General features: G+C 46.2%; 1 protein-coding gene across 1 annotated transcript; it reads right to left on the bottom strand.

Moving 5' to 3' along the window:
• Positions 1-118689: 118689 nt before the first annotated feature.
• On the bottom strand, positions 118690-260016 carry LOC144798657 (uromodulin-like). The gene is made up of 9 exons (XM_078669641.1): positions 259864-260016; positions 219099-219186; positions 213918-214160; positions 198940-199145; positions 186215-186375; positions 139013-139258; positions 138132-138285; positions 119015-119156; positions 118690-118829 (listed from the first exon to the last, which is right to left on the bottom strand). Exons 2-9 carry the CDS (start codon positions 219184-219186, stop codon positions 118690-118692), a joined length of 1380 nt encoding a protein of 459 aa, XP_078525767.1. The 5' UTR covers positions 259864-260016.
• Between the last annotated feature and the right edge of the window lie 9475 nt (positions 260017-269491).

Below are 269491 nucleotides of genomic sequence, written 5' to 3'. Positions count from 1 at the left end.
TATATACTTAGTAAAGACAACGTGAGCATTGCACTTTATGTTACATGTTTGTCTGTCCTATATTGTCACTGCACATGTGTTATTGATTCTCAAATTCTTGATAATCCACACGTTTGCCATACCATAATAACACCGGATTTTAAATATTTGGAGATATAACTACACAGGATGTGCCATAGTCACAGTTATATTTTTGAATCACCCATAAAACCACGCATCAGTCACAGATACAAGCCCACGCTGGCACATCGTAGCAACGCAAGGTTCTTTTCTAGCGTCACTGTGCATGCTGCGCATGGACCATTTGATATAATGCAGGTACCAGCACCTGGACACTTTCTACCCACCATAGGCACCATTCCAGTCATAGTTACTATGCTGATATGATATGCCGTGCATTGCTTTATTTTCTTTACAGGTACTTTACGAATGGGATCAGTAAGTATACCGACCCAGTACATACACAACGCGCTTTAGGGTGCGCGTTGATACAAAAGACACACAGCTGGGGCCACCCCCTTTTGTGGCCACCACACACTTTTCGGTCCTGAAGAAAGCCTCACAATTACTGAAGTAGGCTGAAACTAGTAGACCTATACACACTTTTATTGTGATATAGAGGGGCTTCACCACCTCATATATATCCGATTATTGTTTTTACCCATGCCATAGGACCCTTTCATTAAAACTTTTACAAGGGTATTTCCTATAGGCATTTTTAACACATACCTCACCTCACATAGCACTGTTCACTTACACACAAAATCCCGCTCCGCTGTAAACAGGCGTTGTAGCACAGCTGGATCGCATTCAGTGATCCAGCTGGGCCCCGATGATGAAGCATGCCACCTCCTAGGAAGGTGGGTGAGGGGTTTCCAAACAACAAGAAAATGTTGTTGACTCTCAACAGCTATGAGCTAGATCAATACTTGCTGCATTTGTCCTTGAATTTACCAAACTTGTAGTCAGTCATATTGTAGTCCTGCACACGTCTGACTGCCTCAAAAAATTAACCTGAAGTCATCATCCACCAATGCTCAATATGTTTCAGTTTATCGCCAAATATTTGTGGCAGTCCGTTTGGTTCTCCTGTTGCTATTGATTTTGGACATAGCCTATCCCTTTACCACTCGTTTGTATACCTCTTATAATGCCCATTTTTTCCAAGAAATAGTACTTTTTTACTTAAGCCACATACTTCACAATTTCCCCATCTCTCACTTCGCAGGTATTTAGGCTCCAGCCTAATTTTTTCCTTTCCCTGAGGGTGGTGATCCACTTGCCAAGTTTTCCCTACGTTCAAATAAGCATAGGTGATCATGTATGGTTACGAGTAATCTAGCTTAAAGTACTTTTTATATACCACAGAATAAAAGGACAATTGTTCTCTGTATCTGAAAGAAACACGGTTATAGATTCCTTACCTTATAATTTCTCCTAGGCATCAGACTGGATCTGGAAAGTTTTTTTGCCAGCAATACCCCTGCGTGTCGGAAGGTGGCGTTCGTCGACTCCACGTTCATCGTCTGTATGACGTTGCGGTAGCTACGTAGACGCCTCCCTCGCACGCTGACGTCAGTTCTTTATTTTTTCCACACCAGCAAGCGAAGATCCGGAGAGAGCGATACCTCCGGTCACTTTTTGACTGACTTTTTTCTCGACTTTTGTCGACTTCATTTTTGAGTCCATCGACTCCTGGTGCACGAGAGATGGTCAACTTTAAGGCACGCAGTTTCTGTAACCAACTGATGTTGGTGATGGATCCGCACCACGTGTGCCTCTAGTGCCTGGAACATGACCACAACCCCAAGGAGTGCTCAGACTGCCGGGACCATGACCCCAAAGTCTTTGCGGGTTTCATCATGGAATGCGCCACACTGGCGCTGACCGAAAACTTTTTTGAATTCAAAGGGCAACTCTACCACCAGACCCAGGGTACTTCCATGGGAAGTACCTTTGCGCCCAGTTTGGCATGCAAATTACAAATTCTTTATTTGCAGAGTTACTTAAAACCATTGCACTACATACAAAATAAAACCGTATTTAAAATATTCGTGTTCCATCCTAAGTGTCATGATGTTGAAGATCTAAAAAGCTTCTGTATCATTACAGTTTTAAAATACAGATTTGGCCATGCCGTAGCAACCTGTGAGAAAAATGCGGTCAGCTGTGACAATTAGTCAACCCCTTAGTAACATTTTTACCCCAATGTTCCAATACCCTGCAGCTTAAGACTCAGTTTGGCATTTTTGCCCGAACCGCTTCAAGGAATCGGACTAGTCTAGTGTTCACTTGTGGCGATGCGGGGTCAAAACATGCCAAAACTGCTTGTCTCCTTGTCCGAATCCCTCTTTGGTTAAAGGGAATTTTTAGCAGCTGCCTCCTTTCTTGAAGCATCTCCGTACAAGTGCAGATAGTATGTATGATGTTACCCTGGCCATTTTTGTACAGGCTGCATAGTGTGAAGGTCTGCACCCTTTTCCAGGGAGGGAGGTGCTGCGTAGTTGGTAACACTCCAAGACGGAGCTTTAGGAATTTTAATTTCAGTACTTTTGAATATCCCAAGTTAAAATATTGTTGTGGGGCTAGGATCTTATATGAATTCAGAGTCATCCAAGCGTGCGCTCTGACAGAAAAAGTCGCTTGTGGCATGCCTCTATATGGCCTCTTTTGAGGGACATTACGTTCACCATGAATAAGCATGGGCGGATTTTGCGGATTGGCAATCCGCGAACTTGCGTATTTACGGATTCGCAATCCGCGAAGATCCGCGAACTCTAGCGGACTTGCGGATTTTTCCGTTTTTTGTGTTGGCGCGTGTTCGCGCCGATTTTGGGACAAGTTCGCAATTGCGAACTTACTTTTCGGCTTGCAACGGCCGCGACTATGTTGTTTCTACGTCTGGTTTATCATCACAGGTTCACAGCACCCTCTGTTTCACCACTGCCACCCTCTGGGACACCCATGCCACCCTCTAGTACATCCTCACAGGCACCTATTAGGTTTATTTATTACTGTAGATTATGGTGGTTGAAAAAAGCTAGCACACCTGCCCTTCTTCAACTGCCATCAATTAATTTGTGTTTCATTAATGTGTCAGTAATTTTGAAAGTTCCAGTCTGGCTGGCACCTGCTTCCTTCCTTATCTGTAATTTGCTATTTGTTGCAGTGATTTTTTTTTTTTACAGGACCTTTATGGTGCTATTCTATGAGCCTGCTGTTTGGGTCATAGCAGGGTCATAGAATTGTTGCAAACTCTGGAGGGGCCCATCAGGAAGCACTACCTTGAATGTTACTAATGTTAAGTTTGAACTTTTGCACCTGCTCATTGCTTTCATTTTAGCTAAAATCGTTTTTTTTGCAATTTCGCGCGTTATTTGGGGCGCGAATCCGTGCGAGATCGATTTCGGAAGCCGCGAATACGTGCGAATACAAAATTGTTTTTGTTGCGACGTGTATGTTCGCGTGATCTTGCGCGTGTTCGCGAGGCGCTTCTAGCTATTCGTTTGCCAAGTTACCCTATCGGTCGTACACGGGCGCGGCCATCTTGTTGGCGTGACGTAATTCCGTTTCCGCCCGCTATGTGTAATCTCGCAAAGTGTGCTGCTCGCGAGTACAAGTTCGCGCGTACTCGCAAGGAAAATCTCGCGCGAACTTACCCACGCGGTCGTGAACGGGCGCGGCCATCTTGTTTCTCATTCATTGCTATGGTTCTGGGCATGCTTTCTCTATCCTCTCTCAATCTCTGCCATCCTTTGCTTGTTTGAAGTTTTTTTGATCTAATTTTACTTATTATCTAACCCTCTATTTTTCTAGCTCTATATTTTTGTGTTTTCTGCAGCTTTTAGTTACTTTTAAACTACTTTTTTAAACTCTTTTATTTTCTTCTTCACTATTCTATTTCTTCTTTATCATTTAAGTTTATTTCTGCCCAGACCATGGTAAAGGGAGCCGGGAAGCACCCTGAGAAGGGGAAGGGTCCCGCACCCCGTGCCCGGCTCCCGTGCGGGCGTTTAAGGGGGGAGCAAGTGGTCCCGAGGGAGATCTTTAGCGCGGAGGAAGTGGCGGCACTGATCTTCCATGTCCAGCGCCGCCTCCCCAAGACGATCCTGGGAGGCGGCAAGATCGCGACCGGCTATGGCATCCGGGAGCGCCGCCAGCGGTGGGAGAAGGTGTGCCGGGCCATGTACAAGATCTCTGGGGTCCGGCGCACGTATAACCAGGCCACCCACCGCTGGACCGATGTCATGGACCGGGAGCGGGACTTGCTGGACGCGCTCGGCGTAGAGGTCCCCGGGCTTGGTGAGTAGTAGTAGTAGTACATTTACTACTCTGTTTTATCCGGCTCTGTTATTTGCAAATCTTTGTTCTTTACCAAGAGCAATAATGCTGCCGATTACATTGAGGTAAATTATATTTCAAAATCTTCTATGCATTTCATTTTCAGGTGCACTGCTCTCCTTCTCAGTAGCCTTGCTTGCTACTATGCTTCTTTGTTTTGTATGTTGTGTTCAGAAGCATTTCATTGGCCTGAGAAATTATGTATCAGTGTACTGTAAAGAAAAGAACTGCGTAATGCTAGACAGTAAGGGTCATATTTTCAATTACCGGCGCATCCCTGCAAAGTAGCAGGGATGCGGCAGTAATTGTGTGCCATGCCACCACCACCCATTGGCCCAAAACGTCACAGAAGCCTTACGCATCTGTGCCGTAAAGGCAGCGCATTGCTGGAGTTGCGTGCCAACGATGGCGCAGCTCCAGCAATGCTCTGGGGTACCCTATCTCCCCAATGCTGCATCAAGCCGTACGTCGGCTTCAAGCGCGCAGGGTTTGAGTCATGCATCATTGTCATAAAAATGACTGATTGACATCTTGTAGATTTCCCTCAGCCACTTTTAGGATTCGTTCCTGCGCAGGTACGCCCTCCCTTGCGCCGGAACGCCCCCTGATGGCGCAGGGCTTTACAACGTGATGCATCGCCCATATGCCCATATGTGTTTTTTTTTTAATATATACGCCGCACCAACACCATGGCGAGTCTTTTGTTCTGCCGCTGCGTCAGAAAAGGCACGCAACAATGGAGGAAAATCAGCCGCAACTTCCGCAAGGGACTTATAAATCAGCCCCAACAGACTGAAGTCCAGTGTCCTTCCTTTAGACAGTCACATGGCTATCAGAAGAAATAGTGGCGGTGGTGGCGGGTGGATTGATAGTTTGAGTATTCACTGATCTGCAAGCAGGATGGACTTTGTCTGTCACGTGTTGTGCACTACTGCCTGCAGTGCCAGGCCTAGGCAAACCTCTTTAGTAGTCTGTTTATTGAGTTACATAGGAACTTTCTAAGTCAACGTTCCGCAAATCAGGCAATACGAATAACGTAGTATACCACATGAGATAGATCCCGTGGAATAGTTGTCTATCTATTTGCTATTTTTCCAAAATATGTTGTTATTGTTCTTTTGAAATGTTTGATTTGGTTGAAATATCTCATCCATGTTTTATGGTTTTTCTTTCTTTCATGTTGTACATCAGCTCCCCCCAAGGGCAAAAGGACACAGGAGGAGGGTGCTGAGGATGCAGGCCAGGATCGGGCAGGCGAGGGCTCCTTTGCTGGCCCCAGTAAGTTTACATTTTACTAAACAGTACCTATTTTTTCCTAGCGTTCCTCATTCGATTTTTTCTAAATCGTCTTTGATCTTCTTGTAGACTGAATATAAATTCTTATCCTGCCTCGAATATGATGACTCCCTGTGGTATTACTAGACTATTTTTATTAGTCTGTCTGTGTAGCTAACTAAGATTGGACATTTGGCAATTCCATTGGACTCCCATTATATTCAGCAATACCTCTATGCACTGTCTCCTTACTGACTAGATAGTGTGGCAGAGTCATTCAGCTCCCGAAGTCACCGATTATAGATCCCCAATGATCTCTAGATTATCGTACGCAGGACAAGAGAGTAGTACGGAGTCACAGCACAGTCAAGAAGTGTCAGAGGCACTCATGCTTGCAAAAATTCCAAAACCTTTAGCTCATCCACTCTAGTCTAGAGGAACAAAAACCACAGAGTCTATTTAAGTGTAAAAGCTTTATTAAAAGTAAACACATTTATTGAAATCTACTTTGTCATAAAACTATTTAACTGTAAACGGAAAAGTGGTTAGTGCTGACGATTAATTGGACACATTTCTTGTGGTCGAGCCGAACTCTCACCTACTTTGAACTTGATCCTGGTCGTGTTCTTAGGACTCAGGAGTCAAGCTTCTGTCTGTTAGGAGAAAAAGTGGTGCGTGTTAAAAATCAAAAGCAAGCATTCATCAGTTGTGCATAAAAGTGCAGCAAGACAACAGCCTTCCCTGGAAAATGGGACATTTTTACTATGGAGTAGACAGTCACAAATTATTACATTGTATTCTGTTTTTTTAACATTTCTCCTAGACCAAATATTATATAGTAGTGAGTGGTGTATTCTAACTTTCTTAAATGTACTTTGTAGGTGTAACATCTGGTGACGGGGCCAGCGCGGAGGTGGCTGATGTGTTGGACTTGGACTCGGAGGCCTCTGGGGAGGATGCGGCGGTAGAAGAGCTGGTGGCCGTTCCTGTGGGGGATCAAACGGTGGTGGCGGAAACAGGTAAGCTATATATTCCTTACTTATTGAGATTGAAGACTGCATAGTGTGCTTTCTGCACGGGTGTATTACAATTACAAATCAACCAGGTAGTAGCCTCCTCGAAATGTACTTCGACTTAGCTGTGAAGTTTTTGGTGAGAAGAATCCCAATAAGTTCTTAGACGAACGTGATGGATGGGATGAACGAAAAGCGAAAGAAGGGTGTAAGTAAGTGGGACGCGAACTTGTATGATGGCTGGCAAAGAAGAACGATATGTGTTTGCTTGGACCCAGAGGTGGCTGGGAAGGAAAGAATATGGTATGGTGCATGGCTGGGTCAATGATGAAGCAAGGATGGGTGGAAGGACAGCAGCCTGGGTGGGTGAAACAGAAACTGTATGTGTGCGTATACTTTGAATGAATGGATGCCTGGAGCATGGTATTCTCTGACTCTTACATAGCAAATGTGTATCTAGAGAGAGTAGATGGTCGCCAGGTGAAGTAAGTGTTACCTTGAAGAGCATGTACCACCGCACCCGCACGTCCGTCCCAGTGCAGGGAAGGCAAGGAAAAGAAATTGTAAATGTGTCCAATACTTCCATGAATAGTAGCAGTACTTTGTATTGCGTTTGCATTCACAGCATATATCTGGTTATTACGGTGGACACTCCGTACCTCTCTTAATAACTTTAGTTTACTTGTAGTACGTCATTCATGTGTGGGTGTATCACTGTGTTCACTCAATATTAAGCAAAGCACCTAAAGTCATCTCATCTGTCATTAAATACGTCCCATGTGAAGTGATAGATAATCAAATTAGTTAGCTTCTTCAGTTTCCTTTTCTAGTACTCATTTGCACTGTAGGGTGAAAGGTAAATTAATTAAGCAGTAGCCCTTGTAACAGAGTATTCTCAGTGCCACCCGTAATAGAAAAGTAATAGCTTCACCACCTGCATGTACTGGACCGGTACAGTAACGCAAGTCTGTCTCCATCATCATGGTGTGCAACTTTTTTTCTCGGGTGCAACTTCACTGTGCTGTGTCCATGTCATTCTGCCGGCTTGCATAAGATAACGTACCCATTTCCCTAAACAAGAGAGAAGAAGAAGAATAAGACTGGTGTACTGTCATAGTCGACTGTAATGGAAGTCCATAGTGGTCGTAGAATTAGTTCATTAAACTACCACTACTGTTAGAGCAAGGATGCAGAAGTGGGAGGGTTACATAGATACTGTCCTCAATAGTTATGTACTGTGCTTTCAATTTGCTACTTGTACTCTGTGACCCAACTTTCGGCTCAATCACTTTGTGTTATTAATAAGGAGCATTGGTTACAGACTATGTCTTTCTTTCTTCATATAGTTGCTCCTTCTTCCAAATCAACAACAAGGAGGGAGCAGGCTAGATTGGCCCGGCAACGGAGGCTGGAGGCCACAGTCGCCGAGTATCGGCGGCTGGTGGCCCTGGAGGAGGAGGAGGACACGCAGTCGAGCGGGGCAACATCTTCGACTGCATCCTCCTCCGTGACTAAACCAGCGGGACCGAGCCGGGCTAAGAAAGCCGACCGCCACCGCCAAGCACCGGAAACACCAGCTGCCCCCCACAGGAGCTGCAAGGAACGCCAACACCGCCTCCGAGTCCGCATGTCCAACCTGGAGCAGGAGGTCCTGAGGTATAAGACCTTGGTTAAGGGCCTCCGCTCCGAGCTTGCCACCCTCCGCAAGGAGTATGATGCCCATGCCGCATCATGCACCAGCACCAGCACCCTCCAGTAGTGGAGTGTCCCTTGCCCTTTTTTTATAGACTTTTGGGGGGTGGGATTTGGGAGTTGGGATCGTTTTGGGACGTTTCAGAGACAATCGTTGGGGTTAGGGTGGGTGAGGGAGATTATTTTGTTAGGGATAAATAAATATATTTTTCAACTACTTTATCTGACCATACCTGTTTTTTACTGCTTTTCAGTCTGGTGGGTGGGGGGCGGGGGTGTAACAGTAACTTTGTTTTCCTGAACAGTCGTAGGACTTTAGTAGTACAACCGTCAAACTCTTGTCTACTCCGAAATAATACTCCATTATACTACCTCCCACCAAACGCTTATCTTACCTGTAATTTGTGTTAGAAATTAGGGCTAGGCCCAGGGCTGGCTCCAGGTGAAATGGGGATTAACGTTGTCATTCCTGGGCGGGTGACATTTCCTCATTGCGGTGTTACTAGTGGTGTGACACAGTGGCAGTTGCATGCCTATGGAAAAAAAGAAAACGAAACCTTGTTTGTACTCCTTACTGTAGCATTACAACGGTTACGGTACGATCGAGAAAATAGCAGGTGACAGTACACTAGAACAGTGCCATAATGTAGCCTAACAAATGGTAAAGTATTGCAAGTATAACTAGTACTTGCGTTGAATTTATTTGACATTGGCTACTACTACTAGAAGATATAGTACTGAAGCTGAGTAAGTCTAGAAGATATCCTCGTATTCCTTCACCAGCCTGTTGCTGCTATCACCTTATCCTCCCCAGCAAGTGTGTGGAATTATTGATGTCATTTTAGTCAGACATCAAGCAAAACAACACAGCCCGGGGGAAGAGGGTTAGGGTTTGTAAAATGGATGGGAATGGGGGTTTCTTTTTGGGTAGGTTTTGTTGAGAGAAGAAAAAAAAAGCAGAGCATGGACAAACAATAATTGAAGATACAGAGTTTACAGACAATCTTTGGTTACAAAGTAAAGGTAAGCACATGCAGTCACACTCATAGAATAAAAGACAACAATGGATACTGTATCTGTATTGCGTATGTTGTTGGAGTTGTCCTGTTGAAATTGGTAAGTAAGTTGCATGCAGCAAACAATTCCTCTTATTGGCGGCACTCCTCCATTCCAGCTGACGCTTCGTCCATCAATGTGGTGGTGACCACTGACAGAAGAGACACCCTGTCCACTGCCTGCCTGGCGGATGTTGACTGAAACCCGGCCTGTAATTATTGAACGGAAAACAGGAAGTGCTATTACAATACCACTGATAAATAAATAAAAGGTATGTACGCTGTGTGGTTCAAAAAGTCACACTTTGATGATGCCTAGCAGAAAAATGGTTACAAAACGTACTTTGAAAGTAACAGTAGACCCAAATACAGACCGTGGATTGTATTCAAACCACTTGCCTGCAAGCAAAAGTATCCATAGCCAGCATCGCTCCAACAGTGCTCTACAACAACAGAACCGCGTTGCAATAGAACCCCCCTAAACACATGCAATCCTGCTGCTAGGGCTAACCCTAACGAACCCTAACTTACAAAGTGCCAAAACTGGTGTTTCCTTATGGATTTTGTCCAACTAACTTCTAGCCGGTATTAGACCTTCCCAGGAATGCCCCAGGCAAGACCCGCCAACCCACCCGCAAAAAAACACCCGACACAACACCACCAAACAGCGAAAAAGCTAAATCTCATACTTACAATGTCTCTCGGCCTTCGGTCCAAACGCGGCGCTGTGCAGCTAGGTCGTCATCATCATCAATCATCATAACTCCTGTTTTCCACCACGGATTTCCTGAAAAGCAAATGCAATCAAGATTAGACTGTCGCAGCAGTGCTTCGACAGAGACCCCGGCCGCAACCCACCCACGAACAGCAGGAAGCCCCCCAAAATGCTACATTGAGCAAGATGTCTGAAGAAATGGCAAAAAAAAGGCTGTTCCTTATGGATTTTGTCCAAAACACTTGTATCCGGTATTAGACCTTCCCAGGAAAGCCCCAGGCAAGACCCGCCGGCGCCAACCCACCCGCAAAAAAACACGCGACACAACACCACCAAACAGCGAAAAAGCTAAATCTCATACTTACAATGTCTCTCGGCCTTCGGTCCAAACGCGGCGCTGTGCAGCTAGGTCGTCATCATCATCAATCATCATAACTCCTGTTTTCCACCACGGATTTCCTGAAAAGCAAATGCAATCAAGATTAGACTGTCGCAGCAGTGCTTCGACAGAGACCCCGGCCGCAACCCACCCACGAACAGCAGGAAGCCCCCCAAAATGCTACATTGAGCAAGATGTCTGAAGAAATGGCAAAAAAAAGGCTGTTCCTTATGGATTTTGTCCAAAACACTTGTATCCGGTATTAGACCTTCCCAGGAATGCCCCAGGCAAGACCCGCCGGCGCCAACCCACCCGCAAAAAAACACCCGACAACACCCCCAAACAGCGAAAAAGCTAAATCTCATACTTACAATATCTCTCGGCCTTCGGTCCAAAGTAACGCGCTGTGCAGCTAGGTCATCATCAATCATCATAACTCCTGTTTTCCACCACGGATTTCCTGAAAAGCAAATGCAATCAAGATTAGACTGTCGCAGCAGTGCTTCGACAGACACCAAAAATTACACACAAACCCCCGGAACCCCGCCAAAGAGCACCTCAAAGGCAAGCAAGTCAGCAAAAACGGCAAGAAATTTTCACCTCATATTTGGTCCAAAACACTTTTGTCCATTATTAGAGCTTCACAGCAATGGGCCCAAAACCGTCAACTCACCCGCAAAGAAGTACAACACCCCCACAAGTGCTGAGTCTTTCTTCATTGTGCGTAATCCAGCACTCTGCTTGGAGGGAAATCGCAGTCTGGAGGAGGAGGATAGAGGAGCATGTTCTTCAGAACTTGTGAACCTGAGGAATGTAGACTGCGGCACCTTCAAATCAATAAGCAAACAAGTGAAGACAGTACTGATGATGGTCTTCTTTTTGGGATTAGGTGATTAAAGTTTGAATTAAATTAACTGTGCAAAACAAAGAAAGAGAGACACAAAGCACACAGGAATAAAAGTGAATAAGGACGAAAAAGAAAGTTCTTGATTGATTGTCTCATTTTCAGGGCTCGGTGTCAGGGAATAAGAACAAGATTTCGTCATCATACTCTGCGAATTCAGGCTGGATGAGGTCAGTGGCACCGAACAGAGAAAAAATCCCCTCATCTACGTTGCTGTCCTCATCGTCTTCATGTGGCGTGCTTTCTCGCACTTTGTAATCTGGTGGTATGAGGTGCTGATTCATCTTGATCATTGTCAGCCGCTCCACATTTTTGGGCGATAGGCGGCTCCGTTTGGCAGTTACAATGCCACCAGCAGCACTGAAAACACGTTCAGAAGACACACTTGCGAGTGGGCAAGACAAATAGTTTATAGCCAGGTTGTAGAGCTGTGGCCACAATTGTTTTTTGCCATGCCAATACTGCAATGGCTCCTCATTAAGAAAGACCACTGTTGAGTCATTCAGATAGTCCTGCACCATCGACTCAAGGTCATCAACTGTTCCTCCACTTTGCTTACTTTTTGCTGTGCCTGTGACATTTTTTAGAGAACCATACCCCATCAAACTTAGCCAATCCTCCTCCCCAGCCACTGTTAGTGTTGTCATTGTGTGTGGTGCAGATGATCCAGTTGCCGGTGTCTTTAACGGCTGAGAGGTCACTTGTGCCCCAGCCACAGGTGCAGAAGTGGATTCTTGTGACTGCGGATGGCCTGCTGATGCTGATGCTGATGTACTGGCTTCTCCTTCAATAACCTGCCGTTCTTTTTCAAACCTCTTGGCTGACCAGGCTAACCAATGTTTGTACTTTTGAACATCTGCATCAGCGAAAGGAAAGAATGCGTTGTCTGCCAGCGCCTTTTTGTAGCGTGGATCCAGAATAGTAGCACAAATGTAATGCTGATCTGAGTTGATGTTTTTAAGACGTTCATCACCACGTAGGCGATGTAATAATTTCTCAGACAAAATGAAATGGTTTTTTTTTTTTTCATCTTTTTCAAACTCAGAAGAAACCGCCATCAGTTGGTGCTCCAGTATGCACAACAATGGGATAGCTTTTCCCAAATTACAGTCCTCCTGGCTGACTGCACGCGTGAAGAACTCAAAAGGACGAAGCATGTCTGTCAGGCTTTTAACTATGGCCCATTGCGCCTTACTCATCCGCAGGTCCTCCTTCTGAGATGTAGCCTCTGTCAAGAAATAGTGATCGAGTACCGTATACTGCTCATGCAGACGCTCAAGCATGTAGAAGGTTGAGTTCCAACGTGTTGCCACCTCCTGGATGAGTGCTTTCACTGGCATTCCACGTTGAAGTAGCAGTCTCCGCAGATGCTTCCGGGCCTTAAAAGAATGGCTGAAATGGTTGCACATTTTGCGGCAGGTGGCCATTACCTCGAACGCTGGACTCTCTTTATCACTCAAGAATTTTTGAACTACCAGGTTGATACAGTGCGCCAAACACGGCACTCTAACATGGTGACCCTGTGACATGGCCTTAACTACATTGGCGCCATTATCCGTGGAAACATAACCAATCTTGCGTTTTAGGGGGGATAGCATTGACAACACCTTTTTGTCAAACTCTTCCAAAAGGTTTTCTGCTGTGTGACTTTTCTCCAAGGCAAACATGGCTAGTGTTGCATGTTTCCGAGCAGCTTTGAAAACTTGGTCCGGGTCAACACCTGCGTTTAGCTTTGCTATAACACCTGAAAAAGAGACCCAGTGTGCAGTGATGCACATGTAATCATCGCCTGGGCCACTGGTCCACATGTCTGTTGTCAGATGTATTGTGTGAACAGCACTCTTCTGCAAAGCTGCCCCAATCGCCTGCAGCACATCTTCATGTAGTGCTGGAACCGCAACTCTGGCAAAATAGAACCGGCTCGGAACCTTCCATTTAGGGCAGAGCGTTGCAACTAATTCAAGAAAACCTACCGCTTCTACAAAAGAAAAAGGTAGAAGGTCCACAGCTAGCATTTTAGCCAGCTTAGTGTTATACAGACGCGTCAGTGGGTGGTTGCGTTCATATGGCACGTCTGAAGTAAGCATTGTTCTAATGTTGCCCTGGACCAAGCATTTACGGGCTGATAATGACTTCGTTGACCCAATTTTGCTCGCTGGTGAACTTTTGTGCGTTGGTGTCTCACTCGCTCCAACACTCTTAGTGTGCCTCACATTGGGTGTGCTGCTGACAGGGGTACTGGGTGTAAGGGAAGTGTTTGACACGTCTTCTTCCTGCTCGTCATCATCAGATGAAACATCAACGTTTCCTTGAATTTGGCCTTTCTTGATCGCATCTAGGTGCGCAAACCATTTGACAGTGTGCTGTCTCCTAAGATGACCTCTCTGGCCTCCGGTACCATAGTTGGTACCTGGCTTACCACGACTAACTGCTTGCTTACAAATGGTACAAATGGCAAACTTTGGATTTTTTGGACAAACAGTAAAGAAGTCCCAAACGGGGGACTTGAAGTGTCTGTGGGACATGGAGGAGGCGGCGATACTGGTGGTGGTGGTCATGAAGCTAATGCCAGATGAAGTGGAGGATCTGGATTGCCCAACTTTTGTACGTTTTGCACTTTCACCGCCACTAATTAAGGTCGAGGTTGACGGAGGTCTCTTCTTGCCAGAAAGAAATATGGAAGCGGGACGAGTTGGTGTACTACTTAACTCCAATGATTGTGGTGTTTCCACTGCCTCCTCATCGACAACATCATCATCATCATCATCATCACGCTCAGCAGCTCTTCGGGCTAGGGTCAAAATGTCTGTTTGCTGCATGCCCGCTGGGGCTGCAGTGACCTTTATGATGACTGGGTCGTCGTTGGCAGAGTCTTCATCAGCAGCAGTATCCGCCACTTCTTGTTGAGCCTCATCACACTCCATAAGTCTGAGACTTTGGACGAGCTTCCTTTTACGCTTAAGTACCTTTGTTGGATCATGGTGTGCCTCACTCTCAGACGGCTGTGGTGCTGGTTCCCAAGTTTGATCCGTATCATCAGAAGGAGGTGTGCTTGAAGAGGATGTAGACACCACCCTTGATCTCTTCCTTGCTAGGGTTGTGGAAGACAATGAAGGATCATCAGGAGGAGTGGCTTCCTCAAATGATACCTCGCCTTGATTGTCGATTTCCTGATGTGCCCCTACTTCGGGAGGAACAACTATTGTGGGCACTTGTTGTGACCCTCCATGCACCTCTGCATGCGCATCTCCTTGCGCTGCCTCTCCTTCCACATGTACTTGGGCTTGTACTTGCACATGTGATTGTTGTTGCCGCTGTGGTTGTTCAACACTCGTCAGATGAGCTACAACAACCTGTGTTGATTGAGGGACATTGCTGCTGCTTTCTTGCGATGAGCCAACATCACTGGTCGATGGTGATTGAAGAAGTATACTGGCTGCCTCTGCAGCACTCAAGGGCTTGGACTTAAGTTGGCGTGGTGGTGGTGGTGGCACTGAGCCCAATGGAGCGGGGGTGCTGCTGCCAGCTTGGTCCCCAGCAGATCCCGCTGCAGCTGCTGCAGGCATACTTTTTTTTTTACTCACAAAAAAAGGGGCGGGCGGCACACCAGTGTCCTTGGTAACTTGCTTCTTCTGCTCCTTACTGGCACCTTTCTTGCTAGAGGAGCTACGGGTTACTTTTTTTGGGGCCATCTTCTTCAGAGCAGGTCAGCAGGCAGCAGTTGCACGAGTTGCAGAGGGTTCTGTGTCCAGACGTGACGTCGCGTGACGTTATGCTGCACACACCGCTGCAGGACTTCTTCCTGGCACTGGTGGTTCTATTGAGTCTTCTTGTGCACCTAAAAGCAATGGAAGACAGAGGAACATCAGTTCAGTTATACACCCCAAAAAATCGACAAAACACAGAAAAATGAGCACAATCCCATGCCATCCATGATGTTTACATTGAAGACACCCCACAGAAAGACTAGGGACATGCAAGTATGCAACACTCACTACCCCTGGGCATAAGGGATGAAAAGTAGGCAAAATAAGTGCAGGCCTCAGACACTGCCTCTCCTCAAAATGGCCCCCTTACACCCCAAGCACATGTTGCTGCCTGTACCAGCCAGCACTCAAGATGGCCACCACCACCACCCACATGGCCAGTCCACATCAACAGTACACCCCCAAAAAACAGAAAAACAGCCAGAAATCACCACAATCCAATGCCATCCATGATGTTTACATCAAAAAGAGTGAGACAACACCACAGGCACACTCAGTCCATGCACCACCACCACCCCTGGGCAAGCAAAAGGCCACACCAGCAGCCCCCCAAAAACGACAAAAAACAATAAAATAAGCACAATCCCAGCCCATCCATGGCCTCAATTATGTTTAAATTCAAGAAGACACCCCACAGAAAGACTAGGCCCATGCAACACTCACCACCCCTGGGCAAAGGGCCACACCAGCAGGCCCAAAAAAACGACAAAAAACAATAAAATCTGCACAATCCCAGCCCATCCATGGCCTCAATGGTGTTTAAATTCAAGAAGACACCCCTCAGAAACACTAGGCCCATGCAACACTCACTACCCCTGGGCATAAGGGATGAAAAGTAGGCAAAATAAGTGCAGGCCTCACACACTGCCTCTCCTCAAAATGGCCCCCTTACACCCCAAGCACATGTTGCTGCCTGTACCAGCCAGCACTCAAGATGGCCACCACCACCACCCACATGGCCAGTCCACATCAACAGTACACCCCCAAAAAACAGAAAAACAGCCAGAAATCACCACAATCCAATGCCATCCATGATGTTTACATCAAAAAGAGTGAGACAACACCACAGGCACACTCAGTCCATGCACCACCACCACCCCTGGGCAAGCAAAAGGCCACACCAGCAGCCCCCCAAAAACGACAAAAAACAATAAAATAAGCACAATCCCAGCCCATCCATGGCCTCAATTATGTTTAAATTCAAGAAGACACCCCACAGAAAGACTAGGCCCATGCAACACTCACCACCCCTGGGCAAAGGGCCACACCAGCAGGCCCAAAAAAACGACAAAAAACAATAAAATCTGCACAATCCCAGCCCATCCATGGCCTCAATGGTGTTTAAATTCAAGAAGACACCCCTCAGAAACACTAGGCCCATGCAACACTCACTACCCCTGGGCATAAGGGATGAAAAGTAGGCAAAATAAGTGCAGGCCTCAGACACTGCCTCTCCTCAAAATGGCCCCCTTACACCCCAAGCACATGTTGCTGCCTGTACCAGCCAGCACTCAAGATGGCCACCACCACCACCCACATGGCCAGTCCACATCAACAGTACACCCCCAAAAAACAGAAAAACAGCCAGAAATCACCACAATCCAATGCCATCCATGATGTTTACATCAAAAAGAGTGAGACAACACCACAGGCACACTCAGTCCATGCACCACCACCACCCCTGGGCAAGCAAAAGGCCACACCAGCAGCCCCCCAAAAACGACAAAAAACAATAAAATAAGCACAATCCCAGCCCATCCATGGCCTCAATTATGTTTAAATTCAAGAAGACACCCCACAGAAAGACTAGGCCCATGCAACACTCACCACCCCTGGGCAAAGGGCCACACCAGCAGGCCCAAAAAAACGACAAAAAACAATAAAATCTGCACAATCCCAGCCCATCCATGGCCTCAATGGTGTTTAAATTCAAGAAGACACCCCACAGAAAGACTAGGCCCATGCAACACTCACCACCCCTGGGCAAAGGGCCACACCAGCAGGCCCAAAAAAACGACAAAAAACAATAAAATCTGCACAATCCCAGCCCATCCATGGCCTCAATGGTGTTTAAATTCAAGAAGACACCCCTCAGAAACACTAGGCACATGCAACACTCACTACCCCTGGGCATAAGGGATGAAAAGTAGGCAAAATAAGTGCAGGCCTCAGACACTGCCTCTCCTCAAAATGGCCCCCTTACACCCCAAGCACATGTTGCTGCCTGTACCAGCCAGCACTCAAGATGGCCACCACCACCACCCACATGGCCAGTCCACATCAACAGTACACCCCCAAAAAACAGAAAAACAGCCAGAAATCACCACAATCCAATGCCATCCATTAAGTTTACATCAAAGAGAGTGAGACAACACCACAGGCACACTCAGTCCATGCACCACCACCACCCCTGGGCAAGCAAAAGGCCACACCAGCAGCCCCCCAAAAACGACAAAAAACAATAAAATAAGCACAATCCCAGCCCATCCATGGCCTCAATTATGTTTAAATTCAAGAAGACACCCCACAGAAACACTAGGCCCATGCAACACTCACTACCCCTGGGCATAAGGGATGAAAAGTAGGCAAAATAAGTGCAGGCCTCAGACACTGCCTCTCCTCAAAATGGCCCCCTTACACCCCAAGCACATGTTGCCTGTACCAGCCAGCACTCAAGATGGCCACCACCACCACCCACATGGCCAGACCACATCAACAGTACACCCCCAAAAAACAGAAAAACAGCCAGAAATCACCACAATCCAATGCCATCCATGATGTTTACATCAAAGAGAGTGAGACAACACCACAGGCACACTCAGTCCATGCACCACCACCACCCCTGGGCAAGCAAAAGGCCACACCAGCAGCCCCCCAAAAACGACAAAAAACAATAAAATAAGCACAATCCCAGCCCATCCATGGCCTCAATTATGTTTAAATTCAAGAAGACACCCCACAGAAAGACTAGGCCCATGCAACACTCACCACCCCTGGGCAAAGGGCCACACCAGCAGGCCCAAAAAAACGACAAAAAACAATAAAATCTGCACAATCCCAGCCCATCCATGGCCTCAATGGTGTTTAAATTCAACAAAACAGTTGTATCATGCACCCATAACCAACCCTGGTCCTACTGGATACTGTGGCTACCCACAATATAATTTATTTAATTTTCTGAAAAAGTTCCAAAATTGTACTTGCAGCAACTGTAATGCCCCAAACAAACTTACTTGTGAAAGTTGATTTCTAATCCAAAAGTGATCCAAAGACAGTCAAAAAGGCCTCAAATCCAAATATCCAGCAGCACCCACAAAAAGTAATCCTTCCAGCTCCAGATCCAAATGAAAGTGACCAGGAGATGGACAAAGCACTGGGAGGAGCCTGCTGGACAGGAACAGGAAGTTGGAGACTGTGGGGCACTTCCTTCCTCCCCCCCCCCCCAAAATGGACTCCTTGCAAAAAAAAAGGCCATGCAAATGTCAACCTGAGGAGTGATTCTGATAAAAATCATAATTTTCTGAAGGTTTATCCTGTTTGCTGGTGATTTTCTTGTGCGAAATTGCAAAATCTCTATTTCGCAAGTGCGAGATTGTTCCTTTCCGCCGCAACTACATGTTCGCAATTGCGAACTCTCGCGAGGTGTGCTGTGCAAGGTGGCAAGCCGCGAGTACGTATTCGCGGGCGACAAACTCCCGCGGGAACACGCAGCAAGATCTAAAATGGCGCGTCACTCGCAAAGAAAAACAACTCGGCAAACGCTAAAATGACGGAAAGTGAACGCCGTGCACCACGCCGCGCGCCGCAACCAAGCAAAAAATCCGCCGCGAGCGGATTCACGGATTTTCGACAAATTCGCGAGCGTTCGCGGATTGCGGATTTGCCGAAAATCCGAAAAATCCGCGAGCGGAGCGGATTTTACGCCCATGCTTAACCATGAATCCAATCCATACAGAGATAACATCCGGCTATGGAAACGCTACATTGATGATATTCTGATCTTCTGGAATGGGGACAGAGAGACTTATAACAACTTCTTCGAATGGGTTAATAATTTGAACCCCTATCTAAAATTCACGATCTCTGCTTCTCCTTCCCAGAAACCATTTCTAGACCTGACCATCAAATTAGAAGGTGGGCTCTTGGCAACAACAATGTACAAGAAGGAGTACAGACCGAAACAGCCTCCAACTCTTCATTAGCAACAATCCGAAATCTTCCAAGGAAAACTTACCATTTGGGCAGTTCCTTAGAGTTCGGAGAAATTGCAGCTCAGTGAAGGACTACAAAACGGAGTCGGCAATACTAGTACAAAATCTGGCTGACAGGGACTACCCTCAAAGAAGCATTGCCCGCTCCAGAAAAATAGCACGCAACAACAATAGAGAAAGCCTATTGGAACAAAATGACAAACATGAAACTGAGACCTTGACCTGTGTCACAACTTACACACCAGCATCTAACTAGCTCACAAAAGTGTTGAAAAAACACTGGAGTATACTTAACACAGGGTCCCTACAACTTGACCAACCACGTTTCGGAGAAGTGTGGCTCACTGGTTAGAGGAGGCAGATCCTGAAGCAGAGGTCAGACCCGGGACCAGGGTTCAATTCCCGACGCGGCAGGGTCTTGAGCCCAAATATCCACGGCCTCGATAATTCTCGTTTCGGTGCCTACTCGAATCATGGGTTCACACTCTGCAGCTCTGGGCATTAGCCTGCTTAATCTCCACTACGGCCCCCCCGCGGCGGGATGCCTGGCTTTCACCTTGGGGGAAGCCAGGACGGGTTCCCAAGGCAAGCGCCGAGATGCCTACGGGTAATCGAGCGCTATATAAGAACGCATAATAATAATAATAATAATAAACGGTCCAGGAATCTCAAAGATATTCTTATCAATACTAGACCGAAACACAAGGCCAAGAGCAGTCAGGGTACACGGTGGCAATTACCAGCAGTCACAGGCCACTACCCCTGTTGGTCTTGTGCAGCCTGTGCGTTTACCTCTATACAAAAAACAATCTCCCTGAATGGCACCTTTGTGTGGGGGAATGCACACACACACAAATTGCAATACAGCAAATTGTATATACCTACTCACCTGCCCTTGTGACCTCTACTATGTGGCCATGACCACATGCCCCATTAAACTATGCATCTCTGAACATCGCAGCAATTTCCCCTGCCACAAAACTAACACCAAAATATGCGCTCACTACCTGGAAAAAAAGACACTCACCAAATTCCCTCAGGTGGGTGATTCTAGAAGCCTCTCCCAGTATATCCAAGAAAAACCTCTTTCACAGAGAACAAAGATGGATATACCACATGTCCACACAGCACAATGGGCTTAATGAGGAGATTCCCTGGAGTGCCCTATGAAAGACACGATTGGGGTCACCCCCTTCACGGTACACACCAACAGGGATCTGTACCAAAATACCCTCCCCGTTAGCCCACAGCAGTAACCTGTTATACCTAAGAGTACCCTTTGATTGACACTAGTGGGGTTACCCACACTTGGACCTACACACCTCCACGGTTTTGGTACCCCCCTTAGCCTATCCCTCTAGGTTAGGTTTTGCTGAACTACCAAGACACTATGCACACTGAGGGTAGACTATCGGAAACGTTATAAATTGTATTACTCATTTGAATTTAACCCTATATTGGCCCTCCAGGGACTCATGGCTTATAACAATTTACATAGGAGGCACCTAATCTCTACGCTGCTTCCACGCTCCATGACATTGTAAATCAGTTACGCAAAAGCTGCTGCTAATGCACATGGAGCAATGGTATAGTTCAGCTTGAGCGTCACCTTGACACCACTCTGTAATGGCCGCCGTGGTTCACAAAGGAGCACACACACCTGGGTGCTGCATATCAGCCTCCTTGATATGCCGATAATAACGCGTAAATTCCACACAATGATTAATTATTAAGGTAAAGACATAGCAGCCATTTACAATTTCTCCAAGCGCCATCGTATCATGACATAATACCAGCATTCGAGCAGCACCTACACTCCCTCCCTCATAATCCGTGTCTACATTTCACTCCCTGAGTGTAGTTCACTGTTAGTCAGTAGTTATTCCCGCAGAGGGGCCCAAATGTCTCTAGGCCGGGATGAAGGCGGAAGTTTTTCAGCATATGTCTCTAACTGGTCCCTGCAGTACACCAAGTTCTTCAACCAGCCGTCCGCCTTAGGGCCCTTTCAACTATCCCATGTAAATAGTATGCGCCTCTTTGCTAAGAGTAAAGCTAGCTGTACAAACTTCCCTACTATTCCCTTGAGATGTGGAGCATGCCCCAGGAGACACAACGAAGGGACATTCTGGAGGGTTACCCTGTCATTTCGGTGAGAAGAGATAGTACTTTTTCCCAGTAGCTGAAAACCAGCCTGCATTGCCACGCCAGATAAATAAATCCCGCAGGGTCAGCCCCGCACCTTCTACACCCTCCAGTCTCCCTGAGACCTATCTTCCACAGTTTGTGGGGAGTGTGGTATGTTTGATGCAGAAATTTATGGTGAATGATGCGGAGGTTACTAGTGGAGGTTAAGCGACCCGTTACAGAGCATATTTTAAACCAGTCCTCTGTGATGGGGGTATCTAGTTCAGCGTTCCAGCGCGTTAGACTTGTATCAGTGGTGTGCGGAGTGTCTTTTTGCAGGGCCTTATACAGTTTGGTTATGAGCTTCTTTCTCGTTGGGACTGTGATTATCAACTGTAAGGCCGACAGGATCTCTGGTTCTGCCAGGAAACTAGTGTAGTGTACTTGAATCGCCCGCCGCAACCGATAGCATGTGAATTGGAATAGCAGTGTAGGGTTACGTATATAAGATAAATCATCCCCTGTGATATATGTGCCCTCCGGATACAAGTCCCTCATGTATTCGATTCCTGCCTCTTGGAGCGCCAGTACAGAACCCCTGTCTTGTGCCACCAACAGGGCGGCGTGTCCCTCGATGGGCAACGCGGGTGCATATAAGGGGAGTTTTTTCACGCGGCGACCAATTGCCCGCCAGGCCGATGTCGTGATATCTAGTGTGTTGATCTCCGCTCGCGGAGTGTGCCTGTGGGTGTGCGTAAGTATACCTCGCAGAGGTGTGGAGTGGGCGTCTCCATCTTCCACTGCAACGTGCGGTACAAATTTGTGTGGTTTGTACCAGTAGTAGGCATATTGTTCTTGACAACATAAGTAATACACATACAAGTCCGGTGCCTTGGACCCACCTCTCTCATAGGGTAATGACAGCGTACTCCAACTTATTCTAGGTTGTTTATTACCCCCATACAAGTCTTAGCAGCTGAGTTTGTACTGTTCGAAAAAAATGTTTTGTTAAAGGAACAGGGACGTTGCTAAACAGGTGTAGGAATTTGGGTAGAACCACCATCACTGTCTCCGCCAGAGACAGTGGGAGACACAACCATCTATCTACTTGCGCGACTAGTGCTGCATACGCCGTCCCGTAATTTTCCGTGATGACCACTCCGGGATCCCTGTGTATCCACACTCCTAAGTATTTGACAGGGTCAGCGGACCAGACTAGTGGGTATTCCACCACCGGAGGGGCAGTCATTGCAGTCAGCGGAATAATTACGAACTTGTCCCAATTTATATGGAGACCAGAGAATAGGCTGAATTTAACATACTCCCGGAGAACAGGGGACAAATGCTGTTGCGGTTCCCGTATATATTGGACCATGTCATCCGCGTACAGCGAGATTCCCACTGGTCTATTGTTGAAATTGAGGGCCGCCGCTCTATGTATCTGCCGGATCTTGCATGCCAGGGGCTCTAACACGATAGCAAACAAAAGTGGTGAGAGAGTACAGCCTTGTCGCGCACCTCGCTCGACTGCAAATGGCTCCGAAGTGTCACCTCCCAATCGAACTCTCGCAGAGGGCTCAGTGTATAGTAGCTGAATCCAGTGTATAAAAATTGGAGGGAAACCCATCCTGCGCAATATACGTAGCATGTACCGCCATTCGATAGAATCGAATGCCTTAGCGGCATCTAGTAGTACGGCCACCGCTGGCAACTCTGGATTGAGGATGTGTAGCATTGCAAAAATAGTGCGCAGGTTGAGGGATGTAGACCTGTCAGGAATAAACCCAGCCTGATCTCGGAGCACCAGCAATGGCATCAGCCTCGTGGCCAGCATTTTCGCCAGTATCTTGCCATCTAGATTAATGAGGGACAGAGGCCTATATGAATCTCAGCGCTCGGGGGGGGGGTTATCTTTATCCAAAAGAGTGATAATCAGTGCCTGTCGCAAGGAAGGGGGAAGACGGCCGGTCTCATACGCTTCCGCGTAAATTTCTAACAGATGAAGAGCAAGTAGATCTGCATGTGCCTTATAAAATTCCGCAGTGAGGCCATCAGGCCCAGGAGCTTTGCCATTCGGGAGCGATCTGATAGCGTCTATTACATCCTCAACTTCCAGTGGTAGGCTGAGGTATTTCCTGTGTACATCGGAGAGCCATGCGCAGGCAATGTCCTCCAAATACGTATCCATAGCTTGTTCATCCAGCCCGCCCTTTGAGGTGTGATGTGTAGCATAGAAGTGACGGAATTGGTCTACTATTGCCGTGTGAGAGTAGTGTATCTGTCCATCTGTATCCACAATATGCTCCACTGGGATGTGATCGGCTCTGTTCTGTAATCTACCAGCTAGCGACCTGCCAGGGCGACCCCCCTCTCCATAGCGTCGGGCCACATGTCTTTTCGATAAGTACTTCACCTCCGTCTCTGCCAGTTCGTTATATTCAGCAAGGTAATCCTGCATGCTTGCGAGTGTGTCTATAGAGGGTGCAATGTCATATTGGGCTTCTAGTTTGCCGAGCTGTTTCTCTATTGTATGTAGTCTGCCTCGTATATCCCTTAAAATCCCCGCTGATGTGCTAATGCATGCACCCCTAATCGTGGCCTTGAAGGCTTCCCACAAAATCTCCGCACTATCAACCGTCCCCACGTTCATCTCAAAATATTGCACTATAGCAGTTTTGATGGTATCAGCATATGTCGGGTCTAGTAGTGCCTCTGCGCGGTACCGCCAGGTGAACAGTTTCTGGGGATTGAGGGGAATGGTTAACGTGAGGAGCACCCGATTGTGGTCTGAGAGCGTTCTAGGGAGGTTACGGGCAGTTGAAACCCAGTCATTTGCCCCATCGCTCAGTAGCCAGTAGTCCAATCTGGACCAGCTGTTGGTCGCAGGCGTGATATGTGCGCCGGCTTGTACCCCTACATGCCTGTGTCTCCAAGCGTCCACTAAACCGAATTCGAACATGCCTGTCTGTACACAGTGAGCGACCTTCACCATCCTGGCACCTTGCGGGTTAGATTTATCCAGCTTGGGATTTAGATGTGTGTTGAGGTCCGTCCCCGTATAATTGCTGTGTCGGGCCAAGCACGCAGTATGCTAAACATGTGCAAGTAATCAGCCGTGTCATCCATCACTGGGCCGTAAAAACGTATTATCGTCACTAGCACATTCCCTAGCTTCCCGAGTACCATTGCCCATCGACCCTCCTTGTCTGTGTGTGATTTGAGCCCCGTAAACACTACTCCCTTCTTGATGAGAAGAAGGACTCTCCTCGCATATGAGGTGTATGAGGACGCAAGCCTGTAGGACGCCCACCGTTGAGCTACCTTGTCTTCTGTTACATTAGTGAGGTGGGTTTCCTGCAAGAGAGCTATTTTAACATCGTGTCTGTCCAGTTAAGCTAACACCTGTCTGATCTTCTGCGGTGTGTTTAACCCTCGGACATTCCACGTGACCATATTATATGTAGCCCCCGTCATGGATGGCGGAGAAGTGCGATGTGGTGGCCATCCCCCATGTCAATGTGTAGGTGCGCGTGATAGTCGTAAAAGCACATCATGTCATTCCTAGAATCAAGTGCTCTTGGCCAAGAACAAACAAGAACTTCCCTCCCTCCCCCCTCCCACTTCAGCATATCCCAATTGCCAAAGACATTGCCCTCATTCAACTCCCATTTTAACTCCAATGTAAGTAACAACATTTCCCATCGGGAGCCGTGACAGCTGCGTCCACTCCCAGATGCCATAGGGAGAGGAGCCATCAAAGTGTTATCAATACCAAAAACCCCGAGTAACATTTCAGTTCACGGGAGCATGTCCCGCATGCCGATGCGTTGTAGTTGCCTCCCAGGCGAAATCACTACCATTGCCCTTCCACCCCGCCGCGTACTCTGGTACATTGCACAATTCAACCCAGTTAAAGCCTTCCATGTAGCAACTTACTGTTCACTCATCTGTGTCCGAAGTAGGAGAGGAGGAGGATCTTTGTAGCTGCCGTCGAAGGTTACGTGCATGTACCATAGCATGTTTAGGGCTCGTGAAGATTTTACCATTCTCCATTGTTCCAACCCGCAGACGAGCGGGGTAGAGCATGGCATAGGGGATCTGTTCTTTTTGCAGAAGTTTTTTGACGTTCTGAAATTCTTTACGGGCCGCCTGTACAGTGGCTGTGAAGTCCGGATAGAACGACAATGCATTTCCTTGATATGTGATCGAGCCCTTCTGCCTAGTTATCCTCAGCACAGTGTCGCGATCCCTGAAATTGAGCAGACGGGCTATGATGGGTCTCGGGGGGGAGGGGGGTCCCCGGTGGGGGGCGAGTCGCTAGAGACCTATGTGCTCGTTCAATTGCGAAGAGCGGGGAGAGCTCGTCCTTCCCACAGATTTCTTGGAGCATGGCTTCGACATAGTCCTCCAACCTCCCCACATTTGTAGATTCTGGCAGGCCCAAGTCGCGTATATTGTTGCGGCGAGAGCGCGCTTCAATGTCCTCGTTCTTTGCCTGTATGACTGCCAACAATTTAGTAAGGTCAGTCATCTTTTCCGCCACTTGTTGCAGCCCGTCTTCCGCGTCGGTGATCCGTTGGTCTGCTTCGCCAAGGCGTACCGCCTGCTTGCCTAGTTTTGTGGAGAAGTGATCCATCCTTCCATTCAGTGCCTCAATTTTCCTATCGATAGCCTGGAGGTTAGCCTGTATATCAGCGAGAGATTTTTCAAGCGCTGTCGAAGGCGGCTGCTGCGCATCGAACTCTGAGTCCGATGCCGCGGATTGCCCAGATTTGTTCCCCCTACGCAGTTCAAATGTGAGTCGGGGCTGATTCTTGTCTGGCTTCCCCATTTTTGCAGAGCCAGTGGGGCCGTCCCCGATTGTCTGTGCTGTGTTGCCAGCGGACGCCTTCGTTTAATGAATGCACAGTGATCCTTGGCTTCCGATGGCTCTCTGGACCCAGTGGTAGGCAATGTGCGCTAGTTGTGCAGCCACGGGCGCGATTTCCAAGTTCAGCAGGGCCCTGCTTATCCCCGTTCGCGCGTTTCATGAGTGGTCTCAAAATGGCGCCCTGCGCCCTAGTTCAGCAAAATGGCGCCGTCCTTGCAGCCCCTCTCCAACAGCGCTAAAGTGTGGTGTGTCGGGGCCGCAGTCTCCGTGGTACAGCCCACCAACCTCAATACTGCTGGTGCTTGTGCCCCCCGTGGCCTTTACTCCATGTCGCTGTCTCTGAAATCACCGTTTCTGGCGGGGGGACACAGTGGAATGAGTGAACACGCATGGGGTCGGGCTTCTAAGTCCAGTGTGGTGCCTATTTCTTGGGTGTGCACCTATAAGGACGGCTCGCCTTGCGCCTCAGATCTCCCTGTCTCGTGTCCGTTTTTTTGGGGGACCCCCGCTCCTATGTCGCAGATGATGGTGTGTGCACTTTCTCGCTCAGGCCAGCGCTCCTAGCTGTGCAGTGGGGGGGGGGGGGGGGGGGGGGGGGAAGCGGGGAGGTCGACCAACAGTCCACAGGCCGGCGTTTGAGATGTCCAGCGGGTCAGTCCACTCTCCATGAGGCTCGTGGTGCAAGCGGGGGGGCGAGTTTGGGGGGGCCAGCCAGCAGCTTAGTGGTGTGCGCCCCAGCGGTCTTTATCCCGTGCGGCCCACACGTCCCCTCCGCGCCGGGGGCTTGCGTAGTTCTCACCCCGGAGCCTCTCCTCAGCGGCCACGCCTCACCCCTCCACCTCAAAGGATACAGCCCCCGCCCTCACCTGCACCTCAGCCGCTGTCCGATACAGTCCTGTGGTATCCGCGGGAGAGTCCCCTAGTCAGTGTGCTGTGGTCTTTACGCTCATCCAGCCTCCAGCAGTCCGCACCGTCGCCCGCGGGCCGCCATTAATCACTGTCCGCAGGCGGCCGCGCTGTGTTTCAGGGCTCGCAGGTTTACCGCGTTGGAGTCCGCAACGGGTAATTTCTGGAATCGCCTGGCCTCAGCAATGTAGTTTCCGGGGGCAAACAGCCCGATTACAGGGTTGGGGCAAGGATTTTGAAGGATTTTCTAGCGATGGCTGGCAGAGCTGCACTACAGTGCGGCCATCTTGCCGAGCTCCAAGCCACGCCCCCCCCACAATGATTAATTATCCGTGCAAACAGCAACCATTGGGTAAATTAGTCACTATATCGAAGTACCTCCTCAGATATATCACGCATACAACACTGAGGAATGACCGCCGCCCGCCGTTCAGAGAGACACTATGGACGTTACCCTTAACATCACATGACCTACAACTCACGTTCATATCCACGAGTCTTTGGCGAAACCAGCACCTCCCGGACCCGGTGGATAGGGCAGGTCAAGATGCACACGCCAAGCAAGCCAACCGTGAGTAGAAAGCCAAGTGTTAATGTTGCAAGACTCAGGGCTGAAGTCCTTCTGCCTTGCTTGCACTTTACTTAAATACAAGCAGACTGCAATGGGGAACTGCTAATGCGATGCTTTGGTTTGTTTTTTTTAAACCCCCCCCCATGCATTACAGCTAAATTCACACGAAACAGTTTGATTTACACCAGGGTAATATCCTTGCGACAAGATGCCGCTCGCTTATGCCAGGGGTTAGGTCCTCTTGCTTGGGTTTAACCCTTTTTGATCACGAACAGACCGCGCTGGGCAACCGCTAGTTGGACACCATTTCAACCGCGGCACAACTAGGAGCGCACACGACTGTTTGCGCTTGCCCGAGGCCACGCAGTGGCCATCAAGAGGGCGGGCTCCTAGTCACGGAGGGCTGCCCCCGCCCACCTTGTGGCCAGCCACTCCTCACCTGGGCAGGTATCGCCCAGTAGGAGGTAGGCAGGTCGCTGACGCACGTCCGGGGCGGCTAGGAGGAGCCTCAGGGGGTACATTACTCCCTTGCACCATTGTGGAGGCCTCTTTGCCGCTCCGGACGTCGCGCTACAGCTTCGGGACACTCTTTTCATTCACCTCTGATCGCCGTCCAGAGGCCCGGTCTTGGTCGGTGATGGGTTTTCCGACGTTCGACGGTTTGCTTCTCCTGCGGTGAGTCTGGGTGATTTGGTTGTGGTATCGCGTTCCCACGGAGAAGCATTTGTTGGCAGCTTTTGTCGTGCCCACACGATGGCACTAGGACCCTGGGGACTCAGGGTCTGGGGACGAGGACACCGGACACCACATCCGGTCAGGGGAAGGGGAACGAGGGCAGTCGGGACGAGGACCTCGGAGCAAGAGGTCAGGGCGCAGGGCATGCGTTACCACACTGATGCAATACAATAAAGGAATCATCCAAATCACCCTACCGTCTCCTGTCGTGTGTGCCAACACCAGATGCGACAACTGGCGACAGATGGTGGGATAAGGACCGTCCGACGTGAAGAAGATCGCCGATCTCAAACCAGGAGCCCACCCTGGATCGCGTCGTGACCAGAGGACGGAGGACAGGAGCGCAGCGACGTCCATAGAGCAGCAACGACGCGGGAGCCCACCCCGATCGTTGCAGGAAGAACAGAACAAGAAAGCGACCGCTCTGGTAAGCGCCCATCTGAAAAAGCGCGAAAGCGGGAACAAAATCGAAAGAGAAGAAGGCAGTGCGAGCTCTCGGCAGAATCTCGGCGGCCATTTTGGGGTCAGGCGCGAGAGCCAATAGGAATCAAACGCACGCGGCGGCCATTTTGAAGTCAGGCAGCGCCGTGATTGGACGCGAGCTCTCGCGAGAGTCTCGGCGACCATTTTGGAGACAGGCAAACCGACCAATAAGAAGCCAGAAAGGCTCGGCGGCCATTTTAAGGCCAGGAAAGGATCGATTTTGAAAATAAATTGTCAGAAAGACACAAAGGAAGCCAACAAAGCACATAATAAAGAAAGAAAAGGCTGAAAGACAGAAAATAGAGTGCAATAAAGAAGAAAAAGCAGAAAAAGAAAAAAAGGCTGAAAGACAGAAAATAGAGTGCAATAAAGAAGAAAAAGCAGAAAAAGAACTAGAAGAAAAAAAAAAAAGAGAACAAAATAAAGGAAGCAAAAGGGGCAGACGAGATAATGGCAGACCCAAAACCAAGCGCGCAGTATAGAACACCACTGCCATTCAGCCTGTCGGAACCGCAAACAGGGATAAGATGGGAGAAATGGCTCAGGCGTTTTGAAAATTATACAGAGGCAACAGACGTCACAGCAGCAAAGAAACGGGGACTATTTGTGAATCTGGTGGGTGATGAGGTCGAGGACCTGATGGTGACACTGCCAACAAAAGAGATTGACACCTATGACAAGCTAATAAAGTGCCTGACAGACAAGTTTGATCCGCAAAGAAATGTGGATTTTGAGAGATACAGCTTCACGATTGCCTTCCAACAAGCAGAGGAATCGCTAGACGACTTCGCAACAAGGCTGAGGAAACTAGTGACTCACTGCGAATTTGATAAATTCGACAACGAGCAGGCCATACGGTTACTAATAATAACAGGCTGCCGAGACATAGAATTTCGCACAAGAATACTAAAGGAAACGATCACCCTAGAGAACATCCTCGCACTTGGGAGGGCAGAAGCAAGAGCGACAACACACGCACAAGTGATGGAACGCGGCAAAGGAAGAGGTGGAGAACAAATTCATCGGATGGCGAGCAACAGCAAAACAGGAACCTGGAGACAAGACAGAGGGGACCAGGCAGCAAGGAAGCCGCAAGAAGGAACGTGCTACAGGTGTGGACTAGAGTTCCCACATCGGGGACAATGCCCCGCATTTGGTCAGACGTGCAGAAAATGCAATGGGAGAGATCACTACGCAAGCGTGTGTCGAGGAAAACAGTTTAGGAATGACCGGGGAAGATCAAACAGAGGAAGAACATCGACGAGGAGACACATCAGGCATGTCGAGACGGGAGTGAGAAGCTCATCGGCAGAGTCAGGAGAAGAATACGAAGAAGAGAAAACAGAGCGCCTGTACCTCATGACAGAGGTCAACTCAGACTCAGAAGACGATGAGGAAGAGTGCATTGAAACAATATGCCTGGTGGACAAAAAAAAGTGAAGGAAGACGGAGTCGGTAACGATAAAAGTGGGGCCACATGATGCCACTTTTGTTCTGGACAGTGGAGCAACGTGCAATATCATGTGCGTCTCGGAGTATGAAAAAATGAAAATAAAACCGACGCTGAAGCCATCACGAGTAAAAGTATTCACATGGGGGGCACGAAGACCAGTGATCAACTTGGGGAAATTCAAAGAGGAACTAAGATACAAGGATCAACGGCTAATGGAACAAATACACGTGCTCAAAGGAGACATCCCCGCGCCATGCTTGTTGAGCAACGTCACAGCACAAGTGATGGGGCTAATGGAAATGACGTATCACATGACAGAAAAGAAGAACATTTTAAAAGAATACCCCAAATTGATAGAAGGTTTGGGAAAACTGAAAGGTCGACAGATAACATTACACATTGATGAAACGGTGAGACCAGTGGCGCAACACCACAGAAGGGTGCCCATACACCTACAACCACAAGTGGAGGAAGAGCTGAAGGCCCTCCTAAACCAGGACATCATAGAACCAGCGGATGGACCGACACCCTGGGTGTCACCGATCGTGGCTGTCCCGAAGAAAGACAAGTCGAAAATAAGAATATGTGTGGACATGAGGATTCCAAACAAGGCAATAGAACGAGAGCGACACCCAGGCCCGCACCTAGATGACATGATCAGCTGTCTCACGGGTACAAGAAGATTTTCGAAGTTGGATCTATGCAAGGGCTACCACCAATTGGAACTAGACCCTCAGTCGCGGTACATTACGACATTCTCCACCCACCTGGGGCTATTCAGATACAAGCGCCTGAGTTTCGGGATCTCGTCTGCCGCGGAAATATTCCAAGAAACAATTCGGCAAGTCATCAGGCCTGTCAAGAACAGTCTGAACTACAGTGATGATATCCTGGTATTTGGCAGATCAGATGAAGAGCACGACACCGCCCTAAGAGAAGTGTGCTCACACCTAGAGGAAGCAGGTTTAACATTGAATGAAGGAAAATGTGAACTGGGTCGAAATGAGCTGGTGTTTTTCGGTCACATCTTTTCCAAAAAAGGAATGCGGCCAGACCACAGCAAAGTGGAAACATTGGAAAAGGCAAAGACGCCCACTGACGTGGCAGAAGTGAGATCGTTTCTGGGGCTAGCGAGCTACTGTGCACGCTACATCAAGGATTTTGCAACCGTCAGTGCACCGCTGAGAGAGCTGACGAAACAAGGACAGAATTTTCAATGGACAAGTGAATGTGACAAAGGGTTCGAGGAGATAAGAAAGGCAGTGACAGCAGTAGATCATCTAGCCTACTTCGACCCAAAATTGTGCACAGAGCTAACAGTGGATGCAAGCCCCGTGGGTTTGGGAGCAATTCTAGCACAACATCAGCCTGGGAGAGATTCCCCAAGACACATTGTCGCGTATGGAAGCAAGAGCCTGACAGATGTTGAGAAAGGATACTCACAGCCCGAAAAAGAGAGCCTAGCAGTAGTATGGGCCTGTGAACACTATCACATGTTCGTATATGGAAAACCGTTCACGATCGTAACGGATCATCAGGCCCTGATCACAATATATGGCAATCCGAATGTGAAGATACCTCCAAGAATAGAAAGATGGGGAATAAGGCTCATGGACTACAACTTCAAAATCATCCACAAGCCAGGAAAAGAACAAAATCCAGCAGACTACGTGTCAAGACACCCACTGCCACAAAATTCCCAAGTGACCACGATGGCAGAAGAATACTTGAACTTTGCGCTGAAAATAAGCACACCGGCGACAATAACGGTGAATGAATTGGAACAAGCAACGAGACGGGACGGGACGATGCAAGAGGCAATGAGGATCAACAAAGCTCAACGATGGAGACACGTGAATAGTAACATGCACGTAGACATGGGAATAGACAAAAATGAATTGCTGGCATTTAAAAGAATCAACGAGGAACTATCAGAATGTGAAAATGGAACAGTGATGAGAGGAACGAGAATAGTAATGCCCCAAACGCTACGAAGAAGGACAGTGGATTTGGCGCACGAGTCACACCGGGGCATGGTGGCCACCAAGAAGATGCTGAGGGAAAAGGTGTGGTTCCCGGGAATGGACAGCATGGTGGAGGAAACAGTGACAAAGTGCCATATATGTCAAGTATTGGGGCCACCCTCAAGACCGGAACCACTGAAAATGTCTCCACTACCAAAAGCAGTATGGACGGATCTGGCCGCGGACTTCTATGGGCCTCTGGAAACAGGAAAGTACTTCCTAGTGGTGATCGATGAATACTCAAGGTTCCCCATCGTAAAGCCCGTGTCGTCGACGTCTGCGAATGCAACACTGCCAATACTGGATGACATTTTTGCGGCATGGGGCTCGCCACAAACATTAAAGACAGACAACGGACCACCGTTCTCAGGCGAAGAATTCAAGAGATTCATGGCGTACCTAGGGATACATCACAGACGCATAACACCCCTGTGGCCGCAAGCAAATGGGATGGCGGAGAGGTTCATGGGGACCATCAAAAAGGCGGTACAAAGAGCTAAGCTAACAGAAATATCAATAGGACAAGCCCTATGCCAGGTACTCAGGGATTATCGGAACACGCCCCACAGTTCCACTGGAAAGTGTCCCGCCGAACTGGTACTAGGGCGAGTGAGCAGAACACGCCTACCACAGATGGAAGCGAAAAAGGAAGTGGACCAGGAAGAGGTCGCCATCAAGGACAAGGGGCAGAAAGCAAAGATGAAAGAATACGCGGACAAAAGAAGAAACGCAACGAACAAGAAGATAGAGGAAGGAGACATGGTGTTCGTGAGGCAGAGGCAGGCAAGAAAGTCGGACAGCGCGTTCGCAAAGGAGCCAGTAACAGTGGTGAAGGTGAATGGGCCCATGATCACGGCTGCATCCGGCCAACGTCAGATCACCAGAAACAGCTCTCATTTCAAAGAAGCGAAAATAGAAGAAGAAATAGAAACGCCAAAGCAAGAACGGACTGGGCATACATCAGAGGAAGCGCCAACAGCAGACATGGGGGGGGAACGGCCAAGGAGAGAATGCAAGAGGACCAAGAGACTGATCGAAGAGATGTGAAAGGAATATTGGTCAACTCTCTCTCTCTCTCTCTCTCTCTCTCTCTCTCTCTCTCTCTCTCTCTCTCTCTCTCTCTCTCTCTCTCTCTCTCTCTCTCTCTCTCTATTATCTCTCTCTTCCATTTCCACGCTGTCCATATGCTTAGAAGAGCGATGGGACAATTGGCAAAGAACATTTGTTCGCAACAAGGGGGGAGATGTCGTGCCCACACGATGGCACTAGGACCCTGGGGACTCAGGGTCTGGGGACGAGGACACCGGACACCACATCCGGTCAGGGGAAGGGGAACGAGGGCAGTCGGGACGAGGACCTCGGAGCAAGAGGTCAGGGCGCAGGGCATGCGGTACCACACTGATGCAATACAATAAAGGAATCATCCAAATCACCCTACCGTCTCCTGTCGTGTGTGCCAACACCAGATGCGACAGCTTTCATTGTCCAGAGGACGTGGGGGTCATTTGTGCAGGCTCGGGTTTTGTTAGAGCCTGATTACGCGGTGGCCAGTTTTGGCTGGGGGAGTCCTGCCGACCTGCTTTTGCAGGCGTTTTCATTTCTGCTCTGTGCTGCACTTCCCCGGGGCCCTGACGGTGATTTTCCCGGTTGTAGAATTTTTTGGTTGTTAGTCGGCCGGGCTGCATTCTGCCGAGTCCCCTTTGGAAGTGGGATGTTCCCTTCTTACTATGTGTTATGTATAGCCTCCTTCATGTCGTGCTTTCTGCGGCTGTGATACGGCCCCTTCCTTATTCTAATGATTATAAACAACTCGAGGAGTGTATTTTTTTAACAGGTTTCACTACGATAGGAACACAGCTCTTTATAGCTAGCACTGATATGGACTTGTCCGCAAGTCGGAGGTCTAGGGCAGGAGGGGAGGAGGTGGCCATCTTGTGCAAGTTGGTCGTGGCCGGGCAGGCACTCTGTAATTATAATTTGCCAGCTTGGTGTTTGTTAGCTGACTTTACCTTTCATTGTTTGCCTAGAATTTTCTTTATACCCTGCCAAGTTATGCGATCGCTTCTTGCGCAGTGTTTTGGCGGCTGTGATGTGCCTGTTCCCGGATCCACGATTCGGGGAGCTCGGCCTGCTAGAGTTCGCGCTGGACACTTAGGGGATGTGTGTACCGCTAGGGCCCCTCGTGTCCTCCGGGGCGGCTTGGAAGCTCCTCTCCCCGAGCATTCAACTTCCGTCAGTCAATTGAATTTTGTTGGGTGGCTAGGCCCGACTGAGTCCGCTTCCTGCACGGGTAGGACAAGCTTATTGAAGCGTTCCTACTTTGTTTTGCCAGGGACGCCTTCTGAAAGGCTTTGTAGTTTGTGAGGTTCAGTCCGCCTTGTTCTTTTCTAAGTCTGAGTTTCGCTAGGCTCATTCTTGGTTTTTTCCCTCCCCAGAGGAATATGTTGATGCTTTTGTCTAGGCGTTTGTGGAATTCGGGTGTGAGTGTGAGAGGCAGCATGGAAAGCAAGTAGTTTAGCATGGGGGTAACCATCATCTTTATAGTTTCTATCCTACCCCACCAGCTTATGAATTTGGGGCTCCATGTCTCCAGCTTGGACTTAATTTTTTTTAGCATCGCTTCCTCGTTATGGTCCAGTGTTGCCTTTAAGTCCCTTCCGAAAAGGAGGCCTAGGTATTTTAGGGGTTTTGGTCTGCACTGGATCGCCCCCGCACCAGACTACACACCGGTGTGGCTGGACCTGGAAAGGTGTCTTCTGGGTGGCGCAGACCCAATCATGGGCCTCACGGCCCACAAACACCCAGAAGCCAGAAACGCAATAATTCACAACACAAAGATAGCGCTGTTAAGAGTAGACAGGGAAATGGCAGTGAGTATCAAAGGTACCAAATGGGAATCTCTGTGGCATAACTCCAAAGTCACATACAAAGGGAAAACACTGGATAGCATGGTATGGCGAAGCAGAGGCATCACTACGCCTTCGCAACTAGAAGCAGGGAACACCCCACTCACCTACACGGCACTACAGCAGACGACCTCCTTGCCTAACAAGGAGTTCTACGAATTCCTCAAAATCAAAGCAGCTGTCACCAAAGCAGGACTAACGAAACTAACACCCACCATCATACAATACGCACAAAATTTAAACAAGACGGGCCACCAAATAGCACAAATCTACAAGCTAATCACACCACGCACCACTACCCTAAACAACAAGACGCTGGCATTCTGGGAGGAGACCATACAGAGACAGCTGAACGAAGTGGAAAGAGCCAAACTATGGACGACAGCGTCCAAAAACAAAATCACACCACAGCTCGCACAAACCAAATTCTGGCTACTTCACAGGCTGCACTGGACACCAGCGAAACTAGGGAGGGTTGGAGCCAGCGACAACAGCACATGTTGGAACTGCCAGAGCGCCACGGGAGACCTATCTCACATGCTATTCGAGTGCACCAAAGTCAAAGCCTTCTGGGGCAAGGTCTACAACGTCATAGACACAATAACGGGTAGCAAGATACAAAGAGGACTAGCCGGGGCAGCCACTGCATTCCTAGCGACAGAACTCCAGTCTAAAGAAATACGAGACCTGGTCGATGTCCTTCTAACGGCTGCAGTGAAAACGATTCTGGGTGACTGGAAGGACACCAGCAAAGCCACTTTCAAGCGCTGGTTCAACTGGGTAACCTTCCTCAGGGGGGCAGATAATATCACCGCCAAGCAAAAGGCGGCAAATCATACAGCCAAGGAGAATATGTGGGAAGCTCTCGACGCATACCTGGAACGATAACCAACCTCCCCCCCCCCCCTCTTTTTCTCTCTCCTTTCCTTTTCTCTCTCTCAGGCCCCGCCAGGCCGCAATCTTGCAAGACCAGTACAGTATTAAGAATGTCTTTTCTATGGATATGTAAAATTTTATTTTCAATAAAAATATTTTGAAATAAAAAAAAAAAAATCTGCCCATGCATGCTAAAAAAAAGTAGCCCACATTTTAGGGTGACCAGGCGTCCCGGTTTTGCCAGGACGGCCCCTGTTTTTAACCAGTTGTCCCAGCAAATTTCAAGAAATTTAGCTCATGTCCCCGTTTTTGGAGAGGGTCGACTGATATTGGTGGGAGGTGTTTTTTATGTTTTAAGAAGCAGGGATACTGAGCAGTTGTTTCAAGAAAGCAATTTAATAAACAGGCAAGCTACTGGGCTTAAAAAAAAAAAAAAAAAAAAAAAAGAAGCGTTCCTACTTTGTTTAGAAAAGGTTGCAGCCGGTTTTTCAGGGGAAGTGCCTGGGGTTATCAGGGTGCCCGGTTACTCTCATGACAATCATGCGTCTGTGTCTCCCAGGTGTCCCCGCATGTGGGGGGTAGTTCCTGTGTCTCGCGCCGGTGCCAGCAGCTACTCTGGAGGTAGGCTGCTTTCCACGCATTTACGTTTTAGGCTGGTACTTTTGGAAGGAATTGTACCGGTGGTTTGATATCCGTCATAAGCGCTTGACATCGGGGACGGGGGTGGCCCACAACCACAAGGTGCCCGACCCCTCCATAATGCCACGGCTATTCAGTGTCTGGGTGCTCACATGCGCGGGCCTGGCATGTTGGGTAATGCCCCCCCCTGCTAAGCGGCTATTTTCCAAATTGTTGGCGGGGTTGTAATGGCACTTACCGCGGCGGCACTTACCGCGGCGACCATACTCTGCAGCAACCCCCCCCCCCTCCCTGCGGCCATTTTGTCTTATGGGATCGTGTCTATGGCTATTTTGCTGCGTTTGGACCTGGTTCGTAGGGTATTGGCCCCCCCTGCTGAGCGGCCATTTTCCCAGTGTTCGGCGGGGTTGTAATGGCACTTTGCGCGGCGGCCATGCTCTTAGCAACCCCACCCCCCCTCTCTGCGGTTATCTGGTCTCATGGGATCGTGTCTTCGACTATTTTGCCAGACGGGGACCTTTATTTAATTTTACGCTGGTGGTTACTTTGGAGTGGACTTTTCCCAATGAAGTATGCTCGTGCACAGTGGTCTCTCCTGCTCTATAATGTGATTGTTTCTCGTGCATTAATTTGAGGCGTTTTACGAATGGTGTATAGTATCAGTGGGCCATAGTATCACGAGGCCCAATCGAGTGACTTTTTTATTATAACACGTGGCATTGCATATTTTCGGCACGAGGGGTAAGCCGATTTTGTGCGCTATTTTGTTCTTACTGTCCTTATGTAAATATTGTGTATAGTATCGTTAGGCCTTAGTATTTCGAGGCCCGTGTCGCGGTGTGGGTTTGGCAACCACGCAATCACGTTCGGGTATTCAGGCATATCGGTGTTGCGGCTCGATCTGCGTCATGGAAGGGTGTATTGATAAGTGATGAGTGCTTTCAGTTCAGATTTGTAAGGACGAACAGATGTTCAGTAGTAAAGTGCATCTCTTGTACGGTTTTCGGAGGCGAATTTATGTGGAATGGGTATATCGTTGCCCATAAATCCTAGGTTGCCTCTGTTACCATAATGCAGGGTTCTTCTGCGCATTTACATGCTGCATGGACAGGCGTCCGATTGCGAGGTTCTAATGCGCATTTCCACGTTCGTTGGACAGGAGTACTCGCCAGTTGTGGCCGTCCTTTTCTGTTTCGCTTGGCAGTTTCTCACTGGCACATCGCGGGCGATGCGCGTCCTTGTGCGTCTTCCCCTCCTCATGTAAAATTATTTGGCAAAAGAAATATATATAACGTGGACTCCCATCACGAAGGCAACACCGAGAATACTTACAAGCGCAGTATGGCAGCACAGTGCCTTTTGCTCGGGAGGATACGGGTTAGCTCTGCCCCCACTGGATCGTAGGCACGCCTGCCGTCAACGATTAGAGAGTGGTCTCCCCCCGTAGATAGTTGCGGGAAGGGCAGGGTGTAGTGGCCTGGCCTCGTGGTGTCTGCCCTCCTCAGCCTGTGTTCAGGGGTAGATCGCGAGGAGGCATGCCGAGATGAGTCCTCCCCCCTCCCCGCCGCTGCCAGCCACCAAGTGGTCCCGCGTAGGCGGTGATCATGGTTATCAATGGGCGGGCAACGATTTAGTCCCACGGTGTGGTGGGTCCCTGTGGACCTGCGATGTTGTCTAAGGTTAGTATCCCGGGGATAGGACATTGAGTACTGACCAGCACTGTTCATTTGGGAACCGGGTCGGCCTCGGCGTTACATGGGTTGTCCTGGTCATACCCCCCCCCGTGCCTACACATCTAGAGCAAGATTTCTGGCCGGGCCTGGTGGCTCAGTGGACTTATGCGTCTACTGTATGGTGCCAGTGTTCGACCTCGTAGCACAGGTTCATATCTCGGCGGGTCATTCAGTCTTCCATCCTTCTGAGGTCGATAAAGCGAGTCCCATCGGGTTGGGGTAACAGAAAAGCATGTTATTCAGCGCCAAGATCCTCACGAGGGAGCGTGCTTTGGTTCCCAGCCTTAGCGTTATAGTGGGACCTGGCCCAGGTAGTGCTTATCATGTCAAGATGGTGGCCCCCTTCGGAGGGTCAGGCCTCTCTGGTAGCGCCGTGCGGCTCGGAGGTGCATCGCATCTCAATACGTAGAATCTTCAGCCTCCTCCCTGCAGCGCTGGAGGCCCATCCATACCTGCATATTGGAGCGGTAGCTCAGAGGTTAGGGCTTCTGCCTCTGGGGTCTCGGGCCTCTCTGAGTCAGACGCTCGGCCACCAGCTGGTGGGCAGGGTTGTTTTCCCCACGCGGCATAGCGGTTGGGAGGCGCCTTAACGCGTTGACAACTTTTGGTAGCAAGTGCTTCCCCCTCCATGGAACACGAGCGTCCGCATCTCCCACGTTGCCCGAGTGGTAGCAAACCTGGGGGTAGCGCCCATACGAACAGGCATGGGGACGGCCTGCACCCAGGTATTCTCTACATTTATGGCACAAGATTAGAACAGGATCCTCACGTTTGCATCAAGTTAGGGGAGGTCTGCCGATTTGGCGCGGGAGACATGGGGTCGCGCCCCGGGGCCGTCCCACGCTACACCTTCGGGTAGGTTCGCGCCATACATAATTGTGATTTAAAAAATTCAGGGCAAATGTCTCGTCATCCCGGTGTCTAGCAGCACGTAGGGGTGTACTGGGGTATCGGATCTGGTGCGAGGTGAGCGCTCAGTTCCCCGGTGCTTTACGGCACTCCTCAGTGCCAGTTCAGGGACGGTCTCCACGAACATAATTCCGCTGCCACTCCAGGCCTACTTGGGTCTGAATCGGGGTTTGCAGGGCAGCAGGGGTTAAAGGACCACACATCGTATGGGGCTCCTGGCCTGAAGGCACAGCACTTATAACATAGAATTCCCTGGGGCATAATTGGGGTAAATTAGTCGGTGGCCTTGGGGCTTCACCGCCAATTCATTATCAGATCTGCTCCCCATAGGGCACTGAACTAGGGAGAAGCTAGAGGGCTCCTGATTTTATGTTGAAGGGTCCCGCGTAACGGGTAGGTCAACGCGTTTTGGGACGCGGCTTATGACTCACACTAGAGAAGTGGTGCATTGCGCAGCCGGTACATCCTGGGTGCCTGCATATGAGTTGAGATGATATACTCAGTATATTTACGGGTTTCAGTACCTGCATTTTGTGGTGCGGCACACCAGGCCGTCAGCTAGTGTGCACTATATAAGGCCGCTAATGTGTACGTGTGACTGGCTGCCCCTGTGCAGAAGGTGTGATACATCAGGCATGCAGCAAGCTAGAACGGTATGTGGTGACTTATGTGTACGTGTAACTGTGTGCCCATGTTAGAGAGTTGTGTTACTCAGACAAACAATAAGCCAGCTATGCATGAGGGGATCAGCATGTATAGGTGACCGAGTATCCAGTTCTAGGACATATGCGATACACCAGCCAAGCAAATGCTACTGCATAGTGTGGACAATATGCACACACAACTGATTGCTGGTGTATAGGGGATGTGGTGCGCAGCGTGCATGTGTATGAGCGCTTGTCACCCGCAAGTGAGGTGCCGAGCATTGGGTCATGGGTGCATAGCAGACTTATGAATGATTGCTCGGTCCAGGAGAGGCGCGGCGTTGTGCGCTCAGTGTACATGTATGTGAATGGACACCTGCCCTTGCGCACCCGTAAGGCCATTTGGAGCGTTATCGGGACTCCATCTAACATTATCTCAAACAAGACCGGCTAGAACGTGCCAAAAGTAGGATAATTAGCAAGTGCTAGGCCGAGCCCTAAGCTAATAGGATCATAATAACCCTTGCGCATACTATCTCCTGGGGGCCTTAACCAAGAGGTGTAGTTAGACCTGTTATATGTTCAATCCCGGGACCTGCGCTGTGTTAACTTGACCTACAAGAAGGTAAGGTCACATGACAATAGTCATTTTGCCCTTCCATAATACTGCAGATGTCTGTCTGTTCATCCTAGGCAATAGAATCTGAAGGCAGCCCACCCGCTGCGCCATCAGTTCGGGAGCTCTCGCTGCCTCTCAGTAGAATGTAGGGTCTACAGCCTGCAGTGTTACACCCATTTCACGTACAAGTGGAACAACTGTTGCAACCTCAGCCCAGCCTGCGCCTGGACTGCCAAGAATACCTAGGAAGTGGGCCCCTAGAAGACTCAATATAGAATGATCTACCTAGTATCTTATAACCCCATTGCTCTTTTCTCTATTATGGGTGGTGGCTTTGCTCGATGGGCTCCTATCAGGGTGGACACACGGCTTCGCTATCACGGTTAGTAGGGTGGGGCTCCCTTGGCTTGTGTTAGCAGCCGCGTGAATGAACCTGAGTAACCTTTGGTTCCCCTTTTGCCCCTCCCGAAGTGAGAAGCTGGCCTGACGTTTCATGTCACCTATTTTGTGCCCCCCCCCCCCGGTTCAGTTTAATATATCATCTTAGGGGGGTCGTGAGTCTACCTTAAGACAAGCTACCCTTGAGGTAGCATGGATTAAGCAGCCTCCAGACTAAACTAGGGGGCATGTGATACCGGATGTTTACTTTGGCAATCCTGTATATCAAATTTAAGTCCACCACGCAAGTTATATACCAATTGATGCATGGCGCACTGAAATATCCCTCTGTACTCTTCATAAGTATAGTTGCACAAGCGTAAACAAAGCACAAGTTTACAGTTGAATTTTGAGACCTGCGCTTCGGCAGAAGTCATACATCACTGGGTGTAGTCTGCTGATGCTTTGGGTGAAGGTGTGTAGTGGGTCTCAGTGACAGGTGCCGGTTCTCCTATTGAATGATTAGGGAGGGATACCAGCAGGGGTGGCCCTCTCATCACCTGGTCTTTTTCCAGGGGTATGACCTCACGAACCTTGGATAGTTTACACTATTGCTGTAGTGGGATTGCTCCCGGGGGTATAGGCGGATTACTGTCAGAGGGGCATTGGTTTCTGCAGCGTGTCTTGATGCAGGTCAGGATCTTAAAGGGGCACTTGGTTTCAGTCACAGCAAACCCTTGGTGGTGGTCGTAAGTCAACCTACAGACAAGCTATCTTAGTGGTAGCATGGCCTAGCTGCTTCCAGACTAAAACCCAAGAGGGTAGGTGATGCCTGCTGTAATAACTGTTATATCCTGGCTTTAGCATAGGATGGGACATCGCCCAAGTTATATAGTATATTATGTATCGATCCCTCCAATGCCCCTGTGCTCTTTTGAGTATAGCAGCACAAGCGTTCAACGTAAGCACACTTTCTCGATGATTATGCAGAGGACGGCGTTGCAGCAGTAGCTGTAACTACACCTGGGTGTAGTCTTCTAACGCTTTGTGTGAGGTTGTGTGGTTGAGTTCCAGTGGTATGTGCTGGAACGCCTATTTATGATACGGAGGACGTTCAGCAGAGGGGCCCCTCCTCACCCTAGGTCCTTTCCTGGTAGTATGGCCTCTCGACAGGGGATGGTTTCTCTAAAGGGGTTAATGTTTAGGACCCGGGGGATCTGCACATTAGTGGCAGAGGGGCCTTTCATTCCTTCAGGCATGTAATTTCATGTCAGGAGCTATGGTCTCTTTGAAGTGGAAAGGGTCCCCGCACCTGTCGTTTGGTCTTGTTCCTTGGACTGACGAGAAGCTCGGCTGAGCTAACGTTGTAGGTCAAGGGTTATTTGTGGCAGATGGTGTTCATCTCACGCCTGTAGGCTTAGACCTGTTCCTCCTCTATCTGATGGAAGCACTTCTGAGCAAGGGTTGCAGGTAAAGAATAGTAGCAGTGGTGGGGGGCCCGTGCGGCAGCGGGAACCACCGCACGGGCTGTGCCGGAGTTACTGGGCGATCCGGAAGAAGAGAGGTGCAAACACTGTACTTCAGCGGGCACATAAGGGTGCCAGAGCCTAACCTGTAACCTCATGGGAGGTGCAGGAACTCGTGTCGGCGCCCCAGTAGTCCTTCGGGCGGTTGTGGGCCTGTGCAGCCGGGGGTTTGCCTAGTCACGCCCTGCAAGGGGCGTGTGTAGTATAATTATAATAATTGTGCAGCAGTTGGGTGGTTCGCCACTGTGCTGATTGGCTCAACAGGCGGGCAGGTGGCGAGAATGCGGCCTGCCCTTGGATCGCCCGTAAGATAACCCACCATCATTACATATGTTGTATGTAATAAACCTGCAGCAAATTTTCCCCAAACTTAACACTTGTGTCTGTGTGTTATTTGCGGGTTTGGGAATCACGGGGGCGGGTGTTCTGTGGCCCTGATGTGACTATGCGCTTGCCCGAGGCCACGCAGTGGCCATCAAGAGGGCGGGCTCCTAGTCACGGAGGGCTGCCCCCGCCCACCTTGTGGCCAGCCACTCCTCACCTGGGCAGGTATCGCCCAGTAGGAGGTAGGCGGGTCCCTGACGCACGTCCGGGGCGGCTAGGAGGAGCCTCAGGGGGTACAATACTCCCTTGCACCATTGTGGAGGCCTCTTTGCCGCTCCGGACGTCGCGCTACAGCTTCGGGACACTCTTTTCCCGCCCTTGCTCGAACCCAGAGTGTCTGCTTGAGGGGGGCTCCGGGGGGATCTTTAATGTGTTCCTTTTTCGTTGCAGGCGGAGTTACTGGGCGATCCGGAAGAAGAGAGGTGCAAACACTGTACTTCAGCGGGCACATAAGGGTGCCAGAGCCTAACCTGTAACCTCATGGGAGGTGCAGGAACTCGTGTCGGCGCCCCAGTAGTCCTTCGGGCGGTTGTGGGCCTGTGCAGCCGGGGGGTTTGCCTAGTCACGCCCTGCAAGGGGCGTGTGTAGTATAATTATAATTGTGCAGCAGTTGGGTGGTTCGCCACTGTGCTGATTGGCTCAACAGGTGGGCAGGTGGCGAGAATGTGGCCTGCCCTTGGATCGCCCGTAAGATAACCCACCATCATTACATATGTTGTATGTAATAAACCTGCCGCAAATTTTTCCCAAACTTAACACTTGTGTCTGTGTGTTATTTGCGGGTTTGGGCATCACGGGGGCGGGGGGTTCTGTGGCCCTGATGTGACTATGCTCGGCGTATTAACTTCTACAAGCCGATGCACACTGCATTATGCCATCCCAACTTTCATTGAGGCAAGACCCCCACGCAGTTTACTAGCGGCATACCGTGCTTTACCATAAACTACTGCAGGGGAACTCTTGATCCACCCCGCAAGGCTATTGTTAATGCCTCCCCACTTTATAACATATAAGTACACATATGGCCATGGAGCGCCCCGGGTACTTTCTTTGAAGTGCACATACAGCATAAATACAACACCGACCACCTTTAAACCGGCACCGGCAGGCATTGTCTCACTTAGGACTCCAACCCCAGCTACCTTTTCTCTGACGATATACTCCTCTGGACAAATCTAGTTGTGAAACTTTTTTGTAAGCCAAACCATTTCCCAAGGAAATAACCCCCCCTCCCTCCTCCCTCCTTCCCCCCACCCGCCCCTCCGAGGCCAATTATCTACCACTGAACCACGAGCTGCAACTGAATCAGGGACATGACCATTGATTCAAGATTACCCACGAGAGATACACATACATTTATGTTTTGTGTTGCATAAAGGTGCCCTGACTCGCTTTTCATTTTCCCAGTTCTTCACACACAGGAGACATGCCTGGTGCGTGAATCCACCGGGCACTGTTGAACCCTGGGGACCACATTCTTTTGGGTAAGTCCTCGTAGAGCTGTTTCTTTCTGTTCACTGTAATTTCTCTGTGTGAGCTGTTAGTCACCTAGCTCACCTTGGTAGTTCACCACCAATGTTTTTACCCATTGTCTAGTTTTATGCTTGCCTTACACATTTATATTCACCACTTATGTGTAGTTTTAACGGCGGAGTGACGATGGAGCTACGTCTCAAAACATATGATCTGTAATAACATCATGAATGTTACCATCTACACCTTCTTTTCTCCCACTACAGGTAGCTCCAGGTTGTATTAAGTTATTTGTGTCTAATTGATAGCCTGTGCACGCGTGATTTTGTACGCTGCGTTCACGGAACAATAAAGCGAGAAACATGTTCACCAACACATTCAAACAAGGACACCACCACACGAGCCATTAACCGCGGCGTGTGTGCCTTGTACACTGTTTTTAGCTAGGATAGGAGGAGACCCCGAGAATAAAATTGTCCTTCTAGGTACTCCGAATCCTATTTTAATCACTCAATCACATCTAGCAGTCCTGGCCCCACACACGCACTTCACCAAACGGCAGTTGGATAGAAGATCTCCGATAAAGTGCCCCTATTTTAGGGAGCCCGTTGGGTATTGCACCGCTGACCCAATGAGGAGCAGCCCATATGATGAAGCATGACACCTGAAAGGGTATGTGAGGGCATTAAGATCCAACATATCGATCCCCACCTATATCCTTCCTTGATATAGAGGGACCTAGTTTCTTGTGACTCCCCCAGAATTTTCTATAAGAGGAACAGCACTATCCCCCTTTTGTAGACCTATGTCAGGAGGCCCTCCGCCTCTGGACATGGCTGGAACATCAGGGCATATCCCTGGTGGTTCAACACCTGGCAGGTTCCCTGAATGCCAGGTAGGACGAACTCAGCCACAGGTGCATGATAGATCACAAATGGTGTCTTCACTCATAGGTGGTGCAAGTCTCTTTCAGCAGTGGGAGATCCTTGGTTAGATCTATTTGCCACCGAAGAGAATGCCCAATGTCAGAAGTTCTGCGCTTTGGAATTTCCAAGGCGGCACTCGCTAGCCAACGCTTTCCGTCGCGAGTGGAGTTGCAGTCTTCTATACGCCTTTCCACCTATACCATTTCTGTCCAGAGGGCTGAAGAAGATCAAGCAAGACCAGGCCCAAGTCAATCTCGTGGCTCCGGATTGGGCACAAAGAGTCTGGTATCCCAAGCTGCTCAACATGGCCATCGCTCCTCCGATCCGACTACCTCTTCGCGAGGATCTTCTGTCACAGCAGCAGGGGATGGTCCACCACCCTAACCTGTCCAGCCTCCACCTCCTTGCATGGAGATTGAGCTGCGGCAATTTATGTCATGTGACCTGCCTCCCGAAGTCTGCGATGTTATCTTGGCAGCCAGGCGTCCCTCCACTAAGACGGTATCTGCCTGTCGATGGAACAAATTTGTGGCATGGTGAACAGCAAAGGCTGAGGTTCTCTTGTTCCTCCGTTCTTTGGCCCAGCAGGGCTCTGCTCTGGGCACTCTAAAGGGCTACCTCTTGGCCATTTCAGCCTTCCTTAGGCTTCCTGATCAGCCTTTTTAAGTCTCCTGTTGTGAATAGATTCCTTAAGGGCATTACTCATCTTTTTCCTCCTGTTGCCTTCATAATGCCCCAGTGGGACTTGAACTATGTTCTTGCCTATCTTATGTGCGCTCACTTTGAGTCACAACATAACTGTCCTCTCAGGCTGCTCACTTTACAAACTGCCTTTCTGGTGGCCATCACCTCTGCACGCAGGGTGAGTGAGCTACAAGCTCTTTCTTCCAAGCCTCCCTTTCTGGCTGTCCATCCGGACAAGGTCGTCCTACGAACTAGACCTTCCTTTCTTCCAAAGGTGGTTACATCTTTCTACATTGGCCAAACCATCACTTTGCCCACCCTCTTTCCGCCTCCTTCAAAAGAGGAAGAGAGGCTCCACCGTCTGGATCCAAAACGTGCGCTTTCCTTCTACTTGGATCACACCAAACAATTCTGGGTGGACGACCAGCTGTTTGTTGGTTACGTGGGCGCTAAGAAAGGTTGGGCCATGCACAAACGGACCATATCCAGGTGGGTCGTTGTGTGTATCAAAGCCTGCTATTTTTTGGCAAAGCAGAAGCCTCCAGTGGGACTGCTCACCCATTCCACCAGGGCGACGGCAGCTACCACTGCTTTGGGACGAGGAGTCCCCATAAATGACACCTGTCAGGCAGCTGTGTAGGCATTGTTGCACATGTTCACCAAACACTACTGCCTGGACAGCCAAGTCCGGAGAGATGGCTTCTTTGGCCGTTCTGTTCTCCAGGACTGACGGGTGTGAACTTAGTTTGCAGACCCACCGGGGTTTATATTGCTGGGGTAGCTATTCTAAGGTAAGGAATCTATAACTAAATGTTTCTTTCAGATGAACAAGTTACTTACCTTCAGTAACGGTATATCTGTAAGAAACATATGTTAGTTATAGATTCCATACCGCCCGACCCATCCTCCCCGTTCTGCGAACTGACTTCTAGGGTTAAGGACATCCTTTCAGGGCCCTAGTTTTGTGCACCAGTGGTCAGTGTCTTGCATGGCTCTGCGCATCTGGCATGGATCCCCGTGTACAGATGATGAACATAAAGTGGACCGATGCTACCTTCTGACGTGCAGGGGTAATGCTGACGAAAAAACTTTCTGGATCCAGTTTGACGCTTGTGGGTAATTCAGGAATCTATAACTAACCTATGTTTCTCACAGATATATCGTTACCAAAGGTGAGTAACTTGTTGAATAAGTGGTGGATTCTCCAGATGGAATCAAAGAACAAGTTTATTCCAAGTATTAGTGTCCACAGCACACTCTTCCTGTCATTCAGGATCCCAACAGCAAGTGGCTCAACTGTGGAAGGAATTCTTACTCACCTCTTGAGGAGCACGCAAGGCCATTTAAAAGAAGACATGTGATGCAAAATAGAATATGAAGGTTAACACGTGCCCATTGGCAACTAGAACTTCAACCACGCCACAGGCTTGTGACCCTATGTTACACTACTACATTCTCCCATCATGAAATCTTCTGCAGGTGGCTACTAGCCCCATTGCCTGTCCTGCTGGTAAGGCACTCCAGTTTGGACAGGCCCCCAGCTGTAGATGCATTCATGTACCTACCCATCTACAACTCAGCCGCAGAGTAGGGTTAGTCCTGTTGTTTTTTCCAAACACTTATTTTCTGCGTTAAAAGAAAACAGCCAGTTCACTTGGTGCACTCAATGTAGTAACACCACCTCAGAATTTATTGTGTGTAGTTTCATATAGCACTGACGTTACCCAAAGAAGTTGGAGCACTTCACAATAGCTCTGTAGCATTATATAAGGCACATAAATTACACAGTCAAATTATGAGTAGCAGAAAGTGCACAATTGCAAGGCTGGGAAGGTGCCAGATAATACTGAGGTAGAAGGGAAGGTCCCAGGGCACATAGGATTATAGCATCTTTGGCAGGTCTTTGAGCGGTTTCTGTGAAAGAGTATTACATCTGGTTTATAGATTGCACAGACAATATTATTGAGTGTCAGCATGAAAATTTGAGCAGGGTTAGGAGGGAGCCAAATCATATTAAGATGGAGAGTTGATTCTGTGGATGTCAAGGACAAGGTGAAGAGTAGAGATTATCTATAATGTCTTGTATATGCATGTTAGTCCTGCTCATCATGTTTACTGCCAGTTCCTGCAGGGCATTATGAAGCGCCAACCTGTCTGGAGAAAATCTATGAACACCTAAAATCCTTGGTCTCCGGTAACCCATCAGACTTAGACAACCATGTAGCCCTCTGGAAGCCTGTAACCTCAAGAGAGAGAGATAGAAACCTGTAGTGACTATCCCATGTAGCCCTCTGAAAGCCTATCGCCTCAAGAGAGCTATAAATATGTGTAGCAACTATCCCCGTGTAGCCCTCTGGAAACCGGTCACCTCAATAGAAGTGCCGTGGCCAAGGCAGACTGAGCAACAGTAGGAGAAACTGAGACAGCAGAGGCAGAAGAACCGGGCAACTGAGTCTTTGGGGGAAGAACAGGAATACCCCCTGCGGGGCAAACAAAGGCTTGGGTCAAGCATCTAGCAATTCTTCAACAAAAGCATCATTTTCCTCTCTGGCTACATAGGATTCATCAATATTCAGTTGAAACCTCCTATCTTCATGTTCAATTCCTTTCTCCTGCTTCTCTCTATCATGGACTACAGCTTTAGGGGTCAACATCTGCAGTCTCCCTTTCCGGGCCTCTTTCTCTGCTCTCATTCACCTCCGTTTAGCCGACTTTTGCCATGTTCTAAAAAGATCAAACATCAACTGCCTACTGCTTTTAGCAAACAATTTCTCCTGAAGAAAATGTATTTTCTGTTCATCAAAAGTGCCAGTCAACAGCCACTGCAACTCGGCGTTGTCCCTCGTATATTTGTGCCATGACGTACTAAACATAATAGGGCCAAGGCCATGTTTTACATACATATCAAAATTCAGAGTGCCTTCCAGAGGCGCTGGCTGACTTTCTTCCAGTCGAGCATCAGCACAGCAACAACGCCAACAAGAAGCGACTTAAGCAAGGCATTTTCAAAAGTAGGCCAAATTCGTTATGTCGCCTAACGAAGTGTTCAGAAACATCACGTATCCAAAGCGGTCCTCAGACCGTACCAAAGCCAATTCAAAATTGTACCATATTCACAAAGAACCAAAGAAAACTCACCTAGTGCTTATTCTTTACTGCAGACTCTTCGGAAAAACGGTTAGATCCAAGGGTTTTGCCATTCAGGACCCTTGTCGGGATGATTGCTGGGCAGGGCACCAAATGGTCAAACAGATGGGGCAGCTTGAGTTCAAGACTCTCGTGCAGGGATGCCTGGTCTGCCCAACCAACTCAACGTGGCCCGACCTCCCCACCCATCCACGGTCAAGGATGGGTCTCCCAATGGAGTACCTGTTCGGGCACCAACTGAAGGAATTGACCAGATTAGGGTCACCCGGATCATTCGCGACCACCTCTCAGCCTTCCACACAAATGAAGAATCGGTCAGACAGTAGAGAATACAAACCAAAGATATTTTATTTAGGTACACTCGAGTTGAGTCCGGTCTGACCAGCCTCCTTGGATTGCTGCAGAGTGACTGATTTCAGCAAGCATGGTGATGCATAATGTACATTGCAGAACCAATAAAGACACGCCCAGACTAGAAATTTCCAGTTGGTAGCTGGTGGACAAATGAAAATAGAGGGATGGGGTTTAGATCCTGGGACCAGGTACGTGCTATCTCAGCGCCAAGGTCACTCTGCCTGTGCCCGCCACTCTTGGGCGAGTGCAGGCCTATCTAATGGAAAAAGTATGTACAGACAAAAGCAGTGTACTCATTACCACAGCAAAGCTCAGCCTTGGAGGAACAAACAAACAAAATATATATATTGCAGCTGCTTTCAGCTGAGGCAGAGTGAGACAGAAGTTAGTTCTCAATCAAAATGGCAGCTGAATATAAAATGATGCCACGAATGCTAACTTAAGACATACAATGCATGGAGAACTCCAGCTAAAACATTTCTATTCTAACAGTTGGAAATTGAGGCCCTGGCTTGTGGTACCTATAGGCCTGCCTCTGCTGAGGGCTGCTCGCCTCTTGGGATGCTGACGTGGACCCCTTTGTGGCACTGCGGGGACTCAACTGAACAGCAGTGGAGGGGATTGTACCGACCTGCAGACTGGTTCAGACAGGGCCCCATACTTATCTGCGGTTCCTGGTCAGGGACCTCACCAGCTCAGATAGTGTGAACTTCTTCGGGGACCGCTGGTGCAGCGAAGCAGCGTGTGTGTCCTGTTGCAGGCAGTAATGATGGGCGTTACATAGAACGGCCTGGGCCCGGTTACTGGGGTCTGGAGGACTGTATGATGGCCTGCAGTGTCCCACTCACCCTATCACTAAGTTGGCATCCTGAGACTCCCCGACCTACGCCTCTGGCAGGTAGTGGCGAGACCCGACCACGGATACAGAGCCTGCCAGCGGGTCACTGCTGGTCCTTTTGGGCCAGTGAGACTGTGCAAGTGCCCGCACCCATTATCTACAGGGTGCGAGTAAGGACAATGACCTGTGTCCGCGACAGCATGCCCTGCTGACTTACCTGCCTGAGGTGCTCCTTATCTGCTCTCTTCTTTGGGCAGGGAAGACAGCCTGTACCCTCTCAGTGGAATACCATAGAACAATATGCCACCCTTTCATCCACCACCCAGCGAAGAGCGCCCCACGGGAGATCACACAGTGACACAGGAAGAGCCCTCTCCCCGTTGGAACCTTCCCGGGCTGATCTTATGGCAGCTAACCAGAGCTCCCGGACAGCCTTAGAAGAGAAAATCAAATCAGTCTCCAATGAAGTGAACCTCCTGTGCGCTGACCTGTGGAAGGTATATGACAAAGTTAATGCAGCAGAGGGCTCCATTGCTGATCTCCAATCCTAAGTAGTTACTTAAGAAACAAGTGGCCACCCTTACATCGAAAGCAGGAAAACTGGAGGCAGAGGACGCAGAGGGGAGATCCCACTGAAACAGCGTTCACCTCCTGTGTTTTCTGGAGCATGCCGAGGGGGGTAAGCGTAAAAACGTGGTTCCAGAGTGTTCTGAAAACCACAGAACTGTCCCAGCAATTTGCAATCGAGAGGATTCATTGTGCTCCGGCAGCCCCTCAGACTCCAGGTTGCTATCATAGCGCGCAACCTGAGCGTTAGAGACCGGGACTGCGGCTGCCCATGGCCCCCACAGGGGGCCACCTAAAAGGGCGGCCCTTTATTGCCATTTGGGCACAAGAGCCACCCCTACTGGCCTAAGGGTTGGGCTCCGGGTAGGAGTCCTTCGCCTTGGTGCGCTAGGCGTGTCACTTCTGTTGCACAGAGGTCAGGGGAGGGTTCTTATACCTCCCCCCCACCTCTCTGGCATCCTCTTTGCACCAGACACGCCATCTCCCACCCTACCGCTTACCCAGCGCGGGGTTGGCAGGCAATGTATGTAGAACGTTGTAATGTTTTCTTTTTTCGTTGTAGGCAGAGTTACAGGGTGATCTGGAAGCAGACTGGTACAGTAAGGGTACCTCTGCGCGGCACAATAGGGGTGCCAAAGACCAGGAGCCTCTGGGCAGGTTCCTGGAAAACAACGATGGCACCCAGATAGTCCTTCGGGCGGTTGGGGGCCTGACCAAACGGGGGTTTGCCCTGCTACGCTCAGCTCTGAAAAGTGCGTGAGTAATAAGGGACCAACGGGTCACGTAATCCGGAGGAGGATCACCCTAAAGCTGTAGGACTGATAGGGTTCCTCACAGTGCTTGGCTCATCAGGCGGGCGGGGCAGCATAGGTTGGTACAGCTGCCTGCCCTTGGATCGCCTGTAAGATAACCCACCTTATTGCATACTTTTGTATGGAATAAACCTGCAGCAATGTTTTCCCATAACAAAAGTTGTCTTATGTATTTATTTATTTATTCATGCATGCTCAGACTGTGGGTGGGGATGTTGCCAATAATGGCCCTATGCCTCCTTAGGGCGGCTCGAGAAGCAAACTATCTCCTGTTTGAGAATTACAGGATCTCCATCTTCGCAAATTATACACAGAAAGTGCAAGTCCAATGTAAATCTTTTCTGGAGGCAAAGAAACAGTTGGGGGTCTTCAATGTATACTTTTAAACCCCACCCACTTGAGCGTAATTTCGGGTGGCAAGTTGCTCTTTTTTTGACATGGCAGAGGATGGCTGGAGATGTGAGACAAAGTGCCAGAAGAAAGGAGAGGATCCTGGAGGGCAGGGTCGCAAGGCGGAGCATGCCCCAGAAATCAGATTGGAGGACCCGGACAGTCTCTGGGGTCATTGCAGCAGATGGAGACCAGGATTCTACTAGGGTCATTGTTCAGGAGAATGGCACCATGGCGCTGGAGGCTCCAGGCTGGGGCTGTGCAACCAAATGGACTATATCACCCTTGACAATGGACATGGAGATCACAGATGCCACGGCTAGGCATGAAGAGACATGAGAGCATGGGGAGGGGGAGGACAGGGGATGCAGGAATGTTATTTCATACTGTATGCAACAAGGTGTGGTGAACCACATATGATACACATGGGAGGGAAGATGAGCACTGTCCACTTTGTAATGGTAGGCTACAAGTTGAGGAAAATGAGGAGGGGGGGGGTCTTAGGCTGTCGGTCCTGACAGCAAGACACAGAATTGGCAAACACACAGTTATGTTATCTCGTGGTTTGTACGGGGAGGGGGTGTGTGTTACACAGTTGCTTTCTACTTCACTACCCCAAGTTCCTATGGGGGCTGGTTTGTTGATTTCTGTGCAGGTGCCCCTAGGATGCTTCTGCTAGGAGTGCCCTATCGCCTCTCTGGGCGACTTTACCTAATGGCCGACTACCACTATCGTCACCTGGAATGTCAGCGGTTTGAGGAGTTACACAAAACATTACAGAGTCCATTAATTTCCTTCGGCGTCACATGGTCCAGATAGCATGTTTGCAGGAGACACATTTAATGGCAGAGGAGTTCCACAAATTAGCAAACAAATGGAGGGTGTCAACTCTTTACGGCAATGTACTCATCCTATGTGAGAGGAGTGGTGATCTGGGTGGTCCCGGGGGTGCCTTCGGCATGTGTATAGCAAGACGGATGTGGAGGGAAGTCATCTGCTACTTCAGTGCATGCTTGACGGCGGGGACATCACCATTTTGAATAACTATGGCCCAAATAAAGTCACAACAAGTGTATACACTAAAAACACGGATAGAAACAACTTGTTACACTACCACAGCTTTCACCAAATGTCACTAAAACACCATTTGCCGTTTTCGCAAATTCTGAGAATCAAACGAATAGCATCCACGGATGACTTATACATGAAACATAAACAGGAGACACTACAGAAATTTAAAAAGAGGGGATATCCTGATCCCATCCTGGAATCGGCAGCAAGTAGAGCAGATAAACTATAGCGTCAACATCTATTAAGATCCGTAACAAGATCAGAAGAAAAGAGAAGTGTATTCGTGTCAAACTTTTCCACCAAAAGTTTCAAGATTAAAAAGATAATCAGGAAACATTGGCCATTACTTGCATTGGAGGAAGACTTCAAAAGGAATTTTTTCTAAACCTCCAATTTTTGCCTATGAAAGAACACGAAACCTTAAAGAGTTGCTAAAACAACCTAAAACACAAGAACAATCCAAACAGTGGAACACTACCATGTTACAATTGTGGCAATTGCTCAGCTATCATCAAGGGAAATGTTATTAACCATCCTACGAAAGGTACCCCCTTCACCTTGAAGGTATCGGGTACATGCAACACAGAAAACGTAGTATACATGCTACGATGTCCATGTGGATTATCATATGTGGGTAAAACACAAAGGAAAATAAAAACTCGTATAATAGAGCATAAGAGCAATATTAGACTGAAGAACCCAAAATCCACAGTAGCGGTCCACTTCAATCAAGCTAATCACAACGCAAGTCAGCTAAAGTTTTGTATATTGGAAACAGTGGCAAATATTCCAGGAAGAGATAACAACAATCACTTACTACAGAGAGAAGTCTTTTGGATTAATTTTTTATGTACCACACAGCCAAAAGGTCTTAATGAACGGATGGACCTTAATTGCTTTCTATAAAGACTATGGAACTTTCAGATCTGTTATTTTTGATATGTATAAATCTTTAATATGCTTAAATGTACAAATGTTGATAATTAATTAATGTGAGCACATGTACAAATTATGGTAGGAACCACAAAGTACTAGAGTTTTAAGTAAAAGTTACCCCAATCTCACACACACACACGTTAGATTCAATGCACGTTCATGGACACTTTCATTTAGGAGTATGTTGCTTTAAAGTTCAGAGTAAACACGGATCCGCACGTAGTCACGTGATCGGAAGATGAATATAGAGTCGGAATGTAACGTAGGGATAGAGCGACGCACGCCAAGGTAGCGAGGGAAGACCAGTATGATCAAATACCGGGTAAGAGTATGGCTCTGTAACATGGAGAGTCCTAGCGTGTAACGCACAGTATAAGAAGTACTAAGAAACCCTGTTGTTCTCTCTTTTTGATTTACAGTGTTGAAAATTTACGTGAATAAGTTAAGGTTAGTGCAAATCATGTCAATAAGTGACCTGGGGTTATAAGGTGCAAAAAGTGCACGACTCACTGACTATTGGAGATCATGCATGTGTTGAGATATCGCATTGTTAATATGAATCAATGAGTACATAAATGTTTTAAGGTAGAATGTTGGATTAAAAACAGACCTTAGTGCTTAACTTCGTGTATTATACTTTCAGACTAATAATCCCCTGATGAAGAGCGTAATGCTTGAAATGCATTGGGAATAAATACAATCATGTAAAAATCATAATGAAACATGAATTATATGAATTGATAAACTCGCTACAACATGACGTTTGGAAATGAAAATAAAATTTACAAACAAGGATCTAAGCATATGGAGTAAATATTGAATGAATGTGAAAGGAGTGCAAGGAAGGAGTGGGTCCTGTGTATGCAGAGCACACACGTCATATTTGATCATGCATACCCTAAGTGCTCAGTAGGGTACCGACCTTTGCACCAACGACAAATACAAAAATTGTGAAACACAAAGAAAACCTGTAGAAACACGAGTGCAATACCATACCATTGACTCCAAATACTGATGGGCAGTTTTATAGAGCCATGCAGACATTTCTAAAGGGCAGAGTGGTGGTGGACATTGGCGCCTGTGAGCAACGATTGGCCAAACTTCAGGGGAGGGAGACAGACTCAGCAGAGGTGCAAGAGCATATTCTAGATGTTCAAAGCTTCTCGAGTGAAAAATAGGAGCCCTTTGACCATCACACACTGACTGCCTACCTCAGGCGCCTGCACAGGGAGGGTGGCAAGCCCTGTTAGTTGCTGACCTGGATATTGAAGCATGAATGTGAGATCTCCCCTGTATTACACTTGTGGGGGGCAGGATGGGCAATGAGGCGTTGCGATATTCTCGGGGTCCTGGTGGACCACTTTCAGAATGTGTATCGGGCCGATGATCACCAGAGCTGGCAAAGGCATTCCTTACAGGACTGGACCTACCTACCTCATTTCTCAAAAAATGAGGTGAACGACTTAAAGGAGGCTATTATGCTGGAGGAGCTTTGGCTCGACTTACAGGAGTTGAATGCAGCAAAGGCCTCTGGGAGAAAGAGAGACCCAGCAGAGATCCTACAGGTCTACTCGGCAATACTGATGGAGAAACTACTGGAGGTGTTCTTGGATGCTCGGATCTCTGACTCCTATTATGCACAAGGCATCATTTGCCTCATGCTGAAGCCAGAAGGCACCCCCGAACTGCTCTCTAACTAGGATTAATTCAGCCTTTAAGGATCTCTGTAAGCTATTGGCATGACACTTGCAGGTGGTTGTGCGTTGTTTCTTTGCTTTGAGCCAGGTCCATGCCTGCTTGTACCACTGTGCTTAATCTCTGGTGGTTAACACATGTACTACAAGAGACCACCGAAAGGGACCAAGATATGGCACTGGTATAGAACGACCTAGAGAAGGCTTTTGATACTGTCAACTGGAACTATCTCCTAGCAGTACTCCGGGGGATGTGCTTTGGTCTGGCATTCCTGGGCTGGATTAAACTGTTGTTCAAGGACCCCATGGTAAATTCGGGTGGGCGGCGAGGTGTCCGAGGCATGGGCTGTTTAGAGGGGCACTCGACAGGGATGTCCCCGCTCCTGTTCGCCCCGGGCGGTGGAGTCCATTGCGATATTATTACACAGGAAATTGGATCCTGGGGATCTGCGTGTGGGTAAGCAGAATCACATGGTCGCCTCATAGGCAGATGATGCATTGATCTACCTCCACCCACCCAAGGAGTTGGTCCCACTCTTGATGAGACATATGACTGCTTTTGGTCGTGTCTCTGGCCTGCGAGTCAATATCTGAAAGACTTTACTGTTTCCATTGGTGAGGTTGGCCATGATACCGCTTGAGCATTTGCCGGAGCTCGGAGTTTGCTGGGAGGGGATGAGTTTTTGCTACTACCTGAAGTTGTTGGTTTCACATACAGAAGGCACCTCAATGTGGAAAGAGTGTCGAGAGGCCCGACTGGGTCGATGGACTTTTGAAAGACGCTGCCCTTGTCGGTGATCGGACAGCCACCCATTGCCAAGATGGTCTTTCTTCCACTTTGCCTATACCATATTCAGAACTCATTGTTCCCTCTCAGATGGGCTTCTTTTGTAGTCTCTATAGACTGTTAATTTGTCTGGTGTGGGCCGGGAAGCGTAGTCGAGTAACCCTGTCGGTACTCAAGAGGGACATGGAGGAGGGGGGACTAACACTCACGCAACCTGGGCTTCATCCTGGACCCCTCCCTCTCGATGACCAGACAAGTCAACGCCGTCTCCTCATCGTGCTTCAACACCCTGCGTATGCTTCGCAAGATCTTCCGCTGGATCCCGACCGAGACCAGGAAGACTGTCACCCAGGCACTCGTCACCAGCCGACTGGACTACGGAAACGCCATCTACGCCGGAACCACAGCCAAGCTACAGAAAAGACTCCAGCGCATCCAGAACGCCTCCGCCCGACTCATCCTGGATGTCCCCCGACGCAGCCACATCTCCAGCCACCTGAGGAACCTGCACTGGCTCCCTGTCGACAAGAGGATCACGTTCCAGCTCCTCACCCACGCACACAAGTCTCTCCACGACCTGGGCCCCAAGTACCTCAACAACCGCCTGACCTTCTACACGCCCACCCGCCAGCTACGGTCCACCAGCCTCGCCCTCGCAGCCGTACCACGCATCCGAAGAGCCACCGCCGGAGGAAGATCCTTCTCTTACCTGGCTGCCAAGACTTGGAACTCCCTCCCCATCCACCTTCGGCTGACCCAGGACCATCTCGCCTTCAGGAAACAACTCAAGACCTGGCTGTTCGAGCAGTAGCATACCCCTCCCCCGAAGCGCCTTGAGACCCTCCCGGGTGAGTAGTGCGCTATACAAACGGCATGATTGATTGATTGACACTGCCGCATATGCAACTCTATTATTTTGCAGCACACCTTCAGCATGTGGCTCGATGGCTAACAGACACAGATAACTGGGAGAAATGGCTGTTGCAGAGTATGATTGGCAAGGAAACCTTGCTGCGTCTTCTGAGAGGTGGCTGCGCTGGTGACACAAGCCCCTACCTGATACAGCACACGGCTCCGTTGTGGGAGCTGGCGGAGAAAAAGGTATTACACAGGGCCCCTTTGACAGGGAGTTGCAAATCTGGAACCATGAACCCTTTCGGTCCATAGGTCAAGATATGTCTATGGAAAGTTGGAGAGAGGAGGGTATGCCTTTTAGCGGGGGATCTTTACCCGGGGAGGCTTTTCTCACGTTTCAGGGCACACAAGATACTTTTGATGTAGAGTAGGGTCACTTCCTCCACTATGCCAAGCTGGAGAACACTGCCTGGGAGCTCTGGCACACCCATCATGGCAGCTCCACCACCTTCTCATACACTGAGAGGTATGATTAGGTGGGGTGAGGGCAGGCACCACATTACACTTTTCTATAAAGCTCTCAAGAAGGATACATCTAAAATGCCCTTTCAGCATGGGAGCCTGACCTGTGCAACCTGATCGAGGACTCAGACTGGGATCTTGCATGTGGTGTGGTGCAGAGGGTGTCAAGTAACCATAGATTTAAACTGTTGCACTTCAATTTTCTACATCACACATTTATACCTCCTGCAGGGCTTCACAGAATAGACCCTGCCATGGCAGCGAAATGGGTTTGTTGCAGGAAAGAAGGTGCCACTTTTTTTTTTGCATTTAGCATGGCAGTGTACTACAGTTATAAACTTTTGGAAGGAGGTGGTCCCCTAGAGTGGGGGAAGTTACGAGCATTGAGATTTCTTGGATGCTGGCGGCATGCTTGCTGGGGATGGTAAAGAGACCCCGAAAATGCAACATGCCCTACAAATTCCTGAAACTTGCATTGCTCCTGGAGAAGCACAGAGTAGCCATAAGTTGTATGGGGGTCCAGAGTATAGACCTTTGGGTTTGAGATGTGTTGGAGTAGGGCACTTCAAAAGAGCACAATATACTCATCTCCTGCACTGAAGAAAGGGCTCCCAAAGCAGGAGTGGCTTCGAAGCAGCTGCCGGGCGAGTTTAATACATATGGGAACTCGGACTCTGACAAATGTGAATAGTTTAATTCATGTATTGGGTACATTGATATCATCTGATGGGGTCACCCAGTGTGGATGTTTTCAATGGAAAAGTTAGTTCGGCTTGTAGACTTGTTGTTCACAATGATGTTTCTTATGTCATGCTTGTAGGGCACAGGGAGGTCATATGGGGAACACACCGACCGTGCAGTTGATTTGCACTGAATGTTGTGTTTAGGGTTTGAAAAATAAAGGTTTCACACAACAACAAAAAATTATAGTCCAGCCCATGTACATTCTCAGCAAAACTCCTTAAAGAGTCTTACATCTGTAGTCATGGTAATGGGCTATATGTGATGGAGCACAGTAAAACATTGTGCACCAAGATAAACACATGGGGCACCCCACAAATTCCCCTGGCTTAAAGAATTAACATTGAAACTTGCATACATTGTTAAAGGAAGTGGGGGCTTTACAATTGCTTTGAATGTCAAAAATCAAAGAAGCGCTGTTACCACTGCCCTTCCAGTCTGCAGTGAAAGGCTGGGAGCCATTTTGTTCCTGTCCCACAGGGTGGCACAATCAGAGCTGTAGCCCTGAGTACTATATAATAGGGTCTTAATAGGAAGCCAATCTCTGCCAATTGGGGATACCCAATTCGACATACACTTTGTGAGAGGGGTTACAACACAGGCACTGAAGTCTGGTTAGCAGGTCTCAGTGCAATCGGAGTCGAAAACCTAGCAGCTAGTAGTGCAAATGGGTGCAAAAAGTGGAGGGAACCTGCAAAAAGCCAGTTTCATTACAAAAGTCAATTCATTTACCCCCAATATTTCTCAGAGTTAGCATTCATATCCAATCAGTAGAGCTCAGAAACTTTGAGCGAGGTTTGCCTCTTTGGGTTGGATAGCTGTGCACTGACTCAGAGCAATATCAGGTTAAATTGGATAAACATACTAAAGGTATCCATAAATATCTACTCTTCCACAGGCCAGGGTTGGACATGCAACTGCCCCAGGAAATTCCTCACCAGATCTGCAAACCTTTGTTCATGGGAGAGCTCATAAGAGTCCCTGTCCCCAAAAATAAGTGCCCGTTGGAATCACAAACACAAAATAACCTCTGGTAGAAAGGCCCACACCGGAGGGCCAGAGTAAGCAAGAGACAACACTTGGCCCTTGTTGCGGCCTGTATCTCAAACTGTGTTCAAGGAAAAGACTAATTTGTGTGTGTTTTTATGTGCCTTTAGAGGCTCGCTTGGTCTGCTTTTAGGAAGGCTTCCATGGTGCGTTGACCTCTTTCTACGGCAAGTCACTTGTGCTGAAATATGGGAACTGCTGTTGAAGCAGTAGGATACAGATTTGCCTGAATTCTACTGGCTTGAGGCTTTGAGATTTTGAATGTCTCTTTAATGGAGGCAATGCCGTGATATTGCGGTACAATGCTTTTTTTATGACTGTAAAGAATTTTCAATGAAATTAAGAGTTTAATGACTGAGTGATCTTCAAGTTATTATCTATGTCCTCCAATTTCTTAGTTCATTTGGCTCTTTGGGAGCCCTGGGCCCAGAGGGGGACAATCTTCCAGTTCAAAGATGGCTGTTCGGTCCAGGGGAGTTTTGATCGCAGTACTTCTCTTAAGGACCTCATAAAATTTCAAAATGGTCTTCAGATTAATTACTAATGTCCTTAAAGTCAACTGTGAGGAGTTCTAACAGAATGTACATCTGAACACAACCCCCCCCCCCCCCCAGGCCCAGAGAGAGTCTTACTACTCTGAGGATTTCAACCACGTCAACTGCACGGATTACCAATCCAAACTGCAGAAGGATTCCAGCATAAAGTAAAGTTTAGAGATGTCCACAAAACCTCCGACCAGCACTGATTCTTGGGCTACTTGCCGGAAGGAAAAATGTTTTTTCATTCCCCAAGTTTACTACAAGACTCAAATGCGATGTTCCACTAAAACAAATTCATGTATCGACTGCACAATATCAACTACCAGAGTACCTCAAAGTAAGTAGATGTGGAGTTAAGAACAGTAAAGCTAGACTTCCCTGTGTGTCTTTACCTTGAGGATATTGTCAGTTGATATCTTCAAGCTGAAATAAGTGCACATAACCCTCCAACGATGCACCCCTGCCAGTTTTAAATACATGAGCCCTGAAGACTCTCTAGTATTCTAAGAGTACTGCGTTTATGTGATGACCCCAGACCTGAATTGACTACAATTAGTACCATGTCCTGGTAATGCCACTTTAAATCACACCTAATGGAAACACGTTGACCACTCAAAGGAAAGCATTCGGAGTAGCTTCTCCATCTGATAATCACTTGGCCCATGGATCTCAGAAATTAGATTTTAACAAGCAAACTCAAATTTGCAGTCCTAGGGAAGGCTTTTTACATAGATCAGTTTGTACAAGCTCAAGGTTGCTCGGGGGAGAAGAGCAGATGACTTTTAGGCTGCTGGGTTAAGATCTGTTAGGCTTACCTCTTATGGATATTTAGGGCAGGGGTTGTTAGCCAGTAGTCCGGGGGACCCCTTCGGATCTTCAAAGCCTACTCATGGGGTCCGCGAATGCTTACAAAATTGAATATTAACAGCTAACGATATAAAGAAGCAAAATGTACAATTGAAAATTAAATTGTAAAATGTGTCCAAATGTGAAGGAATTTAAAAGGTAAAAATTAAGTCAGATTAATTCATGGGAGCAAGCACATCAAACAGAATATAGTATGGACAATTGAATTTTAAATCTCTACAACATTCCTATAAAAATTGTTGTACGAGATTGGTTTGTGAATCAAATAATATATTTGTGCATTTGTTTGATTAATGTTTGTTTCTGTATTTTTTGTGTATTGTTTGAGGGTTCAAATCATCGGAAATGCTTAGGCCCAGAGTCCCCGGCTTCCTGTAATGACTCCGTGGTTAAGAAACACTGTTTTAGGGCTTTGCTCAGTTCACTTTTTTTTTACCAAAAAGGATGGGGTGACTTGCTTTTGTAGTGATTCCTAGGAGGTTTTGAAAGTCCTTTAACTGTGTGTGATTTTCAGTTTGATGCAAAGGAGGTCCTGGTTGTCAATTATCTATTTTCATGTACACAAGTCACTGTCCTACTTCAGTGTTGATGGGCAGATGCACAGAAGGTCTCTTCCAGAGTTACCGGAAAGTCTGATCAGCGTTTAGATGGTTCCTATTTTTTTTTAATAAATATATAAAAAAAACTGCAGTTGTTCTATGCATGCAGTTTTGAGTTTCCAGGCCCTTGCGATGCAAACCAGCCTATAAGTGACTCCAGAAAGCCCAGATGAGAGGTTACCTTGAGAACCCACCCAGCCCCTGAAGTGCTCTGTAATAATGAGGAAAATGAAAAGAACAGTGCTTTAGGGATTTGCAACTAATGCCACCGATTTCGAGGTTGGGCAGGTCTCCAAGTGTGTAGTGTATTAACCAACCAGAAAACTATATCCTAGCCAAAACCTAACTACCACTAATCTAAAATACAATCTGGGAGTAACCTCTATGCAAACAATGTATATCCAATAGCTTCAGAGGCAGACCAAAGTTAATCCAAGTGTCCAAGACCAGATTCTACTGAAAAGGTAATAGATAAGCACAACCTAACAAAGGAATAAAGGTTGTATTAAACAATACAAAACTATTCATCCTAGAATTTGATAATAAGAGATTGTAATCCAATAAATGAAAGTTCGAAAACAAAGAAATCTGCCATAGAACAATTTGGGAGAGTCACAGACGTTCTAGTGTCTCAGCGGACACTTGTTTTACCAGCCACTCCCTCGAGGGTTGGACACACTTGCACCCGCACCCCACACAGCTGAACACGGAGAAAGTTGCCTGACTGTGTCACAGGGCAGCGGGAGTAGAGCGGGCCCTCCCGAGATCTCCACCGGCTGACACCGCTAGCTGGGAGGGGAGACGAGTTAATAGAGCGGTGGATGCTGTAGTGGCGCGCACTAGTCTATGCACGTCACGTAATGATGTGACGTGCGGCGGCCATTTTGGGGTGACTGCGCGCGCATCTCATTAGGAGTCGCGGCAGCGGACAGCGAGCAGCGCCGGCTCGGCGCTCTTCAGGAATTACATGTAAATGAATAAAGAACCGTAAATAACGAACCTGGGTCAGCGGTTTCATTATAAAGAGGAACATTACAGTGGCGACGAGGATGGGATTCGACCAGCACATCTGGAAAAAAAATCGGAAGGCAACACACCCACCACGTGGCAGAGGGAGACACAGCAAAGCTCCAACCACGCAGGCACAGTGAGCCAGCAGAACTCCAAGCCACAATCACGACCAGTGAAGGGCTCAGCACAGCTGTGCGACCCTGAGCAGTGCACACCGGAACATCAGGACTGCGTGCACCACATGAGGTACTGTAACCTGAAGAGCGCGGCAGAGCCATTACCACACACACGACAGGAAGGGGGCATAGAGATCCCAGGACAGCCGGACAGCGCGTCGCACCCAGTCCACGCTATCCACAGGGAGATCCGCACTGGCTACCTTAAAGGAGGGAGAGGGGGCTGACACGGAGAGTCCCCAAGTACAACCCAGGAAAGAAGAAACAGATAGCACCCCTGGGAGCCCCACAGGAAAAGGGAACAGAGCAACGACTGTCAAGGAAGAGAAAATGAGCGCACCGGCGGGATACGCTATAGCACCAGTCCAGTTCCTACCGAAGCCAGGAGAACCACTGATGAAGTGGGAGGACTGGCGTGAATATATAAACAACTTCATAGAGGTCCTAGAGGACGAGAATGAAGAGACCTTCAAACCCAACAGGAAAAAACGCATACTATTACTCAATCTGGGGCCAGAAGGACTCAGAATATACAAAAGCCTGGTGCCCAAACAGAGAGGAGACTCAGACGATGATGTGTACGCCCATGCGATCGACGACCTGAATGAGCACTATCGGCCCACGGTATGTGTGTCGGTCGACAGATTCAACTTCCAGCAGAGGAAACAACGGGCCGGAGAGTCGATTGAGGAATACGTAGCGGCCCTGAAGAAACTAGCGACCACGTGCAGGTATGGACTGTGGGAGGAAGAGTTTATCAAAGACCAAATAGTGATGCACACCTCCAGCACGAACGTCCAGGACAAGCTATGGGCAAGCGGAGACACCACACTCAAAGATGTAATGGTCATCGTCAAGAGGGCAGAACTCGCACGGAGGTGCGCTGACGCAACCAAGAAAGAACCGCCAACCGCAGCCATGGTAAACAGGATACAGGAAGAAGAACCTTGCAAGGATCAGAGGTACAGAGGCTCTACGTCAAAGGGATCCAACAAATGGCAGGGCAACACCGGATTGCAAAGGAAACAGGAAGGAAATGGCAACAAGAAAACGTGCTACAGGTGCGGAAGCTGGTCCCATGAGGCACACGACAGAAGGTGTCCCGCGTTCAGGGCCAAGTGTTTGCACTGCGGCATCATCGGCCATTACGAGAAAGTGTGCCGGAAGAAAATGTCCAAGAGCGTGGTGAAATACGTTGACCAGGAAGAAGATAACCTGGAAGAGACTGCAGAGGAAGAAGTTATCACCGTCTTATGCATATACGACCAGATAATGTGTATAGATGGGAAAAGGACAAACAAACCCGTGTTGGAAATGAAGATGGGTGGAGTAACCATCAATGTAGTGGCGGATACAGGCTCCCCCTACACGATAATACAAAGAGCAGTGTGGGAGGAAACATTCAGACCAAAGATAGGACCAGAGCTGGAGAAATTGGACATCCGACCAGTCACATATAACGGCGATCGCATCCCAATGGTGGGATATAGACTCTTGAAGTTTGAATTCAGAGGCAGGTCAGCGTTCTGCAAGCTGTACATCTCAGAGAGAGGACCGTCAGTCTTGGGATGGCTGGACCAGGGCGACCTGGGAATCAAGTTAGACCCGGGAGGTAAAGAACAGATTTTGCTCACGGAACCAGAAACATGGCCCAATCTAACCAAATGGAAAGAAGACTACCCAAAAGTGTTTGGAGGCACGGTGGGAAAACTTGAAAGATTCCAACACAAGATCGTGCTCAAGGAGGACGCCATTCCAGTTGCCCACAAAGTGAGAAACATACCCATAGCGGTAAGAGAGGCAGTCCAAAAGGAGCTTCAAGAATTGGAGAGTAAGGGGATAATTGAACCCATCACCCGCGCAGAGTGGCTCGCACCATTGGTGGTAGTCATGAAGCCGAACGGAAAGGTCAGGCTCTGCGTCGACCTGAGAGAGCTAAATAAGAACATTGTCGTGGAGAAATTTCCCCTCCCAAGGATCGACGAAATGTTGGCGAAGACCAGGGGGGTCAAATGGTACTCCACCATCGATTTGACCTCCGCTTACCACCAAATAGTATTACACCCTGACAGCAGGAAACTTACGTCTTTCATCACCCCATTCGGATGCTATCAGTTCTGCCGCATGCCGTTCGGACTGGCCTCGGCAGCCGCAGTGTTCCAACGGTTAATGCACCAGCTGTTTAGGAACATAACCGGCATCCAGTATTTCCAGGATGACATTCTGGTAATGGGGCGAGATAGAATGGACCACGATCAGAAGCTCAGAAAAGTGCTGAAAACTCTGGAAGGTAAAGGCCTCACAGCAGAATGGACAAAATGCCGTTTGGGCCTGGAGTCGGTGACCTATCTAGGTCATGAAATTGGAGTGCAGGGCATCACACCAAAAGCAGAAAACGTAAAGGCAATCGCTGAAGCTCCGCCCCCCACCAATAAGGAGGAAGTGAGGTCATTTTTGGGTATGGCGGAGTATTACAGTAAGTTTGTGGTACACTTTGCTTCCAAAACACACCATATGAGGATGCTGACCAGGGAAAGCACCAGTTTTGAATGGACACCAGAGACACAAAGTGAGTTTGAAATAATCAAAAGGGATGTCACGGGAGCAGTGCCACTAAAAGGATACGACCCACAGGGCACTACCGTGCTCACAACCGATGCCAGCGACAAGGGCCTGGGAGCAGTGCTCATGCAAGAGCGCGGACAAGGACAGATGGAGACGATCAGTTTTGCGTCCAGGGCACTGACAGCCACTGAAAGCAAGTACAGCGTGATCGAGAAGGAGATGCTGGCCGTGGTGTGGGCCACAGCGAGATTCCGGCAGTTCCTATGGGGCACCCGATTCCTGCTCAGGACGGATCATAAGCCGTTGGTAAAGGTGCTAACATCGAGTGGACATGCCAACGCCACTCCCAGGATATCAAAAATGTCTCTGAAACTACTCGAATTCAGGTATGATGTGGAGTACATTCCAGGGAATCGCAACCGAGTGGCAGACTATCTGAGCAGGGCAGCAGCAAGGGAGCCAGGAGAAGAAGACCACACAGACCAAAGGGAATTGGTGGCCCTGGTGGAGGATCAGGAGAAAATCATCAGCTATCAGGAGTGGACCGAGGAATACGAGGAGGACAGCGTCATGACAGAAGTGAAGATGCACATTGTCAAGGGGTGGCCAGACAAAAGGCAAGTGAGCGAAAATATCAAGCCCTACTATGAAGTAAGGGAAGAATTGTCGGTAGGAGACAAAGGAATATTCACATACAGAGGGGACAAAGTGATCCCTCCGAGAAACCTCATAACCAAGTTACTGGACTTGTTACATGAGGGCCATCTAGGCATTGGGAAGTTGAAGTTAAGGGCCAAACAAAACTACTGGAGGCCAGGCATGGACATAAGAGCGGAGAGGCATGTCAGAGATTGTCCACAGTGCCAAGGGGCGGACAAAACGCTTAAGCCCCTGCGTCCTGCGCTAGGACGGTTCGAAACCCCGCAGAACCCGTGGGAAGAATTGTCAATAGACATATTGGGACCCATCCTCGATGACCAGGGCACTCAGAAGTATGTATGTGTCCTCATGGATCGATACTCCAAATGGCCGGAGTTGAAGGTGGATGAGACCATGGACACTGAGAACATTCTCAAATTTATGCCGGACACTTTTGTGAGGGAGGGCATTCCCAAGTCTATCTTGAGCGATAATGGCCCCCAATTCACGTCAGAAAAATGGAACAAATTCATGCAAAGGAACGGAATAGCCATCAAACACACAGCGATCTACCATCCCGCTGGGAACGGCTTGGTGGAACGATTTAACCGAGTCGTGATGGGTGCCGTACAGGTGGCGATTTCCTGCAACAAAGATTGGGAGAAAGCCATAGAGAACATGGTATGGGCCTACAGGATCACTCCAACCGGAACGGGATACAGCCCTTTCCAGATTCTGAGAGGACGAGAACCCTTCACACATGACAATCGGATTTGGAAGGAGAAGGTTATCACCAGCGAATGGTCCCCTGCGGTGGTGCGTGCCAACCTGAAAAAAGCACAGTCCATATATACCAACCACTACAACAAACGAAGAATGTAAAAGGGACAAGCTTGGAAAAGGATGAGTGGGTAAGAGTAAAGTTGGCAACGTTACAGAAGAAAGGAGACAGTAAATACAGCAGGCCCATGCAAGTCAAGGAGGTGTACGACCGGGCGGCCTTACTGAGTGACGGAAATGTGTGGTCCCAAGATCGCATGGCCAGGTGTAACAAAGTTCTACAATGGGAACAAAACGGAGCTGAATGGGACGACAGAGAAGAACCGAATGTAGAGCGGGAACAAGGCACGGGCGAGCAACATGGAGAAGGAAGTGCTAGAGATGAACTAATAGAGGAAAGGAGAAATACGGAGGAGGACGCGGCTGCGCAGAGAGAGGAAAGAAGTGACGAGGTGCAGAATCAAGGGCCCCCGGAGATCTCGACCAGGGTGACCAGGAGTGGAAGGTCTGTGGTGAGACTATCAAGGTTTCGAGATTTCGAAATGAACATTGAACTGTAAGTGACTCTTATGCTGTTTGGAAAAAAGGGAGATATGTAGTGGCGTGCACTAGTCTATGCACGTCACGTAATGACGTGACGTGCGGCGGCCATTTTGGGGTGACTGCGCGTGCATCTCATTAGGAGTCGCGGCAGCGGACAGCGAGCAGCCCCGGCTCGGCGCTCTTCAGGAATTACATGTAAATGAATAAAGAACCGTAAATAACGAACCTGGGTCAGCGGTTTCAGGGCGAGCTCCAGGCTGCAATTTCAACCCCAGTGCTGCCTGCGGTTCCAGAGAAAACTGCCGCAAGGTGGGATTGCAGGAAAGTGCCAGTAGCACCACCTAGCTGCTGCTTCACCATACGGCAACTGGAATTAAATAAATACCTCAAAGCCCGTTAAAAGGAACATGTATATAAAGTCTGCAATGCACCCCCACGACCTCACCAGCATCTGCGTACGCAAACGGGACTGAAGGGAGGCCCACGGTGCCATCTCTTACAACCCTTAGTTTACAAAAGCTGTGCCTGTAAGAAGTGGATGCAGCGCCACCTGGTGGCCACAGTGCCAAGTTGCACCCAGAAGGAGGCTGTGAGACTGACAGCCAGGACTGGTGCTGAGTGCACCACACGCCCCGAATGGCAGGAGGCCATTATCATGAACAAAAGGATGCTAGAAAAAGCAAACAGAAACTAGCCAATTGAGCACCACATGTCCCATGGTGGCTGCCCCTCAGTTGCTGCATGAAGGCGGGAGAGACCCATATCTCCGCAAGTCGCAGAGACGCCACAAGACGCTCTCAGCTGCCCCACACCAACACATCCAGAGCCCTGCACAGAGCAGCCACAGACACTGCCAAGATTCCAGCTAAAGCAAAAATAGCGGAACCAAGGCAGAGCCCTGCAAGAGAAAGGCGCAGGAGAAGCAGGCAGTGTTCCTGCCCCTTGGCAGCAACAACATGTAGACAGGCCAAGTGGACTGTATTTTCTAATGAGGAGAAGGACGGAGTACCACAACAAAGTAAGCCCAGATAGACATCTAGCAAGCCACCAGGACCACTGTGAGCAGCACACGCAACCCCTAGCGGCTGTCTGCCGCCACAACGCTCATGAAGATGGGGTCGCCCGTCTCCTTGCATTGCTTTCCGCCTCCGCAAGGAAAGAACAGACATGCAGGTAGCCAGCTAAGAGCACCCTCCAAGATACTATATCATGTACAGAGAGAGTCTGGTTGCCTGCCAGGCACCCAGCATTCTCCAAGAGAAGAGAGGGGAGTACAGGCCTAGAGTGGCCCGAATGCAGGAAGAAGAGCCTCTACGTCTCCACTGCAGAAGCACAGCCCCACAGTGAGCCAATGAAGGCAAAGAATATCCGCCCCTAAACTGGCTCAAGATGGAGTCACCTGCTTCCCAATACAGTAAAGAGGAGAGTCGCATACTCCCAAGTGGCAAGTTGCCACCACCACAGCTCCCTACTGCCCGTGGAAGCAATTCCCAGAACAGGGAACACCCAGAGTAGGAGCTTCAAGACACTCCCTGAAGAAGTAACGTGAGAAGTAGCTGGACGCCAGCCAGGAGGGAGAAGAGAGCAACCGGTAGTCTCACCCACATGGTCCAGAGACCATTGAATGTTGATTGGCCCCGTTTGGAAAATGGTGCATGGCACTGCACCCGGAGGAAGAAATGAAAAGAGTAACAATCCTGTCACAATGAAGAACCGGATGAACACAGGTACGCTGGAGAGAACAACAAGGTGGGAAATAAAAGGACTCATACCACTACAAACTGTACACCTGCAGACACAAGACAGCCACCAAGGCGGAGTAACATCCCTGGAGACAGCTCAAAGGAGAGCTGCCGCCAGAAAGTGCAACCCGTGTCTCATCCCCTACGCTTCCCAGTGCAACAGTCACTTCCCGAGTGTCGACAGTTTGAGTCAGATGACATCCCTGCTTGTGACTGCAGAGGCAACAGGAGAAGAACAGCACCAGTGAGGTTCTGTAATTCTCGAGTCTGACTACATTTTATTCTGTGCCACCATTTTGTGTTGCCCTCACGTAGGCCTGTAAAGGTAGCCTGGCGAACAAAGTGGCCTGGCCTTCTTAGTTCATGTATACATTAACTAGGTTTCTTTTGGACTCTGAAATGAACTGTAAGAAACTGACCTCTTCACCTGAAACTGACCTCGCAAAGCCAATTTCCCTGATCGATCTTTGTCTGAAATTGCCAATCAATGTTCAGGACATTGTTAACTTTGTAGTTTCTTTGCACATGCCTTATCTTGTTCAGCATCTGTTACTTTTTCTTTTTTATGTTTCTTCATTACATGGGTTATGCTTTCAATTATAGGTTTGTCCGGCTTGTGGAAATTGAATGTGGGACATTCCTAATAATTAACTTTTGGGTTGGGATACTGTAAATTGAGTTTTTGCTATGTGATACATTGTTTGAAAATGTATCTTATTGGCTAGAATTTTGTGCAGTAGGTGTACATGTATAATGTGAATATTGGGTATAAAAGGAGACATCTCGCCTTAGTAAAATGAGCAGTCTCCTGAGAATTTACACTGTGATGTATTTCTAGGATGACGGTTACTAGCTGCAGCTAATAAACTTTGTCTCTGACGCCATCTAGAATTATTCCGTGTCTTTGAATACCAAGACAGGTGAACTCGAAGATCTTAGGCGTGCCCCTGACACCGCTGGGTTAAACCCCGGTTCTTCAACTGGCGCCCAACGTGGGGCGACTTCAGCGGTACTGGTCCAAGCCCGAAGATTGTGAGGAGCCCCGTGAGGAAATTCTGGAGGAGGGCCGCCACTTCATTGACCCCGGCATGTCGACGTGGACCGAAGGTTTTTTTCTGCGAGGCTTCCCCTTTCCGATGGCTGTGAAGGACTGCTGCCCTGACTGTCGCCCTGTCATCGAACCCTCTCTTGATGATTTGTAAGGCGAGACATTAGACGGTCTTCTGGTGGCGTGAAAGGCATTTTGGTTAAGTATAAGTGGGTCGCTCCCACGACTTGGTTTTGTTTCTTGGTTTTGATTCGGCCATTGCAATAGTCGAAGCCGAGGGGTTCGTATATTTACGAGTGTGTCATTTTTGATAACCCCTTGAAGTTTGAAGCAAGACTAGTGAGCTAAAGATGCCTGGTTTTGGCAAAATTAGGAAATGGTTTTGTTGTAGTTGTAATAAGGATTCCCGATTGGAGGACTCGTGTCCGATACCTCCGGTTGGAACTCCAACTTATGAGCTCTATTCAAAGCATGGTGTGGGTCCCATTACCTTTAATGAAGTATGGGTCCGTTATACAAAGAAAGATGGTGTTTTACGATGGCCCCAACATGGTAGTTTTGAATCAGAGGTTTTAGATAACCTAGAGGTTGCGCTATTTAAGAAGAAAGCCCGACCGGCGATGTCGGACTCTTTCCGCCTTTGGCGCAAGGAAGCCAAACAGTGAGAAATTAAGCAAGCTAAGAGAGATAGGAAGGAAAGGAATATGTCAGTAATGCAAGCTGCTGGGCCGTTTAAGGAAGATGAAGAAGATCGTGCGATTGAAGTGTCAGATAGACAACATTGCATGGCCATTGATAAATGTTACCCGGCCTTGCCACCTCCCCTTTCAAATGTGACTGAGGACCCTGAAAAGGATCCTTTGATGTCACATTTACTGAGATTACCACCCCCTTATGTGCAGGGTGCTACTGCACCTCCGTTACCTCCAGTTGTTGCACCCCTTGTTGTCGTTCAACCCCCTGCTGTTCAGCCATCTGTTGCTTCACAGGCATGGGCGTCCGCAGAATTTTTTCCAGGTGGGGGCAAAATGTTTAGGTCATCACCATCCTCCGACAACATGATGTGTGCCAGGTGGGGAACAAGAAACACTGGGGCGCAGGAGGAGCCATGTTGCTCTGAATGACCCTCTTGCTATTTTCCAAGCTCTCTGCACTTCCTAGGACATTCCTGTCCACGTGGCAGACAGGCTACCGCGATGGGGCTGCTGAGCTACACAAGTATTCTTCATCTATAGATATTCTGTGTAATATGTACACCATGTGCACTCATTTCTATCTGGGTGTGTGCAAAGTGCCACAGAGACTACTTCTGTGGTAGCTTCCAATTCAGCGCCAAGAGACCTTTGGTGTACGTGCGCTCAATAAATTCCCTATAACATAACAACAATCTTATACAAAGAGGCTGAGGCAGTAGAGCATCGTACCTAACAAACAGCCCATGCACAGTCTTGTGTATGCAGGGCACATTTCAATAAATACAATAAATAAAAGCAAAATAACAGTGAGTTGGTTATCAGAGTCGAGAGTGGTGTAGAAATAGTAAAAGGGTGGATGGGAGACAGGCAGGTGGATGGGAGATTACAGGCAGGCAGGTGGATAGTATGTCAAATGCAGGCAAGTGGGTGGGAGGTTAGAAGAGGCAGGTGAATGGGAGACAGGCAGGTGGATACCAGGTTAGGGCAGGTGGGTGGGAGCTTAGAGGAGGCAGCAGGATGGGAGCTTAGATGCAGGCAGGTGGATGGGATGTTAGATGCATGCAGGTGGATCGGAGACAGGCAGGTGGATAGTGGGTTGTAGAGGCAGGTGGATGGGTGCTTAGAGGAGACAGGTGGATGGGAGGGTGGAGGCAGACAGGTGAATGGGAGCTTAGAGGGGGGCAGGCAGGTGGCGGTTATTGGCAGATGGATGGATCCGACCAGGACGTGATAGTGGTGGCTGCCTATTACGTATAATGTCCTGGCATACTTGAATGCGTTCAAACTTCCCCAGACAGTGTGGTATATTTGTTTTTTCTCCACGGGGCACTGTTGGTGTCAGGTGGGGCAGGGCTGGCCCTCTGCCCTTAAGTGGCCGGTGACTGCTCCATAATACGGGGTGAACTTTTCTCCCACACACCTTTGGCTGCAAGGCCCTGTTTGTGCACATCGCTATAGTTAGTACTTTCGGTTGGCCCTTTCCTTGCTTTTCCTGTTCTCAAGTTGGTCCAGGTCTCACACGCAGCATCTCCTAAGGGTGCTAGGGGCAGGTGCCCCCTATCCCCGTCATCCCCTCGTGTCCAGGTCTGTTTGTTGCTGAAGCTCCTCTGAGCAGGCCTCATCCTGGCTTCCTATCCTCTTAGGTTGGAATGCCTGTCACACACACTGCACCATCTATGGGGTGCAAAGGGCATGTTCCTCCCCTTACCAAACCCCCATTCCCTCCAGACTCTCTGGTTCAGGACTGTAGTAGGAGCTCAGAGGACACACCTTCCGGGCCTCCTGCCACCTGAGGTGGAAGCGTTCCTCACACAGTTGTCTATCCCTCTCAGTACCAGGGCAGTAGCTAGCTGGAGCTCTGAGTAGGCCTCTTTCTGGGGCCGCCTTCCCTCTGGCGGGTCCGGCCTTCACACACAGCCCCAATGGACGAGAGCTGAGGTCAGGTGCCCACCCCCTCAGTGCACCACGCCCCAGACTCCAAGGCCCGTCAGCCCCAGGCCTTAAAATACGCATTACTGGAGTCCCTACCACCAGGGGGTGGGGGTGAAAGCTAGGGTGCTAGGTCACCAGTCTCCCTTGACCATGGGGACGTCTAGGTGAGTTGCCTCCGAAGCCTCCACATGTCCCCAAGTGCACCTGGTGCTGTGGTGCTGCTCTGCTTGGGACTGAGGCGCATTCAGAGCCGGACTCTATCCTTTTACAATGCAAGCGCCGTTTGCTCCGTGGACTCTGGTTAAAACCCTCACGTAGTCAGATCAAAAAGATTCACCTAGGTAGCCTTCAAGCAAAATATTTACATATCATATGGTATACGGGAGAGAGTGCTGTACTGAGCATTCTATGAAGCTGGTGTGACTGCCAAGTACATAGCATATCTCTGCTGTGAGAGTACCTTCTCAAAGCGGAATCCCACTATAGGTGTCCAGCGGGCAGGTATTTTAATAAAAAAGTGTCTGGTGTAGTGGGTGCACATAGATCATGCTAACGTCCATTCCGCGACTGCACTTTGGATTAGAAAATGTCAGAAAAAGATATTCCCAGCAGAAACTATAACTTCCTTTATAGATCTATTTCACAGGGGAACAAATGAAGCAAAGGAGTGGAAAGAAAGGGTAAGAGGCAGTTCTTGGAGACGAGTCACGGTTTTCAGCAAGTGAGGAGCTAGAAAGAGACAGAAAACAGGAGAGGTTATGAGTTACTGCAAGCTGTGGGAGCAGGCAGGCCCGAACCTTCTCTCTTATCTTGCCGATCAGCAGCAGTTTACCCGCTCATCAAACAGGGCCTGCAGACAAACACCATTGTGAGGGGCTGTCCTTGACCCTGTGCGCGGTTCTTTACAGCGTAAGGTGGGTGGCGCAGCAGCAGCACTCCTCATGATGTTATGATAGAGTGCTGCTAGCCTAAAATATATATTGAAGAGGCCTGCTGACAAAATTAAAAAATCCATCCATTCTAGTGTCATGGCATTAGCTGGGACAGCGTTATAAAAAAGAATGGCACCTGCACCACGGCACAAGTACGGAGGGCTGGGTGATCCAGGGGGGGGGCAAGTGCCCCTCCTTGCCCCCCCCTGCGGACGCCCATGTTCACAGGTGGTTCTTCCTCCCGCGGCGCAGCCCCCTCCAGGGCCGCCAGCTTTGACACAGCCTTGTCTCAAACTCCTTTGCCTTACACTCCTTTATCTTCGACTTCTCTCATGTCTGTCCCTACGTCTCTCTTGCCTCAAAACACTTTGTCTCCTGTCCTCTAGTCAACTTCTTCTCCTTCTGCTCGGCAATGAATGACAGACTGTCACTAGTCTTTTGTCTCCTTTCTTTGGGTCACTGAAGAGGACCCCTGTTTCTGAACGTAAACAGAGATGTAGTCAGCTTCCTGGTCCCGAAGAGCGGGCAGTGTTAGATCTCCTTGCTCATAGATGGGTTTCGAATGCCTCCAAGTACGGTCCACAAGTGGTTATGGATATCTTCCTACAGTGGGAGGCAGCAAAACAAAGGTATGTTTTTGATGTCATGTGTACCTTCCTTCGTCAGGAGTGGGAAGATAATGAGTTGGGTTCAATTCCACTGGAATTGATTAATGTTCAGTCTGAATTTGCTAAAGGAACGATAGTGGGTTCCGATGTTGAGGAAGCGGTAGAGAGACTACTAACTTTTAGGTCTAAACTTCCACCTCAGTTATTGTTCGAACCTGACCTTTCTGTTAGGAGAAAAGTGAAGCAGTATCCTATGAGAGAGGTCCCCCCCTGTATGGAGAGAGGCAGTTGTGGCTGATGCCGCTCATGGTATTGTGGCTGCACCGGCTCATTTTCATCGAGTGTGGGTGCATGTCCCTTGGAAGAGAGCTGAGGTCCTGGCTCTTAAGCAGACCTTGCCTGACCCCCGTAAAAATCCTGCTGGTTATTACAAGGAGTTGTCTCAGACAGTTGATGTGTGTGTTATGAATTTAGCTGACATAGATATGTTGATGGGTAATGTAGTTTCTCAACCCTTGTGGGCGAAGATCCGTCACGAGGATCACGCGCCAGAGTTAAGAGATACGTGGGTTAATATCACCGCTGCAGATGGTCAGCAGGTAGGAGGTGCCAAACCTGAACCCTTAGTTGCAGAACTACCTGGTAGGATTATTAATTTAATGAAAACTATGATGCCTCCTTTGTGGGTGAATTGGGACAAGTTAGCAGCATGCAAACAAAAGAAAGATGAGAGTGTGTCTGATTTCTTCACTAGGTTTGAGGAAACATTCATTGATCATAGTGGTCAGGACAGGAGTACAGAAGGTGGTCAGAGGTTGTTTGTAGATAAGTTTGTTTTTAATTTACTTCCTGAACTTTCTAATAAGTTAAAAGGACTCTGAGAGTTCATGGGCAGTTTCTTCTTCGGCCCAGATATTGGCTACTGCACAATACTATGAGAATAGAGATAAAGATGAGAAGGATAAAGTAGAGAAGAAGACTAGAGAATTAAAAACGAAAGTTCTTCTGCAGCAGGCTTATCCGCCTCGCCCTAATCAGCGTCAGTTTCAGCAACCCCCACAGTTTCAGAAAATGTTGCAGAAGCCCGAGTCTTTTGCTTCGCGACTCCCGCTAGGCCCTAATCAGTGTGCTTATTGTAAAGAGGAAGGTCACTTCAAGAATAGTTGTCCGATCTTGCTACAGCGTGCAAATGGTATGTCTGGTCTGAGAGGTCGTGGTGGTTACCAACAAGTACCTTGGGGTAGGGGACGTGGTACGTTTCCCCAGAATGAACGTTCCTTTTCCCCTCAGAATTCTATAAATTATTTTGACCAACAGAATGTTCCGACCGTCCAGTCTGCTCAGTACTAAACTGATGATTATTATGTTGGAAGTGAGAGTGTTGGTTTTAATGATAGTTAGGACAGCCATGGACAAAGGGAGGGAGTAGTGTCAGTTCCAGTAGACCAGAGTGGACCTTATGTTGAAGTGATTACAATAGGTGTGGCAGAACCTTTTCTTTTGGATACTGGTGCAGCAAAGAGTTCTATCATGCACTCTAAACTCCCTGGCGCACCTTTGTCTGGCTTGACTAATGTTTCGGTAGGATTTTCTGACGCTCCAGTTCGTAATCCGGTTTCTTGTCCTTTGCCCCTTTCTATTGGTCTTTGTGAATTGGAGGCTCCCCTTATTCTAACGACTGGTTGTGGTGAGAATTTGTTGGGTTTGAACTTGTTGAAAAGATTGCATGCGACATTACATTGTTCTCCTTTGGGAGTACATCTTACAGTGGGTAAGAAAGTGATTTCCCAGATGTATTTGTCGAAGGATCGCCTTCCACTGGAACTGCGTTCTCTCCCTGATCCACTTTGGGCTACAGGTCCTAATTATGTTGGTCTCTTGCAGATTCCACCCTACGTTGTTACCCTTAAGTCGAATGCTAAATTACCTTGCATTCCTCAGTACAAAATTTCCAGTGATGGCGAAAGAGCTCTTTTAGCGATTATCCATGATTTGGTTGAGAAAGGTGTGGTTGAAGAAACAAGAGGTAATGTGTGTAATAGTCCTGTTCTGCCTGTCCTTAAGCGTACTGACTCCTCCCAGCCACCTGTGTATCAGTTTGTGATCGACCTTCGAGAGGTCAATAAGATTGTTGTGCCACAGTTTCCTGTTGTCCCAGACATTACTGCTTTATTGACTATGATCCCTGCCTCAACTGCTTGGTTTTCTGTTATTGATCTGAAGAACGCTTTCTTCAGTATTCCGATTGCTGAGGAAAGTAGGGACATTTTTGGCTTCTCTTTAGGAGGCCGCAGTTTTCGGTTTAAACGCGCTCCTCAAGGTTATTGTGAGAGTCCCTCCATTTATAGTCAGGCTTTGAAAACTCAGCTTGATACTTTTGCATTGCCTTCTGGTGCTACTCTTATCCAGTATGTTGATGATTTGTTGGCCGCTGCTGATGAAGAGATTTGTAAAGAGGTTACTCTTTCTTTGTTGCGACACCTGTCTGACCTTCATCATAAAGTGTCACCTTCGAAGTTGCAGTATTGCCGACAAGAAGTGACCTACTTAGGTCATCTCTTGTCGAAGGAGGGAAGACGATTTACCCCAGAGCGTATTCAAGCGATTGCCCAAATGACTGTGCCATGCACACAGAGAAAGGTGCGTGCCTTCTTAGGTATCACCTCATATTGTAGACAGTGGATTCCGAATTTTTCTTTGCTAGCGAAACCTTTGTTGGCACTTACTCTTAAGGACACACCACACCCTCTTCCTTGGTCGGACGAATGTCAGAAGAGTTTTTCTGAATTGCGTGATGCATTGTGTTCTGCTCCGGTGTTGGGTACCCCAGACTATAGTAAACCTTTTACACTTTATGTACACGAGAGAGAAGGTTGCGCGTTGTCAGTGTTGACACAACAATTTGGAGACAAGCAGCGCCCATGTGCGTATTTTTCAGCCACTTTAGATCCGGTAGCTAGGGCGTTGCCTAGTTGTCTAAGAGCTACAGCAGCAGCGGCTGTTTCTATCCGACTGTCTGCTGGTTTGGTATTGGATAATACATGGATTGTGATGGTTCCACATGCAGTGGATACCCTATTGAACAGAACAAAGACTCAACATCTTACCAGTGCACGTTTGTCAGGTTATGAGTTGACGCTTTTGGCTAGCCATGTGCACATCAAGCGATGCAACACATTGAATCCAGCTACATTGTTGCCAATTTTTGTAGAGACGTATGTTCAGGAACAGCATGACTGTTTTCTTCGGACAGAGGAGGAAACGAAGGGTAGAGTTGATCTGAAAGATACTCCTCTTTCGAATCATGATGGTACCCTATGGTAGATGGTTCGTGCTTTAAGCTTCCGAATGGAGAGACGACTGCAGCATATACTGTCACAACTTTGCACACAATTGTAGAAACAGCATGTATTGCACAGAATTCAGCACAAGCAGTGGAGTTGATAGCATTGACTAGAGCGTGTGTGTTGTCAAAAGGAAAGAGAGTGAATGTTTTTACTGACAGCCAATATGCATTTGGCGTGGCTCATAGTTTTGGTCGTTTATAGAGAGAGGATTTCTTACTTCCCATGGTACGAAAATTCAGCATGGACAATTAGTGAGAGAACTTCTTGAATCACTTACTTTGCCGACCCAAATTGCGATAGTAAAGTGTAGTGCGCATAAGAAGGTTACGGATGATGTGGGTCGAGGGAATGCGTTTGCAGATGAAGTAGCGAGAGAAACAGCGAAAGATGTGACGAGTCGGATGTATGTTGCAGGTCCTGCCAGATGGGTTGTGGAAGGAGGAATGTGTGAAGATACAACAGAGAGTGTGAAGATGATTCAGGCAGAAGCTACTGAGAAATAATTGAGTATGTGGAGAGAGAGTATGGGAATGTTGTATTCGACAGGCTGTTGGGTTGAGTTGTCAGAGCACCGGCGATGGTTGTTGCCGGATGCATATGTGCTCCCGGTGGTTACTATGGCTCATGGGCTGGCCCACATTAGTTCAAAAGGGATATGTAAGTTGTTGGCTCCGGTATGGCAGAATGGTGGAATTCCGAAGTGTGCTGAGAATTTGGTTAAACACTGCATGATTTGCTTGATGCATAATCCTGGAAAGGGAACCCCAACTCCAGCGGGTCATTTTGCCCCTCCAACGTATCCGTTTGAGGTGCTGTAGATGGACTACATTCATATGGAAAGATGCAATAACTTGAAGTATGTCCTTGTGGTTGTTTGTGCCTTTTCCAGATGGATAGAAGCCTACTCCCACGAGGATAATACTGCCTTGTCTACAGCCAAGGTTTTGCTCAAAGAGTTTTTTCCCCAGATATGGCTTGCCGAGGACGTATGGAGTGATATTGGAAGTGAATTTGTGGGTCAGATTATGAAGAAAGTATGTGCGGGTCTGGGTATTAAACAGAAATTTCATGCTGCGAATCACCCCCAGTCAGCAGGCCTGGTCGAGTGCTATAATGGCACTCTGAAGCTGAAGTTGGCCAAGGTGCAAGCGAGCTCTGGTCTTACATGGCCTGATGCCTTACCATTGGCACTTTTGTCCACGAGAACGACAGTACATTCTCGCGTGGGACTTAGCCCATACGAAATTGTTTTTGGACGCCCGGCGAATGTCTGGGGTGTGCAGAGGCCTAAGAAGTACAGTGATATTGAGTACCCTATGTTGGTTAACTACTTACATGATTTGACTGCTAAATTGCGTGTTCTTCACCAACAGGTCCATGACACTTTGCCTTCAGTTTCTGTACACGCAGGCCACACGATTCAACCTGGCGACTGGATTCTAACCAGGAATTTCCAGAGGTCAAAGAACTTGGAACCAAGATGGACCGGTCCATACCAAGTCCGGTTATCAACTCGAACTGCTATTAAGGTGTTCGGCAAGAAAAACTGGGTACATGGTACCCATTGCAAGAAGATACCTTTGCCCTTACCGTACGATAAGTGGGTCCGGGAAGGTGTTGCCGATTCCGAGAGTGAAATAGTTCCAAGATGTGTACCTTTTAGCGATGCACATCTGGAATGGACTCAGTCAGAACGTGCGGATAATGAAGTCTTGCAAGAAGCTGTGCCGCCGTGTGAGATATGATACTACGCATCCAGAGACACTCTTTCAGGATCAAACTGTGCCTGGTAAAGAACGCTACAACTTAAGGTCTAAAAAGGACAAATAAAATTTGAATTTTTTTGTGAATTACACTCTTTCGGACAAGAGACTATTTTTCTATTTCTTTTTTGAGCCACCATCCGGGTTCAGCTGCAGGGTCGCGGTATAAGACTTAAGGGGTGGCCCGCGTATTGACGAAAGGTCTGCGGTTCTAGGGACGTTTAGGACGCCTGGATGCACACTTGAGTGAAGAAGGAAAATTTCCGCAAGCAGCACGTTAGAGGATGGAGTCTGTTGTAACTGAATGAGATGTTGAGAGAATAGATCTTAAGACAAGATTTTGTACATTGATATATAGCAAATGTGTTATAATATTGTGTTTTTTGATGTTTTTAAGTATCACATTAGCTTGTGTGGGTTGGATTGTCTATGTTACACAACAGACATCAGCACCCACCTCCCAACCTATGCTTTCTTTCACTACTGTTTCTTTGCACCAGTTTTATACGTTGCCTGAACATGAACAAACAAGGAGATCAGAATTTGTCAACAACTTGTTCATACAGTTGTTGCATCAGCATCAGTTAGTAGTAAATACCACTAACTGTTGGGTTTGTGGTCTTATGCCTCATACGACAGATAAAAGGTATGCCATATTTGGTTTTGCCTTTTTCTTTTAATGGGTCTGTGTTGGCTTTACAGACCATGTTTATCTATTCAAATGAGGTACGCCCCTTACGTTCCCTTAAAGATAACTCCAGCAATAGTGCTTTGATAAGGGGAATAGTAGCTATGATCCGAGATATTGATGCATATAATGCTATCCCTTAAGGATGAGGTGCAGGCTTATGTTGGTTGGAACGTGACTGGATATAGTACTAGCTTGACCGAGAAGGAGAGATGAAAAATGTCTACCCCCTATTTGGATTGTACCCCACCGAGGCCATTTTTGTTTGCAAGGTACTAGTCAGAATCCGAAAGCTCAGCTAGGTAAGAGTGTGTGTGCTCAAACCTATGTCTATTCATCCCGGACTTCTCCATCGCTTGTGTCAGCTAAAGGCACATATTTTGTTTGTCATGTCAGAGCCTACACATGGTTGCCACCTGATTTTTCAGGAACATGTTATGTGGTGTTTTTGCTTCCCCCTACATATAATACTGCTTCAGACTATCATAAAACGAGATATGGTAGAGGTGTCTTTAATAAGGAAGATACTGCAGCACATGGGCTTCTTGCCCTTTTAGGGCCCTATAGTCATTAGTAGGCATATTGGACAGCTTGTCCGCATTGTTGAAGCTACTATTAATGAGACAGCAGGTGCTCTTAATAATGTTACAGCTGAGCTTCAAGCGGACCGCCTTATGACTTTGCAGAATCGTATGGTATTAGACATCATACTTGCAGATCGAGGAGGAGTATGTCAATTGATTGGATCCAGTTGCTGTGTTTACATACCAGATAATGCCCCTACAGTGTACCAAGCCATCTCTAGGTTGCAGAAGATCTCTGAGTCTATCCATGTAGACGAAGGAGACTGGTCATTGATGGGATGGTTTTGGGGACTGCTGTCCAAATGGGGATGGAAGATTCTGACATTCCTTGGTATGGTTTTAGCCATCCTTTTCTCTTGTCGTCTTTGCATCCAGTGTGGGCCCACCATTTGTAGTCTTTGTGCTACTATGTGTGTTCGGAGATCTGTCCCGAGAGAAGTAGAGAATAATAAAATGATGCTACAGCAACACTTTGATGACCTAATGAATATCGATATAGACCTAGATTCAGATTAACATGAGTCTTGGGTTATTGCCTACGTAATAGCAAAAGGAGGGTCTGAGGTTCTGTAATTCTCGAGTCTGACTACATTTTATTCTATGCCACCATTTTGTGTTGCCCTCAAGTAGGTCTGTAAAGGTAGCCTGGCGAACAAAGTGGCCTGGCCTTCTTAGTTCATGTATACATTAACTAGGTTTCTTTTTGACTGTGAAATTAACTGTAAGAAACTGACCTCTTCACCTGAAACTGACCTCGCAAAGCCAATTTCCCTGATCGATCTTTGTCTGAAATTGCCAATCAATGTTCAGGACATCTTTAACTTTTTAGTTTCCATGCACATGCCTGATCTTGTTCAGCATCTGTTACTGTTTCTTTTTTATGTTTCTTCATTACATGGGTTATGCTTTCAATTATAGGTTTGTCCGGCTTGTGGAAATTGAATTTGGGACATTCCTAATAATTAACTTTTGAGTTGGGATACTGTAAATTGAGTTTTTGCTATGTGATACTTTGTCTGAAAATGTATCTTATTGGCTAGAATTTTGTGCAGTGGGTGTACATTTATAATGTGAATATAGGGTATAAAAGGAGACGTCTCGCCTTAGTAAAATAAGCAGTCTCCGGAGAATTTACACCGTGATGTATTTCCAGGATCACTGTTACTAGCTGCAGCTAATAAACTTGGTCTCTGACGCCATCCAGAAGTATTCCGTGTCTTTGAATACCAAGACAGGTGAACTTGAAGATCTTAGGCGTGCCCCTGACGCCGCTGGGTTAAACCCCGGTTTTTCAACAGCAAAAACACGTGGCTGTGAAGTCCCTCTAATCATCCTTACTCCAAGAGAATCATCACTCCTTGTTGTCCAAGTCTAATTGGAACCACATCATCATTGCCATGTGCATGCACCGCACCCAGAAGAAGATATGGAAGTCTGACAGGCTGGTATACACTAGGAACCAGTCGACCAATAAAATACAGGAGGAAAAGTTGCGAGAGATCAGGCCTGAAGCTGAAGAAAACTTGAGCTGCCGAGGTAGCACATCCAGACATAAAAACAGCAAGCTAACTAGGTGACACCACGAGAAAGACCTAGTGACTGCCCGCCAGGGGACAGTAAGCCACTAGCATGCGCAGAGTCTCTGCCTCATGCTTCTCAGCATGTCCATCACGCCACTGTCACCGATCTCTCAGTAACCCAAGACATCCAAGCACACATATGCAGATGCCTCTCCAAAGGAAAGGGAAGGGCCTGGCCACCCCCACTCCCGGAGATCACCTAAAAAATGAAGACCTGTAACCATCACGGCAAGCGGTCACAAAATGTTGTCCAGATTCACGACATGGCTGGCAACACCATCACACCAGTCCTTGTCAAGTGCTTCAAACACTACAGTCCCTAGAGTAATGAACATGTGGACCAGAGTCCTATACCATACCAGCTGGCAAGAAGAACCAGAGACCACCCGCTAACCGGACTTGCCTCCGAATCCCCGCAGCATGTCTTGACCAAGACATCTCCACCCCATAGGTTTTGGAGAGTGACTAGGTACTAGCTCTTTGGTGGTTTTGCATCTGCCCCCACATAGGCACCCATGCAGCCCCAGCACAGCCCACAAGCAGTCCTGTGGCAACCCAGACAAAGGGCCTCCCCCAGGCAGGAGAGTTGGGCATGATATTGCCCACCAACGGACTCCGGGAAGCAGCAAGGTCATGTAACGGGGACGTCTAATGTAACGGAGACGTCAGTCGATCAGGCAACACATTTGTGAACTTTCACCATGGACTCCAACCACGCTCATGACGCACCAAGTTTTATGACCGGTTAGGACCTACCACAGATGATGATCATCATCGTCAGCAGAGCGGAGCAACTTCAAACCAATGGACAGGTTTCCAATGGTAGACTGCAAGAGTGCGACTGACTTCTCCAAGCCAACATTTGTGTCCCGAACCACTCCAATTAAATTAGGAGTGCAAGTAAAGATGTCCTGCTACAGTCCGAGTCACCAGCCCCATGTTCGTTGTTTTCCCACTGCACAATTCTAGAGGCTGATGGACCCTGGGGCGTTCATTTGATTTTTTGTTTACTCCCACAGATTGGACTGGTGTTAGTTTTGTTTTTCAATAAAGCTTGAGAGGAATGTAGTGTCCTGCTGGACACGTTCTAATGTCTCAGCAGGGACTTTTTTTATCAGCCACTCCCCCAAGAGCTGAACACACTCGCACCCCACACCCATCCCCCATAGGAGTCACCAGTGACTTGAGCCTGCAAATAAAAGGGCCCGAGTGCACATGCTTGTGGCTAGTTAACCAGTATAACCACTGCCTCGGTGTCATCCTTCTAGGAGCATGTGGGCCTAGGGCCCACACCACTACCAACCAGAGAAAACGGAGCAATAGAGAATCAGGAGTCATTGAGAGCTTGGAGGCAAAATTCGTTGTATAATATATAATTCAACAAAATAGAGCTCATAGCACAATAATTCACATAAACTAGCCAGGGGTCATGCAATTCCACTACAGAAGACGTAGAAGAGGAGGAGCAAGAAGTGCATTTAGAGAAAATGTTTAAATTTACACAGGACACTCTACACGGAGTACTCGAAGCACCCTGACACCAGGAACAAAAACAAACTGGGTATTCCACTGTTAATGCCAACGAAAGGGCTTTCTGCAGAGTTCCAAAACAGATCGAGAAAATGCATTTGCGTGGAAAGGCAACTAAGTACAAAAAAAAGAAGTGATTAAAAATAAAAAATACAACTTATTCAGAAAGAACATGCATCAAACATTTAAAATAATTATCCGGGGAACTTAAGACAGCCAAACATTTATTATGAATTCCCAGAATTTAAATATTGAGCTTAAATATTCAAAGAATGAGAGACCAAAAGACCGAGTGAAGCACGAGATGATGTTAACAGTAACTGCCTGACAGATGATCAAATGGAAAGTAACCCATAAAAGAGCCCAGGGCGTAGCTTGGTTAATAAGAGTGTTGGAAAATCTGAAGCTCACATCCCCCCCAATCAGGCTGGCATATGTAAATGTAAATGTAGTACACTTGTAAAGCGCACAGCTGCCCCAGCAACGGGGCGTCCCGGCGCTGTATAACTCTGGGGAACCCGTCCTGGCTTTCCCTGTGGGATGGCCCCTTGCTGGGAGTCCCCAAGGTGGAGCCAGGCATCCCCGGAATTGGTGGGGCCGTTGTGGAGATTAGGCAAGCTGATGCCCAGAGTTGCCGAGTGGAACCCCTGATTAGAGTAAGCACCGAAGCGAGAATTATCGAGTCCGCTGACCAAGGTCCACAGGGTCGGGAATTGAACCCTGGTCCCGGGCTGACTTCTGCTCTCAGGCCTGCCGCCTCTAACCAGTGAGCCACACTACTCCACTGTTAAAATACATTATAGGACAAACAGGGTGCATGAGAGGGGCCTATGGGGCAGTGGAAAGTGAGAGGCATGTGGATTGGTAGGGGTACCAAGTGAGAGAAGACATATTTTGAAAAATAATCAACATTTTAAGGAGTTTAAAAACAGAGAAGGAGGGTGTGAGAGTTAGTCTGTGTGTAAATATTCCTGGTGAAATCCGAAAGACCTCACCATACCAGGCAAAGCACCTGTACCAAACTATTTTTCAGAAAACACATTAGGGGTGTAACACCCCCCTGAAAATAGTAGCCCTAAAATTCCCTCCCCTGCCTTTTGCCACAATTTCCGCTGCAGCACAACATCTATTAAGAATCCTACACTCCGAAATTCAACAATTTAAAAATAAAAATCAATCGCCTAAGCCAAGGGACAGGACTGCATATTGAACTCTGGAGGGGGGTAAAAAAAGATCCATGAATAAAAGCTAGAGCAAATAGTCAAACATTAAGAATAGATGGAAAGTGAGGGGGAAGGGGGGTATAAAGTAAGCACAAAAAAAAGCAGAACATTTCCACATTAAAAAATTAAATCAAGTGGTGGAACACTAAAATTACGAGCAGAAAAACTCCAAAGAACGCCAAGATCAGGAATGCGGCACCGCTCAAAATATAGAGCATCACATAGGAGTAAAAATGCCATGCTAAAGGTTAATGGAGGTGGGTCGGAGTTGTGTGGGAGGGGAGCAGATCCATTAAGCATTTCATTATTGGCCTGGATGCAAGGATGGATGGATGGAAGGAGAGGACTCTTGCACCCCTAACATTTTCTGCAGAGTAGTCTGGGTCGATGCATTGTTTTGAAATGAAAGTTCAAAGTATATTCTCTCCTAACAAGATGGAGATAGCAGAAATATGTTACAAAATTACTGCCTCTCTGGACACAGATTTGGTCTTGGACATGGTTGACTAGCATTTAGTCAGAAAAGTACTGGTCAAGATGGGTCTTGGCCCGAGATTTCGTGCCATGGTAAGTGCTGACTAACCACAAGTTAAAAATAGGCTTCCATGGCAGCTTCTCTGTAGGAGGATGGATATCTGACTATGGTTACCCCAAACTTTTTGCCTAGTGTTTAGCTGATTTTCGACTTAGTTGGCCTGGGATCCCGCTAATCAGGGCCCCAGGCTATCTGCTCTCTCTTTAAATGGACTCCATGTACTATAGGTACATCACCAATTTGGTACTGGACACCTTATCAGACCCTGTACAGTGCACTATAGGTGCCCAGGGCATAGGTGCATCCAAGGCCTACCAGGGGCTGCAGCATATCTTTTGCCACCCCTGGCTGGTACTTAAATCGACAACTGGCTGTTCACACAGCTGGGGCAAGGTGGTGTAATCACCCCTTGCTTAGATATAGTATACCTATGTCTAAACCTATATCTGGACACATATACACCTATAAGTCACTCCTATGGCAGGCCTTTACAATCCTGGAGGCAGAGTGCTTGGTTTATGTGAGATGGTGCTCTAGCATGAGCTGAGCCTGTCTGCAGTGTTCGGAACCATTTCCTTACTTCTGTTCCAGTGATACTGCCATACCATATACTCTTAAGTGCATTATAATCCTCGCGGTTAATGCTAACTTTGGTTTGGCTTTATCAAAACATGTTGTGTTTGGTGTCATACACTTTGGAATACTACCCCCTCGCCAGTTCTGGCGACGGGGGTAGCATTCCACCCTTCTAGAGGGAGAAGACATGTTACTTTACTGAAAACGCGGTTAATCCTAACCAGAGCCCCAGCATCACAAAATGGACGCTGCTGCCACAGACACGAGTCTGGCCTCCTGCTGCTGACCGAAACTCAGCAGAGGACGCTTGATCAAAGGATCTCCTGTCACAGGGAGGTGTCACACCACCCCAGACAGGAGATAGTGGATTGTAGCAGGGAGGGTTGAAAGAAACTAGACACTGCCTGGGGCACACAAGGTGTCCCTGGGCAGATTCCAGTCAAACCGGTTCTGGGGCCATCCTGCCCCAGTCCTGGCGGCAAACTGGACAAAGGAAAAGGGGTGTAACCACCCCCTTCCCAGGTCCCACCCATAGGAGGGACCTAGCAGGTAATCCAGCCCCCAGATTTGGAATATAGGTGGGAGCAGTGCCAATGCACATCAGATTATCCGGACTAAAACTTATGAAACGAAACTCTGGACCCTTCGACATCCTACTCGACGTAGAAGACTGAAGAATCTCCCTTGTGGTCAAGGAGTGACCACCCTGTGCAAACAGGCACCATCCAGCACCTCAACGTTTGCTTTGTTGCAGTTCCCACCGGAACTAGAGTGAGAGATCAACAAGACCCAGCGTGCCTGCTTTCTAACAGCCCGATCCACAGACTATGCAGAGCTGAGACCCGTGGAGGCGACCTGAAGCGTGGGAGCGGCGATCTTGGATGAACCACAAAGCGCTGACCGTGCAGCATCCGAGGCTCCCTCGAAGCTGTGCATTGGAGTTTGAGAAGCTCAAGCCCCAAGCAGCTTTTGCACAGAAGCTCACCCCCCCACACTTGACGAGTGCTGCGTGGGGCCCTTTTGCATTTTCCTGCTTGACGCATTGGTCCGGTCGCTTGCCCGTTGGCTAGTGGCCCCAGAACCGACTAACCTAAGAATTTACACAGCTGGTCTAGTTGCTCCAGACTGGCCCTCGCTCCCCTGAAAAGGAGCACCCGCTCTGACCTTGCTGGTCCGAGTGTTAAGCGATCTTTGAATCCTGCGTGGGTTGCCTTTGCCAAGGTTTGTTGACTCCGATCCAAAAGCCGACACCGCCGACAGCGAGAACCTTTATGGGACAGCTCGTGATCCACTCCAGGACATCCTCGGTGCCCCAGAGTCCACGTGGCAGCGGAGACAAGCTTCACGACATCAACCTGATTGCGCCCGACATCGCCTGGTTCCTTCCTGGTTCCTTCCTGGTCACTGGCTAGTGACCCAGACACTGTCCCCTCTGCTTTCAGGTACCCATCATCTTCGATCCACCCTTGGATCGCACCGGACACTTCTCTTCTGGACGCCTGCAGCATCTTCATCTCCAGGCACCCTAGATCTTCGTGACGAAACCCGACACATCTTCGCACCTGTGCACCCGCTTCCTGTGGGTGAGGTAACTGTTGAACACCGGTGCTCCTGTAGTGGTTAACACCTCTAGTGTCTAAGTCTAAAGTTTTGTCCTTCTAGTCCAGTCGGAAGACTCTTAAAACTGTAAGTCGATAACTTTTACGCATCATTGACTTTGCATTGGTGCATGCGTGTGCTTCCTGCACTGCACCCGAATCCAGCGGGCTACTCCCGTCCTAACTGCTGTTAGTCCAGTGTAGTCCCAGTGATTCCCAAGGCCCTAGGCCTTACCCCCGATCGATTAGTGATTGTTATACCACTTTATTGATATATGGTTTGAGTGGCCACCGGCCTCATCCATAAACGTGCAACTTTTATATGTTATATTGTGCTTTTGTTTAAACGCTTGTGCTTCATTGCTCATAAAGAGTAGTGGGGAGTATTCTGAGAATAAATACATATATTTTTATAATATATAACTTGTGTGGTGTCCTTTCATTTGATATTACAGGATTGCATATGGTAAAACAGCTGGCTTCACATGTCCTCTTGAGTTAAGCCTTTAGGCTGCTTAGTCCATGCTACCTCTAGGATAGCTTGTCTTTAAGGTTGACTTACAACCACAACCATAAGGGATTGCTTGGACTGATACAAGGTGCCCACAGAACTGTGGACATCATACATCAGGCCAACTTCTCACATTGGTGAGCAGCGGTACGGATTTGAGCTTGCTGTTTTACCTTTGCAATCTTTTATCAAATTGAAAGATCACATTAAGTACCATAAGTACATATAAAGAAAGCTTAGCATATTTAAGTTCTACTGAACTTAGTAGTTGTAGATAAAAGGGCTTAGCACACCCTGACTACAACTCACTAGCAAGGTACAGTAGGAAAACACTTAGTGTAGGTAAGTGCATCACTTACACCTCACTAGCAGTCATGTCTGGCACAGGTGAAGCTATAAGCTCTCTACCTGTTGTGGTTGACCCTCCACAGGCAACCTCAGACTATGACAAGTTCAGCCATAGAGACTTGAGTGCCTTTTGCACTGCAAGGAAGCTGGAAAAGGGTCACAACCCTACCATTCCTATCCTAATAGCCATCCTGGAGAAGGATGATCGTGAGAAAGCTAGAGTAGCTCCCTCAGGGTCAGGAGAAGGAGTGATTCCCCCAGATAATGAGAACACCACCCCAGAAAATGAGGAGGCAGACCCTGAATCAGAAGATAAAGAGGCAGTTCAGGATCAGAGGGGAAACCAGGTACCAGTGGTAAGGCTTAGCCAAGCCAACTTGGTTCTACATGGGAATGGAGAAGGGAACCACTTCTCCAGACCCAATAGCAGGATTCTCCCAGGCAATAGGAGAGAGAGAACCCCTTCAAGGGATGCTCACATTTCGAGTGCCTCAAGAGAATCTCAGAGAGGAATGACTTCCCCTCAGAAGAAAGAGTGTAGTGTAGTTCCTATCTTCCCAATAGGCTCTGCGCATTGGAATAATACCTACAGCAGTAAAGGCCTAGGCCAGACGTTAACTAGGTCTACTACTGTCGATACTAGACTTACGTTTTGGGTTTGCCAGCGTAGCTCAGAGTTCGCTAGAAACTTTCTCGAATGTTCAGGAAAGAATTAACTCCCCTGATTAGACAAGAAGGGATTTAGTTTCTGACAACCATAGAACATGACAACTTTGCTCTCCCCTAATCAAGAGTGTATCTCCAGAGTCGTGTGAGCACAAGGCAATTATTTTACTCAGTCAGTAGGTGCATTCTTAGTCTCATCAGATTGTAGAGAAAAGGAAGAGACGGGCGTGTTCAATAAAAAGGTGTTATTTATTGATCAGTCTCTTTTCTCGTACAAGAGAAATGGATCGATATTATTGCAATACTTATAGTTAAGTAAAGTGCATACATTAAAAGCAATAGTATAAAATAATACTGTAAAAACATTGATATGGTTTCTGAGCCATATGATGTTTAAAATGATTAAAATATATTTACATACACATATACATTTGACTAAACGTACTCAACTGGTGTTTCTAAATACGCCTACCCCGTGTACCTGACCTAAGTCTAATGCGTGGGCGGGAATAGAAAGTTACAGTTTAAGTTAAGTTTGTTTTTGCCAAGTGAATAACTAAAGAATTCTCTGCGAGGGGTTATTCAGTTCTGTACCTGGAAGTTAGGATGAATGAGGAATGGTATCCCTTTCTCTGCTCTCGATATTCCAGGCCGCCTGCGAGGGCTGCCCGAAAGCGCCGGTGCTGGGTCTCTCGGTAGGAGATAGCAGCGCGTCTCTCAGCGCGTCAGGAAGGCGGGGCTGCTGCCAGCGGGGTCTGCTCTGCTTCTGGGCTTCGGCAAGTATGGCTGCTCCGTCTCGTCACCACGCGTGTGTTTGCATAGGGCAAGATCGGCAATATTTATACCTTAAAGGTGCCGAGATTGACGTAAGGATGGACATAGATGCGTCAATAAAGATGTCATACGACTTGCTCGTTAGCACATTCTTTTACTGAAGTTCTCTGTGAAATCAGAACAATGGCCGCACGGATTTTCCAGGTTGTCATAGGTTTGATTTGTTATGAGAACGTCGTATGCCTTATCAGGGGCTGGAGGAATGTCGCTTGTCTAATTAGATCTCAAGCGTTATGACCTAATCAGATAACACGTTCCTGTGCCGTAGTGTGACTGCGTCAGATAACGGTATCTGCATCATGGGGGCTTTTCTTGCCTCATGGGCTGACTGTTAGTTAACTTGATAGTTAGTTTAACCAGAATAGGGTCAGGAATAGGGGGATCGATTCAGAACCTATAGGAATACATGACACCCACTCCACGCTAACTATGGTCATATTTACTAATCTATGCATAGTATAACATAGTACAACATACTATAGAGTATAGTGTATACCTCACCACCCCAAAATACATAAATGCATTTTGAAGTTTTCAAATATACTGAAAAATTGCAGTCATATATATTGTATGCACTTAAGTTATGAATTAAACGCTAAAGTAAACACGCATTTGTAGACATTATTGCTTATTTGGTATATGAGAAATACACATGAAATGGCTCTTAATATGGCTATACAGAAAGAAAGTTCGAGACCATTTCATCACATGATAAAATATTTGTGAACATACCAGCGGGCAACTAAAGTTTATAAAGTATCTAAAAATAGAAATCTTAGTTCTCTAGGAATAGTTTCTTACTTTAAGCAGAAGATAAGTGTCCCGAAAATTTTGTAAAAAATAATTTGGGGCTGCTAAAAAATTGCTGTCCGTGAACTGGTGGGAAAAATTGTTCATGTGACTTTATTTTTAAAGTCGAAGGCCGAATTCAGGGAACGCCGTGTGCGAGCTTGCTCAAAAGTCTCTATTTCTGTTCTGGAGAGAACATCATATCATTAAGGCTTTCGAAAAAACTGTCAACAGCTTCATGGGAAAGTTCCACTAAGTCGGAAATAGGTGTAACCATGCATTCGTGCGCATGATTGTCTCCATTGACATTCTGATTCGCATTGCTGACAGAAGGTCGTACCTGATTAATGCTGCTTTCATCTTGAACTTCACTACTCTTCAATCGTAGTGGTGAAGACTCCACGAATGCCGTCATCAGGATTGGCAGCCTTTGAGGGCAGCACAAAGCGTGAACCTTGGTAGGAACCAACAATGTATCTGCATCCACTGGCGCATCCGATTGTAGCGTCAGACAGGTGTCTAACACGCATTCTTCTCCGCATACCAGACATCTCAATACAGGTAAAACACATCTTTGCCACATTGGTCGAAATGATAGAAACCAAGTCATGTTCAGGTCTCTAAGCCGGGATAGTCCTAGGATTTTTGATATCCGGTCCCGGTATCCAATGGCTAGGATTGTATCTTCCATTGTCGCGAGAGTTTGATCTGTGACATGGGTTGCCATAACGAAAAATAAGGACTAAGAATAGGATTCCTGCAATTAGTCCCAGGATCAGGGGAAGTCCGCCAAAAATCGAATGGACGAAATCTGGAAAAATACCCAGTATGGCTTTGAATGGTGTTAATGCCATCGAAAATACTGTCTTAAATACTTTTGAGACCCCAGTGGTATCAGAAATATTTAAGATTTCGCTCAGGATTTCCGCGAAATGTACGGGGGAATTAGTCGATAATAATGTATGTATCTCTGCAGTCGTCCTTGCGACTTGTAGATCATACGTTTCTTTTGATGACGTGAGCCTTGTAGGCGTCTGAAGAAGCACTGTTTTCATTCTGCTTAAAGTATCTATTCGAATAGAAGTAATTTTCAAACTGGGCCATGCCCTTGCCTCCCTGTCTGGAAAGGAGCTGGGGAACAAAGAACGTCCACAGCACTTGACCTTCGCAGTCGTAGTGACTAGATAAGGAGTCCCGGGCATAAGACTACAACATTTGCGGTCTATAATAAGAATGTAACTCCCATTATAGAGTCTTTGAAAGAATGGTTCTATTTCGGTTGCAGGTGCGCCTTGCTGGTGACATGAAAGGTTGTATGAATTCCCTTCACAGGCTCCATGCAAACTAATTCCGTTACACAGAAGCGTGCCGCTTAGTGACATAGCACAATTGTTGCCACTAAGAAACACTTTCTGTCCTTTATTACTGACACATGCATGCGAATAGGGCAGGTTCCAAGTTGTTTTAAGGTACCCCTTTCCCAATTTCTCGTACATGCCAGCCTGTATATATTTTTGGCAGTATTGAAACCTGAAGGTTGAGATTGGAATATTTATGATTCCGTGGATTATCCATTCACTGACAGGTCGTTCTGACATTGTCATTGGTAATCTTTCTAGTTTTTCAATGCTCAAGATTGTATAATCAGCACCCTTTTGCGCCATACCGATTTGTCTATCAGTAGGGTTAAAGATTTGGAATAGTGACGTTGTGTTGATTAAACGCCAAGGCACATAGCCTGAACGCAGATTTTGTAACGTCCAGCCAAGCTGTACAATAGAACGCAATTGTGACCGACCATGTTGTAATAACAGTAAGTCTTGCGATAATATATCGATTGCTGACGACACAATGCTGTCCAAAGAAAAAATTCTGGAGGACAGAGTCATTAACCCATTGTCCACTACAGAAAGTGATTTTTCCAAATTAATACGGTCAATTTCCCGTATTCTCTCTGCTGTTTCAATTTGATTAACCTTCCAGGCCTCATTGTATGCTGCATATACAGAGGCTGCTATGAAACGCTTTTGACGCTGTTTGCGTGGTCCCATTATGAAATCACGCAAGTCAGCACCATCAGTAAGTAAAGTTAGGTGTTGCTTAATTTCAGGCAGTGTGGAAGTTTGTAGCCACTGAAGGCATAATTTGCCCACACTGTAGGTTGTTATTATCCCTGGGTGATGTCTTTGGGGATATCTAGGGTCTGGCCAGGTCATTTTGAACCCCTGTGTTTTATTCAGGAATCTGTCTTGACAGTTATTTGTATCTGTGGGCCAGATCAACCATTGTTTCCAATTAGGATGTGTTCTGTTTTGGTTTAATATATGGTTTACGTCTATCTCTTCATCCGTATTAGAGCTATTGCTAAACATTGTTGGCTTTGGAATAGACGGTTTATTTAAATCTTTGATTTTGGCTAGGCCAAGACAGGTGGTTTGTTGAACAGTGTCATTTAAAAATATCATTTGTTCTGGGATCATGCAAGCTCTAAACAAAGCTTCTAAACCCTGTACTTGCCATTCTTTTGTACCCCAAACACTTTTTAAATCAACATTTTTGTCCCAATAATTAAATCCTAAAGTATTCATTTCCTCGAAGAATGAATCTGAATATATCAACTTTGTGTTGGTTATCATGGTTTTCATCCCTGTCTTGTTTGACAATTTAAAATAAAATGTTTCAGCATTACTTGTGTTAAAACCTGAAAAATATGAATATTTGTCGTAAACAGTTCTTGAGCTCCCTTTTGGAGGTGTTGCACAATGTTCCCATTGATTATAATTTAAAACATTTCTAGGTTGTGCAGATTTATGTAAAAAATGGTTACCATAGTGGTTATAGCAATACATACTATCATAATTTGTAGAACCTTGCAAATAATCATGTTTTGTAAATTTAGCAGACATTACTAAGTCAGACATCATGTTATTAATGCTTTCGAAGTCCCAATCATCAGCAAATGAGTTTGGTTTTGCAAAGTCACTCAAGGAGATCTTGATTTGGTGTGGGTATTTCAGGATCTCGACCGGACCATAAATTTCATAGTCAGTGTTGTCCCAGGCTACCCCACCAGGTATAGGATTGGCTGTGAAGTTGGCTGAAGAAAGTTCTCTTTTCTCGACGTGTGAAGATGTGTGTGGTTTGAGGACCAAGTTGATGTTCTGACTTGCTGTGTCCATTTTAGCATATTTTCCCTCAATGAAGCGTCCCAAAGTTAATACCATGATGAGCCAAAGTATGAGGATAAATGCACCAAAACCCACCCAAAATTAAATCCATGGAGAAATCAGATATGTTTCTTTCAGTTGGTTCAAAAGTTCCTTAGCTTTGTCTTTAAAGGATTTTGATGATGGCTGTGTCTTTGATTCACTGAGGCTTTCAGAGGAATCATCGAAGTTGATGAAGTAGCCGGATGCAGTTCTGTCAATTGTTCCAATTGCTTCAGGATTTTTGTTTCTTGCATTTTCACTTGGTACTTCATTATAGATTGGTGTGTCTCTGCTAAATGTTTTTATTTGGGTTTTCAGAGGTCTGAGTTCTATTGCATCGTTGCATAGTCCTTGTTGTTCTTCTGTAGGCGTTTCGAATGTGATGAGCCTCTTTGTTAGGACCTCTGTACTGGTAGCAAACCTTGGTGTTCTGCTACTTATTGGGAGTCCACTTGGCCTACTGTTTGTTATCGGCCACATGTTGTGGTTTTACCAGGTCGATGGATACAACTCGGTTCTCCTTTTTACCAGCAAGTGGCGGTAGTACAACTGATCTTGTCCCGTTGACAGACAAGACAGGAACTGCTTTTCTGTAAGAAGGCCCAAATTCCTTCTTTACCGCGATCTTCTCCCTGACTAGATCCCCGACTTTTGGAATCCAGACAGGTCTTGCTGGGACAGGTGGTGATTCTTCAGTGGTTGTTGGCTGTTGTTTCAACTGTATGTTGCTCAGGTCTTTTCTTGTTTTGTTTAAGTCCTGCAAAATAGCCAAACGGTTTTTGACATCAAAGCTTTTTTCTTTAACCACTGAAGTCTGACTGTCGAGGTCAGAGATAATCATTCTAGTTCCAAATAATAATTCGTACGGACTGAATCCCTTCAGAGAATTTCTTGGCAAGTTATTTAGACTAATTTGGACACTTATTAGATGTTTGACCCACCCAGCTCCCGAACCTAATATCCTTTCCATTATAGATTGCTTTCTGCCTTGGTTTTTTCTTTACACCATCCCGTACCCTCAGGAAGGAAGTGAGAAGATTCCCGCTGGACTGTGCTCATTCGGCCATGTTTCCCCCCAGGCTGGTGGGCTTGAGTGAAAACAATGGTCGAACGTAGCATGCTCTTAGCGTATATGCCATTTAGACTCGCAAATCTTTGTATAACAGTCCGGACGTCAGCCGAGTGCTGGTGATCTACATTATAAGTGGAAACTAGCCTGTATATGTTAATCGCAAGCCCTGCTTTTTATTGGTCATATTATCGGCCTTGATACGACGAGGTATTAAACTGTTTCTCTCCCCACTGCGATCTCTGTTGCAGTTTGGGCAGTTTTTTTACAAACATGGTGTAATGCAGGCTCATGCCTGGCCACCAGTACCGTGATTGTAATTCTTCCAGAGAATCTTTCAGTTTGAGGTGTCTGAGACCCTCGCCCATGTGTGCGTCTGCGATTAACAAGCTTCTCCTGTCCATGTTTGGAATCACCCTATCCCCCACTCCAGGGATTCGAGCAAAAGGGACGGAGTTTGCATCGATTATGTATGTATAATTGAGTGGATAGTTGATCGGTAACGCTGAGCAGTCGCCTTTTGATGACGTTTTCACCGCCAGCATTGTTTCACCGTCAATGTATTTTAATGTACGCTTTTTTCGATCTACGGGAGCCGGTATAGTGGCTGCCGCTGCGGCTGTTTCAGCCAATGAATTCCCTACAACGTGAACGCCATCACGCTGATGAATCAGTGAGTGTGTCACGTGAGTCTTTGGTAGTTCTTTTTGTAAAAGAGCTATTTGTTCCCAGAGCAATTTCTGCTTTATTGGTGCATCTGTGTCATCTTTGTAACCGTTCTGAATCCATGTCTGCAAATCCTTGTTATATGCTTTGACGCAGTAATATGAATCTGACACTATAAGTGTCGGGAATTCGCGATCCGCATTATCCAGCGCCATTTTTAATGCTATTATTTCAGTTTGTAGTTCTGAATTAGTTTCTACTGAGTGTGATTTTGTTAGTAGAGGTCTTAGTTTACCTCCGCGCCACACTTCTTTTGTAATCTCACATGTGGGGTTGTATGCATGTTCTCCCCAAACGGAGGGTTGAGCATGTCCGTCTGTATAAATTACACAGGCGTAATGTCTTAGAGGCAGAATGTCGATTGGCAGAGGATACGTCTTTTCATATTTTAGATTTTTTAATTCTTCTAGTTCTGGATCAAAGTAGTAGTATACTTTGTCCGTTGTGATTGAATTCACCCATTGTATCCATTCCGGATTCAATGTTGTTGTTGGTAAATTACACGGTGTTGTTAGTGCCTCAAAGGCTGATTCTGCTGTTCTGACTGTGATATGTCTACCGTCAGCTATGTCTTTTTCTCTAGCTATTGCGGTTTGAACTGCACGAATGATTTTTTCTGTATTACTGAATTTCTGTTCAGCTTCTGTGTACAAGTGTGATTTGAATGCAATTGGTACCTTTTCTCCCTCATTAGAGGTTAGGTATGTGAATCCGCATCTCCCTGGGATGACTCGAACCACAACATTGCGTGTGTTATCACGTGTTTCTAATTTTGTTTTAATTAGCATGTCTGTTTGTAAGGATCTCAAAATTTCCGTGTGTGTTTGAGTCCAATTGGATCTTTTAAAGTCTGGTTTAATTAGATCATAAAGGGGTTTGACCCTTTCTGCGTAATTTGCAATGTATGTTCTTCCGAAATTTAGGAAGCCTAGAATTGACTGTAGGTTTTTTAGTGTTTTAGGAGCTTGGATTACGGCACATGTCTCTAGGAAATTGTCAGCCAGGCTTTTGCCTTCACTTGATAACTCATATCCTAAGAATAGGACTGTCAGATGGGCAATTCTAGACTTTTTAAAGTTGAATTTGTAACCCTCTGCTGCGAACCCAAGTATTATGGTGTTCATTCTTTTCAAGTGAGTATCCAAGTCATCATCTGTTAAGTAAATGTGATCGACATAAGATAACGCTTCATCATCATATAGTTGCAGTAATTCTGTTACTCTCGCTGAGAATACCCCCGGGCTGTTCTTGTACCCCTGGGCTAACCGACAGAATTGCTTTTGAGTGCCATTTACTGAGAATGCAGTTAAATATCTGCTCTCTGGTGCTATGTTTTGACAAAAGAATCCATTGGAGATGTCCAAGGTTGTTTTGTATTTTTTGCGCACTATGTTATTCATTAGTGCAGCACTGTGTGAGTTTTGCACTGCAAAGGTTTTGCAACATGTGTTAAGGTGTCGGTAATCCAAAACTAGACGATATGAATTGTCTGGTTTGGAGACCGGAAACAAAGGATTGTTCATTTGTGAGGTGCAAGTTTCAATCACCCCCTGGTATTCTAGCTGATCTAGTATTTCATTTACCTGTTTTTTAGCTTCTTGCTTAATTGGGTACTGCCTTTGTGCAGTAGGTTGTGATTTTAACTGGATTTTGTGAGGAGGAGAATCCTCATCCCATCCTACATGATTTTTATATAAAGCAGGTGCTAAGGCCACTGCCCACTTTCTAGCAAGTGTGTATTTTTTATGAATCGGGATTTGATTCGAGAAGGCAGGCATAATTACTTCTTCGCCATGAGGGCACTCCCTGACAAACTCTGGTGGCCAGTCTTTTTCAGCTAGAAGGATATCATAGCCCTTGGAGAGGTTATCCCAAAATAGTCCCCTTATTTTCCTAGTCTTATCTCCCTCTATACGTAATGTTATCTCGTATATCTTGTGGGGTTTGCTAACTCTGGTGTCTGCAGTTTCCACTTGAAGATATTCATTCGTGTCCACTGTCTCCAGATGATTCATAAGGACTTTGCGAGCTATGCTCACTTCTGCTGCGCTGTCTAGCATTGTCTGAGCCCACTCTCCGTTTTTCAGTTGTGTCCTCAGTATTCTCGGCATTGTTAACTACCTTGATACTGGCTACCTTCTTTTTTGGAAATTGTAATTTCTTTTTTTTTTGAGCAGGTTCCTTGTCTTTGGACTTGGCGTGCTCTTCTCTTTGTTCTGATCGTCCTCTTCTTTCCGATTTCTGCGAGGAAGTCTGAAAAGATTGAGAGGGACGTGTATCAATGTCTTGATATCTATCAGGTTTTTTAATATTATCCCTATTTCTAAGGTTATATCTTTTCCCAGAGGGGTCACTCTGGGGTAACCTGTGTCTCTGGTTCGGAGATTTCTCCCTTCGCCTAGGAGACCTTCCTCGGGACTGGAATTTCTTTTCTTTTGGATTGGATTGTTTGTTTCCATCCCAGTTCTTTTTTGGTGAATTATTATTAAAAAATATTTTTTCTGGACTTTCAGTCAGTTGCGGTTTTACTGGTATTCCACCTAAACTATCTCTACCTAGTTCCTCATAGGATTTTTCTATGATTCTGGCAATTTCAGCTGGTTGGTCTGCTATATCTGTCTCTTTTAACCTTTGGCGGATCGCCACGTTTGCTGCTTCACCTTTTATATTGGCTAATAATATAGCCGAGACCTGCTTGAAGTCTTTCAGTAATTTCATACCAAGAGTTAAAGCTGGTTCTGGACCGTATTCATCTTGAATTTGTTTTAGCACATCTGGTATTACCGAAATGGATGGAACACCGTGCGTTTTTGTGTAGATTGAAGCAAAGACTGTACCCCAAGTGTCACAGTCCTCTATGTGTGGTGCGATTCCCATTGGGAGACATATAGTCAGAATCCTGTGTTTTTCTAGCGGGGTGGTGTCAGGAAACACCGCCTCTATTTGGGTGATTTTCTGTGCCAACCAGAATGGTATCTGTTCCCGTTTAGCCGGAACTTTACCTAGGCAGGATTGGATGTTCTGTGGTGTGATTTTATTTGTGTTCCCCTGGTGAGGGGTCAGCTGTGGAAGTTTAATCGCTGGCTGAATTGTTGAAGTCCGCATTACATACTGGACTAATTGTCTATGAATTTTTAGTAATTGTTTTAGCTGTATTAACAGCTCTCCTGTAGACATTCCTTCGATGTCTGGGTGTGGTGTGTATCCGGCTAAGACCGGCCACGTTGCTCCTGGTCTACCTAAAGGACCGAGCCTTGTAATGTGATTGTTATGTATTAGGGCGCCATCAAATAAGAGCAAATGCTCTTGGAATTTGAGTGGTACTTCCACCTCCTCGAAAGGAGTGTAAATGTCGGGTGGAACCTCTATTTTGTAATAGTGGAAGTACTTCGTTACAGCATTTGCTGCTGGAAAATGTATCCATGTATAGTATACCTCTGTCTGCCGATATTCGTGTGCCTCAATTACGAAGATGACTGTGCCACCTCTAGGTGTCAGTCCATTTTCTATAAGTTTTAAGGTTATAGATTTCCTTTTGCTGACCGGAATGAGTATTATATCCGCGTCTGCATCCTTTAGTGCAGTATCTGCTGCTGTTATTTCAGCTGCTAATCTAACTGCCTCTCTTTCTTCATCACTTTCTGACATTTTACTGTCAGGATGGTTATTTTGTTTGTTTGCAGATCAGGTTTCTTATGGAACAAAGATTAGATGCACAATATTTTGGAACACTGTATCCTTCAACGTTGACTAAACCAAGAACCTTACATAGGAGTTCCCTCCTGCGAGGTTTTGGAGGATATTACCTTTCACCCACTCCAGACGTCTTTGGAGTATTTGGGAAAAGGGGTCTGAGTGAGAAAGCACGACTGAGTTACTCTAAATGTCTTACATTAGTTTTATCGCCCTTTCCAAACGCGTTGGGCGCCATGTAGTGTAGTTCTTATCTTCCCAATAGGCTCTGCGCATTGGAATAATACCTACAGCAGTAAAGGCCTAGGCCAGACGTTAACTAGGTCTACTACTGTCGATACTAGACTTACGTTTTGGGTTTGCCAGCGTAGCTCAGAGTTCGCTAGAAACTTTCTCGAATGTTCAGGAAAGAATTAACTCCCCTGATTAGACAAGAAGGGATTTAGTTTCTGACAACCATAGAACATGACAACTTTGCTCTCCCCTAATCAAGAGTGTATCTCCAGAGTCGTGTGAGCACAAGGCAATTATTTTACTCAGTCAGTACGTGCATTCTTAGTCTCATCAGATTGTAGAGAAAAGGAAGAGACGGGCGTGTTCAATAAAAAGGTGTTATTTATTGATCAGTCTCTTTTCTCGTACAAGAGAAATGGATCGATATTATTGCAATACTTATAGTTAAGTAAGTGCATACATTAAAAGCAATAGTATAAAATAATACTGTAAAAACATTGATATGGTTTCTGAGCCATATGATGTTTAAAATGATTAAAATATATTTACATACACATATACATTTGACTAAACGTACTCAACTGGTGTTTCTAAATACGCCTACCCCGTGTACCTGACCTAAGTCTAATGCGTCGGCGGGAATAGAAAGTTACAGTTTAAGTTAAGTTTGTTTTTGCCAAGTGAATAACTAAAGAATTCTCTGCGAGGGGTTATTCAGTTCTGTACCTGGAAGTTAGGATGAATGAGGAATGGTATCTCTTTCTCTGCTCTCGATATTCCAGGCCGCCTGCGAGGGCTGCCCGAAAGCGCCGGTGCTGGGTCTCTCGGTAGGAGATAGCAGCGCGTCTCTCAGCGCGTCAGGAAGGCGGGGCTGCTGCCAGCGGGGTCTGCTCTGCTTCTGGGCTTCGGCAAGTATGGCTGCTCCGTCTTGTCACCACGCGTGTGTTTGCATAGGGCAAGATCGGCAATATTTATACCTTAAAGGTGCCGAGATTGACGTAAGGATGGACATAGATGCGTCAATAAAGATGTCATACGACTTGCTCGTTAGCACATTCTTTTACTGAAGTTCTCTGTGAAATCAAAACAATGGCCGCACGGATTTTCCAGGTTGTCATAGGTTTGATTTGTTATGAGAACGTCGTATGCCTTATCAGGGGCTGGAGGAATGTCGCTTGTCTAATTAGATCTAAAGCGTTATGACCTAATCAGATAACACGTTCCTGTGCCGTAGTGTGACTGCGTCAGATAACGGTATCTGCATCATGGGGGCTTTTCTTGCCTCATGGGCTGACTGTTAGTTAACTTGATAGTTAGTTTAACCAGAATAGGGTCAGGAATAGGGGGATCGATTCAGAACCTATAGGAATACATGACAAGAGCATAGAGCCAGGATGAGAGCTGTTAATCTCCAAATAGAGAGGGAAGAATTAGCCCTGGCCCAAGCTAGACTAGCTTTTGTAAGAGAGCAGAAGTTGAGTGGTGAAATAACCACTGGTGGCAGCAATATCGCAAAGGATAAAGACAGGTCCTATGACCATAGAAACCTGAGTAAGATTGTGCCCCCCTACAGAGATGGGGATTATATCAACAAATGGATAACTGCTCTGGAGAGGGCCTGCATGGTACAGCAGGTCCCCCAAGATCAGTGGGCAGCAATCTTGTGGCTCTCCTTTTCTGAGAAAGGGAGAGATAAGCTCCTCACTGTTAGAGCTGAGGATGCTAAAAATTACACGGTCCTGAAGAGTGCTCTTATTGATGGGTTTGGCTTAACCACTGAACAATACAGGTTGTTGTTCAGAGACGCCCAAAAAGCTCAGACTCAGGACTGGACTGATTTTGTAGATTTTGCTACTAAGGCTCTGGAGGGTTGGCTACATGGCAGCAAAGTACATGACTATACAGGATTGTATAATTTGATTATGAGGGAGCAGATCCTAAGTAATTGTCAGAACCAGCTTTTACACCAGCACCTGGTGGACTCAGATCTGACCTCTCCACAAGAATTGGGTAAGAGGGCAGACAAATGGGTCAGAACCAGGATTAGGCCTAAGAATCAGGGTAATGACCAAAAGAAGGATACTTCCAAGGCTCAAGAGAAGGGTGGGGCTAAATCTAAAGACAAGTCTCCCACAGGGCCCCAAAACTCCAAGGATTGGGGTGGGTCCCAAAACACTTCCTCTGACCAGAAGAAACCCTATTGCCATGCTTGTAAAAAGACTGGCCACTGGAAAACAGACAGCTGTTGTCCAAAGAACAGTAATAAAGAAAATATACCTCCAAGTAGAGCTCCAACACCCCCTGTTACTGTCAGCAGTAATCCCCCAGGTGGTGGGAGCACCCCCAAGAATTTGGGTGGCTTTACTTTTGGAACCCAGGTGGACCCTGGCCTAACCAGGTCCCCTACTACAAATACTCATACCAGGTGACAAACATTGATGGAGTGCAGAAAAATCATCCTATGGCAGTGGTAAATCTCAGCTGGGGAGGTGTCACTGGCCCAAAGAGAGCGGCAGTGTCATCAAACTTGCCTGTAGATGGTCTACTTGGGAATGATTTAGAAATCTCAGCCTGAGCTGAGGTGGAACAGGAAACCCATTCTAAAATGGTAAATCTCCATGGAAAGGTTAGTGGGGCTGTGATGGCCACAGCCCCAATCCAAGATGTCCTTCCTGAAAAGGTTGGTAAGGCTGTGCAAGACTCAGCCCCATCTTCAGCAGAATCCCTTCCTGAGAAAGTTAGCAGAGCTGTTATGGTAACAGCCCATACCCAACTGAGTCCCTTCCTGAAAAGGTTGGTGGGGCAGTGATGGCCACAGCCCAAACTCAAACTGATTCATGTGTTGTGAAGCCTGAAATTATGGATCACTCCACACAGAGCATTGAGGAAGAGAAATCTCCCTCCCACCAGACACTAGGAAAGGATCAGCCTCCTCAGGGAACTGATCTTACCCCTTGTGAAGGAACTGCCCCAGAGGTAGTCAGGCCTAGCCTGGCAGAGCCCCGGATATCAGTGGACCCTTCCAAGGTGGGACCCAGTCTGGAGCAGCTAACCTGCCCCTCTCTACCCTGCCTCAGTCAGCTCAGGGCTATAGAGGTCAAGGAGGTCAGTGAGCCCCAAAGGGACCCCTGTCAAATAAAACACCCCCATTAGCAGATTAGGGGCACCAAAGCTAGCAGCCCTAGCAAGGTGAAAAAGTTAAAAACTCCTGCGGGATCCCCCTTACCACTAGTTAGGGACCTCCCCCAGATGGAAACTGTTGGGCACAGCCAAACCTGGGACCTAAGGGCCCCAAACCTGACCTGTCCCTCCAGTAAGCCAACAGAAGGGACCCAGCCTCCAGCTGTAGGCAGCCAGAGGTTGACCCTGAGAGCACAGTGCAACTCAGTCAAGGAAAGAAAGGCACAAATGGTGGAAGATGATTGAAGGAATCTGAGCCCTACATTAGTGGAGCCTCACTTCAGTACTCCATCTTAACACCAGCCTTTTACTTTGCCAAAACACACCACAGGTAATAATTCCCCATGGTGGAGACCCTGTGATATCCATAAGGTGAGGGATTATTTGGTGGACCATGACACAGGGGGTAACCATGCCAGTGCAGGTTCCTCCTTATATGGCCACTCAGGTAATATAGGCTTACCTGGCCAAGGATAGCCTTATCTCCTTTCGTTTGGGGGTGGGGGGGGTTATGTAGGAAGATGGATATCTGACTATGGTTACCACAAACTTTTTGCCTAGTGTTTCGCTGGTTTTCGACTTAGTTGGCCTGGGATCCTGCTAATCAGGGCCCCAGGCTATCTGCTCTCTCTTTAAATGGACTCCATGTACTATAGGTACATCACCAATTTGGTACTGGACACCTTATCAGACCCTGTACAGTGCACTATAGGTGCCCAGGGCATAGGTGCATCCAAGGCCTACCAGGGGCTGCAGCATATCTTTTGCCACCCCTGGCTGGTACTTAAATCGACACAACTGGCTGTTCACACAGCTGGGGCAAGGTGGTGTAATCACCCCTTGCTTAGATATAGTATACCTATGTCTAAACCTATATCTGGACACATATACACCTATAAGTCACTCCTATGGCAGGCCTTTACAATCCTGGAGGCAGAGTGCTTGGTTTATGTGAGATGGTGCTCTAGCATGAGCTGAGCCTGTCTGCAGTGTTCGGAGCCATTTCCTTACTGCTGTTCCAGTGATACTGCCATACCATATACTCTTAAGTGCATTATAATCCTCGCGGTTAATGCTAACTTTGGTTTGGCTTTATCAAAACATGTTGTGTTTGGTGTCATACACTTTGGAATACTACCCCCTCACCAGTTCTGGTGACGGGGGTAGCATTCCACCCTTCTAGAGGGAGAAGACATGTTACTTTACTGAAAACGCAGTTAATCCTAACCAGAGCCCCAGCATCACAAAATGGACGCTACTGCTGCCATAGACACGAGTCTGGCCTCCTGCTGCGGACCGAAACTCGGCAGAGGACGCTTGATCAAAGGATCTCCCGTCACAGGGAGGTGTCACACCACCCCAGACAGGAGATAGTGGATTGTAGCAGGGAGGGTTGAAAGAAACTAGACACTGCCTGGGGCACACAAGGTGTCCCTGGGCAGATTCCAGTCAAACCGGTTCTGGGGCCATCCTGCCCCAGTCCTGGCGGCAAACTGGACAAAGGAAAAGGGGTGTAACCACCCCCTTCCCAGGTCCCACCCATAGGAGGGACCTAGCAGGTAATCCAGCCCCCAGATTTGGAATATAGGTGGGATCAGTGCCAATGCACATCAGATTATCCTGACGGAAACTTATGAAACGAAACTCTGGACCCTTCGACATCCTACTCGACGTAGAAGACTCTCCCTTGTGGTCAAGGAGTGACCACCCTCCAGCACCTCAACGTTTGCTTTGTTGCAGTTCCCGCCGGAACTCGAGCAACAGAGATCAACAAGACCCAGCGTGCCTGCCTTCTAACAGCCCGTTCCACAGTCTATGCAGAGCTGAGACCCATGGAGGCGACCTGAAGCGTGGGAGCGGCCATCTTGGAAGAACCACGAAGCGCTGACCGTGCAGCATCCGAGGCTCCCTCGAAGCTGTGCATTGGAGTTTGAGAAGCTCCAGCCCCGAGCAGCTTTTGCACTGAAGCTCATCCCTCCACACTTGACGAGTGTTGCGTGGGGCCCTTTTGCATTTTCCTGCTTGACGCGTTGGTCCAGTCGCTTGCCCGTTGGCTAGTGGCCCCAGAACCAACGAACCTAAGAATTTACACAGCTGGTCTGGTTGCTCCAGACTTGGCCCCGCTCCCCTGAAAAGGAGCACCCGCTCTGACCTGGCTGGTCCGAGTGTTAAGCGATCTTCGAATCCTGCGTGGGTTGCCTTTGCCAAGGTTTGTTGACTCCGATCCGGAAGCAGACACCGCCGACAGCGAAAGCCTTTGTGGGGCAGCTCGTGATCCACTCCAGGACATCCTCGGTGCCCCAGAGTCCACGTGGCAGCGGAGACAAGCTTCACGACATCAACCTGATTGCGCCAGACATCGCTGGGTTCCTTCCTGGTCACTGGCTAGTGACCCAGACTCTGTCCCCTCTGCTTTCAGGTACCCATCATCTTCGATCCACCCTTGGATCGCACCGGACACTTCTCTTCTGGACGCCTGTAGCATCTTCATCTCCAGGCACCCTAGATCTTCGTGACAAAACCCAACACATCTTCGCACGTGTGCACCCGTTTCCTGTGGGTGAGGTAACTGTTGAACACCGGTGCTCCTGCAGTGGTTAACACCTCTAGTGTCTAAGTCTAAAGTTTTGTCCTTCTAGTCTAGTCGGAAGACTCTTAAAACTGTAACTAGATAACTTTTACACACCATTGACTTTGCATTGGTGCATGCGTGTGCTTCCTGCACTGCACCCAAATCCAGCGGGCTACTCCCGTCCTAACTGCTGTTAGTCCAGTGTAGTCCCAGCGATTCCCAAGGCCTTACCCCGATCGATTAGTGATTGTTATACCACTTTATTGATATATGGTTTGAGTGGCCACCGGCCTCATCCATAAATGTGCAATTTGTATATGTTATATTGTGCTTTTGTTTAAACGCTTGTGCTTCATTGCTCATAAAGAGTAGTGGGGAGTATTCTGAGAATAAATACATATATTTTTATAATATATAACTTGTGTGGTGTCCTTTCATTTGATATTACAGGATTGCATATGGTAAAACAGCTGGCTTCACATGTCCTCTTGAGTTAAGCCTTTAGGCTGCTTAGTCCATGCTACCTTTAGGATAGCTTGTCTTTAAGGTGGACTTACAACCACCACCATAAGGGATTGTTTGGACTGATACAAGGTGCCCACAGAACTGTGGACATCATACATCAGGCCAACTTCTCACATTCTCCCATTCCTTCTTGCTCAGCAGGGAACTGTTTTGAGGTGCAAGTGCTGAATTAAAGAAGTCCCAGGATCCCAGTACTGGATAGCATTGCCCAATTTAGAGCATAAAATAATTTCAGAGGAGGATTACTCGAGGCCCAGGACATCTTAGGCCACAAAGGGGGTTCATGCAAGTGGTTTTTTGAGTTGGTACTCCTCCTTTGTATTTGAGAAAAGTAAGCAAAAAGAGTCAAGAGTCATCTTTTTTAGAAACAGCAGAATGTGTTTATTTTCAATAAATCTTCAAGAAAAATAAAATTAGTTCAGAATCTCATTGGACAAAGGATGCCATTGTTTTGAGGTGCACCCAGTCACCCCTTCTGTTCTCTCAAGATTGTACCTCTAGCCATGATCATTAGGGAAGACATCAAAGGGGCGAGACTTGGCCCAGACCTCCATAAAACCTTTTTGGTGACTACATTCTTTTGACACTAACACTGGGTGATCGATCTCAGCAGTAAAACAAAGTTAGGAAAAATGTAAACGCTTGGGTTTCAAATTAACCTAAATAAGCCTGAGAACCTCAACTTCACACTGAGATTGAAGGACGCTGAAGACCACCTACGCAAGGCAAATCATCCTCCCTACTAGCTACTATTGAAGGACATCTTTGTAAGTTGTTCCCTCTTTGTTTCATGGCCAGGAAACATTATCAAAGTGGACTATACCTCCCTGGTGCCAGACACTCCCCATGGAGGTGGAGCCGAGATTTGTTTTCAGACATGAAATTGGTTGTTCTTAAAAATGTGTCTGTCAAGGCTCACACCAACATCTAGCCTACAAGCTTCTTTGTATACGGATTGGCAAAGGGAAGACTCAATCATCTAGACTTCCTTAGATTATGAAGCATCCTACCTGCTGCCATTGGGAGAGACATTATGGCCACACATGGAGCACGCTTTGGTAATGAGAGATCCTTGGGATTGTCTTGAAAGCCTAAAAGGGACCAACATTTACCTCAGTATGCATGGCCTTGAGACTACAGGACATAGCTTTAAGACAGATGGGGCTCCCAACATTCCCCTATCTGTTCACCCCTGATTACATTTACCCAGCCCCCTCCCCGATGTATGTACCCTGCCCTTTTCATGCAAGGAGAAAGCGGTTCTTTCTTAGGATTCAAAATGTTTAAAGAGGAGTTCATCAAATCCTTGGAGTCCGGTCTGTTGGATTTTTAGGTAACAGATGGAAAGGGATTCCATATCAAAACACAGCCCCAGGTTATGCACGCCACAGTAAAAGTAAAAGCCATTAGGGAACCACCCTCTTTGGAAAAATGTATGAGAACAGAGAAAAAAGTCTACGGTCATGGTTGTCCTGATTTGCAAGCTCCTCGTGGAAGCAAGTCCACCAGAACATGGTTTCTCAAGGACCACTGGGACCAACATAAGAGCATAAAGATAAATGACAAGACTTGTAGGCAGGTTTGATGATATTTAATGTTATGTTATTATAAACTTATAGAGCGCATTATCACCCAGGGGTATCTAAGCGCTATTAGCAGACATACACCACCTGCGAGAGACGCAGAACCACCAGCTCAGAGGGGCCTCCAGGAAAAGCACAGTCTTCAGATTCTTCCTAAAAGGGAGGAGGTTAGAATCCTTCCGAAGTTTAACTGGAAGGCGGTTCCAAGCCTGAGGGATAGTGCTGGAAAAAGCTCTACCGCCCATGGACGCAAGGTTGAACCGGGGACAGACCAAATTACATGCCTCAGCTGACCGAAGGGCCCTGCTTGGCATGTAGTTGATCAGTCGGTCCTTGATATAGCTAGGGGCTGAGCCATAGATGGCCTTGTGTGCTATACAGATGCTTTTGAATTTCTTTTTCGGAGTAATTGGGAGCAAATGTAAATCTTGTAGCAAGGGCGTGGCCCGGATTCACCTAGGTTTTTTGAAAATTAATCTGGCAGCGTCATTCATTACAACCAGGAGCCTCGCCAGGAGGTTTTAGGGTAGGCCATAATATAAGGAGTTGCCGTAGTCAAGACGTGCCAGAATCAGGGCAGAGACTGCCAGTCTGAGAGTGGAGAAAGACAGCAGTGAGGATAGTTTCCGAAGCTGGCGCAACAGGCTAACACATGTACCCACCACAGCCGACACCTGCTGTGTCATGGATAGCAGTGCATCAATTTTGATGCCCAAACTTTTTACTGCCACTGCAGGTTCTGGAGAAGGCCCCAATTCTGCCGGCCAGAACAGATCACTCCACAGATTTGAAGCTGTGGTGACTGCTAGGACTTCAGTTTTGTCCGGGTTTATTTTTAATGAATTAGCTGACATCCAGTTGATAGTGAACTTGAGAATGTCTTGCATTCTCAAGTAAGCCGTAGATGAATGGTCAATCTGGATCAGAATTTGAGTGTCGTCGTAATAATTATAAACCCTGCAGTCCATAATGTTCAGGGCTGCTATCAGAGGCTGCAAGTAGATGTTAAAAAGCAGAGGTGATAGAGCTGAACCCTGGGGCACTCCACAAGTCAGCTTGGCTGGTTTGGACACTAAATCCGCTAGTTGAACTCGCTGGGAGCGTTCAAGAAAAGAAGTCAGCCAGGCCAGAACCATGCCCTGTATCCCTTGATCCTTGATCCTTGATAGTAGTTGGCCATGATTGACGGTGTCAAACGCCGCGGATAAGTCCAATAAGACCAGGGCACACAGAGTTTTCTTATCAGCCCTGAGTCTCAGGTCATCCAGCACGGAAAGCATAACCAATTCAGTGCTGTGATGAGCTCTGAACCCAGCCTGATTCGGCTCAAGGAGGTGATTACATTCTAGAAAGTGGGTGAGAGAATGTAAAACATGCTGCTCTAAAATTTTAGCCAAGCAAGGCAGATGAGAAATTGGCCTAAAGTTCTTTAAATTTTTGGGATCTGCACCAGGTTTTTTAAAAGAGGAACCACCCGTGCTTCCTTAAAGTTAGAGGGGACAAGTCCCGTCTCCAAGGAACGGTTCAGAAGGGCAAGCACTTTATCCTCCATCCCGGACCATCCCAACTTAAAATTTTTAGGAGGGCAGGGGTCCACTGGAGAGCCTGATTTCACCCGGCCCACTATGGTGGACAGACTCCTTGGTAAGGGCGGGCAGCCTAGTCAGAAAGTTTGTTGTCAGCCTAGGGAGAATGGAGGGAGGCTCGATTGAACATGGGAAGTTAGGGGTATGACTGATTTCTATCATCAGATCCTTTATCTTGTCCAAGAAATAGGTTTAAAAATCTTGGCAGTCCTTTTGATTAAAGGTCGGGCTTGGCACCCTAACCGTCCGCAGATCGTTTAAGACCTTAAACACTTCTTTCTGTGGGATGGCAGCCTCAGAAATAGTCGCCTCATAAAATTCGGCCTTCCTCAGGCGGATGGCTTTTTTATATGCAGCGAACTTCAGTGTGTACGTGGCAAAAGCACTGGGTTTGTGAGACTTACGCCATGCTCTCTCGCATTGGCGGAGGACTTGTTTTTATTCCCTAAGAGCATTATTGAACCATAGAGTCCCCTTACCCTTGTCTATCAGTCTGATTTTATGGGCCGGTGCTACTATCTCGATGGCATCCTTAAGTGTAGACAACAGGGTAACACTTTCAGTCTCCAAATCGTCCTTAGAGGACGGAGGGTTATCAGAATGTAATAGAATAGCTGTCAGGTCAGTCGCTTTGACCGGTTTCCAATTACGCAGTGTTTTCCATTCTGGTTTAACTTTTGCTCTTCTTGAAAAGAGTGGATTTTGGCCTTCAATCAGATAGTGGTCTGACCAAGAGCATGGAGAAACCACTAATGGACCTGTAAGTGGGCAGGTTGACCACACTAGATCCAAAGTGTGGCCCCTCTCATGTGTGGGCCCACCCACCATCTGACTAAGTCCCAAAGATGTTAAAACCTCTTCCAAGTTTTTTGTCTGACCGTCCTTCGGGGTTAATTCCCAATGAAAATTAAAATCCCCGAGCACCACCAGTCCTTCATAGCGGGTGCGGAAATCATGAACCAATTTCAGAAAAGGTTCTATAAACCTAGTAGTTGTGTTAGGTGGATGGTAAACTAAGAGGAATACCACGCAGTCTGTAGTACATCAGCGCCTTCAATACATTCAGAGCAAAGTGTTTCAGTTTTCAGTGTGTCGATGAAAAGGAAGGCAACGCCACCCCCCCCCCCCCCCCTCCCTCCCTCATTTTATCAGGTCAGTTAGCATAGACAGCAGTGAAATTAGGGGGCAAAGCCGCCACCAAATCCAGCATGGACGATTCATTGAGCCAAGATTCAGTGACACAGAGGAGGTCCAGGTTGTCCTCTTGCAGAAGCGAGAAAACCTCAAGGCAGTGCCTCTGTAGTGAGCAGGTATTAAGTAATGAAAACCTACACCCTTGACCGTTTGCCTGCTTTGGAGGAATAGCCGGTGAAGGGGCCGTGGTTACATTCCTAGATGCTGCATGGGGTCTCAACAGCTCCTCCCGCTCGAGTTTAGCTATCACTATCGGGTAGCAGATGAGCTACAGACTTCAAGCACAATAAAGTCTGCTTAGAGTATACCAAGGGGGGGCCAGGGGTCCTGGCCCCAGGGCCCGGCCGGGCACAGACGGCATTTCCCAGATGTAGTAATCACACAGGAAGGCCCGCCTGCTCCGTCCCGGAAGTGCGTCACTCCAAGGGGAGACCCGGCTATAGGTCGAAGAGCCCTCCACTCAAACGGCACAAGCCGTGGTGGACCGGGGCTGATGACCACGAATAGAAACAGAGAAAAATGCAGAGTAAGTTAAACACATAAACTGCACACTGAACAGCAATGAATTAAAAGGAGTGTAGCTCTGGTAGGATTAAAATAATGTCAGCGCCTGTGTAAATAGCAGAAGTGTAGATCTGGTAAGATTAAAATTAAGTCAGCGACTGTGCAAATAGCAGAAACAGGGAGCTTAGAGACAAAGCAGCTAGCGCCTCACCAGGAAAGCGCGTCCGCTAATGAAGGACGTCCAGTAGGGAGGCCCATTATAAAGTAATATTTGAATGGTGCAGGTGTCTACATAACTTGCATTGCTACTACCCAGATTTTTTTCCCATGATGTTGGAGTAGTGTGGGGGATACATGGCGTGGCTGCCTGCCTATATGGCCCTACAGGGAAGAGATTGCACCAGAAAGGAGAGCTTTGCTGGGATACCAATTGCTGAATGGCCGGCATGATTTTGCTGAACATTCGCTCACCAGCCCGGAGACATTAGTTGAAGACTGGTAGAAAACTTGTACAGAACGGATATAGGCTGGTTTACCTGGAAAAGTGCAGAACCACCATCCATAGCACAGTGGCACTTACAGCGAAGGAATGTGTTATGTTGTGTAATTCATGTGTATCGCTTTAACTATGTACATTCCACATTCTATTCCGAGTGTTCCTACATATTGTATTCTAATGTATTCAGTTACTGCTGACTGCTAACCTGCCTGGCTGTGTACCTGCTCCATTCCTGTATTAAACCTACTTCTAACCTATATGACGTGTATTTCATCTACACAACAACTGGCGACGATCGGGATGTTTTTTTCTACTAGTGAGAAACCTGTAAACCGCTTCATTTGGATTTTGACTTTCAACTGAATAGGACTCGGAGCAGAGATGACATTTGAGTGTTTTGACTGTGCGCTGAGGACTGAATCATATACGCGCTACATACCCTGGTGAGCGACGCTTTGTCTCTAAAAGAAAATTTTATTTTGTGATAACTTTGCTCATATTTCATATACGGAGACACTAGCGCTCGAGCGCTTACCGTTGCTGGGTTCGACGCAGAGATCGAAGGCGCGCGCCCTCAAGCTTGAAGGTTCTGTCTGGAACTCGCGCTGCTGCCTATCGACGTCAGACGTTCACTGCGAACGTGGCGCATCACGTGATGCGTGGCAGCCATTTTGGATTGGGCAGGCCTACTTGTGGTGATTAAAAAAAAAAAAAAAAACGGAAGACGTTTTCGTTTGTTTCCTTTTACCGAATTGACACCCACAAGTCGGATTTACAAAGCAGTTACAGGTAATCTTTCGTGAACACTTGGATCTATGCTACTCTTTTAATTCATATGACTCTTTGAGGGATTTCTACATTTTCAGTGAAATTGGTGGTGAAGACTGGACAGTGCATATAAAAAAAAAAAAAGAGACTTGTTACAATTATTTTTATTTCTCACTGAACAATTCCACCTTGGACAGCTTTACAGTACACTGGTAACTTACCTCTGAAAGTATCTTTCTTTTTTTTTGTTGTTTAATTCATCCTTTTTAACTCAACATGAGTCAACAAACATTTTCATTAAGTAATCCTCAAGAATTCTGGTGCAAAGGTTCTGAACCGAATTTAAAATGGCTAGAGTGGAAAGACTATTTTCTAAATTATATCGAGACTGGCAAAAACGAATGCCAAAACCACAGAACTAATATTGGGAACCACTGACACCTCCATTGCAACAGGAGACAACGAAGAAGTTTTATTTTTTTGCAGTTTTATAAAGTGCAAACTAGATCCGAAGGTATTGAGACGACTCACATGAGCACCAGTTACATTACAAAAGGACACGTTCAGTTTTATAGGCACCGAGAAATAAAGTGATCTGCCCAGAATCACAGGATGTTGAGCTGACATGTCTCTCGAAGTTGGTTCCCCAAATTCAAAAATCGGCAGCTCTGGCCATTACGCCATCTCCCCTTGCTAGTGTGCTAGCATAAACATGCATTATGTTTATGCACACATCACTTATCTGAACCTCTGAACCAACCAAAGACCTGTTTGCCGTCAAGGACTAGTAGCAGTGAAGCCTGGCATGTGGCAGTAGCATGGGCGGTAAAGGTGGGTAGCCGTGACGTGATGCAGTACTAACCAACTGTCTTCGATCCTTGCTCGCCAGGAGGGGTTTCCAAGCCCGAAACGCGACATTCTGCAGTTAATCCCATTCCCTCTGACCAGCACAGTATTTCAAAACTGCTCAAACTCCCAAAACACTACTATCTAATTTAGTACATAGCTTCCCATTATAGTCCTTGCAAGTTACTTCCGCTTTGGTGTGCTGAAGGACCCATGACGCTTCTAGAACGGCAACAGGTTGAGGTGCACATTTCTGGCGCTCAAGACAATCAGAAGTTGAATGAATGAACAGCAGCACCTAAAAGACAAAGCCAGGACAGAATGACCAACCTACTGCACAAGGCTCAAGAAATGGACATTTTTAGGTCTCGCGCCTAGTGGTGCAGTGGGCAACATTGTCCGTGCAGCGCGAGACTTTTCGTAGGGGGTTTGAAAATGACCCTAGGAATCGCTCGTGCTCGTGCTTTTCCTCTTGGGCCACGCTATTGGTCTTTGCGTGCGTATTTTTATAAAAGACAGCACGCAATTGGCCAAAGGCGGGTGCATTGCTCTACCCATGGCCTATTGGTGTCTATTACGCACGACGGCCGTCATGTGGTTTCAATGATCGTGCCCAGACACAGACGCGATAATTGAAACCACATGGTTCGCTGTGGCACGTGCGCGCACACCACTCGCGGGCTTGTACTTTTTTGGATCCATTTCACCGGGAAGCAACTAAATGAAAGAAGGAAAGAGGTGGGCTGCTCGAGCGCACCACTCTAAAAATGTCCGCGTCTGCGCTCCCCAAGGAGCGATAGGGGAGTTGAACACAAAGTTAATAACGGTAAAAATGTACTTTAGATAAAATATGTCTGTAATAGTTTCCCCAAAATAATACAGGTATAAAATGTGTTGTAAGAGTGTATTTTTTTCAATAAAACGTTTTTTTCTTTCAAATCGATGTTAGTACCAGAAAATAATTCAAGCCTTTTAGATGTACAAACAAAACAAGTATAGCTCAAGGTGTAACTAAGAAATTATTTTTGTTGCGATGAAAAAAACCGTCAATAGAGGGCACTTCGGCCGAGGTGTCCTTTGGCACCAGCCGAGTTACTTATAACTTTATGCAGCGACTGCCTTCGAAGACTGGGGTTCTTCCACCACCAGCGCACTCTCCTTGCCCCCTCCCTTTGAGTGTACACGGTGACGCTAAAGCAGGATGCTTCCCACTTTCATCTGAACTCTCCCCGACTTCTCGGTGTCAGGGCACATCTCTTCTCGTGTATGGGCTCTGTTCGCCCCCAACCCCCTTCTGGCTGCCCGGGTCTTACCAGGCACTTCAGGAGGGAGAGTGGAGGAGGTCACAAGAAAACGACATGGACAGGATGATGATCAAGGTAAGAGGCTTGGGAGGCACAGTCTAATGGGCACTCTAACCCTGCGAGAGGGAAATGTGTTCGTGGGAAGGCAGGGGTGAGCACAAACTGGGGTTTTGCTTGTCAGCGATGTTCCCACTTTTTAAGGATTTGGGGGGGGAGGGGGTTAGGCGATGGGAATACTGTGGATGTGCGAGTGATAAGTATACATTGGCTTCGGCAGGTTGAGAGAGGTAGTCAAAGGTAGTTCTACGGTTCTGGGTGGCGCCTTCTCATAGTGGGGTTCGTGGTGACATTAGAAGTTAACAGTTGTGGATGCATTATTGTTGGGGTGGCATTCGTGGACACATTGGCGTGGATTGCAATGGTGGACTACTGCAAATGTGTCGCGCTTGGGCCAGGGCTGGCAGAAGAAGCTGGTGGCCAATCTTATGGTTTGGTTAGGAGGCTGTGGTAAGCGGTTGGGCACGTTAAGATCGAGACGGGTGGCAGTGGTTGGGATGAGCTACCCTACCTGGCACGCAATGTGAGGCGGCAGTTTCGTAGTGAGTTGGAGAGGGACAATGGTAGGACACCTGGCAGTTTGAGGTAGAGCACGCGATCTGCAGGAAACAGACTGGGTTTTGCAGTTCATTCTTTATTTTCAGCAGTGATGTCTTTATTCTATCTGTCGGCTGCATTTAATGACAGAACGTGCAGACTGTTGTCGAGTGAGTGAGAGCTCTGTAAATGTGCCATGAGAAGTTGGAAAGATGTTCACAGAACCTAGAATTTTTTTAAGTGATGGTGCTATTTCGGTTGCACTAAGACCGATAGTCTGTGTGTGTGTGTATAAATAGCTTATGTCTTTATGCGTGTTGTGCAGAGGTTCCATCTACTGTGCGCCAGCTACCACAGCTTTGGCACCAGTCACCGAGTAGTATATGTTTGTGCCTGTTTAACGTTGTATTTTCTGTTTTGCGTATGCTTGCTTAAACAAGCATATGCAATGCAATAGGCCTCGCATTACTAAACGTTTGAGTTATTGGTGTTGCATTATTATTTGCAAGGCCAATAGCTCAAACTTTCAGTAATGCAAGACCTATTGCATTGCAAATGCTTGTTCAGTTCTGTTGCAGCTTTGTGCGTTTCAGTATTCAAATCCTCCTTTCCAAAATCCTTTTTTCAATTAAAGAGAAACTGTTTTAGCGTTTGTAAGCTGCTCATATTGGCGGCAGCTTCCATCTCGCCACCACCCCCATCATTTAGGGGTGTTATACAGAATGGGGATTTGGGGGGCAGTTTACCAGAGGGAAGTCTGCCCCCCAGGTGTCTTTGGGGATGTGGAGCAGTTGGGCTACTGCTCGGGGTTTGGGCTATGTTTGAGCTACGGATGTAGCCCAAGGGGTATAAAGCCGGGCATATTATGGTGCCAGCCACCATTTTAGTGGCAACACAGTGGCTGGCACAAAGCGAAATTTCCCCACCCTCCCGTTCCTTGTGTAGTGTGCTCGGGGGGGGGGCGGGAGAGGGGGAGTGGTCAGGTCTTAAGAATGTGCTTCATTCGAACAGATGTGCAAGGACTTGGTAGTGTCTGTTAGGGTTGTCGCATGGAACAAGTGGGGCGGTTGGCAGAGAAGTTGCCATAGGTTAACGAAGTTTATTCTTGTTTACAGTGCCAACTCAGGTTCAAAGGGAACAGCTAGATTAGTTCACGCCTGGAGGTCACAGGAAGTTCAAGTTTATGTAGGAGAGACACTTGAGTAGGGGTTAATAGTTGTAGAAAATGGTGGGGGGGAGTTAAGGCACAGTTACAGTTTAACAGATCTAGAGCGGACACAATGTTACTGTACCTAGTTCATGTGGGGGAGGGAGAATTTTAAGGGAGGTGTAGATGAAGATAGGAGAGTTAACTGTATAGGGAGCTTTTAGTTTTGTGAGGCAAAGGCCTAGGTTGTGTTGTAATGTGCACCTGTTTCAATAAAGCGGCCTTTTTCACACAAACCTGGTCTCAGTGGTCCGTGCTGCTCCCCTCTTCCCCAATACTGATAGGTGGTGTGCATGCCTTTCCCGCATGAGCATCCCGCATCATTTCAGAACTTTCTCACAAGGGAACAATCTTGAGACGGCATGAGGAGAGTGCCTGTCCCCACAATGGCTACACATACAGGTTCCTTTATGTGACACCATGGACTCCAGCCATCTTTCGCCACAACGGGTTACCGGTCCCCTATTTGCAACCATTATCTGTGGACATGTGCTCAGGGCGTATTGTAGTTTTCGATTTCCAGAATTGTTCAACTACAATTAAATTCACAGACACTCAAGCACCAAAGAGCGGCTCAAGCTCCAGGCACTTTGTCTCTCAGGTGCCGTCCTCAGGTTACTTTCCTTGCCAGACCAGGAAGATGGTGTTAAGGGATATCTAAGGTAGCAGAGATCAAGCCGCACCAGGGACTACAGGCAGACACTCTTTTATGCTCAGAGGTGTAACTGATGCATGCTCTTCTTCAGTGTGCAGCATACTCTGGAATCAGTTGGGTAGTCTTGCGGGATGGAAAGGATTGTAACTTGATTGGATAGCAACTGCTAACTTTTTAAAATAATGGTAGTTAAATGATGAATTAGAAGTGGGCTTTTATCGTTCGCTTTGAGTAGCAGGTGGATTTTTCCAGTTTTGATTGCATCTGGAAAGGTGCATGTTTAATGGATGCATTGATCAGATTGGGATGTTTCTGCTTCTCTTGGGAGGGTTGAATAATGATGGATAGGATCTTATCTCCATACATGGTGATTCTGATGGTAGTAAGGTTATTCACAAGGGGTGTATGGGCAGGTGGTTTTAAGAAGATCCACCTCGGTATATTGCACAGAGTGATGGAAGGAGTGGTACTGGTTTGTTTTGTGCTATTGAGGAGGGGTTAGACCTCGCCTTCTTTTAGTGAAAGATTGATAGTATTACAATTCCCAGTTGCAGACATTGTGGGTGTCTGAGATCAAACGGAGGCAATGCTTGATGGCTTTCAAGGTGGCCTTGGTGACAGATGCAGCATAAAACTAAAATTGTTATAGGTGGCTTTGGGGGTGAGTTTTTGATGTGAGGTTTGGGGAGATTTTCTGCTCAAATTTGGGGTTTGAGGAGTTTTGATGTTGGCGGTCAGTACGTTTTTGGGCACACCAGAATTCAGATAGCTTTGGATTCATAGGGCACACCTTGGGGGCCGGAGAGTGGTAGTGGGCATGGAGTGTGGATATTGGCTTTCTGGACAGGTTTAACTAAACGCAGGAGGGAGTTGATATTTGTTTTGGAGTACGACTGAAGGAGTTTTTTTCATAAGAATTTTCAAATAATTACAAGCCAACATATTTAAGTTCAACTGCTATTTACAATTAACTGGTGAAAGAACTGGTTTTCTTTTCGCACTCATCTTAATTCCATGTATTGAATGACCAAATGTTTGATCATTGGAAAACCCATCCAAGAGCCGAGAGATCAGGGTTGGCGAGCACCGACTATTCGAACACGGTTCCCTAGGTGTCCAAGTGCCCTTCATTTGTGAATGCCTACAAATGGAATCGCGAAAGAGGGTTTGTCCAATCACATCAGGGTACTGGGTGGGTCAAGTTTTCATACAAGCCCTACCCATTTCACATCCACAGGCACTCTTGACTCTATTCATACAAGTGAGGAAACTTTTGCAATATAAAACTCAAGCCAAATCCTCCAAGACTTATTTTTCCCAATAAATGCATAAAAGTGGTTCTTTCAATCCTTTGTCAGAACTGATAGCCAAGAGGAACTCATTTTCCACAGATGGACTAGAATGTTCTAGGAGATGAAGAATCACACCAATAACCTGGTCTGCTGCAAGGCACACACATCACAAGCCTACAATCATGCATACGGCAAAGGAACAAACAGCAAGACACAGAATAGACTTTACAGTTTATTGGAAGACCTTGCAGAGGAAAGTTCAAGTCCAGTGTGTTTCTTGACTAGTTTGGCTACTGCGACCAGGAAGAAAAGGCCAGCAACACAGCCCACAGCAAGCACACATGGAACAAGAAGTCGATTCATGCCTGAAAGAAAAGTAAAAACAAAATGTCTTAGATGAGGCATCATTTAATTCCTCCACTCCCCACAATCACCCATGTCAAGGGACAAAAATCACAGATTTGCTAACAAGTCAGATGTCAGACTCCCATGCCCAGTTAAATAATGGGTAATAATATAACCCTTCTAACCACCATGTGTGCCGTCATACCAGAGTCAGGCTTCTTTGCTTGTGACATCGTCTCTGCATGCTTGATTGGTCCAATGCTAACAATTCTCGTGTACAGGTTTAGGTCCTCGTCACTGGATCGTCTGCGTCTATAGGCGGTCCAGTCAGCCCCGTTCCAGCAATTCTAGATGGGCATACAAATAAGGATGAATGGGGTTTGCGAGGAGAGGGAAACACAACAACTGGATTAGAATACATTGAAGAAATGTAACATTATTCCTGGTTCTTAGAGAGGAATTTGGAATACTGGAATATGGAAACGTTAATATACCTTCCTCCGCACCCCTCCCACGGTCCCATCAAAATACAATGTGGAATTTTCGTACCTACAGACAAAGGCCTATTTTTTAGGGGACCCTCTCAAGGTCCTGAGGGGGCTGCATGAGCAGTGTGTGGGGGGGGGGAATAATTGATAGATTAGGGAAAGCCTTGCATCCTACCCCTTTATATGGTGGCCCAAGGTGCCCACCTCCAATACTCCATACATCTGTGCTGGGTATAAAGACACCATTGTCTGCCCGCTTTACAAGAAACAAGGTCTCCACGCACAAGTTAAGTTTTTAATGCCTGGCACTGCGCACATTTCTTAAGTATGCCCATGTTAGGGAGGTGGTCGCCGTGCTTAATTCATAAAAGGTTAGTGTCCAAGGCCCTACTCAGGAGGCCATTTCAGCTTGCACCACCCCTTGCCCTCGCCAGCGCTGCCAATGAAAGTACCAACACAACTAACCAACAAGTGTGATAATTCTGACTATTCCACGTCATCCAGAGCTTCAAGAATGGTGCAGGCAGAAGACCCTTTTCTTTTTTCAATGTATATTAAATTGTTAAACATCATTGTTGAGTTCATCTCAAAATTAGGCAGACAGCGCCACCATGTGGTGGACGGTCATAAGCAGCGGGGGTCGAGGATTAAGTGCCAGTGCAGAGCACCGGGAATCACCAGCTCAAATTAAGCACATCATGTTCTGCATGGCTAAATCAGCTTAATAGGAATTACAGCCCTAAAAAACACTTGTAAGGGTATAAATGTGGGCACAGCATTAAAGTGAAACGAAAGACCGCACTGCCGGTCAGTAATCTAGCCAGTAAACCACAGACTGCCTTATTTTGGAGATCAGCTGTGGCCATCTTTACTTCTAGCATGTCTAGGTTTTAATAATTCCTGCTACATTGAACCCAAGCTGCCAGGTTTTTTTTTAATATTACACTGATGTTCGTGATGCCCGAACAGATGTCTTAATCTTGTGCTTTCTCCATACATTCTCGAGAACTGATGGTTGAAAAGGGATGCATGCCTCTGTCAGACAGAGTTCTTTTCCTATCCATAGACTATCAATGAGTTGGGTGAAAGTCAGGTCTGGCAGATGGGAAATTTAATTGGGTTACAATTTTTCTATAATTTCTATTGGCTCACGATCCCAATATTACCGCAGTATTCGACATTCAGCCATCCGCGTGAATTGCTTTCGCAGAAACGAGTTAGCCGACTGCGCATGCCCAGACGTTGCTGACTGAAGCCGAACCATCTCCATGCCGTTGGAAAACAGACCTATAAATTCCAGAACCCGTATGTTTTTTTAATTACCCATTAAAACACTCTGTACGCAAAAAGGGATGCTGACCAGGCAAGAGCCTCCTGCGGTCGGTTTCAGTTCTCGTTCAGCCGCTCATGTGTGCAGAGGATCGGAAGATTTATGTAATGGTTTTACATTTTTATTGCACTTGTGGTCACAACAGTTCTGCTTTTATGCAGTTCCGATTTGTTGAACTAAATTTTGTGGTTTCTGTGGAGTTTGGGGAAAATCTTCCAGACAGCTACAGTCTTGAAATAAACGGTGTGTTAACTAATTGTGGGCTGTTCATGTTCAAGGCTACGTTCACAAGGCCATCAGCACAGGCATATACATACATGGCATAATGCTTGCTGAAAACATTTACCGGATAATGTGGCGGCTGTGTTTTTTTTGCTAATCTCAATCTGGCATGGGCAGAGGACGGGTGATCAGTTTGTTTTCTCTTAAATACTAAATTCCAGCAAAATTACACTAAAAGAAACACTGGCATTTGGTGCTGACAATCTAAATAGGACATGGGCAGAGGACGGGTGATCAGTTTGCTTTCGCTTAAATACTCAATTCCAGCAAAATCACGCAGAAAGAAATACTGGCATTCGGTGCTGACATTTGGCACAAAATGCTTTCTCATGCAGACTTTGGATGCAAGAATGCATTTTGCGCTAAAAAAAAGTTACACAAAAAAGGCTCTGCAAAGAGCCGTTCACAGACACTGTTCACATTGTTCTTGCGTGCTCGTGGTCAATTGTTATTTCAAACTGCATAATTACATGGGAAAATATTTACTACAAATGCACAATGTGGCATAATAGCGCAATTTCTGGCATTTTAGGTAGCAAGAGATAATGACTGATGTGACAAATTTCACCCACGCCTACTATAATAAGACCCACTGATCCCCCTCCCCCCCCGATAGGAATAGTTATACAGTGCCCAGTCTGGAAGAATGACAGGTGCATTTAGGTAGGTTTATGCAATTTTATATTTGGAATGATTACCTATTTAAATTACTTGTAGTGGGGGTATTCGCTCATGTTCTTTATTATATTCTCCCTGGTTTGGAATCTCCTCCAGAACTAGTGTTCTCAGGGTCCCTCTTCCGTTTTTCTGCCATGTTTATTTATTTATTTATTTATACTTTATTTCGGCCAGTTTGGCCATAAAAGTCACATACATACATACATAAAAAAGCAAACATTAATATAACAGTAGCTATTACAATTCATTCTTTGGAAGCAATCACGCAGTATATTTCATTTCAAAAGAAGGTTTCTAAAAAGTATGTTTAAGAAATTTTGCAAATATAAGGGTTATGTAAACATATACACTTTTCCAACTCAAAGATAATGACCTTGTTTTTTACGAATTATGTAAGCAGAATATAGAAATTTACTTATACTAAATACAATAAACTGGGTTGAATTACTTTTCATGATCCTAAAAGCTGTTGAACAGGACCTAGTCCCCAGAAGGTTACACATTGGTTTCAGCCATTTTTTTCTAGGTTTCATGTATGCATTACAAACAAAAAACATGTGAACCTCATTCTCAGAACAGTCATTGGGGCACATAGGGCAACACTGCGTTTTCACAGTTGAGGCTCCCAGTCTTTTTTGTGCCCATCTGTCAATATTGTAATTTAGCATAAGTATCCCATATCTAAACTTTAGGTAAAGGGTTTTTGCAATGGGTGGCTCTATCTCGTCCAGGAATATTTCGAAACAAAACTGATCCTTAAATGATAAGAAAGCCTGGACTGCGGAACCAACACTACTTCCATCTACTAGTTCTCTACTCATGTGGGTCCAGAAAGCTCGCTTAACTACTAGTTTGGAAAAAGTAGGCATTTTATCTGGAGTCTCCCACATTGAATATAGGCCCAAGAGTGTAAGCCATTTTTTAATATGCACTAGCCAATGGATGGAGTTAAAAGAATCAAGAGACATCAATTCTTGTAGACCATTTCTATAATCTATCAGCTCAGGGGTAGTCCAAAGCCTAACCCAGAATAGTAATGGCCTTAAGATAACTAGATGGTCTGTTCTCCTAAAGTTTAGGTCAAGTTGGAGTGGTAAAAGGGGTGTACTATTGGGAACCCTTACAGAAGCCCGCATGAATTTATTATCCAAAATTTGGAAGCTATTCTTTGACCATGGGCCCCATATCTCTGCTCCATATAGCACAGCAGATTGTATTTTAAATTTAAAAAGCTCTAAAACCGGGGTTACACTTTTGCTTGTGCTAGAATTCATTTTGCATAAAATCGGTTTGACATTTTGGGCATATGTTATCTTACTTTTCTCAATTTGGGGTTTCCAGCTTTGCTTGGAGTCGAGTACAACACCCAAATAGGAAAAGTTGTCCACAGTATCTAGTTTTTGGCTACTCAGGGTCAAAAACCCTCTATCTGGTATACTGGGATTTAATGACATGCATTTAGTTTTATTTGCATTAATTTCCAAGCCCTTTGTCTGGCAATAGCAGCTGAAGGAGTTAAGGAGTGCCTGGAGGCCCTTTTTTGTTTGCGATATGAGAATAGTATCGTCTGCAAAGAGCAGCGCAGGCACCCTTACTCCATTGAGCTGCGGCGAGTCATTAACACAAGCATTTAAATGGTCTGGGACATCATTAATGAACAGAGAGAACAGGGTAGGGGCCAGGACACATCCCTGGCGAACCCCACGTTCAATGGGAATGTTACGTGTCAACTCGCCATTTGGGCCCCACCTGATGTTTGCAAAATTATCAGCATGCAGCTCAACTATTTGGGCTAGGAGGCATCCTGGTAGACCTATCTCTTGTAGGGTTTTCCAAAGTAGACTGCGTGGGACTAGGTCGAATGCAGCCCTCAGGTCAACGAAGGCTACATACAAGTGACCTTTTTTCAACTGCACATATTTCCAAATCAAACAGCAAAATCGAAAAATTTGGTCTGTTGTGCTTATCTTACTCCTGAAACCAGCTTGGAATTTGGAGATAATGTTCGAGACATCAAGCCAGTCGTTGATCCTGTATAACAGGTGTTTGGCGTATAATTTTTGGAGCGTGTCCATCGGACTAATTGGTCTGTAGTTAGAGGGTACCAGTCTATCCCCCTTTTTAAAAATTAGCACAACCTCCGCTGCCCGCCAACTGTCTGGAAAGTTGCAATTTGAAGATAAAACATTGAACAGACGGTTCACATAGGGGGCCCAGACGTCGACTTCATGTTTGTAAAGATCCCCCGGTATTTTATCCGGACCAGGGGCTTTAGAGTTTTTGAGTTCATTAATCGCCCTTACTGTCTCTTCCAATGTGAAGTTAAGAGGTTCGATGGGAGGAGGGGACCTTAAGCTCCATTGATTGTCACTGTCGTATTGTTTGTACAAATTTGAAAAGTGAGTTACCCAGGTCATCTCATCCAGGAATACATCTTTCACAGCTCTCCCAGCATGACCCCCATTAGCCACTAGCCTCCAGAAGCCAACATTGTCATTAGTTTTTGCACCGGTTAGCATTTCGGCCCAAATTGATTCCTCCCAAAGTTTTTTGGACACTTCTAATGTGCGTTTATATTCCACCCTTGCAAGTTTTACATCTTCTTTTGACTTGTTTTTAATGGCAAACAATAAGTTTGATTTTGCAGTTCTACACGAGTGGTCATACCATAACTTTCCGTGGTTGGCCACTCTTGAGTTTTGCTGCTTCTTTCTCGGCATTTTAGATAGATGCGTTTTTAATTCGGAAAAGAAGACTTTGTGTAGATCGACAAAATGTTCAAAATGATCAGGTAGGAAGGCATAGTCAGCTATATGTGCAAATGTTTGGTCAAAAAGAGAATACACCAGCGCTAAGGCATTACCATCCGCCAAAACACGTGGCCATCTTACTGCACGTCTGTTGTTGTTTATATGGACGTCCTCACATATGCTGACCTGGGATTCAGTTGCAGTTAAAGTGGTGTCACTAACCATGTTCATGTTGATGTAAAGTTCCACAGGGTAGTGATCACTTTCCCCCCTGCTTACTACTACTTTCAAATCAATCAAAAAATGCCAGATGCTAAGAGAAACAAGTATGAAGTCTAAATTGCTTTTAGCTTTAGAAAAGGTTGGTTGTTTTTGCAGGTCCGATGGGAGTCGGCCATTGCCTGCTCTAAGGCCATGGTCAGCAGTAAGTCTTAGTAGTTGGCTGGCCAATGTTGAATATTTAACAGGTTTAATGGTTTCAAGCTGGGGGATGTTGTACGCTATGTCCTCTTCTTCGAACACATCACAGATTCCCAAGACAGGTTCAAAGTTACAATTTAAGTCCCCTCCCAAGATGACCGGGGTTTCTCCAATTACATTTTTCAATAGTATATCCAGGGCTTCTAGTGTTGCTGACACCTTGGAGTGACTGGTCGGTCTATTATAGACATTGACAATGTAACATTCCTTTCCACGTGGTGGAGTGACCCTTAGGATTAAAATATCCGGAGAACCTGTATCAACAACATCCACCCGCATGACCAGTGTAATTTTTAGCCAAATTAATAGGCCCCCTGATGGTCTTCCTCTATCAGACTGAGCTGCCTTGATACCGTAGGTTTTATATCCTACCCGGTAGGGAACTTCTAAAGCCCAAGTTTCTTGTAGTAGGCAAATGTCACACGTGTCAATATAATTTGCCCACTCGGGGTCTTTTAAGTTCTTACAGACTCCTGCGATGTTCCATGAAAGAATAAGTAGACAAGGAGCAGTGCACTGATTGTCAGGGGGAGAATTGACTGCACGCTGGTTAGGTATGCCACCTACCTGCACATTTATTATATTTTTCTCTGCAGCCTTTGCATTTCCTCTAACTGCAGAAACTAATCTCCCATCACAACCACACTCAGTTTTACATATATTTCCAGCTTTGTAAAACAATTCCATTTTCTGGGAATCTGGGATAATCCTATGCGTCATATTCCTATTAGACCGGTCATCATCGTGCAATTGTAGAACATCTTTAGGTATGGGATTGCCTTTGCCCAATGTACAGAAGGTGTCATATAATTCATAGATACAGTCAGGCATAATGGCAAGTCAATCCACAGCATCTAGACAACTAAATCTATTAAAGGTGGGAATGCCAGACCACATATTATAATCACCGTGTCTGGCCAAGTTTGGAGCACCAGTCCACATATTATAGACACCATGTCTAGCCATATTTGGAGCACTGCCATAGTACTGGTTGACAGGGTTCCACTTAGGGCCGTGATGAATAGGTCTGGGTGGAGGATAGAAGAATGATAAGGGTCTAGCTTCAATAGGTGGATTCACCCCGCACGATTTCCAATTGCAGATTTGCTCAGCACTCAGGGGTTCTTCAAAGGATATGACAATACAGTCACCCGTGATTGATTTGGCAGTTGGCCCTACCCAAGGAACTCTCCTAACCATAAGGATCTTGCTTTTCGTCTGGTTAGGAATGGGTTTATATTTATTTAGCCAAAAAATCACTTTATTTTTTAGCGATTGAAAATTTTCTTCGTATTGACTATCCAATTCTGGCACCCCTGTGAGAACAGCTACAAATGGGCTAGCGTCTGGTGGCAAATCTATGTACCCTCCTCTAAAATTATTGTGGGTGTAGCTAGTCTGGTGGTTTGACTTATAGGTGATATTTGAAGAGGATTTGTCAGGCAAAGATTGAATGCCTGCGGAAGTAGTGTAAGGGTAAACAAGAGAATTAGATTGAGGTTTGATTGGGGCTAATGCACTCTGATTAATAGAGTGAGAAGAAGAAGAAATTGACGGTTGGGGAGTGTTTGTATGAACCTGATTTTTCTGCATGGATTTGCTAGTGGTATTTACAACTGAGGAAGTTGAGGGGGTTGGATTCGATTGAATTTTAGAGCTAGATAATTGGTTAGTATATGAATTACTTACTATCCCCACCTTTTTTTGCTGCACATCCAAAGTGCTAATATGTGAATTCGTTAATGAACCCGGGGCAGGGACTGGAGCTTGCTGGGTGACTGTAGGCGCTTCAGAATGGTTGAGACTTATGCTTGAAAGAGTGATTACACTTTTCTCAACTTCAAGAAGCTGGTTCTCAATACCAGTTAACCTAACTTCTAATGGTTTGAGTAGTCTCTTAAGCGTCTCCCACACTAATTTTAAAAATTCTTCCCTTCCACCATCTTGCTCTGCCATAACACAGGATACTCTTTGTCCCTCACTAACTAGATGATCAGACATAGCAATAGAGATTTGCTCATCTATGCTGTTATTAGTATTTTCTGCAGTTACTAGCGCTACATCATGTACAGAGATCTCAGGTGTTACAGTGAGCATGTTTGTTATACCCCCCTTAATGTTATGGCTCAGTGCTATTTTTGCTTTTTTTCTAGCGAATGCGGTTAGATGTTTGCGCTTTCGTTTGTGCTTAGTTGGTATCTTAACGGGGGGTTTATTTTTAGTAGACTCTGTCTCAACTGGCAGCCGACAGGTAGGTGATGGGCATATGTTAGATATCGTCTCTACTGGTGTCTTACAGGACGCCCCATCTGGAAGGACCTCAACATTCTCCTTTAAAACAGTCAACTCTGGTAGACTTCCTGGCTCAGCCCTAGCCGAAGGCCCATGGAATTCGTGATTAATAGGAGGAATTGGTTCCTCTACTGTCGAGTGCACCTCGGCTAGGACTATAATTGGTTTTGGGCCAGAAATGCGTTCAGGAGTTTTAGAGGTAGCAATGCTGCCTAGGGAGGATTTTTTCCTGAGCGCAAATTCAGTTGAGAGCCTCCTAGCACATTCAAGTTCGATTGATACTTTGTGCTGGAGTTTAGTTATTTCATTATCAATGGAGAGGCTGGTCCTGGTGATAAAGTCATCTAAGGTGCCTGTAGCTTTTTTGGAGGTCTTGGTTGCCTTGCTCCGAGTTTCTCGTGGGGACATTGTGGGAGAAGGATATTTCAATAAATATTAAAAAAAAAAAAAAAAACAAGAGAAATGGCCCGGTCCGGTCTTCAAACGGTCTCTAACGGCCTACAACGGCCCTGTCTTTGCCCAGTCTTAGCCCGGGCTGCGTCCTGCGCTGCGGGAGTGTGTTGTGATTTTGAAGCCTCAGGAGTGCGGGGGGCGGGCCAGCAGGGAGAGCGGACCGGAAGCGCTCCGTCGGTCTAGCGGGGACTTCTGGGAATTGAAGTCCCCGCACGCTCGCAGCCCCGCTGCAGCCACACGCCCGATTCCGCTTTCTCCTTACCGCTTCAGTTGTCTTCCCAGCAGCAGGTGTGATTCCCTACTCGATGCAGGCGATGGGGCACCCGCGGAGCGGGTGCGCCGAGAGGTGGAGTTCGCGCCTGGTTGGAAAACGGGTAAGCCGCTAAAACACGCTGGCAATGCTGTATTCCTCTGTTCGCTTTGGTGCAGTTTAAAAAGTGCCATGTTTATGCAATATGGGCATTAATACAAGTCACGTGCCTACACAGCACGTTTACAAGTGCTGTAAATGATGGTCTAGTGTTCTTGCATCTCAGGAGTAGGGATGGGTGGCAAACTATGCTCTGTCGGCAGAGTTTTGAATCTCCATGCTCCGCTTGGAGCATGGAGTTTGGCTTGGAGCATGGAGTTTGGCACAAAAAAAAAAAAAAAATCAGTCCGTAGAGTGGAGTTTGCCGGCTCGCTCCCAATCAAATGCTGGCATGGTGTATGCACGGTGAATGTATGTGGTCAGGAGGGAGGGATGGGTGTGGAGTGTGGAGTGTGGCGGCAAGTGGGCATTGCAAGGCCGCACTAAGCCTCACCTCTCTACGTTCGGATTGACCACAGTCTCCCTTCAGGAAGAGGGCAGCGGTGGGCTAGGAGGACCTCCGGATGTTAGGGGGCCCAGGCCACAGTGGAGGGATGGAGGGAGGGATAGACAACCAGGAGGAGGGAGAGGTCCAGTGTAAATCACAGCTCCCACTGCCCGAAACTGAGACCATTGGCAAGGGTGGCAGAGACGGCCGGGAACAGAGGGAGTGAGACGGAGGCTTGATCCACACTGGGCAACGGCAGATATCTGGCAGCGAGGCTTTAACCCTCCATTCATTCAGTGAGCAGACGAGAGTGCAGGCCAGAGCCCAAGGAGAGAAGGGCACTGCTCCCCGTGCCGCAAGGAGAGCCCAAGCAAGGTAAGTGCACATGCACTGCTTGGGTCACTGCCTTCTGCTAATCACTGCTGCCCCACCAGTTCTCCTGCTCCTATAGCTCCCTGCCTGCTGCTAATCTGTTTCTGACCCCCCCCCCCAACTGCCCCTAAATCTGTGTACCCCTCCCCACTCGGACCTCTACTGGCACCCCACCCACCTACCTACCTACCTTCACCCATCCCACACTGTCCACTCTCCTCCTCTGGCATTGCACCCACAGGCACCTAACAGTTCTACCCTCTCTTTCTTCCATCAATTAATGTGCATCCCTAATAACTTCACCACCAACACTTGCATCGACCCCCATCCTTACCCCCGAGCACGCCACTTCTCCTTGCAGTACACTTCTTTCACAAGATTACTTCATCCCTCTTCACTGCTCAGTCTACACTTATCTCGATCCCCTGTTTGACAGCCCATCCCCTCCCTCTCGGACAGTCTAATCCGGACTGTCTCATTCCTCCCATTTTCACTGCTGCCTCCATGCCTGTCTGCTCAGCACCTTCCGCCCTGGCCATTGTCCCTCTCTCGGACTCTATTTCTACACATCGCACCCTCTTTCTGCTGGTTCTGCTACTAGGAAGCCACAAACAGAGCCATGCTGAAGGCCCTGCAGTCCCGCTCTAAACTTCATTAATGCTGAATACTGGGAAGCGTTATAAAAGGGGGAGTTTTACCCAATAAAGTCACTGGGACCTGGGTGCTGTATGATACATAAACGAGGAGTCCCAGTGGGATGTATCAAACTCGCCACTCCCTTTATTTGCAGGAAGAACTTTTCTTGAAACAAAGAAATTCTTCATACCTATCTCACCTCATTTTCACAGAACCACTCGCCCCATGGGTCCCCTTTCTTGTCCTGATGAAGACCCCATTTTAAGGTTGACGTATACCTACCTGTATGTCTAGGGGTCGAAACGTCGACGGCTACAACTGCACACCAGCCGACGCAACCAACATTGCAATTATTAAACATTAGCGTTAGCATGGTGTATTCAAAACTGTAGAGCATTAGCTGCTCCATTTGTGAATACTGGCTCAGTGGTTTGAAGCCAGGTTGAAGTTTTGCTCATGCATTCTTATGTGTTGATACTACTGTTTGCACTATGACCGATTCTGCACATCCCTCTCTCCTCACATTTACACCCCACGCCACCCTTCTTTCCCTGGGGCACTTTTCTAAAAATTGAGTTGCCAAAATAATGTATACAGCATGAATAACACATTGTGATTAAATAACTGTGTTGAATGAATTTATTGGTTTTCTTGTTAGTTTTTTTGTAATATTTATTGTGTACTTTTGACACATCCCACTGGGACCCCTCGTTTATGCAGAATACTGGGAAGCAGCAGCTTCCGGTCATTAACGGAACAGTGGTACCTGCTGCTGAAGACCATGGGCAGCCTACAGACCCATACTGACGTCATATTGCGAAGTCAGCGTTTTAATTAGTCTTTGTAGAAACGCTTTACTATTTAGCCAGCGTGTAAATGTTACCACAACAGAACACCTGGTGCTTTCTAGCTGCCGCTCATTTTGTTATTCTGTCGACAACAACGAGTTGTACAACTATTTATATTTTATTTTGTAGGCCCAGTTGCCCACAATAATTACCCATAACTAGGGCTGACAAGTAGCCTCGCTACGTTCTTTGCTCATGGAGGATAGTACCAGTGAGTTAGTTACTCTTACACTCCACCCGCTTGCAGAACTCTGCGGCATTTGACAGTTTTTGGGGTGCCGCTCGCCATAGAGGTTGTTGTTGGAACAGACTTGCCAGCGCTGTTAAAGCCCTATTTTGCCAGAGCTGCAGGAGCAGCCTTCATTTGTTAAATCATCCTGAGACCCTGAGCGAGGCCGCAGAGGAGGCGAGAGGCGCGGCCCCGGGACTGCGAGGGACAGCGTCAGTAACACCAGCTGTTCCCTCTTCCCGCGTGAGCCGCGCCCCCTCCCAGTGCCCCGCCCCCTACAAGGCGTTGAAAACCTCTCGCGGCCCCCGCTCCGCGGGAGCCGCTCGCCATAGAGGTTGTTGGAACAGACTTGCCAGCGCTGTTAAAGCCCTATTTTGCCAGAGCTGCAGGAGCAGCCTTCATTTGTTAAATCAGCCTGAGACCCTGAGCGAGGCCGCAGAGGAGGCGAGAGGCGCGGCCCCGGGACTGCGAGGGACAGCGTCAGTAACACCAGCTGTTCCCTCTTCCCGCGTGAGCCGCGCCCCCTCCCAGTGCCCCGCCCCCTACAAGGCGTTGAAAACCTCTCGCGGCCCCCGCTCCGCGGGTGCCGCTCGCCATAGAGGTTGTTGTTGGAACAGACTTGCCAGCGCTGTTAAAGCCCTATTTTGCCAGAGCTGCAGGAGCAGCCTTCATTTGTTAAATCAGCCTGAGACCCTGAGCGAGGCCGCAGAGGAGGCGAGAGGCGCGGCCCCGGGACTGCGAGGGACAGCGTCAGTAACACCAGCTGTTCCCTCTTCCCGCGTGAGCCGCGCCCCCTCCCAGTGCCCCGCCCCCTACAAGGCGTTGAAAACCTCTCGCGGCCCCCGCTCCGCGGGAGCCGCTCGCCATAGAGGTTGTTGTTGGAACAGACTTGCCAGCGCTGTTAAAGCCCTATTTTGCCAGAGCTGCAGGAGCAGCCTTCATTTGTTAAATCAGCCTGAGACCCTGAGCGAGGCCGCAGAGGAGGCGAGAGGCGCGGCCCCGGGACTGCGAGGGACAGCGTCAGTAACACCAGCTGTTCCCTCTTCCCGCGTGAGCCGCGCCCCCTCCCAGTGCCCCGCCCTTTTCCTACACCTAATTTACATAAACTGGGGCCATAACGCGCATCGCGGGACGCGCGCGGGCCCTCTGTGGCCCTCTAGGGGCCGGGTCGGGCCACCCCCCTAAGTACACCCTACGGAAGCCATAAGTCAATCCTACGCTATATTCAGAGGAAAGTGGCTGCAAACACTGTTTAAAGATGACTAAAACCTGCAAAACCCCGATGGCCACACGATCAACCAGCAGATCAAAAACTGTGAGTACACCTTTGCCCACTATTACTGCTATAGATATAATGCTCCAAAAAACGATTAATGTTGTGGCGGATGCTATCCAGAATACTGAGAGGAGGCTATCTTTGACGCCTAACTTATGTTTCCCAGACTTGTCCTCACATACCAGTACAGAAGACCCAAATATGGAGGACACAGCCTCATCACAGGAGTCCCTTTTAATGCAATCATTTTCAGAACTACCAAGATCACACATTAAGGAAAAACCTTCTAATTCATCTTCCATCGATCTAGTAGCGAACACCCTGGACAACAGCCTTATGATTTTAACTAGTAGTGCAAATAACATCCAGCAAGAAAAGGATTTCGCTTCCGCACTGGAAGTTCACACCATGGACACTGCCCCATTAGCTACTGCTATAACTGAAACCCAACCATCTAAACAAAGTAACCCTTCAAATTCCAAGAGAAAAAAGCCCAGATTCTTACTTCCTAAAAGGAAAGTTCATCACATATCAGGCAAACCCAAGCGATCGCTCAAAGACATGTGGCAGAAGAATAGATTAGAGAAATTTCCTGTTATAATCCGGGATGGACCCATATCAATTTCCCCACTAGTCTACGATGCATGTGGGAATATTAATCCCAAAACTGGTATCTCTCTAGTCAATGAGGAAACAGGGCATATTGAGAAGCAGAGTAGTGCAATCTTGCCAACAATGAGAGAGATTGAAGCCTTAATTAAAACAACTCTACAACCCATCAGCCACCAGATTGATAACATAGAAAGGGCGCTGAGTAAATTTGAGAGGGCACAAAATGATATATCCTCTAGTATCCTCAGATTGCTCAAAACAACTAACACGCCTACCACCTTTGTTCCATCTTCATCAACCCTTAATGTGAAAAATTCAAAAACATTGAAAAAAGTAGATAACACTTTAAAGAATACAGGAAAGCCAAACAATCCTCAACTTCAGAGCCTACCCTTAACTGTTCAAACACCAAATTCACAATTAGCTTCCACTACCACTGTGAACATAACCACACCTATGCTTAACACACCTAACACTCAAACAGATGAGGACGATAGCGAGTGGGCGGCAGAGAGTCATCTGCCTAGTACCAACGTAGGCACACCCGAGGATAAAAGTCGTACGGCCCCTCCCAAAGGTAACACTCAACTCAAAGATACAGGGACACAGCCCCCTAGACCTATTACAACACGTCCACTAACACATATTAACTTGCCACCACAGTCCAACCTTTATACAATAGTGATGATTGGGGTGCCAAAAATTGCTGTTAACAGGGAAGAAACACGAGAGGAACTGAGCAACAAAGTAACGCAATGGCTTACTATACATAGGCCCCTCCCGCCAAACATAATAGGTACCATCCAACAGGTCAAAAGAGTAGAGTGGGTGGGCACTCGCTTTAAATCCACAGAGGGTGACTGTATCGTGGTTACCTTCAAATACCTAGGACCGGCGAAATTCATCGCAGGATGGAAAACCACTGGGACAAAAAGCTTGATTCGAACCATGGGACTTAGCTACTTCTATCCAGTCCGTTTAGATACCCACAGGAACAAATTAAATTACAATTATACCCAAGAAGGATCTTACAGGACACAGCAGAATAATCAACCCTGGCTGGCCTTTGTCCCACCCCGCCCAGATACACCAATGGCCCTAGACCAATATCCATATTCTCATTCGTGGGGAAATAAAGTCCATAACTACCAACCAATAGAAATAGCTGAACGTCATGGGCATGGTCACTACCGAGCCTTTAACCATGCCACCTCACAATACAATGACTACGGGTTTCCTACATTTAATCGTTACGATGCTCTTCTCAGCCACGACCAACTGGAAGAGGTCGACTGACTGCCATCTGACCTGTTTCCCGTCTCACTTTCTGTGAAAACAAACAGCCATGTAGAAAATATGAGGACCCCACTAAAAACATCTAATTCCCCAGTGGACAATCCATCCATTACTATCTTCACGACGAAATCAAGACACTCAGTCAGCCCTAAAGCAAATCAAGCCCAGCCCCTCTTAGTGGACGAGGCAGGCATCTTTCCCTTACCAACAGTTTGCCAACCTCATGTATCACCTGCAACTCCAAGGACGAACCCTGTGATAAGGGACAATCTAGATCTGTGCTCTCTATCTGTTATAACACCTGCTTCAAACTTAGTACACTATGTCCCTAATATAATCAAGATATTGTCTTGGAACGTCGCAGGATTGGCCTAAAAAATTATTGACCCGTCGTGGGAAGTTTTTGTTAAAAATTACACCATCCTGTGCTTCCAAGAAACATGGCTAATAGATAACAACACCTTCATTGAGGGATATCAAAGTTTTTTTGTCCCCGCATCACCCTCCCCAAGCGGCAGAGCAAAGGGGGGCCTGGCAATATTCACTAGTCTGTCTCTTAAAATGAAGATTAACAAAGTGCAGCTGGATAACAGGAACATGCAGATACTGACTCTTAGTAGGTGTAAGAAAGCTATAACCCTAATTAACTTTTATAACTCTGTCGCAAATTCGAACGATTGTAACCTTGCCAGACTGGAAAGTTACCTAAATGAATTTGGCTCAAAACTACCACAGGACAAAATTCTTCTTGGTGACTTTAACACACACATTTGTGGTAATCCTCTTTTAACCACTTTGGGATCCCTGGGCTGTGGACTCAGAACAGGTCCCCACTTCACACATTGCCACCGTGGAACCAAACTAAATACTCTAACGGATACTATGAACTTGACCATGGCACTATCTATAAAAGACGACTCCTTTTCCTTCAAAGATCCAACCTACAAAGGATCGGAGTCAGGGTCTTTTATAGATCATATTCTCCTTTCTGCTGGAGTTGCCCAACAGGTTTTAAACTTTGACATTCTTGAAAGCACTTATAGTGATCACAATCCTTTGCTCCTTGAACTGCAATGCGGCCCCTCAGTGCTCCATAAAAATATTGAGGACCCTGGGACACTTAAGCCGGTTAATAATAACCGCCGCTTAAAATGGAACCTGGTAAACAGCGACAAATTGTATGAGGCCGTTGCTTTACACTGCGAACATGAACTTAAGCTCTGTGTTACAAATTCTGCACCTCCAGAATCTATTTTATCCGCCTTTGCTGTAGTGTCCAAAAGAATAGAACTATTGACGGTAACAACCAAGGGATCTACTACTCAACACCCCCGCTGGTTTGACCATGCTTGTTCTTCTGCAAACCGCAAATTAAAAGCTGCCCTTAAAAACAAACCGAGAGACTCTGCACTTATTAAGGCCCTTCGAGCAGACTACAAAAATGCCCTTGCCTCACGCAAAAAGTCAATTAAAACTAAAACATGGGAATCTTTGCTCGACCCCTCTACCTTGGGCAACAGTTCAAAATTCTGGAGTATAATAAATAGACCACTTTTTGGTGACCCAAATGATGAGTCTCGGTACAGTTATACCGGAGGATGAATGGATCACTCACTTTGGAGCTATCTTCAAGAGCGACGCCCCACAGTCCTCAGAACCATTTCATCTACCTGAGAGCAGCCCGCTACACTTTTCAACTAAAGAAATTGAACTAGGGATACTTGGTCTCTCCAGTAACAAAGCCCCGGGCCCCGATGGTCTTCCACCTGACCTATTCAAATCTAATATCACCTTATGGGCTCCCATTCTCACATCTGTCATCAATGCCGGGGTCGAAGTGGGGGCTCCTAAATCTTGGGGAGCATCTACTATCGTCCCTGTTTACAAAAAGGGGGACAGAACAAAAGCGGCCTGCTACAGACCAATCTCCCTGATAAACTCCGTTGCGAAGGTAGTGGGTGGGATTCTACTAAAGAGACTGAACGCATGGGCCAAACAACACAACATAATGACCCCTGCACAGTATGGATTCCGACCAGGTCATGCAACAACTACACAGTGTCTGAATCTATATCTAATAAGTGGTAAATACACCCAAGCAAGAGAGGGAACTCTGTATATGGCCTTTATGGACCTTTCCTCGGCGTTTGACTGTGTCGATAGGAGCAAATTATGGGAAGTCCTGCAAAATATGGGCGTAGAAAATAACTTGATCAACTTCCTGGCTGACTTACACAACGACACCCGTGCAAATGTGCGCTTTACAAGAGATATGAAAGTAACGAGAGATTTTAATGTTAACCGAGGGGTCAGACAGGGCTGTATTTTAGCACCTTTTCTTTTTAATTTATATATAAATGGACTTGAAGATCACCTGGTAAAAACAGACACGGATTACCCTCGAATTGGGAAAACAGGCGTACCGGTCCTGTTGTACGCGGACGACGCCGTTCTTTTATCCAGAACCGCACTCGGACTCCAAAAATTACTGGTTTCTTTTTTTCAATTCATGTCCTCACGTGGTCTAAATATTAACAATTCCAAATCTTTTATCATGACGGTTGGATTAACTCCCAAAAAACAATACCCCTTCTCACTTAATGGGGAAAACATACCACTAACAAAAACTTTTTCGTATTTGGGAGTACTGTTTGACCACAAACTCAGATGGGGCCCTGCCATAACAAAAAAGAAAGGCGAAATATTGAGGACCAACTCTGGTATAATGGATTTTGCTCGAAAATTGGGTAACACTCCAGTGTCCGCCATATTGAAGCTCTATCAGGCAAAAAGTGTTGCGGTGGCAAGTTACGGAAGTGAACTGTGGGGGTTCTTACCGGTTGATACCCTAGTAACTCTTGAAAATAACTTTCTGAAACAGGTCATGAGCTTGCCAAAGAGTACCGCAAATTTCTCCGTACATGAGGAACTGGGCACCCCATATTTAGCTGACAAAATCGCTGTAAATCCTTTGCTCTGCTGGTTAAGCTGTTGGCGAAATACATCTATTCCATTGACTCATAACATCCTAGCTGAAGCCCTTACTTGGGAAGGACAACTCAAGTTACCCTGGCTGAAATACATTCGAAATTGCTGTAAAGAACTGGGCAGATTAGATCTTTACGTAACACCCCAGAATACTACTAAGCAAGATGTCAATTTCGTAAAAAACACTTTTTATCTGAAACGACAACTCGACAGGGAAGAAACTGAGTTTAAAAAGTCCAGCGTAAGGAGCCACGCACTAACAAAGACCTGTGTGTTTTCTGAACCTTATTTATCGTGGAATATATCCAGATATGAACGCTTCCTGCTGAGCAGATTTCGATTTGATCTCTACCATCTACTCTTAGCTGTGCCAAGTGGAGCCCATAGAGGTCAAGTGTTGCCAGCTTGCGGCTGCGACAACAAGTCTCCGCAAGACCTGGCTCACTTTTTATTTCTATGTTCTTATTACTCAAGTCCACGCAATATGTTTTTAAAACCGTTGCTTAAAAAGATGAATTTTATACAAATTAAGCCTGCACTTCTATATCTTCAAATGTTGCATGAAGACAGTACTCTTTATCTGCAAGTTTTTAAAAACAGCCTTGAAGTATAGATTAAGCATGGAAGGATGACTCCAAACTGAATTACACTACAGATCCAAGTTCGTCTTGATTAAGTAATTGTATATGGGTCCACTGTATTGTGTCTTTCTCTCGCAAAATTGCTTATTACTTTTTTTTTTATATATGTGGTCATGGAAGATAATTCTTTTCTATGATTGAACTGTATATTACTGTATTATGTGCTTTTATGACTGCTCCTCTGTCAGTCGAATAAAGAAACTTTGATTTGATTTGATTTTGGTAACTCCGCAAGCTCTGCCAAGGCCTACTGAGGAGCAGGGCGTTTTCTTTGCTGTCTTAAGGTAATGTGAAATTCCCATTCGTGGCCAACCATGCCAACGATACGCCTATTGTAACCCCAACAGCGTTTAATGACACCAGTATTGCCTTCACTATATCTGTACTGTATATAAAAACATTTTTTTCTAATAAAACCCTTTGAAATAAAAAAAAGTGAATATTGATGCTGCAGGCTTGCAAACCCATTATATTTCACTTCATTAGCAACCTTTTTGATAGCCAATGTCGGGCTCAGCTGAACTCCATGTTTTGGGGAATGGGATTTGAGGCCTCATCCAGAGCTTTTATTGGCCTGCTTATTAGCAGTGAATTGTTTTTAGAAATTGGGGGCTGGTCTCAGTCAGTTTGAGATCCTCATGACATATTGGCCGGGAATGGTGCGGTCAGTTTCCTTGTCTTGCTGGACAGCTATCTCCAAAACACTTCACAAGTCCGCACTGCGTATGAGCTCTCCCCGCTAAATCAATAAATGCTCACAGCAATGAGTAAAAGCAAAAAAAAAGGAACAATTACTGGAGACTGTTTTCATCCCCGCTATCAGCCCAGCTCCCCAACAGTACAATCGATTTGTAGATGTGCAGATTGTCATTACCTTAAGACAGTTGTGGGTCGCATTGGGAGCACACAAGCGCACTTGGCAATGCAGGTAGAAGCGGGGGTAATTGACGAAGCGAAACATCTGGATGCTGAAACGCACAGCTGTGCCTTGTGTATCATTGAAAGTCATGGTGGAATCATTCTTGCACCTGGGAGCCAGGAAAGGAATACGTTAAAAAATTATTTGAGCTCCTCAGCAACCTCCATATAAATGCATATCCAACTCTACCTACAACAGCAAATACCATCCGCTCAGCTACAAGTTGACGCAATGTGTGCCACAACCCTATAAAGTCCCACGCCAAATATTCGGAGATCCAGTGCAAGCAGCTCTCTGCCATTCCCCATTATTGTTTAGCGAAATTCTGCATGTATGTTCATCTTGCTAAACAAGCAGAACAAATCATGGCGAGCAAGAAGCGCCCTTACTTTGCCTACTATACGTGCAAACAATTTGTGCCCTGCTTCAGGTACGTACATAGCAAATGTTGCCCTCCCAGTGTGAAGTGGAGACAAAAAAAACGTCACCCGCCAAAGGTAGTACATTTTGCCCCCCCTGACAAATCTACACCAAGGAAGTCTTGTTGATTTCATTAGAACTGGGAACTCTGACCATGTCCTACAAAGTTAGTCCTCTTGATACACCAACACCAAGTCAGAAAAAAAACCTCCCATTACCCAATGGCAGAGCAATTTTTTGTACTTTCTAGAGACACTTGTGACCCGTGAACCCGAGTCCACAACCATGCAAGGGGAAGAATGTCTCTTATCCACCCACCAAGAGCAAAGCTTGCATCCTGTCCCTTGATGGACAAATCTTTCATGCCCTAATGACACCAAGTGGACAATTCACATCTACCCATGTTCAATGCTTACCCATCTCTAATGAACGTGTACTGTGCTGCATGGCTATAATTCATGGTTGGGGTGGCCCAACATTTCCTCACGGTCAGCACGAAGAGTGGATGTGGCCTTTGTCTGTCCAACTGAAGCTGGACGTTGAGATGATCATGGAGTGGAATCGGAGAAGGCAGTCCCACCAATGGTACCAAAAACTTATTAGTCTGGTACAGCACCATTATCACAGTGTAGAGCCCTTCCTTCACAATGAAGGTGGCCTTCCTGCAGAAGAGAAAAAAAGGATGCCATAAGATTTAGTAGGATACTTGAACGATAGCTCCGCATCCCCTCCTTATGCGGAGTGCCTTACTCCCTTGATCTACCAAGGGCCGGGTCTTCAGGAAAACAATCTGATTTCTAGCCCTGCCCCCGAAATGCAAAAAAAAAAAAAAAAAATGGTTGAAACCGTTCTAAACCTTCAAAGCATTCTAAATTGTTGGTGCCCAGGGCCCAGTTTCTAAAATGTAAGGGATCATTTATTTACTCAAAAGCGAATCTGAACACCGAACAACCTCTTTGTTAGTGAATGGGTTGACAACACAGGGCTTTTCTGTCCACAGCAAATGCGAGCGCCTCTATGAATTCTACACAGTGAGATCCTTCCAATCTACTCTTGCCCCTTCACTTAGATCATCATGTCCAGAAATCTTGCTTCAAGAATCCATTTTCCCCTTTGGTCCATCCCCATCTGTGCCCTACATCCAGAGATCCATTATGATAGATTATCAGTCAGAGGACATGAAGTTCTTACAAAGATTTTGCTCTGTCCAGTATGGTGCCACATGCCCCCCTTCAATCAGGGGATGGCAAACAGTAACCCCTTTTAGAACCAATAAAATGGAAAAGGGAGTGGCAATCTAAGAATTTGATCGTCTCACATTCCTAGGTAGAATTCAAGCTCACCCCACCCACTGAAGACCTACTTTAGGGGCTTACTGGGAGCCTTTGTATGTCAGGTGTTGAACTTACATGAGATCACCTCAGTACCTACCAACAGGTCGTTATTTCTCAAACATTTATCAAATGTATTAGGACAACCTCAACCATATGCACATTCATCATAAACTGTGGTCTCCTATGGTGATCAGTCCAAGTCGGATTTGGTTACTAGTGAAAGAGAAATACCCTAAACACTGCCCCAGCTGGCAACATGTCCATTACAGCATCATTCTCCAGTCTTCATGCTTAGAAACTCAACCCTGGAGAGGGGAGTGGAGGCTACCACCACTCCAGAATCTCTTCTAAAGGGACAGATGCTGCACTCAAAATGGAGATCATTGAATGGCAGCTCAGTGGTGTCCAACTGAACAGCAATAGCAGAAGCAAGTGGGTAACGCCACTTGGCTGAAACTAACAGCCAAGACGAGCAATCCCCAAGATTAAAAATGCATCTATAGGCAACTGCTTTTCTCTGGATGGTGTCCTATGAAAGTCCCGGAGCATCATTGGGTGCGCCCCCTATTTGGACCCCGAGTTGAAACAGAGGTTTGAAGAGTAACTTGGACTCACTGCTGAGCCTGCACCATCTCCCTTTTCAACAGACTACCCAACCCTCCAATGCACGAAGAGCCTGCGAGAAGAACCAGCCAAAGAAGGCCTAGCACCATTTCCACCCAATTTGAAACTCCTGCACAAGACTGACTGTGGGAGTTGGTGCAATGGGCCAGCAAGGCACTGGTTTTGCACCCCTACTAATTTGACTGTTCCCGACACCTATTCCCAAATGCAGCTCTTGCCCCTTATAACGGGGCATGTCCAGGCTCCCCACGATCCACGAGGGGAGCTGGTGGGCCACTCGTGGCTGCATATGTAGTCTCGGTCCTACCCAATGTCAGAAGACTTGTTGGCTCTTGGTTGAGTAGGTCGACTTGCAGACACTGAAGCCTCATCTCTGGTTTCTGAAGCAGTTAGTGGTTACTGCCCGGTGTCTACTATTTACCACTGTTGTCGCCAGGCCGCAGGTATTATTACAGTCAAAGAGTCAGTTTCCTTTGTGCTCTCGCCTCTCCAAGGCTTACAAGAACGCAATCACCGAGGCCATAGAGTGCAACTCAAACAAAACTGCAAGTGATGAGACAAACTGAAATCTCCGGCAGATGTAGAAGTTCTCAGAACACTACGTATTTTATGTACAAGTCTGGAAGTTAAAGTAAGGAACCAAATCGAAAATCAGAATGTCTAGAACTCCAAGGCTGAACTAGGACACCAAAAACAATTCTAAAAAGGTTACACAGCACCGACCCCAAGATTGATGCAGTTTTCTGGGGAATGAATGAGATGTCCATGTGAAGTCTCAGGCCACAAGCATTTCACTGTGGGCTGTGCTTCAAATGTTTTGCCATGAGGACCCATGGGGTCTGTCCCAGTGCTTCAATGTGTCAATCAAGACAGGATTCATCCGCCCTTTGGCCTGGTGTCTCAGTAGCCCGAGATGCAGGACTGAGCAACTCACGGAGTTTAATCCCAGGGGTCTGAGAATCAGCAAATGTCCCAAAAAGTCAAGTTATTCGAAATCCCTCCACCTGAAATGGCCAGGCATCTCAACCAACTCCAAAAGCGACTCGAGGACAATGGCTATCAAATGTCGTGGTGTCGAATTACGGGGACTACCGTGGAGCCAGTTGCAGAACGCTGGACTGTGCCCCTGGAAGATCCTGGAAGCTGAATGCTGCTTTCAGGAGGCGCTACCTCCCGAGGCCTGCACGAGGAGGACACACCTGAGGCTCCGATTCTATCATCAGCAGAGCGAGTGAGTGGACGGGCAGAGGCAATGGACAGTAGCATCGTAGCAGCGATCCACGTGAGTAAACGATGTATAGACTTGAGAAAAGCTGTGCTAGTAAGAGGAGGCGAGAATGAAAGGACAAGCGAAGTGCAGAGGGAGAGCAAGAGATGTGGAAAGACGTAGCGAATTAAAACAAATCCAGAAGCAGTCGAAGAGAAGGGAAGGCCTCAATATAAGGAAAGTGTGGGAAACTAGAGGAAGAGTGACAGAGGAAGAGAAAGGAAGTGAGTTAGGAAGGAAACAGAAGTCCAGAAAAAGTGGGCAAGCACGACAAAACGGAGGGGGACAGCGGGAGAGAAAGGACTAGGAGTGGAGAGTAAACAAAAGCAGATGGTACAGTAACAGAAGCAAAGGAAAAAGACTAGGCTGAAAGGTGACAAACAGCGAGACAAGAGAAAGGGCAAAGAGACTGGGGGCAGCATGCTCCACATGCGTGGTGATGCTAGGCAGTTTTCACACTGGTGTGCTGTGATGGAGCGGGATAGAAAACAAAAATTTGTTTAAACCCATGAAGTCACACTTCCATAAATAAATTAATAATGCTAACAACTTGTGCTGTGTGTATAATAATTCAACCTAGTTTAAAGTTGCATACACAAAAGACACGTGGGAAACTAACATGTGTGCTCATAAATGTGCATTATGTTGCATTCTTATATATGTGGAAAATAATAAATTAATGTTGTCTATTGTCATGTCATAACTAATAGCAGCTGTTTTTTGAAATAATGGCATGTGCTTATTTTGCTTCCCTTGTCTATGTGATGTCATTTCTACTATTCTAGGTGCACATAAGGCTTTATGGATTATGAAGACAGGTAGATATAAAATGCTGCTTTATTTGTGCTTTACTGCTAGGTAATTTAGACTAATGGGTTAATTATTAGCAATGATGGGAGGCAACAGAACAAACTGTAATTCTTTCATTAATTATTCTTTGTGTTTGTTTATATAATAGTTTTACAAATGAAGCTTAGAGATGGCTGCAGAAAAATAGTACCCTTTTAAAAGTGACGCAGGGACAGCGGCGCAGAAAATTGACGCTTTCTGAAAGAGGCCTAATGATGAAAATGGCTCAAGTGAAAATAATTCTGAGAAGGATGGAAAAGGCCTCTGAGCTTTTATTTTGAAAGGTTTTGGATTGAACTGCTAAAAAGATGACTTTTTGGAGAAATCTGCTAACGTTTGCTAACGTGCCACGGGAGTTCAGAGCTGACTAGCTCAAGGTTAAAAAGGAAGCTGTCGCTACAAAATGTAGCAGCCTAAGGAAGAGCTGCCAAGACTTCTAAATGAACAATGGACAAGTGAATTTGCCCGGGCATGTAAGAAGGAGGTGTCACAGTTTACTGTGGTACGAGGTGGCTCAGCCAATGGAGAACTAGAATTCGTCTGCTGGAATGTGAAAAATAGTTAGCTCAGCTAAAATTAGGGTATAAGAATAGGTTCAGAGAACACATAGTTGGCTTACGCTCGAGAATTCTGGAGGACGATGTTATGCTGATGGACTTTACACGTGAGGACAGGAGTTTTTATTAATTACTTTATTATTAGGTGATGAGGGTAGAGACAGAGATATAGTTAGGATTTTGGAAAATGCTTAATTTTACTTATTCTTGCTAATGAATAATAATTCTTGATTTATGCTCTTTTTATTAATACTGAATAAATCTTTCTTTATGACATTTTTCTAATGCTTGTTTAATAAAATACCAAAACCTAAGTTTTTCTAGATGTGTTAAAATAAACTTTCTAAAATGACAAGCTGGTCTTGATTATTGCAGATGGTTTAAACAACTATATTTAGATCTTATCGCCTCATGATTCAAGCGCTCTATTGTTGTTATGGGCCTAGTGTTGTAGTGTAAGTTTTGTGGTAGTAGATAGTGTCATTTGTGCAATATTTTGGTGAGAGCGCTGGATCAATTTCTGGTAGCCATCGGACGGTTTATATATGTTGTTTTTGACATACATGTTACATGCATGATACATATATGTTGGTAAATTCATAGGATTAAGTTTTAACACATGTTGAGTTTGTTTATTTTGTGCTATGTGTGTACCGGTACAAAAACTGTGTGATGAGAAGGTAGTCATGCAGAATATCTGATCTGTTTCTGTGATATCGCCGAGTATCACTGTTGGTATCGCCGTGTACCAGAAGTATTGTCGCCGTGCAATACAGTGTTGTCGCCGTGCAACACAGTTTTAGGGCTAGGTATGAATCTTGTAATAGTGAGGGTTTTCTAAGAAATTAGAGCAGCATGAGAATAGGGACAAAGCGCCTTCCATAAAACTCACTGTGATAAGAGTATTAGTTATATTCAAGCTTGAGTGAAGGGCAGGGTAATGTCGGTGCATGATTATCTATAAACAGGTTAGAGTCCTGTACGGGTACATGTTTTATATCTATAAACAGGTGAGAGCCCTGTACGGATAACGGTGTTATTTTGCTAACGGTGCATGATTTCTATAAACAGGTGAGAGTCCTGTACGGATTTCATGTGTGTCTGAAGTTAGGGAATTTTCAGTGTGAAAGTGCGTGATTGTTTTGTAAGGTATGTTCAAGTGGAACTCTTAGAACTTTCACTTCGCGGTGGGTTCAGAGCAAAATGAGTTCATATTCTTACGTGTTAGAAGGGTAGGGTAAGAGTTGCTCTACTGGCAAATGTAAATTATCCTTAGTGTGAATAGCGCCGTCTATTCCGAAGTGTGGATACTTGAATGTATGTAAACTATCCTAATTAGAGAAGCAGACAGATGTGTTTCGTTTTATATATTGACTAAATTGTACCAAAAGTAATTCTAAGGTACTTAGGAAAGTTCAGGATAAAGTCTGTACCATTCTAAGACTTTCTAAAAGTATTGTGCAGTGTTTAAATACATTTAAAAGCTCTGCACGCTAATAAAATTCAATTGAAAAGTATTCAGCATAGTTGAAAAGTATAAAAAGGTAAACTGTGCTAATTTAAAACATTCAGGAGCATTTTAGAATGTTTTGTATTAATTAGGCAATAATTAAGGTATTCCACGTTATTAAACTCGTTAAAATAAGTAAAAAGCGATTAGTATTCATTTTATAAACATTCCACACTTTAAATATAGTATTATACTGTTCTCCGTAGTTTAAAACCCTTTAATTGTGCCCTGATCGAAAATTGTAAGGGAGGGGCTGGTTTTAGGAGTGAGAACGTGTGGGGAGAGAGCCTGCAGCTGCAGCAGCTGCCTACGTCAGGGCTTGCCGCGCTCTGATTGGTTGTCGTGCCCTGAACTGTCAGAGCAAAGTAACGTTCTCATTGGCTGAGGAGCGAGTAGTAATTTAAATTGGTTCCTAGCTTTGTGAATGTTTTTCGATCGCGTTGCATTTAGCATGTTGTGAGCGTTGTGTTGCTTGCAGCGCGAGGAGAGACTACAGTAGCAACAGTGATAAAATTAGCTGCAGCCGTGTAGTAATTGGCTGAGCTTACAGGGACAGTGCGCTAATTAGTTAGAGCGTGGTGCTAAAATTAGATTAAGCACATTGGTAGTATTTTGTATTCTGTAAGTGTCCCCAACGTAGTCTTTTTCTTTAATTTGGCAGCGCTATTGTAAAAGGGCTATTGAGGAGCCGAGTGGGAGAGCTACGAGCTGCAGCGGCTGCTTGCGTCAGCCGCCGCGCTCCCATTCGTTGAGGCGTCGTCGCGTCATAGCCAAAACAGCACCGCTATTGGCTGGGGTGACGACGCGTCATACACGGAGCCTTGCGCTGATTGGGCAGAGCTCCGTGTGTTATTTGGTAAATGGACATCTAGTGTAGATCGAATAGGAGAGTAGCACTATCTTTGAGCGGGGTTCTTGCGAGGCCTGTGCGTCTAGATACGCTGTGTCTCCTTAGCGTACTGGCCTCCCTTGAGCTTGAAGGGATAACGAAGGGGCCGCGCTTCGATTCGTTGAAGCCCCGCAGCGTCATACAAAGGCCGCGCACCCATTGGCTGATGACGCGCAGCGTCATAAGGGAGCCGCGACCTGATTGGTTGAGGCTCGAGTGTGGGCTTTGTGACTGCTGCCTGCCGAGGAAGTATCTTGTAATTGATTAAATAAATAAAACACCGTTTTAGCTACTTTTCTTCCACGCGCTAATGTTATAAAAGAGAAGCCTTTAGTAGATAATGCAAGTACACTCTAAATAAAAATTAAATAGATAAATTAAATATTGCCGCTTTGTTTTCCTTTTTACCTGCGTTATTGTTCATTCCAACAGCTGATGTGTAAAATTATAAATAAAACATTGTAATTGACTAGAGCTGTCAAATTTAATTATAAATGTCCCCAATTTGGTTTACTCTATTGAGGCAAATTGTAGAGAACTAGAAGCAACAGAAGTTCTGTGTTTTAAAGCAGCTGTGTTTTGATTGAGCAAAATACCAAGAACGTTATCGTGGAGCAGCTCTCTGATTGGCTGGGGCTGTTTACAATTGTTCATGCTTTAAATTCATTGTAGACGCGCTATTCTTTTTGTGTCACAGCTGATGTGTGACGAGTGTGAGGGAGACTGTATTAACAGGAGTGTGCGTTTCAGCCTCACATTGAATGTTGAGCTAGTATTGTAGGTGAGGTGTTGGGCGCAAGGGGAGAGAAGGACTGCAATAGTGGCATAGCGTTGTGGCTGCAGACTTGCTGTGATTGGCTGGGGCGGGCTAATGCTTCCGAGTAAATTATATTGTTTGGGTGGCTCCTGAGTGAAGTATTTAGAATATTACATTAAAAGTACTTTAGTGTAGGTGATCAAAGTTAATATAAAATAATAATTTTAAGCAAGCAAATAGATTATACAATTTGGAACGTTAGGAATTAAGTATTAAGGACGATTAGGTGTAAGTTACCACAGCAACTACCGTGGTATAAACAAAATTAAGAAGTTGATTGACAAATTAATTAGTAAAAAGATTGTGCAATATAATTAAATAAATAATTATTTCTAAGCAAATTTTACTGTATTTACTGGTGTAATTAAGAAAAATGCGCTGTGTTCAAGGTGGCAACTAGAAATTTTATGTAAATTAAGGCAAATTAGGTTTTCTTTTTTCACAGGTATATGTTGTAGAAGGTGTGTAAGTGAAAAATAAGTACATTTAAAACACATGTGATTATATGTTGATATTTACTGTTATAAAATAATATTTTGCGTTGCTATTGTTTTTGCAAATTGATATTTTTCTTTACAGGTTAATTAAATTTAGTAATACAGGTAATTTAGGAGAAAGATTAAATTGACCAAATTATAAGGTTTTCAAAATTAATTGATCAGCAAGCGAGAAATAAAATGTCTTCCTTATATAAGAAAATGAAAAGGGTTGTTGCCAAATGCGAGAGTAAATTAAAGATTCCCAAATTAGCGAAGATAAATAATAAAGGCGTCAGAGTAGAAAATATTGATCAATGTAAAATTGATATTGTAAATATGGATCAGAACAGAAATTCAAGAAGACCCCCAGAGCAGATTGATGTAACGCCAAAAGTGTCAGATCAGATTGATAAAGTGCCAGTTCAGAATTTTACTAAAATTAATGCAATTGAAAAACATGATGAAATGATTGGTACATCTGGAATTAATATTCCTGATTATGTAAATTCATCAAATGATTTGAAGGAGTCCATGAAAATTATGGAAACAGAGATAGTTCCTGTACTTAGAAAAGATGAAATTAATTCCGCAATTTTAAAGGTCCCATTAACTGAAAAGGTTTATTCTATTGTACTTGAGATTGAACTAGTAGGGATCAAAATTCAGCAAGAAACAGAGATGACTTCAGTTCTGGTAAGTGAGAAGTCTGACATTGATCTAATTGAATCGACACAAGAGCTACAAATACAGCGACAGGTAATGATTCAGAAGACTGAGATGGCTTCATTGCCATTACACATTTTTGATAAAGAACAGTCAGACAAAACAGATACAGGATTAAATAAAGAACAGGAAAACAGTCCAAAAAGATTAAATGCACTTCCAAAATGTTGGTATGAAAATAATGTTCTTTTGAGTGAAGACATTAAAATGAAGGACGCAATTGATCAACAGATTAAAACATTGACTTTTACAGGTTCGCTTATCAGAAATGAAAATTTGATTAAAGGGTTGATTGATGATATACAATTGGCAGAAAGGTTTGCTGTCATGATATGTGCAGCATACAAAATGAATGATGAACATGCTTTGAGTTCACTAATACTAACATCTGTAGTTGAAACATGGCAAGTAGTCAAAGACTTACGAGATGATGCAACTCATGAGGAGAAAAACACATGGTTGAGAAACACATGGTTAAGAGCAGATTTTAAACAGCGAGATGAGGATGAGATTTTGACACACAGAGATGACAGAGTAGTTTTGCTAAATAGCATGATTACTGACATGAACAGAATGTACCATAAAATTGCAGAATTTCTTTACCAGAGATGTCTGACATATCAGCAAGTGAACACAATTAAGAGAACAATTGTGAGATTGGGAACAGAATTACAGGAGAGTGGTTCATTGACCAGATTACAAATGGATTTCTGTGAGATGTCACTGCATTACAAACTGTGCTACATTTTTGTGATTTACTGTTTGATTACAAAATGGGTTGAAACATTTCAGATACGACATAATGATGAAATTACTGTTGCAAAGTTATCAGATAACAAAAGACATATTGAAAACAGATTGCTCCATTGTACAGATAGAACAGAAATTTCAGATGTTGAGGAGCATGAGAACCGTACTATAAAGGACAGAGATGCAGAAATGTGCCTAGCTGCAGGTACAAAGTGGACAGATATTCTTCCACTTGTTTTGATGTTTCTGAGAAATACTACTGATAAAAAGACAGATTTAAGTTCACGTGAGATAATGATGGACAAGGTCATGAGACAGACATTCATACCAGAGAAGAGAATGATGACTATCAATGATGGCATCAATTTGGAGAACTGCAGGAATTTATCAGATGAAATGATTTCTGTGTTTGATGAAAATGAAACTGAAGTGCAAACAAGAGAAAAAGAGCAAGTACTTGAATTGTTACCAGGAAAAAGAATAAGGAAAAAGGTTCGTCTAAAAAGAAATTCACTAGTGCCAAGGTGGCAGAAAAGGAGGCTAGTCAGTCTTGTCACAACAAATGCAGAGAAGTGCAAAAGACTGAAGAGGTGGATTGACACTGGCCATACTTTTCGTGTATCTACACCTGAAAATCCTGATGAGGATAGTGTCACAATTGATGATTCAGATTCTGAAGAAGAGCCTGAAGAGAATCCAGATCTTGAAGATCGACAAGTTGGTCGACATCTGGAGAATATGAAGAGAAAACAAGCCTTGATTGAAGAAGACTTGAAAGTTGTGACTGAAGACTCAGAAAAAGACTCAGAAAATGATGGAAATCTGCCAGAAAAAGAAGCAGAAGAAGAATGTGATCAGATTGTGATTCAAGACCAGGAGAGTATTGAAAAGCAGAAAAGTAGCTCTGAAAGCAGGAACAGGAATTCTGAAACTGGGAAGTTGAAGGTAATTGAAGAAGAAAATGAATTGCCAAGTACCAGCTACAAAGATGACGTTCCTAACGGAGTGAAGCTGCTGAGTAAAGAAGTACCTGAGTCCAGAATGAAAATATCTGACACTGAAACTGATGAAAGTGATGAAGATTTTGAAATAAGAAAATTCAGAAAAGGAGCTTGGAGAACAGAATGTAATGTGACCAAGCAAAAGAAGAAATTACTAAGAAAAAGTGATAACTGGCCAGAAGAAAATGAAGGCCTAAAAATTCAAATTGAGATACAGATCAAAGAAACAGATTAATGAGATATCAAGTCAAAAAGATTCTGAGAAGAAAAGTGAGGCAGGAAAGAAAATGGAAGTGATACCTGTAATGGATTACAGTCAGGAAAAGATTGAAGAGAATAGTGACAATGGTTGAAGTACATACCTGTTAAATTTTTTAGGTATTCTGTTTTTGGCATAAGGCTGAAGAAATCTTGTTAGGTGACACAAGGTCGAAGAAATTATGTTAGCTGAAAAATTAATTTGTGACATTAGGTCGAAGAAAAACTGTTAGAAGGTTTGAAAAAAAAAAAAAAAAAAAAAATTGAAAAAGGGGGGTGTTAGAAATTTTTAGAAAATTTAGGTAAAATTTTTAAAATTTTTGTTTTATTTTTCTTTGCAAGCTTAATGAAAATATAATTCTGCTTTGGTTAATTTAGGTTATTGTTCTTTTAGAAATAATCAAGGAGAAGTTTAAAGTTTATATGACAAGCAAGATACAGACATTTTATTAGTTATAGTTTTTGCAACACTTTTATTGAAGCTCAGTTGCATGTTACACAAGAGAATGAAATAGAACTAGAGGGGTTTCCTAAAACTCGAAATGAGAATTGCAGATAAACTGACGAGATAAGTCTTTAGAAATACTAACACAGGTGAAATTGAATCATGTTCATCTTAGATAAAATCTTTGCTAAATTTTTGGGTGCTGGTGTGGTGATTTGTTAATCACCAGATGAGGGAGTTGATGGAGCGGGATAGAAAACAAAAATTTGTTTAAACCCATGAAGTCACACTTCCATAAATAAATTAATAATGCTAACAACTTGTGCTGTGTGTATAATAATTCAACCTAGTTTAAAGTTGCATACACAAAAGACACGTGGGAAACTAACATGTGTGCTCATAAATGTGCATTATGTTGCATTCTTATATATGTGGAAAATAATAAATTAATGTTGTCTATTGTCATGTCATAACTAATAGCAGCTGTTTTTTGAAATAATGGCATGTGCTTATTTTGCTTCCCTTGTCTATGTGATGTCATTTCTACTATTCTAGGTGCACATAAGGCTTTATGGATTATGAAGACAGGTAGATATAAAATGCTGCTTTATTTGTGCTTTACTGCTAGGTAATTTAGACTAATGGGTTAATTATTAGCAATGATGGGAGGCAACAGAACAAACTGTAATTCTTTCATTAATTATTCTTTGTGTTTGTTTATATAATAGTTTTACAAATGAAGCTTAGAGATGGCTGCAGAAAAATAGTACCCTTTTAAAAGTGACGCAGGGACAGCGGCGCAGAAAATTGACGCTTTCTGAAAGAGGCCTAATGATGAAAATGGCTCAAGTGAAAATAATTCTGAGAAGGATGGAAAAGGCCTCTGAGCTTTTATTTTGAAAGGTTTTGGATTGAACTGCTAAAAAGATGACTTTTTGGAGAAATCTGCTAACGTTTGCTAACGTGCCACGGGAGTTCAGAGCTGACTAGCTCAAGGTTAAAAAGGAAGCTGTCGCTACAAAATGTAGCAGCCTAAGGAAGAGCTGCCAAGACTTCTAAATGAACAATGGACAAGTGAATTTGCCCGGGCATGTAAGAAGGAGGTGTCACAGTTTACTGTGGTACGAGGTGGCTCAGCCAATGGAGAACTAGAATTCGTCTGCTGGAATGTGAAAAATAGTTAGCTCAGCTAAAATTAGGGTATAAGAATAGGTTCAGAGAACACATAGTTGGCTTACGCTCGAGAATTCTGGAGGACGATGTTATGCTGATGGACTTTACACGTGAGGACAGGAGTTTTTATTAATTACTTTATTATTAGGTGATGAGGGTAGAGACAGAGATATAGTTAGGATTTTGGAAAATGCTTAATTTTACTTATTCTTGCTAATGAATAATAATTCTTGATTTATGCTCTTTTTATTAATACTGAATAAATCTTTCTTTATGACATTTTTCTAATGCTTGTTTAATAAAATACCAAAACCTAAGTTTTTCTAGATGTGTTAAAATAAACTTTCTAAAATGACAAGCTGGTCTTGATTATTGCAGATGGTTTAAACAACTATATTTAGATCTTATCGCCTCATGATTCAAGCGCTCTATTGTTGTTATGGGCCTAGTGTTGTAGTGTAAGTTTTGTGGTAGTAGATAGTGTCATTTGTGCAATATTTTGGTGAGAGCGCTGGATCAGCTGCACAGAAAGAACTAACGGGTCCCTTCAGATGAATTGTGGCCAGGATCACAGCAATGGGGTTTGTGGAGACTTGCCAGAACATAGTGCCTAGCAGACTGGGGCATTGCAGATACTGGCGTGGGGAGAGCGCATTATGGAGGGTCTGTGGAGGGTGCAAAAATGGATAGGAAGATCTGTAGTAGGATGCAACTGGAACCAATGAAGATCAGGGAGCCTTTTTAACCCCTTGCGTGCTCCCGTCGCGGCCGGGAGCACTACCTCGCTAGTGCTGCCAACGGCCGATGCGGCCCGCCCATTTTACAGAAGTGCTGCACTGCCACGAAATCGCGGGGTTAAACTCTTCCCTCTGACTCTTTCCCTCCACCTCTTCCCCTCCACATCCCTTTTTACTCATCCCAAGCCTCCTCCTACTGCTATGAGCTACAAAACAGTGTCTAAATCCTTCACTCTTCTATCCCTCCACTATCCTTTTGAATCAAAATAACAGACTAACAGGTCCACTTCTCAAATGTCATATTTCACTATACTGATTCACCACTAATCCTTAATGGGTTTCGGAGTAGCATGCTACTCGTCGAGAAAGTGCTTCAACCCCCAATCCGGGGTAATAAAGCGCTATATAAATGCAAATCTTTTCCCTCTTCTACCCCTCTGCTATCCTTCTCAATCCAAACAACTGACTAACCTACCGACCACTCAAATTACTTTCATATTTCACTATACTAACTCAACACTAATCCTTTATGGCTTCCAGAGTAGTGTGCTACTCGCCGAAAAAGTGCTTCAAAGCCTCGTCAGGGGTATTAAGCGCTAGATAAATGCAATTACAATACAATTACGTATTCTTTCCATTACAAACACTGGCCTAGAAATATTGTGTTGTATAAGGAGGTTTTGTGGATAGTGGTCTGGTTGTGGAATTTTGCTTACTGGGTGTTACACACATCTGTCTACTTATCATTAACGTCAAATTGGTAAAAGGCCAGTGGTAGCGGAAGTGCCATCACATCATTTGACCTGTATGTTCACTCACAAGCATGCTTAGACATACATGATCACATATACACCTGCAAACATGCAATCCGCATATATTTAGAAGCATTCATTACTTACCTCAGCTGGCAGGGAGGGTTATATGCCAAACAATTGTACACAATTTTTGGTACCTGTATAGTGAATACTTCTTACTATTAAGGGGATATATATCCCCCCCCAAAAAAAAGGTTTTGGCGCCCCAACCAATGTCCATAAGGACAAGCTGTTCCTGGCACTGATTTTGCCACCTCTGAGGTCCGGTGTCTCAAATGCAATGCCGGGGGTTGCATGGGGCAAGTTAGGGGTCACAGCAGCAACCCCTAAATGACGTCCATGCTACTTGTGTTGCTTTACTAGAGAAGGCATTGCACACACTAGCCTGGAGGCTAAGGATGGTTGCTTTACATGCAGGGGCATGCTTGATACATGCCTGTGGACAGTGTGTTGCACACTGGGACACTTAAGATACAGAACGGATTCTGCAGCTTTACATAATGAGGAATTCTTGCTAAGAGCCTGGGCATAGTGCGTTAGACATGTGGAGTTTGCATCATGTCCTGGGGGACATGCATGAAATACTGAGGCATTGAGCACTATGGCCAAGGAAAAGTGTTTTCCATACTGGAGCTTTGCAGATGCGGTTCCGGTTTCCTGGCATTATATACTGCGATTTAGAGATACTGGCCTGCAAATATTGAATTATATTCTGGGGCATTGTGGATACTGTTTTTGTTTTTATTAGTATTTTATTAACTTATTTTTGCACAAACTGGGGCATTGCAGACACCAGTTGGAGGGGGGGGGGCGCTTAACCTAGTGGGCTATTGTATAGTTCGACCAGGGCTATAGGTGGGACTCTACAAACTGGGGCCTTAAGGATACTGCCTCAAGGAAAGTGAACTCCTAGTATCTTGAAATATTAGAACACTGTAAAACAAGGCATGGCTGACGGCTTTAGAAATACAAACATTGTTAAAGTTGGGCAGCTAATTTTATTTATCCATTTATATGGTCCACCTGGACTGGATGTATGTGGGTGCAATGCAATGAAAGAGGTTAACTAATAGGGAAAAGCTTAAACAACCCTGAGGAACCTAGGCTCAGAGTTTCATGTTGTGGGCTTCTGCATGTGGCAACACCCAGAACTGGCCGAGCTACAGTTACATTTACTGGGCAGTTGTGGAATGTGGCTGGCCATTCCACTTCACATAAAAAGGCGTGAGATCTACCTGGCCATGGTGATTTACATGCTGGGAATTGTGGAAACTGGCTTGAGATGGTGTTCAACATGTAGGGCTGATGTGGAACTAGCTAGCTATTCGTTTTACCTACTGCCTAAAGAAAAAACACCAATAAAATCTACTGTTTTGTAGCACAAATATTTAATTCAGCTGTAAAATGCCCTATTAGATCCCATTTTTTCAAATACTGTCTGGGTGGGATAGTATCCAGAGCACTTCTGGGATGGGTTGGGCTCTTCCACTATGCTTACTGGCGTGGTACACTTTGGGGCTCTTATCAAACAATGCTGGTGCCCCTTTGTGTTCCCAGTCCACCCTTGTGTTGCATCCTGGTAACAGACGCAGTTTAGGAGAAAGCCAGCTAGGAACTAAACTGGTTGCAAGGTCAAAACTTGTGCAATGAGGCCTAGGGTTTGGGATCTTTTAGGTGTCAAAAGACAGGATGCTGTCACATGGCCCATGGGAACACTGTAGTTTTCCCTAAGTTAGCATGAGCCTGCTGCAGCTTGCCTGCTGCTTTGCGCATGTTGCTGTATGACTATTTTTGCAATAATTTCTATGGCTGTTTTCACATGAGAACTCATCGCTGTGTTCACTCTGCAGGTTCCTGGGATTTTGACTGAACATTCTGAGAAAGGTCGAACAATGCCCCTTGTTAATTTGTTCTGGCCAGGCCCTAGCCCTTAGACGACACATACCAATGCAGCTGTTTGGACAACGTACTTTGGTTTTATTAGCATACACAAATAGGTAGCACACACTTGGAGAGGGACCTTTCCAGGGAGAAGAGCGAGACATCACCTATGATGTAGATCTCCCATCTATAGGCTAAGGTATGGGGTTTGCTGACAAAGCCAAAAGATCTTCTAATAAATAATAATACTGCTTCTTAGCAAGGAGAGGGAGGTTAGGCTCGATTGCCTTTCAATGATGACATCTCCCCTTATGCTTTATGGACTAGCTGCTATGCGGACTGTATTTGTACTATGCATTTTCCTGCTGGTTGTGGCTCGTTGGTAAAAATAAATATTTTGAACTGTTTCGTGTCTCGGTCATATCTTACTGTGGACAAGTACAAGTGTGAAAGGGAAGTGTTACTTCGATTCCTGAGAGATCCGGGAGTGTTGTGTTCTGGGGTGTCTAATCATTTGTTTCTCTGTGAGTGAGTAGGAGAGCATGCAAGACACTATAGCTAGTCGGTCCTGGGCTCGTGGGTACCAAGGTGGTAGGAAGACCTAGTTCCTATACACCAAGGGCCTATAATCCTGCGCATAGTTGTGAATTTGTGCAGAATCCCTGCAACAATACAACACATCAATGTCAAACAATAAAAGTGTTGTACTTGAAGGGCAGGTACCTCACGCACAAGTCTGGAGCCATACAATGAGGTAAGCTGCTTGTTGGGTCCTTAGGTTACAGTAAGAGCAGGTAGGCCCTCTTAGGGCTGCACTCGCCCACCAGCTGTAATTTACTAGCAGGCTACACCAACCAGCCAGACACCACCATCATTCCTTGAATTATTACATTTTCCAGGTATTCACACTCAAAATTCTACAGCATTCCCACACAGCCCATGCATACACACATTACTGTACCATCCCCTTCCACCCCAGAAACAACAAACATGGCAGATCATTACATCATCCTCCTTCCTTTCACACTCAGGACAAACATCAAACCAATGCAACCAGGACCCAGAAACAAATAACCCACAATTTTTACATCTTCCACAAGTAACACCTACATACCCAAAAAGACAATGCACTCCATCACACTTTTGCACACCCACAAAAGTGAAACCCATCCCTCCACCATGCTCTAACTGGCCTAGCTAACATAACCACATGGCCGACTGGAGAACGCACCAAATCTGCGCCAGGCCTTATGCCCTCCAGAAGCCATGCAAAAATCAGACGGAACATCTCCTGCATGCAGTGACATCCTCCTGTACACGCAGACTGAAACTTCTGAAATCCAAACACCAGTGCAGTACAGCACTACCAACCCAACAACATGCCACCTAATTAACCTGGACTAATGCCCTAAGGTACCAGGATAGGAAAGCATCAGCATGCTATATTCTACGCTTAAACCCTCTGACGCCAAGTCCAATCCTCCCAACCAACAATGGCTGACTTCTGTCCACACAAGCCAAATTACCCGCATCAACAATAGGAATCACCAATGAACTCTGCCTCCAGCAAAATGCACCTCTGCAATCCTCCCATTTGAACCAAATGAGATAGATTGATTAAAAAACACACAAGAAAATTGACACAAGGCACCTCACACCAACGCATTCAGTCTCCAGTAGCACCACTTGACAAAACTTCCCATTCCTACCCAGTGACGACTAGTCCCAGAGCACAACCAAGCAGAACCTGTGGCTTCCGGTCACCCCACCACGGAACTCTACACTTCCTCTTGCGGCAGTGCCCTCTTCTTCCACAACATCATAACACCGTATGCAAACCTCATGACAGCAGATCGCTCTTCCCCATTTTTGCAAAATCATAGTGACAACCTTTCAACAGGCGACTTTGCACTCAAGTATCACACCCAGTGCGTGCATGCACGCAGGTGGGTACTACCGTCCTACACCCATCATGCTTACCAGACCCAGACTTGTACATTTACGGCGCACTCAGTCAACAACGTACGTCCAGCTCAACTTCCGGGAGGGTGATTTCCAGCTTCCTGAATCTCCCTTAGAATACAAGTGCACATGCTTGAATTTTGGAGCACAGGAATTCAAGCAGAAAACACTTTGGAGCTATGAAGCATGCACAATTCCCCAAATATCATAAATGCTTATACACCAACAAACAAAGATGTACGTCTCACAAAGACATTAAAGACTTGTGTCTAACCCTTTAGGATAAATGTCAAAGCTCTCACCCATATTTCACAAGAATTCTCAAATATTAGTAGTCCTTTCCAATTCATACCTCTAATACAGCAGTTACTTGCATCAAACTGAACTAAACCATGAAGTTAAGAGATGCAAATAGCATTTCCAGCATGTTAAATCACATGACTAATTACCACTGCTGCTCTTGTCCTTCATACACAGGACATAAAATCTTGCCACAAACATGAATTATTCTCTGTCCTTTGCATTACCACCATGATGCTAAAAGGAGCGTACTAAAAGAATCCTTGCTAGTCCTTGCTGGCAGGGCATCGTCCACGACAGGAACTTGCTGGAGGACTCTGCTCTACAGTCCTCAGGACACTGGGAAAACCCAAATACTGTGGGCCTTTCCTTTCCATGACCACTGCCACACCCTCCTCAATGAAGGAAGGCTCACCTACACCAGAATAGATAGGCCTGACCACCTGCTGGCTGTACACAAAGCTACTTTTTGACCGTGCCCACAGAAACCACACCATCTCCTATGGCATCTCCACACTGTGCACCCTCAAATATGCATCCACTTGTTTTTAAATCATTTGCTTTGGGTGCCACTGGATCTTGAGGCTAAGAAGCCGGGCATTGGCAACTCCAATGTCATGTCGCTCGGCCAGGGGCATAGCTTCGAAGAGTGGGGTGTGCTTGGGGTGGTGAGCTACCCAAAAAAAGTATTGGGTTGTAAATAGTTAGGCACAAGTGCTTTCAATTGGGTATGGTAAGGAGTCTTTCGAATTTTACCTGAGATTTTTACATGCACAAACACACTGGCTCTCTTGTCTGTTTTGAAGGTCTTTATTAAACCACAGCCAAGTAAAACTAAAAATAGATCACCCAGAAACCCTGGATAAAGAACTACAATGACATCACAATAGAACCACGTATAGCATGTCAAGTAACCCAATAATTATATTGACTGAGAGAAACAAGTCTTTTCTTGGTGCTAGTAGTCAAGATAAGTATTGTATTCGTTTTTCAAATTCATAGTGATAGTATTATAGATTATATTTAATTGAATGATTATTTTGCATAAATATTGAATGGTATGGTTTCCGTTTTCTCTCATCGCGCGTGGTCTCAGGCAATGCGCTGCTTCTCTAACGCATCTGCAATTTGTCTCCTCTGGCTTCAGTTTACCGCTCCTGCTACCAGTGTTGCGTCCGCCAGCCTCCCGCAGCGTTTTCAGGCTCATCAGGAAATGTTTCTCCTCCACTAAGGAGTAACATCCTCTTTGGCTTTGCTCCTCCCATGGACACTCCTCCTCACCTGAGCAACTCCTCTACACACCCCTTCTCTAGCTGCCCCCCAGAATCTTTCACTTCATAAGTTAACCCTTTCCTTACCATTTTGGGGAATTGTACAGTTTTGATGTGTTTTGCATTTTGACAGTTTTATAATTATCAGTCTGTGCTCACTATGTCTTAGGAAGAAGACACTTTCGTGTTTAAAGATAATTTTTTATTAAGGATTTTGTACAGCAGGCTGTAGCAGTCTATGCTGAATTTGTCAAAAAATGTAGGAGTGTCTTTCTAAAATGCTTTCTTTGACCTCTGAAAGTCCCTCTAAAAAGTTAAAGAAATGAGCTGCGACCTCTGGTGTCTAATAAATGTTTCTTTGAAAACTGGTCTTCCAACCCAACAGGTTTCAATGCCAGGGCTCCATTCCTCCCCACTTCAAATTACCCATCTAAAAGACATGGATGAGGACGATGATGATGTTTTGGTTGACACTCACAATTTTGATCGATTTCCAAAATCCTACAAATTATGGGCCTCCATCTTGGGGAACCCATGTTTGATTCCTCCCTTATTTACCACCCCAACTCAGAGTGATTCCAGTCAGAGCATGTGGAGCATTAAGTTTCCTTTTCGGTTCACCACGCTCTTGATAAATCTTCACGAAATAAGTTAAAACACAAATGTTCCCCCACCCATCCCTTTGCAACAACATTACTTCTACTCCTATATTGATCCGAACAGGTTTATGTTTTTCACAAAGTATGGGAAAGACCCAAAGAGAGAAGTTGACAGGCCTGCTCCAACTGTCAAGATAGGATTTCGTTGGTCCTCTGATCAGAATTTTGGATTTGGTCGAAGAGGTAAAGATTGAAGGAATGCAGGTGGATCCATAAACTCTAATTGGGCCCAACGGGCTACATGTATTTTGGGCAATGCCCATATTTTGCAGGGAAAGCAAAAAAAATCTACTACTTAAAATAGATCCTAAATGTACTAGTCTGGCCACTAAAGGACAACCTCAGGCTAACAGCCTCTAATTTGGAGACTTTTTTTTTTTTTTTTTTTAAATATATTTTTATTGCAAAATTAGAAACCACAGGATACAAACAATCAACCAGTGCACTCGTGACATCCCCCCGTCCACTAAGAAGTCCAAACCATACACAGCCATTCAGCCCGCATCCCGGGGGCCGGGCGGCATGTCATTACATTTAATAGGAAAAGCACGGTGCACGTCCCACGGGGACCATGGTCGAAAAGTCGTTGTACGTATCTGCTTTTATCCCCCCCCCCCACAACAACATCTCCGTCAGCCATCCCAGAGGTAAACAGTGATACCGCTCATATCGGGGCCTGCCCTAGGTGCTATCGTTCTTTCCCGCCTGGCTACTCCCTCCAGCCCTTTCATACTCCACCCTGTACCAACCATCCTAGTAGAGTCAAAGCACCCAGGCGGCTACCATCCAGTGGCTTCCGTCCCACCCCGAACCCTCATGAACCAGTCCCCCCCAAGACCCCCCCCCCTGGCAACTGCTGGGCGTACGCCTCGTCCTGTCAAGTTAGATGGAACCACCACAGTGCGGAAGATAGCACTTCTGTGTTCGCCCTGTGGTGTCCACCGGTTTAGTTCTCCCCATCCTCGTCGTCCACAAAAGAATCACGCAAGGCCTGCACCACTAGCTCCCATGCACGCGCCGCTTCCAAAACTTTCTCATTCCCCATCTTAACAGCCTGCCGCATCCGGAGCACACTCACAGGCAGACCACCGCAGCAATTCATTCTTCCATCTACGCAGCGAGGGCCCCCCCCTGGACTTCCAATGCCACGATATCTCCCTCTGCGCCAATATCAGACCCAGATCAAGGAACTTGCTCGTCACCTTGGTGCGTTTAGTGTGCGGGAACCAGAGCAGCAGGCACGCCGCCATGTCGAATTCCACCTCCCTATCTGTCACTGCATTCAGGAGTCCCCCTACCTCCGCCCAATAGGTCCCCAATTGCGGGCACTTCCAAAACAAATGATCCATGTCCGCTCCCAGAGACGAACACCGTGGGCATCGAGCATCCGGCACCTGGAAGTACCGCTGTAATTTCTCTGGAGTTAAATAGGCCCTATGAAGCACATAGAAATGCACTTGCTGAAAGCGCGCATTTCTCGTGCCCTTCCACGTGCGCCGCAGGATGTGTCCCCAAGCCGTATCCGGTATGTGCCGGCCCACACTCTCCTCCCATTTAGCCTTGAGCCCCAGGAGTGGCTCCAGTCCCTCATTCAACATCCTATTATGGAGGCATGTCACAGCTTTGACCGTGCCCGCCGCCATCACCACATATTGGCACGCCATAGTCGTCGTGGGTTCTACGAGCCCCCCCTTCCAGTGCTTCTGTATGGCAGCCACCACCGCCGCGTGCAGGAGGAACCCCCCGTCGGGCAGCCCGAACTGGTCCCGGAGCGCCTCGAACGGTGCCAAAGCCCCATCTATGTACAAGTCGCCTACCACCTGTAGTCCCGCCTCCTCCCAATCCAGCAACGGGGACCAATCTCCTCCGTGCGGCAAGGCCGTCAGCATGCCGATCGGGATCTCCGGCGCATAAGGCCGCGAAGCCCTCGCTCTCCGAAGGCTCCTCTGCCAACACAGCCGGAGCGTCCTTTCCTCCATAGTGAGGGCCCGCAGCTCAAGCCTCTGCTGCATGACAATATAGGACAGCACGTGGCGTCGTATCCCTCGGTCCCGGTCCTCCTCTGGACCCCGGAACACCCTAGCTACGTTCTGTGTAAGAACCTGCAGCTGCGCCGCTAGATAATACAGCTCGAAGTCAGGCACAGCCATGCCCCCTTCAACCTTCGGGCGGAGGAGCGTGTTCAGGGCCACTCTACGGCGGCCGTGCCCCCATAAGAAGCCAATAATCATCGATCTCAGGTCTCTGAAGACCCCTTGGGGAATCCAGACAGGCAGCGTTCGGAAATAATAGAGGAAGCGGGGGAGCGCCACCATCTTCAAAAGGGCAATCCTACCCAGAACCGTCAGCGGGAGGGTCGACCAGAAAGACAAGCTGCCCCTCAGTGCCCGAACACAGCGTCCAATGTTGCCCTCCAAGAGGTCCGCAGTCGCGTGGTAGATGCGAACACCCAGATAGGTAAAACAAGATGGCTCCCACGCCACGCCCAAGTCGCCGCCAGGAACGGGCGAGTCCGCTCGCAGCGGGAACACACAAGTCTTCGCCCAATTGACCTTAAGGCCCGACAGCCGGCCGAACTCCGACAATAGCTCCATCGCACCTGTCAATGCCCGCGAGGTATCAGCCAGGTATAGGAGCAAGTCATCCGCATACAGCGATATATAATGCCACTGCCCGCCTCTCGCTATCCCCGCGTACCTGACACCCGACCTCGCATGGACCGCCAAAGGTTCCATCGCCAGAGCAAACAACAGGGGGGACAGAGCATCCCTGCCGCGTGCCCCTGCCCACCGGGTACGCCGCAGACACCAGGCCGCCCAAACGCACCCTCGCCGCCGCCGAAGCATACAAGACCCTCGTCCACCTGCGGAACCCCTCGCCCATGCCAAACCTCTCCAAAACTCCGTCCAGGAACTGCCAATCCAAGCTATCAAAGGCTTTCTCGATGTCCACGGATAGGACCGCCGGGGCTCCCTCCTCGTCCAAGATGGCGTCCATTATCCCCACCAAGCGGCGAATATTCAGCGCCGTGCTCCTCGTGGGTATGAACCCGGCCTGGTCCCTATGTACCAGGCCCGTCATATATGGGGCCAGTCTGGTGGCCAGTATGCGGCTCAGAATTTTATAATCCACCGTCAGCATGGATAGCGGGCGGTAAGACCTCACATCCGCAGCATCCCGGCCAGGCTTTAGGAGCAGCACTATCAAGGCCTCCCGCATGGACCCAGGCAATACCCCAGCCTCGAAGGCTTCAGCGTACACCACTAACAGCCTGGGCGCCAAACAGTCCGCATACCGCTGATAAAATTCAATCGGTAATCCGTCCACCCCGGGCGTTTTGTTGCGAGCCATATGCTTAATGGCCGCCCGTATTTCTGAAAGCGTGATCGTGCCGCCCAGTTCCTTCGCGTCCTCCTCATCTAGGACCGGAAGCTGCCTCGCCCCCAAGTATTCCGCAATGTCCTGGGCCCCCACTCCCAGCTGGCCCTGATACAGTTCCTCATAGTACCCCCTAAAACATTCCAATACCGCTGCTTGGGTGTATACCATCTCTCCCTGCGCAGTACGAATGCCGAGGATCGGGGAGCCCCTAAGTTCCGGATTAGCCAGTCTGGCCAAGAGGGTACCCACCTTGTCTCTTTCCGCATGCGCCCTGATGATATATTGCCTGTGATCATAGCTACGTAAACGTTCCGTCTCAGTGGCGACCACTTCTTTCGCTTCTAAGAGCTGGGCCTGTAAGTCCGGCCTAGCTGGCCTGCGGCGCTCCAAATCCCTCAACCTTTCTTCCGCTTTCATGAGGTCAGTCAACACAGCCGTGCGAGCATTTGAAAACCTACCCAAACACACTCCTCTCACCACCACTTTCATTGCATCCCATTCAGTGGACCTACTCGTGGCCGAGCCCTCATTCACTCCGAAATAGCTATCAATGCCTTGTCGAACCGCATCAGAGAACACAGGATCTTCAAGCGTTTCCGGCCGAAGCCGCCACGTTGGAATTACTGAGCGCTCTCTCTGCCACTGAATGTGCACCAATAGGGGGTTATGATCTGAGATCGTTCTAGCCAAGTACTCCGCATGGGAGATCAGCGGGGCTAGGGATCCACTGCAGAGCACCGAATCAATCCTGACATGCAGGTCATGAAGAGCAGAGTAAAAGGAATAATCCCTGGTTTCCCTGTGCCGTTCCCTCCAGACATCCAGCAACCCCCACCTATCCTGCCAGTCCTTCCTGTGCGCGGCTAACCTGCGCACCGGGGAGTCCACCAGGGGGGGATGGGACCTATCCAGAACCACATCCGTGATCGAGTTAAAGTCCCCCCCTAGCACTATTGGGGCCGCCAGGAAAGAGGCCAAAGACCCCGAGAGGCTATCAAAATATCGAGCTTGATCAGCGTTCGGCGCATACACACAGCAGAAAACCACATCCCGTCCATATAACCTCCCCTCCACCGCCACAAACCTGCCATCCGGATCCACAGCTTGATTCAGTAATTGAAAGGGTATCCCCGCCCTCACCCAGATCAGCACCCCCCTGGCATACGCTGAGTAAGTGGTGCCAAACACCTGGCCCCTCCATCGTTTCTGCAAGGCAGTACACTCTTTCTTAGTAAGATGAGTCTCCTGGAGCATGGCAATCTGAACCCCCCTGCGTACTAGATATGCATGGACCTTATGACGTTTCACCATAGTTCGCAGCCCCCGGACATTCCACGTCAGGCATTTCAGATTAGGTAACGTCCCCATTCCAACTTCGTACAGTCCAAAGCAAATAACGAATGTTCACAGCCCCCCCAATGCAGTTGCCCCCCCCCAAACACCCCCAAAACAGAAAAACTCCCCAAACCCCACTCCCCAGGACAGAGCTCACGAACCCAATGGCCGCCCCCATCCAAACCTTGAACCAACGTCCCACACTCCTACCCTGTGGTCTCCACCACAGTCGGCCTTAAGGGCCCAAGGGGGTTGAGTCGCCGCCGACCCCAGCAAGCGGAGCTCGCACCCCGCGCCTCCATCCCTCCCGAAGCACTCAGCCTCCCCTCCCGGCATCCCGTCCTCCAACAGCAGGATACCACCCTACCATGAAGTCTCGAACTAGCCCAGTCCAAACTCAGCCGCAAAAGATACCATCCGAAGTCTGTGGGGTCACCGTCGGCCCCTTCAAGCTTTCCGCCTCCGAGAGTTCCTCGCCCGTCTTGCTGCCTTCCCCTCCCGAGTCCGTTTCAGCCCGTTCACTGTTCTGTTGCGACCCTGTAATGGCCGCCGTCGCTGCGAGTGCATCCCTCTTCTCCGCCGCCATTTGAGCCTCCCGTTTCTCCCGCTGGCGCCTGTTGCGGGATCTGATTCGTTGCGATTGCCTCACCCGGGGCCGCTTGGGTTCATCTCGTCTGCTTTTATGTGATCTGTCCGTCCCCGCTCTATACGACTCCAGCCAAAGCCAAACCTCGTCCGGAGTCTGAAAAAAGTGCGTAGCCCCATCCATGATGATCCGCAACTTAGCCGGGTAGAGCAAGGAATACTGAACGCCTTCCTCCCTGAGTTCTTTCTTCACCGCCAAGAATGATGCCCGGTTTTTCTGGACCGCTTGGGTGTAGTCCGGGAAGATCGTAACCCTACTGTTCTCCACCTCATAAGGGCCCGACATCCTGGCCCGCTGAATGAGGAGATCTCGATCCTTGTAGTGGAGGAGCCTCACCACCATCGGTCGGGGGGGGCGGCCAATCCCCGGCGGGCGAGCAGGAACCCGGTGGGCCCGCTCCAGCGTGAAAAAAGGAGTGAGCCCCTCCGGCGCCACCACAGTGCGGAACCAGGTCTCCATATAGGCCACCGCATCCTCCCCCTCAATCCGTTCCGGAAGGCCGACGACCCGCACGTTGTTCCGCCTATTGCGGCCTTTGGCATCCTCCGCCCTCCGTTCCAGCGAGTCCAGCCGGGCCAACATGTCCGCAATCCTATGCTCCGCGGCCACCACCGATGGTTTCAGGTCCAGCAGCAGTTGGTCATGGTCCTTAACTCTGTCCGCTAGCTTCGCATGATCCGCGCGGAGCAGCCCTAGGCCCGTGGCCACTTGGGCGATGTCCTGGTGCAACGCGTCCTTAGTCGAGGCGATCGCATCAAGTATGGCATCCAATCGCTGGTTCAGCCGCTGTTCTCGGTCAAGCTCCGGGGAGGGACCCTCGCCCAGCCGAGTCGAGTCGATGTCGCCGAGCCCTCCTCAGTGCATCTCACGGCCACCGGCCCTCCAGTCCCCGCCATTCCAGGGTGCTGCGTCACAGGTCCTGGAGCCCGCTGTCGTCAGCGCCCGTAGGCTAGTGCCAGGTAGTCGGGCACCGGGCAGAGCAATGTCTCCACAGAAACTCACAGGAGCAACAACCAGCTAGGTACACTCCGCTCCGCCGCCCCCCTCGGGAGCCTGAGGGGGAAAGTAAGAGTCTCCAGGCGGCAGCCAGCCAGGGTCCCCAAGCTCCTGGCGAGTCAAGGCAGCGTCACTCGACCCCAAGGCACAGCACCGCCGACCCCAGTGCCTCGATCAGCCGAACGCAGGGTCTCCTGCCAGTATCCCTCGCCAGACGGCGACAACTCGGCTCAGAGCTGGAGTTCGGGGCCCGCCGAACTCCACGCCGCCATTTTCTTCGCACCCTCGGCAACACCTCAGCCGCCTCTTCGACTCGGTCTCCTCGGGGCCTGCAGTCCCCCAGCGGCTCACCAATAGTGTCCAGCTGTCCCCTCACACTTCAGAGGGCAGGAGCGTCGTCTCCGGGCCGCCTAGGGTTCCGAAAACAGGAGAATTAACGGGATTCTGCGCGGAGCTACGAGCTCACGCCGCCATCCCGATCGGCGTCCAAGCCACGCCCCCTAATTTGGAGACTTCTTAAATAAATTGGAAAATATGTTTCCACTTGTGCCATGATCGAAAAGGCCCAACTTTCCCCTCAAAAACACACACGTTTTTGCCAGGGCCAACAAAGGTAGGAGTCGCTTTTCCAGCAGTTATCCCACATGGTGTCATTCCCTCACAGGAGGTTCCTTCGACAAGCAGTCCCAGGTTGAAGTCTACAGTGGCTACAAACCCCAGTTCTATCCCGAGTTTTCCAGAGGTTACCGTTCCAGGGGATATGTTAACATTAGAGACCAATTCTCAGGTAAGTCTTCCCAATTCTGGCCTACTTCCCGTAGGCGGTAGATTGGCTCTTTGCCTAAATGCAAGGTTCTCTCACCACAGATCCCTGGGTAATACAAACCATTCAAGGTCATCAAATAGAACTCTATCAACCTCCTCTACAATCACAACTTCCTAGTCCATTTTTTCCCCAGGATCAACTACTCTTGATTCAGGACAAAATCCACTCTCTTCTGACCAAAGAATCTATCGAACAAAAAGAATTCGAGCCCTCAGTCTCTCTCAGCACTATCATTCTAGTGCAGAAAAAAACGAAAGAATTTGTCTAGTGTTAAACCTAAAGGTTTTCAACAATTTAGTGTTTTACCATCTCTTCAAGATAGAAACTATTCTCTACCTCAGGGATATTTTACTTCAGGGCAATTGGTTAGTTAGATTGGATCTGCAACATGCTTATTGGTCAGTTCCGATGCATCCTTATCACAGAAAATATATTCAATTCCAATAGGAATTTCCTTCTTCAGCTTTTTAAAACTTTCCCTATCAACCTTTCTTTCTCAAACCCGTTGTAGCTTTTCTCAGGGCACAAGGAATCAGATTGATTGTCTACCTAAACTACTCTCTGATAATGGCTCAAAACAAGAATTTTCCAATTTCTCAATTTCATCTTTGACAAGACCTACTTCATCTAGGATTTCTCAATGTTCAAAAGTCCGCTCAAGTTCCTTCCCGCCAGATAGAATTTCTAGGTTTCCTGATCGATACCTCTCAGTCTATCCTGCAACCCCCTCAACACAAGGTCACCCTCATAAAAAAAGAGATCCGTAATTTTCTTACTCTCGCGCATTTTTCTCTCAGATCTGTAGCCTGTCTTGTGGGCCTTCTGGCATCTTCAATTCAGGTGAGTTTTCTGGGCCCTCTTCATAATCGGGAACTTCAAGATTAAAAATCCAACATCTCTGCAGAGGTCTCGCCTATTCAGACCCAGTTTTTGTAGACCCAGAATCGAAAGAAGAACTCCTTTGGTGGTTGACCCATTGAGGCGCCTGGAATGGGAGAATGATTCTCTGCCACCCCAGATCTGGTCTTGGAATCCAATGCATGTCAGACAAGTTGGGGCGCAAGATGCAGTCAATGCTCGACTGGAGGTGTATTGTCTCCACAAGAGTTACTCTTGCATATCAACAGTTTAGAGATGCTTACAGGTTCCTTTACCATCCAGTCCTTTACAAAAGACAAAGCAAAATGCACCATTCTCTTTCATATGAACAAACTAACAGTGGTCCGATACATAAATCATCTCAGGGGCACAATGTCCAAAGAGCAGCTGGATTTCGGCAAACATCTCTGGGAATATTGTTTTAGACAACAAATCTCAGTCAGAGACGTGCAGAGAGCGGGAGCAGAGAGCAGAGCGTGTGGCCAGACTGTCGCTGAAGGCAGAGCGGAGCGGAGCAATTACGGCACAGGGCTGAGCAGCGTGGTGACCTCAGCCTCCAACGGGAGTCAGTGGTGGCAAACCAGCAACCGGGAAACAAACAGGAATAAATTTACCCGACGTGTAAAACGAAAAACCCGCAAAACTCCGCAATTGAAGTTTTCCAGCCACAGCTCATAGCCACAGCTCAGCTTGGGGGGGGGGGGGGGGGAGTGAGCTGCGTGGTGATTCCAGCTACCATCGCGGTCACAGCAGGGTTGGGCTGGGCTGAGAAGGTGGTGACGGCGTGGTGATTTCAGCTAAACTGTGATTTGAGCTAACAAAGGAAGCTATCAGCGGCAACCGCAACCAAAAACGGAAAAACAAGCCCAGTATAGCACAGCAACACTACGCGGGGAAACCAACCAACTAATCAAACCAAAGGGGGAGCAAAGGGATATCGGACAATCGGACAACTGACTCTCCCGCTTTAGTTCAAAACTTGTACGGACCAGCCAGTGAAGCCCGTGAAGCTGCCGCCTGCACCAGCAGCGCTAAACCATCCCAGGAGGGACCGGATATACACTAGGACTAAACCGGTGAGTGGAGTGTTGGCGTGCTGGTGCGGGGTGCACAGGGGGGGGGGTGCGCTAAAGGACTAGTGTTCCTGCCACTGAGGTAGCATATTCAAACCACGGACAGTGCGCACCCTAAGTTTCCCTAAGCTCCCCCAGCTTTCCCCAGCTCCCCGCCTTCCACCTTCCACCTTCCATCTTCCATCGTCTGTCGGTTGGTTGCAACCTAGGGCCAACAGCCTAACATGAGATCTGGCAAAATTCGAGGGGCCCAAGCGAATAAGGGCGGGGCAAACAAGCGAAAACAAAGGACTAAGCCATCTAAGGGGGAGATTGAGGCTCAGACAGACGTGTCTACAGATCTAGAGAAGAGCCCCCTACCAGAAACAATTGACCTGATGGTCTCAAGTGAGTTAACGGAGCAACCACAGGTCCAAATTGCCGCAACCAAACAAACAAGAAAAACGTTGAAGAAAGAAGGGGGAAACAAAATGAACATAACTGGTTCAGCCTAAAATTTATACAAAATTCTGTTTTCTAAAGAATCCAGGGGACGTTTTATTCTCAAAGATTAATAAAATATCAGGCCTTCAATCGCCTCTTGAACCACTTCAATCAAGCTTAAACCATCATCCCAGAGATAAGCGGCCCGATTGGAAGACAGCTACAGAAATAGCATCGGCAACAGCAGAGGAGACAAAAGTATAACATCTATAACACCACCCCAAAAAACTTCAACACCTCAGCGTAATAATATCAAAATGGGGCAAAAGTTCGAGATGGCAGGTACCCCGGCAGGACGGAAAATGACCATAGATGCCAATTTAATACAAATACATCATCCAAAGGAAGCCATGGATATGCTGCCATCAAAAGTGGAGAAGAATATCTCTAACATCAACAGTAACATCGAGAATGTCAGCATGAGTAATGAACTAGGCCATGAGGGCCATGAGGGCATAAGCAATAATGAGGAGGGCATGAGGAAAGAGGGAATAGTAACCTCACTAGCACGGTCATTAGAGATGGAACCCTCATTAGTAGTCCTTGATACAACAAACAACGAACCCACACCAGTACCCAAGGCGTCAGAAGGGACGCAAAATAAAGATGTAAGCCAGAAGAATTGCACTCAAGAGGTGATCGAAATCTCTTCTTATCTAAGGAAAGAGGAGTGGGAGGAACTCATGGCGGCCTACCCAAAAGACCCGAGCACGAGCAGGACGGCCAATGAGACATCAAAAAGTGGAATGGCCCACCTGCAGACAAATATAGCAGGTATGGAGGGGCCAGAAATAGCGCAACCCCTCAAAGTGCCTCCCGTGTCCCAGGAAGCGGGGCTCAAAGAGTGTCATGGAAACCAGGATGCAACTCCAGCTCAGGCCAGGCATGAAAGCGCATGGCCCAGCATCCTTAAGACAGTACAACTCCTGGTGGATGCAGCACACTATCAATCAGAGAAAATGGACGCCCAATTAACGTTGTTAGACACGCTGGCAGTATTTGTAGTTGCAATAGATGGGAAGCTGGGCACGTTAAATTCGCTTCTTCAGAGTAAACTTACCCAACTTGAGAATACCAAAAGGAGAAATGGCATTGAGTGTGAATGTGGCCCTATCATTGACAAACTGGCCACCCTGCCAACACTAATGTCAGACTTATGCGGACATCTCAAACGATCTGCCGAACATAGTCAGAAGATCAGCAGCGCCGTATTGGGTTGCCTAAAATTAAATGGTCCCGGCAAAGTGCCTACTGCACAAACAGGGGTGGCTGAGGTTGACGCCACCCTCAGCAAGGACACTGCTGCCAAACGGCAGGATAAAATATCGAAGAACGGTGGCCATGATCACCCAATGACGGAAGAGAAAACCCAGGACACAGGGGAGAACAGGATGAAGCCAATAACGCCTCTATCAGCAGGAGTCGGAGACGACGCAGACACAAATCATAAATTAAATGCCAAACAAAGGAGAGCGAAAAAACGCAAAGGGAGAAAACATAAGCTCTGCTCTAAACGTGAAGGCTTTAGGCAACTTTTCGGGCAAACTAAGACCGCAGAACAAAGCACGAGCAACCTGGTGGAAGAAACACCACCAAATCGTGAACACGATGAAAGAGGCGGCACGCCCGAAGACATTGCCCAACCAGCAAATAAAAGCTCAGCGAAAACAGCAGCTGATCCACTAAGCAATCAAGCTGTGGTGCCCCAATATTCTGGGTCCATTACTTTACAGGCCGACCCTGGGTCACGGAACCAGCTAACGCATAACATCCAGCCTTGCACAAAACTCATGGGAAGCCCAAAAGCTTTCATAAGCCCAAGGGGAGAAAAAACAGGAAGACAAGATCTAGGACTCACTGAAAACCAAATATTAGCCATCACTAAAGAGACTGTCAACTTATCTGCAAGTGGACCAGCCAATGTCAACAATTGCCCCTGTAGCCCTGACTTTAAATAAGCAGCTTCCACGCCGCGAAACCTCTGATCTAACTAAATGTGCAAGGGATCAAAGCTCAGCATGGGAGCACAATCGAGAGGGCTTTCGGGCATCAGCAAATACAATAAGTAATACGAAGCAGATAGCAACACTAAATACGGACAGCATATCTGGAGGGGTTACCAACCAAGGGGAAGGTTCGGATGTCATATGGTTTACCCCGGATTTTATCTCCAAAGGAAGTCACGATATCCTTAACAGAGGCAACATCTTGCGATTATTGGCCCACATTCCCTCACTGACTTTTGTGACAAGCTCTGACCTGAAGTCCATTGAATTTATAGCTGAGGAAGGCAGAGGAAAAGAAGCGACAAAGGCAATCTGGGCTTCGGTAGACCTGGCACAAAAGATCCTTATGGAATCGGAGACCTTTAAAAACCGGGGCATCACGTTGAAACCCTTTACAAAGCCACGATACCCGGACGTACTGTGCTCTGAGAGAAGTCTGAACCTGAGGGAGCATGTAGAAGGCAGTAAAATCTCAGTTCTTAGGGGTGCTGTCCGGCCAAGTTGTACTGGCAGAAACGAGCTCATTGATTTCACTCTCGGGGAACGACATGGTAGACAAGCCCCTAACGGGTGGCAGGAACAAAGACGGTTCGTGAGAACCAGAACAAACAGCAATTGACAAGTGCAGTGGACAACAACGGAGCACCCACAGGATCATTTGCGTTTATGTTCCTGGAATATAAATGGCCAAGCATCCAAAATGCTTGACTCGGACTTCATAGCTTATATTCGATCTTGTGATCTAATTGCGCTACAAGAAACCTGGCTTGCCGAGCCCCCGCACATTCAGGGGTACCTACGCTTTTTCTCTGGCGCAAAGAGCTTAGTCAAGTATGGTCACTTAAGAGGAGGTTTGGTAATATATGTGTCTACAGCTAGCTTTGTGATGGCTAAAGAAAATCGGGTCCTCGGCAACAGCTGCACTTGCAGTTAACCTGACTCTGACAACAGGACAAGGAAAAACAATTAATAACTGCATCCTGGTCAATGCTTATATTCACCCCAAAGGAAAGAAAAAAGCAGCGGAGGAGTTATATGCATATATAGAAGAGTGCATCACGGGGGAAAAAACAGCGAACTAAGTACTCACTGGGGACTTCAACCTCAATCTTATGGGAACAACACAGGAGGAGGGCATCATGGCACAAAACACATTCTGGGCCCCGCCACAACAAGGCAAGCTGCAAACAGCCAATCAATCAAAACTGGGAAAGAAGGTACTCGAAGCGCTAGAAAACTTTATCAGGGCACTAAATGGCAGGTTTGCAGGGGATAATCCACCAGCTTCAACTTTTCACTCAAGATCAGCGGATAGTACACTAGATTATACCTTCATGTCACTTTCACTCTTCCAATTCATAATATCTTATCGGATAGGGAACCAAACAGACAGTGATCATTGTCCTCAGGAAATCACTATGGACCTTGCAAAACCAATTTCCGAGTGTCCGACGGCTCCTAAAGAGTCGATCTACACCGTAAATTTTAAAGAGATTAAGTATTCGGCTGCAATGGGTGAATTTTTGATTGGACAGGCAAAACATTATATGGAGCGCACAGGCCCCAATGAAGTAGCGAAATGGGTGTAGTTTACTACTACCCTGGGACAATATGCAACAAAGCCAAAAGTACGCACAAGGACGAACAAGCTGGACACCCTTCCCCAAGTATATAGAGGGAAAATAAAAGAAATTAAAACAATCTCTAAGTTAACTAGAGCAGCACAGCAGGACCAAAACAACAAAGGGATGCTATATCAACTCTCCAAATTAAAAGCTTCATTAAAAAAACTAAAGTGGGAAGCAAACAGAACTAAAGAGGAACAACTCTGGGCAAAACTCCATGAGGATATAAAAAAGAATGATGGTGCAAGCTTTTGGAAATCAAACTCATTAACGCACCCTGCAAGAATGGAGTTTACATCAAACATCACAGAGGCAACTTGGGCAGTATATCTCGAAAACCACTTTAACCGAGATTTGTCGGCCAATCAGAATACGAGTAAACCTTTCCCTGTACGAGCCCATGACGTCGGCAATAGCTTACAAAGGTGCCCAATTGACCAGGACACGGCAGGGGACGAAGATTATATATTACTGGAACCCATAATAAAGCGGCAAATAAAGAAAGGAAGAAGGGAAGGTGCGCCGGGTCCAAACGGGATTCCGCCCGTCCTCTTCAAACAAGATATGGACTATTGGGCAGCAGCACTTGAACCCCTTTTTTCGGGAGATCAGGGACACCAACATCCTACCAGACACTTGGAAGGGTTCCATCATTGCCCCCATATATAAAGCAGGGGATAGAGGCCTTCCTCAAAATTACCGGCTAGTTGCCCTAATCGATAATGATGCGAAGTATTTTGCAGGTCTAATACTGGAAGAACTAAAGGCTTGGGCCGCGAGGAAGTTTCTCATACCTGTCAATCAAACAGGCTTCGTTAAAGCAGTGGGGACAACAACAAACATACTCACAATGGGTATGCTTATAGATAAGGCAGAGATGAAAAAAATGCCCCTGCACCTCTGCTATATCGACTATAAGGCCGCATTTGACAACATCAACCGCAATCTACTATGGATAAAACTCAAAGATTGGGGTATCCCAAAAGGTTTGTTGGAGCGGTTAATCAATTTACATACAGACACTTGGATTCAGATAAAGGTGGGGGACGGCTCAAGGCTGTCAAGGCGGATACAAACGAAAAACGGCCTTAAACAGGGCTGCGTGTTGGCCCCCACACTGTTCAACCTGTTCCTGGCGGACTTGGTGCCCCTATTAAACAACTGCAACTCACACTTGCCAAAATTAGGAGGCCTAAATTTACCATGCCTCTTATATGCAGACGACCTGGTGCTAAAAAGCCATACAAGAGTAGGGCTCCAAAATCTCTTAAATACGACCCAGCAATATTCCGAGCTAAATGATTTATCAGTGAACCTCGAGAAAACGCAAACAATGACAATCAGCAAGAACAAAAACAAGAAAGTTTTCTCGAGGTTCTGGAATAACATTCGCATTAAAGACACCTCGTCGTACAAATATCTAGGTGTGAAGATTGACAGTGGTGGCCAATTTAGCGAACAAAGGGCCAGCATAAGAGGCAAAGGTATCGCGCTGGCAATCGCCTTAAAAACACTACATAACAACCTCTCCGGCCCTTCCTTGACCCCTTTACTACACGTCATACGGGCCAAACTGTTACCAACTCTAACTTATGGGAGTGAGGCCCACCGCGGCAGAGATGCCGCAACACTTGACAGTATAATCGTGTCGGCATATAGAATCATCTTCAGCCTTCCAAAGCGATCCTCCCCAGCACAGATCAGATCAGATTGGAGTTTGGTATTCGGTCACAGCTTTTGGCACGACAGGGGGCATATATCTGCTCATGGGACAAAGTAAGGAAAACGACTGAAGGAACGTTAAATGAATATTTATGGAAAGAGCTAGAGCAGACTCAAAACTCACCAGCAGCAAAATATCTGGAAAAGAGCATAGTGAACACCGGGCTGGCAGAACTCTGGGCGTCCCCTGCAGATCACAAATCACTTAATAAATTGGTGAAGAAATCGATCAAGCTTCAGTCATGGGTCCAGGATAAAGCCACCCTATCAAAAAGATCTCGCGCATGGATGGTATTAAACACATACCCGACACAAGCCTCCCAGTCTTATCTTGGTCTAGGTTATACAAAAAAAAATCAAACTGTCCTTTTTAAGATATAGACTGGGCCTGCTACCATGCATTTTACACCTCCCTCACTGGCTGAGATCGAAAGCAGGAACACTATGCAGGCTATGCGGCATTGGGGCTGAAGACATGATGCATCTACTATGCTCATGTAAAGAACTGCAAGAAGAAAGGAAGCTCCTGCTGAAACGCCATTTTATTCTACAGGGTGTCCGCACACGAAGGAGTGCAGTGCTAACCTGCTTCTCAGCACAGGACCCTCAGCTGAGCTGTAGTTTCGTGAAATTTTTAAAAGCAGCGGAAAAAAAAACTACCGAAAACTGACCCATGAATAACCTACAAACAGGACATAGGATTTAATTTTAATTGATGAATCATCTATGCTGCAAATTATAATGAATTCTATGGAAAACACAAATAGACTAACAGGCCTACAAAGCGGATGAGAAGCACAGAACGGCCTAATGTGGGCGGCCGGCAAACAAAATTACTTTTTATGCGAAATAGCTTATGCTTATTGCACTATAGTATAGAATCGATTTTAAACGCATGTTTTTTTTTTATGAGCATTTTAACTTTCTTATTGTGTACTGCATCGCATTGGTTTTAATTAACTGTGCAATAAACAATAAACTGAAACAGTCAGAGCAGTTTATCTCCCAGGGAACTTGAATGTTGTAGCAGATTTCAATCGTCTTTCTTACATCTTTGGCAATATGTCAATTGACCTTTTTGCCGCCCTACTCAACAAATTTGATTCCTTTTCCCTTCCTTGTTGGGAGACCAGATCTTTAAGCTCTAGCCACGGATGTGTTTCTTCAATCTTGGCCGCAGACTTTAGGCTTTTCCTCCCTTCCTATTGATTGCGCGACTCCTGGCTCAGGCTCACAGACAGTTTTCATCTTTGGTTCGAATCAACCCATTTTGGCAAGTTCAACCTTGGTATCCAACTCTCTTGGAGCTGGCCTCTGACTTCCCAGTTTGGCTCCATCATCTGTTGCTCAATCCTCAGGGACTTAAACACAATTTGATTCTAGAGGGCTCTCCATTTCTGATCGCCTGGAGGATTTTGAGCCTTCCTGGAGAACCCCAGGAATTTTGGAGGAGGCTATCCACCTCAGTCAACAATCTATGGCCCCTGGCACTTCTAAACTCTACAAATCAGCCTGGTTGGGCTGGTATATGGACAGGGATTCAGATCCATTTTCAGCAGATGTGACTCTTGTGGTCTACTTCTTAGCCTTGCTTGCATCTCAGTGAAAGGCTTATCATAAGATTAATAATTAAAGTTCAGCCATTTCTGCTGAACACCTTAGAGTGGATGGAAGACCCATAGGTGAACATCCTTTGAAATGTCATCTTTTAAAGGGGGTACGATATGTTAATCCGACGGTTCCCAAATAAATTTTGGGATGTTAATTTGGTGTTAAATACATTTATCTCATGGCAGGATAATGTGCATCTTTCTCTCAAATTATTATCTGCAAAATGGACAATGCTTTTGCATTTAATTTCTTTGAAACCGGTTTGATGTTAAAGCCTTGGATGTGTCCTCCTTCCACTATTCTCCCCTTGGCTTTTCTTTTCAGGTTCATAGACATACCAAAACTAATTTATCTATGATTCGTGATCATTTTTCCCCTTCTTAGCTAAAGTTAGGTGTTGGAAATGGTCTAAAATCTTACATTTCACTAGCTGCAGATTTGAGATCTCCCACTGCTACCCAACTGTTTCTTTCTTTCCAGAAACCCTAAAAACCAGTCTCTTCTCCCACTTGAGCCCACTGGGGAAAATGGGTAATGTCCCTGACTGGTATGTATGTTGATTCCTTTGGCTCTCATTCAGCCATCGGGGCTATGACCTCTTGAGCCTTTAGGTCAGGTGCTAGTTTGCAGGACTTTCCCAAATCTGCAGATTGGCTGCACGTTAATACCTTCAGAACTTTATTGTAAACCTATTACCCATGTATCTGATTCTGTGATTAATGCTTTGAACAAGAATGGGAGCCCACGGTCTTGTAATAAAATTGAAATTTCCTAGTCTTGGTGTCAGAAAGGCTATATTTTATTAAACCCTCCCTGGTCTGTTTTTTCTGCAGTTCCAGCGCCTTCCTCCGGTGCTTCCACCTCTACCTAATCCTCTTGGATTCTCTTCGGCAGTGGAACCCACTGAACTTCTTCATAGATCCTTCCTTCCCGTCAAAAGGATGGTTTTCTCAACTAAAGTTGGACTGCCTTTACGGATTTCTTTTGGTTCAGTGTGGTTTCTTTCCATGCCTCGTATGGACTAATTCACTTCAAGAAAAAGGAATTGTTGCTCTCAGTCAAGATAATTATTGGGTTGCTAGATGTGCCATTGGTGCTTCTATTGTGAGGTCATTGTTTGTAGTTCTTTATCAAAGGTTTCTAGGGAATGTAGTTTTTTGTTTTACTTGGCTGCTGTTTAATAAAGAACAAAAATACAGCAAAATACTCTCCGTCGTGTCTGTGATAAAATATATTACAGACTAATGGGGAAACCCAATGGATGTCCAAGGGTCTGGGTATAGTATAATATGAACAACAAATGGTCCTAGACTTTTTTTAAAACACCAAGGAAAATATTTTTTTTCTCTCCAAAAATACGCTTTGTTGCCTAAATAATCAGCACATGGTAATTAATACATAAAAACACTTAAGTATGCACCAGGGAAAAAGAAAAAGATACCCACTGTTTTTCAGTAGACAACTTAGTTTTGTATATTCTCAAATAGACATGGGAGGTAAAAACAGAGTATATGCAAAGTAGGAATTTGCTCGAGGAAAGGGGTGCAAAGAAAACATGCTCGTGTGTGAAGTTAATGAGAAAGACTTCAGGGTAAAGGCAATTGAATGAAAGTCGTTTCAACAAGTGTTGGTGGTGGTGGTGGTGGTGGTGGTGGTGGTGGTGGCAGGGAGGACAGCAAACACCTGCATACCTCATTATCCTTGCTTGCAGATCACATCTCTTGCTCACTTAAACATTCCGGGGACCCTCTGTGCCAAGCTTGCATCCTAAACTATTTCTACACCTACAGTAAAGAGACTGCCTTCCTGTCTATCCCCTGGAGAGGGAAAACCTCAATAGCACTTGATTTGACAATACATTTCAATCTACTCTCAAACTTGGAGAACACAGAGACTCCTATGCAGACTAAGGAGCCAAGAGAGCAGTTGTACCTACTTTTCAGGAAATTCCTGAAAACAAAACCTATTCAAAACAATATCCTCAATTGTTAAAAATTCAACAACCACGTAAGAGGCCAAGACTTTTGCTAATTGCAGTCCTTAAAAGTTGTGCCACACACCAAAAATGTTTACTCCTAAACTCAATACTACACTTGTTGTGGGACAGAAGGACAGGTCTCATGTTATCCTAAAAACTGACTAATCAAAATCTTCAACTCCCCATATAGTACCACACAGCAAGTACTAGTGTTTTCCACTTTATATCTGCATGCGGTTAGTCAAAGTCACGGAAATTAAGGTGAACAGCACCAGGAAATAAACAGATCTGTGAACGCATTACACAAGTGCCCTCTTGGGCAGCAGACACTTGTGCGTCCCCTTCTGTAATATCAATAGTGCACAAGTAGCACAAGCACTATCTTGAGAGAGCATTCTCTCATTTGCATGAGGGCATGGTCTCATGCTAATGAGGGAATCTCCGTGCCTTTGCGCCTGCGCCATATTATGGTCATGGGCACTAAGGCAAAGAAGCCACTAGGAGACGCATTGACAGTCTGCCACAAAAAGATCTTGCACCGTCAGTGCACCCCCTATGGTAATCCCTCTGGAAGTGATACAACGGGGGTTCCACTGACACCCCCCGCAGACATCCCGCTGCATGCTGGTGCAGTCACTCACTGCACCTACCTACTAGGGGGATCTCGGTCCCCTCTCTAAAGTGCAGGTGGGTGCCACCTGCACAATGATCACCGAGCAACTGATTGAAGCACCTGGTCCATATTTCACTGAATGCGCTTTGCATTTATGGAGGTTGTGCAGGAATGGAGGGGGGGTAAAGTCATAAATGTCTCATATCTACAATGTTGGTTTCGGACACACAAGAATGGTGCATAAACGGGCAACTCCAGCTTGCAAGATAACAAAAGGTATTCGCAAACTCAACTTGTTGCTTATAACAGGAGTTTGATGGCAGGGGTGGGAGAGATAGCACAATAACTTATTCTTCAAAGAAATCCCTTTGAAGGACATGTGGTGCATTCATAAGGATATACCTCAAGGTCAAAATGCACAGGTTCGTACCATGCCAGTAAAATACTGCAGCCACCTTAGCAAACTGATAAGATGGTGATGGGTAGGGTCATCTACAGGAAGGGAAGTACACCAAGATCCCTTTATCTTGCTTTGCATCTTGGTCAATAGTTGGCTTGAACCTTCAAAGCTTTTTTTACCTTTAATTAAGACAACCTCACTTGGTCTTGAAACCCAAAACAACCTCTAAAAGCTGGTAGAACACAGGGGCTAAAATCCACATCCCAGTCCAGCAAATAAATCGACACCACTTCTTATTAGGGTCTTCAAAATTATACTGATTTTTGCTACCGTGTCAAATAGAAAAATCTTTGATATATTTAAGGATTTCAAAAAAACATTTACAGTTCTCATTAATTCTTACATATTGTAATTGTACTTATATAGCGCTTACTACCTCTGATGAGATGTTGAAGCACTTTTTGGCAAGTAGAACACTACTCCAGAACCCAAAGGATTAATGGTGGATTAGCTTAGGGAAATATAAATTGATAATTTGAGCGGTGGACATGCGAGTCTGTTAGTTTGATTTAATATGATAAAGGAGGAATAGAGGAGTAAGAGGCTAGCTAGCGGTTTTTGGGATATTATAGTAAAATGAAGTTTGGGATGAGTCAAAGGAGGGATACAGAAGGGAAGAGTTTAAAAAGGGTTAATAGGGAGATCATAGTAGTAAAATGAGGTTTTGGGTGAGTCAGAGGAGGGATACAGGCGGGAAGTGTCCAGGAAGTGTTAGTTTGGAGATCATAGAAGTATGGGGTATGATGATGAAATTTCATAATGCATTTCATGGTAACTCAAGCGGTTCATCAAAATATTAATGCACTTAATTTTTAACAAACACTAGTACCCGAAAAAAAAATGTCAACCTAACTCATAATATTGGAGCAAATGTTAAAATAAACTACTTGCATCTTAACATTTACTGTTGTGGGTCTGTGGCATCAATGGGTTTTGGGCAAAATAAACTGATCTCCCATTTCCTCAGATTCCAATGCTTAAGGATGAGATCTATTGACTTCTTGTTTAAAATTTGAATTTGCTTTGCTTAAAATGGTTTCTTTGTATCCTCATGCTCTAAAAGGAGGGTGGTTTGTATGGAGGTTGGATCTACATGGTAATAAACAGATTGGTGCAGAATACCCATTACCATGCTTTGCCTACATGCTGGAGGACAAGACTAGTGCCAATTCTTTTAGAGGAGAGTAGCAGCTTTTACAAGAGGTTAATAAAAAAGGAACAGAATTAGGGGTGGGGAAGTGGCCATAACCAGACTTACGGCTTTGAGTAGTCTAGCATCCTTTCCGGGGGACTAGAGGGCCGAAGAGCTTTCCATAAAGTCTGTTCCAGGAGCTGCCCGGGTTAGGGATAATGTCAGAAGAAGTCTCATCTCTACTGTCTCCGTTTGCCAAACTATAATAGAACCATTAAGCAGGAATGAGGGGGCTGACTGGTTACCCTGTGAATGATGGAAGAGAGCACTCGCTTTGCTGGAGGCAGGCTTGGGTTTTGGGTATAGCCAGAGAAACGGGTGGAGGACATCGCAGCATTCTCCCAATGACCCTTAAAGTAGGTGAGAATGTGGCACAATATGTTGGGGGACTGGGTCTCTACTCGGAATATGAAGCAGCATCATGGAATGGGGTACAGGCTAGAGAAAGGAAGAACCCCTTTACACACAAACAAATGAGAAAATGATACTATGTAGGAGCAGTGGGTGAAAGAGTGAAACCGGAGTACCCAATGGAAGTTAAAAAACAAATATAAAAAGGAGATAAATCAGATCTCGCTGTAGCGCAAGAGCTGCTCGCTTTGTAACATTGATTGTGCATGATGGGAACCTGCTATTTTGCCTCCTCCAGCAGTCCTCACTGAACCCCGGTCCTGCTACCACTTTGGAATCAATGACTTCATTAACCCCTTCGACGCTCATGATGAGCTGGGCTCGTCATGGCGTAGCCTCCTCGCACGCTCATGACGAGCCCAGCTCGTCACGTAAAGTGCGATTCCGCAAAACCCAGCGTACGGGCGGAATTCCGCCCGCACGCATGCGGTTAAGCACCCGACGAGCGCACACACACACTTAACTCCTTTGTACCTAGAACTTAGTACAATAAAAAGATGAAACACTACTGGCACCCTTCCTTCCTCTAGGCCCACCAAGGACATCCTCTTATAGAAGCACTGGAGAAGATGTAAAAGAAAGTAGGTGGAAATGGTCTCAATCCAAATAGGTCATATTTTGATCAAACGAGCAAGAGTAGTCAGTCTGAAGGAGATATTATTCAGACATTATCCAAGCTGACTAACGTTTCAGAAACCTAGAAACATCCCTCCGGGGAGGGAGGGTCAGATAAAACCACAGAGTTAATCAAGGAGACTAGGGTGCCAATCTAGAGATCGGTCTGCTGGACAGTACAGTCCAAAAGCCCTGGCTTCCCTGTGACAGCAGCTGGTGAGAACTAGCCCTCTACCAATCCAGGAGGAAGAGGAGTTTGAGATCCATGAGCAATCCATACCGGTTGCCAGATGCTTTAAGGATCAAACCCATTGATGCAAAACAGCCAAGAATCAGAGATTGTATTAATATTCAGGTTGAGGTATGTGGAAAGTTCTGATGGAGGCAAGAAGAAAGGGTAGTCCAATACGCAAGGATCAGTAAATACTCCAGTCTGAGAAACAGTATATAAATAAGAGCCTAAAGGACATTACAATTCAAAATATATCTAAGAAGATGCAGGCAGGCATCCTGCCGCTTGCAAAATCCATGGCTACATTGGATGAAAACAGGGCCACTGGAATCATGCGATTGTGTGGCTGCAGCGTTTTTCGGATAATTAAGGATTTGCTGCATTTGCCAGATAATCCATGGTCTTCTCCATAACCTGCAGATAAAACACAAAATGTTTCTAGCTCTCTTCAAAAGCTACTAAAAACGTAGCAACAACTGTTGTCACACACTAGAAGACCCTTTGCAAAGGTTGGCTGGTCCCTTTTCTGTTGCTTAGATATATATTTAGGAGTTAAATTGGTATCAATTAGATGCAACTTATGCCTAGAGGGTTGTATGTCATTACAACGCTTACATTTACCCCGCATGCTATTACAACGCGGGGATTAGAACGAAAGTCGTTACAACAACTTCTCGCTGGAGGATGCTGGATAGTGGAATAGTTTAATTTTCTATTCCAACTCCAGCCCACGTTGACAGGAGGGAAGGTGTTAGATAGAAAATTAGACTATTCCCTATCCAACAGCGCCCTCCAGCGAAAGTCGTAACGACTTTCGTTGTAATACCCGCGTTGTAATGGTAGTGTGGGGTAATCCCCGCGTTGTAATGGCTGTTCTCCTGCCTAGAGAGTGTTAACAAATGACAAAATAATGTAATACGATCACAAACCATGCCGGATTATGCCACATAATTGGTCTTTTCCTGCCGCAAAATTAAGTTAACCCTGCCACATAATTTGGCTCTCCCCAGCCTGCATAATTGCAGTGACCCTGATGAGAAGGGCTAGCTTGTGTGGATCTGGAATGAACAGAAGCTCCATTAGATTCCTACACTCAAGATGAATGGCAACAACGCAAATAGCTCGGTCAAAGATGTAGGTGCTTTACCCCATCAGAATTCTACAGGTTGTTTCGGATCAGATTGCCTCCCTTGTTGAAAGACTTTTTAGTCAAATTCTTATAACTGGTATTTTTTACTCAACCTGGAAAGAGATAATAGTTAACCCTCCTTAAGAAGAAACCTAGTGGAGACCCTGAGGACCATAGCAATTTGCATCCTATCTTTCACCCACGCCTTCAAACATTTTGGAAAAATATATCAATCAGGAACTGAAGGAGTTCTTGGCCACAAAGGATCTGCTAGACCCTTCGTAGAATGTTGTTCAGGGAGAGGCCACAGCATGGAGTCAGCCCTGCTGGTGGCTACCAATGCTATTTGCTGTCAGGTGGATCAGTGAGGGTCTGCAGGTATTGGTAATTCTGGGCCTCTCAGTGGCATTTGAAACCGGGTCCCCCTCCAATCTGGTCCATAGACTGCACCAGGCTGGTGTGAAGGACTCAGCGTTGGCCCTGCTGGAGTCATTTTCTTAATTATAGGACCCACACAGTGAGTTGTGGGCCATTCAGGGCGAAATCTTTCCAGCTGCCTTGTGGGCTTCCAAAGGGGATACATCCTTTACAACGCAACTTCTACCACGCAGTGCCTTTACGACGCGACTATTACAATGCATGTCATTACAACGCATTGCGCTGGGGGGCGTTCTAGTATAGGGAATGGATTTAATTTACTATCCAACACCTTCCCTACTATCCACGGGGACAGGAGTTGGAATAGTAAATTAAACTATTCACTATCCAGCACCCCTAAGCTGCTATGCGTTGTAACAGCATGCGTTGTAAAAACTGCGATGTAAAGGCATGCGTGATAAAAGCATGCGTTGTAATGTCATACATCCCTTCCAAAGGGATCCTCTCTCTGCCCAACCTTGTTTAACCTGTACGTTGCCCCTCGGTCAAAACAGATAGTCTTTTACTTTCCAAGTATTGTCCTAGTCGGATGATACTTAAATGATTGTCTCTACCATAGATGACATTTGCAAGGTAGCGGATAGGTTCAAATGCTGCACAACTAGAAATACCTGGATGAAAGCGAATTGGAGAAGACCGAATGCCGACAAGAGCTTGATTTTCAGTGAGCAATTGTTGGTATGGTCTGAACTGTGGCAGCCAAAGACCTGGGGCCCCTTAACTAGGCTGGTTAACAAAGCCAAAAATCTAGGTTTAATGTTTAACAGTACCCTTTCTTTCGATTCTCAGGCCAAGCCTACCAGGAGCACTGGTCTCTCTATTATCAGGCCCTTAAATATCTTCCCTTTTATTCCGGCCGAGCTCAGAGTAGTTGTGGTTTTCCCGCCTATTACTTCTCGGCTGGATTATTGTATTTCTCTGTATTTCAATATTAATAAATCTACTCTTAATACACTTCAGGTTGTTCAAAATGTGGCTGCCGACTGATCCTGGATGTCCCTAAGCGTTTATTGGATAGGGAGGGCATTCGGTCCCTCCACTGGTTGTCGGTCAAGAAGCACGCTACCTTTAAAACCCTTTGCTTGGTTTACACTGCCCTGCATTTGCAGGGTCCACTGTACCCCGGGAACAGCCTTTCAATGGTATACTCCCAACAGACTGTTGGTGCAATTACCTACCCAAGGGATTTGGAAGGCACCATTTTAAAATCTAAATAAGTGAATTTAATTCAAAAAGGAGAATAAGACTATTAGGACCTAATGATTCTACCTTCTATGCTCCCATTTCTCGTATGGTGACCTTTATTAAGGAATGTCTTTTGGTTACGTGATTTAGAAGCATCCTTTAGTTAAAATAATATGGGCGTTGACTCTAAAAAAAGTTAAAGGATATATTTGTTGTATGTGCATTGTGATATATTGTATCATATGTGTATATATATATACACACATATATATATACACACTTATACACACACACACATACACACACAATATTGAATTTCAATATTGAAAAAGAAAATGAGGGTGTAATAATTAGAAAAGAAACCTCGACCCTCTCCCTTGGTCACCATTTTTTGAAGAGACTTCAAGAAATGTTGATATGTTCTAGAAGAGAGTAAACTCAAATAGATCGAGATAATTAACTATCTTTATCTTTTATATGCTTACACTATTTTTCCCTAGGCATCATTTTTCAGTAATTCGTGTATTATTACCCAGATGCCGTGTGGTTAATTGGGTTCCCCCTGTAGTATACAGCTCATTAAAAACTCAACACCTCGTATTCAGACCCCCGCCTCAGCTAGCTTTTGACACTGGTTGGTGTTTTTCATCCTCACAATCTTCATCCTCCAGCAACTCATTCTGCCACTTGGCAGGAGCAACATCCATCTAAAGAACATCAACCACCACTGCCAAGTTCATGATAGTCTGGATAGGACCATCCTCTTCCACCTAGCCCCCACCAAAAGGCTCCGCCTGGTGCTCTAGCATTCTCTGCCAAGCAGCTCCAAACTACTGACCATCGCACATTTTCTAGGACAGATTAAAGGACTTAAATGTCTATAGTGCAGACATTTCTAACAACCCCTCATGACCACTTCTTCACACTTCCCACAAGTGTCTGCCACTGGTGTATAAAGCTGGCATAACCATGGAGTGTCCTGGGAGCCCCTCTGCGAAACGGACACTGCAGTTGAGCAGCGACAACTACACGAGTATCACAGAGCAGGTCACATAATGCGTTAGAAGTGCCTGCCTACACAATCCTGAATCCTCTAAAACTTACTCAGATACCCAAGCCGAGGAAGGCGGAAATAGAAGTTTGCCGACTTTCCCTCTCAAGAAAGTAATATTGCTCACATCAATATTGCGGACACTGCTCTTTTGGCATTTAACAATCCACAATATTGCATGCCTCAGTTGCAAGATGTGTGCACTCATTCCAGGCAATAATGAATATTTGTCTAGAGGATATACATATACAAAGTAAAAGGCTGCTCAAATCGGGTATGGGCACACTATGACACCCCACTGTCTTCATACAAATATTCTCATCTGGGCAGATCTCAGAAATGGGTCTCCCCAGACAGACCTTCAAAAGGAGCCTAGAATGGGCCTGTTTAAGGTAATACCTGCCACCCGCTGCCTGGGCATGCGACAGGCTGGAAAATATGGTCATGGTCACACTACTCCTGCTTTGTAATGCAAAATGGGTCCTCGAAACAGATTTGGTAAATCAAAAGACTGATTTGAATATGCCCTTTACTACAGTCACTTCCGACACGAAAACAGGAGAAACCAATTGAATGAGTGCCCAAAGCTCATTTTATAGGAATAAAGTAACGAGCACAATAAGTAATGGAAATAAGTAACCAGGGGGCCCTTCAGTTACTTCAGAGTTACCCATTGCTGGTTCGGAGGACTAGATTTAGTTACGAGACTGACAAGGTGGGAATCCTTTCTCTACCTCCCTTCCATGATAGGGACAAATTAACATACACAACAACAAAAAGGCGCAATACAGCTGAAGCTCTACCCATTCCATGCATGCAAGTTCCACAATGAGGGCTGCTTTACTTTGCAACCACTGCATTTTTTAAAACATTTTTTACTTCGCCTGACCAGATGGGGTTTTCATGACCGCAAGCTATCAATTTTCAAGTCTCTCAAAAACAAGATGTGATCGTGGTTTCCATCACATCCTTAAAAAAGGAGGCTCCCCTCCTCTTTCCCAGTAAACCCTCAAAGTAACTCTTCCTTCCAGCTACTGTCCGGTGTGGTGGCAGTGAATCCATTTTCCTTTGACCATCTCACTGGAATGGTATTCTACCAGGTGAAGAGCCAATGCTCTTCCCTCTGCTCGCAAAGCTCCACTCTTTGGAATTATACATCATCCCACTCATCGGACACATCAGGTAGGGTTGAAACTCAACAGTTCAAAAAAGTGCACTGATTTAACACTCCAATAGTTCTTTTCAATCCTACTTCCCATTTTTCCAAGTTTGAGCCCTTGGGGAACGCCCCTCAACGCCCCAAGAAAAACTAATATGAAGCATCCAGAGACAATGTGAATACGCATATTGTAAATTAAATGATTTAAAAAAATAAGCGTGTCCATTGTTGTGTTGCACAACAAAGGGGAATAGAAAGAAGTAAAGCTTACATTTGTTGGGCAGAAATCGAATAGGGTAAAGAAGCGATTTTCTCATATTCGAAGATGCAGGAAAAGTTGATCGAGACATTTGAAGAACGGACAACCATACCAGTCGTCGGTGGCAGATCAGCCTGGATTTGGTTAGAGTAAATCAGATGGGATCCGTTTACCTGTGTAAGGAAGGACAATAAAAAGAGACTAGTCCAGGGTTAATACATCTAGTAAGATAATTCCGCTCTCCGCCCCCACTCACAAATGTATCCACAACCTGCAGTTAAAACCCCATTACTGGTCAAGCATTTGGTTCCTTAATAAACACATCTTGCAGTATCCTCCCCCACATAATCAGTTGCCACATCCTCAGGAATTTGATGCACAACATTCAGTTGCATTTTACAATCAGCTACTGCCTCTACCTAGCCAAGGGGTCGTATTCTTTTTCCATTTGTTGTACTTGCCTGAAATTTCTCACCAAGCATTGCTATCAAACGCCAGGTAGCATATTCTTACTTGGGTTTATTTACTTGCTATCAAATCATACTTTCCTGTTATGCCTTTCATAGTGCTTTAAAGGACTCGAGGCCATAAAGACAAGCAATTGTTGTTCAGTATATTGAAGGAAGATACCAGCAAGCAGTCCATCAGTATTACATCTGCCAACTTTGCTGAAACTTCTACTTTAATAATCGTTCAAATCATTAAAGTGATGGTTCACCCCTAAATCAGTGCAGACACTAAGCACAGGTCAATTCAAGGCACCCTGAGAATTTACTTTGAAATGGGAATAAAATGACCGCAGGACTAATGAGTCACATTTTCAGCAAGAGCAGAAAGACATTAATCACATTTGAGTGACAACTCTAAACATCCCAAGATTTACTTCCCCCTTTGGTGGCCTAATTGGGTTCATCATGTTCCTTGGTCTTATTTCATTTCATATTTTTATTGTGGGCCAACATAACTCCTTAAAGCAAAAACCTTTTAATGGGAAGACTATATACTGTGTACTAGAAATATTTTGCAATCCACTCCACAAAGTGTGCGGAAGTAAAAACGAGATCCGTCTATGGCTGCTTTTGAGTCATATGTTTTAACAATTTATTAATTTGAAAGCACTTAATGGGGCTCGGGGGTGGGGGGGGAGCAGCCAACCACCAGGGAGGCTTGCATCCCCGGGGTTTTTGGGCTGGTGGCGTGACACGAGCAAAGTTAGGCTTGTTGGACAACTTTTGGGCAGGCAGGAGGTGGTATATTTACCCGGCCATTTTATACACAGGTGACACGGCAGCCAGTGGGGCATTAGTTTTGAGAAGAAAAGTTTGACCTAGGGCCCAGGGTTAGGAGGTCAGTGCTAGAGCAATTTTTAGCTAGGGTCCTAACGGTTATACCAAGCATCTGCAAAAATGTTGAAGAAACATTGTTATTTTCTACATTAATGTCATGGATGTATTTGAGCAATAAGAGTGTCAGTTGTTGGGAAGGAAATGGGTTGCAGGGTTCTACTGGAAGGAGTTAGAAGTTAGGGGGGGGGGGAAATAGGCCTGGTAATGATCATGCTGAAACCCACTAAGACAGACCAAAGGGAAATGGGAAGTGGTGGTAATAGGGCCCAATGATGCGATATTGGTATGCCCAGTATGATGGGGGTGTGCTTTGAGAGGTAGGACCACCAGTGGCCCTGGGTACGTTTTTCGTAGGGTGTCTGGGTAGGTGGTAACTGCTGTGCTGATATAATGGGTGATGCAGAGATCTTTGCTACAGCTGAGGGATGTACCAGGCGATTTTGGCCCTCACTCATTCCAGATCGGGGTAACCACTGATGTAGCAAGGCAGGGCTTGGGAAGGGACAGAATCATGCATTAGGGGCGTTGGACTTCAGATTGTTATAAAATCTGAAGTCAAGTTAGGGGAGTCTGGAGATTCTTTTCTCACGCATGTGTCTTTTCAGGTGCATGAGTCGGACCAGAGTTTGTGGCGCTGTCCATTTGGAAAGTCGGCTATTTCTTTGACAAATGGCAGAACGTCATGAACTGCAGAAGGGGAAAGGTGTGAAACCTGGGTTTGACTTTTTTTAAACTTTATTTAGCAAAAGAAGGCACACACAGTATTCCTTTACATGTTACCTTTGAGTGATATAGTCCACATTATGGTCTACAGTTTGGTATACATTTAGTTATCTTTTCTGAATACAAGAACAGTTCTACTTAATCTGTTACATTCACAGAGGTGATATGCATTGGTGGTCATATTCAATTATTCAATTTCTTACGTAATTAATGGCAGTTCACAAATATGTCCTCTATATATATTCCAGCTTCCCCATGTTTTTTTCCATCTTCTGGGACATCCCCTGTGAATATATACAGTCTTTTCCGCCACCCTGACAGTGTCCATGTCCTTACACCATTCTGCTAACATATTGGCGGTTGCTCCTCCTCAGTGGCTAGCAATATTTCTCTTGGCTATCATGATACCCAGAGTAGCCCAGGTCTTTAACATTAAATTATTAAGTAAACAGCATTTGGGCTCCGTCGGGACTAGATTCCCACTTACCCTCGTGATAAGGGACATGACTGATTCCCAGTAGGTTACTAATATAGGGCATTTCCATATAGTGTGAAAAAACGTGCCAACCGCCCCACCTTGTCGCAGGCAGAGTGGGTTATCTACTTTTACGATCTTACTGAGGGTAGTTCTGGTGTAGTAGATTCTATGGAGAATCTTGAGTTGTACAAGACGTAGTTTAGATGTGATCGCTACCTCTCTAGGGGACGCCAGCGCCTCCTGCCTTCTGTGTCATCCAATTCAACCAGGTCTGCCTAGCATTTGTCTTTTAGCTTCCTAACTGGATCCGTCATGTTGTTGACAATTTTTCGATACGTTGGTGAGATTGCCCTTCTTTCCATGTGGTCCATCAGTAGTCTGTCCTCAAGTGGGGAGGCCTCAGGTAAGGTGGTGTAGGGGGGGATCGCCGCTTTAAGAGCGTGTTTAATCGGTCGATAACGGAAGTGCTCAGTTGATGCCATTTCGTTTGGAGTTGTGTGAATGTGATCATTTTTCTCCATACACAGAGGTCGCCCACCTTAGATATCTCGATACGGTCCCAGTTGTGAAAGCCTTTACTTTTTTCCAAATGTCCTAGCCTGTCTGTACTCCATAGGGATGTTGCTTGTGTGAGTGTGCTATGCCATCCCAGCTTTTTTCCCCACATCTGGAGTGTGTGGTGTGTCGGACCCATCATGGAGCGGGTCTTGTTATGGAGCGCCCGGTGGTACCCCGCCACCCCAAGCTTCAACCTATTGAGGCCATAGGCTGGATCAGTATGTGGGATATGAATCCATTGATTGATCACAGTCAGTTGAGCGGCCCAGTAGTAAGACTATGTTAGGGAGTCCGATGCCCCCATCGTGCCAAGTACAGTATAAGTTCACCATTGCTATACGGGCCGGTTTATTGTCCCAAAGGAGTTTAGTAACTTCTGCCTCAATGGCATGGAAATAGGCTTTGGGGACTGGAAAAAGTGCGTTTTGCAGAGTGTAGAGAAACCTGGGGAGCGCCATCATTTTGAAAAGTGACGCTTTACCCAGGAGTGACAAAGGCAGCGACTGAAATGAATGAATGAAATGAAATGAAATTAGATTTATAAAGCGCATGGCTGCCTGAGAGCGTCCCAGCGCTAACAGAAAATAGAACAAATAGCCAACTGAGGAAAAAACCAATAATTAGGGGTCCTTGGGAAAAAGAATAGTTTTAAGTGCTTTTCGAAACTTAAGATGACAAGGTTCTGCACGGATCCAGTTGGGGAGAGAATTCCAACTTTTTGCTGCATTTACAGAAAAACGGCGACCCCCTGTGCGTGCCTTCCTAACTCTGGGGACCCTTGCAAGATTACCACGCTCCGACCAGAGAGCCCGGGATGGTTTATAAGGGCATATCAGGCTCCTGAGGATCGGAGGTCCTTTGCCCTGCAGAGCCCTGTGGGTGACGCATAGCGCTTTAAAGATGACTCTTTCGCGTATTGGCAGCCAATGGAGTGCTCTCAGGGCTGGTCTGGCCGAAGATCTTCTCGATGTGCCTGCAAGCATCCTGGCTGCCGCATTCTGCACCCGTTGGAGAATGTTAAGGGTGGCTTCCGGGGCTGCCAGAAACAGGGCGTTACTATAATCAAGCCTCAATAGTATTAATCCCTGAATCAGCAGTGTCCTGGACTGGGGAGGCAGGAGAGGGAGAACTTTCCGCACTGAACGGAGCAGTCCGAAGCAGGTCCCTGCAACTTTCTGTGCATGGGCCTTAAAAGTCAGATCGGGCTCAAGCCACACCCCTAGGCTTTTGATTTTTTCTTTTGGAGTGGGCAGCTCACCTAGGCAGGAAGGCCAAGCGGCTTTAGGGAAAGATGTAAGATGATGACCGAGAAGCATAATCTCAGTTTTCGCTCCATTGAGTTTAAGCCGCGAACTGGACATCCATGAGAATATCTCAACAAGGCAGGCGGAGAGGTTATCCAAACATCCTTCTTGTTGGGTTAGCGAGACGACTAATTGGGTGTCGTCCGCATAGGTGACTGTTTTAATCCCAAAGGGGGCGACTACTTCCTCCAGTGGGGCCATATAAACGTTGAACAGAGTAGGGCTCAATGAAGAGCCCTGCGGGACACCACACTGGAGGGGGATGGATTTGGACAGCAGACCACCTTCCCAAACTCTGAAAGATCGATTATTCAGAAAGGATGTGAGCCACTTAAGGGCCATTCCTGCAACGCCCACTTTGGCGAGACGGTGCGTTAGAATTTTATGATCCACCGTATCAAATGCAGCGCTTAGATCCAGGAGGATCATAACAGCGGATCCCCCTGAATCTAAGATGCACCTAGCCTCTTCTGCTACCACTAAAAGGGCTGTGTCTGTCCCTTGCCCCGGTCGAAAGCCAGTTTGAGAATTGTTCAGCAGTTGATTGTTTTCCAGAAATCCGGAAAGCTGCTGATTTACCATTCTTTCAGCGATCTTACTAAGACCGGGTAGCAGTGAGATTGGGCGGAAGTTGGCCAGGTCGATGGGGTCGAGCCCCGGTTTTTTCAAAAGGGTTTTGACCCTTGCCTGTTTCCAGCTGGGTGGCATGACCCCACAGGAGAAGGAGGCATTAAGGAGCTCTGTTGCCACTGGGGCAATCGTGTCTGCAATCTTCTTGAGTACATACATGAGCGCAGGATCGGCCGGGGAGCCACTTTTCATGGAGGAAAGGGCTTTACAAAAATCTTCCCTGGTAATACTGCTCAGAGAATCAAGCCGGGGGCCAGAGACGGCTGCCACTTCTAAGTCAACATCCGGCGTAGAGAGAATCTGTGGAAGACTCTCAAAGATGTTAACTATCTTGGAGTCAAAAAAGTCTGCAAGTTGATTGCATCTTTCTTCTGAGCAATCTAGGGTGTCAATAGGGGAAGGCACCTTAAGTAGTTGTTTAACTATCTTAAAGGTTTCTCTCGCAGAGTTGGAGGCCGAATTGATTTTAGTCTCAAAAAAAGCCATCTGTGCTTTTTTCAGGGAGGTTTTATGTAGTCTTAGAGCAGAGCGATATGCCTCTTTGTTGTTAATTGCCCAATCTTTCCTCCATCTACGTTCTAATTTTTTGCAGATTTTTCTAAGGTCTCTGAGCTCTGGATTATACCAAGGAGACTTAAAAGTGCAACTTTTCTTTGTTACTGTTTTCAGCGGTAATACCTGATCAAGGGAGTTGTTCAACCAATTACAGAAACTGATATCTGCGGCCAATGGGTCTGGTTCGATATTAGGGGCAGTTTGTTCAAGTGCTCTAGTCAGCTCTTCCAAAGATAGTTTGGGCCATGCCCTGTCAAGAGTACGAGGCGGCGCTGGCCGATGTACCTCTATACCTGTTTTCCAGGAAAATGGGACTAGGAAATGGTCGGACCATGGTACAGGAAGGGGGGGGGGGGGGGAGTAGAGAAGAGCTGATTACAGTTTGAGAAAATAGGGTCTAAAAGATGACCCTTATTATGAGTTGCCTCTTTATTTACAAGCCTTAGCTTAAGAGTTTTAAGATCTAAACAGAGATCAGATGAAACCTTGTCATTAGGATCATCGAGATGAAGATTCAAATCTCCTAGAATCAAAAAATTAGAAGAAAGAGCCGCGGCCATTAACGTGGTTTCTAGTAGGGATCCTATGAACTGTTTTATGCAGCCCGGCGGGCGGTAGATAAGAAGACCTGAGAGAGATTTATTAGGTGTTATTTGAATAGTGAAGCGAGCACTCTCTGAGTCTGATATTTCACAATCTTCTATTCTGCAGTTATATTTGTCTTTGTAGACTATAGCAAGACCCCCTCCTTTCCCCTGTTGTCTATGTAAGCACTGTATGAGGAAGCCATCCGGGAGGGCAGCAGCAATATCAAACTCAGAGGTAGAAGAGAGCCATGTTTCGGTGAGAAACAGCACATCGAGACCCCCCTCTTGGAGCATAAGGTTGATCTCGATGGCATGCTTCGGAAGAGACCTACAGTTCAGAAGCGCCATTGAGAGGTTGCTATAGGCCTGCCCACCGCAATCTCCAACCAGGCTCGAAGTAATACATCGGTTACATGTCCTAAACAGAGGATCAAAATGTTTGCCAGCGTTTGGTGTCTCTTTGCAATAGTTTCTAAGGGGTTTGGAGATTTAGGGTCATAAACACGTCTGGGTCATGGGTGACTTGAATTCCTAAATATTTAAAAGTGTCTTCCACTACCGTCACCTCGCAGCCAGCCAGGAGGAGTGGGGGAGGACCCCTCAAAACAGAGCACCAATTTCGTCCAGTTGATTGTATATCCTGAATGATGTCCTTAGGAGCTACAGATATCTAACAGGCAGGACAATGAACGTTGGGAGAAGCCATATATAGAAGGATATCGTCCGCATATAAGGATATGCGATCCTCATAGTCATCAGTCCACCCCAGTCTTCGGATGACTGGGTCCAGATGCACCCAGGCCACCAGAGGCTCCATCACTAGTGCAACAAGAAGGTGCAACAGTGGACATCCGACTCCTGACACGGTGTAGTGGGAAATCCCGTGATCTATGTCCATTGGCCACTACATGGGCCAGGGGCGGTGTATAGTAGCCAGACCCAGGAGAAAAATTCCAGTCCAAATCCTAGTTTTTTTGGAGGACAGCGAAGAGGAAGGGCCATTCGACTGTGTTGAAGGCCATGCGGGCATCTAAGGACAGCATGACAGCCTCTTCTTGAATGGTTTTACTGTGGCCCAGCAAGTTGTAAAGGCTCCGAAGATTTAGAGCTTCTCCCAGGCATAAACCTGTATTGTTCCAGGTGTATCAACTTTGCTAGGTACGGTGCGAGTCTGTTGGCCAGAGCCTTGGCCAATATCTTGGCCTCAGCATTTATCAAAGATATGGGTCTGTAGGAGGAGCATTCCTGCACAGGTTTGCCGGGTATATGGCTGGCCACTATTGTCGCTGTCCGTTGGTCACGTGCTAGTTCCCCCTTTTCCAAGCTGGCCTCATACATTGCTGCCAGGTACAGTATGAGTGTTGTCATGTTACGTTTGTCCCACTCGTTGGGGATACCATTGGGTCTCAACTGTTTACCCGACTGTAATTTACTGATTGCCGTCGCAATTTCTTCAGCTGAGAGCTCTACCTCTAAAGATTAGAACTTGGTTTCCTCTAATATAGTGAGTTTAATATCACCGAGGAACTGCTCTGCATCGGTTTGCTTGATTGGGAGTGTGGAGGTGTAGATCTGTTCATAGTGGTACGCAAGTAAGTCTACTATGTGTTGGGGAGTCTGAGTGGTGTCACCCGTGGGAAGTTGAAGTTCTGGGATCCATCTATCTGCCTTCTCTTTTTTATCTAGCCAGGCCAAAAGCTTGCAGACTTGGTCCCAACTTTCATAGATGGTATATTGGGTCTTGGAGAGTTGCGTTTTCACCGCCTCCCATAGAAATTTCCTATACTCCTGCTTCTTAAGTTGCAAGAGGTGAGCATTTGTGTCCGAGGGGTCCTGACTATGGGCTCTTTCCAAGTCCTCCACCTCTTGATCTAGTGTTTCTACAGTTCTGACTTGCTCTCTTTTTTGATGGGTGATTAGGGAGACCGCTTGTCCACGAAGTACTGTTTTGTACGCCTCCCAGAGGACAATTGGGGAGAAGACGAAGGGTGCAGTTTCAGTAAAGTAGTATCGGTCAGTCCCTTATCTATCTCCAGGGCCTTAAGGTATCCGGGATATAGGGGAAGATGCTTTTTTTGCTGTGGAATGCAAAGTGTAGACTGCCAACCAGGGAGTGATCAGAAATGCCTTGCGGCAAATGTGTTACAGTTAGGAAGTTTCCAAGTTCTGCTGCGGGCGCGAGTATGCAGTCGATTCGGGAGAGGCTATTGTGCGCACCCAAGTAGTGTGTATTGCTGCGCCTGGGGAAAGCGAGAGCGCCAAACGACCACCATGACTATGGCGTCAGGGGGGGCACGATCTAGAATCATTTAGAGTGGCGTTGAAATCACCTTCTATTATTAGGTAGCCCTGTGGGAGGCGTCAAATGAATTTGCTGAGCGCCTGAAAAGCTGCGGAATGGAGCGTGGGTGGGATGTAGACAGTTAATTATGCACCCTTCCCACTGACACGAGAGCGCCGCAAAGCAACCTTGTTCGTCTGTGTATGTGTGCTTAACAACAATCGGGTATTGTTTCTTAAGGAGAATTCCCACCCCTCTCGAACCAGATGTAAACTGCGAGTGTACCCCAAGTCTGAAACCCCATCTATCCAGGACTTTGCAGACTGTCCCAGTTAAGTGGGTTTCTTGCAATAGGGTAACTGCTGGCACTTTACATTTCAAGTATTGTAGAACTAGTCCTCTTTTTAACTTATCCTGAAGGCCATTAACATTCCAAGATATAATTGGCAGGTGCTGCGTGACGGATGTCTCAAGTGTTTTGGGTTCGTGTGACAGCGGCATGGGGCCCGTGAATCGCCTGCTCGGTGCGGATCAGATTGCTGCGCGGCAACGTATGAATGGTGTTAGTGGACTGATAGTGTGCCAAATAACAAATATAATTGAAAAATACAAACTTATCCAAAGAATCCCCAATGCCCCCCTCCCTGCCGCACGGTTTTTTAACTTCCCACCACCCCTACTTTGCAGAGTGCCTAATTCCTATTAGCCGATACTTGTGGGTGGGAGGGGGGGGGGGGGGGGGAGGAGAAGAGTTCTAGTTATGCCCCCCTAGGGCCCACTCAGGGACATGGTTACCCTGCCATCTAGTTAGAAAATATAATTAGTGAGGTGCCAGGAACCGTATGCCCATATGGAGTCTTTTGGTGGATCAACAGTCACTCGTACTTTGAGAGCTTCTTGTCACATTGGAGCTGTTGAGGGGCTAGTAGCTCCCCTCCCAGACATGTAGGGGCCTCTGCGTCTTCCAGCGTAATTTGCTGTCTCCGTCCTAGCTTACATGACAGGTGTCTATATAAGGTGTCTCTTATGGAGCGTGCAGCATGCCCGATTCAGTCCTCCTCGGGCTGAGGCCCTGCTTCCGGCAAGTCAGTCATCTGATCCAGGGATTGTGGTTTGGGTGAATCTTGAGTGCTGTTTCGACCAGGTTTTCCGCTATGCTGGACCCGTCGCCACCCCGCGAGCCAGTCCTGTGCGCCCTACGCGTTGGTGAAGAACCATGATTTTTCATCTGCCTCCACTCTGTTTTGCTGGAAATAGCATAGAGTACTTGAGATCACGGCTTCTAAGTTCTTGCTTCACCGCTGTGAAACTCCGCCGTGGTTTGGCCACCACCGCGGTGTAGTAGGGCAAGAAAGACATCGTGCTGTGTTGAAATCGGATCTGCGGGGCCGCTCTCGCTGTGTGTAGGATGAGGTCACCGGCGCGGAAATAAAAAGTGTGCTAATATAGGTAGCGGAGTGCCCCAGCCCAGGGTCTGCCCCAGGGACCCGATGGGCCCGCTTGACCAAAAAGTAATTGGAGAGTCCTGGGCTGTAGGCGGTTCTTGATCAGGTCTTCCACAAAGAGGTCCAGGGCAGGGCCTCCCATTCTCTCCGGCACTCCTACTATGCACACATTTATACGGCGCGAGTGGCCTTCGTAGTCGTCCAGCTTCGCCTCCATGGTCCTGTTGTCCGTTTCCAGCCGTTGCACTGGTTTTTTCAGAGAGGTCGTGTCGGCACTCACGGTGGCTGTTAGGGATTCGACCTCCGTCATACGGGAGCTTAAGTTACTAAAGTCGGCACGGATAAGTGAGAGGTCAACGGTCACAGTGTCTATACGGGATACCGAAGTAGTATGTACCTTGAGGGTAGTCATAATGTCTTGCAGTGTGATCTCTTTTCCTGGTGTAGTCTCTTTGTTAGAAGCCGCTTCAGCCTCAGTGTGGTCGTTCAGATCTTTGTCCAGTTTAGAGTAGGCGTATTTCTCCAGTTTATTCTGCTGGGTCACTCGTTGGCCCCGGCCCCCATCTTACCCCACTTTGCGGCTTGGGGTCACTATCCTCCCGAAAGCAGCACTCCCCACTGCCTGCCTGTGCTACTAGGGTGCGCACGTGGCCGCTCTGATTTCCTGCGATCTGGTGCGGCCCACCTGGGTTGGACTCTTCATTGTTTAACATACGTTGGCACAGAAAAGGTGGTATGAGATGGCACAAACTCATGCCTTGCTTGAATTTAATGCACCAACACATTTGCCCTGATGTTTTAATTCTACATTTAGGGGAGAATGATCTAGTGGTATGCAAAGTATTGGCTTTACTGAAGAAGGAGAAAAGGGACTTGTTGGAGATCAGGCAGCAATAGTCTGGATGCTTCATCATTTGGACAGAATGTATCCCTAGAAGACAATGGAGGAGGGCCAAAACACCCGCCGCTAATAATAAAGCAAGGAGAAAGACTAATAGAGACATGAGTTTTTTGTAGGGATGAAGGTTTTGGCAGAGTGGAGCATCCTGAATTAATGTATACTGTAGTATATTTTTTCAGGGGGACAGATTGCACTTCTCGCTTCGGGATGCTCTACTTGATCCAGATAAAGGAGGTTCTAGGCAAGATATTGGATATACAAAGGTATCCTAGACCTTCCTAGATTGGGGGAATCAGAAAAGTCATAAGGAGTGTCGTCTGGTAGCTAGTTTTTACATGTTTACGGTTTAACTTCATGGTTGGGAACAAGTTACTCCAGGAGCAGGTATTAAGGTTAAGATAGGAAATAGTTGGGTAGATGTTTAGAGAAGAGGTTGCAGGGTTAATGTTCAACAGTTAATGACAGAGTAGGGTTTTTTAAATATTTGCAAAGAAAGGATATGGGTGGAAAAAACTTAGGGGTGGGGAGGAAGTTATGTAGGTGAATCAGTGTATAGCGAGGTGTAGTTTTGCAAGGCAAAGGCCATTCATGGAATATTGCCTCATCCCACACTGCCGTCAAAATGGCCGCACCTGGCAACTAAAATATTTCTGAAAATTAAGGTCATTGATAGCTTGCCCAAATTTCCCCATCTAGAAATCCTGGGGGTGATCAAAGGACTGATATACCGCTCAAGGTTGCTACTGGTCCTGCAAATTACAATTTCACCCACCTGTCATGTACCTTTCTCACAACTAGCACAGGAGGCATCGGATGAGGTCTTTGATTGGGCAGCTGTCTTTGTATCTTGTACCTGTGAATTTACAGGCTTCTCGTATCCAAGACGCACCAAGAGATTGAAGAGTTGCAATCTGAATCGCTTTTGAGATTGTGAATGCCACCCCCCTCGATTTACTTTACTTGAAAAAGAAAATACAATTTAATTTCAAGTTCTACCTTCATTCACCCAAGTATACAACAAAAGTAACACAAAATAGGGACTTTGAAGAGGGATGTACATGGACAAATTTAGTCCATCCAAACAAGAAAAGTTACACTACTAATATTGAGGCACAATTTCTTCCATTTCTTTGGCAGTTCAGTAAAGGGATACCCATCACGGTTGTGTTCCTTCAGTGTGCTGAGAAGGGTAAAGCAGAAGTGTTTAAGTAAGGGAAAGAGGGTACAGGTCTCATGAAGGCAATCCTAACCAGTTGTTTACAAAGGTTTCATGAACGACTTAGGAGTTGGTTCAGATGCGAGCTTAGGGTTTCTACACTCCCGTTATTCACCACGTTTCATCCTTTTGTAAGAAGGTAAGCTGATCAAGTGAGTGGATGCTGAATGGAGGTTTCAGGTTGGCGTGCAATGCGGTGCCACTTTTAGAGGTATAGGGATTTTTGCTCTTAAATATTTTATTATTGTAATATCTTACATCAATGTTTACCCATTTCCTAATTGTATCCATTCATTCTCCTGCCGTATAAAAGACTTAATACATTTCTCAATTACTGTATTTTTGAGAAGTTAGCTTTTAGAAATCGGGACTAGAATATGTTTAAATGCCCTTGGAAATTCAAGGGAAACTGTTCTAAGATTAAGTGATCCTCTACATAGGATTGTTGAATATGTGACAACAGCCAGTTAGATTTTACTAAAATGTTTGACCGTTCAATGCGTTTTTTGCTTCTTTGGGAAACAGAAAATGTCCTTTCACCATTTAGGAACAGATGGGTTGTATAGTACCTGGTAGTACGCAGCTATAGAAGACTTAATGTTTAACAAACTATAGAAAATATAAAGAACCCATGGGAGATTTCACATGAGCAAACCAGTCGACGCTTCTCCACATCTTCCATTTGGAATGTTAAATTCAGACCTTTGCCTCACCTGAATCTGGGTCCCACAGTCTGTGCGGTTCACATGGGTCAGCTTGGCAGACATATAGATATGTCCTCCTAGAGTAACCTCTTGGAGCTTACAATTGGCACGGTTTAAATGGAGTACACTTGTAGGTGTGCCGTAAAAATCAAAAACATCCTTCCTCACAGAAACAGTCATCTGATTTTCATCACAGCTAAGCTGAACTCTTATATCTGAAGAGAGAGAGAGAAAAAAGAAAGTTAGACAACCTTATTTAAACGCAAGAGATTACAACCACCTTGACACAAAAGTCATTATGGTGCACTTTATGAACAATCCACGCCAAATTGCCAGATGCTCCCTTTCAGCAAGCCCCCACCAGGTTGGAGCATGGACCAACTCTGCTCCCAAGGCCCTCATTGACACATTCAACCAATTGTCTAGGCTTTAGATTGAGCAATCAAACAACTTTACTGGAAGAACTTAATTCCGTATTGGCCTCATCTGAAGACTCTTCCAACTAACTTATTAGTTGCCAACATTTACTCTTAAGCAAGTCTTCCCTTACATGCCAGCGACTAGTTATTGAAGACCATAACAGGTTTGGCAGAACCACTAATAGAGAAGTCTCTTATCCATAATGGCCAACTGAACCTGTAGACTTTAGCTAGGATTAATGCAAGGTGCCTGTTTAACGTTCATTCTAGAAGGTAAGCTGTCCACTGTGTCACACAGGAGCTGCTTGGTCTACCTACCTGGCATTTCTTGGACCTGGATGAGAGAACTCAGTTTCCACCACTAGATTTCATTATAACCCTCACTAAGGGGGTCATTAGGATGACGGGCAGACTTACTCAGGCCGCCATCCTATCGGAATTCGGGACCGCCCACCATAAGGGCGGGGGTCCCGTGGGGGGGGGGGGGGGTATTAGGATGCGCCCGCCACAGTGGCGGGCGCATCCTGCATTTTTAATATTGTGGCGGGTGGTGCTCTCAGCACCGCCCGCCACAATGGTAAAAATGCATGTATGCATTTGCATACACAAAGCGGCAGGCACCGCGCGGTGCCTGCCGCATTGTGTATGCAAATGCTGGGGGTACCACAGGTAACCCCCCCCCCCCATGTGCACGAAGCCGCCACGGAAAGGCATCTGTTTCTGCCCATTGTAATATGGCTGGGGGTGTCTAAAAAACACCGCCACCATATTATACCTTTTCCGCCTCTGCCGCAAGGCGACCGGGGCCGAAAAGCGGCGGACGGTGTTTCGGTCCGCCGCGGTCCCCCGCCATAGTAATAAGGCGGGAGGGAAATGGGTGGCGGGCGGGTATTGATGTCTGGTGGATCGCCATCGCCCGCATGGTGGTGGCGATCCGCCAGACATCCTAATGGCCCCCTAGAATGCTATTAAATCACACTGTAAACCAACACAACCCTGGAATAAAGGTTTTAATGCAGCACTATTCCTTAGCTTGAGGCAAGCAGCACTAGGAAGGGAGACACAAAGCGATATCACTAATGAAAGAAAGACTGTAAAGTCAAACCTGCTCTGACTGGCCATTAAGGCTATGCAATTCAACCACAAACAGAATGCTGTCCATGCCGGACATGAACAGGTTTACCTGGAGCTAGCGAGATTAATCGAACAGCCATCACCTGCCAAACGCTGGGACAGTACTCAGGAGCAGATTGATGACAGAGTGTTGGCCGATCTGTGAGATCAGGGAGACCATGATCAGCAAAAAAGAGCGGGGTACTCATTATCAAGCGCACACCATCTCTCCACTCTTCCAATCACGACTAATCATGAACTGTTAGCCATGCAGCAGCGGTTTCTCCAGTAGGGCGGAGGAACATTGCCCCTCCACTGTAAGTGCTGAAAACATGAAAAATAAAATGGCAATAAAACAAATTTATAACAATTTTATTTTCATGCCTGCAGCAGAGGCGGAGGGTTGAACCAATGCTATGGATTGGCAGCACGGAGGAGCGGTGTGCAGTCCACTTCAGTTTAAAGTGTGCATTTCACTTTGGACAGCTATCTGGTGACAGATGCAAAAAGAACAATTGATGGACAGAATACAGAACATGTCATACCTTCACCCCAGTACAGAGATCTGGGACTAAATCCATTGTTATTTTGCCCCCATGCCATTCCAATTTGAACTCCGCAATAAGCAAATCAGTCTTGACCTTGAATCGTATGGGAACAATCTAGCCCAAAATGCCAGGCCAGGTCCTCCCTGGACTGGAAACAAGCATCCTAGGACCAGTTTCTTGTGACGCCAAAGTGACATGTGCACTATAAACCTCTCCAACCCGAGCTTTCTTAGGCAGATGGGTGGGTAGCAGGCACAGGCCCCTAGTGCCCGAGGGAGTGTCGAGCCAGCCCGCCCCAGCCTATCCTAGTGCTTTTCATGCTGCCTGAGCAGCACATGAGTAGTGTGTTGGTAGAAGGGAGTTGGTGGAGGCTCTGGGAGCCGGTGCAGGAGCCCTGGACTACCGAGAAGGAGAGGAGCACAGAGCCAGTGGTCAACTAAACATTTTTATTTAAACTTAGTTTAACTCCCTGACCGGCACTGTGAGAAACCTGCAGGGCCTTCAGACTCAACTGCACAGCTCCCAATGGTCGCCAATTATAAACGCTGTTTAAAACAGACCACAACTGAGCACTTTGGCGTTGAACCTAAGGGCACTATTGGTCTTCAACAGTGCCAGTCAATGGGTCAAACATTCGCCCCACCAGTTTTGTGTGTTAGCAGTCGCCACTGAAGTCATGCTACCTGCATTGTCCTAATCGAACATAGGAGCTGGAAGTAGGGTGCAGGGGGTGCCGCAGCATCCCCAAAACAACCATGCTGTAGTTCCAAAGGTGAATGAGCAATAGAGATGCTTTTTAGGTACATTGTCACAATTTGGTGTGTATTTAAAGACAGAGGTCAAATGTCAGACCATGGCTCTGACAAATTGCTGCTTATTCTGTTGGTATTTACTTTTTTTCCCTCGACCTGCAAATTGAGAGGATTTTATAAATTGAACTAAGGGACGATCTTGTGGTGTGAATGAAATGGCTGTAGGATGTCAATTTCTCTTACATAAAATGTAAATACCTATAAATTAATTGTACAGATATTTCAAACTAAATCAGAAGTTAGGAAAACACAAATGAAACGCTCTTTTGCAACTTTGAAGTGAGATGGACAAAATTTGAACAGGATTAAAACAAATCAAAAACACTTTTCTTGGTGCTGCGCAAATGACATTCGCTAAACCACAATTTCCACATTATCGTGTGTGTGCTATATAGTTTTAGGAGTTAAACTACATGTCTGTGCAAAATTAGTAACCATTATAATTGAGAAAGAACGGTCTGTAAATTACAGTCCCCTACTGCACTGCTTTAGTAATATATGTGTGATAATGTGCTTTAAAATGCACCACCTGCTACATACACATTCTTACCACACTCTTGCCGGATGGGCGTGTCTCATGCGCGACATTTGCTCTTTGTGCAGCGCTTGGATTTCTCACAATCCCTGTGCTTTCAGTGATGTAACATTGATGGCAGCACCCCTACTCTGAAGATTGTTCCAGTACCACTGAAATCAGGCAACATGGACATTCTCCTGTAGGGACTGCCCTCTCCTCTGCAGAAGTACAAAATAAGAAGGGAGATTGACATAACTAGGGTACAGTATTGGGAACGAACAGACTGCGATGGGGGGGTGAGGGGGGGGGGGGGGGGGGAGGACACTGCATTGCTCACGGACAACCAGAGTAAGGGACATCCTGGGAGGGAGACTGTAAAGAAGTAGATATATACCAGCATATGTGACTGATTATATATGGGGACAGTTGGCATAAATGGGTAGAGTGAGCCAGCTGTTCCACACTCTTGTGCAATAGGACCATTTCGGATCTTGGTTTACTGAACACAAAGCTCTGCACCAGTCGCGGAATCATCAGGAGTGCAGCTCGAACAAAACCAGTGAAATTCAGCAGTCACAGTTACTGGAGCTAAATATAACTTACGCCCCCACAACGCATTGCTTATGACCTCACATAGTCCATCACTCATGACATCATCCAGTGATAGTGAGTGTTTTCTAAAAGTTTGTGTGTGCTAAACTTATACACTATGTAGCACAAAAGTTACATTATACTTTGTGTACTACTAATGAGGGATTCTTTTTTTAAACTACTAATGTGAGTCGCTGGCTGATTATGTATGTGTGAGAGTGGGTGCGTGTCAGAGTGACTGTACAGGTGTGTGAGTGGCTGTCTAGGTGTACAAGTGATTGTGAGTAGCTGCGTGGGTGACTTGTTTGTGTGAATGGCTATATTGGGGAGTGGGTGTGTCTGACTGTTGGGGACTGGATGTGTGAGTGGTTGTATGGGTGGGAGAGTGGTTGTGTCGGACTATGGGTGAGTGGGTGTCCGAATGGCTGTGTGAGTGATTGGGTGTGTAAGTGGCTGTATGGGTGAGTGGCTGCTTGAGTGAGTGGCTGCTTGAGTGAGTGGCTGCTTGAGTGAGTGGCTGCTTGAGTGAGTGGCTGCTTGAGTGAGTGGCTGCTTGAGTGAGTGGTTAAGTGAGGTGGTTAAGTGAGGTGGTGTGTGAGTGGCTGTATGGAAAAGCGGATGAGTGGGATTGGCTGTATGGGGAAGTGGATGTGTGAGTGATTGTATGGATGTGCGAATGGGTATGTGTGGATGAGTGGTTGTATGGGTGAGTGAGCAGCTCAGTTGAGAGGCTGGGAGTGGTTGTATAGGTTAATAACTGGGTGCAAGTAGCTGCATGGGCGAGTGTGTGGCTGTTCAAGTGGCTGCATGGGTGAGTGACTGGTTGTATGATCAGTGTACGAGTGGCTCTATAGGTAAGTGAGTGGTTGTAGAAGTACTAGTATGGGTATGTGAGTGGATGTGTTAGTGGGTGTATGAGAGGTTGTATGGGGGTGTGAGTGGTTGTGTGTGAATGGTTCCGTGGATGATGTCAGATGTCACTGTCTGTGTCATGATGTAATATGTGAGGTCATAAGTAGGGTATTTAGACAAAATAGAGTCGGAAATGTCTACCTACACAAATATTGAGTTGGAAATATTGTGACAGAAATATCTACAGCAAGAATATTGACTTTAAGGTAAGAAATATTGTGTAAACATTTTTTAGAAGTCAATAATATCATTTGCAAAAATAGTTGTTTAAAATATACATTTTAATTAGTGTTCTGTATTTTAGTATACATTTTAAATGTATGTGATGTATTTTTTCTAAGTATTGTTTTTTTAATGGTTTACATTTTTATTAGGCATCAATTTTATTTTAGTTACATTTTGCCTTTTTTAGTTCCTTTGCGGGTTGTGGGTTTATAGGGTGGGAAGTAATTTAATTATAATAAATTAATGATTATGTCTATTTATTAATATTTGTTTAATTTAGATTTTATAGTATTAATTGTGTTTTTATTTTTTTGTAAAGTTTGTGTGGGTTGTGGAATTTATAAGGTGGGAAGGGATTTATTTTTAATTAATGAATTGGTTGTTAATTATTAATTGGTAATTCATGGAAATTGTGTAATTTTAGGTGGGGGTTGTGGGGTTTATTGGGGTAAAGGGTGGGAAGTAATTTAGGTTTAATGGATACATAAATAGAGTAACTGTTTAATTTTTGTGTGTGGGTTTTGGTTTTATAGGGGTAAAGGGTGGAAAGCAAATTAATTTTACTTACTTTATAATTAGTTGTTAAATACTATTAGTCTTTTAATTGAAGATGCATTTTAAATGTTTAATTTTTTTACTCTAATTTTAGGCGTGGGTATTATAGGGGTAAAGGGTGGAAGTTAATTTGTATGTATTTATTTTAATTTGTTTAATTAATATTTAATAGATAAATGTTAATTATAGAGTATTTTTTTCATTAAGATGTGGGTTGTGAATTGTGTGGGGTTATAGGGTAGGAAGTAAATAGAAATTATTAAAAACAAATTTTGTTTAACACTTTTTTTTAATTTTAATATTATGTTAGTAGGTATTTGTGATGTGCATTTAACAATGTTTTTTTAAATATATTTCGATTTTATTTTTTAACATTTAAATATATTTTATTTATTTTGATTTTTAACTATTTGTTGTTGTTGATATTTTGTTTGTTTTTAATTTTTAACTGACTGGAGTGGGGATAGTAATTTTTACCCCTCTGCTATCCAACACTTTACCTACTGTTGCCCTAACTGGAGTTAGAAATATAAGTTGAATGATTTTTAAATAGTTTGATTTAATTTATAATATAATTTTTAAATAGATTTTATGTTATTGGTATATGCATGTATGTATATTTGTTAAATTTGTATATCTTTTTGAAATCATAAAATAAAATTAATAGTTTATTAAATGTTTTAAAGTAAATCGATATTATATTGAACATGTATATACACACACACACTCACATGTATACACGAAATAATGAGGCAGACAGAGTCTGAAATTTTCCTTAGCATAAGAAAAAAAATCAAAACCGTGTCTAGCTACTTTCTGAGGCCCATGCCCGTGATCCTCTTGCCCCTTTTCCCACATCTCTTCAATGAACAGAAAGAGCCTTAAACTGGTGAGCATGGCTAGGTCGGAACTGGGGGCACTCATACCTGCCCTTCGCCTCCCTCAAAGCCCTTCAAACCAGCTCGATCAATGGATGGACTGGGAGGGGCCAGGGAATGCTTTCCAGTCCCAGCCACAGTCTATCCCATTAATAGTAGTGTCACTGGCATTTTAACCCCTTGCGCGCTAGCGGTTTTCCCGCTGTGCGCTGGGTCTTTAAAAAAAACGCGTTACATGACGAGCTCAGCTCGTCATGAGTGTACGACAGGCGTAACTCGTGACGAGCTCAGCTCGTCATGAGCGTGGAAGGGGTTAATGAGGCGGTCCAGAATTAAACACTGTGCCATCTCCAGGGGGATTTTACTGGTGCTCAGAAACGACTGGGCACTGGGAATCTCCTTCCGATTACACCTCCAAAAGAAAGACGGAGAACTGCCATCAGCCTGCCTACTCAATGAGTTTTATTGCTGCAGTTGTAATTTTGCTGGAGATAAATGTAGACGTCATTCTCTTTGCCTATTCTGCATTCATTTTTTTCCACAAACTCCCAAAGCAGAAGTATTTTTGTGAAGAAAAAAAAAAACGGTCAATGATCATGATGCACAAGGTGTTCTCTCAGAGTGTGGGCGTAATTGCTTGTTTTACTTTCCTATGTCTATTCTGCCTCACCTGGTCAATCAGAAAGGAAAAATATGCATTGCGAGGACGAACCTAAAAGGACGGACATCCCCATGCATGAAAGATGGTGATTTTGAGCCTGCTGACCACCACGAGTAGGCAGGCTAAAGGAGGTCTCATGTTCAATTAAGGCATTCGGAAAACCCCATCACTGCCAGCATGAAGTCCCACTATCTGCTGTTTTAAGGCCAGTGAATTTTGACTAAAACTTTATTGAGTCCATCCAGCACTCTGGTAATTTTATTATTTCTTCTTAGTTACTCCTTTCGTTTCTAAGGAATTTGAGATTAAAGCACTTCAACAACTTACCACCGAGTGAAAGACCAGAGATGGATCTGAAAGAATTCAGACCTAAAAGCACATTTTGTGCTCCTACTTCACATAAAACCATTGATGCATATGAACGAATTATAACATCTGAAATTCAGAAAATCAAATACTCTAGTGGTACCACTAATAATTTTTCCAGAAAAGAATGGCAAGTTTTACAAACTTTGAGAGAGGCCAACGACATCACCATAATAAAGGCAGATAAAGGGGGCGCAATAGTAGTGATGAATACTACCTATTACAAAGAGAGTGTACTGGTTCATCTACAGGATGAAAACATATACCATAAGTTGGACCAAGATCCAACAGAAAGCTTTGGAATGACACTCAAAACAATTCTGGATAAAGCTTTAGAGATGAAATGGATCACCTTGAAGACATATCAATTTTTAAACCCCAAACATCCCAGGAGACCTCAATTTTACATGCTCCCTAAGATACACAAGGACCCCAAGAGACCACCTTTTAGACCAATTGTCCCAGCATGTGGATCATTATCGGAACCACTGGGTCAATACCTAGATTGGTTCCTACAACCTTTGGTTCAGAAATGGAGCACACACATAAAGGACACCACTGCATTTCTTAACATGTTATCCACAGTTAATATCCCTACTGACGAAGAAATATGGTTATGCTCTATTGACGTGACCGCTTTGTACACCTCAATCCCACACAGTGAGGGAATTGAAGCGATGGAATGGTGTTTACTGAACAATGAAATAAGTGGTGGAGAAAAAACATTTATGCTGGAACTATTGCAGTTTGCTCTATTACACAGTTACTTTAACTGGGAAGACAATTTTTATGAACAGTGTAGTGGGACCTCCATGGGGTTTGCGGGGGCACCGTCCTACGCAAACACCTTCATGGCAAAATTTGAGCATGACAATATAATTCACAACGTGAATTGGACAACTGGGCTAATGGTCTTCAAAAGATACATTGATGACATCTTCCTCATCTGGAAGGGTAAACAGGAAGAATTAATCAATAACATTCAAAGACTCAATGCAGTTCATGATCGCATTAAATTTACCTACCAAATGGACCAGAAAGAATTGGCTTTCTTAGATGTGAAAATTCATCTTGAACAGAACAGTATAAGAACCAGTGTGTACACCAAACCAACGGATAGAAACAGTGGCTTACACTATCAGAGTTTTCACCATCACTCCTTAAAGAAACATCTTCCAGTGTCCCAATTTATCCGTCAAAAAAGAATCACCTCTGATCCACAAGATTTACTCTCCACCATTGACAAACAGATCCAAAAGTACCTACAAAGAGGGTACCCGGAACCATTACTGGAAGAATCCAAAACTAAAGTCTTGAACATGAAGAGAGAGTCTTTACTTGTGACTAAAGAAAGAAATGTAACCAAAATGACAGTATGTGTTCTGAAACATTCGATTCAATCAGTGAAGATAGCCAACATTATGAGGAAACATTGGGCACTCATTGCACAAGAACCTGATCTAGAACCATTGGTCGCTGATCGGATTACGTTCGCATACAACAGGTCAAAAAATTTGAAAGAACTTTTGAAAAAGAAAATTAAACCGGATGTAACTAATTACAAGGGTATGCAGAGATGCGAAAATTGCGTCCATTGTAACAACGTGATGGTGGGGCAGATGTTCACACATCCAATGACTGGCAAAAAGGTGACTTTGTTACATTCAGGAACCTGTGATACTAAAAACGTAATTTATGGCATCAAGTGCCCATGTGGAAAATTATACATAGGTCAAACTGAGCGAAAAATAAAAATCAGAATAACAGAACATAAGAGCAACATTCGGTTGAAAAATTTGAAATCTACAGTGAGTGCACACTGGCTGGAAGCAGGACATAATGTTGCACAATTACGTTTCACCATACTGGAAGTCATAAAATATCATCCAGAGAGAGACTCACACAAACAGACTTAGATCGGAATATTTCTGGATAAAGAAGATGGGAAGTCTACAACCTAATGGACTGAATGACAGGATAGAATTATCCTGCTTTTTATAAACTGATTTTGGGAGAGCTGTCAATATTTCCTTGCATAACATGAAGTGTGAAAACTCCCCTATCCAAGATGGCCGACAGGATTTTTGTGTAACTGTTTATTATTTGTCGTTTTATTGCTTTCTTATTCTTGCAGATTAATAGCAATATGAATTTAGTGTTGGAAACATAACTATGATTAATATGCAACAGTTTTTTGATATGCGAATTTTTTCAGACATGTCACGAATTTTTTAGTTTATCATCTAACATTAATGGCATTTACGCTCTGTACCAGCGCGATATATTGTGTACCAGCTACTCACATTTATTTGAATTTTATTAAGTACAAATGAGGGCTTAAAGACAAGTCCGTGGTTGCGGTCATGTGATCGCATGTTTAGCCAATCACAGTGCTTAGAGCACCATATAGCCTCATTCCAAATGTGAGGAAGCAGCGGATTGGTCGACATTATCGAAACTGAGGACGTCTGCATTTCCTAGTGAGTAAGCGCGAGCGTAGAAAGCAGGGCGTTTGTTTAGCTCGAGAAGCTTTGGGTTCTTTTGCTTAAGTTTATTTTAATTGCATTAGACAGGACGCACTGTTTGTAAGCGCGTAAAGAGTACTTCCGCTCATTTGCGCTAGCAACTTTTTCAAATGTAGGTCATTTTCGGGTGGAAACAAACATGGAAGGGGGTGACTTTTTTCAGTTGGGATATGGATTTCTGAGTTTTTTAGTTTTCCAATTGGGTTATGGATGTATTGTTATACAACTCGTTTGATTGCATATAAACACAGAATGCTAACCAATGTACTAGTTGTTTATATAGAGAGATGGCTATGAGGCTGATTGCATTTTTCTTGATTTTTCTGACAGAGACCCCGGAAGAAGGGTCATCATAGACCCGAAATGCATTGGGTACATGGGAAATGTTTATTTGAAATGTCATGGATATAAAAGGATTCGCAGTAATTAAAAAGATGAAACAAAATCAATAAACATGAAAGTCTTGAAACAAGATTAAACAGTGAATGGACTATTGTTGTTTATGAATTTATCAGAAGAGAACCAAGTGGGTTCCCAGTGAAAGTGTGCTATACATTACCACTCAGACAGCGGGATGGTCCGCTGACTCCCTATTTTTTCTGTTTTAAGGCCAGTGCCAGGTGGAGACATCAAAAGTATGGGGACATTCCGCATGTTCTAGACATGGCCTTCACATATTATTGTATTTTTATTTACAGAATGTTGTTTAAATGTTTGCCTTGCTCTAGCAGTTTGTTCTTTCTTTGATGTTCTACATCTCCTAAGGACATTTTGCATTGAAGTTTTAAAAATCATTATGACCCAAGGGGCAAAGACAGTGACACCTTGACCTCCTTGAAATCTTTTATTTTTTCATCTTGGTAAAAAAAAAAAAAAAAGAACCTGAAGCAATAAGCATGAAAGTTAGAGATGCATAATCTTGTTTTTAGAGATTACTGTACTGATGCAAGTTCTTTGGGCTGCTGACTTAAAGAAATGATATGGTCTGGAAGTAAACTACATCTCTTAGGATTTTACCAGAGCTACAATTGATCACAGAAACAAATTCTGGAAACAAGACTTCCTTTAAAACAAATGAGTATTAGAAACAGTATTGCTCACCCATGCTTCTTCAGGATAACTCATTTGAAGAACCCACCAAACTCAAGGACTACAGAGTACAGGTAATGGATAGATACTCACACTACTCATTTCTAGCGGATGGATATGTAGCGCAATATACGAAGTTTAATTTTTTATCTTTTTTGTGATTTTGCGGTCTTAATGCTCTCACCATGTCGGAGATATTTTCTGTATTCTATCAATGCAGGGATCCTTCCCTTAAATTGATCCATTAACATTCTAAGTCAGTAATCACTACACTATTTTTTCTTACCTTCATAAATTATTTTCAGGTGAATTACATGACCCCTACTATTTGGTAAGTGTACTGATATTATTGTGTAATTACTGCAATGCTACTATTCTGTTTCCATAACTTGCTTAATTTTCATTAAAACGTTAGTGTTCTCAAAAACAGGTCTAATACTCTGAGTTTAAAATTGTTTCATGGAATGTAAGGATCTTGAGCAATCTCATTAAAAGACATTCAACCAAAATGCATGCTTCCTTAGCACTTTTGCAGTAATTCATTGCAATAATGTAGAATCCCAAAAATTAAAAACCAATGGATGGTGATGTTTTTCCCCACCTGTTGACCACAAATAGGTTGTCATTTTGTGTGCTAAATCTACAAATGTTCAAATCTTCTCACAGGAGCATAATGAAGGTAGATGGATTTCACTGGATGCTCCGTTTTGATAAAGTTAAATTAGCTATTCTAAACACTTACTGACCATTACACTGCAACCCAGCCTTTTGTAACAACCTTAAATGAAATATAGCCTTTTTAAATAAAGGTAATCTGATTACTGGAGGTGACCAATCCAATAATTCTCATTCCTGGACAGAAAATCTGAATACAAAACTTAAAGGCTTTAAAATGTGATCAACCCTGGATCGTATGTAATTCTTGGACATTTTGTAACCTGACAATGTATTCATCCACACTTGGTTCCCGATCTAAAAAATCAAAAACAGATTTAGGAGTAAATCCATAAACACTCCTAATTAAATAGGAACTTGGTTCTATTTTCTAGCAGATCATGCTCTTTTAAAAACGGATATTGACCAGAATTGTACTGAAACAGTTCATGGTAGGTGAACGGTCAATAACGTTTAAGTAATATTCATATCAAATGCTACCTTTACTGTGGAGTTAATTTCCCAAAATCATTTTTTGCCCAAAATCTTACATCTTTATCAAACAACCTGGACACAACGTTATTTTAAGAACTTTTGTTACATTGTCTATCAATAGCAAAAGGGTTACTAATAATTCTTCACATGAGTTTGAATACATATGAACATATCACATCCCTAGTTCTTCTGATATATGAACTAATTTTAGAAAGGCGCAAAAATAGAAATGTACTATTTTAAACAGTAGTAATATCCTTCACAGTTGCAGCCAAATAATATGAGAGCTAAAACAAAGCTGGTAAAATGTGGCATCGTATTTTAACAACCAGAAAAAGCAATTTGATACAAATCAGCAATTAAGGAGGTTGACAATGATCAATCGACCACGTATCCACTCTATTACTAAAATCTGTATGCAGATAATCACCGCTCACAAAATGAGAGAATTTTGCAAAACTTCCTAAGAAACGAAGTTGGAGCTTATATTTTGATAAACTGAAAGTTGCCATTATGTTACAACAATATAATATGAGAACTATCAATTCATTTTTAATTGATGGTTGTGCTAAGAGTACTTCAGAAGCTGTATTACAATTATTATTAAACACTAACGATCGCAGTTCTTGCAAAGACCGTTGTTCATTTCATTAATGAATATTGACTGCAAAATGTATGCCAAGTATTAGCTACTAAAGCTTAAAACCTGTATCCCCTTCAGAGTAAATGCCATTAGATTTAAAAAATGTAATGGCGTGGCAACAGCTTTGTGGTTAGAGAGGCGACAGCCTGGAATCTCCATCCACTCAATCTTAGATCAGCTCCCTCCCTGTCTCAATTCAGGAAGCGTTTTTAAAAACTTGGCTTTTTAATCAATAGGTCATTCCCACCCCTTTCGTTGCTTACTATTTCAGCGCCAAGACACCCTCGGGTATTCGGTGCGCTTCACAAATAATTGAATAAAATAAATATATCAAATCAATATGGATTCATTAAAGGATAACTTCTCAGTCAATGCCAGATATTTTATCAATATTCTTTTTAAAAATCTTCTGTTAACACACCAACAGCTGCAATTTGACTTGATGCTGAAAGACTATACAAGATCGGCCCTATTTATATATTTTAAAAAAAAACACACTATTTGCCTCCAATTATATTAAAAATATGTGTTCTAAATATAAACCCAAATGCTTGTATTGTTTCTAATGCTATATTCTCATCTTATTTTCACCTATATGGCATTAGACACGGTTGTCCCCTTTCACCCTTATTTGTTTTGTACTTGGCACCACTTTTAACAGTATCTGAAATATTGATAGCAAAGTGCTGATTTTAGTGATGAAATTGCCATTCTGCGTTTGTTCGTGATATTGTAATATACGTGTGAACCTCACTCATTTAGCCAAACATACTTAGCTGTAGCATGGTCTTATTTGTAGACTTGTGGATACAAAACTCCGATCAAACCCAAATGTTTCCTCTTAAATCCATCTGCTCAGAGTATATGTTTAAAGACACTACTTTTGTCTGAGCAATCATTGGTATACCAGCAATATACATACCATTATCAAAACGAATTTTACTATGGTAAAGGAGAAATTAAGATCTCTAATTAGCATTGATCATCTCCTTATTTTGTGTTGTTGGGGAGAGATGCAACTCAAAGATGATAGGTCCTTATGTTTCATATTTATTATCGAATGCACTCTTAGTTTCCCTGTATATGTTTTTTTTTTTAAATGGACTTTAAAAACTCTAAAGTTTCATGGAACAAGAAGTGTCTTAGAATTCCTCTTGCTAATCTCAAACACCCGAAAATAGAAGGAGGAGCTCAATTTCCAGATTTCAAATGACACCATTCCTCACTCTGCATTAGGCAAGCATGTAATCTATAAAAGGCTTACAAAACAAGACAAAAAAATGGTCCTAGATTAGGGGATTTGAAATGCTCGTTTGATCAATTCTGCATATGAACTATTTGACTTTCCTGAAGTCACTCCCACTTATTAAACATGGATCTAAATGATCACATGAAGAATTGCTTTCTAAATTAGCTCCGAGTGTGTTTTTTTCCCCTTCATTGTTTTGTGTAATACATTTTTTAAAGTTGATAAAACAATCTTTTGAAAAGATTGTAATGAAAGTGTACCCTGGCTTGAACAATTATTAAAGAGTAGTACTAAAAATTGTCAGACTTATAGAGAACAAGAATTAAGCGAGACAAGACTTCTCCATGACAGTCACGAAAACCAACCAGCATGGTCAGGAGGTTTCTTTGGTTTACAGTAGAAGTATTGTAGAACCCCACAGGCACTTCCCATCATAAAACTGCTCTAGACTCTGCAAAAGAGCACCGTTAATAAACCTGGTTTATACAAATCCCAAAAGTGGCCGCTCTGGATTAGTCAATTGGACCATGCACATGAAATAGCCAATAACAGGTTCCCCAAGACATTCTTGTTACACCAGATTAATGCAATTTTGGTTATTATTCACCAGGGTCACCATGGGTCATGCTCAGACCAGTGTTACAGAAAACATGCCTGGTGCTTAAGCCAGAGTCACTTAAGCAATGCTGCACCCTTCCACCCATCACGATTCCCATGCAGCTCCCAGAGCCTTACCTTCACAATAGCTGCCTATGAATCCATTTTTACAAGTGCAGTTACCCTGCTTGCAAGTCCCTCCATGTTGACAAGGATAGTTTGTGCTGCACCTCAGGGGTGTGGGGAGTGCCGGAGTCTGTGCCGTGGTCCATGTCGTGGTAGGAGCAGGGGTCTGTGCCGTGGTACGAGCGGGGGTGGGTGCCAAGGTATGTGCCAGTGTTTCATTGTCAAATAAGGCTAAGACATGATCAGTTGTAATTCCTGCAGGGATGAAACAGTGTATAAAATTACATTTACAAGTGAGCTTCTAATCTTATTTATCAGTGTTTTATCTTATCTTGCACAAACTTTACTGCATTCAGAAGAAATATAGCAGAGGCACGCAAGTGAAAACTTCCTTCACACTGCAAGGTTTTCTTTGAAGAACAATGTTTACTTTAATGTATTGCTTAATTTGTGCTGACGGTTGCAGGTGGTAGAATCCGAGCATCATTTTTGTAGAGCGGGACTTATTTTTTATCATCATCAAACTGTTACCCAGAGCAAGAAAGAACCTGAAAAAGGAGAAAGGAGAAACAACAAGAAACCTGTGGCAAAGGGTGAAAGAGCGAGCTGGAGTGAAATAAAGGGAGAGATGTGTAGGGTGGTGGAGGAAAGTTATGAGGGGAAAATTAGACCAGTCAGCTTTGGTACTGAGCACCCCACATTCAAAAGCACAGTCAGCGGGTTTCTATGAGAAACTTTGACCCCGGCACCTTTTCTCTTTATAGAAATTAAACTCTGCTTAGAAGTGATTGTAGTCACCACAACCCACCCAGATCCAGAGACCCACGTCAAACTTAGGTTAAACTCAATCTGGTAAAGGAGCAAAACTTAATGTAACAAAACAGTACGCTTTCGTGGTAGGCAAGTCTAAAGATCAACTTCTGAAGAACTGAATTATATTAAAGTATTATTAATATAAAGCTTCATACCCCATTGTGGAGCACCAAAGCGTATTGGGAAACATGCTACACAGTGGGGAGAGTCCTTGGTTAGCAGGGTTGAATTTGTGGTGACCCAATGTGGGAAGCGTATGCGTCTTTTGCGAATGACCAGAGAAGTACTCATCTTGTGGAATGCTTAGTGGTGTGGTCCTAAGAAGTGAGAACTAGACACCCTTATCATAGATTCTACTTCTCTGGCAGACACATTTATTCTGCAGGTCCGCTTAAATTTGTGGTGATTACAGTCAGCCTTTCCTTATTCTATTTGTCTTCAGTCCTCCTGTAACTTGTGCTGTACACGGAGGTTGAGAACCTGCTCAGCCTTGTTGGTACAGGAAGGGGAGTAGACCGTTTAAGTAGGACAGAGAAAGTAAGTCGGCCTTTACGGCTTGTATTACAGCAATCCATTGGTGTGTAGAAGCCTGGGATGTCAGGTTTTAACTTATAATAGTGGATGTCGGGATCTTGCAGGAAAAGACTTCCTATTATTGGCATCTTGCACCAAGAATGATGTTCCACCAACAGATTTTTCTTGTAGAGCGGTAAAGTAAACTGAGGTGTTAATCTTCGATGAAGTGTCCCATTCTGAGAATATCATTGAAGTTTCATCTGTAGGCACCAACGCCCTGTCCTCTGGATGGGTCTCTGGGTGATGCATAGCGCTGTGAAACCATAGCAGTTGGCTGTCAGACTCCAGTGAAATGCTTGGAACACTGCTGTCATGTGTTCACTTGGGTGGAGTTGCAAGTCTTGAATTATTTGCAATTTTCGCAGACAAAAGCTTTGAGCACTTACATCCAGCTGGTTTGTATATCTAGGCATCGAAATGGAGGGTGAGAAGGGCGTGTAACTTTTAATGGTACCACATGTGAGGGAGGATGCATATTAACATCTGCATTGAGTATAAGGTGCTCCTTGAACTTGGTTAACCTCAGATGTTAGGGATAGGTTTGACCCCATGATCACTCTACATGGTGTTACTTTGCTAGAGTTTGTCGGAGGAACCTTGTTATTTGGGCCATATTATCGAGGGCTGATGGCTGGTCCAATATCCGAAGATCGTGAGCTTTGTTTTTCAGGAGTAGTAATTAAGATGGTTGATCCTTAATTCATCAGTGGTGCAGAGGTACTCGCCAAGTCAAGATCTATTAATAACGAACAGCATCCCTTACTTTTACGGTTCACCCTACCTATAGGCACCGGAGCCTGTGGTGACCAGGGGCTAGGATCCTGGCTTTGATTTCCCATTCAGTCAATGTCCTTAAACAAAGGCACCTACAGGATTCCGCAATATGAATTCAGTCCCTTTTGTGGCAGAACTACGGACTCTAGACCCTGGCAAGTCCATTTTCATGAGGGCATTGCTTGAATGTGATGTATTAATTTCCATAGGTTGTTCCAGAATTTAGGATGAATTGCAGGGAATCTACATATTTGAAATATGCAAGATGTAAAACTCGAATTCTATCCAGTATGCGGGTTGAAGTAAAGATTAAACGATAGTGGAGAAATAATTGAGCCTTGAGGGACTTTGCAGTATGTGGTGCGAGGGGCATTCAAAAATGGGGACAACGTTACCCAGCTTGGTTCATCTTTGAGATAAAAGAGATCCATTTTAATAGGTTTCCTCATATGCCACTCTTCAAGTCTCAGTAGTGTTGTATAAGGATGTGCAAGTGTCAAAGGTCGCAGATAGGTTCAGTAATAGTAGTGCTGGCGCTCCGTTTGTGTCCACTGTTACATTCAGATCATCTCAGATGGCCATCAGTACGGTCTCTGAGCCTCAGCCTGGATGGAAACCAGACTGCTTCTCCAAGAAAAGATGGTTCTTAACAAAAGCGGGATTCTTAAGAGTCTAGAAGACTGCTTTTTAAGATTTTTATTTGGATGGCGTCTTCTAGATATCCAGTTCGATTGCTTAGTTTGGGAACCTCACTATGGCCCAGATTCATCAAACAAAAATCCGCTCCCAAAGGGGCAGATTCTCAGAATCTGCCCCTTTGCAAGCGGTATTTTTGCATTTGGGATGCATCATCCCAAATGCAAAAATCGCAATTTTAGAAAATCGCTAAATTGCGATTATTTGCATTTAAGGAATCCTCAAATTGAGATTCCTTAAATGCAATGCATGAAAGTTTTTAAAATAGCGTATTCGCTAATAGGGCACGCAAATTACCATTAATTACAACTTCATGGTAATTGCAAAAACATTGAAAAATGCACTAAAGTGCATTTTCCAAAGTTTCATGTTGCGCGCACACATGCCCTAAGGGCATGTGTGCGCGCAACATATGTGCACAGATCAATTTCAGGGGTGCAACAGGGTGTCCTTTGGACACCCCTGCACCCTTGTAATGGCAATCTCAATTTGCGAATCGCCATTTGCAATTCGCAAATTGAGATTGTCTTCCCATTTATTCCTATGGGCCTAGAGGCCCATAGGAATGAATGGGGAGTTATTTCTTAATTGCGACTCGCAATTTGCGAGTCGCAATTAAGGAATTTTAAGAAATCACAATTTTTTTAGCAATTTCTTGATGCATTGCATTTTGCGATTCCTTATTTGCGATTCCTTATTTTTCGCAAATAAGGAATCGCAAAATGTATGCTTGATGCATCTGGGGGTTATATTCGGTATTCAATGTTTTTTTGAAGATTAGATGTCGCCGATTGATCTTTGTGAAGTTATTCCTGTCTTTTACATGTTGCATGTTGGTTATGTTGTTTCCCAGGTGGCGCATCTTGAAGATGCGCCACCTGGGGAACGCATGAGCGTTGCAACGAGCATTCCAATAAGTGCATCTTGAAGATGTGCTCATTAGAATTACATCTCATAATCCCTGTCAAAGCAGCATGAAATAAGAGGTGCACTCTGTGTTGCAGAATTCTCCTCGAATCCCGTGCAAGTCTTTTGAGGGACATTCTGTACTAGTTATGCTTGTCGAGCAATGTACCCTCTACTGTTTTTGAATACACACTTGGTGCCCTGTTGCGATATAGAAGTAGAATGTTATCTTTCGTCTTAGACTTTACTCATTTGCATTATAATACACCAAGTTCTGTCTTCAATGTCTTTATCTTGTCATTGATCTGTGGCAGAGTGCAAACTTGATCAGTTTAAATAGTAAAACGCTTCCAGGCCCGAAAGAAAAGAAAAAAACAAAAAAAAAAAAACTATTTCAGAAGAGCGTCAGGGTAGGAAAAATAATGGCAACCAGAACATTAGGCAAAAACGAATTAAACAATTTATTAAAACTATCTAAAAAGGACCAAGAGGCCCTGTTGTGAAAGTTTCAGTGCTGGAATGAGGTCCATGGGTCAGGGTATGGATCCATACCTCAAAGTGGGTAAAGATATGATGCAATCTTAGTTGTGCAGCAGAAGAGGGCTTCCTGGACTGATGAAGGATAGTAGTGTGTAAAGTCTCATGGGCGGTATCCTCCAATGACCATAACCAAGCCTCACTGTGCTGCCATGCTTTTTACGGTGTAAAAACTGCACAACTGAGCCCCTCCGGCAATTTTGTGAGTTTGCCCCAGTTTGTTTCTGGTTTTTTTTTTAACTTTGATATTTTTGCTGTGTCTTATTACGTTGGGACTCATGGGTCTGAGGCATGAAGAACAAGCTCCTACCCTGGAGCACTCGTGTTAAACACAAAGACCTTTCTAGCTCTCGAGCATCCCTAAAAACAACCGGCCGTGGGACAACAGGTCAGGTGGCCGATGGTAAATAGGTTAGCAATGAAATATCAATAACGAACAGATCATAGATTGTCCACATCGAGTGAATAGTCTGAACACAAATGTGTAAGGAAATGTGTATTTGTAAAGCACACATTCAAACCCTGGGGTTATTTTGGCGGGGAAAGAGGTTTAAGGCTGCCCAACTCCATAATACTCATATCAACCGAGGTAAGAAGGCTGTATGGACTCACTGAGGTCAAACAAAGCTGAGGTGAAGGCTGGAACAGTTTAGGACCTTCATGTGTGACACCACACGCTTAATATCTAGGTGACGCTATAAACTAACATTCTTCCAACCATGCATGGTATCCAGGCTTGCAGCAACCAGAACAGAGACGGCACCATGCTTCTGATCATACCAGTGGCAGCAATGCGTTTTAAAAAATACAAAACAATACGGTAAACGCAGGCTAGTACTCAAAGCATTGGGTTAACTTGATCAAGCGCATTTTTTTAAATTAAAAACTCACCTCCAGGTGGCTTGCCCTGAGCAAGAACAGCAGAGACCAGAAACACCCAAATCATAGCTGAACTTAACGAATTCCGTCCCACCGCCATCTAGGATTTAAAAAAATGTATATAAATATGCAAGATCTTGGTCAATATCCACATCTAGATCTCAGAAGGTCTTAACCAGACAAATTAATTCTGAATCCTCAGCCACCCATGTAAGGATTATGCCCATGGACTGAAGGGTACTATAGAATTCTAACTGCATTGCGTACCTTATGCAGACCTAACATTTTCGGGAGGGGGGTCCCTTAGGGATCACAAAAGGCACACTCGCTTCATACAGGTTCAACTTGTATTATTCGTATATATATTTTGTGACGTGATCTGGAGGCTAAATAACGGCCCTTCCAACCTCAAAACCTGGGTTCTACTCTGCACTTTGATCAATTCATCACGCACTTCTGGGCTGCTCAGTTTATCATCAGGAGCTTCAAATAATTAGTTTCCAGTGCAAGTGTGGTAAAATTAACTGTACAGTGTGCTGTGCAGAACTGTACCAATTACTTTAGATAAAAAATGGCCCAGCTAGCGAGTACTCGCCACTGCGGTCTGCAGTTCACTGCAGGTCACAAATCGGAATCTAATAAATATCAATTCAGTCTTGCATCCTTTTGAGGTTGGTAAATACATTACCATTACATTGGGTAGTATTCATAGCTTTACTTCAAATTGCATGACTGTGATGAGAGGCACCATATGAAGACATGAGCTTACTATTAGGTTCATAAAGCCCTTGACCACACTGCTTTTTTAAAAGCAGTATTCCGAGCTCTGCTTGAGACTTATACTCTTAGGCAACTGTCATCCAAGCCATCTATATGGAATGTGGGTGGGTTTATGGCCACTATTCTCTTTAGGAGAAAGGATTGGTCATCCTCTGGTAACCTCAGGAGTTCTTGGGTCTTTCACTTTGGACTGTTGATGTATCTCAACCAATGGAGTAAAGATGTTAGACCAATCAATCAGGTGGATTGTAAGCACGTTACTCATCCGTGAGGGTCTCAAGGAGCTGGGGTGGGGAGTAGCAGCTCCGTTCAGTCGAAGAGCCAGGTCTTGAGTGTTTTCCTTAAGATGTTCAGGGAGGGGGCACGTCTGATGTCAATCGGGAGCTCGTTCCTGGTCTTGGCCATGATGTAGGGGAAGGCTCTTCCACCTGTTCAGGCTTTGTGGATGCGCAGGGTTTCAGCGAGGTCGGCGGATCAGAGGATTTGATTTGGTATGTGGAAGGAGATACTTTTGTTGAGGTGCTCGGGTCTGGTGTTGTGGAGGCATGGTATGGGTGGGCGAATATCTTGAAAGTAACTCTTCTCTACAGGGAGCCAGTGGAGGGTGCACATGTGTTGGGTGATGTGTTTGTGTCGCAGGATGCAGAGGACGAGTCTGGCTGCGGTGTTCTGTATGGTCTGGAGTTTGTGGAGCAGAGACTTGTTGATCTCCGCATAGAGGGCATTTCCGTAGTCCAGTCTGCTGGGTATGAGTACATGGGTAACGTACTTCCTAGGTTTGGAGGAGATGGTCCATTTGAAGGTCTTTCGGAGGATGTGTAAGGTGTTGAAGCAGCTGGAGGCGACGGTGTTGACTTGTCGGGTCATGGAGAGGGAGGAGTGGAGTACCGTGCAGAGGTTTTGGGCGTGGTCAATGGGGGTAAAGTAGGCTGCCAAGGGTGGTGGACCACCAGGTGTTGTCCCATGCGGAGGGGGAGGGTCCGAGGAAGAGGACCTCTATTCTCCAAGTTGAGCTTCAGGCAGCTTTTGCTCAGCCAGGATGCCACGTTTATCACCAGATTCTATAATAGGTATTTGAAAGACAGGTAGGCAATTTTCCCTAGTATTTCAGCAATCCTAGCATTGAGGATAGACATCTCAGTGAGTTTGAGCCCAGGTGGCAGAGAATCATTAAAAAAAAAATAATAAATATATCACCAATTTAGTAACCCAGCAATTTACCAGCCAGAAATAGCAGGGGATACCAGTGAAGTAAATGAAAAATGTAGGCTAAGGACAGGCTGCTCAAAGTTGGGCTTAAAGCTGGCACCAAGTCTGGGGAGCCCAGTTACTGGTACAAGTGGCCTCACAGGGAATAATATAGGCAGGTGGAACTAGTGCAGCTACAGTAATTCCACCCAGAAATAACAACAAAATGTGTTCGAAGTGCTAGAGGAGGATGGTGACTCTTCCTGCAAAGGGACACTACCCTTAAATCTACGGTGAAAGAGAAAAACACCCATTTCCCTTTCTGGTCTAAAGGACAGTTACAAGTTCAGCAAAGATGAGTGGTATGGGGTAGGTCAGGCAAGATGTAGGGTCCCCAGGCACCAGTAATTGCTCTCGGCAGATCTGTTTTCTGTTCACGAAGTCCTTCAGTTCAGTTTCACCCAGCTCCAGTGTTCACTGGGCTCCTGTATGGTTCACTGTTCATAAGGATCTTCATTTAGCTAGACCTTGCTTTTTATCATCCTGGATGGGGACCTCCTTTTATCCACGCAATAACTGCAGGGGCCTCTTTTTAGAGCAGGTTGCAGCAACAAGGCTTTATCAGTAGTCCTGGGCTTGGTCCGGTCATTGATGTGGAAAGGGCAACACGCGGAGTTCCATTCCTGCAATCATCTCTATGTGTGTGCACAGAACATCTCCTAGCTGGAGACCTCCCAGTGCAGCCATAGGGAAGCACTAGCATGGAGAAAGTCAATCAAAGTCCAAAATCGTGCCACAAGGAGTTTGATGGGCTTTCTTATCAAGCTTTTACTGGGAACAGTGCAGTCAGTGATCAGTTTGTTGCACAGTACAGAGGAGGTGGTAAGCTGAGGTACAGCTGTATGGCAGATGTTCTGGTACGGCAGGTGCAGATACAGATTTGACTTTTTGCAAGAAATGTATTGTGTAGCCTGGAATACAACCATAGGAAATGGTCAGACCTTGTTCGGTGGTCCCAGGGCACACAGTGGGTAGATGTAGCTGCAAATTATCGGTTTAACTTAAGACTACATGTTCCATCAATTCCAGCTGGTACATCTAGGCTTCCAACAATTCATCAGTTTTAATGACCATAATATTACCTCAGTCTCTCTCATTCTTTTCTGTATGAGGTCATTGGTAGAGATGGGTCTCTGGCCTATAAGTTCCCCAAGGCCAGGGCTTGCTTGTGTTGGGTCCCTCTCCATTAGGAGAGTACAGCACAAGCCTACCCTCAATTTGAGCTTTGTGTACATCCTCCAGCCCAGTATACTGGTACGCAATTGTCAGGAGACTCTACAGAGGACCATGTGAGATTTCTCTTTGCTACAGAGACTGATGTGAAGGAGAGCCCGTGCATATCTGTGTGCATCCATGCTTGGTAGGTTATGAAGTAGAGCCTCCCTAGGCATTCATTCCACAGGCAATCTCAGCACATCCAATTGAGCGCGCACAACCCACTGCCAAAAAAATCTGTAACACTCTTGCATGACAAGTCTAGTGTACAGAACATGGTACCCTTGATGGCCAGTTTAGCTCCTGGATCTTTACAGAAACCTAAGCAAGGCCACACAGAAATCTTCCAGCCCCGACATCGGTTAGCCAGGCACTGAAAAGGAGCGGTTACATATGGGGTTGATAATTGTTTAGAGAGATGTTGCCCAACATTGCAGAGAACTAATACTTGTTCTCTGAGCAAACGGTAATGGGTAGTTAACAAGCACTTGCTTTTCAGGCACTCCATAAAGGAGGCAAGGGGATGCTCTTGCAAGCACGCCAGGTTCTAGAATTAATGGAGAGTCATTTCACTGGGACTAGTGTCCCTTGAAGACAAGATCTATAGATGTCACCCCTGATCCAAATATCTATTTGCATGCGTATTGCTTTTGGTGTCCGGTAATACGCACTAAATCAGTCCTTCCTAATCTCATCAACTACTCATCATGAGTTGCCTGATGATTGTTGTCTTATTTCTGCTCTGCGTTTTTATTATAAATGCAAGCCAACCCATTCCTAAAAGAAGCATTAAACCCAACCACCATGACGTTGAAGGTCAACAGGCCCTCTGCTGTAGAAAAAGTCTTCTCAATCTAAGGTTCCAAAGCAATCTGCCAATAGACATTTGTGAAATAAAAAGGTACTTAAGCACTACACTACTCAGCTGCCTACTAGCGCCTAGACTCCATGGATTGGATGTGAATCTGTCTGGATCCCCACGCTGAGATCCAGATAGTCCAGAGAGAAGGGCAGGTCCATCAGACTGTGCTTTGAAACCACCACCACTGGGCTGGCTCATGGGCAACAAGTTCTCAATCACTACCAGATCTAGCATCTTAGCCTTAATACATTCCTGGACCGGGTCGGATGTCATGTAATTCTTTCTATTGAGAAGCAAGCTAACCCAGGTTTATTTTGTGACTACAGATCGGGTCCACCCCACGCTTAGAAAAAATAGGTGGGCAACCCAGCCAACACATTCCCTGCAATCGTGCTGTGTAGGAGCCAGGCCGGGTGCATGCTTCACCCCATCTACAGAGCCATCCTTCTCAACACTGGACGACAGGTCAAGGAAGGGCTCTCTGTTATCCCCCATCCTCCTCTCCCATTGTGAGGATGCTTCCTGTGCAGTCCCTTTAGAGAGATGGTTTTAGACTGTAGACATGGAAGACCCTCCTGGGTTCCCTTGGAGCACCTGTATTAACTAGGTATTGACAGCTGAGATTGTTGCACCACCTTGTATGGCCCACACCATTTGTTCAAATGTTGGTGGCAAATGGACTTCCGCACCAGTACCATCTGACCTGCTTTGTACATAGTATGCATCACCTTATGGTCATACCACTTAATCGGGTCTGGCCTGACCTGATGATTTTTCTATCTTTTCCACATATTGCTCATCGATTTTCTGAGAGCAATCACATTTCATCACTCTATACACGGGACTCTCGAGTTCCTTCTCTACCCACTCTGACCATGGTCAGTGGGGCCATAAACAAGATGTACATATAACATCTCATGGGGACTAACCCCTACACTTTTCAGTGGAATCTCCTGGTAGGCAAATAAAAGATCTGGCAGGAGGGGATCACACTTACTCCTGAGGTTCTTGGGCAAAGTATTCATTATGCTTTTAATTAACTGTTAAAGCCTTCCAGCAGATTATTAGTTTGTGGATTTAGTACAGTAGAGAAGTGATACGTAACACTGGGGTTCAAAGAGAGTGACTCTTACAATGCCCAAAGACCAATATAGTTTGGGTAACCCACTATTGCTTACGTGAGAAAACTTACCAATATGTTCTAAACTTCATTTAATTTAGTATGTGGAACCAACAGTGGCAGGCTTCATCATAGGGTTCCCCATTGGGTGCTGCCCCTACCTCCCAGGTGGGCTCAACCATATAGAGCAGGGTTCTCCAAAGTCCTGATCAATGCCAGATATTTAGAATGTCCCCATTTATATAAATGTAGTGATCTTTGCACAATGCAATAAATATCAGGGGAGGATAGGTCAGAAATACAGACCATGGAAATACTCGCGACCCTGAAAGCCAGGAACACCATTTAAACTAATAAAGTTTTACACTAGCGCGCAGGCCAGGAACACAAAGTCAGATTAGACTGGCAGTGAGATTTGGGAAACCTTCTCAGTGACAAGGAATGGCAATATTGTTGCACCAAGACCAAAACGATCTCCATGAATGGGCGGCATAGACTTATACATTATGTTTCTACATAGGGCCTATTACACATCAGAGAGGCAGTATCTATAAGGGCTGCTGGAGGACTTGAAGTGCCAGACATGAGGTGAGGAAGACAATGGGTTTCTGCGTCCTACTTGGCACTGTCCTGGAGTAAGGTATACTATGACTTGGGGACGATAGCGCAGAATTAAAATCAGAACCGAAGATGACACTATTGGGTTATGACCTAGGCATAGAGAACACTACCCGACCATTGATTGCCATTGGCATCCTGCTAGCTTAGAGAAGAGTAGCCATAAGGTGGGCGAGAGGCCTGATGCCGAACATTGAAGATTGGCACAAAGACATGCTTTACTGCAACACACAATCTGATACATATATAGTGAGCTACTACCTCACGAAAACACCCAAAAGCTTCTGGGGGGGGGGGGGGGGGTTCAATTCCACCTAATTAGCAAAGAAACAGGAGTTGAAAGCGGCAACACAGGGGTTGAAAGCGGCAACACAGGAGGACATGTGAAATGTGGAACACACCATTCAAAAAAAAAAAAAAAAAAAAAGGGTTGTTGGGCAGGTAGGAGCCATTATCCATGACTAAGGAGATAGCCTGTTGGCGCATGGGTATAGGTACAGCAGACGCCCCAGTGAGGACTTCTTTACTGATTTTTAAATGCTACTGCTTTTGTGGTATTATGTGCTGCACTTAATGACTAGGATGTGCCAGGTGGGGAGTTAACATTGCTGATCAACTGTAACGTTGATGTTTTCGAATATGGAAAACTAGAATTGTAACGCCTGGTCAAAGATATATGCTGCTACCAATGATTTGATAACTACATTAAAAAGAAAGATATATTGTTTTTATCTTAAAAATCCGGCATGGATCCGGTGCTCCAGGACTGACTTTGGAGAACCCACAACTAGACAGGACAGAAATTGAAGTAAAAACTGTTTTTCAAGAAGTGGGATCCCTACTAACTACAATCAAAATTACCTAATGGTACATGCTGTCCATTTATTCTAGGGACCACTGAGCGGGCTAAAAACAAGTGGGGAGGTTGAGAATAATCATCATTCCCACATCAAAACGAGTCAACATGTTCAGGCAATAAATGAAGCCCTCCACCGGTCAATGGCATTCATCAGGACCTAGGATCCCTGCTTCTGTCCCCAACTTAATATAATTAATTTGGAGTAAGCTATGTGGAGAGAAATGTAAAGAATGCACCGCTTTTTGTACCCAAGGTCTGGTGCCCCTCTGATATTGATTATCACAGTGCAACCCACTCAGGTGGCACAACGACCACAGGTACTGGCATTAATGGAGCCATGGTCACTTTGCACCCCGAGCAGGTTCTGAGGTACCATTGTTTGATCCAGCACATAACTGGCAGTAGAACAGAGTCACCAACCTGCCCTCAGTCTTTTTATGCCCAAGTGTCCCCTAGAGAAGCCTCATGGGCCACTAACCAGCAATTTCTGTGTACTTGAGGAACCACTAGCCTATTGCAGGCACCTGGCTCAGGGCATGAAAAAGTCTCCACAGCAGTCCATTCTCCCCAGCAACGCAATACTTCATAACCACTCCCTTGCAGACCTGTTCCTGGGCTTCCTTCTGAAGTTACACAAGAGTATGGCACTCAAATTGTGCCAAGCAAAATGGGTCAGACCTCCATCAGCTAGCAAACCCTGAAGCCCCGAGAATGACCTAGCCCCTTAACCTGAGCTCACCCTCTGGGGAACCAGCCTAAGCCTCTGGAGTAGCTTCAATGGTTGCCACTGCTGGTGTCTAAGAGCCTGTTCTGGTCCACTCATTAATACTAGCCACTGATTGCAGCAACCCAGGAGAAATGACAGTCACCGAAGGCAGGTTTACAACCTGCGACCTCGTACGTTTAGGTAAAGTGGTCCAAAACATGAAGGCGTCTGGCGCCAGGACAATCCAGGCATAATCAAGTCATTTCTTAAAAAATACCCAGCACTATTTCTCTTGCACCCTTAGGTCGACCATGGCCATCTTGCCATTGACTTCTACTTTAACCATGGCACTCATCTGCACTGGCCACTAGACCTGTGCCATTAGCACCAAGGAGAATCTCCTATTGTTTGAGATACTTCTCCCACAATCAAAGTCCTGAACATACCAGTATCCCTCTAGACAGGAAACTACCTCTCATTGGTATCCATCTCCAGTACAAACGCCTGGTGTTTGGAGACTGTATTTGAGAGAATCTTGATACCCTTTCCCAGTTGCCCATTGCTGCTTGGTTGTGCAGCACATGGCCCTCACTGGTACCAGTATCCACAGATTGCATGTGGTCCATCAGAAGCACGGCTGGTGCAGAACATTAGCAGTGACATTTTTCATGTAATGCCCTTTCTTGTGGCACTTAAAACAAGCCACCTCATTGGCCAAGGGGGAACCTCCTCACCTACTGGCAATTTTCCTTGGGTTTGTTTGTATGTGCGTCCTCATGAGGAACCTTGGACCCTGCTCGGTCTCTTCAATTCTTCCTTGGACTTAATCTCTCTCTTGGACTAGGAACTATGCTGCTTCAACCCCTTTTTACCCAGGTAGCTAACCACATCTCAGGCAACCTAGCACATTTTTCTGGATTCCAATGTCAGATCAGAAGCGTTCTGCCTAAGAGAAGTGCTTTACTCTTCTGCATCGATCAGTAATCATTAACTGGTCAAGGGCATGAAAATCCATTGCTTCCATCCTCACACACTCATTCCCATCGCACTAGGTTATGGAGGCAGTTCACAAATGTGACGTAATAATCATTCGGAACTTTTGAGAGTACTGGATTAGCGTCACTTAACACCATCCATGCACTTATGTGTTAGAGGATTGGATGGATGAACTTTAAGGGAAAGACCAGCAGATCACCTCCTCCACCAAAGTGCAAGTAAAGAGGCCTGTTCCCCCTCCACTAGGATCACGTCCCCCCTCCTCCCCACCGTCTCCCAGCAGGCTGGTAGGAGGGGGTGTTGGCCACCCTTGACCGTGAATAGGGGTAGAGCCCAAACCAACAAAGTCCTGAGCCTATGCAGGTGACCTTCATTCTAAATGAGGAGCAGCTTAAGTGGACTCCAAATGTTGGCCCACTGGCAGGGAGTGCACGGGAAAGTACAACAAGGCAGGCTACTGCGGCTAGTAAAAGCCAAATCAGGTGTAGTTTTGCCCACCATGTGCTTTCCACCCATTTCAGCTACTCCTCAGCTGGTATGCCTAAAAGGGATCGGTGGTGTATGTCGGCACAAATCTTCCAAATGCCTACAAGTGCAGAAGTGAGGAAGCAATTGAGCCTGGAATGGGAGAATTTAAATTCTATTGAAGCACTAGGATTATTCGTTAATTTACCACCAAGTTGCGCCAACATGCAGTTATGCTTTTCAGAAAGGATTGTTTTAGAAAGGGCTTTAGAGGAATTGAATTTATGAGATCTAAATAATAAATAAAATCTCCTTTAATCTTTAAGATTGTGAAAATATGTTAAATTAACTTGTACACAAGTTATTCTAAAAAAGACCTTGTTTAAAGCTACATACATTACAATTTTTGAACGTTTGGTAAAGCAGCAGAAATCCATACAAACGATTGCAGACTATATCTACAAACACGATGTCCAGGAGTAAAAAGATTTATCAATCCAACTTCAACAGTTATGAACGAGCATCTCTACTGCACCTCCATTGTTAAAATCATGAATTGAGTTAGGACTAAACCCATTCAAATTGTATTAACCCTTTCGATGCGGATGACGGAACCACTCTGTCATCAGCTGTGGTGGCGCTGTGCTGATGACGGAGCGGTTCCGTCATGGCCCGGCCGCCGTACCTGCGCAGATTCCGCGCCTGCGCTGGGCGTTCTATTGAGCTGGCAGGGCCATGACGGAACCGCTACGTCATGAGCACAGCCCAACCGCGGCTGATGGAGCGGTTCCGTCACCAGCATGCAGCCGCCCCGCCCCCTTAGCGCTGTGGCGGAATAGACGCCGCAGCGATGCGGTTAATCTGCTAATTTATTTATTTGAAAAGTTTTATAGCTCTACTAGACCCGGAGGTATGAGAGCGCTTTACATGAGTTACAGCGTGTTACAAGTTACATAGTTACATCACTTAAATCAAAGAGTCACAGGGGGAGGAGGATGGGGAGGGAGGGAATACACAACGGGAAAAACGAGGAAAACTGACAGATGTCCGGCTGGGTAGGTGACGGCTGAGGGGGTGAAACCAGGGCCAGACTCCTCTTTAGCTGCATATGACAGCTCCACTGGGCATCGGCCAAAGTTGCTCGTGTATCCAGGTGAGCACAAACAGTTTGGATGCCCATGGGGTGTCGTCAGAGGTCCATCAGAAGTTCAGAGGAACGTTATTTATGAGTGATATATAGTGCTGGCTAGACCCGTAGTTATCAGAGTACTTTACATTAGGCTACACAATGTTACAGAGAATGAAAACAAATACACATTACGTTAAAATTAAGCAACAAATTGGGAGAGGAAAGACTGGGTAGGTGACATCCGAGGACGGAATCCACAGCACATCACCCCAATAGCTAAACAGGTAGCTCCATCAGGCATCAGTCAGATTGCTAGGTCTCAACTGACGAGGAAAAGTTCACAGAAGAAAGTCCAGTGGATAGACAGGGTGGGAACTATGAGCAAGGACGAGTGAGGGCAAAGGTCAATAGCTGGAAAGAGGAGAAGAGTAGAGAGGAGGGGGTGGGGGTATGGTGAAGAGGAGAAGGGAGAAAAGTCCATTAGAGAGACGCAGGAGAGTTTGCCCAGAGACTGGCTGGGTAGGTGATGGTCAAGGAGGGAAATCCATAGCCCATCTCCCCTTTAGCTCGCGAAGTAGCTCCCCCGGTCATCAGTCAAAATGTGTATGTCTCAACTGCCGATGGAAAAATCTCTGAGTCAAGTGTCATGGAGGGTGATCAGGAGCGGGGTTGGGTGAGGGCTGATCTAGAACAGGACCAATGATTTTATATTAGGAGAGATACTGGACCCCATGGAACGTCCCACCAGCTCAGTTTGGGAGTGCCCTGTACCTCAGGAGTCCCCTGCCGCGGTAGTCAGGACTGGGGACAGGTACTGCAGCAAACTCCACCTCCGCCTGAGATGCAAGCATTGTGAAAGGCAGAGTGGAAGGGGGCCAAGAAATCACTGTAGCCTTTCCAACAGGAGACGTGGACCAAGGTCCAGCAAGTCGTTGGGCCAGGAATCTGTAGGGGTAACAGGTACTCCCTGTGGATGGTGAAGGTTCAGCTGAGCGTTGGATGCTCCTCACGGCAACGATGACACAGGCCCAAGATTTTAAGCCACGTGGCAAAACTTGCGCAATTTAGCAGGGGCAAAATGTTGCAATAAGTTTGGGCAAAGACTGGAAAGGAGTGGGTAGGCGGGGGGTAGCACAGGGCAAGAAAGGGGTACAGGTCTTCAGCCAGGAGTACATCCAAATCCTGGGCACACATGGATAAGTGTATACATATGAGGTCACATTAACATAAGTCCATTCAAGAGTAAATTTCATTAGAGTTCTCAAAAGAGTTGTTTCCAGTTTCTTTTAATTCATATAACGTAGAAAAATAACCAGCAAAAGCAACCAGCCAACACGTGTTTCGCCTAGGAGGCTACTCCCACGACTTCTTCGGGGCTATGCGGAAAGGTACAGGGATCTGTAAATCCCGAAGCCGGTGATAATTCCAACCCGGCTGGAAAGTAGAGTGGTGTATCCTGTGGCGTATATACAGTGAAAGTAATCTGACTTCGATGTGAGCGGATCAATATATTCGACAAGCCGGTGATAATTCCAACCCGGCTGGTCAGGACCGCAAGTAGAGTGAAAAGTAACAGAGTACAAAAGGATCTCGTAAAGTGTTATTGGGTTCAGTGAGAAGCAACGGGTAAGTACACAGGTATCTGTCTTGGGGAAAACGATTATTTCAGTGCGGCAACACGGAATGCCATGGCTCAATTCAATATATCCGGAATAATTAAAAAAGAAGTAGAGACCCCGGGAAGGACACAGGTGTGTGTCATGAAGTTTGCAATTTGAATTGCTTAAACGAAGAGTAATCCCATGGCTCACGTCCATTTCTTGCAGCCTCAGCCAGGAGTGCTTGGGTCATTTGCTTCAGATGTTCTTCCTTCTATAGCTCTGCAAACAGGGCCTAGTACACTCCTTCCACACCGGAGTCTTGATGGCGAGTGGTCACAGCCTTCTCAGGGTGGTTGTGTGGGGGAATGTGAAATCCAAACTCAATAACGACAAAGTAACAACAACCGAAGATCCGTCCAAGGGTTCTATCAAGGTAAAAAAGTATTTTAATACACACTTAAAACAGAACACTCAAATGGCAGCAGGTGCAGTGATAACAGGTGGTTAGGCTGTGGCGCCTTGGCTCCTGCCTTCCCTTACCCCTTCTTCCGCGGGGCGGGGGGGCACCTCTTGTGAATTAAGGAAGGTCTCCTGTTAGAAGCTCTCCCCGTGAAGGCTGCAGGGGCTGCGAGCGTACCGCTCTGTTATTGGTGTACGAGGACAAGGACCCACTTTTAAAATTGATTTTAGCACTGTTAGGAATTTTTGATAGAACGCTTTTTAAAATTGTACATCTGGGGGCTTTTCAATTAGTATAAAGAGGGAATTTAATTTGGAGGCACTCTGACACACTCTTCACACTCTTTTCCTTGCCACCACCGACGAAGACGACCACAGGCGTCGGCCGGCGGCGGGTGACATCTTGGGAGTAGCGGGGTCAGCGCTCTAGTCGCGCCGGTCTCCCGCCCTCCCGGGATACTTAAACAAATCATTTGAAGGCCTCACCGCCTTAGAAGCTCTCCCCGTGAAGGCTGCAGGGGCTGCGAGCGTACCGCTCGGTTATTGGTGTACCAGGACAAGGACCCACTTTTAAAATTGATTTTAGCACTGTTAGGAATTTTTGATAGAACGCTTTTTTAAATTGTACATCTGGGGGCTTTTCAATTAGTATAAAGAGGGAATTTAATTTGGAGGCACTCTGACACACACTTCACACTCTTTTCCTTGCCACCACCGACGTAGACGACCACAGGCGTCGGCCGGCGGCGGGTGACATCTTGGGAGTAGCGGGGTCAGCGCTCTAGTCGCGCCGGTCTCCCGCCCTCCTCACGCACTAAAATGTGTGTCATGGCCAGACGGCGCAGCGGGCTGGCGCAGCGGGCGCGCAGAGCGCGCGCCGAAGCCGCGCCAAAGCCAAGCCCGTCTGCGCCCGTTCGAGCCTGGACCGAGCCTAGGGCCACCCCCCCTGCCTCACCAGCATCACCAAGGTTGGTCTATTCCTCCAATGATTTACACTCTCTTAACAAAACGCTACATAGGGCACATGATCCCCCGGTGTGCATTTATGTAGACCCTATCGGAGGCCCATTTATTTGCACCTTGTGTAACAACTCCACTCAGGATACATCGACACCTCCTAAACCAATACAGGCAGCACTAATAAATGCGCGCTCACTCCCATGCCATAAAATCGACATACTAGAACTGCTCAACAGTCATGCCATCGACCTCCTGTTTCTGACTGAAACCTGGGGAGACGAAGCGTCAGGTCCAGATTTTAAAGCTGCCATGCCAGAAGACTACTGTGTTTACAGGCAGGACCGTAAGACAGCAAGAAAAGGCGGTGGTATCGCTATAATATATCGCAACACTTTGCGAGTAAAAGCTCTCGACCTTAAACATGCGAACTGTGAGGCCCTTGCCTTTACCGTTCTTCTCACTACTAACCAATCACTTACTGGTATACTTTTATACCGTCCCCCTGGTTCCCGCAATGTATTCTTGTCCCAACTCCATCAACTGAGTGAACTAGCCGCTGAACACAAATACTTCACCATATTAGGTGATTTTAACTTTTATCTAGAATCCCATACAGATAAAGACACGGTCCAGCTCATCACAGACCTATCTGCGGTAGAACTTGAACAACTGATAACGGCTCCCACTCATGAGGCAGGACACACGCTTGACGGTATCTTTACTAACAACCCTCACATTACCGTCAACAAAATACTACCCCTCACTTGGTCCGACCACTCTGCTATCCTATTTGACATTAAAATCAGATCAAACATAGATAAAAACACTTCGCACAACTCATATCTAACCACCAGAGATTGGCGAAACATAGATTATAATCATCTTGATCTGATTCTCACTGATGCTTTTATGGATACTGATGGGGAAACGGATCCAAACATTGCGGCCACTACTTACACTTCCATCCTGGAAAGGACATTTCAAACGCTAGCCCCTACTAGAACCTCCAAATGCAACAGGAAAATTCCATCAGCCCCATGGTTCACTGAACCACTCAGGCTACAGCGTCAATACTGCCGTAACTTAGAACGTCATTGGCGTAAACATTACAATCCTTCAGACAGAACAACATATAAAGCCGCACTCCTGGACTATAAGCAGAAAGTAGCCATGGGTAAAAAAAACTATTACACCACCCAAATAGACCAGGCAAAATGCAGCACGAAAAAACTGTTTGAAGTAGTGAATCACCTTGCAGAACCTTTAAACCCTCCCACTGTAACATCACAAATCTTATGCAATACATTAGCTGACTATTTCTCAGATAAGGTCACAACTATATTCAAGGACTTTACCCCTAATGCCAACAACATATCATGCACAAACATAGAACCAAAACTGAACCCGGCTACTTTTACGAAATTCACTCAGGTACATTCGCATCGTATCCATAAACTTATTTCGTCAATCAAATCAGGCTCCCCTCTGGACCCTTGTCACCCCTCTATACTTCACACCATTCCAGATACCATTACCTTACCACTGACACACATCTGTAATATTATGTTCTCATCAGGTATTTACCCCAATATTTGGAAAAACACCATAATCAAACCGCTCCTAAAAAAAACATCGCTTGATCCATCTGAGTCTTCCAGCTACCGTCCCATTGCATCATTGCCATTTCCTGCCAAGATCTTTGAATCTGTCATGAACTAACAACTTTCTGACTATATTCATTCTAATGACCTACTAGATGACACCCAGTTCGGTTTCCGACAAGGTCACGGGACAGAAATGGCCCTGATCAAGGCCGCTGACGAAATAAGAACCACAATGGACAACGATGGTCAGGCGGTTTTGATCCTGCTGGATTTATCGGCGGCTTTTGACACGGTCGATCACCCTACTCTGATCGGCCGTGTCGAGGCCATCGGTATCAAACACAAGGCCAGGGATCTTATAGCATCTTTTCTGGCCGACCGTAAACAGGCAGTCAAGCTGGGCTCATTTACCTCCCCGACACTGGCCCTCCCTTGCGGTGTCCCACAGGGTTCCTCGCTGAGTCCGACCCTTTTCAACATTTATGTATCTGACTTAGCGAGGGTAATAAAAGCGTATAATATTAATCTGACCACCTACGCTGATGACACCCAGCTGGTATTATCTATTCACAAAAACGGTTCCACCATAGCGGCCAACTTCAAAGATGGTATGCGGGCCATTAGCAGTTGGATGGCCTCCAACTGTCTGAAATTGAACTCTTCCAAGACCGAAGTGATGCTGTTCGGCAAGGTCCAGCCAGCCTGGTCTCCTTTATGGTGGCCGGAGGAAATGGGCACTCCACCTGAGCCAGTCGGCAAAGTGAGAAACTTGGGAGTTATATTTGACGACAAACTTCATTTCCATCACCACGTGAACTCTGTAGTTTCATCATCTTTCAACATCTTGCGAAAAGGTAAGAAGCTTCTGCCATACCTTCCCACCAATACTGGCAAAACTCTTATTTCCACCCTAGTGTTTTCACGTACTGATTATTGCAACGCCCTTTTTCTCAACGCCCAAGAAAAAGTCATTTCCAAACTGCAAATGATTCAGAACGCCTCGGCCAGAGTTTTACTTGGCATCCCAAAATTTACCTCCGTCTCAAGACAACTAGCTCAACTGCACTGGCTCCCGGTGAGGAGCCGTACTAAGTTTAAGTCATTATGCATTGTCTACAGGGCAATGAACAACATGGGACCCACATTTCTTAAAAATTCCCTTAAGCCTCTCCCAACCCTCAGAACGCTTCGTTCCAACACCGCTCACCTGATTCAAATTCCCAGAACAAGGAAATTTGAATTGGGGAGACAGACGTTTTAGCATTGCAGCGGCAAGATTATGGAACTCTCTTCCCCTCAATATAAAATCTAGCCCCACATTGCTTATCTTCAGAAAGCAACTTAAGACATGGTTGTTCTCTCAATGATTTAACTAGCACCTTCAGATATAGAACTCTGCATCTGTCCTCTAAGACACTGGTAATAGATCTAGCTCCTAGCGCCGAGACACCCATGGGTAATTGCTGCGCTTTAAAAATCACAAATAAATAAATAAATAAATAAATAAATAAATAAATAAAGGATGGAAAGTGGTGTGGCATGAATCAAGGCGCCGGTGCAGATATCCCAGTTTGAAATGGCTTCTGCTCGGTTTACTACAGTTACATTTACACAGTCTTCCAACGACTGAGGTCCTGTGTCCTTTTGGTCGGTGGAGGGAAACCGTCTACAAGCTTCTCAGATCTTTCCCACTTCTGGAAGGAGATGCGCAAACTGTAGATACAGCCCTCAATCTGGGTAGACCACATCAGGATGGGGCAGCGGGCACTCCTGGCTGGAGTCCTTTGGTGAATGAAGGTAATGGATGCCACCTGGGCTTTGGGCAATCTCGGGAACTGCTTCTGGGCCACTCTGCAATGGGTGCAGAAAGGCCATCATGCAGACGGTTGGAGGGGGTGGCATCACAATGGCAGCCGCAGGATGCACTGAAGATGCCTCAGTGACAACCACCACAGGTACACTCTTGATTTCAGTAAGGGCAACACCACGGGCACAGTTCTGGATTGTGGTGGCGATGTTCACCGCAAGACCAGTTCTTGGTCTTTGGTGGCAATGTCAACAGCTCTGATTTCAGTAGCAACATCCAGCATAGGTACAGCTTTTGACCTATGCTGGATAATCAGCCACGATCAGTCTTCATGTCTGGCAGTGAAGTCTGATGTCAAGCTGCACACCTGGACAGACAGTCCATGGGTTCGCAGCTAGCTCTGGTCCTCCTTGACTTGGTAGACAGCAGTGGGGTCTGGCTGCGTCAGACACTTCTCAGACAGACAATTCCTGTAGGATTTCCACGCTCTTCAGTCAGTGGTACACCTCTTCAGCAAGGCAAGACTACAGGTAATGTCCCTCCATCTCTGCGAAGCTGGCTGGCTGGCGGACACCAGCTCTTGTTACACAGCAGTTCTCAGAGTACACTACGAGCACTCTATTCCTTGGTCTAAGTACTTGGAACAAGTAGATCAGGGGCTCCCACATTTGTGCAGTTAAAGCAAACAGGGGATGTGGGTTCACGGTCTGTATTTTCAGAACCGGTTTGGGGTGGTTCTTTTAAGCATCCCCTCCAGGATGTACTGCAGACAAGTCTGCGTAGAGTGATGCTCCTCAGAGAAGGGGAGTCTCCAGCCTGAAGTACCCGCAACAGAGGCACAAAGGAGCGTGTATTTCGGGACCTTGCGGTGTATCAACAGCAACACGGACCTGTGGTAAGGAACGATACAGAAGGCTGGCCTCACCTACAGGATCCTTCTCACTCTGAATAGCGAATGCAGTCCCACCCTTCTCCCCCACCTTCTACCAAATGGCAGTGCTACAGAAGACTAATCAGCAGCTTCCATCAGAAACATGGCCTAACTGACTCAAAGGAACCTTGTCTCCTCTGCCCCTACTTCAGTGTCTAAGTCTTGTCCCTCCATCTTCAGGAATGTCAGCAATGCACTTCCACTGTCTGGAAAAATCACCTCACCATCTTATGCACAGGAACAGGCTAAGGGCTTCCACAATGGAACCCATAGGCTTCTCTAATGCGACTCATTTGTACACATAATGCATGTTCCACACAGGCCACATACATTTGGGATGTCCACACTAGGATATGGGTTAGAGCTTAGCAGCTGAACGTGACACGAGCGGTCTGGTAGGCTTTCACTCTAGTGACTGATAAACAGGTCTGGTCACCACATTTGATTCATAAAAACAGTATGCCGCCCCCACTGCTCTACATGCTAAACCCATAACTGGGCCCGTTGTCCACTGAATCAAATGAGGGGATTTCTGGTGCACCCTCAGTGGACAGGCATGCCTAGCACCTTACTCCGGTCAAGAGACAGGCCTAGCAATCTATGCACACACTGGATAAGCATGAGGTTAGGACCAAAATCAACAAGAACTGGCATAGCCAACAGGTCTCGCTTTTGGGAGCTTATAAGTATTTAGTTATGCAGCATAATATCCTTGGTGCAACAACTTCAACTGTCGCATGGCTAAACACTTATAAGGTACAAGGTTTAGCCATGCAACAGCTGATGCTGTTGTACGAAGGATATTGTGCCGCATAACTAAATACTTATAAGGTCCCAAAAGCGAGACCTATTGGCTATGCCAATGCTTGTTTGTTTGTTTCGATTCAAATCGGCTGATGTTTCCCGGACATTATTTTCTGGACTTTTGCAGTAAATATCTTTGCAACAAATGCCAGCCATTAAAAAGGTGAAGACTGCTTGAGCAACAAAAAAGACATTTAGTTCATGTTAATCGCACGTACAAAGTAAAAATCAGCAACAGATTCAGAAAGGATTGGGGGGGAAAAAAAAATCAGTTGCTGTCCCATCAGATCAATGACAAAAAGAGCAAACGTAGCAGCTAGAGACATGGGCAGGTTAGCTGGTCCAGGTGGGCCTTATCTGGGATGCAAAGCTAAGTATATATTTAATCACACTTTGGACGAGAAGCATCTCGCAATATGAGTCTTGCATTGGTTGAGTGATGAGCCACTTCACTAATGGCAGTGATTCTTTGGGGTCCCATCCCAGTGCGTTCCAGTGCAGCGCATGCTGGCCATTATAAACTGTAGCACAGCTTTTCTTCCACAGGAATTGTGAAGTGCCTAGAAGCTACAGTGTGCGCTGGGCAGAAGACATAATAAAATGCAACTGTGATGCGAGCAGCTGTAACCTGGCTACAAAAAGGCTAATAAAAATAACCAAAAGAAGCAAACACCAGGTAGGAAAATATGGTAAGGGAAACTGAGCAGTGAAATTTCCGCTTTCTCTCCTATCTACAACAACTGGTTGGAAAAACAGACGGGGCTTGATCAATTAGACCTAAGGAAAGCTTTCGATGTGGCACCATGCCTACAAATAGTAGGCACGTTGAGTAGGACCGGAAAGAGTAATGCTGCCATATGAGTTAAAAACTGAATGATATGCAGCGACACTATGGTAAACCTTCAGTTCTCATGTAGAAGGGGGCGGGGTGCTAAAGGGATCAGGTTTTCCGAGAGTCTGGAAGATCAGGGCAGCTATTTTCAGATCATGGAGGCCAGCGATGGGATCAATGCACCAGAGGGAGCCTGTCAAATGAGGTTTGACTACAACCTACCAGGGTTGTCCGGGAGGTGAAGATTATGTTTTAATGCAAGGGCAAAGTCATACCTTTCTCTAAAGTCAAACCTTTAAAGCTCTCACCCAATCAAATAGGGACAGGAGGTCTTCAAAAAACATCAGACTGGTTTGTAGTTATTATAGTGGAGGATGTCAGTTTGACTAACCAATACAGAAAAGGTATTGAGAAAGAGCGTCAAAAGTCCACAGGGGTCAGAATAGCGCCAAGAACATATGCTGTACACCTCATTAGTAAGATCTCATCTGAAGTACCGTATCCAGATTCAGAGATCATGTCTCCAAAAGGATAAAGACGGGTAGTAGGCAGTCCAAAGAGGAGTGCAATCTCGAGCACTAGCCCCATGAAGACTGGCTAATGCATTTAGGGCTGTGCTCGCTAATCAATGGGGTATGATAGGACCTTTTAAATCCTGAAGACAAAACATTGCAACTTAGAAAACATTCTCCAGTGGCAGATCCTGCATGAAGCAGGGTCCAAAATATGAGACTAGAAGGGGTAGGATGGGATACAACTCAAGAACAACTTTTGGGTCTCATCTTTCACACAGAACAAGTGTTTAAAATGAATTGGGCGTTCAAGAAGATTCGAAAATACTATAAAAGAATAAATTAAAATTAAAATGCCTGGAAAAACAGGGCAACAGACATCATCACACAGTAGAGGTTATTCAGTTCAGAATTAAGGTTATAGAAAACACATACTATATGGCAGCAGGGTTACATGTAGAAGGGGTGAGCCTGTCCTGCCTTATCTACCCCCGATTCTATATGTATATTTGGTTTAGGATTAGATTATTAGTTTGATGTCACAGTAGCTTCGAAAAGCTCTGTAATAGCATTGAAAGGACTCAATTGTCACCAGATGTTTATTAAAGTGACAGTGCAGAACACAGAAAAGGGACTCTCGTCCAGTGGCGGCTCCTCCATGGGGGTGTTTGGGCGCCGCCTCACTGCTTTCTCGCCATGCGAGAAGGCAGAAACAAATAGTAGATAACTACCATTTGTTTCTGCCTTCTCGCACGGCGAGAATGCAGAAGTTCCTTCCTGGTTGGGAGAGTGGGCGGCGTTACTCGAGGGCAGGGGGAGTGGCTTTCCCACTGTTGTTAATACTGTTCGTTTGGGCAGCCTGCAAGGCTGTCCAAACAGACAGTATTAACTGTATTAAGAACAGTAGGCAAGCCGCTCCCCCCTGCCCTCAAGTAACCCCTCCCACTCTCCCTGCTCTCTGTATGCTGCAGCATACAGAGAGAAATGACGTAGGTAGGGCAGCCGGCCGAACCAATCACAGCGCTGTGCTGTGTGTGGTGGTGGAGGAGGAGGGGAGGGAGGCTGCCTGCGTGAGCGTGACGACGAGCACCATGGGAAATTCAAGAACAGGACAGTGGCGGAAGTCGGGACTCGGGAGTCTGGAGTCGGAACTTGAAGGCGGGAAGGAAGGTAAGTTAAGTTTCTTGACTTTACCCCTGCCTTTGAAAGGACTATGCCTACGTAACGCCCCTGATTGCGAAGTCTGCAGCCGGTGTGAGCTTCGGTTCCTGTCAGGAATTGTAAACTTTGCTGAGGGTGAAAATCAGAAACACTGAACAACTTTGCAGGTTTACAAACATTTCATACAGTCCTAGCCTTGAAAGAGCCAGATTCCCTATGGACAGAGAGCCTTTTCTACACTAAACGCTCACTCCCCACCGGACTCTTAAACCGAGAGGCTCCCATTGGTTAAATTTCTCTAAACTCTTGTCTGAGTCGAGGTAGAGGAGAACCGCGCCTAGAAACCAATGCTTAGTGTTTAGGGTGTGGGATGTTCGTATAGCTGGCCTGATAGCACACATTAGAACAGGAAGTGTTGTCTGACGACGAATCGAATACAAAGTATATTCGTTTAGTTAGCGGCGGATATCTCTTTAGATGATGTCTGATAAACAATATATTGTTGTTCGGGTTGCTTCTAGAGACGTGACATTCTGACATTTAGGACTCCTTCAGCTTGCTCGCCACAGTGCGCCGTCTACAACTTTTACGCCCCGCCACTTTCAAATGTCACCAACCGCGACTACTCTCGTCGAGTTATTTGGTAAAGAGGTTGGAGAACAGAAACCCGCTACCGAAGGAATTATTCAGTGATCAACATAACGGATATAATATAAATATAATACTAGAATATTGAATGTGCCTCTCTGAACAGAAAGTGATAGAAACATCGCTAAGACAGCCTTTGGAAACAGTACTGAAATCCCTTTTAAAATATTAAAACATTTACAAAAATCTAATCAATATTTCTTCAAGTGGTGTTTCAAAAGTTCCATTTTATTTATTCCAATTTTCTCAGCTCTAGCATTAAAATATCACAGTGGACAGCTGAATAATGTTATATGTTAGACTGACACGTGCCTGCATCCCACATTCCAAATAGTGAACGATGGGATGGTAAAAGTCGCACAGTTCCCATGCCAGGCCTTTAAACCATGCAAGGTTCTCTTGCAGTGTCCTCCGAGCTGCTGATTTACATGAGTCTAAAGTCAACAAAGTAAGACCGCGTCGATCCCACAAATCTGACTGTTTCTCCCACACAAAAGGAGAGCTATTTAACTAAGCACTAGATAAGCTCAGAGGATCGCCACCGCAGCGCCTAAAACGAACAAGAATCGGGAGATGAGGGAAGTGGCAGAAAATGCTGCCCACGCTCAACAATCAATTGACACAGCTGACGGATTGGAGAAACACAAAGAACAACAAACCCCAAACAAGCGAGTGGTGCGCGTGCAGCAGGGGCAGAAGTGAAAGTGATCGCGCTCCAGATGGCGCCTCCGGAGCTGAAATCTGGTGGCTGCGCACATGCACACGCCCGTAACTGCAAGCCTAGGCCAGCAAAAGCGTGTTGGAGCACTTTTAAAAGCCCACTCCTAAATGTCTCACAGAGCAACACATGCACTGGCTCAGGCGAGACCTAAAAACCAAGATGCCAGATTCTCTCATTAGTGCACTCTGTGCAGGGAAGCACAACTGTACACCATGCAGGAGGCATTCCCATCAACCGGTATCCCTAAATGATTTTCATGTGGGATACTGCAAAGAGATTTTTGCAAATTTGACAGAAAAAGACGTGCCCTCTTACTAATGTCTCTTAATCATTAATTAAAAATACACCAAGTGACTACTTCACAGTTGTTAGCCAATCTTTAAAACTCCCTCCGTTTCCCGCGTTGACAGTTAGCGCTGGGACCCCCGTTGCTGGGGCAGCCATGCGCTTTATAACAACTGGGGTTTGAGCCCCCTTGTTTTACACCGTATGAAAAGGCCATTGCGCAAGACACTCAGTATATAGTGAATAAGCAAGCGCACTGCCTATATTTTCATGCTACAATTAATAGTAAACAAAGAAAACAGACTAGGTTCAATGCACAAATCCAGAGGAATTGCAAGTGAACAGCGTTAACCAGGAAGTCCACAAGGGAGACTGTGGGCTGAAGTGACAGGGTGTGCCACACAGCCATGACAGGGGGCGGCAGTCAGACATCCGTCACAGGGGCGGCAGTCAGACATCCGTCACAGGGGCGGCAGTCAGACATCCGTCACAGGGGCGGCAGTCAGACATCCGTCACAGGGGCGGCAGTCAGACATCCGTCACAGGGGCGGCAGTCAGACATCCGTCACAGGGGCGGCCTCCAAGTTCATATTTAGATGCGATTGGATGAGATCCCGGACGTTGCACCCGCCATGGTTGACCCAAAGTCCTACAAGGGAACGCGGGTGGTGGTGGTGGGCGGCGATAAAAGGAGCAGATAAAAAAAAAGCTACGTGGTTTGAGTGAGGGCCTGGCACACCCGGAAGAAACGCAGTCAGGCTAGTAGATATTAAAGGTCAGCTGTCACAGACAGGAGAACGTGACCTTCTGATCAAGAGGTAGGCAGTGTCCTGGCGGCTAGTGGTGCCAGCGGTTTTCTACCCTTTAAGCAGATTTACACAAATTCTCAGTCCGTCATCAGCCATCGCTAAAAGCAAACGTACAGGATTCCTGCTAGAGTTAAAAACGGGTTTTTATTTTTTTCTCCTACACTTTTTTTTTAAACTTTTCTGTTGGCAAACAGGTTTCCAGTTTAGTGGCATGCGTAGGGCAGTGAAAAGAGGGAGACAATGCACACATTTGTTATTACCCCAGATTGCCACGACTGTCAGCATGGGACACTTCGTCTCAACTCAAGTCTTAGCTGCCAGGGGGCATGCGGTATACTGTACATGACTTCAGCCAATACCACTTTGCAGTTTGGGAATTGTAGTTTTGCTTCTCCCATACAGTCGTTCATCTCATGTCAGGTACAATACTAGTGGCTAAAACACCAGGGATAACTAGCAGTATCAAACCTGTCATGGCGCCACTCACTGGATAGTTATACTGTACCACTCGAGCACACAGAGTAACATCTCAGATCCTAATTAAGATTTTCCGTTTTTGTATTTCTTTTTCCTAATGACACCTTGTAAGTTTCTTTGTTTCTGCGAGCTCACGCTGACCGACACTGCTCCATGTAAGGTTTGAAAGCAGAAGCAACAAAGCAAGGTCAATTTATTACTAGAACAGTTCACCTCCCCAATCAGGAGAATACAAAATCGTTCAGCATCCAATTCCCCATTTTTAGGTTTCGCCTGTCGAAAGCTGCGCAGGCAGCGTTTCGCACAGGCAAAATATTATGTCTACAGTGTGTGTGTGTGTAGTCCCGCCCCTCTGATCCATTGGCTAGCTCCATAAATGGAGGCTAGGCATTGGAACAGATCTGTCCATCAATGCCGGAGCAGATTCGTGGGCGTTCCCGAGAATTTTAGGCTTTTGCCCACGTCATGCGGCTGTGGGCAGGTGTTTTTTTTTTTTTTTAATACATTTGTTTTGGTTATTTCTCCGAGGATGGCGGCCGGGCAGTAGCTTACTTGCGAAGCTCCGTCTTGAAACTTTCGAGTTCGTATATGTAATGTACCTTTTGCACACCTCGTGTATTTTGTTTGCTCGCAATTGTCACTTTAGCCTCATGTAACTCAACGTCTGCTTTTGTAATTTGTTTACTTGGTAATCACAGTGACTCGTGATTTCTGAGGCTCTCGTTCTGTGGTCGGCGTTGTTGCGGTCTCCTTTGCTCCCGCTGGACACGCTGTGTCTGCAGCGTGCCTTGGGTGACGTGTAGCCGGGACCAGGTGGTGGCTGTCCTGCACTGTGAGTTCCGGGGACAGGGAGGACCTTTGGGTCCTTTCTTTGCCTCTTAGGAATAGACACGCCTATTACCCTGTAGGCTGGGTGGTCCCGAAACAAAAGGCATCACAGAGCACATTCGCACTTCTATTTATGGCTGAAGCGCGGGTGTTACATCCTCCCTCGCCGTCTTCTTACACTAACTGGATTTCTGGCAAACAATGATGCCACTGTCGAGGGCAGGCCTATTCCCTAGAGCGCTCTCCGCACTCCTGAGAAAACGTTGCTGGGACCCGAAAACAAATCGCTTCTTAAACTGCGCTTCCCAAGAATCCTCCAGGTGTTCAAGCGCTTAGCGACATGTCTGCTGCAAAATCCCGGGCAGCCGCTACACCAGCCACGACCTGTCCCGGGGGTTTAATGGGTTTATAAACAACCAGTGCCCCAGTCTTGGAAAATCCCCCCATGGTATCCATGCCTTTCACTGTAGTCTGGCAGACTACCACACACACGAGGCCCGGCCTACAAGGAAGATGCGAGCATTCCTGTCCGGCTTGCGCCTATGCAGGGCCGAGGAGGCTGCATTTCAGGCCTTCAAACCTGTGGGGGGGGGGGGGGGGGGGAGGGGGATTAGGCCTCGGCCTCAGAAAGATGCCCAGGCAATGCCTGACGTGCGACGGCCTTCTCCTCTGCCCTACATGTCTTCCGGACCCACTGCCGCCACGACTCTAAATGGCAATCTCCTGCCGCAAATATTCACCCGACGGTACTCGGGCAGGTTACAGGGGAACGGAATGCAGCCAAAAAAGGGAAAAAAAGTTAAAAGGGAAGGGAGCGAGTCTACATCTGCAGTCACTATAAATAAACACCGAAAATAATTTAGCCTTTCGAATGAATTTTGAAGGTCTAATGCGTAGCCATGTATTTAGCACGAGTCAGAGTCACTGAAACAGGGCGTTGGCAATTTTGCTCGATAAAGTGTCAACTAGGATGCCAGCCCAGGGGGCTGCGTTCCGGCTGCAGAGAGGAGAGTGAAACCTGAAAAACCACATAATCAAGTGCTGTCTGGGTCTTTCTTCCTTCAGTGATAGACACAATGAATTCCACAGAATTCTGTAATAGAAAATGCAGCTGTAGGAGAAAACACAGTTAGCATGTGAGCTACACACTTTATCAATACCATTACCATAAGATCCATAGGGAAGGGTGCTCTATAGTTTCATGAGCAGGAGTGAGCAAGGAATCTTATTTAGAACTCGAGGTTGGGAAAGAGGCAATGAGGGCTCGGAGACAAACTAGATATAATGGACAGCGTTTTCTTATGTTAGCTAAAGATCTATCCAAGACCCTAGCTCTACCTGGAGAAACTGCTTGAAGAGCACTTAAAGGAACAGACACCACCTGGGAGCCAGGAGATTGAACAATTTATTCGCCTAGAGAAGGCAGACTAGTGTCGTCCAGTCGTGAAGCAGTAACTAGGCCTCCTCTCAAGTGGCTTGATAGCCTATTGAATCAGACCTTTCCGTACCCCTAAGGTGTCCTATCCACTTGGTTCGTTCTCAGAATGGACTAACAGTTTAATTTCTTCCCAAGCCTTCTGTGGAGCTTGCACACATTGGCTAGAATGTATTAGTAAATACATTTGAGGTCATATCTCAGCTCGAGAAGTCGTTAGCACCTTCTGGTGTAATGTAATGTAAATATAGCTTTATTCGATTTTCATATAAAATCATAAAAGCACAGCACATATATCAAGTCATAATCACAATTAATATATACTTACATATGCACATACAAGATAAAAACAAGTGTGATAGTCGGACAAGTAAAAGAATTTCAGATGCTAAACATTTTAAAGTGCAATATCTGGTGACTGAAACGAAGAGCAGAATAGGACCCACAAGAGGGATGCTTTACCACATGGATTTCCGCAACTTTATGACAGTTCTTAAAAAACAAGATAGCGCAAAGATCACATGCTCATCTTCAAGTCTTAACAATCTTGAGAAAGCTGGCCTGCAATTTCTTATACCCCAGCGATTTAGGAGAGGTTTCAAGTAAAGTTTTCTGGGGTTAGAATAAAAAGTGCAAAAGAACATTATGTGCAGATTAGACTGTACTGCGATATTTTCGCATGTGCAGGACAGCTTAGTGGTTGACCAATTGTTCATATCTGGTAAAGTTACCATGCGATAAAAAAAACCAAGGCGTAAACGGGACAGGAGCATTCTATGATACGGACTAGGATCAACATTTAGGTACATTTGCAATCCTTCGTTGGGGGTGATTTCCTGGAAGTTTAAGATGGTTTGTTTATGTTTTTCAGAATTCCATCTCAAAGTTTCCAGATGGGTGGCTAGCGTTTTTTTGAGAACTGATCTTGAAACCCCATCCAAAGATGTCGGGTTTTCATAATATTCTGGGTGTCCTATCTCGGTAAGTAAGGATCTTACATACAATAGCCATCTGAAATTTGCAACCCCATCTAGGGCTAGGCAGTCTTCTAGAAGGTCCCTGTTGAAACTGGCTTCACTTGTAGTCCATACCTTGTGCCATAAAAGAATAGGGGCCATCTTAATTATACCGCTCAGGTGCTTAACTCCTGTCTCGATATGCGTCATGAATGAAGATGTGGTTTTAGGTGCTCCCAGAAGATAGCTAATAAATTGATTCTCACAGCCCTGCAGGGAATGATCCTTCTCGATGCCCCATAATCCCGCCCCGTAGGTGGCTGTGGACACGCACTTCGCCCGATATATCTGAGTCAACTCTTTGATTGGTTTGCCACCCACTCTGTTGGAAAAAGCGCGCAGAGCGCCTATGGTGCGAATGAAAGCCAGTTTCCTAGCTTCAATCGCCTGTTTCCAACGGCACCGCCTGTCAAAGAGAACACCCAGGTATCAAAACTTATCTACAGTGGCTATATTCTGTTTATCCAGCGAAACATTACAGGGAGCCCTCTTTCGCTTATTGGTGCATGGCATAGTATATGTTTTGGAAATGTTCACTTTAAGTCCTCTATCCTGCATATAACCCGCAAATTTAGTCACCGCCCTCTGCAGTCCCACTTGAGTCTGGGACATTATGGCCGCATCATCGGCGTACAGAAGTATTGGCACAGGTAAACCTTTCACAATGGGGTAATCATTTGGGAAGAGGGAAAGATGTTGACCCACTGAGTTTATGTAATATGTGAATAGCCTTGTGGCCAAAATACATCCTTGTCTAACCCCTCTTGAAAGGGCAAATTTATCGGTACATTCCCCCTGCTTGCCATATCTCACTCTTGCCCCGCAGTTGTTATACAGCTCTCTAATAAAGGTGATTATACGGGCATCAATACCCATCTCGCCCAGCGTGGACCATAATAACATATGGTCCACGCAATCGAAAGCGGAGCTTAAATCAACGAAGGTTATAAAAAGCGATCCACCCCTCGCCTGAGTGTATTTAGCAGATAAAAGGGCCAAGTTTAAGCACTGCTCGGCTGTCCCTATGCCTTTCCTGAACCCATATTGAAGGTGTGACACAACATTGTGCTCCTCCTCCCATTCCTGAAGTCTCTTTAAAATAATCCTGCCTGCTATCTTCATTAGACCATCCAATAGGGATATTGGCCTGTAGCAGGCAGGATCGTCTCGGCTGCCCTTTTTAAAAATGGGGACCACTATTGCGTCCGACCAGGTATCAATAAACCCCTTTTGGTTACCCTTATTCAGCACGTTGGTAAGCAGGGGAGCCCAGAAGTCCGGTTCGGCTTTATACACGTCTACCGGGGTGCAATCGGGCCCCGCTGCTTTACCTGGTGCACTATCCCTAATTGCATCCTGGACTTCACCAACTGAAAAGATTAAGTCAATCGGGAATGAGCAACTTGGGGGATAAGAGTCCCTACTGATTTCTGTAGTTTGGGCTACAGTGGGGCTCGGCCCTTGGGGGGGGAATAGTGTCAGCTGGCTTTGTGTGCTTATATAGTTGCCTAAAGTGGGTTAGCCATCTTTCACCCGTTATTGCCAGGTCTATTTTGTTACCACTGTTATTTGGGTGGGATAAAGTTTTGACCATCCTCCAGAACTTAGTGGTGTTTTTCTGGGTGGATGCTTCTCTAAGTGTAACCCAGGCTTGCTTTTTTAGAGCCAATCTTCTTTCTTTTAATGCACGTTTATATAATTGCCTGGCGCTGCGGATTATATGGGGGTCCCTTGGTTTATGGGCCAACACTTTTTTTAAAGCTTTTAGTGCTTTCGTGCACTTCACATCGAACCACCCTTCACTAGATGTGTTATTGTTGTTCACTACTCGGGTCAGCATATCTTTGATACGATGTTGAATGTTGACAAAGGCTGACATGACAGTCGGGGGGTCCGCGTGTTCCTCCAGGCAAACATTATCAATGGCACACTCAGAGAACAGTTTTTTCAGGAACTCACTTGGTACAATCTTCTCCCATTTTACCACATAGCCATTTGTTTTAGATAACTCAATCCTATATGGATACGTGGGAAGAATACCTTTGTTATCATACCGCCCCTTTATGTTTACACCAATTGAGAGGGGATAATGGTCGCTAAAAACATCTTTGCCAACCGCCCACGAGGTCAGAAACCCAGGATTAACAGTGTTTATCAATATAAAATCAATGGTTGAGTTACAACCTCTACCAAAGAAGGTTGGCTCAAACTGCGCGGGTGCGGAACAGGTCTGATTGGCAAAACAAAGGTCGAAATTAAAAACAAAACCATTTAACAACATCCCCATCTTTGTGTGAGAAAAATGAGTTGGATTGTCCGCCCCGAAGTCTGCGAGACCACACAGGGAAGAATCAGAATGTGAACAGATCGTACAATTGAAGTCCCCTGCCCATATTATTATTGCCCCCTTAAAGTGTTCAACGATACGCGTCAACTGGCGCAACATATTGGACATGGTGGGCTCCATTTCACTATCGGACATGTTATTATAAAAGTTTACCAATACAATTTTCTCATTCGTGCCCCAGTTAAAAGATAGAATTTGAAAATGGGTACTAGACAGAAAGTTATGAATCTTAACCTCTGCCGTTATTGAGACAAACACAGAGTCCACCCTTATTATGGCCCTGTGCGGACGGCGTAGCTGAAGAGTAAAAGGTTTGATACCCCAGGAGGTGCAGTTCTTCACAACACCATGTTTCTTGAAAACACAGGATGTCGTGCATGTGTATGGCGTCTAACCAGGCTTTGTTGGAAACTTTACTAGCTAGCCCCGCCACATTCCATGAAAGAAGAGAATTGAAATAGGGTACCTTGCTAATGACCACATGTGTGCGGCCTTCACTCACAAGAGATCTTTGTGATTGCAGAGTTGGTGTGTTTGAAGTAGCAAGAGGAATCATAGGGGTAGGGATGGTGCGATTATAGGGAGATAATTGGGGCTGATGGAAAAAGATGGCAGGTATCAGGAGATCCCCCTGAGAATCTGTCCCCTCCGACGTATTGCCATGATGCATTTTAGACGGGCTGGATGACGAATAGTGGGCAGAAGCGTACTGACGGTTCTGGGAGCCCACATGCAGCTTTTCTGTTTTAATAGACTCGTAAAGTCATTCGTTGTCATCCAGTCCAGAGAGAGGGTTATAAAGGTTGGACAAGGGTATGTTCCAGGAGTCCTTGGGGTTGTAAGAATTTAAATCACCCCAATGCGGAGTAGGGTTATGAAAATTTTTCGGTGAAAAGGGTAGCTGGCATGAGTGAAAACAGAAATCATTGGAGGTGTCACAATGATTCTGACCCTTTGCCATCAACGTGTAATCTAATCTGTCGGGGACATGAGGTCTGTACGGTATTGGAGCATGGGCGAGCATAGAATGGGGGAGATGAGTGTTAAGGCCCATGTAATATCTTTGGAATGGGAAAGAAGGTGTTGTGGGACCAAGAGGGGCTTTTGGGCGCCATTTACTACCAGGATGGTAAGGTCTAAACCGGGCTGGTGGATGCCTCATCATGGCCTCAGGGTAAAAGTAACTTAGGTTATGGTTAAACAAAAAAGGAAACAAGGTGAATTTGCCACTACGATCAGCACATCAATTTTGCATTTTTCCCATGGTATTGATTTATCCAGTGACACGAAAATACTCACTTTGGGAGTGCCCAACTGATGAAATGCTTATTCACCCATAAGCAAGTTCAGCCACGATATTCTACCCACAGAAGGTGTAATAGAATTTCATGAACCATATACAGAGATAATTATACCAGTGCACATCCCTACTAGTTACTTTTATCCAATTGGTTTCAAGACAAAACACTTCATAAATTCAATTTTCTTCAAGTCCACGCAATTATTCAGATAGCACAAAGTCCATTAGTTGTTATAGTTCTTATTTATTGATTGCTCTCTTGCCACATCGATGTGGCAAGAGAGCAATCAATAAATAAGAACTATAACAACTAATGGACTTTGTGCTATCTGAATAATTGCGTGGACTTGAAGAAAATTGAATTTATGAAGTGTTTTGTCTTGAAACCAATTGGATAAAAGTAACTAGTAGGGATGTGCACTGGTATAATTATCTCTGTAACTTAGGTTATGGGTTGAGATTCCCCCCTCGCCCGTCCCGGGATACCAGTCACTGATGTGTGTGACCAGTCTGTGATCTTTAAAGTTGACTAAGATCACATCACCTTCGATGTCCTTGGGTCTAGTACCTACCCAGTGGCATCGCCTGGCCGAGACGATATCACCATTTAGGTGTGGGGGAAGTGGTCTATTTTTCCTCAACCAATAGATAACCTTATTTTTTAAATTTGCCTGGTGTTCTGGGTTACCTTCTGGCGGGGGCGGGACTCCTGTGAGTGCAATAACATAGTTTATGCACTCAGGCGGTAGATCAACGTTATTCCTTGATCTTCTATTAGAATGATGAGATATGGTAGATGGGGGGGTTTATGATATTATTATTGTTAGAATGCGTATTTTGGGGCCTTGTGTTGGAATAGGGTTTATCTGAGGTCGTGATATTTTTCAATGGGGCAATTTTATTGCTATTACTATTTATGGCATTGGAGTTACTATTCTGCAAGGATTTTGGAGGCCCAGCTGTAGGTGGTGGGTTCGCCTTAGGGATACCAATCGCCGACTTGGGTGGTTTAGATTCTTTGGTAGACTGTATTGGGTCACTTAAAGCGTTTGATTTAGGGCAAAATATGCCCTTTTGGTGTTGAAGAATTTTATCGATATTCTCCCCTAGAATTTTGATCCTTTCAGTGAGAGGGAGGATCAAGGCCTTTATAAGACGGTCGATATCATTCAGCAACCCTGCGTAACTAGGTACCGAAATTGATTTGGAGGTCATATCTTTCATGGAATCAACTGTCCCAACCTTATCAGGGATGGTGAGCGGAGTATATGACGCGTGTTTAGGAGGAGCGATTCTCTTTTTAATTATAAGCTTCTTTCTTCTCTTCCACGGAGGGGAGCCAGAAGAGGTTTTAGGGCGCTTGATAGAATCCATAGGTGGTAATGTTGGAAGCTTTCCCTCAGAGATACCCAAGGTATGTTGGTCAGATCCAATTGGGGTAAAGACAGGAGAGGGTATGTTTTTATCATAAAGAGGGGCTGGTTCCACTGGGGGAGTACTTGAGTCAATGGTCTGAGTGTCAGTTACCTGGGAGTCAGTGGAGTCGGAAATAACAATAATGTCCTTCTGGTCAGGGGGATTCATCTTGAAAATGAGTGGGATATCCTCTATAAGGGAGGAAGTGTTAATATGATCTATGGGTGTAGATAGATCCATTAAGGATGTTAGGGATGTTATAGCTTCCTCATGGGGCTGGAGAGGTCTTAGCTTTAACTTTTCGATAGAGAGACGTCGCCCTGCTCGTTTCTCTGCAAGAGTGAGCTCCCTGTCAACGTCGCTCTTTATTTTAGCAAAAAATTTATCCAACGGACCTAACAAAGGAGATCCTTGCGTTGCTGGCACCTGGGTTGCCTCAGAGGTAGACATCGCTGTGAGCGAATGAGGTAGGGAACAGAGGTGACAAACACTGATTAAATGAGCAGGTAGGGGACACTGATAGCCGAACACAATTCTAAAATAAAATACACGTACCACACGAAGAAAAGCAAAGGCGTGCAAAAGGACCAATTTAGGGGCCGCAGAGGAAAAGAGAGTTGGCCCGGCCCGGCCTCAGTCGGCCCCTGACGGCCACAGACGGTCCCGCCCTTGTCCCGGGCTTCTCCCGGCGCCCTCCCGCGCTGCGGGGTATGTGCCTCCTTTAAATAGTTCGTTGGAGGGAAATCTAGGGGGTAGGCGGTGCCGGCAGGGAGAGCAGCCCAGCTGGTTCCAAGGGCGCGCAGGGACTCCTGGTCCTTGGAGTCCCTGCTGGTGCTCGCAGCCCTGCCGGTTGCCTGCAAAAGATCCCCAGAGAGTCCGCGGCGCTATCGCCTATGTCAGAGGGCGATGCGGGACCCGCGTAGCGGGTCCGGCGAGGTCCTTACAGGCTGGAAACACAAACGCAGATCAGAGGGTGAAGACACGCTGGGTCCGCATGCAGCGCGGTGAGAGTAGGAAAGCAGCGAGTCCCAGGTGCGGACGATAATTTATACCAGAACGGGCGGGCGGTGCCGGCAGGGAGAGCAGCCCAGCTGGTTCCAAGGGCGCGCAGGGACTCCTGGTCCTTGGAGTCCCTGCTGGTGCTCGCAGCCCTGCCGGTTGCCTGCAAAAGATCCCCAGAGAGTCCGCTGCGCTATCACCTATGTCAGAGGGCGATGCGGGACCCGCGTAGCGGGTCCGGCGAGGTCCTTACAGGCTGGAAACACAAACGCAGATCAGAGGGTGAAGACACGCTGGGTCCGCATGCAGCGCGGTGAGAGCAGGAAAGCAGCGAGTCCCAGGTGCGGACGATAATTTATACCAGAACGGGCGGGCGGTGCCGGCAGGGAGAGCAGCCCAGCTGGTTCCAAGGGCGCGCAGGGACTCCTGGTCCTTGGAGTCCCTGCTGGTGCTCGCAGCCCTGCCGGTTGCCTGCAAAAGATCCCCAGAGAGTCCGCTGCGCTATCGCCTATGTCAGAGGGCGATGCGGGACCCGCGTAGCGGGTCCGGCGAGGTCCTTACAGGCTGGAAACACAAACGCAGATCAGAGGGTGAAGACACGCTGGTGTAGAGAGCCACTCGGGCTCTCCCATACAATGTTTCTTTTCCCGCACGCAAGCACACGCACCCCGGGGCGGGCTCGCGCCCGGGGTATAAATAAACATGCGGAAGACCGCTCGGGGTCTTTCCTGCTGACTGGCACACTGACTCCGTGTCCCCTTATTTGGTGCACCCCACCACGTGTTAGGCCTTAGCAGCAAACTCCACATTGGCGACGAGGGGTCTTACCTACACGCGTGCCGCACGAGGTGTCAGTGGCACTGTCTGTCCCCAGCTTCTGCTGCGAGGCCAACCCGCGCTGCGGCGCCGTCTGTGCCCGCTCCCGAGGCCCGCCCACGCGTCTCCCTGGGGGAGCGCCTTCAGCCGGCGGGACTCGCGACACGCAGGAGGGCCGACCAGCTGTTCCGGCGGGTGAGTCTGCATTCTGCCCAGCCAGCGTGTCCCCCTGTTCCGCCCGAGCGGCGGAGCCGGCCCAGGTGTCAGCGCATCTCAGCGCTGAAGCGGAGCGGCTCTCCCTCAGCCGCCGCACCACGTGACCCGGCGAGGCCTCCAGCGGCCCTGTTCCCGCAGCAGCGGCAGACCTCCCCCAGCCCCAGCGGACATCCAGCGGCTCTGGATTAGGCGGGGGGGGAGAGTGTGATATTCAGCGCCGGCCCACACACGCTGCCAAGCCTCATCAAGCATTGGCTAATGCAACAGACCCCGGAACTACACCAGCGCACAGAGCACCCTGCCTGCTGCACCCACGGCCTGGAGAAGTGTAGTCTGTACAGCGCAGTGAGCCCAGTCACCACCCGCACCTACAGATACTGGCTGAGACAAGGGGAAGAGGCCCATCAAACTGATCTAGCTGCACCAGGGGTTACTGCGAAGCAACGCGATCCCTGTGATTCACAAGCCCGCAACGCCGGAAGGCCCCAAGGCGGAGTGTCGGAGACCTAGAGATGTCGCAACCCGCGCCTGGAGCGGCCCAAGGGGGGGCAGGTTCTAACCAAGCCCCAGCTCCACCAGCTCCGCCACAAGCGCAGGCCCAGGCAGGGGCCCCGGTGCAGGCAATGCACACCCCCCTTCACGCTGGCGCAGCGCCCGTCCCTCCGTTCAGCGAGATGGCAGACCCGGCGACTGCGGCACAGAGGTGGAAGGCGTGGGTGGGAAGACTCAACCTATACTTCAAAGGCACGAGGGAAACAGATGGCACAGTACGGAGGTCGCTCCTCATCTTGTATGGAGGGCCGGAGATATATGAACTATTCGAATCACTCCCGAACACAGGGCCTGAGAACGACTACGACGCGGCGGTCACAGCCCTGAATGCGCACTTTGACCCCCAAATCAACAACGACTTCGAGAAATTCAAATTCAAAAGGGCGTGGCAGACAGACTCTGAGTCCGTTGACATGTATTACGCTCGGCTCCGCCGGCTCGCAAGCACGTGCCCATTCACAAATCCACGAGAGGAAATCCGAGACCAGATAATAGTGGGGTGCAAGTCAAAGTTGCTGAGAAAGCTGATCCTCCGCCAACCCAACATATCACTCGACGAGATATTGACTCTAGCCCGTTCACACGAACTATCAGACTCAAGAGCGGAAGAGATGGAAACAGCGCTACGCACACCGGTAATTACCCAGGCCGCGGCGAGGTCAGCGCCAATCAAAGAAGAAAGGGTTGATGCGATCCAAAGAAGGTTCCAGACAACTCGCCCTCGAAATGTGCAACCCAAGGAGCAGCAGTGTGGATACTGCGGAAGCGACCACCCCGCCAGCGCCACCTGTAGCGCGAAAGGAAAGACGTGCCTCAAATGCGGGCGCCTCAACCATTTTGCCGCCGTCTGTAGAGGAGGAAAGTTCAGATCAGTCGGTCCGCGAGCCAGGGCCGTGACGCAACGCATCCAACAAATGTCTCTCGACCAAGACTCACCCCCTTCAGACCACCAGGCTCAAGAAAGGCGACCGAGATACGACGATGATGAAGACGATGAGGTGTACGTTATCTCGTACGTAAGCAGGGCGTCCGCAAGGAAAAGACCACCGCCCATGTGTTCCATAGCGGTTGCAGGCACTAAGATCAATGCCCTGATAGACACGGGGGCCTCCGTGAATGTCATGGATTCTGATCAGTATGAGAGAATGTCTCCGAAACCTCCACTAACTCCATCCATGGCTAAGATATACACCTACGGAGGCACTGAGCCCCTGCCGCTCAGAGGGGTGATCCAAACGACAGTGGTTAACGGCGAGTACTCCACAGACACGAAATTTCACATCACCGAAGGGAAAAAGGGCACACTATTGAGCTGCAACACGGCAGAAGACCTCGGCCTAGTGTTCTTTGCTAATCAGGTGCATCAAGCGCACGCTGACGTCATGCTAAAAGACTTTCCAGAACTGTTTCAAGGCCTAGGAAAGCTAAAAGGGCGAAAGTTCAAGCTTCATATAGACACGTCAGTTAAGCCGGTAGCACTACGACACAGGAGGGTGCCGTTTAATCTAAGACCGCAAGTCGAAGAAGAGCTCAGGAAACTAGAAGATCTCGATGTCATCGAGAAAGTGTCGGGCCCGACACCCTGGGTTTCCCCTCTAGTAGTTGCCCCGAAGCTGAAGCAACCAGGAGCAATCCGACTATGCGTGGACATGCGGCTACCCAATGGTGCAGTCAAACGAGAACGACATATCACTCCAACCATGGATGATATAGTGGCAGATTTAAACGGGGCAAAGTGGTTTTCAAAGCTGGACCTCAACTCCGGATACCATCAGCTTGAGTTGGAGCCAGCCAGCAGGTACATCACCACATTCTCGACCCACGTGGGCCTGCGACGCTACAAACGGTTAAGCTTTGGAGTCTCCTCCGCGGCGGAAGTCTTCCAGAATGCAATACGGGAAGTACTCTCTGGGCTGAGCGGGGTCATCAACCTCAGTGATGACATCCTGGTATACTCCGCAACCCTAGAAGAACATCATGCACAGCTGCGGGCCGCACTCCGAAGGATTGCAGACAATGGACTGACCTTACACCGGGAAAAGTGTTCCTTTTATCAAGAGTCCATTGATTTCTTTGGCTACATATTCACGAGGGAAGGCTTGAAGGTGGATCCCAAGAAAGCCGAGGCGATTAAAGCAGCAAGCACTCCCCGAAACCCCACCGAGGTACGCAGCTTCCTGGGCATGGCCACGTACTGTGGTCGGTTAATACCCAATCTGGCAGCAATCGCAGAGCCCCTCAGAGCCCTCACCAGGGTAGATCACAAATGGGACTGGACAGGAGCCGCCAACAAAGCCTTCCATACCATCAAAGATAGTCTCCTAGACGACACCGTCATGGCATACTTCCAACCCCGGCGCAAAACTGAACTGATTGTCGATGCCAGCCCCGTGGGCCTGGGAGCCGTGCTCCTGCAAGAGTATGGACCTGAGGAGTGGAAGCCGGTCGCTTATGCAAGCAAAGCGCTGTCTGACACAGAGACTAGATACGCTCAAATTGAACGCGAAGCACTGGCCATCAAATGGGCATGTCAACATTTTCACCTTTATTTGTGTGGGCAGGAATTTACCGTTGTGACTGATCACAAGCCCTTGCTGCCACTGTACGCAGGATCGTACCGACTGGCACCCCCGCGCATCGAACGGTGGGCTGTACAGCTACAAGGCTACCAATTCAAAATTGTGTTCCGACCGGGAGCACATAACCCAGCCGACTATCTGTCCCGACACCCGGATGTCGTCAACCATTACCCACCAAAAGAAGAAGGGGAGGAGGCCGAAGAATTTGTCCATATGATCTCACAAGCAGCCTGCCCGGAGAACATGTCCCTTAAGGAGATCGGGGAGGCAACCGCCACGGATGAGACGCTGGTGAGAGTCCGCCAGGCTTTGGAAGGAAACCACTGGGCCCATTTCCTTGATGGTGCATCCATCCTCCGGCCGGAGGTAAGCCATGCGCGACGACAGCTGTGGCAGATACGCAGTGAGCTGAGCGTAGGGGATGAAGGGGTTGTCCTTCGGGGACACCTCATTGTCGTACCAGAGAGTCTGCAAAGAAGAGCCCTAGACCTAGCTCACGTGGGCCACCAGGGCATGGCCAAGACGAAGGCACGCCTCCGGAGCAAAGTGTGGTTTCCCGCCATGGACAGCAAAGTGGATGCCATGATACAAGCGTGCCACGCCTGCACGATCACTAGCGGTGACCCGGCCCCAGCACCCGTCATCACGGAGGAAGCACCGCAGACACCGTGGACACACCTCAGCATAGACTTTGGTAGTTTCCCAGATGGCCGACACATGTTAGTCCTCGTTGATTCCTTTTCAAAGTTTCCGGTAGTAGAAATCATTTCATCAACGGCATTCCCGCAAGTCAAAAGAGTGCTGAGCCGCGTTTTTGCAACCATGGGACTCCCAGAAGAAATCAAGTCCGATAATGGACCTCCCTTTCAGGGAAGAGACTTTCAATTATACCTTGAGAGCCTTCGGATCCAACATAGGAAAATCACCCCGTTGTGGCCCCAAGCAAATGGGGAGGTCGAAAGGCTGATGCGGACACTGAATAGAGCACTGAGGATTGCCGTCGACAATGGGGAAGATCCTGAAGTGGCCCTGGACGAGTTTCTAGGGGCATACAGACAAACGCCGCACAGCACAACCAAGTGTGCTCCGGCCCATGTGATATTCAAACGAGCTCCGAGAGACAGTATCCCAACCGACAAGACCTGGACACCGGAAGAGAGAGACGCAACAGCCATCCAAGCTAGGAGGCTGAAAACCAACACGAAGGCGAGTGAGCATCGTCGTGCAAGGAAACCCACTTTGAAAGAGGGAGACACGGTGATAGTGCGTGATCGCCATCCGGGATGGAAATTCCGGACACCATTCGAGTCGGAAGTGTGGAGAGTGGACAAGGTTCAAGGGACCATGATAACGGCAAGACGGAATGGACAAACAGTGACGAGAAATGTGTCCTGTTTCAAGAAAGTAATCACAACCAATGAAGAGCTCCCAGCGGAAGGATACTCTGAGATGGAGGGTGATGGAGGTGTTGACCCTGACGAGAACAGGCCAAGATCACCAGTGGTCAGACCGCGTGGCGAGAGTCCATCCGCGATGACGCCACGTAGCCTCGTCGTGGGACACCCTCGACCCAGGGCGTCTAGCGCTGGCGAAGATGCAGAGACAGCCCCGGCTGGGGCTGTCGAATCACCGTGCGTAAGAAACCAGCGATACAGTCTGAGGCCCAACCCGAGACCCAACCTGCATCTGAGAGACTTTGCCTGGGCATCTCCATAATCTGAAACATAAAGACTGTTGCAGGAAAGAACTAAATTGAAGGAGGGATGTAGAGAGCCACTCGGGCTCTCCCATACAATGTTTCTTTTCCCGCACGCAAGCACACGCACCCCGGGGCGGGCTCGCGCCCGGGGTATAAATAAACATGCGGAAGACCGCTCGGGGTCTTTCCTGCTGACTGGCACACTGACTCCGTGTCCTGCAGCGCGGTGAGAGCAGGAAAGCAGCGAGTCCCAGGTGCGGACGATAATTTATACCAGAACGGGCGGGCGGTGCCGGCAGGGAGAGCAGCCCAGCTGGTTCCAAGGGCGCGCAGGGACTCCTGGTCCTTGGAGTCCCTGCTGGTGCTCGCAGCCCTGCCGGTTGCCTGCAAAAGATCCCCAGAGAGTCCGCTGCGCTATCGCCTATGTCAGAGGGCGATGCGGGAACCGCGTAGCGGGTCCGGCGAGGTCCTTACAGGCTGGAAACACAAACGCAGATCAGAGGGTGAAGACACGCTGGGTCCGCATGCAGCGCGGTGAGAGCAGGATGGACTAACAGTTTAATTTCTTCCCAAGCCTTCTGTGGAGCTTGCACACATTGGCTAGAATGTATTAGTAAATACATTTGAGGTCATATCTCAGCTCGAGAAGTCGTTAGCACCTTCTGGTGTCTTTGTGTGCACACTTTCGAATTGAACTTTTAATTTACATACAAGGAACATTTTATTTTACTTTGACAATATAGAAGTAGCTAGACAATGTGTTTGTTCAGTGTTATTTTCTGATTAATGCTGCATCAGAGTTCCTGCCGCACTTTTAGAGTGTGTGGGAGGCGTGGGAGTTACTTGGCCTAAAACGCTTTTTTGAAAAAAAGAGTGTCCTGGCAGGAAATGACAGCTGAGGGTTCCTGAACCAATTGAAAAAATAAAGAATTGTGCCAAGACAGAAGGGACTGGGAAGCCTTTGAAAGGAGCATGGTGATGGCAGCAAGTATGAGAGAAGTCTACATAGGGGAGCAACGGAGGAGCTTGAAAATGGGGGGTCTAGGGGAGAGCTGGGTGTGCAAGGATGAAGTAGCAGAAGCAGAGAGTGTGTGTGTGGCGAAGGCGGGTGCAGTTATTTGAGGTGGAAGCAGCACACAAGGGTGAGAGCAAGAAAATACACACAAACACAGAGCGCTTAAAGAAAAAGAAAAAAATAGTTCTCTGAATAAAAGCAGTGGAAGGAAACCATTGACTCAAATGTATGGCAAAGAAGTTATGCTATAGAGGAGGAACAAACAAGAAGAGAAAGGAAGGAAACAAGAGTGTGTTTTTGGTATGGTCGTCAAGAGGCCTTTTGGCAACACAACAGCTAAAAGCTGTTTGTATGTGAGACTTAAAAAGCAGTCACCCCTGACAAGTCTGAACTACAAAGGATGTTAAGAAACTATGCCCCAGAGTGTGTGTGTGGCTCTGTGTGTGTGTGTGCCAATAGCTCAAAATTTTCAAAAGGCGAAGCCATTGCATTGTAAATGCTTGTTATAAACTGGAAGAAGGTCCCTCCCTCCCTCCCTCACCTTCTGTGCTAAAAATCACCTTACTGCATTACTTTGCGTAAAAATACAGTTTGACCCTTCTCCGATTCAGAGAATACACTTTAGATCTCCCGAAAGGTGAGATGTGGGCGGTCAACCGATTGTGTGCCCCCCCTCCCTTAGTGTGGGGCTCCTGGCTGTGGAGGCGAGGGCCGGGGTGCAGGTCTCACCACCCCCAGAGAACAACACACTTATTAGCAGCACGAGGTGAGAAGCACAGCGTGGAACTTCTAGTGAAAAAAACAGAATTTCAGTTGAGAAGCACAGCGTGGAACTTCTAGTGAAAAAAACAGAATTTCAGTTGAGAGGCACAGCGTGGAACTTCTAGTGAAAAATACAGAATTTCAGTAAAGCGACGTATTGCATTTTCCTTGCACGTCCAACTTCTCACCTTTTTTCAGATCTGGCTGTTCCAAATACGAACAAAAGAGGGCAGGCTGCCTTCGAGCCGCTTTTCAAGTACTCCGCCCTGTCTCCAGGTGAGGTGAATAAGCAAGTGGACTCGGCCTCTCGCGCCTGATGGGTGAGACAGGAAGAAGGCGTCTCTAGGCCCAGTCCGAGCCACCGCCTGTTTCTTCCTCTCATTTAAAACCTGCCCACATAGCGCCTGCATGTTGACAGGCTCCCCTGGCCGCCACCCGCCCTTCTGGATTAAGTATTACACTAGCGGTTCTGCATGGCACAAACAGTTGAACTGGCGTTGCTTTATTTTTTAACAAACATCGCTTTTGCGTGCTGTGCTGTTTGGGATTAGGTTTACAATGTGAAAACTGAGCCTACAAGTCCCAGAATTCCACAACTCGATGTCTAAAAAACCAGCACAGAATGTTTCCCATAAAGGGAGCGATTTGACATCAATGTGTTATATATCCCATCTTCACCTCTATTACTGATACGTTTCAAAAGACCCGAGCCCTCAACCTGTTCCATTCGTTAATATAAATTTGAACAAATGTCAATACGTGCACTATTATCAATACGGTTCGGCAAATGTACACTTTCTAAACATAAGCAGCCATCTTGTCTATGAATATCCTTTTCCTTCTGGCTATCGAATCTTCGGTGCCATAATAGCGTCTTTTAATACTGTTAAAGTCTGTAATTCATATTTTTTTTTCAGTAATTTTTATTGAAAATAAAAAGTATATTTGATAAACAACATGCATCACCTACTCTGCGACACAATGTGCCTCCTCTCTCTCTCTACTCTATATGTCTGTAATTCATTTTTATGTATTTTCCCTCAATTTTGTAAATGTACTTGTAATGTTACTTAGTCCCACACATAAGCACAGAGTCCTTGTAGGTGAATTTGCTTGTCTTTATTTGCAATTATAACCAGCCAATACGAGCTAGAGGGCGCCGAGCGTCTAACACGACTGCTCCGGTCGCCAGCTCCGTTTTCCCCGCTTCGCGCCTTCACTCTGGCGCCTACCGCGCATGCGCGCCCCCTCGCGCTCCTGTCTATGGCGTGACGCGTCATCGCGTTCACGCTCATAGACTAGAGCGCATCCTACATATCTCCCCTTTTTAACAATAAACAAAATTAACTATTCAACTTCCACCATGTTGCACCAGGTGTCCAAATGTTCTCTGGCTGGCAGCCAGGTTGCCAACTATCATTAATGTCCACCCATTTCATAGTCTCTATATCTTGAGGGCACTGTAACTGCCCGGCCACTACGGGTGTGTCTTACCGGCATGCTCTCTTCCACCTCTCTGTCTCCGCCTGGTCTCGCACCATCTCTCCAATCTCCACTCTGAGTTACTCCAGCCGGAGTGACATCTCTGACTGCGCGCCCTGCGCCAGGAATGTCCATCTCACTGTTGTCTCCTGTTTCCTCGGGCAACACTTCATCAGCTTGCTCCAGTCGAGGCGTGCTCTCGTGGAAGTCCTTCTGTGCCTCTGTCTCTTCCAGCTTGGGCCATACAACAACCTTGTTTACTCTAGCCATGCGGTCTTGGGACCACACTCTGCCATCGCTGAGGAGGGCTGCTCTACCTCTCACCTCCTTGACTTGTAGAGGCTGACTATATTTGCTGTCGCCTTTCTTTTGAAGGGTAGGGAGTTTGACCCTAACCCATTCTCCTTCCTCCAGCTCTGTTCCTTTCACATTCCGACGTTTGTCGTAATTCGCAGCATAAATCTTTTGGGCTTTTTCCAAGTTGTGTTGAACCACCGCAGGGGACCATTTACTGGTAATGGTCTTCTCCCGCCACACAACATTGTCTCGTGTGAACGGATGCCGTCCTCTCAACACTTGAAATGGACTGTACCCCACCGCCGTGGGGGTGATCCTGTAAGACCACAGCATGCTCATTACCTCAATCTCCCAATCCTTTCCCTGCATGATGGCCGCCTGTATGGAGCCCATCAGCACACGGTTGAACCGCTCCACCTGACCGTTGCATGCGGGATGATACACTGCCGTGTGTTTGGATTCGATACCATTCCTTCTCATGAACCTAGTCCATTTGTCCGAGACAAACTGCGGGCCATTGTCACTAAGGATGGTTTTGGGGATGCCTTCCCTTAAGAAAACTGAAGTCAGGAATCTCAAAATCGTGTCAGTGTCCATGGATTCTTGAATGTCCACCTCAGGCCATTTTGAGTACTTATCCATCACTACACACAAGTACTTGTTCACACCTTTGCTGTCCAGGACCGGTCCCAATATGTCAATTGCCACATTCTCCCAAGGTCCCTGTGGCGTGTCGAACTTCCCCATGGCCGGTCGGAGAGGCCTCAGCACTTTGTCAGCGCCCTGGCATTGGCCACACTCCCTCACTTGCCTTTCAATGTGGACGTCCATGCCTGGCCACCAATACATCTGCTTGACGCGTGCCTTGGTCTTTACAATACCTAGGTGGCCCTCATGTAGTAGAGTTAGTAATCTGGGTATCAGTGAATCCGGCGGCACAACTCTTTCGCCCCGATAGATAAACACCCCAGAGTCACTCAGGGACAGTTCTTCCCTAATTTCATAGAACCTTCGTACTCCATCAGTGAGCTTCCTTTTGTCAGGCCAGCCTGATGTTAAGTATCTCTTAATCTCCCCTTTTTCCATGTCCTCATCATAGGCGGACTCCCATTCTTGGGCACTTATCGAACTCTCATAGTCCTCCATGCTTGCCACCATCTCTTCCTTATCCAGGGCTTCCTCTGGCGCCACTTCCATCGCGGCAGCCCTGCTGAGATAATCCGCTACCCTGTTCTGTGTTCCCGGCAGATATTCAACATCGTAGGTGTAATCGAGTAGCTTCAGAGTCATTTTGGCTATTCTCGGGGTCGCCGTCTCATGCCCCGAGGAAGTCAAGACCTTGATGAGGGGTTTATGGTCCGTTTGCAGTTTGAATCTCGTACCCCAAACGAACTGTCTGAATCTGCCTAAAGCCCAGGTGACTGCCAACATCTCTTTTTCAATTACGCTGTATCGTTGCTCCGTCGGAGACAGCGCACGGGACGCAAAGCAGATCGTCTCAGTGGCCCCATCATCTCTCACTTGAGCCAGGACCGCCCCTAAGCCCTTGTCACTGGCATCGGTGGTTACCACGGTCTGGCCCGATGGAACGAACCCTTGCAACGGAATAGCTTGACTAATGCAGGTCTTGATGGTGTCAAACTCCTCTTGCGCCTCTGCGTCCCACTCAAACTTGGTCTTGTCTCTGATGAGTTGTCGCATTCTGTATGTCCGGGTGGCAAAGTGTCTCACGAATTTACTATAATACTCGGCCATTCCCAGGAACGACCTCACCTCCTCCTTGGAGCTGGGTGCCTTCGCCTCCTTTATGGCCGTCACATTTCGTTCTTTGGGTGAAATTCCGCTCGTGCTGATCTCATGCCCCAAGTATGTCACCGAATGGGTCCCTATCTTGCACTTACTCCATTCCGCCGTTAGCCCTTTGTTCTGCAACACTTCCAGCACGCACCGCAACTTCCTGTCGTGATCACCTTTTGACGAGCCCATCACCAAGATGTCATCCTGAAAGTATTGTACTCCAGGAATGTCCTTGAACAAGCGGTGCATCAGCTTCTGAAAAACAGCCGCTGCGGATGCCAGGCCAAAGGGCATCCTCCGGAACTGGTAGCACCCAAATGGAGTGATGAAAGCGGTGTACTTCCTGCTCGATGGGTGCAGCTCTATCTGGTAGTACGCAGACGTGAGATCGATAGTGGAAAAGTGAGTCACACCTTTAGTCTTGGCGAGCATCTCCTCGATTCTGGGAAGGGGAAACTTTTCCACTATGAGACTTTTGTTGAGCTCGCGGAGGTCAACGCAGAGCCGTACCTGCCCATTTGGCTTCTTGACCACGACCAAGGGGGATAGCCACTCTGCACTATCCACCGGCTCTATGACACCTTGCTCTTCTAGCCTCCGGAGTTCCTGTTGTACTGCTCCGCTGGCAGATATGGGAATGTTCCTGACTTTATGCACCACCGGTACTGCACCCTCCTTGAGGACCATTTTGTGAACGAACTTGTCCAGTTTTCCCACTGATCCGTCAAAAACTTTGGGGTATGCCGACTTCCAATCTTCCTCTCTCGTGAGGGGCCACTCGTCTGTCAAGAGAATCTGTTCTTTACCTCCCGGGTTGAGTATGATCCCCAGATCACCTGCATCTCTCCACCCCAGCACTGAAGGTCCTCTCTCCGCTATGTACAGGGTGCACGTGGCTGACCTCCCTCTAAATTCGAAGTCGAAGTCTCGACACCCCACCAAAGGAATGGCATTTTCCGTGTACGAGATGGGTCTGATGTCCGGCGGCCATAGGTCTGGCCCCACCACAGGCACAAAGTCTTCCTCCCATATGGACCTTTGCACGATGGTCCAAGGAGATCCTGAGTCGACGGCCACGTGTACCTTCACTCCCCCTATCAGCATGTCCGTGCGAGGCTTGTCTCTTCGCTTCCCCGTCACCTCAAGTACCTGGTCCTCTATGCACAGCACCAAGTCGTCGTCATCCAAATCGTCCTCCTCGCTGACGTCGGCTGCGGCCGCATCGACGCACTTGACCGTGGATTTCTTCCCCTTTTTGCGGCAGACTTTCTCAAAATGGCCGACCAGGCCGCAAAATGAGCATCTGGCGCGAAACGCGGGACAGCGTTTATCCTGCGCCGAATGTGCCGTGCTGCCACATCTATAACACGCAAACTTGTTGTCTGAACTAGGGCGGCCTGCCTGCTTCCCTGTCCATCTCAAGTCCTTCCTCTGATCTCCATACACTCCCTTGGCTCTCCCCGGCTGGGGTGCATCTTCTATCTTGTTTACCATTTGCCTCGGCGCGTTCTCCCGTTTTGCTGCCTCCGCGCCGCGTCGTGACATCTCAGCCTTTTTGACCATCGCCACCACTTCTTTAAGGGACGTCTCACTCTGCGCCCACAGTTTGTCTTGGACCGACCTGCACGTGGTGTGCATAACAATTTGGTCTTTTATATATTCTTCCTGAAGCCCTCCATACTGGCACGTGATGGCCAAGCGTCGGAGCGCTGCCACGTAATCATCAATCGACTCACCAGCCTCCTGCTTCCGCTGCTGGAAATTATACCTGTCTATGGAGACACAAACTGCTGGGCGGTAGTGGCTGTCCAGGTCATCCAGGGCGTTTTTGAAGACATCTGTCTCATTCACTCCCCTCTCCTTGGGCACCAGATTCTTGAACACTCTCACCCCTTCCGGGCCCAGGTTGTGGAGCAATAGTCTCTTCTTCCTTTCCGAGGTGAACTCCCCTTCATTCTCATCTTCGAGTGCCTCAATATAGTTTTGAAAATAATCCTTCCAGTCCTCCCATTTTAACTGCGGTTCGCCCGGTCTAGGCAGGAATGGGACTGGGGCCATCAGAGCAGACGCTTGATTTGCCATTTTGGCTTCACCTCTGGGGTCTACCCCCTGGGCACTGTGTTGACTGAGTCCACGGATGCTCCCGCACTCTCTGCCGTGTTCCCTTGTCCTCTGGGACTGCCAGGCGTGCTATCCCTTCTAGTCTGTGTGGGGTCGTCAGTTTGCGCCCCTTCCTCTGACTTGGGGTCAATGCCCTTGGCTGCCCGGGTGCTGGCTATGCTCCCTTTTCCTAGCCCAGCACTGACCTGGTTGTTGAAGCCGGCTCAGGTGGATTCCCGTGGTTGTTTCAGCTGCTGCCACGCCCTCTGCTCGTTTATTCCTGGATTGTCTGTTGCTGTTGTCCTACTGCTGTAAGTATGGGGCTGTCATGGAGGGTCTGCTCCTGACCCTGAAGTGCCTGGTGTTCGTGGTCCCAGCCTCGTCGCCAATGTAATGTTACTTAGTCCCACACATAAGCACAGAGTCCTTGTAGGTGAATTTGCTTGTCTTTATTTGCAATTATAACCAGCCAATACGAGCTAGAGGGCGCCGAGCGTCTAACACGACTGCTCCGGTCGCCAGCTCCGTTTTCCCCGCTTCGCGCCTTCACTCTGGCGCCTACCGCGCATGCGCGCCCCCTCGCGCTCCTGTCTATGGCGTGACGCGTCATCGCGTTCACGCTCATAGACTAGAGCGCATCCTACAGTACTTTATAGCGCGTATTACCTCTGACAAGGCGCTGAAGCGGTTTTCGGGGAGTAGCATGCAACTCCGTGACTCAATGTGAATTAGTGGTGGATTAGTATAGGGAAATATACATTATTAATTGGATCAGTGGACATGCGAGTCTGTTGGATTGAATAGAACAAGTATAATAGCTTTATTGTTTGATAAATAAACATCGTTATAATAATGGACATACAACAATAACACATATATCAAAAATACATACGGCCCATAGTCCATTAATGGCATCACGTTTAAATAGCAAGTAATAAAGGGTTATGATATTTACCGGTAAAAATAGTTTGAGACCTAATCAGTATCAGTTAAAAATGTCGTAATCTCTCCAAGTTCATGCTACTTGAGTTTGAACTGCATTTGGGCGAAGCCCCTTTAGTTTAATCACTGTTAAAAAACAATAATTCATTTAGTTTTATTGTCTTGCTAAAAAAAGGTAAAACACTGATCATTACTGGAAACTTACGAAAAGTTCCACTAACGGTGATAAAAAACTCTAAAATCGCATGGGGCACAGAGCCGTAAAACTCCAGTGGTGTCGCAATGCCAGGCTCGGCCTCTATTGGAGGGTGTAGTAAAATAAGCAGGGCTGGCCTTAGGCATGTGCAAGCTGTGCACCTGCACAGGGCCTCCAAACCCCAAGGGCCGCCACGCCAATATATATGCTTAATATAATAATCCTCTGAGGATGGATACATATTTGCGTGGCGGCCCCAGTGGCAGGGATTTGGTGGCCTCCGGCTCTGATCCACTTCCAAACAGCCTGACCCCCTTCCTGAGCTCCGGGGGGGCTCCGCCCCGCCCGGACACCCTCTTCCGGGTCCACCTACCTACGCTCCCTGCCCGGGGCCGCCATGAGCCTAGAGCCGCCCCTGAAATAAGCAAATGAATGTCTCAATGGGATTAGTGCAGCCCTGTGCAGGTAGACCTTTATTAACTCACTGGTTCTCACAGTGAGTCAGCCTTTTGCCGTTCTTATAACAAATTTGGTGAACCGGATATTAAGCAATGAGTTGTTTGGGTTCATGGATGTAAGAATGGCTTGTCGATAGGAGCGGACAGAAAGTTTGTTCCATTCGACCTGTAGCAGGGTCTTTCGGTCATTAAGAAATGCAGGGCAGAGGCATACCAAATGCTCTATTGATTCCTCATTGCTTCCGCACCCCTGCACATTATGTTGTTGTTTGTGCGCCTCCAGCCTGGTAGATGGTGCAGAAAAGGCCATTCCCCCATTCTGAGGGCCAGGAATCTTTTTTTCCAAAACACCGCATAAGTGAATGACAAGTATGGCGCTGCAGTCCCTGGCTTAAACCCTGATATAACTGTCCAACTGTGCCAATTGTGCTCTGTCAGAGTGGAAGGACCAGGAACGGACATTCCTTTTGATATACGTTTTGAGGTCTGCTGGGATGGATTGGAGCTCCAAATTTCTTCCGCTTCCAGTAGTCGTAAATAATCGTGTAGATAGCGTTGATGTGGTCATCCCAGCTGACTGGTTGAAATTCCCTGCCACAAAATAGCCTCCAAGCTTGCTTCTCTAGACATGCGTAGCTTATTGCACAGCTTGATAAATGCTCCGGCCCCAACAGCTCTGTGATCTTGGAGACCAAACTCTAGTCCTATGTGGGAAGGGGATGAGGATTTTGGTAGGCTCACCACTTGCTTAAATATTCTTGTTGTTATTTTATTCACAAGGCTGTTATCTTTCCCCAGCATTATCTCCTGACCGTAGGAAAGATAATTAGAAATATTTGCCTTCATAACAGTTATTAAAGGAATTAGATTCGGGCCGGACAGCTGCCTTGCAGGTTTCGTAAGTGCTACCTGAATGATCAGAGCTTTAGCTTCAACCTCATCTCTGTGTTTTATAAACATACCCCTCTGTCCATGTGGACCACGAAGTATTTATGTGAGTCGGTTTCTTTCAATACTTTTGCCGTTGTAATGCCAACCGTTGCCTTGTTATTTCCTTTACACGTAGGTGATAAGCCTTTTCTTAATAGATTTAATTCCAAATAATTTTTAGTGGTTTAGAAAGACAACCGGTCAAGTAGCCTCTGTAAGCCAACCCTGGTATAGCTGAGCAGGACACGGTCGTCTGCATACAATAAGTTGCTGACCCTGGTTCCGGCGAGTTTAGGGGGATGGGAGTTGACATCTCCAAGTAGCTGCGATAGGTCTGAGATAAAAAGGTAAAAAATGCGGGGCACCACCACACATCCTTGTTTTACTACGCGTGATTTTGTATTTTTCTAGAGATGTGAGATTCATCTCCCAGTTTCATGCAGATCCATGTTTGTGTGTAACTGGATTATAGCTTTCAAGAGCGTAGATGGAATCCCCAATTTATGATTTTGGACCCTAGTTGTCACCTGGGCACACATCGAAAGCAGCTTTGAAGTCAGGAAAGCAGCAGTGGGTTATCATTCCTGAGGCCGCTGCTTTGTCCAACTGAACCAATATTGCAAGCAGGTTTATTATGGTTCCTGATTTTGCCACAAATCAAGTCTGATTAAAATGTATAAGGTGTTTTTTCTGGCCCACGATGACACATCTTGAAGCAGCAAGCTGCTGTAATATTTGGATTTGACATCCAGGAGGGGAATCATCCTATAGTTTTTAGGGTCTGATCTCTTGCCACCTTTGTAAATTGGATGCATGATTGATCTGCGCTAGGATTCCGGTATAAGCTGGTTGATCCAGCAGTAGCTGAATAAGGGTGCCAAATGTTTGGCCCAGAGATGGTATCCTGTTTGTACAGGGCCTGGGGGAGACCGTTTGGGCCAGAAACCCCATCTGAACGACCTTTAGTTATAATTTGTGACGTTCGACTCATCAGTGCCTTAGTGTTTTTGATACCTGTTGAGGCAGTCACATCTTGCTCAAGCGGCAATTTGGTATCGGTTGCTGGTGACAGCATGATTGGTAAATCTTCAAGTTGCTCAGATATCCAGGATTAAATAGTACCTAGGGGGAACTGCAGTTGACTTGAATTAATCTGTGTGACCGGTGCTAAAAATGTGGCCGATGGACCTTCTTCCTTTTCTGATGTTTTGAAATGAGCAGTTAAGAAAGATACCCATTCGTCTTCACAGATATTTTCACTGCTGTGTCCTCCTTGGTTATATGTTCTCCCAATCATGAGGGTGCAAAATGTCTTTGAGTTATGGTTTTTACTTGCATGGACTCATTTTGTCCAGAACTGGTCGGAGCTTTTTTTCCTTTCGAAATATTGCTTGCCTAAGTACTTTTTGGGCTTGCTTGTAGCCGTTCAGTAGCAAATCATCCTTGGGTCACCTCCGTACTTGTCTAAGTGCTGAGTTACTTAGGGTTTTTAATTTCTTGATTTCAACAATTGTGATTACTTGGTTACCTTTTTTGTTTTTTCATGGAATATATAAAAAAAATTAAGCAGTTGACTTGAAAAAATCTCCCATGATTTGGTAGGTTGAGTAATCA

The sequence above is a fragment of the Lissotriton helveticus genome, chromosome 12, assembly GCF_964261635.1.
Source record: "Lissotriton helveticus chromosome 12, aLisHel1.1, whole genome shotgun sequence".
In the NCBI taxonomy this organism is placed as follows: domain Eukaryota; kingdom Metazoa; phylum Chordata; class Amphibia; order Caudata; family Salamandridae; genus Lissotriton; species Lissotriton helveticus.
Note: the sequence above shows the minus strand (reverse complement) of the source record. Positions and strands in the feature narration are given on the sequence as shown.

Bases quoted from the DNA above. Each gene is read 5' to 3' on its own strand.
- LOC144798657 (XM_078669641.1), bottom strand. From the start codon at position 219,186: ATGGCGGTGGGACGGAATTCGTTAAGTTCAGCTATGATTTGGGTGTTT. The intron at 139,259-186,214 runs GTAAGCTTTACT...TCTCTTCTGCAG, and splicing joins TCGATTTCTGCCCAACAAAT to GAAGGCCACCTTCATTGTGA. The intron at 118,830-119,014 runs GTATGACGGCAC...CTTTTCTTTCAG, and splicing joins AGCAAAGAAGCCTGACTCTG to GCATGAATCGACTTCTTGTT.